Here is a 248,813-nt window from a genome sequence, read left to right as displayed (position 1 = left end):
GACTGGTTTGTTTTATCCAGACATCGAGTCCTTCCCAAGGACCTGGGATGGCTGAATTTTATCATCAATACTGTTGGTTATTATAGATATTGTCGCAAAATATAGGCTGTTCCCAGTAAAGCTGCTTTTTGTAATTGGCTGATGGTGATTTCTGTGGCCCCTATGGTGTTGAGATGCTCTTCAAGGTCTTTTGGAACTGCACCCAGGGCGCCAATTACCACTGGGATTATTTGGGTCTTTTTATGCCACAGCCTTTCAATTTCAATTTGTAGATCTTTGTATTTGGTGATTTTTTCTATTTCTTTTTCTTCGATTCTGCTATCCCCTGGTATTGCTATGTCGATTATTTTGACTTGTTTTTCTTTCTTCTCGACTACAGTGATATCTGGTGTATTGTGTGGCAGATGTTTGTCTGTTTGTTGTATTATTATTATTTATTCACTTTCTATACCGCCCTTCCAAGAATGGAAATAATAAATAAACAAGATTGGATCCCTGTCCCCAAAGGGCTCACAATCTAAAAGAAACACAAGATAGACACCAGCAACAGTCACTGGAGGTACTGTGCTGGGGGTGTATAGGGCCAGTTACTCTCCCCCTGCTAAATAAAGAGAATTACCACGTTAAAAGGTGCCTCTTTGCCACATTAGCAGGGGTCTCTGCTAGTATGAAAAGAAATGCTAGTGCTGATGTTCCATGCATGCAGGTGCTCAGACCAGAGTGACCCCATCCCCTAAGGGAATATCTTACAGTGCTCACATGTAGTCTCCCATTCAAATTCAAACCCAGGTGGGTGGGCGCTCTTAGCAAAGGGGAGAGTTCATGCTTGCTTCCACAAGACTTCTCCCATCTGTCCCATGCCCCACCCAACCCCCGGGGGGGAATTGAAACGTCTACAGCCCCTGGCTCTACTCAGACATGATGTTGTACATGCATTGTAACCATTAACAATAATATTTTTGTTATGAAATAATGTAATGAATAGATATAAATATACATAATATGCTTTTAATATTTATTGTTGCATTTAACGCAATAAGTTAACAATAAATGTCTTCATCTAAATGTGTTAGTTTTAAGATGCTGCAGGAGTCCTCATTCCAGTTATTTCCGTTACAGAGTATGAGAGAGAGAAACTTTCCTTTCTGGCAAAGCGGTGTGGAAATGTCGTAAGGTTTGCGGCAATGCAGACTGCTCTACAGAGAACACTTAAAGACATCATCTATACTGAAGAGAGGAGAGCTGGTCATGTGGTAGCAAGCATGACTTGTCCCCTTAGCTAAGCAGGGTCTGCCCTGGTTGCATATGAATGGGAGACTAGAAGTGTGAGCACTGTAAGATATCCCCTCAGGGGATGGAGCCGCTCTGGGAAGAGCAGAAGGTTTCAAGTTCCCTCCCTAGCTTCTCCAAGATAGGGCTGAGAGAGATTCCTGCCTGCAACCTTGAAGAAGCTGCTGCCAGTCTGTGAAGACAATACTGAGCGAGATAGACCAATTGTCTGACTCGGTATATGGCAGCTTCCTATGTTCCTATGTACTTCGCAATTGTTGGTTAGCCAGTGGAATCCTCTTTGAGAAGGCCCCTGACAAGCTTTGTACTTGTTGTGGACTTAGTATACAGCAGTTACCTATGTTCATTTGTTTTAAGAACTTAAGCACACGGGCTTTGGCTCAAGCCCGCTTGAAGACAAACTGACCCGCTCTAAATCTAGGGTCACCAACTTTTGACCTGGATAAATATGGCGCTCCAACCATTCAACACATGTATGGAACAAAACATACTGGCTGGGGGTGTGTGTGTGTGTGTGCTCAGTATGACCTCGATAATGACATTGCTTTCGTTGTTTTGTGACAAGTGATTTAAACTTTTCTCATTAATAGCAGCTTCAGGAAGTACTGCTGGGTGGGAAGGGGCCATATATCAGAAGAAAACTACATGCTATAGATGTAGAATGACCGAGGGTTGAACCCTCGACACCTTCGCTTTAAGAAGGATCACAGGTACTGGAGCTGGGAAAGGTTTGGTGCTTTTGAGAGCCCCTGACAGAACAGAGAAAAGTGGGCTAGGTAGAGCAGACCAATAGTCTGACTCAAGATAAAGCAGGTTCATATAATATGCCTCCCCCCTAAGTCACTGTGATTTAAATCTATGTATTGGTTCAAGCAAACTTAAGCTCTAAACATTTTGCAAATCTGGGTCTGTGCAATTCTATATGTTGGACTACAGAGACCACAAAGAATTATTTCTTAGTGTCCACAAGGACTCTCTTAGAAGGGGGTGACTAATTGAAAAATCCTGAAGGGGAGATGAAATTAGAGTCAGGGAATGCAAGCCTTCAGGTGCACATCTCAACCCCCGTTTCACCCAGGCATACAGTGGGGATGGGAAGTAAAAAATACCCTCCCTGTGTGTCAAAACTGAGCATAGCACAATTGTGCTTTAGAGGGCGCAGAGCGGGAAAGAGGATTTCAGGAGGGGTGTGGAAGGGCACATTTTTTTCTTTGATAACTCCTGAAACTTCCCCCCTATCCTGACTCAATAGTGCTAAATCACTTTGGCAGAGGGCTGGCATCTGTTCTTGTTCATACATTAACATCTAGCACTCACCACTTAGCACATGTGTGCAGTTGTGTGCAGATTCTATTTGCACAGCACAATACACCTAAACACTACCCATGACCAACACACTACAGGGCGGGAAACTGGCACAAGACAATTTAAAGCAGCAACAATAAGCCAATTCACAAGTTATATTCAGTGCATGAACCATCTGTGTAAAATGAATGGCACATTCAGATCCGTAAGCATGTACAGTTATTCATTTTATATTTAATGCATGTAAAGGAGTACACTTCCTCCCTATATCCTGCATTTCAAGAGGCCTGTACCAAGATTCACTTTTTACATGAATGCACCATTTGCACTAGCACATGTATGTATGGACAAGCATCTAAAAGCATGCACAACATAATGTCTGAAAAGAGTTAGCATGTTCAGGAGTTGTGTGAAGCAACCACAAGATAAACTCCTGTGCCAACATGCACTATCAGCTGGAGGGGGTGGGCTCCGATGTACTAATTCAGCACACAATTTCTCACTTTCTTGCAGTATCTATGCACAGCTGATACAGATCCCTCAGAGTTCCTCAACAGTATAGGAAAACATAAGAAGAGTACAATGCACTGACACTAAGTGCTATGCTATGTACAAGCTAAAATCTACCAAAAACATCTAGCGTGCAAACCACATAGCAAAGGTATCACAGGGACATGCTCAGGAAATGCTCCTAGCACACTATGCTAATTAACACCGCTGTTTGATTGCCATAAGAGCTTGTACATCACCTGCCAAAGTGATTGCCGTAAAAGAGACCATGCCAGGAAAATAAACAGAAACAAAGTGATTAAAACAATTATAATCTTATCTTTGTGCTTTGGAGGGCAGATAAGGAGCTGTTTCCTTAATTTCCTTTTTTCAGACACAGGAAAACAAAAGTATATGTATTCATATCTTAGCTTTTAGAGCTCCCCATAAGAATAATAGGTGGTAAGGTTTTAACTTTTTCAAGAGGACAAATACACAGAATTGCTCATTTCAGGGAAAACTTCTGAAGATAATTGCTTCCCAGTAAAAATCTATCAATCAATTACAAAAAATATCAAATGTGGACAATTGCTTGCATCACATTACTGAATGTGATGTAAGAAATTTATCCGAATGTTTTAAATGCATTACAATCCATTATGGTGCCTCAGTGCCCCATTTCTTTGTAAAATACAGGAAGTAATTTTTTAATAAAAGTTCACAAACATTGGAAAACTAATGTGTAAAATATTATTACAATTGACTTGTTGAACATTATACAGAACAGATTGTTGGGAAAGATTAATCAGCTAATATGCAGAAATATTAAATCAGATTCATTAAGACCTGAAGGGGAACATACTTGCTGAAATATTCTCCACTGAGTGGTAAAACTGCCTTTGATTATATAAAATGTGGAGGTTCGGCTCATTGCTGAGTGGACAAAGTCATTTTGCATAGTTTACATGTATAAGGAAGTTCAATAAATTAAATATAAGTAATAAAATTTTTCATTAACGTATTTGCAAAAGTGAAGTAAAAGAACAGTTTAAAATTGGTAGGATTTAAACCATAAACACTATTCATATAATGGGATAATTACCATATATGGTAAATTTGAATCACGGTACATTTGAATCTGAGAAAGATCTTCTGCTTCTCTTGGGCATGCTATCACTTTTGAATGACTGACCTGATTATTGACTGTTTAAAATCTGCTGAGAACAACAACAATTAAGATCTGCTTATATTCAGAATTTATTCTTAAAAATATACTTAAACCCCACCCCCACCCCCCAGCATATTCTGGCGTAAATAGTAGTGCATTCAGCTACTTTCAGTGGCAGAATTGTGTTTGCAACATTTGGTATCTGTAGGTAATTGGGAAGCATGACTTTATTTCCACAAACTCCCCAAAATATATAATAGATGGAGTTTGTATATTTGCAGTTATTGTTTAAAGAGGGGTTTATAACCAAATATTTTACCAAGATCAGTATCATATACTAGTGTATTTATCATATTTGAATTCTGCCCTCCCTCCAAGGAGCTCAGTGCAGTATGTATGATGGTCTCTCATATTATCCTCATAACCCCGTGAGATAGACTTAAGGCTGACAATAGCTGAGTGGGGATGGGAACTTGGGTTTATCACATCCAAAACCCAACACATAATACCAGCTCTCCAAAAGGTATTACTTCTCCCTCTCAGCATGGTGGGCCAGTATCAGTTCCCTTTCCAAACAAAGGGACATCTTTCTTCACTACTTCAAGCAGGACAAGGAATTTGACAGGCATTCTTTTTATCATATCTACTGTTTGCAACAGTTGTGAACAACTAGAGGTCCATATGAGGTAAACACCATCTGTTGATTCTGGGGATCATTATAAAAGGCAAAGAATACAAGAATGAATGAGCCAACACCTTTATGTGGACTAAATGGTGTGGTAAAATAAGGCTTTTGGGGAGGGCCTTATAGCGAACATGGATTAGCAAACAGGGTCATCAGAGTTTTGCGTGGAGTTTAGCAGGGAAGTGTGTGGGTGAGCTCGAAAAGAGGCTTCTTGATCACAAGGAGCCAAGCGGGAAGAGAAGGTAAGTACTATTCCCCTTTTCATATTCTCAGGAAAGTCTAAACTGTTGAATAGCTTACAATTACATCAAAAGCCTAACTTTCAAATAAACGATCTCCAATACTCTAAACAGCCAACAAAGCCAGTTATAAAGATAGAAAAGAAGCAGGGGAGGGGGCACTTCCTAATGTATTGCAGAGTGTTGTATGTATGACTGTTTGCTCAATGGGCAGAAATCATGGGTGTCTGCTCGGTGCAAGGAGCTCCTGGGTCTCAGGGAACAAGTTCGTTCCCTCAGAACCAAGGTGGCGGATCTGGAGAAGCTCAGAGAGTAAGATAGGTACGTAGACAAGACCTTCAGGGACATGAAAGAAGCATATCTCTCCCAGGCTGATGGCTCCTCTGCTGTCAGGGAGAATGACGGTCTCAGGGAAGGAGGACATCAGTCTGAGGAAGAGGGAAATGCTCCCTTAGAAGGGACCCCCTTCCATGAATGATGAGCCCATGTCCTCTCACACAGGGGATACTCCTCCGGGGGGTGGGGGGCTCATAGTAGTGGGTGATTCAATCATTAGAGGATTAGAGGGGTCTGTGACACACATGTAGCCCACACAGTGACTTGCCAGCCTGGTGAGAAGGTTGCAGATGTCACGTGGTGTCTAGGTAGGCTGTTAGGCAGTACTGGGGAGAAGTCAGCTGTCATGGTACATGTCGGCACTAATGATGTTGGGAAATGTAGTTGGGATGTCCTAGAATCCAAATTTAGGCTGCTAGATAGCATAATGAAGACCAGGATCCCCCCAAGGTAGCATTTTCGGAAATGCTACCTGTTCCAGGTGCAGAGCCAGCGACAGGCACAGCTGAGAGGTCTCAATGCATGGATGAGATGGTGGTGCTGGGAGGAGGGGTTTAGATTTGTTAGGCACTGGGATACATTTTGGGACAAGATTAGCCTGTACAAAGACAGGCTCCACTTGAACCAAGATGGAACCAGACTGCTGCCGCTTAAAATCAAAAAGGTTGCAGAGCAGCTTTCAAAATGATGCCTGGTGGGATAACTGACAGGAACTGGGTGGTATCCAGTTCGGCAAACCTTAAGGTGCAAGGGTGTGAATATGCTTCAGATAAACCAAAAGGGGACAGTAAAGAAAAGCAGACAGAAGGATGCACTAGCTGGTCAAAGAGATCAAATGGCCAAAATACAGTACACACCAGATAAGAGATTCAGCTTATAGGTGCTTATATACCAACACCGGAAGCCTCCGAGCCAAGATGGATGAGATGAAGTGCTTGATTGCTGATGAAAACATAAATATAAAAATAATGGAAACATGGTGGAACAGTGAGACACTATTTCTTGGATGGAAACTCTATAGAAAGGACAGGGAGGGGTGAATAGGAGTTGGCGGAGCACTGTCTTATATTATATAGGGATAGAATTTCACAAGCTAGAAAACCTAAAGTCCTTCACAGAAGCTCTGTGGGTGGCAATACAAGGCCTGAGATGAAATGTGCTACTAGGGACATGCTATCTTCCTCCTCATCAAAATGCTGACAGTGACTGGGAGTTGTAGAAGGAAATCAGGGAGACATCTAAGAAAGACAGAGCTGTAATAATGAGTGACTTCAATTATTCACACATAGACTGGGTAAATTCACAGTCAGGTAATGACAAAGGGGTCACATTTCTAGACATGCTGAGTGATTGTGCCTTAGAACAGTTGGTCATGGAACCAACCAGAAAGAAAGTGACCTTGGACTTAATCCTGAGTAGTGCCCAGGACCTGGTGCAGGATGTCAGTGTCATGAAACCTTTAGGGAGCAGTGACCATAGTGTGATCAAATTCAGCATATATTCGAGGAGAGAATTGCCAAGGAAATCTAACACAGACACTTTGAACTTCAGAAGAAGAAACTTCTCTAAAATGAGGAGTTTGGTGAAAAGAAAACTGAAAGGGAAAATTCAGTTCACTCACTGAAAAAACTCACTTCGCTCCAGAATGCATGGAGTTTATTTAAAACCACAATGATAGGAGCCCAGTTAAAATGTATACAAATAATTAGGAAAAGTACCACCAAGTCTCGGAGAATGCCAGCATGGCCAACAAGTAAAGTTAAAGAAGTTGTAAAGGGCAAGAAGACTGTCTTCAGAAATTGGAAGGCCTACTCAAATGAAGACAACAGAAAAGAACACAAACTGGCAAAATAAATGTCAAAAAGAGAGTTTGGAGAACATTTAGCTAAATGCATCAAGGGGAATAACAAAAATTTCTTTAAATAAATCAGAAGAGAAAACCTGCCAGGGAGACAGTGGGACTGACAGATGATGAGGGAGTGAAAGGGATTATTACAAAGGATATGGAGATTGCAGAGAAGCTAAACAAGTTCTTTGCATCTTTCTACTACTGAAGGACAGGTCCATAGAGAACAGGTCTATCAGTGGCTTCTAGTCTGAAGGCTATAGGCCACCTCCAGCCTCAGACGCAAGATGCTTCTAAATGCCAGTTGCAGGGGAGCAAAAGCAAAAGAGGGCATGACCTCACCTCTTGCCTGTGGGCTTCCCAGAGGCATCTGGTGGACCACAGGATGCTGGACCAGATAGCAGGGTTTTTTCTTATGTTCTTCCAAGGGCAGGAATATGAGTTTATGGTAGCTGAAAGTATATATAATTTGGGGAAACGGGAAGCCAACTTCAATGCCTATATTCCTGGTGTATTGTACTGATCTTTGTAAAACCTTAATATTTTAAATAAGTATTTTTATTTTAAATAATTTTAAATAAGTTATATTGGCAGTCAAATTCTGTTTGAACCACCAGATACACATGTTTACACATGTTTACTTGCTGGATTTCCATTTTAAAATGAGCACTTATCTCCATTTACATTTCCCCCATTATCCTAATCAGAATGTGAGAAAAGAAATATCTCTCTGTGCTCAGGTTTTAAAACATGTTCTGTAGTGTTTTGTTTTTTAAAAAATGCCTATTTGAAAACCACCTTCATTCATAGTACCTTACATTAACATAATGCAACACTGATATGCACAGGGGATTACTGATTTGCTGAAGCACACAGTAGCTAAGAAATTGCCAGTGTCATTTGCAGGGTTGTAAACTCTCACCCCACCCAACCCCCAAGTTGTTTTCCCAGTTAAAGTCTACTCACTGTTATAGAGCAGAAAGAATTTGCAATACTTCCTTCCTTGTCTCTTTGTGATTGATGTTGCAATTATCATCACCCAACTAATAGATACAGGCAATTTTGGTGTTTCCATCTTAAGAGACATTTTATATTGCTGCATTTTCATTTAAGAATTAACAAAATATAAGAGCTCTAAATCAGGGCAACAAACATTTTACTCACAGTTTACACATTATTCTCTGGTGTTGTCTGCCCTGCGATTTAGCAATTTCAGTCTCAACGGCTGTTGTTGGTCCTTATTTCCTCAGTCACGCTAAATGACAGAGCTTGAAATATCTGTATTATAGATGGGGAACTGAGGATGAGAGTGCTGGCTCACACAAGAACCACGAAGTGAGCCAAGGCCCAGGTCAAATTATACACACACAGGTTATTGAAAAGTTTGGAGAAGGTTTTTAGACAGTGTTAAAGCAAATCTCGAGTTCAGATGCTATAAGGTGCCCAGATTCTCTTGCCTGGGAACTTACAATCTTTTTAAGTTGTTCAGTCAAAGTTCTTACGGGATATCTTCCAACTCCCCAGCTGCATCCCGTACACAGCTTTGCATTTGGAAGCAGGCATTATTAGATTAACCGCTCAGGCCCGGCTGCAAATGGTCTTATGTTGGCTTAAACTTACTAGCTGTCCCCAAGGGTTAGGCTCACTAACTTTGGTGGATGATTTCGGTTCCACTTGGAATATACATGACACCCTGGGTAATTGTGGCCTTTCAGAGCAATATATATGACCATTAAATGATGATCAGGCAAAATAATAATAATAATTACACAGAGGGTAAGAGACATAGAAAAGCAGAGTGACCTTAGCCTGATTGCTTCCAGATATAATTATCTCAGCTTTTCACATTATCTGAGGCCAGCTGCATACCTTACACATTTGCCTACACCCAAGCTGAGAAGAGTCTTCTCTCAGGCCTGTTTTAATGTCCTCCCTTCAGTTGTTTTGGAGGGTGGATTTCGAGGGATCCTCTTGGAGGAATGTTTGTGCCCATGTGGAGCTGCTGAGGTGGAAACATTAACACATACTTTGTTTAACTGCCCGTTTTATGATATTGCCCATTCGATTCAGATCACCCCCTATCAAAATAAACATTTTGATTGGTCTGAGGAACATTTTATTGGGGTTTTTTTAGGAGATAAGCATTAAGAAGTTACTCATAGGATTGCTTGTTTTTGTTCGGAGGCATGTAAAATAAGGTGTCTGCAAACTGTTTTTGTTTTTTAAATTTACTTATGTTATTGTATTGTACTGTATTGTTCTTTGCTTTGGTCATTGACCGTAAATAAATGAGTTCAGCTCAGACAGTGTTAAAATACCTAACAGCAAAACTGCCTTTTGGTGGGAAGGAGTAACAGAATCCATTTTCAACTACAGTGATGATGAAGTTTGCTGTGGACGTCCATTTATCTGTTTTAGCTATAATCCAGTGGCTTAAGCCTGATTCAGTCATTATTGTCCGCAGATACAGGGGGCATGGGATCATACCAGGCAGCCAAGCACCCAGGTACCAGCATACTTCATAACCACGCTGCCCCCTATTTTCTCCAATTACAGCATTTGTCTGCAGAGGCAAAGTTTTTCCCAGTGATCTGGAATGCTAGTTGGCTAGCATTCCATATTATGGAAAAAAACTGCCTCAAGTACAGACAAATGCTGTATGCAGGTAGAGCTGGAGGGAGGTGTGACTACAGAGCATGCCCCCATTCCCCTTGCACCTGAGTGACTGAATAGGGCTCTAGACAGAACATATTCTGTTCTTTCTAAGGAACTCACATTTTAACTCAGAGCAAGAGCTAGTGCCAGTGCCAGACTACTTTAACATTGTGCAGCTGTTTTCTGGTTTTTCCTGCTAGGTGGTATGCCTGGAGGGTGGGGGTGATCCAGATTGTGACCCAGCTGCTAACCAGGATGAAAGGTCACATTGGCACCAATAAAGCTTTCCCCCTAGTCAAATAGCTGGGGGGGGGGATTCACCATCACCTTGTATCAAGACCACAGTGGGGCAAAGGGCTAACACTCTCCTCCCTCTGCTGCAGTTCCAATCTGGATCACGCTACCTGTGTGCTATTTAACAATGAAAAACCAAGTATGCAACTATGCAGCACACACTTAACATTTTGTTTTATCCTCATACTATCAGTGTGAGTCAACAGAAAGGAGGGAAATAGCTGCGCTAATGGTAATGTCTAATTTAAATCAGCTTTAGTTTCTTTCATTTACAAAAAAGAAAAAGAAACAAACAGGAAATCTTGACTTTCTCATCAAGTTCTACTCATGGAAGTAATGAAATAAGTTAATTGAAATTTTGTTTACAGCAAAGGCTCTCACTTCAAGCATATTCTTGAGAAAATGAGGCCATCTTACTCTGTAACTGTCTATTCTGGGTTAGCTAAACCAACCTCTTAGTGGTGACCTGAAGACTTTTAAAACTGTTGAAAACTGTACATGTTTTATGTAAAACTAGAGTATACCACCGATACAAAAAGGAAACTAATAACCTTTCCCCTACAACTAACCAAACCAAAGCATTGGGTCTTAACTTGTATTTTAATAGTCTCTGTTATGTCATCTTCTGTCCAGATGTGGTATTCTGTTCAGATGTGGTATTCCACTTTTTCATCACTGAAATGTTGAGCTGAAAGAAGGCTGTCAAGGAAGGAATGCCTGGGTTTGGGAATAAATTTCACAATTTCGGGCCTTCTCAGTGATGCCATTGGATGTTGAAGATGAGGGACTAGCAGAAGAGATCTCACCGACAAGACTAACAAGACAGTGTAGCTCTGGCCTCCCCAGGTAAAGTTTGTATATATAAAGATAGGCATGCATTTTGCAATGAGTGCTTTAACACAGCATATCCCCGAAAGGGCACACTGTCAGAAGCAACTAGTTGTCATGGGTGATGAAAATCCAGGTGCAGAGCTCTAAAAAGAAATCTCCAAACAGGGTAAATGGACACAAAATGACACAAGAGGTTCAACAAAAACAAGCGTGAAATAACTTTTACACAGTGCCAAATTATGTTAGGGTGTTTTATATATACTAGCTGGGCCAGCGCAGAGCATCTGTGCGCTAGTTCTCCCTGCCCCCACCAGCTAATCTGGCCCTATGCCCCACCTTCCCCCAGCCTGCCATCCGGGATGGCAGCGGAGGTTTTGAAAACTTCTTCTGCGGGCCCTCCTGCCACCCAAATGACAGATCAGGACACTGGGCCCATTTCAGGTCTCTCTTCACACACTTTGTGTGTTTGTATGTGTGTTCTCCCTATCAACTTCACCATCCCTGGAGCAATTTGAACTAAATTTGGTACAGTTGTAGAGACACCTCAACGGTGTAGTTTGTGATTATGTCATCCACCCCAATTCAAGATGGCAGATGCAATTCAAGATGGCAGAGCCAGAAGTGGGCTAACTTGTGAAGTTGGTAATTCTCAGTTAAGATTATAGTGAAAGGAAGTAGGATTTGTCATTATCAGAACTTCACTTTGGTTTTCACTGTTGTTCTGTATTTTGCTTGTCATTTTTGTTTCTGTTGTGAGCCACCCTAGGAGCTCTGCTAAATCAAAGACTAGCATTATATTTGCATACAATCTTTATGTTATAAATTATTAGAAAAAAGATTGAAAGTGATACTTCAAGTATAATGTATTCAAGAATCATATAGTGTCATAGAAGTAGGGCTTGGGATGGAATTCCCAGGGAAAACCTTTTAGGATAGGTGGATAGGGTGGCCCTATCCACCCCCTGCATAGTACCTCTAGAGACTGTTGCTGGTGTCTATCTTATGTTTCTTTTTAGATTGTGAGCCCTTTGGGGACAGGGATCCATTTTATTTATTATTTCTCTGTGTAAACCACCCTGAGCCATTTCTAGAAGGGTGGTATATAAATTGAATAAATAAATATTTTGCCATTGGAAAAGTAAAAAAATCTTCCATGTGCAAGCCTACACGTGGTGAGAAAACTGGTAGTTGCACCAGAGCAAAAAACTCTCAGCCTCCACTTTCTGCTGAGTCAAAAAACCCACTCTATGCAATGGGGAGGCTTGTAAAAGAAAAGAACAAAAAGAAAAACAATTGTATTCAAATGCTACAGACTGCTTTCATTTGAGGCTTTCTCAGCTTGTAGTTACAAGTAAAAATACTCAGTAGGTTACAAAATGCTTCAAAAAGCACCCTGAATGATGTGCTTGGGGCAGCATGCTTTAAAAATCGTGGTTACCCAGGTGGAAGGAACAGGTATGTTTTACAACATTTACTTGTACAGGCCTGTACCTGTAAAAGCACCTTTAAAAGCTTAGAGTCTTTTGCAGTGCCCTGGTTGGATGGGCGAAGACTAGTATTTCATAATTTAGTTACATTACAGGTAAACAATCATAGACCAGTTTTAGGGATATACAAAGCACTCAACCCCGCCCCCCAAAGCCTAATGCAAAATCTGACTAAAACTTTCCCTAGACTTAACTTCCCAAAGCTAAAGCCCTGGCTTCCTTTGAACTCACCAAATCCTGGATGAGAATTCAAGTCCCTGCAGTTCTGTCTTCCAAGAACTGCTGTCATCCTCCAGAGGCCACCCTCCCCGGCCATGTGTTTCTCTCTGCACCCCCAGCCCACTTCTTCTAACAAAGAAACTCACCTTCCACCCAACAGCTCTCTAGGTCCCACCCCCCAAGGGTATGCTGATTGGCTGAGCCCTGGAGTTCACCAGCCTGTCAGTCAGGACAGAGTTCACTTCCAGTTAACTCAGCTGATAACTACAGTGGGGTTCCCAACCAGTGGTACTCCAGCTGAACTACAACTCCCATCATCCCCAACTACAATAAATTGTAGCTGGGGTGATGGGAGTTGCAGTCCAACAACATCTGTAATACTACAGGTTAGGAACTCTCTTTCTTTTCTAAGAGAAGGGGTCCACAGGAGCAAGAGACCAAAGATCTGTCCTACAAAGAAAAGTAGAAATGTAGCCCTAGGGTTCTTCTAGCACTCTGGGAGTATAAAGGAAGAACCCTCCTGCCTCAAGCTGCAGTCACGCTATTTGTTCCCCATTTGAGATCACAAGTTTGAAGCCAATGCAGTGCAGCAGAAGGGAAGAGGGTGAAGATCCTCCTCTATTCCTGATTGGCTGACTATGTACTGAAGCTCAGAATGTCCTTCTCTTCAGCCGGGCTTCAGAAAATGAGCCCTGGGTATTCCCACTGAAATTATAAGTTTATTTTTCCTGTTAATTGCACTGGGAGTACTTAGGAATAACTTTGGATGAGTAGCTGGTCTCATAAATGCAACATTCATAATTGTGAACACACACTCAATCCCCATGGAGTACTGGAGCTGAAGGTTTGTGACAGAAGGGGTACACCTGTAAAAAGTTGAGAATCCCTGCCTCAGGACATGATAGATGTTTATAAAATGATCAGTAACACAGATAAATGTTGCACTCTTCCATATAACGTGCACTCGGGACAGGGCCTTCTCTGTTGCTGCTCCCAGACTTTGGAATGCTCTCCCAGTGGCCATTCGCTCCTCGGACTCCATCACAGCTTTTAGAAAGCTTGTTAAAACTTCGCTTTTTACCCAGACTTTTACATCATCGTTTTTACTGCTGCTTCTGTGTGTTTTTATCTGTTGTGTGTATATATATATATATATATATATATATATTTCTTGATGTTTTTTATTTTATGTTTTAACTTTTATAAACCACCTTGGGGTTGTCTTTTAACGAAAGGCGGTATATAAATGCAACAATAAATAAATAAATAAATAAATAAAATAATATTTACTCAATGGCCTAACAGAATTGACCAGCAGTAGATTCAGGACAGGTAAAACAAGGTACTTCTATACACCGCGTGTAACTTACTTACAAATTCACTGCCACAAGGTATGGCAATAGCCACTTGCCCAGATGACTTGATAAAGGCATTAGATCAATACAGAAAGGATAGGTCTGGCAGCAACTTTGTTAGGATAGCTCAACAGAACCTCCATATTCCGTATGTATCTGAATACCAGGTGCTGTAAACAAGGGGGTGGGGAAAGACTGTTGCCTTCATGCCAAGCTTCCTGAAAGCATCTGCTGGCCACTGTTTGCAACAGGATGCTAAGCTAGATGGATTCTTGATCTAACGTAGTCTCTTATGTAGAATTTGAGAACTGTCTGATTTAATGAGATGGTTTCAAGGCTAGAGACACAGATTGGCCAAACTCCTGAATACAGTTCTTTAAAGACCAAGAGTCAGGAATTACTACATTGATTAAACAACACAACCCTGAGCCTGATATAGCCCAGCATGTTATAGCTTTTGTTTTGTTTCCCAAGTGAACATCTCTGCCAAAAACAAGCACGTGCTTCCTGAATGATCCTTTTTGCTCAATTTCAAAAATGTTGATCACCACTTTGTTTTTTATGGCTCCAAATGTTACTGATTATAAACACACTGCCATAAGCAATTCAGAAGTTCAACAGGCATTCTGTCAAAAGGGACCAGAAAAATGTCTGCAGTAAGTGAGGAACTACTCTTCAAGGGTATTTTTAAATCTTGTATATCTGCCTACCCAGTTATCAGGGGCACCCAGGATTCAAAGTAAAGGACTTCATACAAATATACTAATGCATGAATTTAAAGAACTGACATTAACCCTATATCAGTGATTTCTATAAGACCAACAGAAGGGACACACTACATTGTAATAGGCTGTCTGATTAGGGCAGAGAAGTGAGGTCACTGGTGTAAACTTTGAGCTTACTGCTATATACTGGGAAACAAGGAAAGATAATATTATTATCATCATTTATTGAAGACAAAAATGAGGTTCAAAAGTGAGGAGCAGGCTACTCTTTTCAGTAAGTGAGCTGGTGTACAGTCTGAAATTTCCCTACAGATCTTTTCCTTAATGCTTAAGCCGTCAGTTCAAAATTTGCAGTGACTATTTAAGAAGTCCACAGAGAAGCATTAACTACATGAATGGAGCTATCCCTTCAAATCTTGTAGGCTTTGCAATTGAGGCACTGTACTCAAGGGGTGAAAAACTCATAATTTGAATGTCATGATAATTGCATGCCATCAGTGTGGGGATGTATCACAAACCATTATGGTAAGAGTAGGAAAGGAGAGTATTTTCTGAGGCAGTGAGAAAGGCACACTGAAAAAAAGCAGCTTTATGTTTGTATTTATATCCTCAAATTAAGCACAAAGCCATATAGTGGCACTCCATACTGTGTGTGCTACAGAATGATGATGTTTGTTGCCTGTATCATTCAGAGATCAACCACCACAAGTTTGAATAAAAGGTTATCAAGCAAATGGTACTGAGTCTACAGCTGCAATCCTATGCATGCTTAAGTCTCAATGGAGTTAAGTCCCAATGGAAAATACCTGCTTCTGAGAGAAGTAACGTCAGGATTTGGCTACATTATATTAAATATATAGCACATGACATGATCCTGAGTTTTTATTAAGCATTTTACAATCATTTACAACAGCTCTTTACAACAAATTGTTTTTTTTTGTGCACAACCATTAAACATATCAACAAAAATAGTAATTAAAAATAAAATAAAATAAACCAACTCCTGGATTTGTCTATCCACCTTTCCATCAACACTTTCTTAAACATTCCAAGGCCACAATCCTAACCAAGTTTACTTGGAAGCAAGTCCCACTGAAATCAAATGGACTCCATCAAGTAAATTGTGTTTAGAATTCAGCCAGATTTTCAAATAACTATATTGTTTGGGAAATGTGGCATGGTCAAATGAGAACTTTGCTTCATAAGAAAGGAGCCCTAATCCCATGACTCATCAGCTGCGGTTATATTTGATGCTGCAAATCCTCCACTCTGTCGATTCTCTTTGCCTTGGTAAGCCTGCATAAACCAAAATATAGCTTCAGATAGAATATATATACTTCAGTGATCACCACATGATTTACATTCTCAGACATATTAAGCATTTGCCTGATTTGCAGGCCACGCAGAAGTGAGCATTTTACAGCCCTCAAAGCTGAACACCATGTATCTTTAGCTAGCAGGAGCCATAGTTGTCTTCCACATTTATGATGCTCATAATTAAATCTGCCTATAATATACAGTACCATAAACAACATACTACAGTTGTGATAGGTCAAACAAACTAATGCCATTCTATACCAGAACCCAATTAAGACCAAGAACATTTGTCCCTAGTTTGTGCTAGTTGCTTGCCCTCAGCAAGAATACTTACTGTAGTCATTGACTTACCTTCCTAACTCAAGACTGCTGCAAATAGTAGTGATATATAAAGAACTGTATTATGTGGATTACTGCCATTATGCAGAATATCCACCTCACCACCAGTGACGTTCCTGTGGCAGTATGTTCCTCTCTAGATGGCGACTGCTGAGATACAATACTGGCTGCACAGAAGTTGTGGAATGATGAGAAGCAGTTAGACACTGTTATTCCTGGATACAAATGCTACAGAAATGACAGGGAGGGGAGGACTGGAGGTGGAGTAGCACTGTATATTAAAGAAAGGATTGAATCCAACAAGCTAGAAAACCTAGGAGGACTGGAGTCCTTCACAGAAGCATTAGGGGTGACAATATGAGAACTGAAAGGAAATGTGTTACTAGACACATGCTATCACTTTCCAGATCAACACACAGAGTGACCTGGAGTTGAAGAGGCAAATCAGAGAGACATCAAAGAGAGACAGAGCTGTAATCATGGGTGACTTCAATTACCCAAACACAGATGGGGCAAATTCCCATGTGGTTATAGACAGAGAGGCCAATTTCTAGACATGCTAAATGACTGTGCCTTAGAACAGTTGGTAACAGAACCAACTAGAGAGAAGGTGTTCTTGGACTTAATCCTGAGTGGTGCTCAGGACCTGATGTGAGATGTCAGTTGCAGAACCACTGGGGAACAATCACCATAGTGTGATCCAATTCAGTTTATATGTGAGTCCACTGCCAAGGAAGTCTAACAAAGATGCTTCGAACTTCAGAAGAGGAAGCTTCTCAAAAATGAGGGAACTGGTAAAAAGGACGCTGAAGTAATGTCAGGGGGGGTCAAGTCACTTCACAAAGCATGGAACATATTCAAAACCACAATAATAGAAGCTCAGTTGGAATGTATACCAAGAAAGGGGAAAGGTACCACCAAGTTCAGGACAACTTCAGCATGGCTAAAAAGTAGAGTCAGGGAAACCATAGAAGGGAATACTTCCTTCAGGAAATGGAAGTCCTGCCCAAATGAAGAGAACAGAAAGGAACAAACCCTGGCAAAAGAAACGCAACGAGACAATAAGGGATGAAAAAGGTTTGAGGATTATGTAACTAGAAGTGTCAAGGAGAATAAAAACAGGTTGCTTATCTGTAATATATGATCTGGTAGTGAGTCTTTGACATTCATAAATACGGGTTCTGCACCTGCGCAGAACACTTCGCGTAAAATTTGTTAACTCCTTGTGGTGTCGGCAACCACCATTTGCGCATGCTCCGCATCCGTTGGTATTGGCAGTTCAGTGCCCATTTCCCTCTGTTCCTTGATGGCCACCAATGTTAATGACAGCCTGTCTGATAATTTTAAATTTATACGTTAAGTGTGCCTTTCTTTGATAGTTTTATAAGTCACTGTAAAAATTCTGTAAGTGGTCTGTAGTGGGGACAGATGGGTGGGTTTTATGAATGTCCATCCGATCCTTTGTGGAAAGATGATATTGTTGCACATTTAAGGAGACATTTGACAAGCCCTTGGCCTTTAGAGTTGTAAGATAAAGCAGTACCTCCCTAAATGTAGTCTTGTGGACACTGAAATTATGAAATTTCGCATGCTTGTGGAAACCTTTCCATTAGGCGTTGTAATATTTCCTAATGGTGACTTTTTCCTAACCATTTAACCTCCAGGAGATTTCCCCTTAGTGTCCACCAAGTCAACGAGTCCAGAACCAAGCCTGGAGCCCTCAGCAGTAGGTTTTGGCAGTCCACATTGGAGCGGAATGCCAACACGAACCACAAGTGAAGTTTGCGCATTCGTAACTTTGCATACTGTACTGTTGGCGTGCACGAAGCCATAAGGCCCAACAGTATCTGTGTTGTATATGCTGTTTAAAATGGGCATGTTTGTAGTGAACCCACTAGCTTTGTGATTCTCTGGAAATGTTCTTCTGGCAGGAATGCCCTTTGTTGGTCCATGTCCAACACTGCTCCTATGTACTGTAGTCTTTTGACAGGTTCCAAGTGAGATTTATCTCCACTCCCAGCCTTTCTAGCAGAGTGGTTACACACTTTGAGAAAATAACTGATTTTTTTATTTTGCTGTTATCAGCCATTCATCTAAATAAAGAAATATGGTCAACCCTAGGGTATGTAGATATGCAACAATCACTGCCATACATTTTGTAAACACCCTCGGTGCTGTTGACAATCCGAAGGGCAGGACATTGTATTTATATAGTTTGGTACCTATCATAAATCTCAGTCAATATCATACACGAAAATCAGATTTTTGGAAAGTACAGTCATCCGCTTAGCACAAGAAAGTCCATTAAGTTTTCTGAGACAAGTTAATATACATTACGATTTCTGACAGAGCAGTCAGGAACAGTCAAAGTCAAACCAATAAAGTATTTATGATTTTTCGAACAGGTATTATAGATATAACTTTCCGAGGAGCTGAAGCAACCTAAGATGTGAGCCCATTGGTGGTCAGAAAGGAACTGAGGGAAGTGGGTGCTGAACCACCAATACCAACCAACATGGAGCATGCGCAGATTGTTGGTGCCACAAGGAGCTAAGTAATTTTATCTTAAGTGCGCTGCGCAGGCACAGAACCCATATTTATGAGTGTCAACGGATCATGATCCAGATCAAAACATATTTAAATATCTCAGAAGCAGAAAACCTTCTATGGAGGCAGTTGGACCAGATCACGAGGGCAAGAAAGGGATTATTAAAGAGGGTAAGGAGACTGCAAAGAAGGTGAAAGAGTCCTTTGCATCTGTCTTCACAGCAGAGCATATTGACCATATACCCACTCTAGAACGGGGCTTCTCAGATCTGGAGGCTGAAGAACTGGGTCAATTTGAGGTGATGAAAGAGGATGTTCTGAACTGTCTTGAAAAACTAAAAGTTAACAAATTGCCAGGGCCAGATGGCACCCACCCAAGAGTTCGGAAGAAACTCAAGTGTGAAATTGCTGATCTCATAGCAAAAATATGAAACTTGTCCATACAATCAAGCTCTGTACTAGAGAACTGGAAAGTAGCTAATTTAATTCCTATTTTCAAAAAGGGATTTGAGACACTACAGAACAGAAGAAAAGCCCTGCTGGATCAGGCAAAAAGCCTATCAAGTCCAACATACTGTTTCACACAGTGGCCCACCAGACACTTGAGAAGCCCACAGGCAAGAGCTGAGGGCATGCCCTCTCTCCTGCTGTTGCTCCCCTGCAACTGGAATTTAGAGGCATCTTGCCTCAGAGGCTGGAGGTGGCCTATAGCCATCAGACAAGTAGACACTGAAGTTATACTAAAAGGCTCACTAGCTTGACTTCTGTGCCGAGCAAATTAATGGAAAGCATACTTAATAAGGGGACAGGTTCATGTGTGGATTGGTAATTGGTTGAAAAACAGCAAACAGAAGGCAGGATTAAATTGAGTTTTTACAATGGAGGTAAGTAGGGGGGTCCCCCAGGGACCTGTACTGGGGCCAGTACTCTATAAGCTATTCATAAATTATCAAGAGGTTGGGGTAAGCAGTTAAGTGGCCAGATTTGCAGATGACACTAAACTTATTCAGGGTAGTGAAATCCAAAAACGGATTGTGAGGAATTCCAAAATAATTTCTCCAAACTGGGTGAGTGAGTGGCAAAATGGCAAATGTGGTTCAATGTAAGCAAGTGTAAAGTGATGTATAATGCAGCAAACACCCAACCCCACTTCCACACATAACTGATGGGGTCTGAACTGAGCTGAAATGGAGAAAGATTTTAGGGTCGTGGTGGACAGCTCATTGAAAGTGTTGTCTCAATGTGCAGCTGTGAAAAAGGCAAATTCCAAACTAGGGATCATTAGGAAGGGAAGGGAATGTAAAAATTCTAAAATTATCATGCCCTTATACAAATCTATGGTGCGGCCACATATGGAGTACTGCGTACAGTCCTGGTGACCGTATCTTAAGCAGGACATTGTAGAACTGGGAAAGGTGCAGAAGAGGGCAACTAAGATGATCAGGGGCCTGGGGCACCCTCCTTATGAGGCAAGGCTGCAGCATCTGGGGCTTTTTAATTTAGAAAATAGGCAGCTGAGGGGAGACATTATAGAGGTGTGTAAAATTATGCAATGAGTAGCACAAGTGGACAAAGAGTTTTCTCTCCCTCTCAACACTAGAATCAGGGGTCATCCCATGAAACTGAAGGCCAGGAAATTTAGAACCAACAAAAGCAAGTCCCTTTTCACACAGAGGGTAATTACTCTATGGAATGATCTGCCACGGGATGTGATGATGGCCACTAATGTGGATGGCTTCAGGCCACATCCAGCCTGAGGCAAGATGTCTCTAAATACCAGCAGTCGAGGAGCACCAGCATGCCCTCACCTCTTCTGGGCTTCTCAGAGGCATGTGGTGGGCCACTATGTGAAATAGAATACTGTACTAGATATTCCTTGGGCTTGATCCAGCAGGGCTATTCTTATGTTAGGTTGCCACACAGTGACAATAAGCAGGTTGCTTCTTAATGTCAGTTGTCAAGAGTTTAAATTCCTCTTCCATCTCTGGGTAAGAACATACTTTGTTTAAAAACTTTCCCTTGTTGCTCTGGTGCAACCAATGATTTTATTTGGCACGTGCTTGTGGCCAGGGAACATAGACCTTCTTCCCATCTGCCCCTCTGGCAAGTGTGATGAACTTTCACCCTTTTCTGAAGCTTGGGGTAAGGGAGGGCAGTGTAAGCAGATGATTGCTAACTCATGCATGCTGCCAAGTTGCTCCAAGAGCCTCTGACGTACAGTGCAACTGCAGGGATGATACCCTTGTTTGTGTGGCTGGAGCTAGAAGGGACATAGGGACAATCTCTTCATATCACTATTTGCAGCAGCATGTATTAGGAAGGTAGTGTGTATCTGCAGACTATAGCAGAATGATCATTTTAGGACTAACAAATGACAATGTTGAAAAAAGTTCTCTCTCGTGTGGGCCTGATACAACCAACAAAATGAATACTATTATGTTGTACATCTTGAGGGCAGGATCATAGTGACTACAAAGTTTGGCTGTTTACTAAGGCCAGCCCCACAGTGTGCACATCTCTGGTTTGTGGCCATAAACAGTATCTGAGGACAGATAACCTCCCAAGTTCTTGCCAATTCTAAACTTAAGATTCTAATTATCTACTGCTCCCTAGTATAGCCTCAACTGATTTTAACAAATTCAGAACTTTCTCCAAGACCTAAAGACCCTTACAAAATTATTTTCAGCATCCAATCCCAAGATTAAACAATTACCCATCAACAGTTATATTTAAGATTTACCTTTCTAGAATCAACAGATGCAAACATATTTCCCCTTGGACCACTAAAACCAATTCCACCACCACCACAAGCAATTTCTTCTAGCCATGCCGGGACTTCCTGCTGGGCCTTCAAAAGAAAGATACATCCATCACATTATAAAGCATTCATTTTACTTGTCTTAACTTAACAAAAATTCCAAGAACAAGAAGCCAACTTACATCCGCAAGCACTTTGACTAGAGGCTGTGCAATATCACTATTTGAGTGAGGATCAAAGAAAGAAATTGCTTTGCCTGTATTTCCACATCGGCCAGTTCGTCCAATTCTGTGAACATATTCATCAATTGTGGAAGGGAGGTCTACATTTATAACATGTTGAACATCTTCAATATCCAGACCTCTTGCAGCCACTGATGTAGCAACAAGAACAGGGCACTTTCCAGAACGGAAATCATGAAGAGCTTCTTCTCGCTCTCTCTGCTCCCGATCACTATGAACAGAGAAAGAGTTAACACATTTCTGTAAAGAGCAACACTGCTATATAAGAAATCAAGTATCTTTTCAAGCTCAGGATACAAGAGAAATTGTTAAAATTAATGTTCATTAAGTTAACACTGCCACTCAAATGCCACGTCATGATAAATGCCAGGACAGGACTAATCAACACAAACATTTAGGTTATCCAAATTTTGTTGCATCCATTGCATACTGATATACATCTTGTACACTTCTAAAGAGCATCATGGAGTAATTCAGCAGTATTTGTTTAGTAAATTCATACAGCTGCATGCCAGAGACAGAATCTATAGAATGCCTGCCAGCAACTTCCAGAACTGCTCTAAGACACATTCCATGAAAAATCATGAGTAGCATTCACAGTCTCCAAGGACTTTTTGCAGTTCTGATGCTCTGCAAGGCTGGGTTACTGCTAGCAGAAGAGAAACCATGTGAATGCTTATTGCACAAGAGTTCCCGTTTGGCACACATAAAAGGCCTATGCAACAGGTTGCACAAGGCGTTCCACATTTGTCCATATACCAGCTTGTGCAACAGGTTGTGCTAAGGCAGAGATCTTCACTCTCTGTGTTGTGGGGGCCACCAGCGCACACCCCATGCCACAGGGCAGTGTTTGGCCCAGTGCCTCTCCCCCCCACACACAGTGTGAGGTGTGTGTGCACACTGAAGATGCTGTCAGGCACCTTCCTGTCTTTCCCACCACCGCCCCTGCATCAGAAGATGCAGTACAAGGCACAGGGGGAGTCGAAAGGAGAGAGAGAGATGTCAGGGGCCACCAGCGGCGTCCCTATGGGCCACGCAATAAACACTGCGCTAGGTAAAGAACTGGTCGGGAGCAGAGGTGAATTTTTTTCAGGCGACAACCATGTGCCACATCCTTACATTAAAGCAACAGCATTTATGTTCGTGCAAGACTAATCAGAATACTACCCCTACATATTTTTACTTTTAGAACAAAAACCACACACAACACTTTCCAATTTTACAAGGCTGGGAGGCAAGACCGCAAAACTTTAATCACTGGAAGAAATATACAGGCAAGTGCACAAGAAAAATGCCCTCTGCCAACATGAGCTTGCCCACAGACTGAAGTCATCTTCAGAGGCCTTTGTTGGGTGGTCCGTATCATCCAAGGTGGGTAGAGACTGAGCAGAGAGTCCATTTATGGAATGCTCTCCCCAGTGAGGCTTGACTGGTGTCCAGTGTGTCTTTTTCATGCCAAGTGAAGACCTTTTTATTTTCCCCAAGGCTTTTAAATTTTTTACTCAGTTGTTTTAATGCTTATTTTATCTGCTGTCCTTTTGTACATCTTTTTATTATGCTGGCACTCCCTGCAACCCCCACTCCCTGTGTTTTATTGTTTTGACTTTTAATCCACCGGGGATATTTTTATTCAATGGTGGCATATGGAATCTTAAAATAAATACAAGTCTGGCTGCTCTTAGTCATCAGCTTGTATCTCCTCCAAGACAGAGACTTGTTTATGGATGTCACTCTAAGTTTTGAAGGTGCTACAAATGCCTCTGAGACCCAGATGTGATTTTGGAAGCAAGAGCCCACCCTCTTCATTGGCTTCTGGGTATGGGGTGGTGAGGTGGATCCCCATTATGCTCAGCATCAGACTAACCCAACCAGCTACACAGCTCACTGATTTCTCAGTCTATCCAAAGCATACCACCATATCAGAAACAACTCACTTCCTTCTCCAGGCTTGAGAGAATAGAGGGAAGCTCTCACCGGGCATAAAAAATACACTCACCAGTGGTTAGCATGTTTGTGGACCCTTGTGTATGGGTATATATCTAATGATATCTGAAAAGTGCAGTTTTAAGGCATACAACAATGCAATCCAGTATTTTGGTCATCACAAGACAAGTCCAACAGTATGCACACTAGTGCACATATGCAGCCTGTCCCCACTGGGAGGAGGTTTTGCCTCTAATCTACTGAGCTGGAAGCAAGTAGAAGGGCAGTGTGAGAACCATGCAGACCGTTTAAGCCTAAAATCATCCCATACTCAGAGCCAATTGTTTTCTAGCTTCTGATCCAACATGACACAAATTCCTCCTACTAATCTACAGGTGAAACTTGGAAAATTAGAATATCGTGCAAAAGTCCATTAATTTCAGTAATACAAATTAAAAGGTGAAACTGATATATGAGACAGACGCATTACATGCAAAGTGAGATAAGTCAAGCCTTAATTTGTTATCATTGTGATGATCATGGCGTACAGCTCATGAAAACCCCAAATCCACAATCCCAGAAAATCAGAATATTACATGGAACCAAGAAGACAAGGATTGTAGAATAGAACAATATTGGACCTCTGAAAAGTATACAGTGTACTGTGCTTGATTGGCCAGCAAACTCGCCTGACCTGACCCCATAGAGAATCTATGGGGCATTGCCAAGAGAAGGATGAGAGACATGAGACCAAACAATGCAGAAGAGCTGAAAGGCCGCTAATGAAGCATCCTGGTCTTCCATAATACCTCATCAGTGCCACAGGCTGATAGCATCCATGCCATGCCGCATTGAGGCAGTAATTGCTACAAAAGGGTCCCAAACCAAGTACTGAATACATATGCATGCTTATACTTTTCAGAGGTCTGATATTGTTCTATTCTACAATCCTTGTCTTCTTGGTTCCATGTAATATTCTAATTTTCTGGGATTGTGGATTTGGGGTTTTCATGAGCTGTATGCCATGATCATCACAATTATAACAAATTAAGGCTTGACTTATCTCGCTTTGCATGTAATGCGTCTGTCTCATATATCAGTTTCACCTTTTAATTTGCATTACTGAAATTAATGGACTTTTGCACGATATTCTAATTTTCCAAGTTTCACCTGTACTTGTGGCACCTGTGCTCCAAGCTTGACCAGCCACGCCTTACAAGAAATACAGCCATGCATAACTGTTTATCAAGTCCTTTGCTACCAACCTTTATTCATTGAAAGTAGCAAAACATTTGCAATAAAACAGGAATTAAGCTAAGAAAGAAAGAGATACCAACTGAGAATGCAGCCGTTTGATTTGCACATGAACTATATAGTTTGTTAAAAGCTGAAATCTATGATCTAAAAGAAAGGATGAAAGAAACAGGAGAAATAGAAGCAACTAGCTGGGCCGGGCACAGAGCATCTGTGCCTCTAGTTCTCCCCCCACTGCCATTTTCTTCCCCCACAACCCCATTTTCTCCCCCACCCGCCACCATTTTCTTTGCCCGCCCACCTGCAGCTGCCATTTTCTCCCCTGCCATGCGCCACTGCCGTTGTCTCCCCCCTGACCCCAAGCCTGTCTGGCGGCCACCACTTTCCTCTCCCGCTGCCTGCAGCAGCTGCCATGCATGGGATTAGCAATGGGTACACCTTAGAGAAAAATATATATAGATTGCTAGGTATAAGGTAATCTTTGTCTAAGTCACTTGGGTCAACTGCCCTAACCTATACCCTTCTGAAAAGGTTTGCTTAGCTCCTTTTGGTACATAAATGCAATGCCAAGACCTACAGAAGTTTGACCAAATCTGTATTATTGTGCAGTATTACTGTGTGTTATTCAATCAAAATAATTTGAGGCTTTGCTATTTTAATCCAAAAATAACAGAAAAGCTATATATCTTAATATGAGAGAGAGAGAGAGAGAGAGAGAGACAGAGACAGAGAGAGAACGAACGACTGGGATTCCCTCCCCATGATTTTTTGTTTGTTTTGCTTTAGCAGCACACACCCATGACATCCACTAACTGGCGAACAGGAAGAAGTCAGCAGGCCTTTATAGTGTGGGAGGAACACTATTCACTGAATACACACTAGGATCAATACTGCATCATCCTAGTGTAGCAGTGATAGCAGGTCACCCAGTTGACTTCTGAATGATGAAATTGTACACTGGATTCGACTATGATACAATATACCTACCAACTGTACTGCTCAATATCCAGCTATTGGTTTAACACAAAATGAGACAAAACCAAAGCAAGTATGGGATATAAAAGCAGCGAGAATTTCAGGGTACCTTTTATTGACTGGAATGGCACCCTGCAAATATGGGTAAGTTTACAAGCTTACCCAAATGTTGTGCGGCAACAAGCTTTGAAAGCAATAAAGCAAAACCACAATCTTATTGTTTCCAAAGCTCTTTCAGAAAATACAAATGATAGGTTTAATAGAGGATCCCAATATATTGGTACTACAGAGCTTGCTTCCAAAACTTAGATACTTGTAATATAGTTCTTCAACAGCATACTGAAAAGAAGCTTTTTTGATCAAGAATGAAAATAGGTACAAAGAAATGCACCCTAGAGCAAAAACCCCTAGCCTCGTGTATAAACTAATTAGAACTTAACAATTGTGAATATCTTAGCAAGGTTTTGGGGCTGAGGTGGAAAGCTCATGAGGTGGTGGGGGGAGTAAACTCAGTGTGTTAGGGCAAGGGAAAAGGAAGTGTTCAAACAAGGACTAAACAGAAAGTAAATTGCCATTGTAAAGAACTATACAGGTGAAACTCGGAAAATTAGAATATCGTGCAAAAGTCCATTAATTTCAGTAATGCAAATTAAAAGGTGAAACTGATATATGAGACAGATGCATTACATGCAAAGCGAGATAAGTCAAGCCTTAATTTGTTATCATTGTGATGATCATGGTGTACAGCTCATGAAAACCCCAAATCCACAATCTCAGAAAATTAGAATATTACATGGAACCAAGAAGACTAGGATTGAAGAATAGAACAATATCAGACCTCTGAAAAGTATACAGTGTACTGTGCTTGATTGGCCAGCAAACTCGCCTGACCTGACCCCATAGAGAATCTATGGGGCATTGCCAAGAGAAGGATGAGAGACATGAGACCAAACAATGCAGAATTGCTGAAGGCCGCTAATGAAGCATCCTGGTCTTCCATAATACCTCATCAGTGCCACAGGCTGATAGCATCCATGCCACGCCGCATTGAGGCAGTAATTGCTGCAAAAGGGGCCCAAACCAAGTACTGAATACATATGCATGCTTATACTTTTCAGAGGTCCGATACTGTTCTATTCTTCAATCCTTGTCTTCTTGGTTCCATGTAATATTCTAATTTTCTGAGATTGTGGATTTGGGGTTTTCATGAGCTGTACGCCATGATCATCACAATGATAACAAATTAAGGCTTGACTTATCTCGCTTTGCATGTAATGCGTCTGTCTCATATATCAGTTTCACCTTTTAATTTGCATTACTGAAATTAATGGACTTTTGCACGCTATTCTAATTTTCCGAGTTTCACCTGTATAAGGTTACTGAAGAACCATTTGCCTTATGAAAGGAAGGATGACAGTATAGCTACCATTAAACAGTCTCACTGATGTCTTAAATATAAGCTTGCCTGTTCAATTACCCTACTACATAAGTGAAGTGCAGCCTACTGTAAAAAGAATATTTGAACCCCAGCTGCACATAATTTTAAATTACTATATCACTTCTGTCACTTCAGTGGGGAAATGATTCAAATGCATGCAAAAATCTGTAATTACATAAGCCTATGAGGACAAGTTTACCCACTGTCCCTATTACACGGCAAGCATCACCATCATCATCTTTGTTAGCCACCCCATAACAAATTCTTCTCTGGGTGGCTCACAACAGGGGATTAAAACATACAATAAGAACATAACACATTAAATCATAATGATGTGAACTTGGCTCGTCTCTGGATCCGTCTTCTTAGCCAATCAAAACATACTCAGTGGGAATCATTTAGAGGCTTTATTGCTACTGCAGCTAGCAAAGTATTCAACAGGCTAGTTGCTCTCAATTATCTTACAAAAGGACTTGACCTTTGTCAACAGACAAACCAAACCAATCATGTTTCTGATAGCACTAGTTTTACCACACACACCCTGGTATGATATCTGGGTTACAATTGCATGTGCTTATCCCATGGATGTGTCTAGAACATGGAAACATTTGTTTGGTAATACAGGTAAAGACATTATAGATTTAGGTAGCCATTATGTAAGTTTACCTTGTTCAGGGAACAACTTAATTGTTGCCCTACCTGCAGGCCTCTATTGGGTCTGTGGGAACAGAGCCTATCGTGCATTACCCCCAGGATGGACAGGCAGATGTGCCCCAGCCCATTTAGCACCTACCATTTATGTAAAACCTACACTTAATGCCTCACAAGTTCTTAATCAGAACACGAAGACACACCAAAATCCATTATGTCCCAAATCCAATATGTCCCAAATCCTTTAGACACACGAAACACAAAGTTCCACCAATGGGCAAAAACTATATTTCCTAGATTAGGAGCCTATGAATTAGAAAGAGCTATCATTAACATTTCCAGACAAATCAAACTTCCATTTAACCAGACTCTTAGCCTTAACTGATATGGGCACAGAAATTAACTCATTAGGAGAAGTAGTTATGCAAAATCGGAGGGCCTTAGATACACTCACCACCCAAGGAGGAGGAGCTTGCGCAGTCCTAGGTGAAATCTGTTGTTTTTATGTCAGTAAGACTGGATCCATCACTAGTCATGTTCAAAATCTCAAAAATCAACTCCAAATAAGGCATAATATAGGGAAGGAAAACCCTACAGATATATGGGCATGGCTCACTTCTTGGTTACCCAATAGGGGATTGTGGGCACAGAAAATAGTTATAATTACTGTATGTATTTTCCTCTTATTGATAATCACACGTTGCTGCTTACAATGCATTCCAACTTTAATCCAAATGCTTATGAAAACCTTTAAACCCCGCCACAGTATAGGGCCTAAATATACATCTGTACCCTTTACAAGCCTTGATAAAGGCATCCTGAAGATTCAGGATGGTCCAGTTTTTCAGGGGGGAATTGATGTGTTTAGAAAACCCAAGTAACTCCATTTTGCTTAGAAAAACCTCATCTTAACATCAAGTAACCCAAGCTCTGCTCAGGGACATGATTTGCAACACTGTCTTTCACAATTAACCGTCATTACCTCTCTCTAGCTAAAATGTACCAACAAAACTGCTAACACTGAGCTTCCCAGGCGAGGAAAGTCGGGATCTAACCAAATAAGGGGTAATCACCTGATGAACAAAGGAGTCAAGTTTCACTTGCGCATTTGAAAGGGTTAGATCACCAGGTTGTTATGTGTATTGAGCTGGGAGCCTCAGACTCCATTTTGTTGACTGTATAAAAGAGAACCTCATCTGTAACCAATTTGTATTCAACTGAGAACAACTAGCCTGTTGAATACCTTGCTAACTGCAGTAGCAATAAAGCCTCTAAATGATTCCCACGGAGTATGTTTTGATTGGCTAAGAAGGCGGACCCAGAGACAAGCGGAGTTCACATCAATAACAAACAAAAAAGGTAAAAAGAAAATACAGAATGCAATACACAACAGCTTAAGAACTCATTTTTAAACTAAGTTAAAAACCAGAACCTCAAAAAAAGTATAGCTGAAGGAAATAGATGAGGGGAGAAACCAGGTTGCTTACTTGTAACATTGTTCACAAGCAATGGGTACTGTGCCTGTGCAGGGACCTCGCGGATGGTATCACTAACTCGTGGCGCCTGCGCCTCAATCCATGCGCTTGGTGTGACCATTAATATCGGTAAACAACCTGTTTATCTGGATCATGATCCACTGGCATTTATAAGCAATGGGTCATTAGCAAGCTTCTATTAAGGAGATGGGTGAAGTAGCACTGGAAGCAGTTATTGCAACACCCTTTTACTCATCCCAAAGTTTACTTCTGCAGCGGAGTGAAGATCTATTGCATAATGTTTAATGAAATGCCGATGGGAGGACCATGTGGCTGCAGCACAAATGTCCTGAATCTTGATGCCAGATAGATGGGCCGCCGATCATGCATAAGCTCTTGTCTAGTGGACCCATATGGTATGTGGCAGTTGCAAACCTTGCAGTTTGGTTTGCTGAGTTAATCTCCATGACCTACAATGTGTGAGTATCCGATGTGGAATTGTTTGGCCCTACCCTGGAACACCAGGGACACCATGGAGTGATCAGAATGTACCTTGTGTTGCCCTGGATCAGCTTTGCCACTACTCTGTTGAGAAGAGGATGAGGTGGGAACATGTACAGCAGCCCCTTTTGCCAATGGTTCTGAAAGGCACCTCCCATGGAGCCAGGGGCGTAGCTAGAGAAGAGGGGGCCCGTGTTCGCCCCTCTTTCCGGTGGCCCCTCGGAGTGAGGGAGATAATGAAGAAACAGTAGGGAGGGGTGGAGCTGGGGGGCCCTCAGGCGCTCGGGGGGGGGAGTTCTTTGATCCCCTTATATTATAGCTATAAATATAATTGTAATTATATTATAATTCATAGGAAACCTATTGCTAGGTGCCTATGAACCCCTCAATTATAGCTACACCCGAATGTGTGTAAAAGGAGCACATGTTCCTTAGGAAGCCCGCTGTGTTTCATGTAATAAAACCTCAGACTTGAGACATTCTTATCCCTGTTGCAATTGGGAGGGAACTCAGGCCATGACTATGAAGTCTATACCAGCTGACATCCTGATTAAGGAAGCACAGGCGCTTTGGAAAGGTTCGAGGAACTCCGCTTCGCTGCCAGCTCTAGGGTGGGGCCAAATTTCAGCCGCAGCCCCCCTTCCCCAGCAAGCACTCTGTGCCTGCTGCAAATGTGTCCAGGACCAGGAGGGTCTCACAGCGCTTTCTTTGAAGGGGCAGGGAACTGCTATTTACTCGCGGCAGCTGCCCGGATGGAAATGGCAAAGTATTTGGAACCTGTAAAGGGGTTCATAGCAACCTAGGAAGCTGCCTTGATACCGAGCCAGATTATTATTGATCCATCTAGCTCCTCTACACTGACTGGCAGCAGCTCGCCAAGGTTTCAGCAGGAGTCTCTCCCAGCCCTACCTGGAGATGCTGTCAGAGCGTGAACCCAGCCACCACCCCCACAAAGATTATGCCCCCGCCAGTTCCTTGCCTTCTCTCTCAAGTGTTCCTGCTGCAGACTCGCTCCTCTGCTTGCTTGTGCCGGCAGGCTGCTGCTGCTACCGCCGCCTTCATGTGGATTGGAAAGAGAGACTAAGAGAGAAATGCTCCTTTTGGGGGAGGGACTGGAAGGGAAGGTGCCCCTGCAGCCAAATGTTTCTTCCTCCTGCCTGCCTCTCTAGGAAACTAAACTGGATGACTCATTTTAAGGTTTGGTGGAGCAGGCAGTCAAGTTACTGTCTGACCCCCGCAGTTAATCTCGGCCCTGTAGCGGAGGTGGAGAGTGGGGGATGCCCAAGACAAGTACTGCCAGCCTGCCTTTGAAATGTGTGTGTGGGCTGTGGGGGAGGAGGAGGAGAGGCAGCGGCCCGTGTGCTTTGAACACTTTCGCACTATGGTAGCTCCGCCAGTGCATGGAGCTTTTCCCATGACCAGCTTTTGAGCCATGCAAACATGTCTATCTGTGGAGTTCCACACAATCTGAAAACATGTTCAAGATAAAGGTGGTTGGATTCCTACTTGTGGTGGTATAGTTGTAGAACAGATCTACTAAAATAGTCCTGCAAGTATGTTAGCAACCTAGGAAGCTGTGATATACTGAGTCAGACCATTCATCTATCTAGCTCAGTATTGTCTACACAGGCTGGCAGTGGCTTCTCCAAGGTTGCAGCAGGAATCTCTCTCAGCCCTATCTTGGAGATGACAGGGAGGGAAATTGGAACCTAGATGCTCTTCCCAGAGTGGCTCCATCCCTTAAGGGGAATATCTTACAGTGCTCACATATGGTCTCCCATTTAAATGCAACCAGGGCAGACCCTGCTTAGCTAAGGGGACAAGTCATGCTTCCTACCACAAGACCAGCTCTCCTGGTTGTCACTCGCCTTGATGTGTATAGTAATTAGATGTATCTGGTGAACAATGCACCAGTTCCAGATCTGGATGCTCAGTGCACACAGTGAACGGGACAGTCCTCTCCCACCTACCCCTGCCGCCTATTGAGTTAGGCTACAGCAGTGGTGTTGTCAAGCTGCAGGTGGACCACACTGCCCTGCAGCAGGGGTGACTTAGCATAAACATAATTGTAACATATAAGAAATTCCTCATGTAACCGTGAGGTCAAATCTAGACCAATTTCAAACTGGCTTCCAGGCGGGCTATGGGGCAGAGACTGCCTTGGTCGGCCTGATGGATGATCGCCAACTGGGAATGGACAGAGAAAGTGCGACTCTGTTGGTCCTTTTGGACATCTCGGCGGCTTTCGATACCATCAACGATAGTATCCTTCTGGAGTGTCTGAGGGGGTTGGGAGTGAGAGGCACTGCTCTGCAGTGGTTCCGCTCCAACCTCTCAGGCAGGTTCCAGATGGTGTCCCTTGGAGACTGTTCTTCAAAATCTTAACTTTGGTATGGTGTCCCTCAGGGCTCTGCATTGTCTCCGATGTTGTTTAACATCTACGTGAAAACACTGGGAGAGATCATCAGGAGATTTGGTGCAGTGTGTTATCAGTATGCTGATGACACCCAAATCTATTTCTCTATGTCAGCATCATCGGGAAAGGGCATAACCTCCCTAAATGCCTGCCTGGAGATGGTAATGGGCTGGATGAGGGATAACAAACTGAGACTGAATCCAGATAAGACGGAGGTACTCATTGTGCGGGGTCGGAACTTGAGAGACGATTTTGATCTGCCTCTTCTGGATGGGGTCACACTTCCCCAGAAGGAACAGGTATGCAGTCTAGGGGTGCTTCTGGATCCAAGTCTCTCCCTGGTGTCCCAGGTTGAGACGGTGGCCAGAGATGCCTTCTATCAGCTTCGGCTGATACGCCAGCTGTGTCCGTTTCTTGAGATAGTTGACCTCAAAACACTGGTACATCTGCTAGTAACCTCCAGACTGGATTACTGTAATGCGCTCTATGTGGGGCTGCCCTTGTACGTAGTCCAGAAACTACAGTTGGTCCAGAATGCGGCAGCCAGGCTGGTCTCTGGGTCATCTAGGAGAGACCATATTACTCCTGTATTGAAGGAGTTACACTGGCTGCCAATATGTTTCTGGGCAAAATACAAGGTGGTGGTCATAACCTATAGAGCCCTAAACAGCTTGGGCCCTGGGTATTTAAGAGGACGTCTTCTTCATTACAAACCCCACCGCCCATTGAGATCATCAGGATCAGTCCGTCTGCATTTGCCACCGGCTCGTCTGGTGGCCACTCAGGGATGGGCCTTTTCCGTTGCTGCCCCGAGGTTTTGGAATGCGCTCCCTAGTGAAATAAGAGCATCCCCATCTTTGACAATTTTTAAAAAGCTTTAAAGGCACATCTGTTCACCCAGGCTTTTAACTGATACTGTTTTGATTGTTTTTAATGCTGTTTTAGAATATTGTTTTAAATTTTTTAAATTGTTGTGTTTTAAATTGCTCATTTTTGTTTTTAATTAATGTTTTTATCTTGTTGTAAACCACCCAGAGACGCAAGTTTTGGGTGGCATAAAAATATGTAAAATAAATAATAAATAAATCCCGCTGTAAGTTGTCTCACAAGGAATGATTGTAATGTGCCATACAGACGGTGTAATTTGCAATTCATATGGATAGACTCAATGTTGAGTAGACCTTGTGGCCTAGCACATCCATATTTCTGCCTTCTTTATCAGAAGATGTAGTGTCTCTGCATCCAGTTTAAGATAAGGATGCACATTCTATGACAAGTGAATTGTGGACTGGGTGTTTCAAGAGGTAGGCATTATCCTATTCCTGAACCCTGTAGAGGCTTTCTAGGCATTTTGATGTTTATGTCTGCATCACCTCCCAGGCCGACTGCACTGCCTTAACTGTAACAGGAAGCATAGGCAGTGCTACTGGTTGAACCTATTGCACTGTCGACATGAGGTCATAGACAGGGTCCTTCGGGTCCATTGTTGGTTTCTTAATGTCTAACCCTAAGGTCTCTGCCATTTCTGTAGTGTGAATATGGAAGCCTTTTAAATTCTTCCATTGGGAAAGTTGAAGATTGGGGTGGCGCATTGAAGGTGGGTCAAACTGATGTTCTGTGCTCACCAATTCATCCTCCGGGTCCGACGTGGGTCCATAATCATCCTCTTAGAAGGGGCAGCTGGTGTAACCGCACCTTGTGGGTCATTAGACATAGTGACAAGTGTAAGAAGAACTGGATCTGTTGGTGGTGCAGGTTGAATAAGTATAGTTTGTGCTACCTGGAGCACAGCTGTGGGCATACGTGCCATTGAAGCTTGTGTTTGATTTGGCACTACAGCAGGTTGCATTGTGGCAGTGTGGCACTCCTAGCAATGAAAAGGACTGTGTCATTAGAGGCATTTCTGAAGTTCCGTGTTGTAAAGTAGACTGGACTTTCCATGAGAAGCTAAACCTGGAGTAGTAGTAGCCACCACAATTCCAATTACATACAGGTATCTGCCTTGATGTCAGAGCTCTCTCAATGGTAAAGCATTCAGGCCATACTGATGGTTTTTGGGATCGACACTGCAACTTCTTGACATCAGGGTTGATATCGTGTCCCTGGCTCAGGAAACCATGAAAGGTGGAGCCTTATGGTGTAATATCTGTTGAATCTAGAATTGAAACAAGTGTTTTAGCCGCAGCTGTGTCTGGATCCAAGGATGCATAAGCAGCTAAGGTATCATCTTCTGGATTGAACCCAAAGACAGAGGCATCAGGCGATGTTAGTTGCTGATTGAGGAGTGATTGTATTGGAATCTGAGTTGGAGACAATGCTTAAAGCAGATGCGGCATCAATGAAAAAGTGGCTAATTGAAAGTGGAGCGTGTCTGATGTAAAGATGATGTCGATGTGGTGTTGTCTTGGCATCAAGAGCATAGATATCAATGGTGAATGGCATGGAGCCTGTAACCCCGAAGGCAAAGGTGTTCCAGCTGTCAATCTCGCAGGAGATTTCGATAACTTTTGCTTTATACGTTTTTGAAAGCGTAGTGTTCCTCATTCGATGTCCTTCGCTTCTTCTTGTGATCATGCTGGTCTTTTGAATAGAATTCCCTTGGAAGTGCTTTAGGACGCTTGAATGCGGCTTCCAATGTCGAAGCTATAGTGGACAGGGCTGAGGTTTTAGACTGTGTATGCACAGATCCTGACACCGGCTTCAACACAGATCCAGATATTGATGGCAAGTTTGGTCTTGGTGTCAGCAGTTGAAATGCATCTTTGTAAAGCGCTGCACACAAACGAAGGGCATGGTTTTTCAAGGTTTGTTTTGAAAATTAGGCTTGTGCATTTCAATTCAGGTACAAAACGTTTTGTGCCCGAAAATGGCAATTTCGGAGGTTTTGTAACCAAAACAAAATCAAGAATTAAAACACAGATATTTTTGTTTCCAAATCGAAATGACTGTGTTTCGGACAGAATGCTTTGTTCTTCAGAAAAACATTGCAATTGAAATTGACTTCTCTGACTCTCTCCACTCCAGCTGAGGCACTGATTAGCAGAAGAGAAGAGATGCAAAAAGCTGTTGAGCTAGTTAAGTATGTGTTGTATTCAGTATGATTGAAATGCAAACTGACCTTGCAAAGGGATTTGGAAGACAGCATTTTGAGACAGAAATACCTCAATATCTTTGGGAGCTCTTGCTAAAAGCCATGGTATAAATTGTGTGGAGAAGCTTTTCGAGAACCTGCATAGGAAAGTTCTGAAATTACACAGGTGCTTCTTTCCAAAGATTTAGAAAGAATCTGTTGACTTGTTCAGGGGTCTTTTGAAGAGCTATTTTGTTTTTCTTCTGATTTTTATGAGTTATAGTGGTGTCTAAGTTTTGTTGCCCAAATTGAGCAGTCTAATGTAATTTAGGCCACAACGTAATTTGGTGGCACATGATGTCTAAGCCAGTGGTTCACAACTTTTGCCATTGCAGGGACAGGTCATCCACATGGGACTACAGGAGACAAAAGGAGGGGGGTGGGGAATACCCCTGTCAATCTATTGACATCCCCAGGAATCGTAGTTGCTTCTCTCTTTCTTGTAACCATGATCCATGGTTTTGCACTTTCTTAATGCAGTGATGATAAATCTCAACAATTCTGAACAGTAGGCTGATTTGTTTGGGCTACGGCTCACTCCACTTCAGTTAAATGAACATTTGAAGCTGTTCCATAGTACCAAGGCAGTTAATTGGTCTATCTTGCTATCTCAAATGACCTGTGGTCACTGTTCCATGGAGAGGGAGTGTTTTTATTGAAAGATTGCTTGAATCCACAAATGAGTTGTGCTGCTGTGCTAGTGCCACAGGGACAGGCTCACACCCGCTGCAAAATTCTCAAATAACAGTGCCAAAAAATTAAGTGTCGTCGTTCATCATTCTCTTCACTCTTTCAACTTGTTTATGTGAGGCTTCAGGGGCAAAAAAGTGGGTTGGTTGGCAGTGCCCCAAGGGTGGTGCACCCAGTTTCAAAATAGGGCAAAGGGCTGATTTCTTAGGAATTTTTGAGGTTTACGTGTCTTTAAGATTTTCCCCATGGGGAATAATGGAGGTTTCAGCAGCCCCATAACTCCACCTGGGGAGCACTGGGATGGCCTGAAGCGAGTGGTCCTGTAGTGCACAGAGGGTGCCAACCACCCCCCGGGATTGCTAAACCCATTGGGGTACTGGGCTTTGTTGTCTCTGAGGCATTGAGTTTAGATTCTTTGGTAGCAAATGAGATTTTTAATGAAAAACCATGAATCCACTCTCATATGCTACTAGAGAATCTACTCTCAGAACACCTCTAGAACAACAAAACCCTGTACTTCATGGGTTGGCAACCCATATGGGTGGTTGGCACCCTATGTGCACTACACCGCCACTTGCTCTGGGCCACCCCAGTGCCCCTCAAGTGGAGTTATGGGACTGCAGAAACCTCCATTATACCCTACAAGGAAAATCTGAAAGACGGGTAACTTCATTAACTCTTTAAAAATCAGCCCTTTGCCAAATTCCTCTGAAAAAAATTGTGGTAGCTTCCTTGTACCAACTGGGCACTACCACCAACCACACTCTACTCTGGGCCACCCCTCCCCTCCATGTGAAGCTATACTTTTCCTGAAATCTCCAGCATACCCTATGGGGAAAATCTGAAAGACGCGCAAACTTCAAAAATTCACCCAAAATCAGCATTTTGCCCAATTCCTTTGAAATTTTTGTGGTAGCTTCCACTCACTGGGCACTATGACCCCCACCAACTCTTTTGACCATGTGACCTATTTTTAAAATCTGAATTAATTCGGATTAATTTGGATACAAAACAAAACTGGGGTGATTCGGAAGGCTTAATTTTGGACAAAATACAAAATGGGGTTGATTTGGATTTGGTACAAATCGAAACAGAAAAAATACAAAACACGCAACCCTATTGAAAATGAAGTACAAAACTTGCAAACTGCTGGGCTGTGGTGTTCTCGCAAGCGATTGATCATGGCGGTCAGTTGACAAGTCTACTGCCACACTCCATGCACCTCTGGTTTCATTCTCTGGTTTCTCTTCAGATCGTACATAAAAGTTCTATATACTTTCATTTGTGTTAGTAATGACGCTTCCTGCACCTGCGCAGTGAGGCAAAGTTGTGCCTCCAGCTGCCAAAGCATGCACAGCGACCACCAACTTGGACCCCTCCACGTGTCCAGGGCAGGCCAATTGGGAGAGGGGGTGGGGAGGAACTTGCCCGGCATCCACCATCTTACTCAGTCTCTCAGCAGCCGGGCAAGAGGAAGGAGCGCTGGTCAGTTGCTCGGCCATGTTGGCAGGTTAATCATGAGCAGGAGGAACCAGGATCAGCACTCGCAGGCTGAATGCGATTCGGGGGAACTGGGAGCCAGCCTTCTTCGGCACAAGGGCCAGGAAGCCATTTGGCACAGAACTGGGAAGAGCAGTTAGGATTCGAGCAGCCAGGGGCTTTTCTGGGCCCGGGTGATATTTAAGCATGTTATAAGGGCTCCTTTGGGGGGGGGCGGCGCTTAAAGGGCGACCTCCTTAACAACTAGCGGTTGGTAAGGAGGTTCAGCGGTTCAATGGGGAGCATTAATTATTGATTCAGGGGAGAGTATACTGATGCACGGGGGAGCATTTAGAGAGCATCTATTGTTTTCATTGGGGAAGGCCTTTTAAGTCTATTGGAGAGCATTTATTGATTGGAGGCATTTGTTAAGTTCACTGGGGGACATTCATTAAATCCATCGGGGTGCATTTATTCAAGTCATTGTGGGCATTCATTAAATCCATTGTGGACATTCGTTAAATACATAGGAGAGCATTCATTGAATTCATTGGGGGGCATGCATTAAATTCATCTGTGGCATTTAATAAATTCATGGGAAAGCAATAGTTGGGTAGCATTTGGTACCCAACTATTATACCGCAGAGCAGTTTCAACAAGTCTGACATCCCAAACCCTGAGTGGTCATAAGCCATTCTCAAGTCAGCAAACACACAAAAGCCTAAGTCTGCTAACCGAAGAGTAGTCAAATATCAAGTCCAAGTCAGAAGCAAAGAATAACTAACACAAATTACTCTAGCTCACTTGCAGAACCGATCTGAAGCCGAGGAACAGCAGCCAACGAGGTGCTGACATTTTGGTCGTCAGAAAGGAACTGAAAATACGCCCTAAGCGATATCAACGGTCACCCTGAGGCAGAGGCAACATGAAGAACCAGTGAATCCATCCGTGAGGTCCCTGCACAGGCACAGTACCCACTGTTTATGAATGCCAACAGATCAGGATCAGGATCAAGTTGTTTACCTGTAACTATTAATCTTTAAGTGATCCATAGGCATTCATAACCCTGGGTACTGCACTTGCACAGGACCTTGTGGGGTAGAATTTTCAAGCTCCTCATGGCGCTCCAAGCACATTGTGTGGTTAAAGACCAGTGTGTGTGACAACCATTCTACCACACGAGGTCCTACACAGGCGCAGTACCCAGTATTATGCATGTCACAATCTATCCAAGATTAAGTACTGAAGCACCATCCTTATTAAGAATGAACTACTTTTTACTTTGAAAAAGAGTGTAACCCAGAAGTGGCTTATGAATGTATGAATTGTATAGACATTGAACCTTACAAGTTTTATTTCTGAAGTTACACCAATTCAATTAACTTTTAAAGTTGCCTCTAAGTGTTATCATGATTTACTAAAAATTGCAATATCAAAGCTCACCCATGGATACTTGTTGTTGCTATGTGTTCTTGGCAAAGATAGGTTGCAATAAAGTCTGCTTTTTTCTTAGTTTCCACAAATACCATGGTCCGCTTGTCACCTATAAAGAGATTACTTGATAATGGTAGAATGGCAATTTACATTAAATTAAAAACAGTAAATAAGCTTCCCTTTTAATCTTCCTTAAGAATTTATCTTGAACTTGAGGTTGACCCTTCTAAAATGGAATGCTCCATTACCTTTTTTAATTTTTGTAGAGCATAAGTAATTTTAAGCACTAACATTATTCTGCCTTGTAATAGCACCTCACAGTTATTTCCTACCATGTAGCATAAAATATAGAGTAGAATATGACTTTAGATGGACCCTTAGGGACACATGTTCTAAGACACTAAGATTCAGTGAGGTCATATACAGCAATACCGGTTTTAAAGTGGCCTTTCTAGGAAGGTAACCATACTTATGTGCATATAATGCAAACCTTTTCCATTTGCTCCTATAATTTATTCTTGACGATCTTTGATTAATAAGTAGAATCCCGATTCGCCACACTGTCATTTGCAGAGTCTTTACATCTGGGTGCTGCACCCTTCTGCCATCCCGAACCAGAAGGTACTGACAAAGGGGGAACCTGTGGAAACTCCTCCTCAAGAGCTTGAGAAGTGGTGCAAACCAAGGCTGCCATGGTCATCATGGTGTGACCAGAATGCAGGTTGAGTTGTCCCTCATGATCTGTGCTAGCACACGGTTGATTAACAGTTGTGGCAGAAATAGATATAAGAGGCCCTTGTTCCACTGATGTTGAAATGCATCTGCTAGTGATCTCCTGCCAACTCCTGCACATGAGCAGTATCTGACACTTTTTGTTGGCAGCAGTCGCAAACAAGTCCGCAGTTGGATGTTCCCACAAGTCGAAAACCCATTGGGGATAGATGATGTTCCTCTCACATTTGTGGTGTTGGTCAAGCAGTTTCGAGCAACTAAGGTCGTCCACCAATATATTGTCCACGCCTCATGTGTATGGTTAGAGGGAACACTGTGTGGGAGATGCACCATTCCCAAATCTGTATGCTCAGGGCACAGAGCAAACGGGATACTTTCTCCCCTTTAAGGTTCAGATATGTGATAGCCATTGTATTGTCCAGCTGGATTTGCACCACTCTGCTCCTGGGCAACAGTTCAAATGCTTTTAGCACCATATAAACAACCAGCAGTTCCAAGTAGTTTATGTGTCAGTGAGCCTTCTGTATTGTCCATTGCCCTTGCATTAGATGCACGGCACAATGGGGCCCCCCATCAGAACAGGGACGCATTGGTCATTACCCACTGAGTGGGGGTTAATGGCTTGAATGGAACCCCTTCCAACAGATTGGTCCCCACTGTCCATCAGCATAGAAAATGTATTATACATGTATTATGCCGACATCCTTACTAAAATATCTAACTTATCCCTGCAGTCAGGCTCTGTACCGGAGGACTGGAAAGTAGCAAATGTAACACTGATTTTCAAAGAGGGATCCAGGGGCGATCCAGGAAATTACAGGCTGGTTAGATTAACGTCCGTTCCAGGCAAATTGATGGAAAGCATCCTCAAGAACAAAATTGTAAAGCACATAGAATAGGCCCTGCTGGGAGAGAACCAGCATGGCTTCCGCAAAGGTAAATCTTGCCTTACAAACCTTTTGGAGTTCTTTGAGAGTGTCAACAAGTGTGTGGATAGAGGTGAACAAGTTATTTTATTATTAATAATAATAATAATAATAATAATAATAATAATAATAACAACAACAACAACTCGATTTCTATACCGCCCTTCCAAAAATGGCTCAGGGTGGTTTACACAGAGAAATAAATAAGTTGGATCCCTGTCCCCAAAGGGCTCACAATCTAAAAAGAAATATCAGACAGACATCAGCAACTGTCACTGGAGGTACTGTGCTGGGGGTGGATAGGGCCAGTTACTCTCCCCCTGCTAAATAAAGAGAATCACCATGTTAAAAGGTGCCTCTTTGCCAAGTTAGCAGGGGCAGACATAGTTAGCAGTTGACATAGTATACCTGGATTTCCAAAAAGCTTTCGACAAAGCTCCTCATCAAAGACTCCTGAGAAAACCTAGCAGTCATGGGATGAGGGAACGAGTACATGTGTGGATTACTAACTGGTTAAAGGACAGGAAACAGAGGGTAGGTATAAATGGAGTTTTCACAATGGAGGAAAGAAAGAAGTGGGGTCCCCCAGGGATCTGTACTGGGACCAGTACTTTTAAATTTATTCATAAATGATCTAGAAGTAGGGGTAAGCAGCGAGGTGGCCAGATTTGCAGATGATACCAAACGGATTGTGAGGAGCTCCAAAGGGATCTCTCCACATTGGGTGAGTGGGCGACAAAATGGCAAATGCGGTTCAATGTTGGCAAGTGTAAAGTTATGCACACTGGGACGAAAAACCTCAACTTCAAGTATACGCTGATGGGATCTGAGCTGTCGGTGACTGGCAAAGAGAGGGATCTTGGGGTCATGGTGGACAGCTTGTTGAAAGTGTCGACTCCATGTGTGACAGCTGTGAAAAAGGCTAATTCCATGCTAAGGATCATTAGAAAGGGGACTAAAAATAAAACTGCTAATATTTTAATGCCCTTATATAAAACTATGGTGCGGCGACACCTGAAGTATTGCGTACAATTCTGGTCACCACATCTAAAAAAGGACACTGTAGAACTGGAAAAGGTGCAGAAGAAGGCAACCAAGATGATCAATGGCCTATAGCACCTTCCTTATGAGGCAAGGCTACAACACCTGGGCCTATTTAGTTTAGAAAAAAGATGACTGCGGGGAGACATGATAGAGGTCTATAAAATCATGCATGGTGTTTAGGAAGTGGATAAAGAGAAATTCTTCTCCCTCTCACATAACACTAGAATCAGGAGTCATCCCATGAAATTGATTGCTAGGAAATTTAGGACCAGCAAACGGAAGTACTTTTTCACATAACGCATAATCATCTTGTGGAATTCTCTGCCACAAAATGTGATGACAGCCAACAACCTGGATGGCTCTAAGAAGGATTTGGATAACTTCATGGAGAAGAGGTCTATCAATGGCTACTAGTTGGAGGACTATAGGCCACCTCTAGCCTCAAAGGCAGGATGCCTGAGTACCAGTTGCAGCGGAGTAACAGCAGGAGAGAGGGCATGCCCTCAACTCCTGCCTGTAGCCTTCCAGTGGCATCTGGTGGGCCACTGTGTGAAACAGGATGCTGTACTAGACGGGCCTTGGGCCTGATCCAGCAGGGCTGTTCTTATCGACTGTGGGAGTGTCAGCAGCTTCTTCTGGCTGTCGACATTTGGTCCGAAGTTCCTGAGATACCACTTCTGCAATGGCCTCATACGCAGACATGTGTAACACCCATTAATGGCAGGATGCCATTAATCCTAAAAACCAGCGTATGCTTTCCACGGGCTTTACAGGGGTCAGGGTGAAACAGCGAATCAGGTCCCCAATCTGCTGATACCATTCTTTTGGTATGTATGCTCTTTTTGATTGTACATCTAGAATCACTCCAAAATGTAACTTACGCATTTCTGTGGTTCCAAGTTCGACTTCTTCCAATTGACGTTGATTCCAAGATCCCACAACAGCTGTAATACATAGTGGATCTGTGAACGTAACCTTTCTTTGGCATCGCTCATGAGAAGCCAGTCTAAATACAGGAAGACCGCAACCGCTTCCATCCGTAAGTATGCCACTACCACTGCCATGACTTTTGTGAATACATGAGGGGCTGTTGATAATCCAAAGGGAAGGACAGTATATTGGAATACTGCATCTCCCACTGTAAATCTTAGGTACGTGCAGTTGCAGGGGCTTTTTTGAATGCCCACGTGGAAGTACACATCCTTCAAATCTAATGTTGCTGCCCACTCCTTATACAGGCAAGGCAGTATTCCTTGCAACGTTGTCATTCTGAACTTGCATGCCCACATGAAGTAACTGAGACCCTGTAGGTTCATGATCGCCTGTATCCCCCCATCCCTCTTTGGGATCTGAAATTAACATGAGTAAAATCTGGACAGGCTCACTGTCAACCACACAGGGACAACTGCCTGCTTCTCCAGAAGCACCTGCACCTCTTCCAGCAACGTAGGAGTTGCTCCGGTATACTACAGTCCCGAGAAAAGAGACGAAGCTTTGAATTATATTGCATTTTCTTCCTCGTGTCCTATAAGTATCCTAAGGTGCTGGTTATTACCTATAAAGCCCTAAACAGCTTAGGCCCTGGGTATTTAAGACAACAACTTGGTCACCATGAGCCCAACCCCGTTAAGATCATCTGGAGAGGCTTGTCTTCAGTTGCCGCCAACTCGTCTGGTGGCTACTCAGGAACAAGCCTTCTCCGTTGCTGCCCCTGGACTTTGGAATGCACTCCCTGTTGAAATAAGAGCCTCCCCATCTCCAGCAACCTTTTAAAAAGGCACTGAAGACACATTTATTCACCCAGGCTTTTAGTTAGATTTATGGTTTAAATTTTTTTAATACTGGGTTTTAAATGTTTTTTAATCTTTTAAATGATTTTAATTAATTGATTTGGTATATATATATATATATATATATATCCCCCCCCCCCCAGCAAGCAAGCGCTTAGACATTGGGGTTGAGGACTGTAGTACCTCCCAAGCTGTCTGCGCCACCTTAGTGATTACTGGCAGCATAGGAAGGGTGACCGGATGTGAGGTCTTTGCAGTCAACAATATATTGTAAACATAGAGAGCATGCCCTCAACTCCTGCCTGTAGGCTTGCAGCAGCATCTGGAGGACCACTGTGTAAAACGGGATGCTGGGTTAGATGGGCCTTGGGCCTCATCCAGCAGGGCTGTTCTTATTTATGTTCTTAGGATCTTTCAGGTCTGTCTCAGGTAGCTTCAAGTCTATTCCCAAAGCCTCTGCAATTTCTCTTATCAAGGCATGGTAGGCTTTTAAGTCTTCCAATGAGCAAGTAGATGTTTTTGGTGGTACATCCGGGGATGGATCCTATGGATGGCTTGCTCCGTCAGAATCTGTATTTGCAAACTCTGAAGAATATTCATCACCATTCCCTGCCAGGGTCAGAAGTGGTGCCACTGGGGGTACTGTCTTTTTCTTCGGCAGCAGTGGTACTTCCAGTGAATCATTGGCCCCTTGCTGAATTCAGTCAGGGGCAATATTAAGTGGCTGTGTTGGTGGTAGAGGAGAACTTGGTAGAACAGGTTGTGTCTGACAGACAGTTGTGACTGAGTAGGTGGCAAAGCAGGGCCATTGCTTGGTAACCCAGAATCCATGGAGGTGCCTGTAGTTCAAAGGTTCAACTTCTCAGTGACAACCAAGATAGGATGCTGAGTAACACATTGCACCTTCCAGTATTCAGCATAAATCATCTGGCATCTAAGGAGATGAATGGATGTCAACCGATCATATCAGATCATCAGTTACAGGTGAGCAACCTGTTTCTCTGGACTGGGATCCGTGGAACTCCATTAGTAAAGGGTGTTTAGCTAGCTATGTAGGAGGAGGCAGTAGTTATTGCAACACCCTTTTTAGCACCTCTCTCCCAAACTTTGCCTCCACTGCAGATTGCAAGTCTATAGCATAATGTTTTACAAAGGACATTTCCGATGACCAGGTTGCTGCTTTTCAGATATCTTTGAAGGATGTGCCAGATAAATGGGCCATTGAGGTTACATAGGCCCTGATGGAATGCACCCTTATGGATTAGAGGGACTCTATTCTCTGAAGCTTGTAGGTGAGCAGAATGAGCTCGACCAGCCAATGAGACAAACGTAGATAATCAGTGGCCTTTTGTTTTTCCCTTGTAAATAATGAAAAGTCTTTTAGTCTTGCTAATAGACTTTGCTTTAGCCAGATAGAAGAGTAACACCCTTCTGACATCTAGAGAGTGAAATGCTCTCTCTAGAGCGGTGGAAGCATTTCTGAAAAAAGCTGGAAGTACAATGTCCTGATTTATATGGAAATCAGATACTATCTTAGGCAAGAAAGAATGGTCAGTTTGCATTAGGACCTTTTCTGGATTAAACCGTGTATGGTTTGTCCATTCACAGAGCTGTCATTTCACTCACCCTGCAGGTGGTGGTGACTGCTACCAAGAAGGCAGTTTTTAGGTTGACTAGCTTTAGTTCTGCTGTGACCATTGGTTCAAATGGAGACTTGGTCAAAGAGGAGAGAACCAAGGAGATACTTCACTGTTCTATTAGTTGTCCGACAAGAGAATATAGGTTAGTGAGGCCTTTAAGGAAACCTTTGGAGCTATGATTGGAAAATACTACCCTGGATGTTTAGCTAACAGTGCCGCCAAGTGTACTCTGATGGAAACGTTCGACAGGCCTTCGGATTTTAGAGCTGTCAAGTAGAGAAGCACTTATCTGACCGATGCTGTCAATGCATTGAAACCCTTAGAGGCTGTGTAGCAGGTAAACCTCTTCCACTTACCCACATAGTTCTTAGGAGTGGATCGTTTCCACCACCACAAAGACTGGATGACTTGGGGAGAAATGGTTAACTTTAGCAATGGGCTATCCAAGTTTGGGCAAAAGTCAGAGGAACCACAATTTTAGTTTCCTCATTTTTAGTTGCGTATAACTGTTTCGTAGGACGCCATCAGGCCCAGGAGGTGCTGAATCTGTTGTGTACACTGTGTTGGATACGTTTTGAAATCTTGGGTCAGGACCCTGATGATCTGGAAGTATGCCCTTCCTTCTTGAGTATCTAGAATTGCTCCTATATAGGCTATGGACTTCACTGGATGTAGGCAAGACTTCTTCCAATTCACTTCTATGTCCGGTTCTTGGAGACGTCACAACAGATACAATATTTGAGAAAGTAACTCTTCTTGTCCCTGCAAGCCAGTCTTCAAGGTACAGGAAGATAGCCAATCCCCTGGTCCTTAGGTGAGCCACGATCACCTCTATGCACTTTGTAAAGACGTGTGGTGCTGTATTCAGGCCAAAAGGTAGTACCTTGTACTGAAATATGGAGTTGCCTACAGTGAATCTTGGGAATTTCCTGTCTTCCATATTCCAATGTGGAAGTAAGCAACTTTTAAGTCTAGGGTTGCCAGCCACCGTTCTTGATGTAGGAGTGGTAATATGTCCTGCAATGCTGTAATACAATACTTCCGCACACGGATGAACTTGTTCAGATATCTCAAGTCCATTGTTGGACTTAAGAGACCTCCCCATTTGAGGATCTAAAAGTAGCGGAAGTAAAAGCCTTCCCACCTTTGTGCCTACTGCATAGGGACTATGGTCCCTTTTGCTAACAACTCTTTTACCTGTTCCTGCAGATCTGGTGTAGCTTGTGTAAAGAGGAGACCCATGAAGCTTGGTCTCTTCTTGAACTCTAAGGCATAACCTGCAGATATCTGGAGAACCCAAAGATCTGATGTTATGTGTTGCCATGCAGGGGCATGGCTTGCCAGTTTTGATGGACCTGGCGGTAGACGTTCGTGTCACTGATGCCATAGAGATGGTATTAGCAACTATCTGAGGTGTTTTGGAGAAGGTATTGGCTTGGTTGAGGTATGGAATAAATAGCGTGGGTGATGAGCTGGCACAAGCTTCAAAGATGCTGTTTTTGTGACTCTGTTTCGAGTGTTGGCCCTGATTGCCCTTATTCTTGTTTTGATACGGGCGTTTATTGTAGGGTTGATAGGGCTTCGGGTAGTTTCTTCTCTCCTGTTTATAACCTGATTTTGGTCTGGAGTATGACTCATATTTTGATGGCTCTTCCCATCAAAAAGTAGTCCTCCTATTTTGTCCTTTATACCATTCTGCAATGAGGGTGATCTGAGCCAGGCACGGTGCCTTAAGTTAATTGCTGCAGCCATAGCCTGCCTGGACTCAGATTCTGTGAGGTGCTTAGGTGTACTCAGCTGTTGCTGAGTCAGTGCTTATGATTTCACCATGACATGCTTGAAGCGCGCTTTAAGTTCTTCTGGGGACTATGTTCTACTACATCCCCTTCTTCCTGTTCTACTGCATCCCAGACTGAGTGATTGTATTTTGCCATGCAGGCAGAGTAAATGGCAGTTTTAACTGATAAACCAGCCACTGAACAAGTCTTTCTAATTTCCTCCCCTCTCTATCTGCTAAGGTTGTATGACGGCAGCCAGACTTTGAAGTAACTGTGCAGTCAATAACTAAAGCATTAGGCACAGGGTATTTGTGCAGGTATGTATTTTCATTTTCCTGCACTCAATACAGACCCTCCAGTCTCTTAGAAATCGGCATGGAAGTATGGACAACTTCCCAAGCACTTTGTGCTGCCCTTGAGATCACTGGGAGAACTGGAAGGGCCACTAGTTGTGCTGAAAGGGACTTGGCCATAGACTGGATTGATGGTCATAGTCTGAGTTTTTAAATCCAGGCCCAAGGCCTCTGCCATTTCTTTAATCTGGACATAAGGCTTCATTCCCTCCGTTGGGGAGACAGCATTGCCACATCTGGGGAGGGATCTGGTAGGATGTCTAGAGTGTCTGGATAGTATTCGAAGTCCGAGGAGACTTGATGACTGTTGGGCTGTGAGTGCACCAGTGACTGAGGAGCCAGGGAAGCAAGAGGTATCAGATCCTGTGTTAGAGGTAGTGGAGTCTGTATTTCAGTGGACTTTAGTTTTACTTTAAACTGAGTTTGCGTTGTAACTAAATTTTTTTGGTTGCTCTGGAAAAGAGGAACACATTTGAGTGGATGCTGCATAGGTTAAAGACTTTTCCCCTTGTATGGAAACTGTCACATCCCCTGCTGCCAAGGTTCACACTGACATATCCTGGGTAAGGGCAGTAAGTCAAGGAGTTTTGTCTGCAAAACTCTGTAGACTAACACAATCTGTCTGCTTGGTAGTCATAGGCTAGGCCAGATGAATAGAGATCCACAGTCCCCATAGGAGCAGTTTGAGGTGGTGGCCAATTCTGGAAACTGCAGGCATGCCAACTGGTAGTCGTTGCCAAATGGGCTGCCATCAGTGCATAGCAGACTGGTGGTTTTATTTGTGTAGTCAGAGGCATAGTCAGCTCACCCAATGTAGTTGGTAATTGATCCTGATCTTCACGGTCCTTTGTCAGAGATTGGAAACCCCTGAATGTACAGGTGGATGGCATACTGTTGTTGGAATCAAATATTGATAGGTGAGAGTATGAGCTGTTGAGGGATCTAGTCCTGAACCTGTATCCTCCAGCGCCTCCTCTCCATCCTTGTCCTCAATTTCAAAGGAGACAGGAGCTTGACACCTTGGAGTAACAGGCCTTGATTCTGTCAGTATCAGGGTATTGAAAGCAGATTCCGGAGGTTGCTGATGAATTGTCGACAGAGAATCCATGGCCGTCATTGCTCGCAATATCGGTCTGCTTCGGTACCGATGTGAAAGTAGCCTCTGATACTGACAGCATTGGTTTCAGCCTTCTGGTGCATCCTGTTGCTCTGATGTCGAAGTCCGTTGGGCTGTGCTCAATGTTGAGGGCTACTTCAGTATCGACGGAGGCTCCAGTGTCAGACATTCTAATGAAGGAGTTAGGCATCCATGGCCTGGAGCCCTCCATTACCTTCAATGTTGATGGTCTTAAAATCAAAGTAATAACAACATCCTGGAGGCTCGTAGGAGACCGAGTGCTCTCCAAGTCAGGTCTTTTTCTTCTTTTTGGCCAGTTCGGTTTGGTCAGTTCCATGGTCAGCTTTTCCTTTGGCCTTTTAGGAGGCTTTGGTGATTTAAAAGACGAGGCCAAGGATTTAGATTGCATTTGTGCAGTCCTTGAGCCATATGGTTGCTCCGAAGGGCCTTTCTCCTCAGACACTGAAAGAGTGTCATATAGAACGGCCCTTAGTCTGAGCTCCCTGTTGCGTCTCATCTTCTTCGAGAACGACATGCAGACTTTACACGCTGAGGTGCTATGCCCCTCTCCGAGGCATATTAGGCATAGATCATGCCCATCTTGCGATGGAAGCTTAGCTCTAAATCGTTTGAAGGTTTTCTTCATTTTTTATTTTACACTATGGCTATCCATAATCATAGTCAGTTGACGGTCCAAAGTTTGTTAGCCAAGAAATCAATCCTTTTTTCTTATTTTTTAGAACTCGCACACCAAGAAGAACCAAGACAACGAGTTGCAGCAACCAAGTAATCGATCGCTACAGTGGTCAAAAAGGATCTAAAGGAGTGGCGTTCCTCCCGCCTTAAATATCAGCCACGTAGTCAAATGGGGTGGGGCGGAAACGCCTCAAGGAGCTGTGGTACTCCACACCGAGAGTATTCCATGAGGCTGCAGAACCTGTTACTAATGGACCTCAATGGATCCCGATCCATACTTTCCATGCTCACAAGAATTTTTAATGGCTGTCCCTAATTCCAAACTCTTAGTACACAATATATCTGTACAGAGGTTTAGACCAAAACCCAACCGACCTCTTGAACAGAATTACGGGCCTTACTTTTTTTTGCCCAGGATTGTTCCTGGCAAGACACTGGAGTGGGTCTCAGGCTATCATATTCCCTATCACCAATTCTTTAAAAAGGATTCAGTCTCCCATGGCAGATTGGAACATTGGTTCACTTACCGTGATGGCTCCTTCTTGTAGCTGTATTCAAGAACATCTGATCTGAGTGGGTTAGCTTCCATGTGGCTCAAATGCAGGACTTATGTAAATTAGACAGAACCTTTAAGAGCCCGGAGGAAATCAGCCCACCCAGTTCTTGTTAGGCCGAGAATAGTGAAATGGAAAATACTTCAGCAATACTCAACAACAATATAGTCAAGCAAACAGATACATGTGAGGTAACAGGTCTCAGAGTACACAAAAAATCAACCCAAAAGTTGTTTCCCAATATTCTTCCCTTGAGTAGGTGCGAGTACACCACGGGTGGGTCCAGATGTCCTCGAATACAGCCACAAAAAGGAGCCTTCACAGTAAGTGAACCAATGCTCCATTCTCTGGGGCTATATCAGAAGACAACTGAGTGGGAATATACCACAGCACAGCCCTATAACCACTGATTGGGAGGGAACCTTCGCACCTGCTCAGGGGGAAGGACTTGTTGTAGTACCCTTCTGCCAAAAGCAGCCTGAGCTGAGGCACAGGAGTCTATCTTATAATGTTTTGTGAATGTCGATGGTGCCTTCCACATGGCAGCCCGACATATCTCTTGTATGGGTGCATTTGTAGAAAAAGCTGCTGATGTCGCTGCTGCCTTTGTGGAATGTGCCAAAATTCTGATAGGTGCCCTGAGGTTCTGAGTCTCATAGGCCAAAGATATACAAGCCTTGATCCACTGGCCTATGGTTGCAGATGACACCAGTTGACTCATAGAACTTGGATGGAATGGCACAAACAAGATTTCCGTGACCCTAAAAGGCTCAGTACATTGAAGATAAATCTTTAGGAACCTCCGCACATCCAATTTATGCCAGACTTTTTCAGTCAGATAGGATGGTTTTGGACAGAAAGATGGTAAGAGGATGTCCTGCGATGGTGAAAAGCTGAGGATACCTTTGGGCATATGAAGGGATCAGGAATGAGTTGAACCGATTCCTTGGAAAATATGCATAAGTTCTTGTGCGCAGACAGAGCCCTGAGCCTCTTCATGCTGAGGTAATCGCTATCAGAAAAGCTATCTTGAAAGAGAAATATCTCAGTGGGATCATTCTTAGAGGTTCAAAAGGCAATGATTGAAGAGCTTTCAGCACTGTATGAAGGTCCCAGGAAGGGAACCGGTGGACTACCGGGGGAGTCAACAAGGTCGCACCCCTAATAAACTTCCTCAGATGTGGGTGAATTTGTAGAGAACCTTTAGAGGACCTAGAGATCAAGCCTACTAAAGATGCTGCCTGATGTTTCAGGGTATTCACTCTCAAGCCCTTTTCCAGACCCTCCTGTAGAAAATGAAGCAGATGTTTCATTGTGGCTTCACCCCTTGGCACTGAGTTCCTTGCTGACCAGCGCAGGAAGGCCCTCCATGTAAACTGATAAATCCTGTTCGTTGACTCACACCTGGATGCCAAAAGTGTGTTGAGTACAGAGTTAGAATAACCGTTAGTCTTTAGCATGCGCCGCTCAGTCTCCAGGCGGCTTAGCTGTAACCAACCTGGATCCTGATGGTGTATGGGCCCCTGTTGTGATCAATCTTCTGTCATGGGAGGAGGCAGGTGTTCCACTGTGGACAGGTTCTGAAGTTCTGCAAACCACGTCCGTCGCGGCCAAAATGGGGCCACTACTATAACCTCTGCTCTGACAATTCAGATCCTTCAAAGTAGACGGCTAAGAATAGGAGTCGGAGAAAATGCATATAGGAGTAATTTGGCTGCCAACACATCCGCTCCTTCCGCCTGTCTGCAGTAGAACCTTGTGTAAAAGCGGCGCAATTTCACATTGTGTGGTGTTGCGAATAAGTCTATCTGTGGCTGGCCGAAATGGGAAGTGATCAGATGAAAAACTGACTGTTTGAGTTCCCACTCCCCTGGTAGAAGGTCTTTGCAGCTCAACCAATCCGCCATTGAATTCAGGTCGCCCTGAACATGGTGCGCTGTTATGGAGAGGACGTGTTTCTCTGCCCATTGCATCAGAAGGTTTGCTTCCGCATGTAAGGACCTCGAGTGCGTTTCACCTTGCCTGCTGACATGGGCTTTTATGGTAATGTTGTCCATCTTCACAAGTACATGATGATGTAGTACCATGGACTTGAAGGCCCAGAGGGCCAGTCTGACTGCCCGCAACTCCATCCAGTTGATGCTGTGAGCACCTGCAGCTGGCGACCAAATGCCCTGGGCTGAATCCTGGAGACAGTGTGCTCCCAAACCCCAATCGCTAGCATCAGTGGTAACGCATGGAATTTCTTGCCCTTCAAAAGGTTCTCCCGAGACATCCACCAGGTTAGAGATTGTTGCGCAGCCAGAGGAAGCTCTACCAACTTGGACGACTTGGCCGCAATGTCCTTGTGATGGGGTGGGGAGAGAAACCATTGAAGCTGGCATAGTTGAAAATGCACCCAAGGAATTGAGTCTAAGGTTGCCACCTTCAAGCCCAGTAAGTGCGCTAATGATGTCAGCGGTACTGCTCTGTTGGCGATCACTTGAGACACCGCCTGTTGCAAGGTCTGAAGACGTTCTAGTGGTAGAAACAACCTGTCTTCCTGTGTGTCGATCAATACACCCAGGAGCTCAGGTTGATGTGTCGGCTCCAGGTGACTTGTTCCTTGATTTATTAAGAAGCCATGGTCTTCCAGTACACACAGAGTGGTCCTGACGTCTTGATAGGCGGCACGGAGAGACAGAGACCTGATAAGCAAATCATCTAAGTAAACATATGCCCTGACCACTTGGAGGCACAAGTAGGCCATTACTGGCGCCAGTATTTTTGTAAACACACGGGGTGCCAATGACAGCCCAAAGGGCAAAGCTTGGTATTGGTAACGTACTCCCACATACAGGAAGCGCAGCAGGTGGTGGCTGACTGGATGTATTGGGACATGTTGGTAAGCTTCTCTGAGGTCGACTGAGGCCAGAAAATCCAGGTGCTGAAGGGCCTCTGCAATTGACCTCAGACACTCCATCCTGAACCAACGTTTTCTCACCCGACGATTCAGGTATTTCAGGTCCAGGATGGCCTGGAAGCATCCGTCCTTCTTGGGCACTGTAAACAGAACAGAATAGATGCCTTGACCCTGTTGGCCTGGAGGAACCAATTATATGGCACTGATGTCCAGCAGGTGCCTGATAGCTCCCTGTAAGCCCGTGTCTTTGGAAGGTGAACGTGAAGTTGGAGTGGGGAGAAACCTGTTTGTAGGGTTGGCATCCAATTCTATTCTGTATCCAGTGGCCACAGAGTCCAGCACCCAGAGCCGTCTGTTGTAGTAAGTTCCCAGGTATGTAGAAAGGATGAGAAGCAACTGCCCAGGGTCTTGCCTGATGAGTCAAGCCTGCTGTTACACCCCACCACCCGGATTGGGTAGTAGAAGTGGCCCAGGTGCTGTTGAACTGGCAGTTGGGCCTTCATCGATCCCACTGCTGGCGTTGGGATCTAAAATCCCTGTCGCGCCCACGAAAGAACGGCCAGTTCTAGCAAAATGTCTGAAAAATTTGAAAGGGCTTTTTGGGTTGATTATGCTCCTGTTTCCGAAAGGAGCTTGGCATGACTTTTCTTTTGTCCTTTGATTCAATCAAAATGTCAAGTGCTTCTTTCCCCAAAAGCTTACTGCCATCAAAGGGTACAGCTGTGAGGTTAGTCTTGGAGGAAGGGTCTGCATGCCAATATTTTAACCAGTTTCCTGCAACCCACCACTGAGGAAACTGCTGACCGTGAAGCAAAATGTGCAGAGTCTAGCGTAGCATCTGAAATAAAGGCCTGAGCTTTTTGGATCTTGAGCAGCTGTCTATGCAATTTTGCTGAATCAGTTGGGAGATTTTGAATAAGATCATCTAGCCAGATGAGTGAGGCTATTGACAGCAATGATGAAGCTGCCAAAGCCCGTAAAGATAAAGAGGCTGCATCATGTGACTTACGCATGGCTGCCTCTAAGCGTTTATCTGTTGCATCCTTTAATGCTGACTCCCCATCACAGGGCACCAATGCCCCTGACAACAGGCGCACCACTGGCACAGCAGTATGGGGCATCTTAAACATATCAGCAGACTCTTCCTGAAATGAATATTTATTCGTTAAAGCTACTTATCTTCAATTGGAGACTGAGATCTTTCATTCCTCCTTGATGGCCTCCACAAAGTGATTTTGTAAGGGTAGCACCAGGTGATCAGACCGCAGCCTCGGAAACGCTAGCTCACTCCTAGTTACTGGAGTGGCTGTGTCTAAGATGGATGCAGCCTGTAAGCCCAGAGTTGAAATAACCCTGTTCATGAGGGGAGCAAAATGAACCTGCTGGAAAAGTCTGGGAGGAGCATTCAGGTTGTCTAGTTCCTCTGCCCCAGACCACTCACGCTCCTCAAGGTCTAGGCCACCCCGCCCAGCCAGGTGTTTAGGCTTATCTGGTACCATGTCGAGGTCTATGTCATGCGGATTAACTGGCCTTGGATTTTGGGAAGGTCTGACAGGAGTCTCAGGTTTATATGGCCATAGATTGGGAGAACCAAGGTCCGATAACTCAGAAGAATGAATGCTAACTGGACTTGGGTCCTTTTTATTTGACCGCTTAGATTTGTCTTTTCTAACCTTTTCCCTATGCTTTGGTTTCTTTTTGGCCTTCCTTGGGGAAGGGTGGGCTCTGCAGCAGTGCTCCTAGTCCCACAGGTAGGCTCACTCATGAGTAGGCTCCCACTTGTGGTAGGCACTGCACAGGGACATAGCCACCATTGTGCAAATGGGTTCAAAGAACCCGGGTCGCCAATGGTAGGAGCTGCCAAAACGGAAGAGACCCGAATGAACCCCCCACCCACCCCAGCTACCAGGAGCCCTGAGCAAGTGCTTCCGTATCATTTCAGGAAGCACTTGCTGCCTGAAAAGGATAGGCAAGTGCTCACTCGGGGCTCCCGGTAGCCTGGGTGGGGTGGGGGTTTCGTTTGAGGCACACCCCGTGCGTGTGGTGTCACGTGCATGCGAGATCTTCAGAGGGGCCGCCAGGCGGGGCTATACCCAGGCCGCTGCTCGGCTGGCTCCACGCCTAGCACTGCAGGTGGAGCCTCTGAAGCTAGCTTCTCACCGCTGGAGTTGGGGCAAAAGGGCTGCTGCTCTCCCTTGGGGGCTGGGAGTGAAGCCAAAGCTTGGCCCAGCCCACCCGCGCCTTCTCCAAGTGGCGCTCTGCCCCTTTGCAATGCTGTGCTTCAGGTCTCGTGGCTGGCAGGCAGGAGACCCAGTGAGGTGTTTCCCAGCTCCACAGGGCTGGAGCTAGCAGCTCTAAGCTGCTTTGGAAGCCCTTGCTGGTTTTTCCCCTTAGGCATAAGGATCTTCCTCAGTCTCCTGCTGTGCTCCATGACAACAGAGCAAGAACAGAAGAGAACAACAAACAAAGCTGGGGGAAAGAAAGTAAGGCTGCAAGAATGCAAACAAAAAACGGCTGAAAGGAGGTTTGGAAAGCTAAGATGCAATGGAGGAGAGAAAGAGAAACATAATTTTTTTTTTAAAAAAAGTTAAGTAGGAGTAATAGATAGGAATTAGGCAAGATACAAAGAATAAAGAACAAGCGATCTGGAAATAATAGAGAGGAGTTCTGCCATGAGCCAATCGCAGGACTAAAAAGAACTGGGTGGGTTTATCCGCTCTTAAAGGTTCTGTCTAATTTATATAAGTCCTGCCTTTGAGCCACGTGGATGATAACCCACTCAGATGTCCTCTAATACAGCCCCAGAGAACCCACATTTTCATTTCTAGGTCAACTGTTCACTTGCCCCCAAATTGAGGGGAGGACAGCAAGGTGCGAGAGTGCTCAAGGCAAGCACCGGCTCTCTCCCCCAGGGATAATTTGACAAGGGAGCAAGAAGTAAAAATATCCAACTCCCAATGCTTACAGCAGCAGTCTAAATGAAGCAAGTAAACGTGAGGAAAATATTTTAAGTTAAGGTGCTGTGAAACTCCAAACTTAAGATTTCAAAAACGAAAAGGTAAAATATATTTCTTCTGCATTCACAGCATTTCCCACAAAAACCTGGTGCAGAGTTTTGGACTCCGAGTCTGTTTTATAATTTTATGGAGAATGACAAGTTTTGCATACTGTACTCCAAGTAAAAATGTAATGATTCTTCATGGGAGAACCTAGGACAGTTTACAGTTTTAGCCCCAATTTTAATACCAGTCCAAAGACAAACAAAACATCAATCACTGGAGGACCAAGAAAGAGTACTTGTTCTACACAAGTATCTACACCAATTTGTTACATACAGCAATCTTTCTAAGATAGGAAGTTATTCAGTTACAAAGAATTACTTACCAATACCATTGAGAATCTCAACAAGTTTGTCTCTCTTGTCATATTGACTCACTTGAAGTATGGTCTGCTGAACATCACTGCAGGCTCCACCCACTTGTCCAACAACAACAAATAAATACTCATTCTTCAAAAATTCTCCAGCCAATCTTAAACACAAAGGAAAAGTAAGCTACTACTGATTAGCAACTGGGGAGAGGGGAAATCAAGTAAATAGCTTGGAAGCAAAGGCATTACTGTATGCACAAAAGTAACTGTTAGCTGAAGGTAGAAATAGCCTAATGTACACAAACACATAAACTGATATTTTAGTATTATATATTTTATATATGTTACAGCGTCACTTCAAAATGATTTTTTAAAGACTCTTATTGTGAAAAAGAATATTACACAACTCCAAACTATGAGTAAACTGAATACTTAAGTATACATAAGGATTCGCGAATAGTGGCTGACTAATCCGGTGCCAACATGCTGTTGCATTTTTGGGGACCTCTGTCCCTTCCCTCTACAGCTGTGTTCCTGGGCATTGAAGACTTTCAAACACATAGGGTCCTCCAACCCCGAGGGACACAGTTTCGGGAGGCACAGGGAGCCACAGAGGGAAGAAGGGAATGGCTAAAAAATTCATGTTCAAACACCTGCAACAGAAAACTCTGGCACACTGGCACAGGGTTAGTCAGATTTCAACCCGACCAACAAAAATTCTAAACCTCAACTGCCAAACCATATTGACTAGATGTACTGAGCTGTTTTACTTATCCAAATAAGAGCACCAATTCTTCATAAGAACCTACATCCTCTGATAACCTGAAAATATTGACTTTAGAATAGACTTCTCCTAGCATGTTTAGGCAATTTAAAATTCACCACATATGGTTTCAAAACTAGCTAATACATACCTCTGGATTTCTTCAGGGAAAGTGGCACTGAACATTAGTGTTTGGCGTTCATCCTTTGATGGCATGCCTGGAGAGGAAATCAACTGCTTCATAACTGGGCCAAATCCCATATCCAGCATACGGTCAGCTTCATCAAACACCAGATATTTTAGTTTGCTCAACCCAATCTAACAAATGTAAATGTACAACAAATAAATAAGGCCAAAAAGAAAGAGAAAATGTTGTGCGACAGCTTTATACACACTTCAGAAATATTTGTACATGGATGTATATCCTGGATTTCTGACTGAAGGCAACCTACAACTTATATAAAAATATATATTATTTATAAATCCATAAAACAAATGATTTTTTGAAGCATCAGTAGTAAGCATTCATAATTATATCTGCACATTCCAGAATCCTTTACTTTTATAAATTCAGTTCTAATCGGCAGCACAAACTAGAGACAGCTACAGATGGACAAACTGACTTGATTGCCACCTTGCGAAAACTATAAGCTAGAAGATGCTAACTTTTGAGTGTCAACTTAACATCTCTGGGCAAAAACAGAACCAGTTTAACCTTTACTTCAGCAACAATGCTTGCTGCTGCTAGACTAGGGTTTCCCACAATAAAGAATGAAAGCACCGCCCCTGCGAGAGCTGAGTCAGTAAGTACTCCGTCACTCTGAGCTAGCATTATGTCATTTCAGCATAAGTTCTCTGGTAAGCATGCAATACAATCATTAGAAGTCACTCCTAGTCCACTCTCCAGCTAAATCTTCCTTCCTTCAAGAAATCCTGCCTCCTAGTAGATGGAAGGAGAGCACCTCAAGTATAAGGCTGATATGAAGCAAGAGTCCTCGGGGTAGTTTATCCAATGCTTGTTTTATTTAACTGTTCTGATGCTACTCTTCCTTCCCTCACACCTTGTGTCAATAATGTATTTCCCACTGCTCAGTGATAGAGCACATGCTTCCAGGTTCAATCCCCAACATCTTCAGTTAAAGGACCTAAGGCTAAGATGCAACAAGAGCCACTGCTAGTTAGTAGACAATGCTGGGCTACATGCATCAATGGTCTACCTTAGTATAAGGCAGTTTCATATGTTCCAAAGCTAGAGAAATGCAGCAGTAATTGCGGTGGCAAATGTCCCCCTTTTCATTTTTCTGGTCTTAATACTAAAAGGAGCAGTACTGTTTTCTCCTTGGCCAACTACTTTAACAACTGTGCAAGATTATCTTGTTTTGTATAACTGTTCATGATTGATTAACTAATCCTTGTACCCCACTTGTATCCTTGTACCCCACCTTGTATCCTTGTAATCATACCCCACTGATCAGTCACATGACAAGATACCTTGTTCTACACTCTTGGTTTAAGAAACACCCCACAGTGCCCAAAATTTAAGAATGCGATGAGCCTTCAATTAAAACAAAAAGTCTAATCTTACCTTTTCTCTGCCTATAATATCCATAAGCCTTCCTGGGGTAGCACATAGTATATTACAACCTTGCAATATCTGACGAATTGAATGACTCATTTGTGTACCTCCATAAGTCACAACTGATTTGATACAAGTTCTAGTCAACAAGAAAATAAATGCTTCATTTAGTGACACACTGAACTATTTTCGCTTTTATGATCAACACCATTCATATTTTGACCAAGTATGGTCTTAAAACTGTAGGTATATCATCTAAGAACATTTCCAAGACTAACTGCCACAGTATTTGGCTTTTTAAAATTATTATTCTAATGACAGTTAAACTGGTAATGCAGCAAAACAATACTGTCTGCTGATCCAATATAAAATTCAATGAACATGCTCTTCGCATTTTAAAAGATCTCAAGCTCAATGAGTAAACCCCACTGAAATGCCTGGAATCTATGCAGTAATAGTGTTTGACGAATTGCATCCGAAGTAGTGTTGTTGTTGTTGTTGTTATTAATTACATTTATAAACTGCCCCATCTAGAGGCTCTGGGCGGCGCGGTGTACAACAACTTTTTAAGAGACATAAAAACACACAATTCAAAACAGTGCTAAAAGCAATATAAAAACAATTCAAACCATTTAAAACCAATTAAAATACTTTTTAACAACAACAACAATTTACAAGCCTTGGAAAGCCAGGCCAAACAAATAAGTTTTTAGGGCTCTCAAACGTTGACAGTGAGCCTAAACTGCGGATATCTGCCATGAGTGCATTTCATAGACCAGGAGCAGCTACAAAAAAGGCCCAGTTCTGAGTCGCCATCAGACGTACTGGTGGTAACTGGAGACGGACCTCTCTGGATGACCTCAACAAGCAATGGGGATCATACCGAAGAAGGTGCTCTCTAAGGTAGCCCGGACCCAAGCTGTTAAGAGCTTTAAAGGTAATGACCAGCACTTTGTATTTTGCCCGGAAACTTATCAGGAGCCAGTGCAGCTGTTTTAAGACAGTTATAATATGGTCTCTCCAGGTTACCCCAGAGACCAATCTGGCTGCCGTATTTTGAACTAACTGATGTTTCCGAACTACGTCCAAAGGCAGTTCCACTTAGAGCGCATTGCAATAGTCAACCTGGGAGGTTACCAGCTGATGCAAGCACTGTTTTGAGATCGTTCTCTTCAAGGAATGGACGCAGCTGTCAAATCAGCCGAAGCAGACAGAAAGCGCTCCTGGTCATAGCCTCCACCTGAGATACCATAGCTGAGGCCTGGATCCAAGAGCACTCCCAAGCTGCGTACCTGTTCCTTCTGGGGGAGTGTAACCCCATTAAGCGCAGGAAGATCTAACTCATCCCTTAAATTCTGATCTCCTACAATGAGCACCTCCGTCTTGTTTGGATTCAGCTTCAATTTGTTATCCCTCATCCAACCCATTACTGCCTGTAGGCAGGCATTTAGAGAGTGAATGCCATTTCATGATGATGATGATGAGGAATAGATTTGAGTGTCATCAGCATACAGATAACACTCTACACCAAATCTCCTGATGACCTCACCCAGCGGTTTCATGTAAATATTAAAAAGCATTGGTGACAGAATGGAGCCCTGCAGAACTCCATATAATAGCTCCTGTTTTAAAGAGGAACTGTCACCAAGCTCCAGCATCCGGAATCTGCCTGAGAGATAGGAGCGGAACCACTTCAAAGCAGTGCCTCATATCCCCAATTCCCCCAGGTGATCCAGAAGGATATCATGGTTGATGGTATTGAACGCCGCCATGATCCAAAAGAACCAACAGAGTCACACTCCCTCTGCCAATTCTCTGGTAGAGGCCATCCAGCAGGCTGACCAAGGCAGACTCAACCCCGTAGCCCGCTCTAAAGCCAGTTTGAAATGGGTCTAGATAATCTGTTTCCTCCAAAAGTGCCTGGAGCTGGTTAGCCACCACTCAATCACCTTGCCCAACCATGGCAATCACCATTGCTTATCCATCATTGAGGGAACTAGGGAAGGCTTCTTAAGAAGTGGTCTAATGATTGCCTCCTTCAAACAAGGAGGCATCCTAGCCTCTCTCAGCAATGAGTTAATGGCTCATCATTAACTAAGCCATCCCCAACAATCTCCCTGCTAGATAGAAGCAGCCATGTTGGGCAAGGATCCAGAGAACAAGTGGTAGGCCGCACTGCCTCAAGCAGCTTGTCCACGTCATCAGGCATCACAGATGGAAACTGATCCAATCTAATATACTGCAAGAGGGATTGCTGGACACCACCTTAATTGACTCTGCAGAAACAGTGGAGTCCGTCGGCCTGAATACAGGATATTTTGTCCGCAAATAACCCATTAAAAGCACTGCCGCAGAACAAAGTCTCCGGGGATTGGTTTGAATTGGAAGGAGCCTGAATCAAACTCCTCACAACCCGGGACAGCTCTGCCAGACACAAACCAGCAGAAGCAACGCACGCAGACCAGAATTGATTTTTTTGCCGCACACACCGCCTCCACATAAACCTTCAAGTGGGCTCTATGCTGTGTGGATTAGGTTAGATTGTGGTTTTAATTTAAATATAACACTGATAGTCAAAGAGACACTCAATTTTATCCAGTTTAAAAATGTAATCAAAAATGTTTTATTTGAAGGTTAACATACAAAATTTTATTAAGGGTTGTTTATAGTAGGGGAGTACATGTACTATATATGGGGGTGGTGGTGTATGAATGAATGAATGACACCCAGCATTGGTTCCTATTGGTAGTCAGACCCCCAACTCATGTACCATTTCCTAGAAGTATGAATTATACATACATATGCAGTTACCATCTCCTATTTTTATTTTAAGCATTAACATCAAGCAGTTATTATGGTGTTAAGTTATATCATGTTTTGGTCACCTGGATGGCCTAATATGTTAGATGTTCACAGTTTCATTTTCTGTCATTCACTATAAACTGGGGTCTAACCTCCCTATTTTAATGAAATCTTCAAATTAAGAGCCAGAGCCACAAAGTGATGTGTGCTGAACTACCAAACAAAGCAACCCTTTCATTGTAGAACACCGAGTATAAAAGTGGCACACATTAGGAGAAGAGTTTTACATAAAATACCCCTTGGGAGGCTAGTTATGGCTCCCCCAAAAACATTTTACAAGGCTTTAACTGCATTCAAAATTACTAGTCATGTTAGCTCCTCTGTGGAAATAAAGTGGCCTACATCCAGATTAATGTTGCACTAGTGTGATGTTCCTCTAGTGGAAGGCTGTAATTCAATGATGTTGCATAAAGGAGTATCTTTTCCAGATTCTTGCACTAGCAGATGATGCTGTGTTGCACAACCTTTCACGTATCCCAGAAAAAGGTCTTCCATTGATTATGCCACATTACAGACACCAATACAACGTTACACACTCCTGCAAACTTAAGTGTGTGTAATTTCTTGTTGCACTAGCACATTAGTCTGGAGGTCATACTTCTATGAGCAACAAGGCAGAGTAATAGCTCAACTAAGATCTACATAGTTATCAAGTACATTTCATAATTTTGTAGTTGTATCATCTTGTCCCATATGTAATGAAAGCTCTTGCAAAGCATACCTCAATCATGTTTTTGTTCCCCGAGCCTGTTGAATGATGACTGGTTGGAAGCTTTAGTTTTTTGTCTTGCCTCCCATGTGTTAATACATCCCCAGACCTAGCAACTGAATTCCTAGAGTCATCACATTACATCTGTCAAGAACAGGTTTATTCCAATTCCCCCTTTTCTGTATGGGAGAGCAACCATTTTACTTACTCGGGAAGTCACGGTTAAATCTGGCAGCTTGCTTTACCAGCCTGCTCAGCCCTGCGTAATCATACAAATTTGAAACAGCTTCCCAAGTTACAAAAGCATTAGAGCACTCTTATGGTCTAGATTCAGCTACCTATTGAATATGCATAAAACAGCATTTAGAGAGATATAGAATGGATGCTCGTGTCCTAGGACTGCTAATGCTGCTTACTTTAAAAAAAAAAAAAGCTGAACTATAATACACCACTTCTGTGTTTATTTTACTTAAACACTTACCCATATGCAAATTTTCTTGATTCCAGGAAGATCTGATTTATCAGTTCTCTAGTTGGTGCTACAATTATACATTCTGGTTCTTGTTGTGGTTTGAACTGACTGGCAGTAACTCCATCTCTCATCATATGAGCCAAAATTGGAATAAGAAAAGCTGCCTAAATAAACGATTTTACAGCTGAGAAGTTACACATTACCAGAACAGAATACTTCAATTTTACAACGTAGTATGAATACAACGAATATTTATACACCAAAGGAACTTTTTAACCAAAGTTCCCAAAGCGGTTGTGGGTGGGCGCTTCCTGTGCCTAAAGGGCTCACAATCTAAAACAAAATTGATAGACACCAGCTACAGCCACAGGAAGAATTCTGTGCTGGGGATGGAGAGGGCCAGTTACCCTACCCCTGCTAAAAAAAAAGAGAATCACCACTTTTTTAAAAAGTCCTTCTGCTCTGTTAACATGGTATGCATCATGCAATCTCAACTTTTCTTTCCTTAGGTTTATTTGAGAAAGCTAAATGGATATAAAATATTGGGGTTTTTTCCTATTTTACAGCAAGTGTTGAAATCCTTCAATTAAAAAAAATGTAATCACTAGCCGAGATTACAGCCAAAGATAAAAACCAAACAAAAATTAATGAAATTGGCTGTGAACTTAAAAAAGAAAGCAACAAGAGATCTGTATTAAAATGCTCAACATTCACTGAATATATGTCTTGCCAGCCAGCAAATTAAGTCCCTAACCTTCTATATCTTTGCAAACTACTTGTATTATGTTGTGTATAACTATTCTCTTATTTGTAAGAAGTTGGTCTAACACTAAAAATAGATTCGAGTACTTTATAGCTTCCAGTATTTCTAAAAATCCTACTTCTGTTTGTCAGTTACATGATGCATTTTTCATAACAATTTTACATTATTATGCTAAAAAAACAAACACAGATTACTGCAGCCCCTTCCCAAACTTCTCTGTCAAGTAGCAAGTAGGATTTGGCATGTTATACTTACCGTTTTTCCAGATCCTGTTTGGGCACATGCCATTAAATCACGTCCTGCCAGCACAATGGGAATACTATACTTCTGCACTGGAGTAAGTTTAAAATATCCAGCTCTTGCAATGTTCTTTACTAAAGTTTGACAGAGACCAGCTTCTTCAAAGGTCTAAGAAAAGAATAAGTTTCTTACACAAAAATACATATTGATGAAGCTAAGGAGGTAAACTCAAGCACACTTACTAGGATTCAGTTTAAATGCCTAACCAGAATTCAACCTCCTTACTTTTATAGGAATTTCATAAAAACCCAATGGCCAACATAAAAAACAGGTTTCTTACCTGTAACAGGTGATCTGGTCGTGGTGCCTCGACACTCATAAAAACAGGTTCTGTGCCTGCGCAGGACTGCTTCAGATAGTATTCATTAGCTCCTCGTGACACCTTTTAACTGCCCCTGCATGAGCCGTGCAGCAACTTTTGAGGTGGTTAAGCATCTGTTATTCAGTTTCTGTATGGCTGACCGATAAAGGCAATCGTAGTAACTTGTAGGTGTAACCTGTCTGAGACCTCTTGCAAATCAAGCTTGCATTCTGCTGCGGGGCAGAAAGGGTGGGTTTTATGAATGTTGAGGCACCACTACCAGATCACCTGTTACAGGTAAGCCACCTGTTTATCTGGATAGTGAGTGTCTCAACACTCATAAAAATGGGTGAATAACGAGCTTCCCAAATGGAGGCAAGAGTAGCAAGCTACTGAAGCACCCTTTTAAAAACGGCCCTGCCAAACTCTGCCGCCGCTACAGAGCGAAGGTCCAAAGCATAGTGCTTTACAAAGGTTTGAACTGAGGCCCAGGATGCCGCCATGCAGATATCTTTAAATCAGATGCCCAACAGGTGTGCCGCCAATGTACCATGAGCTCTTGTTGAGTGGGCCTGTGTTGTAGAAGGCAGAGTGTCACCCTGTATATCATAAGCCATCTTTATGAGCTCCACCAACCAAAAAGACAATTTCTGTCGGGTAGGCTGCTGCCCTTGTTTTTGACCTTTTGTGGAAACAAAAATGTTTTTAGTCTTTCTTATATCTTTTGTCCTCTTTAGGTAGATGAGGATGGCCCTCCGCACATCTAATGAATGCATTGTTCATTTGAGCGCTGATGTTGAATTTCTAAAGAAGGTTGGTAATACAATGTCAGCATTCAGATGCAAGTCAGAAACGATCTTTGGGTGGAATTCTGGGTCTAAAGTCATTACTACTCTGTCAGGGTAGAAGCTTGTGTAAGGCTCATCTATGAGAAGTGCAAGTAGTTCACTTACACACCTCGCAGACGAAACAGCTACCAGGAACAACACCTTCAATGTGACCAGCTTCAATGCAGTGGTAGCCATTGACTCAAAGGGCTTATCCATCAGAGTTGAGAGTACTAACGAGAGACTCCACTTATCACATGGCCTTGACACTAGGGGGTAAAGATTATTCAGGCCTTTTAGAAAATCCTTGCATCTAGGATGCGTGAATACAGTTTTATCCCAACCACTATGGCAAGCAGAAATTGCTGCCATGTGAACCTTGACTGACACATTGGCAAGGCCGCTTGTCTTTAAGGTTGTCAGATACAACAAAACTTCCTTTACGCTTGCCTTCCTAGGTTCAAAGTACTGTCTTGTAGCATAAGAACAGAACCTTTTCCACTTTGAGAGATAATTTCTCCTGGTTGATAGTTTCCTGCTGTTACACATTATTTTCCTTAATAACTGAACTTCCATGTCGCCAGATTCAGACCCAACAGGCTGGGATGCAATACTCAGCCGCTCTGTGGTGTTATCAGGTCTGATTGTTGAGGCAATCTCCTGTAGTGGTTATCTGACAGCCTTAAGAGCTGGGGGAACCATGGTTGCCTCGGCCACCAAGGGGTCACCACAATCGCTCTGGTCTTGTCCTGTAGGAGTTTTGCAATAACCCTGTGAAATAGGGGGTAAGGAGGATACAAGTAAAACATACTTTGTGTCCAACGTTACTGGAATGCATCTCCCCTGGATAGGTACCCCTCCCGCATCCTGGAGCAGTACTGACTACATTTCTTGTTCTCTGATGTGGTGAACAAGTCTGAGTGCCCCAGGCACTGAATTGTTCCTCTAGTAACTTGGGTTTGAGCTCCCCACTCGTGTTGATGTAGGGCATTTGATCTGCTTAGTGCATCTGTAGGACATTGTCTTGACCCTTTATGTGGATCGGCATCAGGTGTATGCCTCTCACGATGCACCGATTCCAGATCTGAAGGGCCAGATGGCACAAAGGCTTTGACACCGTGCTGCCCTGATTGTTTATATAGGCTATGGCAGTGGTGTTGTCCATCTGTAGTTTTATTACACAGTTGTACATATTTTGCTGAAAGGCCTGCAGCACTCTGAATGCTGCGAGGAGCTCCAGTAAGTTGATATGGTGTCCGGCCTCCCGGGGCGTCCACAAGCCCTGTGCACTCTGGTTCTCTAAATGGGCTCCCCATCCACTCATGGAAGCATCCATGGTTAGCGTCCGAGTGGGTATTGGTATTTAGAATGGGATCCCCGCTTGTAAATTCACATGTCTCGTCCACCACTGTAAGGAGTCTAGGACCCGGTTTGAAATTTCTAGGCATAGATCCTGGGGATCTACATTTGGCTGGAATACATTCGGGTACCACAGCTGTAGTTTTCGGAAGCGGAATATGGCATAACTTACTGTTGATGTGCAAGAGGCCATCAACCCCAAAAGCACTTGTATCGAGCTGGCTCTTTGTTGGGGATTGGCTTGAAAGAGTTCCACGATCTCTCGAATGCGTGTGAACCTGTCGAGCAGGAGGAAAGCTTTTTGGAGTCCCATGTCCAGCACTGCACCTATGTATTTCAGGCGCTTTGAGTGAGTTAGATGAGATTTCTCCCAATTTATCCAGATGCCCAGCTCGCACAGAAGAGTTGTCACCATTTGAATATGGATGCTCAATTGTGCCTCGGTCTTTGCTGTTAAAAGCCAATCATACAAAAATGGGAAAATCTAGATTCCCTGTACACGAAGATAGACTATGGTGACAGTCATGCATGTTGTGAATACCCTTGGTGCTGTCACTAGGCCGAAGGGCAACACATTGTATTGATAGATCTGAGTTCCCAGTGTGAAGCGCAAATATTTCCTGTGTGACTCCTGTATGCCAACGTGGAAGTGAGCATCTTTCAAATCCAACGTTGCAATCCATTCCTCCTGGTGCAGAACGGGTAGGATCGCTTGCAGCGTTATCATTCGAAATTTTCGCACATTGAGGTTTAGCCATCTGAGATCCATTATTGGGCGGATGCCGTAGTCCCATTTCGGTATCTGAAAATACCTTGAGTAGAAAATCCTGACTGTCTGAGAGCCCACTGTACCGGTGAGATGGCTTGTTTTTCCAACAGAACTTTGACTTCCTCCCTCAGCGTCTGCGGTGTATTTTATGCCTGCAAACTACAAGAGAGTTTTGAATTCGATGGCGTAGCCTGTCTTGATTATTCGCAGGACCCACCGGTCTGATGTTATATGGTGCCATGCCAGGGCATGGCTTGCCAGTTTGATGGAATTCCTGGTTTGCAACAAGGTAGTGTTGTACCTTGTGGTCAAGCTTGGTATTAGTTTTTGTATTGGTTGGGGATGGTTCAGTTGCTGTTGGCTTGGTTGCTGTGGGCTCAGGGAATGATCAAAGAGACAAAGACTTTGCGCGATTGGTTCTCTGTGGTTCAGTCCACAGCCTGGTTGGTGAAGGAGTCACCTCTGCAGCTGGAGTCCCCTTAAGTCTTTTGGATGTCGTCGCAGTGACAGGCAAGGCAGTCCTCTTCATAGGGCTGCTGTTCGGCACCGAGGTTCTCTTAAATGGGTTTGGCTTTGCGGACTTAGATGTGAAGCCCAACCCCAAGACCTTAGAGATTGTACATTTGGAGGTCAGAGAAGTCTCCAATGCCGGGAGTTTAGACTGCATTCCTGCAGCTCCCGGCACAGCAGCAGAAGTGGAGGGGCGGAGAGCGTCCTCCATTAAGGCGACCTTAAGACACACCGCTCTTTTCTTAAGCGTCAGCTTTGAGGAACTCTTACAGATAGCACAAGAGGCTGTAGTGTGCTCCTCTCCAAGGCACAAAAGACAAAGCTGATGTCCGTCCATTGAGGGGAGCTTTGCCCTACAGCGGATACACTTCTTAAAGGTGTTTTTTTCTTTAATAGGAGTACTCATGGGCAAAAGTCACTTGAGTTCCTTGTTATTAGAGTTATTATGTTTTACTTTTGTTTTTGCTTTTTGGGATTGCAAAAACCAGTCCTGGGTCAAGCCGAAAGAGAGAATCAGGGACCTATGTGAAATCATTTGAGTTGCTGCTCGTTTGTGCTGTTCCGAGGTCTAGCCACTGTTTAGGTAATGGCCGTTTTTATGATTAAAGTTGAGGGGAAAGCAAAGAATGGTCGTACGTTCAGTTAAAGTCCGCATTCAGCCTAAGTGTTAATAGTAAATCAAATTGTAAGTGTTTCTTCCAAGGAGCTGTGAAGTTCCCGAGGTCCGAACGCATCGGTGGTCAGGAAGAAACTGAACAACAGACACCTAACTGCCTCAATAGTTGCTGCACGGCTCCTGCGGGGGCAGTTAAAAGGCATTGCGAGGAGCGAATGAATACTACCCAATACAGTCCTGCGCAGGTGCAGAACCCATTTTTATAAGTGTCGAGGCACTCACTATCCAGATCATGAAGCACAGAAGCACATCAATATGCTATTGTGTCAAACCTTAATTTTTTTAAAGAATCTGCAAAGAACTATGATTTAAGTCCATATTCTTCTTGTCCCTGGCAACTAAAAACCTGAACATAAACTATACTGAGTTATGTTCCTTCCCACACTGCCGCCTCCTATCACCCAAAGGCTAGTGATCACAGATATTTAAAAAAAATATGTTTAAGGGTTTCCATTACCTCCAAAAGATAGCATAGCTAAAGCTCAAAATCATGCTTTTTCAGGATGAGATGCTATAACCTAAGGACTACCATGAAGTCCCTCATGTTGTTATCTTTTACATTCCAACAGATGGGACCTCCAAAAGATCATAATCATCAGCAGTTCTCAATTCCAGTGGCATAACACAATGGAGATGTTTCTTTAGTCTTTCAAATCTTTGATAAGATATAAAACCATTGTGGGGACCCTGTTCAGTTTCTCTACTGTAAGATCAGATTTCAAATCATGGTTTGTTTTGGAACTCTGGTTAGAATAAGCCAGGATTTTTGAGCTTGAAAAAAATAAGCAATCCTGGCTTGTTCTTAACCAGAATTGGTAGAATTCTTTCAACTCTCATGTACCGGGGTGGGGTGGTGGGGAGGAGACGAGTGCGTGCTCCCAAGACTCAGAAGTATTTTATAAAGCCAGGATAGACAACATTGTATATCTGAACCAAACCAATATTTAGATTTAACTAATTGTTTCCTTCAGCACTTTGAAGTTTTCAAGCAACTATTTATAGGGGTGTGCAAGTTCTGGAGTCCCCCCCAGTCCGGCACGGGGGGACTGTTACTTTAAGCGGGGGGGGGGTGGTACTTACCCCCCCGCCGCTCTTCCCCCTCTGGCGCTGGTCCCCGTCGTTGTTTCTAAAGGGTTAAAGAGACGAGCGCTAACTAACAGTGGCCCACCTCTTTAACCCTTTAGAAACAACGACGGGGCCAGGGGCAGCAGGGAGGAATTCTGCCGCCCCAAGAAGATTTTTCAAAGGAAGGGCGGCGAAGGGGGGGGAAGGGCGGCGGAGGGGGAGTACCACCACCACCCCTGCTTAAAGTAACAGTCCCCCCGCCCTCCCGAACCGCCGGACCTCCGAACCGGTCCGGCGGTCTTTGGAATTATGCCCGGACCGAACCGTGCACACTCCTAACTATTTAAGAGAGAATGCTAACCAATATTGCTGGTGGGGGATCTAGTCCTGAAACTTCCACAAGGATGTTATCATATTTGTCAAAGTTTATCCCTGTCTGGTAATGAGCAAAGATGGCATCTTCGTTATCTGGTGGTGGTGGTGGTACATAAGTCACTTTTGGACCTGCAAATACAAGCATGCAACAGTTAAATTTCAACACTTAAAAGGAAAATATACCAAGTCCCACCATATTCATATACACTGAACACAAAATTTCTATTCATGATGCTTTGAGGAGCAGAATATAATCAACTGTATCTTCATTTTGATAGACCATGACCATTTGTGAGAAACAAGAACACCTCTCATTTTGCTTGCTGAGTTGTCACTCAAGCTTTTTCAATGGTTAATAAAAGCAATGGGTTTTCTTTTTTAAAGGCTCCTGATCTCCTACATCTGAAGTTCTTTCAGGCACCAATACATTTAAGTGATATAAACAAAATACCCCCGTTTTATCAAGACACTTGTTTTCTCAGGCTTTTAATTAAAAGTTTAAACTGTTTGTTTTTATTCTGTGATTTTTTATTATTCTGTGGATTTTTTTAAAAAATTCTATTTGTTGTATTTTGGATTATGTACATCAAGCAGTATATAAATTCAATAAATAAAAGTATATATCTCCATCCATCCAAGGATTCACACTTTTAAATGTTTGCACAAGAACAAGCAAGCTGTTGTCATAGCTTTTAGTATGAAAAGCAGGTCTTGATAGCATAGCTGCTCATGGAACAGAATGGGAATATTAGGCGATTTAAAGTGTGCCCTGATAAGGTATATTCTTCTTGATCTTAAAGTTTTCATGTTTCCCACAGCCTTTACTGGCACTTAGTTCTTGCTCTTTCATACAATATAGACTTTGAACATGATAGTTTAAAAGTGCCAGCTCCCCTAAAGTCCAACACCAGGATTTAACAGTAGCAAATTAATATACTTATTCCAAAAGAGAAATAGAAAAGAATGTTAATGCTTATTATCAAGACTACTTGTTGGTGGAATGGAGGGTATCCAGTGTAGGTTCTCTCTACTCACTCACTCTAGAAACAGGACTTGTGTAAAATGGCATGTTGTCAAGAGCTGGATGGAGAAAATGCCACGCAGTTTCCTAGACAACCTGTGGCAGAGACTACAACTATGAATATTCTTAAAAGAAAAACCCACAATTGCAACAGCAATTAGCCCTCAGGCGAGGACGTTTGTGTCAGAAGTCAGTGAAACCCAAGAAAAAGGACCATTGGTCACTTACCGTGAAGGCTACTTCTTGCTGCTGGAGTTAAGGACATCTCACGTAGGTTATCCTCCCAGGATGCTCCAGAGGGCAGGACAAAACTAATTAAGTGAAGCCTTTAAGAGGCATAAGAGGATAGCCCTCCCAGTTTGGTGAGCCATCTTATCTTATTTATTTCTCTATGTAAACCGCTTTGGAAACTTTTGTTGAAAAGCGGTACGTAAATACTTGTTGTTAGTCAAGCCAAGCTTCAAGAAGGAAGAAAAATAATCAAGAATAGTTTAAAAAAACCAAAAAACAATGGAAATGATATGCAGATCAGTAGCCGTGGGCACTCAGCATGTGTTAAGATGTCCTCAACTCCAGAATCAAGAAGCCACCTTAACAAGTGACCAATGCTCCTTTCTCAGCTGCTGGGCGAGGATATCTCACATTGGACATACCACAGCTGAAGACCTTGAGAGGGGGGCGTCTCCAGGTACTGGGGCAGAAGGACATGTTGCAGCACATGCCTGCCATTGGCAACATGATAAAAATGTACGAGGTGCAACTTGTAGTGCCTTGTGAATGTGGATGACCACATTGCTGCTCTGTACATGTCTTCTAGTAGAGCGTTCATGTAGAATGCTGCTGAAGTAGCAGAACATATGGAGTGTCCAGTAATTTTAAGCAGAGTAGGAACGTGTTGAACCTCATATGCCAGTGAAATGCACGCCTTGATCTACCAGACTAGGACTGATTCAGACATTTGTTGACTCACTGATGCTGGTAGGAAGGATACAAAAAGCGCCCCCGTAGACCGAAAGGAGAATGTCCAGGATAGGTAAATTTTGAGGCAATAACATACATCCAGCTTGTGCATTTCCTTTTCTCTGGGGTGAGAAGGCTTTGGGCAAAATGTAGCTAGAACGTCTTGGGATCTGTGAAAGATGGAGGCCACCTCAGGACGGATGGATGAGTTCAGTATCAAAGTTACTGAATCGGGTGACAAGATGCAAAACCTTGGGTTGGAGACAGGGATATGAGTTCAGAAACTTATCTGGCTGAGGTAATAGCCTCTAGGAAGGCCAGTTTAATAGAAAGGATGCGTAGGGATATTGAACATAATGGCTCAAATGGAGGGGCATGCAGCACTCTGAGGACCTTGTATAGATCCCATGAGGGGAACCTGTGGACCACTGGAGATGAAGACAGTATGGCCACCCTCAAGAACCACTTCAGGTGTGGAAGAAAGCTCAGCCCTCTTCCTTTGAAGGGAGACATCAAGCTGACTAGAGCAGTGGCGTGACACTTGATGGTGTTAGCTTTTAGGCCCTTATCCAAACCATCCTGCAGGTACAGCAGAAATTCCACCACCCCACAGTTTTCCACTGAGAGCTTGTGTCGTCTGCACTACTGGAGAAATATGCGCCATGCAGAGTGGTAAATTCTATTGGTTGATGTTCTTCTGGATGTGAGGATCGTGTCCAGGACTCGCTAATCATAACCATAGCGACTTAGGATGCTGCACTCAGTCGCCAAGCAGCAAACTTGAACAGTGCCAGGATGTGATGAAGTTCCAGGCCTTGCCTGAGAAGATACCTTTTTTTTTTTTTAAAGGAACCACAGACCATCTACCACTAGGAAGGGGATTTCTGTGAACCGCATTTGGTGTGGTCAGTAGGTAGCCACCAGTATGACCGGTGCCCCTAGTCGGCATAGTAGGCTGCTGAGTACTGGAATTGGTGGGAAAGAATTTAGTAGTTCCCTGGGCCACGGGGCTGATAGGGCATCCACTGCTTCTGCATGACGACACGGGAAGTGAGAGAAGTGTGGAAGGTGAGTGTTGAACTGAGATGTAAAGAGGTCTACTGTTGGGTGACCCAGAGCCTGGCTGAGTAGGGAAAAGACTTTTGAGTCAAGTCTCCACTCCATTGGGTGGAGCTCATCGGCTCAGCCAGTCGGCTTGTGTGTTGAAGTGAGGTGCTGACATGGTGAGCCAGGAGAAAGGACAGGTGTGTTTTGGCCCATTCCATCAAGAGTGTTGCCTCCTGGTGAAGGGACTTGGGAGTGGCTGCCGCCCTGGCAACTGATGTGCGCTTTCACTGTTGTGTTCTGTACTAGGAGGTCCTTGTGAAGTATCATCTTCTGGAATGCTATGAGAGCCAGTCGGATGGCTCACAGCAATTTATGTTGTGTTGTGCCTCAAGAGGTGCAGGAGCCCTGGGCCAACTGGGTTTGGCAATGTGCTCCCCATCGGTTGTGACTAATATCCTATGCGGAGGTCTAGGAACGTTCTGCCTTGTGACAGATGCAGAGATTGTAGCCACTAGAACAAGGAAGTTTTGACTGGGCAAGGGAGCTTGACTCTGGCCTGTTGTCTCTGCGCAATCTCTGTCTCATGAGGTAAGAGGAACTATTGCAAGCAACGTAAGTGGAAGTTCACCCAAGGCACCGCCTCCCTGGTAACATGGTAGGAGGAGTTGTGCAAGAGTGAGAATCGGGACCTTCTTGAGGGTCAGGTCATGTTGGGTACCTAAGAACATAAAAACAACCCTGCTGGATAAGGCCCAAGGCCCATCTAGTACAGCATCCCGTTTCGCACAGTGGCCCACCACCAGATGCCCCTGAGAAAACCACAGGCAAGAGTTGAGGGCATGCCCTCTCTCCTACTGTTACTCCCCTGCAACTGGTACTCAGAGGCATCCTGCCTTTGAGGCTGGAGGTGGCCTTTAGCCCACCGACTAGTAGACGTTGATAGACCTCTCCTCCATGAAGTTATCCAAACCCCTCTTAAGCCATCCAGGTTATTGGCTGTCACCACATCTCGTGGCAGAGAATTCCACAAGTGGATTATGCGTTGTGTGAAAAAGTACTTCCGTTTGTTGGTCCTAGACCTCCTGGCAATCAATTTCATGGAGTGACCCCTGGTTTTAGTATTGTGTGAGAGGGAAAAGAATTTCTCTCTCTCCACTTTCTCCACACCATGCATGATTTTATAGACCTCTATCATGTCTCCCCGCACTTGTCTTTTTTCTAAACTAAAAAGCCCCAGGTGTTGTAGCCTAGCCTCATAAAAAAGGTGCTTAGGCCCCTGATCATCTTGGTCGCCCTCTTCTGCACCTTTTCCAGTTCTACAATGTCCTTTTTAAAATCTGGTGACCAGAATTGTACGCAGTACTCCAGGTGTGGCTGCACCATCGTTTTGTATAAGGGCATTATAATATTAGCAGTTTTATTTTCAACCCCCTTCCTAATGATTCCTAGCATAGAAATAGCCTTTTCCACAGCTGCCACAAACTGAGTTGACACTTTCAATAAGCTGTCCACCACAATCCCAAGATCCCAATCCTGGTCAATCACTGACAAGTCAGACCCTATCAGTGTATATGTGAAGTTGGGGTTTTTCTTCCCAATGTGCATCACTTTACACTTGCCAACACTGAACCGCATTTGACATTTTGTCGCCCACTGACCCAGTTTGGAAAGATCCTTTAGGAGCTCCTCACATTCTGTTTTGGAATTCACTAACCGAAAGAGTTTGATATCATCTGCAAGTTTGGCTACCTCACTGGTTACCCCTGCTTCTAAATCGTTTTATGAATAAATTAAAAAGCACTGATCTCAGTACATCCCTGGGGGACCCCACTTCTTACTTCCCTCCATTGTGAAAACTCTCCATTTATACCTACCCTCTGTTTCCTGCCTTTCAACCAGTTAGCAATCCATACATGTACTTGTCCCCTTATCCCATGACTGCTAATTTACTTAGGAGTCTTTGATGAGGAACTTTGTCAAAAGCTTTTTGGAAGTCCAGGTAGACTATGTCAACTGGATCACCTTGATCCACACACTTGATGACACTCTCAAAGAATTCCAAAAGGTTGGTGAGCCAAGATTTACCTTTGCAGAAGCCATGCTGGTTCCCCCCAGCAGGGCCTGTTCTATGTGCTTTACAATTTTATCCTTGAGAATGTTTTCCATCAATTTGCCTGGAATGGACGTTAAGCTAACCGGCCTGTAATTTCCCGGATTGCCCCTGGATCCCTTTTTGAAAACCAGCATTACATTTGCTACTTTCCAATCCTCCGGTACAGAGCCCGATTGCAGGGATAATAAGTTATATATTTTAGCAAGGAGGTCGGCAATTTCACATTTGAGTTCTTTGAGGATTCTTGGATGGATGCCATCTGGCCCCGGCGATTTGCTAGTTTTCAGTTTTTCCAGACAGTTTAGAACATCATCTCTTGTCACTTCTATCTGACTCAGTTCTTTAGCCTCCATTCCCGAAAAGCCTGATTCAGGAACAAGTATACGCTCAGTATCATCTGCCCTGAAGACGGACACAAAGAACTCATTTAGCTTCTCTGCAACCTCCATATCCTCCTTAATATCTCTTTCACTCCCTCATTGTCTAATGGTCCAACTGCCTCCCTGGCAGGTTTCCTGCTTCTGATGTATTTAAAGTAGTTTTTGTTATCCCCCTTGATGCTTTTAGGTAAATGTTCCTCAAACTCTCTTTTTGCCTCCCTTACTGTCACCTTGCATTTCTTTTGCCAGAATTTGTGTTCCTTTCTGTTCTCTTCGTTTGGACAGGCCTTCCAATTTTGGAAGGAAATATTCTTCCCTTTTATGGCTTCCTTGACGGTACCTGTTAGACATGCTGGCATCCTCCTGAACTTAGTGGTACCTTTCCTCCTTTTGGGTATGCAATCTAACTGGGCTTCTAGTATTGTGGTTTTGAGTAAACTCCATGCACTCTGAAGTGAAGTGACTCTCCTGATTTTCCCTTTCAGCTTTCTTTTCACCATACCCCTCATTTTGGAGACGTTTCCTCTTCTGAAATTTAAAGTGTCTGCCTTAGACTTCCTTGGTGATTCTCTCCCCACATTTATGCTGAATTTGATCGCACTGAGGTCGCTGCTCCCTAAAGGGTCAATGACACTGACATCCCGCACCAGGTCTTGGGCGACACTCAGAATTAAGTCCAAGGCCGCCTTCTCTCTTCTTGGTTCCAAGACCAACTGTTCTAGGGCACAAGCATTCAGCGAATCTAGAAATTTGATCTCTCTGTCATAACCTGTCTGAATTTACCCAGTCTATGTGTGGGTAATTGAAGTCACCCATGATTACAGCCCTGCCTCTCCTTGACGCCTCCCTGATTTCCTCCTGCAACTCCCAGTCACTGTCAGCGTTTTGATCCGGAGGACGATAGCACGTCCCCAGTAGCACGTTTCCATTCAGGCCTTGTATTGTCACCCACAGGGTTTCTGTGGAGGACTCCAGTCCACCTAGGTTATCTAGCTTGTTAGATTCTATCCCTTTAACATACAGTGCTACTCCACATCCAAGGTGCTCCTCCCTGTCCTTTCTATAGAGTTTATATCCAGGGATAACAGTGTCCCATTGGTTCTCACTGTTCCACCATGTTTCTTTTATGCCCACTAAATCTATTTCTGTGTTAGCAACCAAGCATGATGGTAATAGCTAGGATCTTATCTGTGCACTCCTCTGGTAGGAAGAGCTGGTCCTTGATTGTGTCTATGAGCACCCCAAGGGGTTGGATCTGTGTGGATGGTGTCAGGTGGCTTTTGACCATGTTGACAAGGAAGCCATGAGAAGAACGAATGTCAAGGATGGTATTTAGGTCGCAGTTTGCTGATTCCCTGAACGGTGATTGGATGAGGAGATAGTCCAGAAAAGCTAATATCCTTATCTTTTGAAGTCTGAGGTGTGCCCCCAGTGGTGCCAAGACCTTGGTAAAGATGATCCTGGGGGCTGAGGATAGGTCGAACAGGAGCGCCATGTATTGATAGTGTTGGCCGTTGAAGGGAAAGCAGAGCAGGTGGTGACAGTCTGGATGTATTGGAATGTGCCAGTACGCCTCTGTGAAGTCGACTGAGGCCAAGTGATCTGTGTCATGTAGTGCCTCTGCTATGGAGCGGAGCGTTTCCATGCGGAACTTCCAGCGCTTTACCCACTTGAGGTCTAAGACTGCTCTGAACGATCCGTCTTTTTTGGATACGGTAAACAAAACAAAGCAGATGTCCTGGCGCTGCTGAGTAGATGGATTGCCTGTTAAAAAGGGCTTTATGTTTTTTGATGGGATTTGGAGCAAGGGGCAGGCATGAACCAGTAACTGGAGCGGGCTGTCAATTCTAACTTGCAATCATGAAGAATTCAGAATCCATTTGTCTGATACTGAGGCATCTCAGGAGTGAAAGTGAAGTGATAGGCGAGCTCCCATTCTGAGCTAGTCAGGAAGTTTGTCATGAAGTGGTTTGGGTTGCTGGACAAACTGTTGTCTCTGAGTTTTTTCCATTGAAGCAGGGTCTATTCTGGGCAGTGTGTTCTTGAGTCTCTGCCTTTGGGATGGAAGCTGGGATGAAAGGACTGAAATGGCTGTTTAAATTTTTGTGTAGAGTGCTTGTCGTCCTTACGTATGGATGATGGAAGCTGCTTCTTCATGTCTGTAGTTTCTACCAGGACCTCCTCCGTCCTGGAGGGCTTTGTTGCCAAATGGCTTGGATGCACTAAAGGTGACTGCAGAGATCGGAGTGTGATGTTATATAAACCTGCCAATGTTTCAGCCACAAGATGCATCTGGCTACCACATTATTGGCTGTGGCAAGTGCCCCGAAAAGTACTGAAAAAGCTTGGGCCCTTTTGAATCTTCAGGAGAATCTCCCTCTGTCTGGTTAGATCTAGCAGTGGACACTGAAGGAGTTCATCTGTCCAAAGAAGATCTGGAGATCATGGATACTGCTGTAGAGGCTCGAATAGAGAGGGAGATTCTCACAAAGTACCAGAGGGTGCTGGAGTGCCCTGTAGGCCCTCTCATTTGTAGGCCTAAAGTATGCAATTAACAAACAAGTTGGATAAGTCATCAGATAAGGAAAGTTTACATGAGTGAGATGAGGGCTCAGCCTGTTGGCCATCTGACCATTCCCCCTCCTCCTTAGAATCAATGTCTGGATCTAAGTAAATTGAGGTGTCCACTGGAGCTACTGAGATATCCTTGGATCCATTGGTTCCCTGAGGGAGCAGAGGGTCTGCAGGTCACCCCGGGTGAAGGTCTGGGGAATGATATAATCTGAAATAGATGAGTGAGTAGAGGCTGGCCTCTTAGTCTTGTGTCTAGATTTCTTAGACATTTTGTTCTTATTTTTATAAGAGTGTTTGTGCTTATGGCTCTTTTTCTCTTTTTACGAGAAGGCTCTTGATGAAGAGGATGAGGAGACTGCTCGTCTTCCTGTGAGGAAGACGAGGACTGCTCGTGAGGTTTGTGCCACTTTTTATTCAGCCAGTTGGGGTTATGCTACTCGAGCATGTAAAAGAACCAGTAGCACCAAGACTTGGGTGCGTCCCATGGGAAGGGTGGTGGAGCCAGGTTGGTAGATTCTAGGGGCAAATTAAGTTAGATAGATTCAATAGGCTCAATAGGACCAGCAGGCCCTGGACTCATCGATCCTGGTGTGGCTGTAATAATCAGTGGTGGTGCCCCATTTGCGCCTCCCTCTCCTAGAACCGACAGCATGTCGGGAGGGGGTGTTCGGGACCCCTGCCACCCTCTAGAGCTATTTTTCTGCATTTTGAGGAGGAGCAGCTCAAGTAGTTCGAAAGGGCCTGTTGAAGTGAGGGGGCATTTCCCCCGCCTCTCTTGATCGGGACCTGTTCCTCCCTCAGTATGTATGCTGGCTGAGTCGCTTCTACAGGCTGGGGCTGCTTGCGGGGAGGCCATGTGTGCACGTCTGGACCTGCTGAGGGGCCTGGAATGTCCTCGATGACCATTTGGGGGCTTTCTGCCCTTCCAAGGGGGGTTGGTCACGCTTAGCACACTGTAAGGCCATCAGTTGGGCTCCATTGCAGTGTTCTGGCCCTTTAGAACCCTTGTACTAACAACAAAGACCCAGTGGTGTCCATCTACAGACAGTGGTGTTGGGGGGCTTACCGGCCTGGAAGAAGGAGGTTGACTTCTTTCCCTTGTGCATGAGTATGTGCAGAATGCCCGACCTCAGAAGCTACATCGTCCGGAGAGGGAGAGAAACAGAGAAAGCAAAAACGGAGGAAGGAAGGAAAGGTTTTTTTCTTTTTGTTTTTAAAGCAAGAAGAGAAGATTTAAAATTAAGAAGGCTGTAAGGAGAAGTCGGGAATAAAGTTTTTAAAAGGAGATAGTGATGTATAGTAAATCAGAAATGCATAGAAGTTCACAGCTTGACATAAGCAACGCCATTATGTTTAACTAAACTCAAGGATCTGCTCTGCTAGAAGGATGCTTACTACTGTGTATTCCCTCTAGTAGTCTTCCATCCCCCACAGGTTAGAGTGACCATGGATTTAGAATGTAGAACAATCCTCTCTAATAAAACACTTGGTGTCCATCCGTGGACGGACACCAAGCGTGGGTTCGTGCCTCCCTGTTCTGGGCATGTGCGAAGCGCATGCCCAGAACAGAGCAGAGAGACACGACCGCCAGCACCCGGCAGCCATCTTGGGCGGCCAGAAGTGGCCGCCCCAAGAAGCCGGGTAAGCGGCAGCGGGGACACTAGCCGAGGCAGCGGCAGAGCCGCCACCTCGCCCAGAGGACGCGGCGCGGCCAAGGCCTGGCCGCGCCGCCAAAGCCGGGCGGGGGAAAGAGGCGGCGGGGGAAGCCGGCCGAGGCCTGGCGCCGCCGTCGGAGCCAGGCGGGAGGGAGGAAAAAATGCTGCCGCAGCCGACGCCACCAACCTACCACCCTCCCTCCCAACTGCCGAGCCCACCTTACCCCGGCCCGTGTCAGTCGGGCGCAGATAGACCTTAAATTCAGAGGCAGAGAGGAGCTCGCAAGCAGAGCTCCTCTCAGTGCAAAGCCTCTTCCCGAAATGGCGTTTTGGGCACAAAGGACGCCTACTGCGTCCTTTACATCCATGCTGCCAGTTCCGGCACAGCCTTTGCACAGAGAGGAGCTCTATTTGCAAGCTCCTCTCTGCCTCTGAAATTAAGGATTATCTTCGCCCGACTGACACGGGCCGGGGTAAGGTGGACTCGGCAGTTGGGAGGGAGGGTGGTAGGTCGGCGGCGTCGGCCGCAGCTGCATTTTTAAAAAAGGATTTCTAGGGCCTCCGCTCCACCCCCAGTCCCGGCCTCAGAAAAGTTTTTTTTTAATTTTAAAAAACCAACCCTAAAAGGCGTGAGAAAGCTAGCGCCCGTTATCATAACGGGCTTAAAAATACTAGTTTTAAGATAAGGCTGTCTGTCTGCCTGCGTGCATGTTTGTGGTTTATTCCCTAATCTTAGCAAGTCATGATGACATATTTGCTATGTGGCTGAACAACATGTTGTTCTGGAGAACAATTTTAAGCGTATAAAATGTATGCTCTCTGCAATAGTCCTTTGTCTTGTTTTGAGCATGAGCCAAACAATACCATTACTACTTGAGAGTAAATAAACCTTTGATCTTGTTATCTCGTCTGGGCTGATGATTATTGGGCTCCATCTGCCCAGGAACGAACCTCCTTATTGGGGACAAGGTTACCCTGATACATCAAGCGGTGCCGTGGCTCGGATATGGGGTGCAATCAGGGACCCCACTAGGCGGTGCGTCCCCTCCGGGGCTCTTGCTGGGTGAAAAAGGCATGCCGGCTGCCGGGAAGTTTCCTGGGTCCTTTTTCACAGGCAGAGCAGCCCCCGAGTGGCCACCACAAATGAAGGAGTCTAGAGAGGCAGATCACTGGTTGAGAAGCGCGCAGGGGTTAGAGTCCCAAGGAACGGGTGAGTGTTGTGCAAGCCTGGACACTATAGTCCAGGTGCACGGGGTGGGTTAATGTCCCACTTGGTTTGAGTCCCACTCACTGGGTTAATCCCACCCGCTGGGTTAATAGTCCCAGGCCCCACATAGTGATGGGGAGAGCTCAGAGCAAATCAGGAGGGGAGTCATGAACCCCGTTAGAGTGTGTTTTATAGACCTGACTGGTTCTTGCAGGTGGTGTCCCGTTAAGGAAAAATGATTGGTCTTTGTCAAAAATTTGGTTTTGTTGTGACTAGGAGTCTTGAATGAAATGGCTATTAGAAGTGATATTGCAGCTTCTATTGTTTTGTACCCGGGTGGGAATTGGTTATCCAATTCTGTCTAATTGGTCGTCCAATTCTGCCTGGGAGGTTAGTTTAACATTATATGTTCTGAGGTTTGTGGACTGGAATCGAAAGAGGCAGGGAAGGCTGTTTTTTTCCCCTGCTGGAATGTTATTTGTGTTCGGTTTCCAGCTGCTGTTTTGGCTGGGAGAAAGGGTGAAGGAGCGCACTTCAGTTTTCTTTGTTTTTGTTATTGAACTGAACCACAGCTCTTCCTCAGTGCTGTGCTTGTCATCAAGCACTATTTAGGAGAGAGAAAAGTTTGTAAGTAAGAAAGGGAATTTGGATGGAATGTATTGCTATGTGGTTTGAAGTTTGAAGGATGGAAACTGAATTATAGGCATGATTGAAAATTATGGACACTGTAGTCTAGAATTTGCTTGTAGGTAAGCATGCTTACACGATTTGACATTTTATTAACATTTTATTTGTTTAAATGCAGTCTATACAAGGTATAGTATACCTATACAAGGTATAGTATTTTTCCTTGGGGGCAAGGACTGTTTCTTTTCTATAGGTTTTTATGAGGATATTGTAACCCTACCAAGCTTGCTAGTAATGAGGCTGAAGATGGAGAGCTTGAACACTATCTGCACGTGGCTTAGATGGGGACAGTGAACATCCCAAGGGCCAGATATCACAGACAAATCGGTCTTTTATGGAGAATGCTGTCAGATACACTGGGTGATACACTGGATGGTCTTGCCCTGACAGAAATCTGTGAGTATGTAGGTAGCCACTTAGGTAAGAGTGCTGGGCTAGGAAGGGGAGACCTGAGTTCGGATCCATTTGACCATGACTCATTTGTCCATGACACTTGCTGGGTGATATTGGACCAGCCTCTTAAACTGCCTGGCCTGCCTTGAAAGATTGTTGTGTACAGACATAGGACTTATGTAGTACACTGCTTTGGACTTTTCAGAAGAACAGCTGGACATAAGAGAGACTCTATGAGGCGATGGGGGAATGGGACTGTCAGTTCCACCCAAAGGGCCTTTGTGACATTTAAGCGCTGGAATTTCTGTTGTAGCCTCTCGAATGATAAGATTATGTTTTCCCACAAGTGGGGGGAGGATGTGGACTTCATTATTGTTTTCCCTTTGGGTTTTTATTGTTTTTGCCTCCTGCTCCGGATTGCTCATTGGGTGAAGCATTTTACCTGTTGTCAACAGCAGTTGTCGCAAGCCCCAATTGAGGACATCCCCTATTTTGGACTTCGGGGAAGGGGAAAAGGGCAAGCAGGAAAGCGAAACATAAGTTGGAAAGAAAATGCCAAAAGATCAAATTGAAAATAGCCTCAGGTTTGTTTATTGTATTGGGCTATACAGGGACTCAGTCTTAGTATGATGTCCCTACCCAAGAAAAAGGGGGGGGGAATTGGAAATTCATGCATCTGTCTTTTATTCCTAAAAATGAGCAGGATTGCCTTGAACTATCTTTCCCGGAATGGGTGTCTATCTGTCAAAGACCAAGGCAATGGTCAGGAGAGAGGAAAGGGAGCCTTTAGAGGACCGGGAGGAGAACCGACAGGCCAGGCTAACCAACAGCGGCTGCCTGGAAGGGAGGTTCCCCATCTATATTTCCAGCCCAGGCCAATGATGACGGAACATCCGTTGGCTGCCCTGTTTTGGGTTCGAGGAAAAGGCCGTGATGCAGGTTTCTTGTTCCTGCTTCTCATACGTCCCGGAGTGCTGTACTTACTGATGCCAAATATCTGATGGAATTATGGTGATGCCAAATATCTGAATTGATGCCAAATATCTGAGGAAGGCCTGTATGCATCCAGAGGACAGCCTTGCATATATCCGTGCCCTGAGAAGCCTATACCCACTATACTTGGTGCCTCTCGTTCCCCGTGAGGGACAGTGACTACCTGTTCGACGACTCCAGCCTTTTGTAGACTCCAAGTTGATCCTTAACACCCGGTTGTGTTCAAAGAAGGGGGGAGGGGATAAGTTGTGGTTGTCGACAGGGGGAACGGGCGTTCACGTCGTGATTTAAAATGTCAAGCAGCCTTGCTGGGTGAGGAATTCCTGGATGGAGAAGTTTTTAAAGATACACTTGACATGTTTGGCTTTGGAGCTTCATTGAAACTGGGTTAGAGCATTGCCATTGGCTCTCTCGTGTACGTCTGACCCTTTTGCCCCTTTTTGGGGTGTTCTATGGGTGGTTCCCATTTCGAATACAACGAATGACATTGACTTGCTTGTGAGGGGGGATGATGAACAGCAGGTGTATGTACAGGAACTGGTGCAGAGACTTGTTACCAGATTTGCCTGCGTCCCCAACCTACTGCTGACCAGCCTCTACGTGTACAGTCTGGGGAGCCTTGATGTCCGTGACTGTGGGATTGGGGATGGCTCTTGCAGCATACTTGTGAATGTATTTTTGTCTATTTCTGTGTGTTTCTGTGGATTTATCTGTTTGGTCACTCAGGTTTGGCTGTGGGTTGCTGTATTCATATTGTTCCCAACCACTTGGGGCCAAGTGAAACCCCACCCCAAGGTACAGGCAGCAGTCCTTAACACCAGGCTTAAGGGAGTGGAGCATTGGTTGCATTATCCTGTTGGCATCCAAAATGATACCACATGGCTACTGTGCCCACACCTGGCTTGTTGGCATTGTGAATGGGGAATTCGTCCCTGCATAGGATGATTATGGGCCCCCTCGGGAGGAGTGTCAGAGTGCACAGCTGAATGTGGGAAAGTGTTTCCCTCTGCATGATGGAGAACATACAGGTCCCTCAGGTACACTGTTCATTTGCATGGACATACTGCGCAAACACTGAGAGAACAGAAATTTCTACTAGACTGAGTCATTGTTGTGCTACCTATATTTCATTTCTTACCCGTTATGAGATTAAAGGGAAGCGGCAAGTAAACTAGACACCATGTGGTTGGGCATGTCAGGAAGGAGACTAGTGCTGCCATAGCCTTGGTGTTTCAGTTTTGTAGCCGAACAGCATATAAAACATGACCCCCTGAGTGGAAGGGCCGTTACGTCCCAACCTATAGGATCCCTTGGGTGGCAGTACCTCCCGAGTATTGAATCTAGCTTTCTGCATTGGCATCGAACGTCAACCGATGGCAGTGTGGAGCACAGGGTTTCACATGGCCTGGAGGGCAATCCTATCCAGTCTGGGGTAATTGGGACTGGAAAGGGCGATAATAATCATCTCCCAGGAGGTTGAGGAGTCGTTTAATGCTGTTTTGTGTGTATTGTTGGACTTGCAAGGAGAGGTCCAGTCTTGATGATGGTCTCTGAAATGTTTCCAATATGCTCATTGTCCAACAAGGGGGGGCATGTGCCCGTTATTATGATGTGGATAGTGACGATCAACAATTGATTGTCAACGATTGATTTGTTCAATCAACAATTGAACCGGAAGGCCCAGGAACTTAGGAATGCCCTGCAGGTGTTTTATAACACAGGGATCCACACAAGCTGGGATTCCTGGGAACAGCTTACTAGCTGGTTGCCTGACCTGAAATGCTGTCCTGTGGCTTTCTCTAGCTAACCACTCGTTTCTATGCCCTATGACTTTGGGAGAGCACATTCCATGCAATTGCAAACACTGTTAATGTCACTTATACTTATTATTTCCCATGTTGGTTGTCAGAAGGAAATTATTTACTGTTTCTCCTGTACAGAACTGCTTCTTATGATAATGTGCACTGATGGTTGTGATGGCTTTGGGCTTGTTTCTGTTTGCTTGTTGTTACTTGTGTTAATTGTGTACCCTGCTACTTATCTACCGTTAGAGGATATGGAACCTATTGAGAGCCATGTATGCACAGAAGTCTTAGATTTGAACTATTCTGCTCACAGTGACTTGAAGGATTTACCCCTTCTTGGAATAAACTATGAATGGAGGCAGCTTTATGCTAATGGGAGGAGAAGGGCAGGCTATGCTATGGTCACCACATCCTCTGTTCTTGAGGTCACCCCACTGCCCCCTGGAACGAGTGCCCAACTGGCAGAACTGGTAACACTTCATAAAGCGTTGGAATTGGCTGCAGGCTATAGGATGGTGCCTTGTAGGCTGGATAGGGATCAGATCAGCCTGTTAAATGCTCAGTTGCTACAGGCAGTTCAGCCCACAGCCATGGCAGTTATGCATTGCAAGGGACATCAGGGTGGGCAGGACCCTATAGCGCAAGGGAATGCCTTTGCTGATTCCATTGCCAGGCTTGCAGCTCGATTGAAGGCGATCCCTGCTTTCCATGTTCCCTTAGTAAACCATCCACATCCTTTGCCTTTGACCCCTGAATATACTAAGGAAGATTTGCAGTCCCTACCCACTTGCCCCATGAGGACTGGACATAGAATAGGAATGAGTGATGTATTGAATTTGAGCTTGTATTGCAATTATGTCAAAAAGCGCAGTCTAACGTATTCTGTTTGTGGGAGGCAGTTATTTCAATTGTCCTATTGGCTTTTGAATTTTCCCTCAGGTTCAACATAGTGGGGCTTATTTGTGAGTAAGCATGCATTTGTTTTGTTTGATTAGTTAGAATGTGAACTTGATGTGTGTAACAGCCCAGTTCTGCTTATTGGAGTTCCAAGTTTATTCCCCAAGTGATTATGCACAGAATTGGCTGCCCTAATATTTGGGTTTTTGATAGAACTTTGTATAATGATGTCTTGTATGGTCTCAGCGTATGATGTATGTGTAGTATTGGTTCACCCTAGAAGAAGAGATAGGTTGCTTTAATGGATCTGAAGGTTCAGATATGATCAACAGAGAGGGGGGAATTGATGTATAGTAAATCAGAAATGCATAGAAGTTCACAGCTTGACATAAGCAACGCCATTATGTTTAACTAAACTCAAGGAACTGCTCTGCTAGAAGGATGCTTACTACTGTGTATTCCCTCTAGTAGTCTTCCATCCCCCACAGGTTAGAGTGACCATGGATTTAGAATGTAGAACAATTTTAAGATAAGGCTGTCTGTCTGCCTGCGTGCATGTTTGTGGTTTATTCCCTAATCTTAGCAAGTCATGATGACATATTTGCTATGTGGCTGAACAACATGTTGTTCTGGAGAACAATTTTAAGCGTATAAAATGTATGCTCTCTGCAATAGTCCTTTGTCTTGTTTTGAGCATGAGCCAAACAATACCATTACTACTTGAGAGTAAATAAACCTTTGATCTTGTTATCTCGTCTGGGCTGATGATTATTGGGCTCCATCTGCCCAGGAACGAACCTCCTTATTGGGGACAAGGTTACCCTGATACATCAATAGTAAGAATCAAAGAGGGAACTAGAAGCTAGGCAACATCAACCACTCAGGAGCTTTTGCAAGACAAACTAGACTGGGAGGAGTTATCTTCCCATTCCTCTTGAAGGCTTTGTTTAATTAGTTTTGTCCTGCTCTCTGGAGTGTCCTGGGAGGATAACCAACATGAGATGTCCTGATCCAGCAGTGAGAAAGTTGTGCAATTCATCCCACCTCAAGAAGAGCAAAGATCCCTGGACTACCAAGTGAAGCTAGATGCCCTCCATTCCAACACAAACAATGGAATACAGTTATGCTCCTCCCAAGGTGGAGCTCTTAAAAGCTTGCTGATTAACATAAGCCCTGCTTCACATAAGCCCTGCTTCTAGAGCAAGTGGCAAAGATCTCTCTCTGGATGCCCTTCTTAAATGTGCTTTTATTTAAAAATAGATCCCATATTTATTTTCAAGAAATTCAGTAGTCTATCAATTACCTTATTCTCTCCATACTACATTTGTTCTAAATAAACATACTTGCGCACTCACCGCCTTCTGCATCACCATCTGATTTCCATGGATCTTGATTGAAATTAATAGCTTGGAAAAATAAGAAGACTGTCAGTAGAGGAAGAAGATATGTAAACATTTTTGAAGCTGCTTGTATTGAAACACACTTACTTCTTCCAGAACCTCCAGTTATTTCTTCATTACAGCCTTTATAACCCCCTGTTAGAAAGTTCAGAGTAAAAGCATTATGGCTAGACAAAAACAATGCAACTGGAATGGATTGTACTCCTACAAGGAAGCTATATGAGAGATTCTTAGATGGATAGTTCAAAGTAAACCTGGATCTGGCTGGAACAACACATTATAAAGAACAGCAAAGTAAATATAAATAATGAGCAAAACTAAACAGACTTGTTTAGAAACAGCAACAAAAAGAGAAAGGTTAGTAGAGGAATGTCATGATTTAAGTAGGTTAGAGAAACAGAGAATTTTCTCCATACCATAAAGATATCTATGTAAATACAAGAATGCAAGCCAACTGTAAGCTTCTTACCTCTACCACCAAAACCTCTTACTCTATTATCAAAACCACCTGAAAAACAAATGCATAATTTGAAGAACTGTAAGAAATGTACTCTTTGTAAAACAAATGCTACCATCTATTTAGCATTAAGTTTCTACACTGTACACATCTATAATCTCACCTTCTGCTAATTGGCAAAGAGGCACTTTTTAAAGTGAGGGCTCTTACGCTTTAGCAAGAGGATAGCAACTGTCTTGGTTAATCCCAACTCAATCTCTCCCAGTGGCTGTTCACTAATGTCTCCCTTGGTCTATTTAAAGATTGTGAGCCCTTCTGGGTAGAAAACTGTTACAAGTGAGAATTCTAAAGCATTGCTCTTAGCACCGCAATAAACCCTTATGCCCACTAGAGGCATAATAAGGTGTTAATAGGTCTGTCTAGGTCAGTTAAGAGTCAGTTAGAATTGTTCAGTTATTATTAAAGGCTAGTGACTGTTTGTGTATGTTGTTCAATGACTCAGTATGTAATGTTTTAGTTTCTTAATAGAGCTTTGCTGTGTGTTTTTTAACTCAACCTAATGTCTCCAGATAATCTCTTGGGCTAAACCTCTTCAGATTTTAACGTAAAACCTCTTAGGATTTCAACATTTTTCCTCACACCCCTCAACAAAAAAACCCCTCCTCATTTATTTTGCTATATAAACTGCTTTGGAAACTGGGTCGAATATAAACATTTTCTGTTTAGGATATCTGGTCTGTCTGCCTTTTTGGTGTACTATCATTTTAACCATATCAAGTGCCAACAATCCCAAACATAGCTTTCAAAGCAACATCACATTAAACTCAGTGATGCTGATTTGCAATAATCAACCAAATATTGTTCAAGTATAACTGAAAATCCAATAAACTGTATTTTACTTCTTACCTGCACTAGCACCAAACCCTCCTCTTTTAGAACCAAAGAAACCAGAATGCTGCCCTCCATCTTGATCATCTGTTGTAAATGTATATTAGAGTTTTAAAGCATACAGAGAAAGATGCAATCGTTTAATATAGCACTTCCCACATGAACAGCCCACAAAACTGTCACACATGAACTATCAGTAATGATTCTTAGAGACATCATTATAGGTGAAACTTCCTGGTTTTGATATTTGTTCAGCCACCTTAAATCCATTAAGGCTGGATTCCTCCATTCCTCTTTGGAAATTTGGAATTTTGGAGTAGAAACCTTCTCTCTGACAAATCCACTGCACAGGGGCAATAGCACCCTTTCCCAACAAAACCTTCACCTCTTCTATCAGAGTAGATGTTGCAGGAGTATATTTTATGCCAGCATAAACAGGCAGAGTTTTGAACTCTATCACATAACCAATATTGACACGCATCTTATGTTTTGCCATGCAGGTGCATAGCTTGCCCGTCTTATAGAGGTGGAAGTCGGAATGGAGTCTGGCGGAGTAATCAAAGGATCAAAGATGTTGTTTAGCAGACACATTTGGTACGGGAGCCTTGCTACTGTTTCCCTTTGGAATTGTAGGCCCCCCCCCCCCCCCGTTGGTATAGACAATGGAACCACTTGTAATCTCTCCTTTCTGGCCGTTTGGAGAACTGACATTGGTTCAATTGTTGTCCATTTGGGCAACCAAGTTCTGAGCTCCCACCCTGTTAGATATCTAAACTTGGTAACTGTACCAAGATACCATAGAGCTTTGACACAAGCACAGTATCATGCCTTGCAAACAGCACTCCTGGAAGGGAAATATCAACAAAAATCCTCTACAAACAACGTATTTGTCTCTGCAACTTGGGAGATACCAAAACGATGGCACATGTACTCCTTTACTGAGCTATACGGCATAAACATATAACTCCTTTTATTAGCTGTCATCTAGGTTGTACAGATTCTTTTTAACTCAATTATCTTTCAAAAGAAAATCTTATAATGTGGCTAAGTTCTGTTTAATAGCCAGTAAAATTCACCAGGAGCTCATTAAGAATCAAATCTAGATGATCGATGTGTTTAAATCTATGTATTTAATCACTGTATCATAATTCTGTTGGTTTACTTTGCTGGGCTTCTGTTTGTAAACTGTACTGGTCTGTGACTGTAATCAAGTATTGAATTGAGATCCGTTAAAAGACTTATTTCTGTATGAAGAATAGGATTGTGTAGCAGATGTAAATGTTTTTTCACTACACTAATTTCTTTAAATTTCTCCATAGAATTGTCAGACTCCTCACTAAACAAGCCCTTCCCATCAAAGGGAAAGTCCTCAATTTTTTCTTTCATGTTTGGCTGTAGGTAGGCAGAACACAGCCATGCATGCCTTCTGAGTGCAACAGATGTCAGCGTACATGATTCTGTTTCCACCAAGTGCTTTGCTGTGCTGCTGGCAGGTAATGTTTCTCGATTTACCCAAAGTGTCTAAACTTCTGACGGAATTCCTCTGGCAGGTTCTTTATGTCCTGCTGCAGAGCATCCCAAAAGGAGTGATGGAATTTGGCCATGCAAGCCAAACATTTTGCAAGTTTATGGATAGGCACGCAGTAGAATACACTCTCCTACCCATATTATCCATCTTGCAGCTCTCCTTGTCCACTGGTGGCAAGTAGTGCCTGCCACATTTGCTTAAAGCCACACAGATTGTGACTAAAGAATTTGGTGTTGGATTTATTTATGTATTTAGTTTATATACTGCCTGATTACAAAAGCTCCAAAAGCTCACAAAACAAAACAGCTATTAAAAGCAGGAATTAAATTTAAAGCATTCAGAGATTACTAAAAGCCTGGCTTTTAAAAAAAGTGCCTTAAGGGCTCTTTTGAAGGCTAGTAAAGATGTTAAACGACAAATGTCTATAGGGAGCACATTCCACAGCCTAGGAGCGACTACAGAGAAGGCCGGCTCCCGAGTCACCGCCAGACAAGCTGGTGGCATACGGAAACATACCTCTCTTGATGATCTTAACGTTTGGTGCGGATCATGCAGAAGGAGGTGCTCTTCCATGTAACACAGTCCTAAGCCGTTTGAGGCTTTAAGGTAATCACCAGCACTTTGTATTTTGCCCATAAACCCATTGGCAGCCAATGCAATTGCTTTAAAACAGGCATAATATGGTCTCTCCAAGACACCCCAGAGATCAATCTAGCCGCTGCATTTTGAACCAATTGAAGTTTCTGAACTACATACAAAGACAGCCCCACATAGAGTACATTGCAGTAGTCAAGCCTAGAGGTTACCAGTGAGTGCACCAGTTCTAAGATTATTATCTTCAAGGAACGGATGCAGCTGACGTATCAACCAAACTTGATAGAAAGCTCTCCTGGCCATAGCCTCAACCTGAGAAACCAGAGTGAGACTTGGGTCCAGAAGCACTCCCAAGCTATATACCTGTTCCTTCAGGGGGGAGGGGGTGCAACCCCATCCAGAACAAGGAGAGCTATCGCGTCCCTTGAAGTATGACCCCTTACCGTGAGTACCTCCATTTTGCTTGGAAGTACTCAATTCAATTGATTGGCTTCCATTTATTATCCCTCATTCAGTCCATTACTGCCTGTAAGCAGGCATTTAGGGGGGCTATGCCATTTCCTGATGATGTCATGGAAAAAGATTTGGGTGTCATCAGCATAGATTTTAATTAGATTTATAATCAGATTTATTGTTTAAGTATTTTTAAGGTTGGGTTTTAAATGATTTTAATTGTAAACCACCCAAAGACACAAGTTTTGGGCGACACAGAAACATTTTAAATAATAAATATTGATAGCACCCTGCTCCAAATCTCCTGATGATCTCACCCAGCGGTTTCATGTAGATGTTAAGACCACCTGGAAATAGGATGGAGCCTTGAGGGACACCATACAATAGCTCTAATTTCAGAGAGCATCTATCTCCGAGCAACACATTCTGGAATCTACCTGAGAGATAGGAAAAGAACCTCTGCAAAGCAGTGTCTACCATTCCCAAATCCCAAGCAATCCAAAAGGATATCATGGTCAATAATATCAAAAGCTGCAGAAAGGTCCAAAAGAACCAACAGAGTCACATTCCTTCTGTCCATTGCTTGGTAGAGATCATCCATCAGGCCAACCAAGGCTGACTCCACCCCATAGCCTGCACTAAAGCCAGTTTGAAATGGATCTAAATAATCAGTATCATCTAGAACTGTATTAACAAAAAGGACCCTTCTTCATCTTGCACCCGGTACAAACCATCATCCAATATTTTAGATGCTGGAGTTGCAGCATTGAGTGCATCCCATGCAGACTGTGCAGCCTTTGCAATAACCAGGAGCATAGGCAAAGCAACAGGTTGTGCAGATTGAGAAGTTGCCATAAAGTCAAAAACAGGGCCCTTAATTTCTGTAGTTTGCTGTTTTAACTATAAACCCCAAACCTGACCCATCACCAACACCTGCACATGATATGCCTTCAACTCCTCAGTAGGGGAGATGGAAGGTCTAGTTGGACCATTCTCATGCAGAGAGACTGGTCCGACAAATATTGTCATTGCAGATTCCATATCAGAATCAGAGGAAGGTGTATCATCTTCCCAAGAGGACACTATTCTCCCCCTGAACTAGCTGAACCAATATTTCTAATTCTATTGTACCCTGATCATGGTTAGTGCCTTCAGGAGCTACTGGCATAGCTTTGACTGGAATAGGTGGTGCCTGAGAAACTGTAGTTGAAGGAGATATACACTATAATGATCTTTCTGAGCATATAAAAGGACTGCTGCCCTGTGGCGGCAGGCCAGCCACCGGCAAGGGCGACACCAAAGAGGGTCACCCCTTTTGGGGAGCCACTTCAGGGGGCAACGAGGGCAAGGGCCTGGTGATATTTTTTGGCTTCTGTTTTCAGATCCTGGGTGTTCCAGATGTGTCGGTTTATCTGGAAATGGGTAGAAAGGGGGTGTGTCCACTGACTGTGGGGTGGCTATTCCAGTGGTGGTGGGCAATAGAGGAAGTAAAGTTGGCAAGTCAGCATGTCATTACAGTTGAAGGGAAGTCAGAAATCTATTAGCCGTTTCCCCTTCCAGCTGCCCTGTCAGATCTTTGTTGTCCTTGGGGAGCAGTCCCAACCTCCCACAGACTCTCACCTTGCTGCTCTGTAATGCCAGTTCTGTCCAGAATAAGTCAGAAAACATCCATGATCTGATTCTGGATGAAGAGGCAGACCTGGTATGTATTACAGAGACTTGGTTGGGGGAGGCTGGTGGCCCAGTCTGGTCCCAGCTTCTCCCTCCAGGATATTCTGTTGAAGAGCGGTGCAGGGACGTGCAGTGTCTGTGATTAACCTCTCCCTGACCAGGATCCCAGTCGAAGTCTGACCATATTGAATGTGTGTACCTAAGTCTGGGGACCAGTGACAGACTGGGACTTCTGCTGGTGTACCGATTGCCCCACGGCCCAAAAGATTCCCTAAATGAACTGACGGACTTGGTCTCAGGTTTGGCATGGGAGTCTCCCAGGCTTGTGGTGCTGGGGGTCTTGAATGTCCACTTTGGGACCAATTTGTCTGGGACAGCTCAGGAGTTAATAGTGTTCCAAGAAGTCTTGGAGGGATTTACTGTTGGCTCTGCCGGTGATCATGTTGATGCCCTGGTGGAGAACTAGTACAGAAAGCTCACTAGGTCAGCAGTCATGACCGCACCTAAGAGTCCTCTCCTACCCGCTTCAAAATTGGCCTCTTGGTATACAGAAGAACTACGGGGGCTGAAGTGGCGAGGTCGACTTGAGCGCAAACTGAGGAAGACCCGAGTCAAATCTGACAGATTACAACATAGAGCACCTTTGAAGATCTATGCTCTGGCAATATGGTTGGCAAAGAAGAGATTCTTTTCGGCCCGTATTGCGCCTACAAGTTCACGTCCGGCGGAGTTGTTCAGGGTTGTGAGAGGGCTAGTGAGTGCCCCTCCTCCCTTGAATCAGAATTTGGAACCATCTATTACCCACTGTGACGTATTTAATAATTTTTGTGTAGATAAATTCTCTCGTATTTCGGCCAACTTGGATTTAGACCCAACAATTATGGCAGAGTCTGAATTGGAGGTGTCCAGTGACTCCTCTTAGGTGATTAGGCTGGATAAGTTTCTGTTTGTGACTCCTGAGGATGTGGACAAGCTGTTTGGAACAATGCGGCCTACCACCTGTTCTCTTGACCCTTGCCCAATGTGGAAGGGAGGTTGTCGTGGAAGGCCTGGTAGAGATCATAAAGGCTTCTCTGAGGAAGGACAGGATACCACCTTGTCTTAAGGAAACAATTATTAGGCCACTTCTGAAGAAGCCTGCACTGGATTCCTCAGAGTTGAGCAACTACAGGCCTGTCTCCAACCTTCCGTGGCTGGGCAAGGTAATTGAGAGGGTGGTGGCCTAGGATGAAACTAATTATCTAGTCCCATTTCAGACCGGCTTTCGGATGGGCTGTGGGGTGAGAATTCCTTGATCAGCCTGAAGAATGATCTTCATTTGGGAGTTGACAGAGGAAGTGTGACTCTGTTGGTCCTTTTGGACCTCTCAGCAGCTTTCGATACTATCGACCATAGTATCCTTCTGGAGCGTCTGAGGGGGTTGGGAGTGAGAGGCACTGCTTTGCGGTGGTTCTGCTCCTACCTCTCGGGCAGGTTCCAGATGGTGTCCCTTGGAGACTGCTGTTCTTCAAAATCTGACATTTTGTATGGTGTCCCTCAGGGCTCCATATTGACTCCGATGTTGTTAAACATCTACATGAAACCACTGGGAGAGATCATCAGGAGATTTGGTGTAGTGTGTTATCAGTATGCTGATGACACCCAAATCTATTTCTCAATGTAAACATCATCAGAAGGCATAACCTCCCTAAATGCCTGCCTGGAGGCAATGATGGGCTGGATGAGGGATAACAAGCTGAGACTGAATCCAGATAAGATGGAGGTACTTATTGCACGGGGTCAGAACTCAGGAAATTATTTTGATCTGCCAGTTCTGGATGGGCTCACACTTCCCCAGAAGGAACAAGTACGCAATCTGGGGTGCTTCTGGATACAAAACTCTCCCTGGTGTCCGAGGTTGAGGCAGTGGCCAGAGGTGCCTTTTATCAGCTTCGACTGATACACCAGCTGTGTCTATTTCTTGAAATAAATGACCTCAGAACAGTAGTACATCTGCTGGTCACCTCCAGACTTGACTGCTGCAATGTGCTCTATGTGGGGCTGCCTTTGTACGTAGTTCGGAAAATGCAGTTAGTCCAGAATGCGGCAGCTAGTTTGGTCTCTGGGTCATCTTGGAGAGACCATTTCACTCCTATCTTAAAAGATCTACACTGGCTGCCAGTAAGTTTCCGGACAAATCTAGAAGGTTTTGGTTATAACCTATAAAGCCCTAAACAGCTTGGGCCCTGGGTATTTAAGAGAACATCTTCTTTGCTATGAACCACACTGCCCATTGAGATCATCTGGAGAGATCCATCTGCAGTTGTCACTGGCTCATCTGGTATCTACTCGAGAACAGGCTTTCTCTATTGCTGCCCCGAGGCTTTGGAATACACTTCCTGCTGAAGTAAGAGCCTCCCCATCTCTTGCAACTTTTAAAAGGGCAGTCAACATGCATTTGTTCACCCAGGCTTTTAATTAGATATTGTTTTAATTGTGTTTTAATAGTTTTAACTTTTTAAATTTTAATTGTTGAAATGTGTCAATCTTTTAATTGGGTTTTTGTTGTTGTTGTTTGTTTGTTTTGTAAACCGCCCAGAGAACGTGCGTTTTGGGTGGTATAAAAATAAGATAGATAGATAAATAAATAAATAAATAAATAAGGACCTGCAACAGCTGTAGGGATTTTAAAGAGTGTCCTCTTTTTGCTCCTGACATACAGATAGAATTCCCTCATGCTGTGACTGATTATTGTTACCTCTCTTATCCCTCAACCTATTCAATGAGGCAGATTTCTGTGACTTCCACAAATGGTAGTCTTCACAGTCATATGGTAGACCTGGAAACATGGTAGAAAGTTATTATTGAATCTCATTGGTCTCCTATGAGAGGAACAATGGCAAGACCTCAGAGAAGCAGGGGAACTACAATAACCAGCACAGCGGTTTAATGACTGAGCAAAAGCCCTATGTGCAGTGTTCCCTGTAATTTTTTTAATCAGTGAGCGGAATCAGTTTTGTTCTCGGTGGTAGTATCAAGGCAGTGTACAGACATATACATTGCAAAGAATGGTTTCTTTTTGGAAAGGGGTTTGATTCCTATTTGGAGCTTCTTCAGTGAAACACATTACAACCCTGTTTTCTTCTAAACGCATCATCTTCCTATTTGGGGTACACCTCTTCCTCCTCCTCAAATGTGGCCATTTAGCTATCCCATTATAAGATGTGGGGAAAGAGGAGTTTTGTAAGCAGATAATGCTAAGAAAGGCATTTTGTTCGTAACAGTTATTCCTTTTTCCCCGCTCTTCAAGGCATTCCAGTGGCTAATCCCATACATGGCAGGCAGATCTTGCAAGAGTTCGCAAGCAGACTCACCATGGTGACTGTGCAGTGGTGATTCCATATACAGATAGAGAAGAGAAGCCTGTGATCATTAAGGTTAGTTGGAATACAACTGTTACTGGTTGGAAGATGTTTTTTATTGTAAAGGAGAGAAATCTTCTTTATATATAAAAGGATAGTGGGCAAGCGTCTGCAAAGAGAGGGGCTGCGAAGGAGGAAAGAGCCCCTTCAGGCGAAGGAGGCTGCCATTGCATGAATTAGATGAGAAGACAAGATGAACAAGATCTGTAAACTCAAGAAGGGAGAAAGGGAGAGAAAGACGGGAGAAAGGGAGAGAAAGAAGGGAAGAGAAGAAAGACAGATGAGAAGAACGAGTAGAAGAGAGCAAGAGTGAAAACTAAGGGAGGGGAAGAGAGAAAGAACGAAGGGGAAGGAACGGGCCCAAGCCTGTCAACAGCCTGAGGGGAACAACTGGTCATGGTGGCACCTATTGGCAGCAAGGAAGGGCACAGTCAACCACGGTGCTGCTATTTGGGGCTACCGAGGCCATTGGTGGAGGCAGGCAGGCAAGGGACAGGCCTGGAACTGTCAGCGGCCTAAGCGGAATGAGCGGCCATGGCGGTGGTGGCAGCGAGAAAGGGCCTGGGTCAGCCACTGCTGCTGCTCCTGCTGGGAGGAGGAGTGGGATTCAGGTGAGGGTGGGAAGGTCTCTGGGGATATGTGGCTGCAGCCTGGCCAACAGGAGCCAGCAACACTGCAGCCACAACCAAGAGGGGTGAGGGGGATGGAAGCAACTGGATGGAGGAGCAGGAGCAGGAATGCAGCTCAGGTGAGAATGGAGAGATCTCTGAGGTGAGGGGGGCTGTGGCCAGGGGTGAGGGGAGCAATCAAGTACTAGCATGCAGATGCTCTGTGCAGGTTAAGCTACTATTATAATATTTTCCACACCAGTTAATATCTCTAGATGCATTACAGGCAGCTTCCTAATCTTTTTGCAAATTTCACTCTAACAGCTCCCTCCCACCCATTAGCACTGCAGGTTTGCAACATGCTAACTTACAAAGAAAATTGATAAAAGCTTGGTTCTTCTCAACTCTACAAAATGCAACCTGAATTTGTTGAAAGGGACAGTTTACCTTTCCCTCCTCAGTCTCCATCCTCAGGGACAGTGATGGGGGAGAATACTATCAAATAACAGACTAGACAAAAGGTTGAGATTGTGGCATGTGAGGAGTCTTCAGGGTCTTAAAGCACAGAAACAGCAGAGATGAGGACAGGCATTGGAAGGAGAATGGGTGAAACGAGGGGGAATGTCAGTGATGCAAAGAGTAACAGTGGAGAGAGAAAGAGCAATGACAATGTTGGGAGGGATAGGGACGTAGATCAAAGAGAAATTTGCAACTAGGAAGGAAAGATGGAATGAGAGAACAGAAGAAGAGCAACAAAGAGGGGAGCCCAAAGAGGAGAGTGCTGTGAATGTCGCAATGGGACGCACAGGACAAGGGCAAGGGGTGGTTAGGGCCCAAAGAGTCAAAACAGCAGCCAAAAATCATGCCCCAAACTCTGACTCCAGAGGAGTCCCAAAAGGGACAAGGGGCAGAGAAAGTCCAAGAAGGGAAAACAGAGCTAACAGTAGCACCAGAAATAATAGTAGCAGCAGCAGCAGCTACCAAAAACAAAACAGAACAAGAACAAACAAAGCCAAGTTAAAAGAGAAACGAGCAGGGATGAGGACTAGGACAAGGAGAAAGAAAGCAAAGGGGAGTACGAGAGAGGTGAAAGTGAGATCGGCTCCTGCCTGCTGGTTGCTGCCTCCAAGCCTGGCTGGATCAGGCTGCAGACGGGCTGGCAGGCAGCAACACAGCCAGCCCTCACTGCCCTGCTGCTGCTTGGGACTCCGTGCTTGCAGGAGAGAGCTGATTTTGCAAAAGCCAACATGGCAAAAAAGGAAAAGACAGAACTGGGAAAGGTGGCAATTAAAGCAGTCATCCCAGCACAGAGGGAGACTGTGTGGTGGCTAGAATCAACTGAGCGGGGAGCTAAACTTCTATGCATGCAGCTTACAGGGAATACAGCTTATGCTAACTTGGCAAAGAGGCACCTTTTAACGTGGTGATTCTCTTTATTTAGCAGGGGGAGAGTAACTGGCACTATCCACGCCCAGCACAGTACCTCCAGTGACTGTTGCTGGTGTCTAGCTTATGTTTCTTTTTAGATTGTGAGCCCTTTGGGGACAGGGATCCATCTTATTTGGATCAACAGCCCTGAGCCATTTTGGAAGAGCGGTATAGAAATCGGAATAAATAAATAAATAAATAAATAAATGTGTATCCAGCCAATGTAGAGGAATGATCCAAGGGTTGAGTACCTCTTAGGGAATATGTTTTCAGTAAAAACATCGAAAGAGTTTTCAGGATAGGATTAACATCTTCCCCAGTATCATCCTAGATACCGAGATCTTGGCTAAGAAAGCCTCTAAATGCTGAAGCAGAGAAAATGCTTTCCAAATAATCCAGTAGCGATAGTAAAGAATGAGTAGCCACTTGAGTAAAGTCTTCCCCTGTAAGGATCCCTACCTCCTCTGCGTAGACATTGTTAAAAGACATTGCAGGGCAAAGTTGGCCCATTGAAAGAACCCTGTGACACCGTCAACATTGATGGATCTAGCAAAGGAGACGGCTGTCTCAGTGCAGTTTCAGCAGACATAGATACCAGGTCTGAAGCTTGCTCCTTCGGTGGTTGAAGGTGGTCATGGTTGACGTTGATGGTCACTATGGGACTGACAGTAAAGGAGACTGTGGCTTGTCAATGTGGTAGATTCCTTCAATAACAAGCTCAATGTCAAGGTGCGCTTTGATACAGTGGAGGTGTCTGCACCACCGGCGCTTCAACCACTAATGGAGACAGCATATGGAGCGAGGTCTTCTATGTTAGAGGCTCCATCGACACGAGGGGTTTACGAACTGCACTGGTGAGTCCGAATTTCAATCTTCATCCGAGGGCCTCTTTTTCTTATGGTGATTCCCAGTGGCAGAGTCTTTCAAAACCTCCGCAGGGCACTTGAATAAATGCTCCTAAGACCTGTCTAGATGTTGTAGCTGACACCAATGTGTCAGTATTGACACAGAGGTCAATATCAACAGTTGTGTATGTAGGGATCGAAGCCTTGGTGTTGGGGGGTGTGTGTGTGTGTGAAGTGCTTGCTCATATAAAGCCGCCATGAGTCGGAGTGCTTGATTCTTTAATGTTTGGCGAGAAAAGGACGTGCAAATCTAGCAGGTCCTTGTGTTATGATCCTCGCCTAAAAAGAGCAAGTAGGAGTCACGCTGATCTGTCAAGGGTAATTTCCCCCCATAATCCTTGCACTTCTTGAAAGCCTAATGTCTATTTAAATATGGGAAACCGAAAATACTAGCTGAGTCAATCTGGAAAAATGTCACATATCTTTCAACACCACCAGTTTGTTTAGGAGAAAAAGAGTGAAACACTAGTCCAAAATCAAAGCAAGTCACAGAAAACACTCTCTCGACATCTATGAGCCAATCTAACAGATGAACCCCTAGCTGATGAGGTGAATTGCTTCGGCAACTGGAACGGAACTGAAGTAGTGGTGTTCCAACCACCAAAATAAACCATTACGCCAAGCATGAGGGGCAGTGCGCAAGTGCCATGAAGAGCTTGGATATTCCACCCACTAGGTCCAGCACAAGCCCAGAACCCAAAATATAGACAAAGTATTTTTTAAAACCAGTGTATTTGTGTACCATGACAAAATATTTCTCAAGCACAACTTTCACTGGAAATACTTTCAGGTTAACCCTGTGATTTAGTCTCAGTTTTGTTCTATTACTAGCTAAAAGCTATTAAAAACACACACACAACTTACCTGTAGATAGCCCAAATCCTCCTTGGCCACCTCTGGCTGATCCTCTACCACCTCTACGTGCATCAGTGATGTTACTCATTCCTTGAAAACCTACAAAGCAAAACATTTAGCTAACAACTTCCAAGACATGTATGGGTAGACGTAGAGTCTCAACTCAGACATTATGATTAAGGAACCTTACAGCTGACCTAACAAACAGCTATTGTTCTATCATTCAGCCTCCAGAGGCTGCTTCATCACAGAGATAAGAACATAAGAACAGCCCTGATGGATCAGGCCCAAGGCCTATCTAGTCCAGCATCCTCTTTCACACAGTGGCCCACCAGATGCCTCTGAGAAGACCAGAGGCAAGTGGCAAGGGCATGCACCCTCTTGCTGTTGCTTCCTTGCAACTGGTATTCATAGGCATCTTGCCTCTGAGGCTGGAGGCAGCCTATAGCCAGACTAGTAGCCATTGATAGACCTGTCCTCCATGAATTTGTCTAAGCGCCTTTTAAAGCCATCCAAGTTAGTGGACATCACCCATATCCTGTGTCAGTTAATTCCATAGATTAATTATGTGTTTTGCGGGAAATGGAGCATTGGTTCACTTACCGTGAAGGCTTCTTCTAGTTGCTGGAGTCAAGGACATCTCCATGGGTTATGCCCCTCACGAGTTCCAAGGCAGGACAGTTTTGATTTGTTAAAGTAAAGAAAAACACACCTACTTGAGCCTGAGGGGGATAATTCCACCACAGTTCTTTCGGACCAAGTTAAGAAAAGGTAATCATAATAGATGAAATGAGATAAGAAAACGGTAACGCAGTAGGAAACCACATGTTGTATAAACTTCTGCACTAGGCATATTAAAACAACTGATACTGAAGAGATGCTCTTTACCAAAAACAGATAAGCGCACCAAGCTGGGTGGGCTGAGATGTCCTTGACTCCAGCAACCAGAAGGAGCCTTCATGGTAGGTGAACCAATGCTCCATTCTCTGTTACTGGTGTCAAGGACATCTCCATGAGACATACCACAGCCTGACTCCCACTAGAGTGGGGGTGAACTTGTCTATTCCTGGGGAAGCACCTGTTGTAAAACTCTCCTGCCAAAGGCCGCCTGGGCCTAAGCATGAGAGTCTGTCTTGTAATGCTTGGTGAATGTAGATGGACTTCTCCATGTTGCTGCCGTGCAGATCTCCTGTATAGGGGCATTCGTGGCAAATGCAGCTGAAGTTGCTGTCACTCTTGTAGAGTGAGCCACAATGTGTGTAGAAGGTCTGAGATGTTGCATCTCATATGCCATGGCTATGCAAGCCCTGACCCATCTTGCAATTGTAGGCAATGAAACGACCATTCCCATGGATCCAGGTAGGAAGGAGACGAATAATGAATCCATTGTTCTGAACACAGCTGAGTGTTCCATATACTTCTTTAGACAATGTCGAACATCTAATCCATGCCACTGTTTTTCCTTCACATGAACTGGATGTGGACAGAAGGAGGATAGAAAAATGTTCTGAGACTGGTGGAAGGCCGATGCTACTTTGGTTCGTACAAGTGGATCCAGCAAAGAGTCCTTTTGGAATATACAGAATGATTTGTGGATCAATAGTGCCTGCAACTCTGATACACGTCTTACAAACGTAATGACAATTAAAAAGAACAGCTTAAAGAACAAAACCCTTATAGGGATGCAAGTCAAGGGCTCAAAGGGAGGAAACTGCAAGGTTTCCTTTAACACAGTGTGTAAATTCCATGTGGGAAATCTATGAACAGTCAAAGGAGACAGCAAGGTCACCCCTCTCAGGAACCTTTTCAGGTGAAGATGTGCATTCCAGGGCTTCCTCGATATGCCAGAAATGAGGCCTACTAATGATGCTGCCTGTTGCTTCGGAGAATTTGGTTTTAAACCTCTTTACAGACCATCCTGCAGGAATTGCAGGAGATATTGTAGAGTTGCACCGCCCCTGGGTATTGACCGGCGTACCATCCACTGCAAAAGCGCTCGCCATGTGTATTGGTATATTCTGTTCGTTGAAGGTCGACATGAAGCCAGCATCGTTTGAAGCACTGTGTTGGAGTAGCCTTGCTGGCCTAAAATGTGCCGCTCAGTTTCCAAGCAGCAAGCCGCAACCAGTCCAGGTTGGGATGTTGCACCAGACCCTATATGAGTAGATCCTGGGACACTGGCAGAAACCATGGTTCTTCGGTTGTTAGATGTAAAAGTCTCCTGGGCCAGAAGGGAGCCACCAGTATGACCCTCGCACCCAACAGGATGATCTTTCTCAACACTCTCGCCAGCAAAGGTGTTGGCGGAAAGGCGTACAATAGGCCATCCGGCCATGGAGTTGATAGTGCATCCACATTCTCTGCTTCCCTGCAGGGGAACCTTGACATGAACCTCACCAACTTTGTGTTTTGTGGTGGCACGAATAAGTTCATGATGGACACCCCCATCTGCTGTGTGATCTGCCAAAAATGTCCTTGTGTTCAAGGACCATTCTCTCATCATTAGATCTTCCTGGCGTAGCCAAGCTGCCAATTGATTTTGGTCCCTCTTGACATGATGAGCTGTAATGGAGCCGAGATGAGCTTCCGCCCAGCTGATCAGTAGGACTGCTTCTTGGTGTAGGGATCTTGACCATGTCCCTCTTTGCAGGTTCACGTGGGCCTTTGCTGTTGTGCTGTCCGCCCTTACTAGGACATGTTGATGCTGTAGCATCCGATGAAAAGCCTCCAGTGCCAGACGAATGGCCTGCAATTCTAGCCAGTTTATACTGTGTTCTCTTTCTAAGGGAGACCACATAGCTTGTGCTAACAAATGCAGGCAGTGTACCCCCCAGCCTCTGTTGCTGGCATCAGTGGTGAGCATTAGCCTCAGAGGGTCCAGGAAGAGTTTTCTCTGTGGGAGGTTTTGAGGAACCAGCCACCAACTGAGTGACTTGCGGACCTTTATTAGGGGATGTAACCAGATACGTTTTTTTCTGAGCAATGGCCAACTGGTACTGTAACAGGTACCACCTTAAGTCTCGTAGATGGAACCTGGCCCAAGGCACAGCTTTCAATGTCGTGACCATCAGGCCCAATATCCTTGGCTAGTATGGAGAGTAATACTGGTCAGTGCTCCAAGTGCTTGCCTTATTTCTGACGTGATGGTCAAATATCAGTCCTGAGGAAGGAACAGGCAATCCCTTTCCGTAACTATTATCACGCCAAGATGTTGAATCCTGTGTGCCGATGTTAAATGACTTTTTTCTTTGTTGATTAGAAAGCCATGCTTCTCCAGCATTGATATGGTTGTTACTAGGTCACGTTGTGCTGAAGGTCTTGAGTGCGACTGAAGAAGGAGATCATCCCGAAATGAAAATATCAGGACTCCCTGTAAATGTAGATGGGCCATAAGTGGTGCCAGCACCTTTGTGAACACATAGTGAGCTGAAGAGAGTCCGAATGGGAGAGCTGCATACTGGTAGTGCTGCCCCACATACTTGAATCTGAGTAGATGCCAGCTGCTCTGATGAATGGGTATATGGAGATAAGCCCTCCTTGAGATCTATTGATGCCAGCCAGTCCTGATGGTGAAGTGCCTCTGCCACCGACCTCAACATCTCCATCCTGAAGCGTTCATATCTGACCCATTTGTTTACATACTTCAGGTCCAGTGCAGCTCTTCTCAACCCATCCTTTTTGGAGATGGTGAAGAAGATAAAACAGACGCCCCTCCCCTCCTGACAGGCAGGAACTGGTTCCACAGCTCTGATTTCTTCCAGATGCCAAATTGCCTTTAGGAGCTCTGAATGTTTGGTAAAAGTGCAAGACCTGGGAGTTGGAAGAAACCGGGGGGGTGTCCAGCTCTATCCTGTACCCCAGTTGGATTACATTCAGGACCCATCTGTCAGTGGTGAAAGACTCCCAAGTGTGAAAAGAGTCAGACAGGCACCCTCCCAGCTTGATTGTCTTTAAGTCATTGCTGAAGTTTGGCCTGCTTCTTCTGTATGAATGGCTGCTTGTAACCTCCGGTGCCTCTGTAGGTGTTACGTGTGCAGTTCCAGGAACCCCGTTGGGTTCTGAAGTCTCTTTCCTGGACCCTGAAGGACTGGAAACATCAAAAAGGCTGAAACTGTTGGAATTGTCTCTTGAAGGCTGGTCTTTCAGGCTTACGTTGCACTGACAGCATGGTCCTTTTCTTATCTCTGGATTTCACCAGTACATCCTTCAAAGCAGCCTCCCCAAACAACTTGGTGCTGTCATAGATCCTTTGGAGTTGAGTAATTATAGGCCTGTTTCCAACCTCCCATGGTTGTACAAGGTAATTGAGAGGGTGGTGGCCTCTCAGCTCCAGGTGGTCTTGGAGGAAACTGATTATCTAGACCCATTTCAAACTGGTTTTCGGGTGGGCTATGGGGTGGAGACTGCCTTGGTCGGCCTGACGGATGATCTCCAATTGGCAATTGACAGAGGAAGCGTGACTGTTGGTCCTTTTGGATCTTTCGGCAGCTTTCGATACTATCGACCATAGTATCCTTCTGGAACGTTTGAGGGTGCTGGGGGTGGGAGGCACTGTTTTACAGTGGCTCCACTCCTACCTCTCAGACAGATTTCAGATGGTGTCAATTGGAGATTGTTGCTCTTCAAAATCTGAGCTTAAGTATGGTGTCCCTCAAGGCTCCGTACTTTCTCCAATGCTTTTTAACATCTACATGAAACTGCTGGGAGAGATAATCAGGCGATTTGGAGCTGGATGTTACCAGTACACTGATGACACCCAGATCTACTTCTCCATGTCAACCTCTTCAGGAGTTGGCATATCCTCCCTAAATGCCTGCCTGGAAGCAGTAATGGGCTGGATGAGAGAGAATAAACTGAAGCTGGATCCAGGTAAGACAGAGGTACTTATTGTGCAGGGTCAGAACTCTAGAGACAATTTTGATCTGCCTGTTCTAGATGGGGCCACTTCCTCAAAAGGAACAGGTTCGCAGTCTGGGAGTACTTCTGGATTCACACCTCTCCCTGGTTTCTCAGGTTGAGGCGGTGGCCAGGGGTGCATACGCCAGCTGCGCCTGTTTCAATGACCTCAAAACAGTGGTACATTTGATGGTAACCTCCAGACTGGACTTTTATAATGCGCTCTACGTGGGGCTGCCTTTGTACGTAGTCCGGAAACTTCAGTTGGTTCAGAATGCGGCAGCCAGGTTGTTCTCTGAGTCATCTAGGAGAGACCACGTTACTCCTCTGTTGATGGAGCTACACTGGCTGCCAATAGGTTTCCGGGCAAAATACAAAGTGCTAGTTATAACTTACAAAGCCCTAAACAGCTTAGGCCCTGGATATTTAAGAGAACATCTTCGCTACATGCCCCACCGCCCATTGAGGTCACTTGAGGAGGTCCGTCTCCAGTTGCCGCCACCGTGTTTGGTGGCTACACAGAGATGGGCCTTCTTAGCTGCTGCCCCAAGATTGTGGAATGCGCTCCCTACTCAGAGACGAGCCTCTCCATCTCTGGCAATTTTTAAGAAACTTTTGAAAACACATCTCTTCAACCAAGCTTTCTCAGCTTTTAAAAACTTGTTCTTAAATTGTTTTGGCTATTCAATTGGTGTTTTATGATGTTTTAATTGTTAATTATTATTTTATGCAGTTTATTTTCTTTGTTTTAATTGTTAATTGATATTAATGGTGTTTTAATGTAAACCGCCCTGAGCCTTTTGGAACAGTGGTATAAAATTTTTAATAAATAATAAATAAATAGGACACTGCTGTCAAGTTGTTTTTTGATGTAGCATCAACTTGTCAACTTTTCAGCCATAAATGTTGTCTTTCAACAACGGATGCTTCTGAAGCCCTTGAGGAAAACCTGATTGAATCCAAGGTTGCATCAGCCACGAAAGCCTGTGCTTTCTCAACTTAGTAAAATTGTTACTAAGTAATTGCTGTCTCATTTTGACAGGATCAGAGGGTAGATTATTAAGTAGGTCATCCACCCATAAGAGTGATCCCCTGGCTGTCTAATTGCTGTCTCATTTTGACAGGATCAGAGGGTAGATTATTAAGTAGGTCATCCACCCATAAGAGTGATCCCCTGGCTACCATGGAAACCATAGCTGCTGCACATGTGACCAAAGAAGCATTTTCGTGCACTCTTAAGTGCAAACTCCACCTTTTTATCCGTGGGGTCCTTTAGAGTGACCTCTCCACCTCTAGGCACCAATGATCCAGAGACCAGTTGGGCTATGGGAGCACCCACATTAGGTGTTCTCAACAAAATAGATGGTTCTTGTTGAAAAGTATAAAAACGGTTTGCCACAGCCATTGGCTTTCTGTTTGTGGCAGGCAGCAACCACTCCTGTTTTACAGCTTCTATAATACCTCAGGCATAGGTAAAAGCATATCTTTAGGTTTCGCCTTGGGAAAACCAGGTCCACTTTTGCAGTTGGTGCTGACCCTGAGTTTTCCTTAGCTGGCAACCCAATGGTAGTAATTACTCTAGTCATAAAGGGGTTAAAATCCTCCGAGACAAACATTGAGAGAGGTTTCCAGACTTAGTATCTTCCCTCCTGACCATTTCCCCTCCTCTTTATCAGGAATGATGTCAGGGTCCTAATTATCCCCATCTAGGCCAGTTATCTCCTCTGGGTCCACCTCAATTTCAATAACTGGGGTAGCCTTTTGCTTGTGCTTTTTGGTCTGCAGGGGCCTAGGGTTAAGTAAATCGGGTTCCCCTGAATCCTGCTCTGATGACTCAGATGAGTACAACCATTAAGATCTGCGCATTGAGTTCTTAGATGCTGCCAGTTGGTCAGATTTATTATCAATATGTTTCTTTTTGCGTCTTCCCTTCCCGGGAGGCGGGCTGGCTGATTCAGAAAAAGAGGATTTATCAGAAAAGAAATACCCTCTCCTACATTTTCTAGACTTCCTATCCCTCTTATGAGGCCTGACCTGGTAAATGGTGTCTATGATGGCATTTTTAAGCCAGGCCTGCCACTCGGGGGGTACAGATTTAGGGAGACATGCAAGCATTTTTTATGAACCAGGCTGGGGATTTGTTTCCTTGGGGAGGCCGCCCCGCTACCCTCAAACTTATATTCCTGTCCCAACTGCCCCGTTACCTCCCTCAGAGGTGCTAGGGATCTCAGCAGGTTCTCTCCCTCCTCCATCGAGCGTTCCAGTTTTCACGCCAAAACAGCGCCATTTCCCACAGCCAACGCCATCTTGTGGGGCATACCTGCTGCCGTTGCGTCTGCAAGTCTTGGCGCTCCAATAGCCCTGATTTCCTCCGCAGTAAGAGGAGGTTTTGGCAGGCTAAGCGCCCGATCCTTGAGGGTGAAGATTGTCCAGTGCTCCGAGCATCCCTCATGCCCCGATGTCAGCTCTGCTTGCAAGGCACACCGGGCCACCATACTGCGAGTCTCGCGGCCGACTGGCAGGAGACTCGCTGTGGTCTCAACAGCAAACAGCCCGGGAGGCTCCAAGGAGGCCAGTGCCGATGCTATTTGCCAATGCCAAATTGTTAGAAGAGCTCCAAATGCTTTGGTCTCGTCAGGAAACCGCCTCTTTCACCCATTCCCTTTTGGTACAAGTATAATCTTGTACCATCCTGCATGCTCCATGCAAGGGAGAAAAAACAACAGCAGGGGAAGGAGAGAGAAAAAATGGGGAAGAGATATGATAGAAGGTGGCTTTTTAATTTTTTTATAATATAGATCAAGAAGGTATGGAAAGCTGAAGATAAACTATTTAGGAGGAAAAGGTACATGGATAAATGTTAAGAATAAAATTTTGATGAGAGATTAAGGCTGCCTGGAGCTACAAGGAAAGAAAAAAGTGGGGTGGAGTTATCCCCCTCAGGCTCAAGTAGGCGTGTTTTTCTCTACTTTAACAAATCAAAACTGTCCTGCCTTGGAGCTCATGAGGGGCGTAAACCATGGAAATGTCCTTGACCCCAGCAAGAGAGAATATACTTCCTTTTGTTGCTACTAAATTTCTTGGCCTTAAGTTTCATGAAATGATCCCTGGTTCTAGTGTCGTACAAGATGGATAAAAACATCTCCGTCCACTCAATACTCCATACGTAATTTTATACACCTCTATCATGTCTCCTCTAGTTGCCTCTTTTCCCAACTAAAAAGCCTCAAATGCTGTAGCTTTGCCTCATAAGGAAGGTGGTCCAGGCCCCTAATAATCTTGGTTGTCCTCTTCTGTACCTTTTCCAGTTCTACAATGTCCTTTCAACACTTTCAATGGGCTGTCCACCACAACTCCAAGATCTGGCCAGTCACCGGCAACTCAGATCCTATTAGCATATATGTGAAATTGGGGGGTTTGCCCCAATATGCATCACTTTACACTTGCTTACATTGAAACCGCCCAGAGACATGAGTTTTGGGTGGTATAGAAATATGTTAATCAGTTAATTAATTTAATTAATTAAAAACTGCATTTGCCATTTTGTTGCCCACTCCCTGGTTTGGAGAAATCCTCACGATCTGTTGTGGATTTCACTATCCTAAATAGTTAAGTATCATCTGCAAATTTGGCCACTTCGCCGTTTATCCCAACTTCTAGATCATTTATGAACAAGTTAAAGAGCACTGGTCCCAGTACAGATCCCTGGGGAAATCCCACTTCCTACCTACCTCCATTGTGAAAATGTCCATTTATTCCTACCCTCTGTTTCCTACTTCAACCAGTTACCAATCCACACATGAACTGTCCCCTTATCCCTTGACTGCTAAGAAAATCTTTTTGAAAGTCCAAGTATATTATGTCAACTGGATCACTTTTATCCACATGCCTGTTGACACTAGAGATGTGCACGAAGCTGTTTGGCATTCTATTCTTACAACACCGAGCAGGTTCAGAACTCCGCATTCAAACCAGTTCAAATGTGGGGGTAGCTTTAAGGACAGGGGAGGGGGCACTTACCCCTCCCCCCACTGCCACGCTCTCCCCTCCAGCGCTCTGCAGATCAATAGTCCTGGGGGCAGCAGCATACCTCCTTGCTGCCCTGTTGCTTCCGTGACCATGTCTTGTGCATGCACGTCACACGCACAACTGTAGTGGGCGCAAGGCACTTTCGGTCACGGAAGCAACGGGGTGGCAGGGAGATAGGCTGCCGCCCCACAGCACTATTTATCTACAGAACGATGGAAGAAGAAGCGTGGCGGGGGAGTGCACCCTCTTGTCATTAAAGCTACCCCACCACTGGCTCAAATGGAGCAGTTTCCATGCACATCTCTAGCTGACACTCTCAAAGAACTCCAAAAGGCTAGTGAGGCAAGCCCTTACAGAAGCCATGCTAGTTCTTTCAGCAAGGCCTGTTGTTCTATGTGTTTAACAATTTTGTCCTTAAGTATGCTTTCAAACAATTTTCCTGGCACAGAAGTTAAGCTAACCGGCCTGTCGTTTCTCAGATCCCCCCGGATCCCTTTCTGAAAATCAGAGTTACGTTAGCTACTTTCCAGTCCTCAGGTACAGAGCCCAATTGTAGGGACAGGTAACATATTTCTACTAGGAGATCAGCAATTCCACATGTTGTATATTGGGAAAATCAAACCATGCTTTAAGTATTCTTAATTGAGCTACAGTGGAAAAGTACTAGGCTAGGACTCAAGAAACCGAGGTTCATGTACCACTATGCTATGATACTCACTGGGTCACCTTGGCAAAGCCACTGGCTCTTCACCCTGTCTATTTCGCTAAACTGTTGCAAAGACAAAACATTACTCCAAGCAGGGGGGAAAGGTTGAGGTACAAATGCAGTAGAATGCTATAGTAATACAAAGCCTTGTGTTACTTTTGGGGTTTTTTGAAACTGTAATTCCAGTTTACAAACTGCCAAACCCAGATGTAGCAGGTTTTAAAGGGAGCTGTTCTAAACAGCCAGAATAACTTGACAAAATCTGGAAAATAACTGAAAAATTACAAAGCCAGCAAAAGAAAAACAGCAAACATGGGAATTTTACTCTCCATTTGTTACATCTTTGTGACTTTACCTCCTCTCCTTGAAAACCCTCTGTTTGACGGGCTGTCTTCATCATCAATAACATCTCCTATGACAAAGCCATTAAAATTAAAACACAATTAACCTTTCATTATCTATTCTGTATATACTTTTATTTTCAAGGACATTAAATCTCAATTTGCAAAGCTTATACTGTTTCAATACACTGTTAATGAAAACAGATTTTAACTGTACTGAAGTAAAGAAAGGACAACCTCTTCATTCACGGGGGTTCCATTCCGTGGGCTGTGTTTGTGTGTATAGCAAATCCGTGGATAACGGAGCATTAGAGCTAAGGGAATCAGGAGGATAGGTTCCTGGACTGGCCGAAATCACCCCTCAAATCAGTAAATGGGCCCAATAAAGTATACGACTGTACTCCAGAGTCACCCATGAGTGAAAACAGTGCCAAAAATCAGGCCCCCCCCCTTAAGTACATAAGCCATAAAATAGCTCCAAAACACAAAATGATGACTGGAAATGACCTCTGAGGTCATTTCTGGTCACCCCCGACCCATGGGTTTTAGCCTTCCACCCCTCCCCCCATGTATGCTGAGGTCAGGTATCCATTAACCAACTGTGGATACGCAAAACTGCAGGTGCTGGACTCATGACTAACAAGGTTCTCCTGTATGCTATTTCCAGCTTTGCGAAGAAGAATCAGAGTTATCAAGTTACTTGTTCACAAATCAGTATAATAATGCTTAATATCCAAGCTTACCAAGTACGCTAGAATTAGGGTTGCCAATATAGTCTTGACTGAAATTGGGATGGGGTGGAGCCACCTAGGGGCGGGGCTTGTCAGTGTCACCATCAGGAAGGGGGAACCGGCAGGTGGCAGCAGCAGCACTGCTCAAGGAAAGTGAAACTGCTCCTTACCAGTGGGGGCTGCTCTCCGAGGGACTGCACAGGGATAGGAATCAGGATTGCTGGAGCCTGAGTGAGAGCAGAGCATTGGTTCACTTGCTGTGAAGGCTTCTTCTGGTTGCTGGAGTCAAGGACATCTCAATGGGTTATCCCCCTCACGTGCTCCAAGGCAGGACTATGTTAATTAGCTGAAAATATAAGCCTTTAGAGCCTGAGGGGGATGACCCCGCCCAGTTCTTACAGGCCAAGTTAGCAAATAAAAACTGGCCTATGTTCCAAACAATTAGAACAAGCAACATAGAATATATGTGAATAAGATGAGAATAAAAACATAAGTTGCGTAAGCAACTAATACTGAACATCTCCTGCAAGTTGAGGTATGATCTAGTTCCTGTACTCACTAGTCAAAGTAAACGAAGGGAATGATCTCCCAGGAGTAAGCCAAGAAGCACCAAGCCGGGTGGGCCAAGATGTCCTTGACTCCAACAACCAGAAGAAGCCTTCACGGTAAGTGAACCAGTGCTCTGTTCTCAGTTGCTGTAGTCAAGGCCATCTCGATGTAACATACCAAAGCCTGTACGTAACAAGGGAGAAATGCGCTCTTGATTACTCCTGGAGAAGCACCCCCTGCAGCACCCATCTACCAAAAAATGCCTGAGCAGAGACATAAATATCCATCTTACAATGCCGTGTGAAAATGGACAGATTCTTTCAGGTTGCAGCCTTGCAGATTTCCTGGACTGGTGCACTGGTTGAAAATGTGGCTGATATTGCCACCGCCCTTGTAGAAGGAGCCGTTATGTTTAAGGGAGACCAAATATTTTGTTTCATATGCCAGAGCAATGTATGCCCTGATTCATCTGGCAATCACTGGAGAAATTACTGCCTCGCCCATATATCCTGGTAGAAAAGACACAGAGAGTCTATTTTACGGAATGACGCTGATCTGTTGATATACGTTTTAAGGCACCTAACATCTAATCTGTGCCACAACTTCTCTTGAGGATGTTTCGGATGTGGATAGAAAGATGGAAGGAGAACATCTTGTGACTGACGGAACTGTAATATCACCTTAGTACAAAGGGGTCCAGTATCAGACAAACTTGAGTCCATTGTAAATATGCAGTAGGCCTTGTATATGGACAAGGCTCTCCGTTCCGACACACATCTAGCTGAGGTAATAGCCGTTAGGAATGCCAGTTTGCGACACAATAATCTTAATGGAATTGATTTTATAGCAATAGCAATAGCACTTACATTTATATACCGCTCTATAGCCGAAGCTCTCTAAGCGGTTTACAATGATTTAGCATATTGCCCCCAACATTCTGGGTACTCATTTTACCGACCTCGGAAGGATGGAAGGCTGAGTCAACCTTGAGCCCCTGGTCAGGATTGAACTTGTAACCTTCTGGTTACAGGGCGGCAGTTTTACCACTGCGCCACCAGGGGCTCCTCTATGGGCTTGAATGGTGGGCTTGAACCTTTATGGGCTTGAATGGTGTATACTGAAGTGCCGTCAAAACGGTATTCATGCTCCAGGACGGAAAACTGTGTGACGTAGGTGGAGATAACAATGTCACTCCTCTCAGGAAATGCTTAAGGAGAGGATGTGAAATATTAGACCTTGTAGATATGCCGGAAATAAGGCCCGCCAGTGACACTGCCTGCCTTTTCAACGTGTTAGGTTTCAAACCCTTGTCCAGGCTCTCTTGCATTAATTCCAAAAGGTGGTGAAAGGTAGCCTACCCTCTGGGGATGTTGTGACGTGCTGACCATCGTAAAAACACCCTCCAGGAACATTGGTACACTCTGTTCGTGGAGGCTCTAATTGTGTTGGCGACATCAGAGACACCTTGACTCCTTAAGATCCACCGCTCAGTCTCCATGTGGCTAGCTGTAACCAGCCCGGGTTGGAATGTCTCACTGGTCCCTGCATCAGTAGGTCCAGAATAAGTGGAAGGAACCACAGCTCTGACATACTGAGATGGAGTAGTTCCACGAACCAAGGTCACCTTGGCCAGATGGGAGCCACTAGTATGACCTCTGCCTGTAGGATTCTGATGCACCTCATCACACATATTAGTATCAGGGTTGGAGGAAACGCATATGGCACCCCTGTTGGGCAGAAGGTCGACAGTAGTTTTGTGTTCTGTGGTGTCGTAAACAGGTCGATTACTGGCATTTCCCACCTGCGAGATAACTGGTTGAAGACATCTGTGTTTAGAGACCATTCTCCTGTCAATAGGTCCTCTCTGCTGAGCCAATCAGCCAGATATATCAGATCTCCCTTCACGTGATGTGCCGAGAGAACGGTTATGTGTAGTTCGACCCATGTCATCAGAAGGGCTGCCTCGTGTAATTATCTTGATCTCGTTCCCCTGTCTGTTTACATGGGCTTTTGCTGTTGTATTGTCGGTCTTGATCAGAACCTCTTGTCCTTGTAATATCTGTTGGAATTCACAAAGCACAAGGCAAACGGCCCTCAGCTCCAGCCCATTGGAGTGTTTCTTTTCCATCATTGACTCCTTTCCTTGCGCTGAATATTGCTGGCAATGTGCCCCCCAGCCTCTGTTGCTGGCATCAGTTGTCACAATAATTTTTGGAGGATCCAGGAACCTCCCAGCAGGTTCTGTGGTGAAAGCCACCAGAGAAGCGAGTGGCATACTTGAGCCGGTAGGGTGAGGAGCAGATGTTTACTGGCAGCAATGACTGACTGATATGGAAGGAGGAATGACAGGTTGCTTACCTGTAACTTATGATCTGGAGGTGATCCGTTGTCAGTAATGAGAAATGGGTTACTACGCCTGCACAGGGACCTCTCAGATGGGTTAGCTAGCTTATCTTTGGCGCCCCTTCCTGCCGTGCACGTGCTCCGTGCCTTCCTTTTCTCGGCAGTTGGGTGCCATTTTGTCTCAGTTTCTTGAAGATCTGTCTGATGATAGACAAGCCACACATCATGGGATTCATTTACCAAATAGGTGAGTCAGTCTTGTTCTTAAGATGCAGCAGCGGGGAGGTACAGGTGGGTCTCATGACTGACAACGGATCACCTCCAGATCTTAAGTTACAGGTAAGCAACCTGTCTATCTGGAAGTAATCCGTTGTCAACATGAGAAATGGGTGACTAGCCAGCTTTATCTCCATGGCGGAGAGTGCAGCCATTTCACCCACTATTGGAAATTCCTCTTGAGTACCTCTCTGCCAAAGTTGGCCTCTGCTTCCATATGTAAGTCTACGGCACAGTGCTTAATGAAAGTTAAGTTTGTATACCAAGTGGCAGCAGCACATATGTTTTTAAAGTGGAGACCAGATAAATGTGCAGCAGAAACAGCATACACTCTCATGGAGTGTGCCTTTATCAGCTTTGGAGATTGTTGATTCTGTAACTTATACGTTAAGAAAATGAGTTCCACTAACCAGTGTGAGGGTCTCTGCCTCGACACAGACAGGCCCTTATTCTTGCCTTTCAATAAGACGAAGAGCATTTTGGTTTGTCTAATACATTCTGTCCCCTTTAAATAATACAGAAGGCATCCCCTCACATCTAGAGTGTACAGCGCTTTCTCCAATTATGATTCGGGGGGGGGGGACATATAAAGAAGGCTCTTCCCCCAGTGGTGCTGAAAGGCATCCCCCAGGGATCCGTGTCCAACGCCTGCTCTGAAACAATATCACAGAAATTTCTTGTTTGAGAAGGAAGCAAACATGTCCACCTGAGGAACTCCCCATCTTTTTATCAGGACGTCTAGGCAGGACTGTTTCAGCTCCCACTCGTGATGTTGTTGGTTTACGAAAGTCCTGCTGAGGTCATCCGCCAGGACGTTTTTCCAGACCCTTGATGTGGAGAGCAACTAGAAAGACATTTTTGGATATGCACCAAGTCCACATGTGGGTGCTTAGAGCACACAGGGAGTGCGACACTGTGCAACCCTGTCAGTTTACATAGGCGATCACTGTACTATTGTTCATTAATAACTGCTCAATCGTGTCTTGAATCAAGGGAGCAAAAGACTTGAGTGCCAGGTAAGCTGTCATCGATTCCAAGAAACTGATGTGTATATGTCGTTGTTGTACTGTTCACAGACCTTGTACTTGATGGGCCGCAATGGCTCCCCAACCCAAGAGGGAGGCATCTATCATAACACACAGCGTCTGAGTAGGGGAATCAAAGGCAACCCCACTCAGAACGTTCTCTCTTTTCCCACCACATCAGAGATCTTCGAACTCACGGAGGAATGTCCAACAGCACCCCTTGGCTGTTGATGTTTGGGCCGAATGATTGCAGGTACCATAGCTGAAGAGGGCGCATTCGCAATCGTGTGTCAATAACCATGGATTTGTGTGAGGCCATTAAACCCAGCAGCCGCTGGATTTGATCGGCTCATTTCTGGGGGTGATCTTCGAAGAGGCATACAAGGACGCAGATTTGATGGTACCTGTCAAGAGGAAAATAGGCCCGTTTGTATCCAACATAGCCCCTATAAAGTCTATTTATCTGGAAGGTTGAGGTTTGGACTTAGCCCAATTGACCTGAACTCCCAAGTCTTTCAGAAGCTGTACAGTGAATTGGACCTGGGATTCTAATTTCAATCTGTCACGGTGTACCAAGAGCCAATCATCTAGGTATGGAAAAACTTTGATCTCCCGCATTTGTAAATAATAGGTGATGATCACTGACATACACTTGGTGAAGACTCTTGGCGCTGTTGATAAGCCGAAGGGCAGAACTCTGTATTGGAACGCTAAGTTTCCTATTGCAAATCTCAAGAACTTGCAATGGTTGTCGATATGAAATTTCGATATGAAAATGCGCGTCCTTGGGATCTAACGTGGCAAGCCACTCCTCCTTGGATAGGAGCGAAAGAATTCCCTGCAACGTTGTCATACAGAACTTTCGTGTATCCACATATTGATTCAGGTTGCTGAGATCCATAATAGCTCTGAGTCCTCCATCCTTCTTGGGGATGAGGAAATAGCGTAAATAAAAACCTTTCAGTCAGTCTGTCCACCGCACAGGTATTACAGCAACTTTTTCCAACAGGGCATGCACTTCTTGCCACAGGGACGGGGCCGGAGGAGTAGTCTTGATGCCTTCGAAACCTGGCAAAGTTATGAAATCAGTGGCGTAGCCAGTGTTGTAAATTCTTAAGACCCACTGGTCGGATGTTATCTGGTGCCATGCCAAGGCATGACTGGCCAGTCTGAAGATGTTGGGTGGAAAACAAGTTGGTATTGAATGCATGCCATAGATCGTCAGTGCATTGGTGTTGGAGGCGTTGGCTGGCAATGATGGTGGAAGCAGTGAACAGTCTCCGAGATCAAAGAAACTGTTTGGTAGTGTCCTTGCCAGTACGAGGGCCTTGGTTTTTATTTTGTTGGGCATAGCCCTTTTTATGGTAAGGTTTAAAAGGCTTCTTGTAATCTTTCCGATCTTGGTATCTGAAACCAGAACGTTGACGGTTGTAGGACCGATAACAAGAGGAGCCTTTGGACAAAGCGGCTGCAGTAGAAAAGCTCTCAGCTGTAAATTTCGATTTCTTAAACGTTTCCATCGTCGAATCAGTGGATTCGCTAAAAAGACCTTTTCCATCAAATGGTAAATGTTCTATTCGATATTTCATATCAGAATTTAATGTTGTTGATCACAGCCAAGCATGGTGTCTGAGAGAGACCGCAGTAGTCACTGTTATAGACTCAGTCTCCGCCAAGTGTTTGAAGGTGCTTAATCGTTGTCTGGTGAAGTCAACCGATTTATTAAGAATCTCATCAAATCTTTTAACAAGGTCCTCTGCTTTCAATGTGGTAAGGTCCTTGCGGACCGAGTCCCAAAGACAATAATTATAGCAGGCAATGCAGGCCGCATAATTCACTATGCGAATAGAAAAGCTGGCCGTGGCGTAGACACGGCGTCCAAGGACATCAAGTTTCCTAACCTCTTTGTCAGAAGGGGTAGTATGACGTTGGCTGGATTTAGAAGATACACAGTCTATCACGAAGGAATTCGGGAGAGGATGTTTCAATAAATAACAATTATCCTCGTCTTGTATGCGATAGAGGGTTTCTAAACATTTTGAAGTAGGAGTGGATGTTTGCAACACATCTTCGTGCTGCAGAGCAATTGGTTGTGTAGATTGCACAGCTGCCATCATTTTATAAACAGGGTCTTCGCAGTCAGTAGTAGGGCATTTAATCTCTAGGCCCAACATTTCCGCCATTTGTTGAATCATTTTTGTGTACCATTTCAGTTCTTCAGAGAAGTGAAGGGCTTTGGTGGAACATCCAAAGGGAGATCAGAAGGATTTTGTGGGGTGTCACCACCGCAATCCATGCCAATTTCAGAGGACTCAGAGGAATCATGTGACATACCCACTTGTTGAGGTACTTTAAGTCCAATACTGCTCTTTTCGAGCCATCCTTTTTGGGGATGGTGAACAGAATAGAATAAATGCCCCTCCCCTCCTGGCCGTGACGCACGCGTTCCACTGCTCCCATGTCCAAGAGGTGTTGGATTGCCTTTTTTTTTTTTTTTAACTCCAAGTGCTTGAAAATGGAGCTGGAGCATGGGGTTGGAAGGAATCTGTCAGGGGGGAGTACCATTCAATTCTATTCTGTATCCTTCTTGTATTAGATTTAGGACCTACCTGTCCATTGAGGACTGCTCCCAGGTGTGGAAGTAGCCTGACAGGCAGCACCCCAGGTCTGACAGTTCTAAGTCATGGCTGTTTTTAATGCTTTGCCTGATTAAAGGCCTGTCTGTTTTTTCCCATATTCCTTGTTGGGAACCGCTGTAGCCTAAAGTCCCTGTCTCAGCCCCTGAAAGGGGGCCGAAACATACAAAAGGGCTAGAAAGGCCTTTTATAGTTTGGCTTATTCGGTTTGTGGGAAACTGAGGGCATAGTTCTCCTCTTGTCCCTAGATTTCACAAGTATCTCTTTAAGCGCTGTCTCACCGAAGAACTTTGTGCTATCATATGGGACCGCCATTAAATTGGTCTTAGAGGTAGAGTCTACTTGCCAGCTTTTCAGCCGTGGCAGCTGAAGCCCTGGAGGAGCCCTGGAGGAGTCCAATGTGGCATATGCCACAAAGGCCTGGGCCTTCTGAAGCTTTAAGAGTTGTTGCCGCAGTCACACTGGAACACTGGAGATATCATTAAGTAAGTCATCAACCCACAGTAAACTAACTCTGGCCACCATAGAAGCAGCTGCTAAAGACTGAGTTGCTAATGATGAATTGTCATGGACTCTCCTTAGGGCCATTTCTGCCTTCTTGTCTGAAGGATCTTTCAGAGATGCCTCTCCATCCCTGGGGAGCAAAGAGTCCGACACCAACTGGACCACTGGCGTGTCGGTATTTGGGGTCTTTAGCAGGTCAGAAGACTCCTGCTAGAAAGAATAGGAACAGGATGCTACTGCCATAGGCTTCCTATTAATGGCAGGCAGCGACCATTCCTGTTTGATGGTTTCTGTAAAACAGTCTGGCATTGGTAGTAATATGTCTCTAGGTTTGGCCCTGGGGAACACCAAATCCCCTTTAGTTGTTTGGGTCGACTCAGGCATTATCTTCAACTGCAACCCTATAGTATCACCTTGGTCATTAATGGGTTAAAGTCCTCAGAGACTTTACAGAAACAAACGCTGTGATGTGTTACTGGGTTCAGGTTCCTCTCCCCTAGACCACTCCCCCTCCTCCTTGTCTTGAAGGGCATCAGGATATTGGAAACCCTCGCCCGAGCCCACTTGGTCCCCCTTTATGTCACATTCAAGTTCAGAAATAGGGGCTTTTTGCTTTTCATGATCAGTGTGTCTCACATTCAAAGGAGTGGGGTCGCCAGAATCAGAAAAACAGGTTGCTTACCTGTAACAGATGATCTGGTAGTGGTCCTGGACAGTCATAATAGTGGGTTCTGCGCCTGCGCAGACCAGCTTCGGCAAGAATTCTATAGCTCCTCGAGACGCCCGCAACTGCCTACTGCACGTGACCAGCACCATCTAGCGGCGGTTGGGCGTCCTCATATTCAGTTTCTTGATGGCTGACAACTCATTGGATCCTTAAGCCTGTTTACTTTTTTTTTTAATGTGTTGCAGCAGGGACGGGCGGGCGGGTCTTATGACTGTCCAGGACCACTACCAGATCATCTGTTACAGGTAAGCAACCTGTTTATCTGGATAGTGGTCCTGGACATTCATAATAGTGGGTGAATTACAAGCAACCTTGCTGGAGGCGGGCACAACAAGCTATTGCAGCACCCTTTTTAGGACCGCCCATCCAAAGTCTGCCTGTGCTGCATTACGGAAGTCCACAGCATGGCTCACAAAGGTCTGGTGAGATGCCCAGGTAGCTGCATTGCAGATGTCGCTGAGACTTATGCCCACCAGATGCACAGCATAAGCTCTGGTCGAATGAGCATGGATGGCGGGGTCACCCCTTGCAGGTCGTATGCCAGCTTAATCATTTCCACTATCCAGAAAGAGAGTTTTTGTCTGCTAGGAGATAAGCCTCTTTGTTTACCCTTTTCGCAAACAGACTGGTTGTTCGCCTGATCAGTCTTGTAGCCCGTAGGTAGTATAGTAGGGCCCTTCGCACATCCAGAGAATGCATGGACTGCTCCAGTGGTGTCGATGGATTCCTGAAGAAGGTCGGTAGTACAGTGTTAGTGTTTAGGTGAAAGCTTGAGACAACCTTTGTCCTGAACTCCAGATCCAGGTGCATCACAACCCGATCCGGATACAATATAGTGTAGGGCTCATCAATACGTAGGGCCCGGAGTTCACTGACCCGTTTTGCAGTGGTGACAGCTCTCAGAAAGAGGGTCTTCAACATTGTCAGTTTCAGAGAGGACATTGCTAATGGTTCAAAGGGAGCCTGGACTTCTTCCACTGCTCCATAGTCTCATCTGTCTTGTCAGAAAATAGGCCTTTCCCATCAAATGGAAGGGTCTCAATACGGTCCTTCATGTCCTGTTGAAGGCCTGTCGCCCTCAGCCAAGCATGTCTCTGCAAAACAATAGAAGATGTCAAAGCGCGCAATTCTGACTCGGCAAGATGCTTTGCGTTGTCAGCTGTTGTCTGGTAGTAGATGTTGTTTTGGCAAAGGTGGCTTCAAACAATTTAAGGAACTCTGTAGGATCCAGAGTGTTGTGCTGATCAAACAATGTCTCCCACAACGAATGGGTATATTTGGCCTGGCAGGCAATATAGTTAGCAATCTTGATGGAAAGACAGGTGGTGGAATAGGTGCAGCGACCTAACCCATCAAGTTTCCTTCCTTCCTTGTCAGCAGGAGTAGTATCCCTTCTACCCCCTTTTGAGGTGGTTGCACAGTCCACCACCAGTGAGTCTGGCGTCGGGTGGCTAACAAGGTATTCATTACTTTCCTCCTGGACCCGATAAAGAGCTTCCAGACGTTTAGAGGTTGGAGCAGAGGGCTGTAGGACCTCCCACTCTGACTTAGCTGCCCGTGAAATGTGTGGCAGCATTGGGATGAAGACTGTATGTAAACCCGTCGCGGCTTTCTTCATATTATAGACCAGATCGTCTAACTCCAGTGTGTTCTGCTTCAAATCGAGGCCCAAGACCTTAGCCATTTCTGCCACCTGCTGGTGGTAGCCCTTCATCTCTTCATTGGGTGAAGCAGAGGGGACGATAGCCACATTCAGTCCTGGATCTGGCAGTTCCGGTTCCTCTGGATCCCCAGGGTCCGGTTCTGTGGTGTCAGAAACATAAGAGTCAGTCCCGTTGTCACCGTCATCATCCGAGACGGGAATGGGTGAATGTCGCCTGGGTGAGTGTTGTGCAGGTGTGTATCGCGCCAGTACTGTGGGCACCAGCGGTCTTGGCTGCAGCTGCCGAGCTAGTGGTGCCGCAAAAGTCTGAGTGGCCACTGGACGAACTGGTGGTGGAGGACGCAACGGCGCCCTTGGGAAGTCTGCTTGGAGCGACACCAATCAGTGTTCCGGATAGCACGAAGAGGTTTATATCGCAGAGTCAGTCCGGTGCAGGTTTCACTCCAGTCCGTATGAGTCATTACAGGCGTGGCAGCAGCAGAGATAGAAGGGGTCTTGGGGACAGGACCCTCAAAAACATTAAAGCCAGTAAAAGTTCCTGTCGAACGCGTGCGTTCCTCTGATTCCAGCAAGCGGGTCAATCTGCGGGCTGAAGCCCCACATTGAAGAGGTGGTGTCTCCTGATCTATAGGCACAATCCCCTCCACAGGCTCCGCATTGGCAACCTCTGCATCGAGCACGGTGTCCAAGATGACTGATACCAGTGCTGGGTCTTCTATAAGGCCGCCGCTGTCGACGTTGACAGTCTAGTTTGTGTCGAGACCGCCTCGGCTCTCGATGTCGACTGGCCGCTAGCCCTCGATGCTGAGAAGCTTTCGCTAACCTTCTCAGGCGCAGTGTGCCTTAAGGACAACGGTGTTGAAGGCGATTGTCGTGGAGTCGACGCTGGGGACAAAGAGAGCGCTCGATGCCGCGGAGTTGGAACCGTCTGCAACCCCGACGGCGTGCGGGTCGAGCCATGACTCTGCTCCTTGTGTCGCTCCTTGCGCTTCTTTTTCTTTGGGCTGCTCCCCGATGTTGGGGCAGCGCCTTTTAGAGGCAGCGGATGGATCTGCAGGCTTCTTAAAACCAGGAACCAGTTTTGCCGATGTCGACACCGTGGCGCCCGGCGTCGATGCCCTCGATGTCGAGGGATGTTTGGCTGTGGCTGTTTTCGGTTTTGCCAGGATTCTTGACTGCGACTGAGCAGCAGAACCCGATTTCAATGGCAAGTCTTTCCAGGCCATCAGTGCCTCCTCCATAAAGAACACCTTTAATCGTGCCTCACGATTTTTAAGCGTTTGCTTATTAAACGTTAGACAAACAGGGCACTTCGAAGCATCATGAGCCTCGCCCAGGCAGAAGTCATGGCCGTCCGTAAACGGAAGTTTTCCCTGGCAGTCAGAACATCGCTTAAAAGTTGTTTTCTCCTTACCCTACGGGGCACTCATTGCGAAGGTGTCCGTGGGATTTGGCAAAGAATAGTCAGTCGTTCCAGAGTCAAAGTGGAGGTTTGCCGAGATCGCTAACACGCCGTGAGGGAAAACGAAAGTAGAGTGGTCAAAACAGTCCACGTCTTTTGGGGTTTTTTTCTTTTTTCTTTTAATGTCACGGTTTATTCAAGTTTAACACAATATCCAGCAGAGTAGTCAGTTCAGTCCTTAGTCGTAGCCGAAAATATTTGTAGATCTTAGAAAATTTTAATAACTGAGGAGCAGACATTTCCGAAGCCTGATCCTAACGGCGGTCAGAAAGAAACTGAATATGAGGACGCCCAACCGCCGCTAGATGGTGCTGGTCACGTGCAGTAGGTGGTTGCGGGCGTCTCGAGGAGCTATAGAATTCTTGCCGAAGCTGGTCTGCGCAGCCGCAGAACCCACTATTATGAATGTCCAGGACCACTATCCAGATCCTGACTGTTCTGAGGAGTGATCCTCTTTATCATAATATTTTAAGTCCCTTGCCCTTTTAGTAAGAGACTTTTGGGTATGCTTCTTTCTTTTTGTCTTTTTGGGAGGGGGGGGATCAGTAGAAGATTGCTCTGAGGAGGAGGATGCTTGTTTGCGTTTTTTGGATTTTTTTATTTTTCTTAAGGGGTTTGAGCTGGAGTATTGTCTCCATTGCGTTCTTGAACCAGGCTTGCCATTCCAGGGGTACTGATTAAGGCATGTTGGTAGGCTGATTGGAGGGGCCCACACTTGAGCTACCCTCCCCATGGAATAAGCTCACCATTTCCCCTTGCCTGGCTCCCTCAGGGCACCATTTGAGCTGCTCCTCCGCAGTGCTGGCTGTTTCCATGCTCTTTTCATTGCGGGTGCCATTTTCTCTCACGCAGGCTGTCGACGAATTTCTTGCCGTCTCCATTGCACCCCCTTCACCCAGGGCTCTGATCTCTGCCTGAGTTGGAGGTGGATTAGCAAGAGGGATTGCTGCCACTTCTCTAATGCGGCTCACCAGCAGGGAGAAAGACTCTAGAGCCCCTGCCTGCTTGTTCTCCGCCTTTTGCCACTTTGCTATGAGTCTCGTGGCCTGAGGACAGGAGACTCGCTGCAGCTGTACCTTGTGTCCTGCCAGACGGCTCTGCAACAGCCAGCAATGACGCATCTGGCAATGGAGATCCAGGCGCTCTAGTGCCCTTAGGGAATCCACTCCCCATTTTCCTAGAAGGAACGCAGATGTTTCTTGGAGTCCCTGCGTGCTCCATATAGTCGAAAAAGGCAGGAGAGATCGGGAGGGTGGGGGGTGGATAGATCGGAGAATTATTAGTATTATTATTATTATAGGAAGTAGAATGGAGTAAAGAAAGGATTAAGGATTAAAAGAATTCTATTTTTTGAAATCAGGAGTAACAAAAGAAGATCTGAGAGAAGAGAAAAGTCTGCCTGGATCAACACAGGACTGTAAGAACTGGGCAGGGTCATCCCCTCAAGTTCTAAAGACTTCTATTTTCAGCTAATTAACATAGTCCTGCCTTGGAGCATGTGTGGGGGATAACCCATCGAGATGGCCTTGACTACAGCAACTGAGAATGGGGGGGGGGGGTTCACACGCTCACAGAGGGTGATGCCTCCTTAGAAATCTCTGCACCTTCCTGGATAGAAGAGCTGCCACCTCTATTGCCAGGAATGGTTTATCAAAGCTGCCAACTCATGACTTTCCAGCAGAAAGTTAAGGAACCCAGAATGTTTCTAGCCCACTCTGCTCCTTGCCTATGTACCCAGTATCCAGGGGCTGTCTATGCTCTTTTATTCCTCCTTTTCTGCAGTGCAGCTGCCTTCATTTTCCTATAACACACCCCCTTCACTCTGCAGGGTGCTGTGATCGGTCCCTTCTGCAGCCACCCATGAAAGGGGTCATGGAGAGTGACTAACTTGTTACCCTCCTTTTCCCCCACATCCTTTGTCAAACTGCTGAGACCTCACCCTTTTTCCTAACCTGTGGGACCTCTCTGATGTTCAAGATTGCAGGAAAGGAAGACCTTGGGCAGGAGTGAGCAAAATCCACCCTCCACCATTGCATATACACAGCGCACCACACCTGAGGGAAGGAAGAAGCTGGCAGTTCTGAGTAAACATGCAGAGATCTTTTCTTAGATTAGGCTGATTACTCAAGCGCCACCTGATAAATACAAGATACTGCTGACTTATTTAAGTAGCCTTTCAAGTTATTATTTTATCAAGTTGTTTTATGCAGCCTTCAAGTTTGCTTTATATGTAGTTTTTCTGAAGCGGGTGGATGTTCATTTTATGTCACCCCTGCTAACTGGCATTTAGCAGGGGTTAACAGCATCTTCATTCATCAGTATAGAAAAGTTAGCACAGTGTATCCTCCAGTAACTGGGCTCACCATTTTCTAGTTTCTTTGCTATGTAAGCCACAACTGTTTGTTGGAAAATGGTATGTAAGTGTTCCTAACGTCACAACCACAAGCTCTCCAGCTATGTACAACACTCAAATAAACTATGTCTCGATTCCCCATATCAGATGTGTGCAAAGCTGGATGGTTAATGTTCCTTAACACTAACCTTACCTTTTTCAAAGCCAGAAGACTTTCTTTCTTCAAACCCATTTCCTGATGCTGTTATAGAATAAAGAATATCAAGATACATGATCTACAATTCTCTTCATTCAGAGCTTCTCATCTCCACCCATCCCATCCATCCAAGTCTGCCCTACAAATTTGATAACCTGTTATATCTGTATTCAACACAAAAAACAATAGCTTATGCGCAAGTGCTTCAGAATAATGTTTCCTTTTGTGTAATGAAATAGCCCAGACACAGAGTAGTTGCGATATAAAGTTCTTCTGTGAACCAGATTATAAGACTAGTACACAGTGAGTAGATATGGCATCCAAAACACTAGTATACAGTGAGTAGATATGGCATCCAAAACTCAGAAGGTATGAGCTACCATAGTTCACCTCTGGGCAGATACAAAATTGAGTGGATGTGCAGAGCAAATGGGCCACCAGGTCAAGCCAGATGGTTCAATGAGCTCACCCACCACTTGCCTCTACAGCACGCCCACCGGCCACACACACACACCATCAATAGCTCGCCTTCCTTTGCCCACCATGACGCAGTCCACTGTCACTGCCCTAGGACCTGTGCTCACTGGGATGGGCTCACATTGGGGTGGCCATGTCATTAGGCCATGTTGCCAGCAGCAACAGGGAGTGAGTTTTCGAGTAAGAGCTGTGGAGGTAAGTGAGTGAGCAAAAATGTCTAACCACAGGTCACCGCCAATATTGCTATGGCACTGGTTCAAGCAACCTATGGCCTCTATTAGGCTACCAAATATCATTGACATGGCCAGCCAATGACAAAATCATAATGAAGTTCTGGTAAGAACTGATCTGCTTACTTTCCTTTCACTATCCCTACAACTGGACTAAGTCTGGTCTAAATTGTTAGGCAGTTCACAAGTTAGCCCACTTAAATGTTCATGAGTCGACCATCTTGAACTGGGGTGAATGACATCACAAACTACACCATTGAGGTGTCCCTATGTGTCCCTCCAACTATACCCAGTTTGGTTCATATTGGTCCAGGCATTGTCAAGTTGATGGGGCGGGGGTGCACACACATGGACTCACACAGTATGCCAGGTGATCTCATAAGCTTACTTTCCTTCAGGAAAGGTGGCTAAAATAACTTCCATGCTGGCAGGAAGCCAGAGGCATTCAAAACATATGCTACATTATACCATAGAAGAAGAAACACAAGCTTTCTGCCCCTACTTTTTTAGATGCACCGTCTCCTAGATAGGAAGCGCACACACAATTTTATTACAGCCTTAAGCCAACCAGAAAAGAAAAAAGAAAGAACATACAGAAGTGCAATAAATATCATAAAGAGCATCGAAAATGTACAAAACAGGATTGCTAATAAAACTAAGAATACATTATAAAAAACCATGGCAGGATGTCTGTCTCATAGCCCCATAAATGAATTTAGCTACAACTTTAGTGACTTCATCATTGGTGTCAGCCAGGCAATAGTTAAGATAGAAGGAGTCAGGCCTACCAGGGAACTGCTCAAAAATTGGAGACAATAATTCTCTCCTCGAATCACGGTATAGGGGACAATATAGCAAAATATGCATGACAGTTTCAAGGCTACCCTCTCCACATGGAAACAGCCCCAAAGCAGAAGGATCTTTAGAAAACCTGCTAAAGAGTATAGCAGAAGGTAATACGTTCAACCTGGCCCTAGCAAAGGCCGACCTGAATTTAACAAAATGAAGTGAAGATAGATATCTGGCAGACTAGTTTCCAACTGGGAGCGAGATGCCAAGATGCAAGGGGGAACAGCGTCTATTCCCAAGAGTAACCAGACATTGAAGCTCAATATCCTTTAGGCGCTGAATGACAGTAGCCTTTGCATAGCCCAAGGAGAGAATGTGAGAAGGACAGAGCCCCATACCCAACATTTTGGTGGTAACGACAGACAGCCATGGGTTAGGAAAAGAATCCCTCCACATATGTTGAATATAAAGAGATTCCTAGGGCTTCAAACAGAGTTTGAGCCAACGTGTGAGTGAAGCCACCCAAGCTAGACAGGAGATCGAACAAGAACCAGTCTCGAGGCAAAGAGTAGCATAAGATACGCATTTAGGGACTCAGAAAATAGCTCTAAGGAATCTGGACTGGATCAATTCGATATCTGAACAGACCCCGAGTCCATATAGAGACACCAAAGAGCAACTGAGCCGCAATTTTAGCGCGGAAACTCGCAAGGCCTTAGGTATAAATTGGGCGCCTTTTCTAAAGAAGAAACGCAAGAAGACAAATAATGTATTGCGTGCCAGAGAAATAGCATAAAGGCGCTGAAATTTCCAATTTAGATTGGCTTGAAAGTAAATCCCAAGATATTTAAGCTTGGTAACCTGTTCTATACAGATCTGATTAATCCTCCAATTATAGAGCTTCCTAGAGTTCGAGAAAACCAAAAACTTTGATTTATCGAAATTAATGGAGAGTTTATTTGAGTTACAATAATGGGCAAACGCTTTAAGAAGTCTCGTTAGACCAAGCAGAGACTGAGATAAGAGCACCGTGTCATCAGCATATAATAGTGCAGGAACACGTACGTCTGCCAATTTAGGGGAATGGGCATCCACCTTTCCCAAAACTTGGGCCAGGTCATTTACAAATAGGTTAAAGAATGCAGGGGCCAGCAAGCAACCTTGCCTGACTCCGCGAGTGGTAGGAATATGACCAGTTAGGGCCCCTGAGGGATATCTTACTCTAATGGAGGAGTTAGCATAGAGACATCGGATTAGAAATAAAAGCCTTTTATCAATAGATGTTTCGCTAAGTTTGGCCCATAGCAACTCTCTTGGTATAGTATCAAAGGCAGCTCACAAGTCCATAAATGCGACATATAGTTTACCTTTAGAGGCAACTGTGTATTTGCATGCCAGATGGTATAATACCATGCAATGATCCAGCGTCGAGTGACCGGCCCTAAATCCTGCCTGCTCAGGGCCCAGAATATGGTGCTCCAACATCCAACCCTCCAGCTTATGCCAAAGGTAACGAGCATAAAGTTTGCCTTAGATAGGAAGCATAAGGTATATCTTTTCACATAAGGTTTTATTTTTTCCATCTTTTCACCCAAGCTTTCTCAGCTTCCTAATATTTTTGGGTTTTAATTTCTGCTTATTTTTAAATTGTTAATTTATTTTTAAGTTTTTGTATATGTTTTTCCAATTTTCTATAGAAATCTGCTTTTGCCTCATTGGGGGCATATATGCCCACTACTATATATTTTAAGTCGCCAACCTTTATTTCTACCATCAGTACTCTTCCATAATCATCTTTGTTTATCCGTTTTGGCTCTAAAAAATATTTTATATAAAGAACTACGCCCCTTTTTTTCTTAGTATCTAACATTTCAAATTGCTGGCCCAGTGCTTTGTTTTGTAAATATTTTCTATCACTCCTTATATGCACTTCCTGTAAGCAAATCAAGTCTAATTTTCTTTTTCTTAAATCATGGAATATTTTTTGGCATTTTGTTTTTATATTTAAGCCATTTACATTCAAGGAAAAGAATTTTATTTCCATACTGACTATTTATTTATTTTGCTAATCCCTCCCTTATTTATTGCCTTGTGTCTTTTGGAAATCCCCTGGAACCTGAAGATCGTTCCTGTATCTGCGAAGAAATTGTTTTATTTTTTATTCTTCAGTTGATCTGTATTTCTTGTTTTTATAGGTAAAGACAACCCCTTGAGGGAACTCCCATCTAAAATGGATTTTATTTTGTTTTAAAGTATCAGTCAGATCCCTATAATCTTTTCGTTTCCTAAGGAATCTCCTTGGGATTTCTTTCATCACCATAATTGTTTGTCCGCTAATTTCCCATTTATCTTGAAAGTGGGCTTGTATAATACAATCTTGGGTAGACTTGGAATTGAGTTGAACTATACAATCTCTAGGCACTTTGTGGGTGACTGCAAAGGTGGCATTTGCTCTGTAGGCATCTTCAATCAGTTCTTCCATATTAAGTAAATCTACCTGCAAAAGTTTAGTTAGTTTATTTGTCAGCACATCTGTTAGATTTTGAGTTATGCTTTCTGGGATTCCCCTTATTCTAAGCATTTTCCCCCTCTGTACCAATTGCAACATTGCAAGTTGATCAGCTAACTCTTCATTTTCCTTTTTCGATTCCATTCTCTCCTGGTCTGCAACGTCTACTTTTTTGGAAATTTGCTATCTGTTGTATGTCCTCTTTAAGAGTTTGCATATCATGGACCACAGATTGTACTACTTCATTATTTGTGTCTAATTTGCTATTAATAGTTTGAGGTAACTCCCAAATTTCACCGGTGGACCTATCCATTTGAGGAATCGTTCCCACTGATAGTTTTCCAGCCGTGCGGGTTTGTGGTCCAGTTGAGGTGTTCTTAGTCTTAGACATTCTAATATACTAGCCATAACCTACAACATAATGGATGTTTACAACAAGGTTAACTCTTTAACCAATATACACCTCCAGTAACTGCAAACAGAAAAGTGTGATTTCCACTTTGATTCCACTTCACCCTTACTCTTCTTCGCTCAAGGCGCCTCCATTAGTTCATTCTATAATATAGTCACAGGTCCCCTTCCATGCTCATATTTGTAGACTCACACAGAAAGTCAACTATACCCCCAAAAGAAAGGTAGGAAATATACTTCACACTCTTCAGGACACTTCAAGACGTCCCGAGTTCGCCATATTCACCTCCGTAATCCCCAGCATCAAGTCTTTGCACTTAGGGCATATTGCAAGCCAACAAAATAGTAACCTGGACTACTTCCAAGTAACTTAAGCAAAATTTGAACCGCTTTAAATCACTTCAGCAGATTCAATAGCCATTCGAAAGCACAAAAGCAGGAATAGGCATTAATCACCCCTCTCTTCGAGATTACTGCAAAGTTATAGCTCCTCTTCTCTGCAGATGTTCTTGTAAGGTTTTAGTCTCTCTCCATATGGAGCTGTGATATTTCAACCATACCTTAACATCCAAAGGCATCCAGAAGGCGTTGTTTAGGTAAGGTTCTATCTCACAGGTTATTTTCCTTGTTCCTTTAGATGAGATTCTTAATAGCTTACTTTGTTAACTCACTGGCGTTTAATAGAGATTGCAACACTTCCGAGCTTGATATCAGGACAACCTGAACTCGACACTGCAGAACTCTCCTTCAGTCTAGCCCTATCGCTCGACTGGCACGAAGAGACCTTGCCTCCCCGCGCCCCTTCGCAGCATAGGAACATAGGAAACTGCCATATACGGAGTCAGACCATTGGTCTATCTAGCTCAGTATTGTCTTCACAGACTAGCAGTGGCATCTCCAAGGTTGCCGGCAGGAATCTCTCTCAGCCCTCTCTTGGAGAAGCCAGGGAAGGAACTTGGAGCCTAGATGCTCTTCCCAGAGCGGCTCCATCACGTGAGGGGAATATCTTACAGTGCTCACACATCAAGTCTCCCATTCATATGCAACCAGGGCAGACCCTGCTTAGCTATGGGAACAAGTCATGCTTGCTACTACAAGACCAGCTCTCCTCTCAAAAGGAGCTGACTTCGCCTGGCTGGTTGAGTCTTCTTCACCTCCCACTTTAATCCGGTGGGGCAGGGGGTGGTTATTGGGTCTCCCCAGTTGCTTTCTGCAGGTCTTCTCTCAGAGACTCCAAGCGAAGCGTCTTGCTCAGTCAGCGTCGGAACCGGAAGTGGTTTTTTGTATATGTTTTTAACTGGTTTTATGTTATTGTAAACCAGAGACGAAAGTTTGGGGCAGTATACAAATTTGATAGATAGCTAGAAGGTACAAAGCTAAAATGTCGACCCATTTCCAATGCAAAGGAACTGCATTACATGCACCTGAAGCCAGACAATTACTATGTAGCATGGAGAAAGTCACTTTAAGCATCCAAACTGGAGTTAGGTATTGAGTAATTTGATGACATTACAAGATACACTAAGTTAAACAGCTCTGAGAAACATGAACATTTGTTTCTTGCATTTCTGCGCCTCAATTGTGGCTTAGTGTTCTTGCATCCCTGACTCTACGGATAATCTAGCATTAAGTCTATTAATATGCAAGAGAAAGAGTCTAATGTTAAGTAATATATCTATTGTCAGTAGATAGTAGGAGAGCTGGCCTTGTGGTAGAAAGCATGACTTATCCCCTTAGTTAAGCAGGGCCTGCCCTGATTGCATATGAATGCGAGACGTGATGTGTGAGCACTGTAAGATATTCCCCTTAAGGGATGGAACTGCTTTGGGAAGAGCAGAAGTTTTTAAGTTCCCTCCTTAGCACCTCCAAGATAGGGCTGAGAGGGATTCTTGTCTGCAACCTTGGAGAAGCCGCTGCCTGAGCTAGATGGACCTATAGTCTGATGCAGTATATGGCAGTGTCCTATGTTCCCAATTCAGAAAGTGCATCTGACTTAGCTACAGTTTTGCTTCCACATCACACATTTAGTTTATTTTTCAGCAACCGCCACCCCGAATCTAAAACAAAAAATAGATATATAATTACATGGGGTTTAGACTTTATATGTTCTTGCATTCTGTATCCAGTATTTCAATTCCAATCGTAATTTACACTTAAAAAGGAGAGCACCTTTTTGGTATTCATCAGCACACTAGTATTACAGGCTAATTTTGCCGAGTCCAATTAATTTCTAAATCTTGATTAACACACATCAGTTCTTTTACAAACTAACTTAATTTCTACTAAATATATCTTTCACCAGCCTAATTTTTTTTTAAAAAAATTCTAAAACAGTTTTAACTATTTGGCTATTTATTGTTTAAATGGATGTTACTAGTCTTGCCCACGCTGATGAGCATAAAGGGAGGATAAAAGTCTCTTAATTAAAAAGCTGGTTCTATGCTGGGTGACTCTGGGCCGGTCACTTCTCTCTCAGCTTAACCTACTTCACAGGGTTGTTGTGAGGAGTAACTTAAGAATGCAGTACACCGCTCTGGGCTCCTTGGAGGAAGAGCGGGATATAAAATGTAAATATAAATAAATATTATAAAGCTGGTATATACATCAAGACCTCACATTACAGAAGCTATGAATGATCAAATGGCTAACTTTATTTTCACCTTAATGCAAATAAGCACTTACCAAGAAGCCTACCTCTGCTTCCAAAAGTCCTTCCACTTCCAAATCCACCAGTTCTTTTGTCTTCTCCATTTGGTTTTCCACTTACACCTGACAAATTTTAAGAGATCTCTTTACTGGCCAAAGCTAACTCAGATTGTAATTTATTTCACAAGCTGTAGCAAGCCTCTGGATTGCATTTCTCTTCCCCTGCTGTGAAGGTATGAGACTGAAAGTTCTTGCTTTGGCTAAAGCACAGTTGTCCTTTGTGTTAAAACTATGATTTATTTTAACTATGGTTAAAAACAAGCCAGGATCTAACTGCAAAAGGAGGAGAAATGAGATTAGGAAGCTGCAAATCCAAGGCTTGTCTTAGCTTACTCATGATAACCTAAGCCATGGGTTGGTCTATGAATCAAATATCAAATACCAAAAATGATCAGGGTTAAGTATGATGTCAGAACTGGCAAATGTAAACCGCCCTGAGCCTTTTGGAAGGGCAGTATAAAAGTTTTAATAATAAATAAATAAATAATATTACGAGATGGCTTGCAAACTGGTTTGTCAATTCAAACATCACTCTACCTCCCAAAGCTGATTCATCATGGAGATGAGAGAAGTTTATGAAGCCAGGTGTGGAGAGAACAGAAAATGAAAGCAGCTCCAAACCAGTTTGGCACCATGCTTGAACTGAGCCCACAAAAAGAATGTTCAGTTCTTCAGTTTTTACTAAAGTACCTTCAGGGCATATGCAATGGTCTGGCAGTAGTGTTTTTAACCTTAGGCGAAACCTGTAGAATTAGAATCTGCCTACTGTGCATATCTAATGACGCTGTACCCTATCCATCTATCACATCAGATAATAATCCAATTTCTCCCTCTCTCTGATTTCTAATCCACAGCCACTACAGAGTGAAAACACATAGTGCCTTTAAGTTCCATCACCCTATGTGAATAGCACTTTGCTGTTCACAAAGTGAAACACTTTGCAAAAATAGGTCAGTGAATGCATACACCATGTGTTTTGAAAATGTAGTAAGTCTTTTTTTTTTAAAGTAAGAAACAGGTGCAAATATACATCAGTACATATATACCTCTATGTCTATCACCCCAGGAAGCTCGGTTTCCAGATGAAAAACTCCCTAAAAGAGTTGATTTAGTTAGCATCATGTTTAGAAAAGCAGTAACAAAACAAATTGGGACTTAACACTTCCAGAGTTTAATACAGACCATAACTTTCATGTCTGGATTAAAGTGAGCATGGACCCATCTAACTCTAATTAACTACTGATGAAGTACAGGTGGCCTTCATTATTTGTGAAAGTTCTGTTCTGGCCTACAACCGCCGATAACGAAACTGTGGATAAATGAAAATAATGGAAATTGGGGGAGTGGGGTTAGGTTCCTGAGCCCAGGAAAATGACTGAAAAAAATCACCAAAAAAGACAGCATAAAAGCAGAAATAAGGATGGAGCACAGCACTCTACCTTGGCCACCTCAGCTCTCCCACTCTCCAGCAATGCCCCCCAGCTTCTCCAGTAAAGTGTAATCATGACATCTGAAGTTCAGCACTTAGCAGCAAAAGCCCCTTGGCCTGACTGGTTGGCAAGTTGGCCAAAGAGGCAGCACAAAATTAAATCCAATTCAAGTAAAAAGACATAGAGGAGTGAGAGAATCAAGGAGTGAGACGAGAATCAATTTTCAACTGATAATTAAAATCAATTTAATTTTTAATTTTAATTTTAATTGCCATTTATAGTGTAATTATCAGAATCGGGAAAATTAAAATAAAATGTCATCAAAACTAAAGTTTATAAAAGTGATAATCTGCATCTTACAAGGGCAGTATAATGTTTCAAAAGACTCCAGAAAATGGCTCCAAGAAGCTCCACAGGAATGGCTCAAAAAAAGGCTCCCAAAGGCTCCACAAAAATGGCTCCATAAAGCCTCCAAAAGCTCCTGAACAATGGCTGCTGGAGGCTTTCAGTGGCTCCCTAAGGATACCAAATGCTACCCAAAATGGCTTTTAGAAACACAACACACTCTAAACATTCAGATCAAAGCACTCCACTGTCCGAACCCATGAGCATGTGCAGCAAGGGCACGGCCACATAAGGGCAGAACTGCACTGCCAAAATTGTGGTCATGCAAAACCATATACCGTGGATAACGAGGTCAGGTATATATTGCTCAACCACAGATAGCTAAACTGCAAGTGCAAAACTGCAGATAACAAGGGCCATTTGTATGCTTAAGGAAGCTTTAATAATAGCTTCCTATCCAGTCTACTTCAAGAGAATACAAGTTAATATCAACCTATTATACATCACAAGATTACCTTGGCTGCCAGGACGCCATCCAGAACCTTGAGTAAGCTGGTGTGCTTTGCTAGGTTCATCATCAATATCTACAAGCGGAAACCCAAATAAGCCAATTGAGACTACATTCCTGGTAATTATGACTATGTCCCTCCTCCCCACAGGGTCATCTAACACCAACTGCTCTGTAAGAACATGGGGGGGGGGGGTAGCACAGTAGGAGGTTGGCACTCTTGGCAAAGACATTAGAACCTGTTCCTGCTTCAACTAGGCTGTTTTTGCTTCAAGTATCTATCCACCCTCCCAGCATCTAAGCAGCCTCCAGTTTCAATGAAAAGTCTTTCTCTCTTACCCCAGCTGTTGAAATGCCAGGTACTGCATGGAGCTGGCCTCCATTACATCAAGATCCCCCCACCCACCCCACACACACACCAAAGCGCCTATAAAAATTTTTAGCACATACCTATGGGCTTTACATTCTGAATGAGGTTGCATGAAGTTTCATTTGCTTTTGCAGAGAAGCTGCCCTATAAGAGTGAACAAGACATTAGGCACATTGGAACAGCCATACCAGCCAACAAGTTTTATAGCCAGTTAAACTATATTATACTACATTCACAAAACCACATACATCAGTGCCCATATTTCACAGAATTGTTCAAACAACTAGTGTAATGTTAGAGTAACTAAGGCTACAATCTTATGGAGACTTACATGGGAGTAAACCCCACTGAACAGAGATTTGTTTCTGAGTAAACATGCACAGAATTTTGCTGCAACTCATGCCCTTTCTCCTCCATTAACATTCATGCTATGATTGATAGAGAAGATGGACCAAAAAAGTACAAGCACCGGATAATACAAAGGATTAGGAGCAGATCCAGAAGACAACAGCCCAGTTCTAAACAGGGTTGCATGTTAATCCCACCAAGTTCAATGAAGATTGCTCCCAAGTCGAGTATAGGCTTACCCAGGTAGCAAATAGCCACAGTACTTATAGCAAGAATTGGAGAAAGCACTTCTAGGAAGTTCCTCCAATTAGTGCAGAGTTTTAGCACTGAGGTTGCCAGTTTGGCTTGTGCCACCCATACCAATGCCAATACCCAGTCTGGCTTATTAGCACAATAACTATCTCAAGGCCCAGCAAGTGCTTTGTTATAGCACATCAAGCACTCCAACTCAGCTCTTACCAAAATACAAGGAGGGACCATTTACAAAAGCCTTATGCACTAGAGCTAGCATTCTGCTTCTTGTTTCAGGAAACAGAAAGTACAGTTTCCCCCACACGCAGCTTCCTAAAAACTGTTGGAAGTAAACAAAACCCATAACTCTCCACCTCCTGATTTGTTTTCCTCCCCTCACACCACCCCAAGAAGCATTTTCTGAAATTCAACATGCTCCTAGAACAGGGATGCACAATTTCAGCCCTCCATCTGGTTTTCCAACTACAATTCCCAGTCCATAGTAGCCAGTAGTCTGGTGATTATTCAACATCAACACGAAGGCCAGAATTGTGCAGCCCTGTCCTAGCAACCAAATTCCAGTAGTACATCAAAATTATTATTTATTAAGATGAGAAAAACCCTCCTTCATGCCATTCAGTGGCGGGGGAGGAGAGCTGGTCTTGTAACAAGCATGACTTTCCCCTTAGCTAAGCAGGTTCTGCCTTGGTTGCATATGAAAGGGAAACTAGAAGTGTGAGCACTGTCAGATATTCCCCTCAGGGGATGGAGCACTCTAGGAAGAGCATCTAGGTTCTAAGTTCCCTCCCTGGCTTCTCCAAGATAGGGCTGAGAGAGATTCCTCCCTGCAACCTTGAAGAAGCCACTGCCAGTCTGTGTAGACAATACTAAGCTAGACAGGTCTGACTCAGTATATGGCAGCTTCCTATGTTCCCCAGAAAAACGTTTGAGAAAAGCACAAATGGAGCAAACTACATTTATGGGTGGGCAATCCATATCCCACAAATTTGATCTCTGCAAGAGAAATGGGGGTCCGGTGGGGCATTAGCCCCCACCCCACTTTCACCACCACGCACCAGCTTCTGGAAATTAGGCTGAAAGGAGGGCAGGGCTCCGCCTCCACCTCTGCTGGAGCTATTGTCCGTGATCTCCGTGTCCCAGTCGTCGTCATCCATGGCACCGCCCCGGTCTGGGCAGAATCACGCAATCCAACCGGCTCTGTGAGAGAGGAAAAAAGGCCAAGATCCGTTACCTCGACGGGAAGGGAAGAGCAGGAGAGCGACACCCCGCCCCCCGCCGCCCCAACCAACGCTCGCTCCCCTCAACGGCCCCTTCTCTTTCGAGGCCTCCTCGCGACCCCTTCCCGCCCAACGGCCCCTTCGACTCGGCTTCCCCTCACAGGCTGGCAAGGAGCGAAAGCGAAGCAAGAGGAGTCGACGGGAGGCCGGCTCCCCGCCCAAACCTGGCCCGAGAAACCAACACCTCGGACGACGAACGGCTCCCAACGACGAGGCGCACGCACCCAGCGGTTCCTCCTCACCACCCGCTCCACGGCACGTGCTGCTACTAGCCCCGCCTCCGCTTGCCCCACCCCCTTCGCGTCTCCAACCTCCTAACCCACCGGGCCCCGGTCACGTGCCGCGGGGCAGCCCCGCCAATCGAGGGCCGCTGACGCTCAGGGAGAGAAGAGAACCCGACAGACAGAGAGGGGGGCAGTTACGGCAACAGAGTAGGGAAGTCCGTTAACCGCCTGCGCTGATAGCGTTGCGTCGCCCGCTCGCCGGGGCCGCAAATAGGCTTGCTCGCTCCCCTGCTCGCTGCGTTTTCTCCGCGGGCGCCCAAGAACTTTGCCCTGTGGGCGGTCCGTTTCGCGGCGACTGGAGCAAAAGTTGTGGGGAGTTTTCTTTCTCTGGTGCTAGGGGCTGCCACGCCTCGGCATGCAATGCAATCGGTTTTTCAGGCCGAGCCTATGAGTGCTTAGGCGGAAGTTATGCCCCCCCCCCATTGGCGTCGAGGAGCAGTGAGCACAATAAACGAAGTAGCCCTGTGTTGCTGGTCCAATAAAACTCCGAGAGTCAATGTTAGGTGCTGCTTTTATTAGGACCAGCTATAGGATCATAGAGTGAGCAAGCTTTTAATTTCTCCAGCTGAACTCCATCTTGCATGGAAGAACAGCCCAAACCCCAAAGCCTATCTAGTCCGGCATCCTGTTTCACACAGTGGCCCACCACACCAGATGCCTCTGGGAAAGCCGACAGGCAAGAACTGAGGGCATGCCCTATCTCCTGCTGTTACTCCCCTGCAACTGGTATTCAGAGGCATCCTGCCTCTGAGGCTGGAGGTGGCCTATAGCCACCAAGCGAGTAGCCATTGGTAGACCATGAATTTATCTAAACCCCTCTTAAAGCCATCCAGGCTGGTGGCTGTCACCACATCCTGTGGCAAATAATTCCATAGGTTAATTACGTGTTGTGTGTAAAAGTACTTCCTTTTATTGGTCCTAAATTTCTCAGCAATCAGTTCCATGGGATGACCCCTGGTTCTAATGTTATGAGAGAGGAAGAAAAATGTCTATCAACTTTCTCCACACCATGCATGATTTTATAGACCTCTGTCAAGCTTGCATCAAGCCTCCTGTTTTCAGTCTCAAGACTGTTACAAACCGCAGATTCTGGAGTTTTTCCATATACAAAGCTTTTCCTCTCACCCTACCCCACTCTTTACTTAACATCTAGTCTGAAAAAGATTTCTAGATAATTCAAAAGCTTGCTGATTACTTTGTGATATTTTAATTTATTCCTGATAAAGATATTACCTCCCACTTTAGCTTTTGGATTCAGTTGGACTGAATCCTAGTAAATGCAGAAGTGCATAATATTGCAGCCCTTGTGTTTCATTTCTGATTTCCCTTTCTTTTAAAAGTTCTGATTCACTGCAGATTTAGGATTTTTCTTCCTTCATATGCACTCTCCCCTCCACTTTGCTTCACATCCAGCCTGAAGAAGACTTCTTGAGAACGCCAAAGTCTGTTGAAAAGTTATTTCTCTTTTTATTAATTTACCTGTAATCTGGTCTTAAAGTTTGCAAGCATTCCTTCTGTACCACAAAATGACCATGCACTCTCCCTTCTCTTGTTACTAGTTGATGTCCAGAAGAATTTGTGTGTTTAGAGCAATGTATTTATAGCTGCAGCACTTAAGGGTTTTTTGTTGGGTTTTTTTGCTTTTAAATTTCTTACTTTCATGCTTTTCCAATGGGAGAGTTTTCCCACATTTTCTGGCAGATCAATTTTTATGGCAGTCTAGATGAGGTCTGGAACCTACCTGTGAAAACAGCATGTTTTTATCTTTCATGGTTTGGTCTGGGAGTTTCATGTCAGTGAGCGAGTGAGGCTCAAGCTGTTATATAGAGAGATCTATTATGCAAGGGTTCTATTGAAAGGAGCATTATGAGAATTTGAATGAATGTTTGGTGTATATCTGTGCACATGTGGTTGGAAATAATGTGCCCCACTGGGTTTAGTGGGGCTTCTTTCCAGGAAGGAAAGGCACATATGCATAGTTCTGGTTGCAAGTGCCTAGATACAAGGCAGATCTAGTTGAATCAAGGTATGATCTGTGGTCTGATGGTGCTTCAGAAGGAACTCAATAATAATCTCTGTAGATCTTATTTCTTTCTACTTTTTTCAGGGCTGCAGAAGTCACAGGGTAGCCCCACTGACTTATCTTTTGGAATTCAGAAATAGCTGTTTAGTGCAAAATGCGTGGTCAGATGTACACTGTAAATTAATCTCCTAGATCAGGGTTTCTTAACCTTGGGCCCCCAGATGTTGTTGGACTACAACTCCCAGAATCCCCGGACAGGGCCTTTGTGGCTGGGGATTCTGGGAGTTGTAGTCCAACAACATCTGGGGACCCAAGGTTAAAAAACCCTGCCCTAGACACAGTTTTTAAGTGGGGTTGGGGCCGGAGCTCAGTGGTAGAGTGTGCTTTGCATGCAGAAGGTTCCAGATTCACTAACTGGTGTCTCCAGACAGGGCTGGAAGAAACACCTGCCTGAAACCTTGAGAGCTGATGCCCATCAGTATAGAGACAATACTGAGCTAGATGGACCAATAGTCTATCTCAGAATTAGGGATGTGCATGAACCGGTTTGACAGCAGGGGGGGGTTACCTTTAAGGAGCAGGGAGGGTGCCCTTACACCCTCCGTCGCATTTCCCTCGCTGGCGCGGGGTGGCAGTATACCTCCTTGCTGCCCTGGTCAGCATCGTACCAGAAGTGGCCAGTGCACCTACGTGCACTGGCCACTTCTGGTACAATGTTGACCGGGATGGCAAGGAGGCCACTCTGTGCCAGCGATTTTGGCACCAGCAGGGGAAATGCTGCAGCCGGCGGGGGGGCGGGTAAGGGCACCCTCCCTGCTCCTTGAGGTAACCCCCCCGGTGCCACTAAACTGGCACAAATACCGTGCACATCCCTACTCGGAATAAGGCAACTTCCGATGTTCCTAACTGCAAATGTAGACTTAATCAAAGGCGATCAGTGCTTGGACAAGTAGATGATGTAGATGCTTGGAAAATGCATGATGATGATTTCTACTTGTCCAAGACCTTTTAGACTCTCTACCTTCAGGGAACTCTTTATACATGGACTTCTATGCACGTCATCATGGAACCCAGGCACATTGCAGAAAATTCTGGAGTATATTTTGAAACTCCCATGGAGTATTGGCCAGAGTTGTTGGGCCCTGAAGGGTAAATTGAGACCATCATGTAGAACATACCCAGTACTGTTCTGTGTGACAGTGCATTTTAAGGGAAGATAGGTAATATGTTTTTAATAATAATATTTTTAGAGAGGCATTTTAGTTTTTATTCTTTGCTCCAGTGAGTTTTTAATCTGTAAATCAGATCTTAACTGCGTCTAGTTTAACATAATTTTATTAATTTTGTTTTGTTTTGTTTATTTATTCAATTATTTAATTTTGATTTATTGATTGATTGTCTTTGTGAGCCACCCTGAGCAGTCCCATATAGGAGGGGCAGGAGACAAATATTTCAAATAAAATAAATAAGCAAATATAGTGGTGGCTGTCTTTTTTTTTTTTTTAAGAAAACTCCTCTTCATTGTGAATCTTTTTATTGAAGAATACCTGGGTTTATTATAGCATAGTCAGAAAACTGCTGACACAGAAAAAATGTGTACATGAAGTATTTATAGTTAGGATTGCTACTTTCTTTTGTTAAAACTATAGTCCTGAACCCTTGACAGATAGATTTGTATGGAGATTGCCATTTCCGTCCTCCAGAAAGCTTCACCTATTACATCGGGGGTTCTCAAACCTGAGCTCCCTGATGCTTTGGACTGCAATGCCCATCAGCCCCAGCTAGCCAAAGGAGTTGTAGTCCAACTATAACTAGGGACCCAACCTCCAGGGCCCCTGCTGTGTTACCTGTTTTCCTCTTTTAAGCAGCTGTTTAAAAGCATAGGAGCCACCCACGCCAGAAAAAAAATGCTGTCCCTGGCCCAACAATCTTATTTGTCATGTTAGATACCTGCTTTTGTGGCAGATTTGTCTGTCTTTACCAACTGCTTGGTAGACCGAAATTCAACTAGTGAAGCATTTTCCATCATTTTCGCTCTTCACCTGGAAAAGGTCCATCAATTTCTATCTATGACAGGAACCCTGCAAAGAACAATACTACCAAACCAACATTGGAGTAAAGCAGGTGACCCATTTCATGTTAAAAACTCACTACACGGCCATCACAAATACATCTCAGCATTATGCTGCTTTGAACTTTTGCCTAGTACATGAGAGAGTCCATATGCTGAATAAGGATGTGTGTCATCATAATGAATGTCACCAGACAGGCATTGCAATGGAAAACCATGCTGCATCTTTCATTGAAGAAATGGCATGGCAGCTTTAAAAACGGCTGACATCTAAGTTCCTCCAGTTGACAGAAATAATTTGTTCAGAACCATAGTAAATGAAATTCTAGTAGCGCAGGCCCCGGAAATGAGAGAAACTAAAGTCATACAGTCTGAGCCTGTGTTTACTCAAAAGCAAATCCTAATGCATTAAATGCAAGTTACTCTTACTAGATAAGTAAGCATAGCATGGTAAGCGCAGCATGGACTGACCTTAGGTGAAAATTAGAGTCAACACTATTTTTTTCTGACTGAGCACATGCACCTTTGACAGCTGTATAGCAGGGAATTGTCAACATAAATCTGCTGTTGAATGTCTACCACTGTACAGCTATGAAAGATACAGGAGCCCAGTCCATTTTTTCTAAAGATGGCAAACAATTTTATTACTCTTCATAAGAGTATATACCTAATTTTCAAGTGTGTTTTTACCTTCTACTATATTTTTCATCCTCAGCAACCTTGTAAGGAGATACTGAGAAACCTGTTTTTCTAAGGACACCTAGTAGCACAATCCAACACATAGTTAGGTGTTCTTAAGTCCATTAATTTCTGTGGGCATCACCTCATCTTTTTCCCTCTCTGTGCTGGATTCTGACCAATATGTCCATGGTACAGACTGGGCATACCCCGATTGCCCAATCAAAATGCCCAAATTGGCACTCATTGTTATCTGTTGTTCTTCTACAGCATTTGTAAATGATCATACTCTTTTTACCACTGCTGAATTAGATGCAAACCCTGTGTTTAAAGGGTAAAGTAAACACATTTACATTAAATAAGAGTATCAATACATGTATCTCTGGGCTTTGTGAATACAGCGTTCCACACAGTCCCTGGAAGTGTGTGAATAAGAGTTTTGCTTACCTAAAACCCTACTAGATTGTTTCCCCCCCATTAGAGTCACACATTCCCATTACTGTAATAATAATGTAATTCCCATTACACACATTCCCATCAGAGTGAAACAACACAGGAACATAAAAGCTGCCTTATACTGAGTCAGACCACTGGTCCATTTTAGGCATGTGCACAAACCGGCAGATGGCCAGTTCGGCATTTGGAGAGGGGGTTACCTTTAAGGAGCAGAAGAGTGCTGCTCTTCCCCACCACTACCACGTTTCTCCTGCCGGCGCTGTGCCCAAAATTGCTGGTGCAGGGCAGCTGCGTACCCACTTGCCGCCCGGTCAGTGTCAGACCAGAAGTGGCCAGTGAGCATGTGCATGTGCCCAAATTTTTTTGAGTGTGTGTGTGCCCAAAATCCAGCAATTTGGGGCACAGCACCAGCGGGGGAGGGTATGAGCACCCTCCCTCCCTGCTCCTTAGAGGTAACCCACCACCACCACCAGACCGCCAAACTTGTTCAGCAGTCCAGAAAAGGTCCACCGAACCAGTTCATGCGCATCCCTAGTCCATTTAGCTCAGTATTGTCTACACAGACTGGCAGTGGCTTCTCCAAAGTTGCAGGCAGGAGTCTCAGCCCTGTCTTAAACATGCCAGGGAGTAAACTTGGAATCTTCTGCATGTAAGCATGCAGATGCTCATCCCAGAGTGGCCTCATATTCCAAGGGAAATATCTTGCAGTGCCCATACTTGTAGTCTCCCATTCAAATGCAGATCAGGCAAGGTTTGTAAAGGGGGTAATTCATGCTTGCTACTGCAAGACCAGCTCTCCTAGTTATTCTACATAACTGTACAAATTCATTCCACAGGCACAATCTTCAGCTAGGCCTTTTGTCTTCAGCTGATAGATCAAGATTCAGAACTGGGTTATACCTTGACCTAAAGTCGGTTGCACCAGAGGCACTCCCACTTTTTCTTTTTGGAGTGGTAAAAGGGTAAGAAGAAAGCAAGGGAATAGGAAAAGAGAGAACAGGAGAAAGGCAAAGAATAAAGGGGTAGGAAAATGCACTAATTATAACAAAGAACATTAAAGTAGGTCTCATGATCCAGATTTGAGCGAACGGTTTGGTTCGTTCTGACTGAGCCAGAAAAGGTTGATCAGTGATTACTTCTGGTTTATGTCACTTCCCATGCCTTACCACAAGAGCATCCACATATCCTCAGTCTCCATAAAGATTAGTCCCCATTATTCCAATTACACGGTGACTCAAGTAGACAGAAGATATAAAGCAGTGCAGATAGCTCAAATCTAAGTCGAGGCCTGCTTTCTTTAATGGCTTAATAAATTACCCAAGCCTAAATATTCCTGGTCAAATTCCAATATTGAGCACATCTACTCTAAAGCACAATGCAAATATTAACATTGTTATCATCAACCCGCTTGCAGATTTGGCAGGATTGTCTGTGTATCTGCAATATAGCTCTCAAAAAGTGAGCTGAGCAATCTCCTCTACAGCATTCGCATCAGCTGACCACTCTAATCTCTGCTTACCTTTGTTTCTGGCCAGCTCTTTTTGCCTTTAACAGTTACATGGCAGGAAGCAGTTCAGCCAGTACTGTGTCTGCAATGGGAAACGTTGCACAGTTGAATTTCTGCTAATTATACAAGAGTTAAAGGCATAGATGCTAGTTGTACAGGGGAAGGTAAGTATACTTGTATGTGTAGCTCAACAAAAACTGATTATAGTTTTGAGATGCTTCTTACACACAGTCAGAAATATGCATTACACACACCTCATGTACAAACAATGAGATTTCATTGTTTGCACATGAAATGTGCAGGTGTATGTACAACACACACACCCCTCCTTCAGTTGAAATCTCATTTTTTGTACATGAGATTCACCACAACAATGCTCCACAAGAAGCAACAGTATTTGGTTATGTATAATGTTTGAATGTGCTAGTTTACTTTTCAGCTCTTAAATCTGAAGTATATACTTGGATGTCTTTTCTAGAGCAGTCAAGCATCTGCAGTGCTCAGCTAAACAGCTGTTGTTAGCCATACTGCTATAAGCTTATATAGGCTGCTGTACCTCTGAAAATTGTACATAAACTTGACTCTTGTAAACAAATTTTAATACAAGTATCTTCAACATGGTCTGATAGCACTTATAAAGGTCATGTTACAGAGAATGGCACTTGAAGATTTAATTATGTGGTTTTAAAGACTAAACTGAGTCTTACGCATGTTTACTCACCAAATTCCACAGTGTTCCTTAGGACAAGGGTTCCTCACCTGAGAGATAGTAGCCCCAGATATTGTTCGATTCTACTACAACTCCCATTATCTCCAGCCACAATGTCTCAGTAAGTCCCATTTGTGTTCCTTAGGGCAAGGATTCCCAAGCTTGGGTCCTCAGATATTATTGAACTACAACTCCCATCATCCACAGCCACAGTAGCTTTCAGGGAGTCAACATCTGGGGACCCAAAGATGGGAAACCTTGCCTGCTAACGAAACCCTGTTAACTGGCCAAGGAGGCACCTTTTAAAAGTGGTGATTCTCCTTATTTAGTAGGGGGAGAGCAACTGGCTCTAACCATCCCCAGCACAGCATTCCTCCACTTGATGTTGCTGGTGTCTATCTTACTTCTTTAATTTTAGATTATGAGACCTTTGGGGATATGGATCCATCTTATTTATTTATTATTTCTCTATGTAAACCGCTTTGGAAACTTCTGTTGAAAACCAGTATATAAATATTTGTTGTAATAATTAGGGTAGGGGTAGGTAACCTTGGCTCTCCAGCAGTTGCTGTACTAGAACTCCCATCATCCACAGCTGCAATAAATAGTGGCTGGGTATGATGGGAGTTGTAGTTCAGCAGCAGCTTGAAAGCCAGGGTTGCCTACCCCTGCTTTAGGGCTTAGGCTAAGGTCAGTGTGTTTCATATCCTCCTCAGCTGAATAACATGAACAGCCTACAGATTATCCAAGAGTCCTGTTTGAATGTCTAAATTCGATTTTCACTTAATTCATTTGGGAAAATGGAATACAATGTTATTTTAGAAAACAGGATAGTTCCTGGCATTAAATCCTGTAGGGAAGCAGTTGGAGATTTGCTGTTTACATTTACAGTACTTTCCCCCAATAATCTGGAGGATTCCCTGAGACTCTTAAGAATTACCTTTTGAGATCAGCAGCACCAAGATTTAACTAGTCCAGCAATCTACCTACAACAGAAGCTATTCAGATGCCCATAATGAGACTAAGGCTTCTTGACTTATTATGACTGTCTTATACAGTTTTGTGTAGTGCACTATTAACATCCTATATTGCAGGTGGAGGCAAGGACTGAGAGTGAGAGACAGTAGCTTGCAAGAACCCTGTAAAATAGTCCACTGTCAATATTCTTCAGGGCCAGCTCCAAGTCTGAGGGAGCCCTTGCCAAGGGGACCTGTGGTAGAAACCCTCTCCTTACTGGGTGGATGCTTAATTGCTAGCGGGCCAGCAGCAGCAGCATTCTAGCTGGCGGAAGCCAGCCACCTGCTATATTTTTTATCCGCACAATGCCCCAAGGTGTGCCATCATGATGCTAAAAGGGGCACTATGAGGGGAAAGAACATTGCAGGCACCAGTTGCTAGCAAGAATGAAATTCTTGCTGCAGCTGGCCCACCAAGAAGGGAGGGAGAGGGAAGCCCATCCACCTCGCAGCTAGTGGTTGCTGACTACACCCAATCCTTCCCAGGGGGCTAGGGAAGACATGAGTCCTAGACCCTACTGGCACTAGACCCTTGGTTGCTGCCCAGCGTGCTTTGCGATGACACTGGCTTTGCCCATATTGAAGTCTGTGGCAGGTTTATGGCTTTGCTCATACTGAAGCCTGTATTATGTGAGGACAGAAGCAGCCGGTGGCTTACAACAACTCCTCTCTTGCAAAGATATTAGGAATTGTCAACTACCCAATATTTATGGTTGAAAAATGCCACAGATGAAGGTATCTATATATTTAATTCTCCTGGGTGCACCTTGAATGTGCGTCCTGGCGCCTGATTGGCTGAGGCGCACCCAGGAGGATTGGTCGCTGCGGCGGCAGCAGGCCCAGCCGCAGAGGCGGTGGCATGCCAGGCCCAGGAGGGGGGAAAGAAAGTATGGGGGCAGAATTGACAGTCGGGACTAGAGGCAGATGGGCCCGGCACGGGTCGGCCGTGGTCAGGAAGCGGAGACTGGGGCAGAAGGTGGGGGGGGAGAGATAACCGCCAGCCCCAAAGTGCACACAGATGCTCTGTGCGGGGTTGGCTAGTCTAATGTAATACTCCAAGTACATGCATGTTATCAATCTGCAATTATGGAGGATATACAGCTTTCAGTGTGTAGCCATGTTGCAGCATATACAATAAAGAATCTTGCAGCATAGAGACTGATTTATTGTGGCATACATTTCTGTTGGCTAGAACATAATTAACCAAATACAATATACAGAGATTTCCTTACGTCCAAACCACCTGAAATCATCATCACACAAGTCACATTAACAACTGATAGGGCAGCAAAAGATCCTCACTACATAAAACAGGTACTCAGGTTGCAGCAAAAGGTTTATCAACATTTTTGTTCTATCTTTCCCTCATATTTGCCACCAGCTCGCCCTTGCTGCCCTGAGGTTTTGGAATGCGCTCTCTAGTTAAATAAGAGCCACCCCATCTCTGACAGCTTTTAAAAAGTCTTTAAAGATGCATCTGTTCACCCAGGCTTTTAACTGATACTGTTTTGATTGTTTTTAATGTTGTTTTATAGCATTGTTTAAAAAAATAAATTGTAGTGTTTTAAATTTCTTGTTTTGTTTTAACTAATGTTATAATGTTGTTTTTATCTGCTGTAAACCACCCAGAGACACAAGTTTTGGGCGGAATAAAAATAAATAAATAAATAAATAAATAAATAAATAAATAATTTAGAAAAATCATTATTTCGCTCAGCTAGTAGGGTTGTCATATGCTGGCTCTCCAAATCTGGGTGCCTAATTTGCATATTATGTAAAATGGCTTGAAAATAATTTCTGAGCAGAAGGGTATCTGCATGTTTTGCTCCATAACTCCGCTTCTACAAGGGCTTGAGCTTAGCTTAAAAATGAAATGAAAAGAAAAGAAAGCTGAAATCCGGGTGGGCTAAGCAATCTGGGTGAGATGCTTAAAATCCAGGTGAAACCTGGAATTTCGGGAGGCATGGCAACTCTATCAGCCAGCTTTCCATCCCAAGGCAACGCTGAACTAATGCTGGCACCTTTTGCCTCTCCATTCGCGTTTCTACGGAAGCACTATGCTTTTACCTCCCTATTAGTCTGCGGTTACCCAAATTGAGCCCAAAATCAAACCGGCGGCTGGTATGTATGACTCTAGAATTTTTATCTCTATAGCTCGATGATTGCTCAAGAGGCGTCGCTTTCTCTATGATGAAACCTATGCTTTGTATTGGAAGAGTAGAAAGGGCGGAAGTACGGATAAGGGTTGAAATGGCGTTTGATGATCTAAAGTGCGGCATATCTACAGATTTTTCTGCTTGTGGGTTCGGATTGGAGCAAACCCAAGGGTAGTGTATACCGCTAATATTTGTAGACTAGGACGAGGCGGAAGAAATTCCAGGTAGGGAATTTGTACTGGTTTTCTTTTGATTGATTTAAAAATGTTGGATATCACCCAGTGATCTGTACTGTAGGCAGCAATCCTGTTTAGATTTACTAGGAGTCAACCCTACTGAGCTTAGTTGGACTTACTTTAGAGTAAATGTGCATAGGATCAGGTTGTTAACGTGATTACCGGGGAGTGTCTGTGATAAAAAGAGCTTATGAAATAGCTCATTTCGTAAACTGCATTAACCGGGGCAAAATGGTAATTGTTTGGGGGTTTTTTTGTATGTTTTTTAAAGGCTCTCTTTTTACTTCCTCCATCCCAGTTAAATTGTATTTGCATGTTTCGGGTGTAGGAACGATGGCATCGCTAATGTAGTTAGATTGCTGAAGAAAAACAACTAATCTAAATTACAAGTGAATAGAATCTGTTTGTTTTGTCATAATCTATATATTGATAGTACCGATCTGTTCATGTTGAGACACTTGCAACTTTAAGCATTCGGTACGTACCCCACAGAAAACTGAAAACGGTGGATGTGATATAGGCAAAAGTTGAGTACTTCCATGCCCCATAGATTCCAACGGGAGAAAAAGAAACATACTCTACCATTGAAATAAAGGGAATGTAATGTGCTTAATTGTTGTTGGGTTTAGCTGAGGACTCTGTATCCTGATTGAGAGCTCTGTTTCCAGAAGTGAACTTGATGTCACAGTACTACCAATCTACTTATTTGGGGGTGCAAACCCTCAGGCTCCTTATTTCTGGACAAGGAAGGCATATGATTGGTTTTGCCTTGTGCAAAAATGAAGCTTTGGGAAAGAGCCAGTACTAGGGCATCTCATAGGGAATAGTCTCCCAATTAGGGATGTGTATGGAACCAGTTTAGAGGCCCTTTGTGGGCCCCCGAACGGGTTCAAAGAACTGGTAGTTCTGCCGTTTCGAAGACAGCGGTTCAGCTTTAAGAGTGGGGGAGGGTGCACTTACCCCTTCTGCCGCTTTCCCCCCACCCGCGTCCTTTGATAAGAAAGCTGATCTGGGTGGCAGTGTACCTCCTTGCCGCCCCGTTGGCCAGATATGGCCGGAAGTCCCTGACGTGCTTGTGTGTGCTGGCACATGCAGGCGCGTCGCAGACTTCCAGCCAATGGGGCAGCAGGGAGGTACGCTGCCACCCTGATCAGCTTCCTTAACAAAGGACACCAGTGGTGGTGGGGGGAGTGGGGGAGGGGTAAGTTCACCCTGTCCTCCTCTTAAAGCGGCACCCCCACCACTGCCCCGCCGCAGTTCCATGCACATCCCTACTCCCAATGGCAGTCATATATGACAGGACTGGCCCAAAGCTCGATTTGGGTGAAAGCAAAGCCTCTATTTCATTATTCTTGGAAGACTGGAAAAGAACAAATATAATTAAATAAAATTGTGCAGGCGGGAACGAGACATTGTGCTGCATACAAAAACAAAGTTTTGTACCAGACATGATGGTAGTTTCCTAATGGCATGGTTGCATGGTCTGGGTAACTGGAGGCTTATTCTTGGGTGTAAAACCTCAATTCCCATTCTGTTGGCTTGAGGACATCATGCGTGAAAGTGCTGTGCAGCTTTTGGCTTTAAACTGATCTAGGGCATGTCAAAAGTGCAGCCTCCCAGTAGCACGAGCATATGATATGGGGTGATCAAAAGCTTATTTTGGAGAGCAAAGGTATGCACTGCTTATGTATCCCAGTCTTGAGTCAAAAAGCATCTTCAGCTTCATTTGAAATGTCTGAATTCTAGTTTCTTCAGACTGAAATGTTGTCTCTTCCCCCATCCCATGGAGCAACGGGCATTTGGTGGGTTAATCTCCCCCCACCCCATGAAGCAGTCTGGTTCCTGGATTTTGGGGCTGGCTTCTGGAGCCAAATAGAACTTGTCAAGGCCTGCAATAAACCCAAGATCATATTGCTTCCCTTAGTTCTGTATTCTCTGTCCCTTTAGTGGGTTAAATGTAAGTGCAAGGGACTTAGGTTGGAAAATGGTGCTTCGGTTATTTTACAGCACTCATTTCCGCTGTGAATGAAAAGATCAGCAACAATAATTGCACAGTGCTAACCTCCTGTGACTTAGTTTTCCTGTAAACTGATGAGCTCATTTCAGTGCTGAAACCATCCTAGGAAATGGGGCTGTGGCTCAGTGGAAGATCACATACTTTGCCTACTGAAGATTCCAGGTTCAATCCCTGGCATTTTCAGGCAGGGCTGAGGAATACCTGTCTGAGCTGGAGAGATGCTGCCAGTCTGTTTTTTTAGACCATACTGGATTACTGGACCGGTGATCTGACTTGATATATAACAACTTCCTGTGCTTTTACATTTTTCTTAGTAAAAATATGCTGTGCCTTTTCCTTCTCTGTAACATGGGCATCTATTTTTAACCTCCCATTCTCTTTTAAAATAGGCATTTAAACTAATTTCTCTGGATACTGATGAACAAAACTGAGTTTAAGCTGTTTTTCCGGCCATGACTGTAGCTCATTGGTTCCATTTGAATATTTTAATATTAAAGCTCTGCCTTGAAAGAAACTAAAGCTTTAAAAAAAAGAGTTCAGGTGCTTCATATATTATCTCAGTTTTACCATACACTAGGTGACCTCTAGGAAAATGTCATGCTGGAAGCAGCTATTACAAAACTCTTAAGCAGTGGTGTGGATTTTCTAGAAATTTTGGAATTGGAAACCTGTTTGCGGGGGTGGGGGGGTGGGGAGAACTCCCATTAAATTTTCTGAGAAGGTTTTCTCAGGAAATTCCCAACATCCTAAATAGATTGTGATCTGATCTGACATGTTGTTTGCTATGATGGGAGGTGGAAAAATCGCCCCACATTGCTAACAATAGATTTAATTGTTACAAATTCTTTATGGTATGATATACTTGTACCATCCTGGTCTCCGTCCCACCCACCTGCCACCCAAACATGTTTCCAATTCAATTTTTTCTAGAAAACCAGCATCGCTGGCTGAGAATGTTCTAAGGGCTGCTTTCAGTGTGACTTTCCTAGAGATCATCAAGAGTATGGGGAAATTTAGATAATAGGCTGTAGCTGGTGTTTATCCATGTTGACCCATAAAATGCAAATTAAAAGATAACCAAGTGGCATCCAGACTTTCATGTGCCAAGTGTAAATGTGTGGACTTATTTGGGTGATTCCTCTTCCAGTAGTGGTAAAAGAACTTTGTGGAGCATCTCAACCGCAAAACGTCCTTCCACAACTGCCACTGCGAATGCTACCCACAGCCTTTGCCGTGGTAATTGTCATCTACTTTTCCTGACAGATGGTGTCAAGAAATTTCTGCTTATTTCTGAGGCAGAAATTTCTGAGGCAGAAATTCAATAAGCATAGCTTTTCCTGACATGGAAAATCGGTGAAAGGAAAAATTATGAATACAGTATTTAGATTTTACCTCTTGGTGTGCAGTTGTGAAAGGTACAGAGTCTTTTCCAAGCAATGTAAACACTTCTAGTCAGGCAATCCAGCATGCATAGTACTTGAACACAAGAGTATTGTAATAGTCATATTATGTGGGAGAAAGAGCAGATCGACAGATGAGGGGCCATTGCCTACACAGGAAAGAGAGTTCCTTTTTTCTCTCAATCTTAGACCCATTTCAGGGTGGCTCTCTCAGTGGGCCTTCCTTCTGATTAGGTATTCTGTTTGTATAGAAGTGGGTCTTAATGGTGATGTATAGGAGGAGAACTCTGGAAGAGCCTCTGTTGTTAGTTACAATGGAGGGATGGGAAGGTGCACCTGTGTTTTGACTTGGGTGGCTGTGAGTCAGAGGGAGGAACTAGTGACCCTCCAGTTTATGCGGAAGCTACAATGCCATTGCTGTGTTCTTGTTTTGTTTAAGTTCCTGACCATATCATCTTTGGCCAGGGGTTCCCAACCATGGATCCCCAGGTGTTGCTGGACTGCAGCTCCTATCATCCTCAGCCACAATGGCCAAAGCCCATTTGAGAACCTCAGGCAGATCCTCCAAACTGGGATTTGACCTATTCAGACATTATATTCAGCATTTGTTCAATGAGCATACAGGGTACACAGGGTACAATTACCTGCATGTTCCATGCATGCACGCAGATAGGAAAGTAGTACCCTTCCTATCTGCTCCATGCATTTGAGGGGCCTGTGCATTTGAGGGGCCTTCACTTTTAAAATTAACGCAGGTACGGCCATTAGCACAAACACATGTACGTGTGCACAGTACACTCCTACAACCTAATGTCTGAATAGGTCTCTTGTATCTGTATTTTTTTTTAATTAATCAAAAACAGTTCAGCTATTTAATAGCATAAAATCAGGAAAGTAACATTATTGTGCCCATAACCTCCTGTAATGAATGTGTGTGTGTGAGGGGAAATTTCCTGTTTTGGTACCATCATAAAGATTTGGTTTTATGAGCAAATGCAATGATGGCTGCTCACATTAATTTATGTATTTCTCTTGTTTAAGGTTAAAAGGTTACACAATAGGTAGAAAAACATTATTCAGATATGGAGGAAGATGCCAAACCTCTCCTGATCCCTGTTGGAGGTGATAAAGACAGCATTGGAGTCCTCAACATTCAGTTTAACCCAGAAGACTTTAAGGCCAAAAGGTGAGGTGGAAAACTTAACTATATGCTTTGATAAAAACATGGATATTTTTCCCCACTCTTAGCTTTCTGTAGCATTGCTAGTCTGGTTTCATAACAAATAGTATCTGCATTTTGATGCTCTTTATTTCATTTAATCCTCCCGGTTCACAAGATCTCTCAACTGAAGTAGCAGAGGTGTTTCTACCGTATGCAATATTTGCTGAATCCACATAAAATATAAAATGATTCAAGCTGTGAAGATATCTTGTCACGGTTCTTCATAATCCCAATGGGTTGCCTTATAAGAGGCAGAAGTAGCATTGATTAGTACGGGTCTTGGCCAAGAGGCATTATTTTCCACTCCAGACCGAATCTGCAGATAGTGCAACTTCTACTACTAGTCTAGCAAGCAGTATCATTCCACAGAAGGGCAGGGTAATTATTGTCTCCCGGCCATAAGGTCATGATGTTGTAACAAAGGATTTGAGGAAGTTCCACTACTGAACTTCACCTTCCTTCTCTTTTTCCCATCTCACATTCAGATATTTAGGTTGTTACTAGTTTCAGCCATTAGTCTGTTGTCTATAATCGAGGCCAAGGGGGGGATCCCTGTTGAACTACAACATCCATCATCCCTAGCTACAATGGACAAAGAGAGTTGTAGTACAGCAACATCTGGGGACTCAAAGTTGGGAACCCCTGATATAGACCGCATCATCTGTCCCCTCTTTCCTGTGGCTAGGAAGGTAATGGAAACATTATGAAGATGCAGATTGACAGAGCCAGCTCAGATGATGCTTTCCCAGCCCACATGCTTAAAAGGGGAATGTGTGTGAGCACGCCCATCCTGATGTCTTTTGCAGATGTCCTTTTCTTCTCCCAGCATGTACCTTTATCATTTTGGGTGAGGGGACCAGTTGGCCCAAACTGCTGCTTTGCATGTGACCCAAATACTAATATTTGGGTCACATGTAGGGCAGCAATTCACATTTTTTCACATGACAACCCCCCCCCCCCATGATAAAAGAATGCTCTGGGAGGATGTCAGGATGTTCACAAAATACATCAGGACAGGCAAACTCAAGGCATGTGCTGCATCATCTGAGCTGTTCAAAAGTATTGTGTAGTCCAGAGATGGGCAGAAGGATCTAACGACAGATCTCTGGTGATTTCCCATAGATTGCCAAGGGTTTCTGTCTGCCAGTTGTTTAGCAGCAGCAACATGACATTTCTTATTTAGGCTTCTGAAATGAAGAAAGCCTGGGCGAAAATGAGGAGAAGATTTTTGTGGGAAAGGACTGTGAGCTCATTTCTGTCTTGAAAACTGTAGCGTTTAGATTACAGCCTTTGTCTCTGAGCAAGCTCAGGTGAGGGCAAGAAATGCTGGATCATCCCTCCTTGAGCTGCCTAGCTAGGCTTCTCCTAAAACTGTTCTATATTCATGGTAGGTTTAAAATGCTGCTGCCGCCACCCTTCTTATCGACAGAGTTTGAACCTCCCTGGGTTTGGGGTGGAATCCCAGGGAAAACTCTCTTTATTTTACTCTTGGGCAAGTACAAAAATCTTCCACTTGCAAGCCTGCACATGATGAGAAAACTGATAGCTTCTGACCATTTGAGGACATGATTGCACCAGATGAATCCCCCTCCCCCCCACCCTTTTCCTGAGTTAAAACCCAACTCGGAGAGGCTTGTAAAAAGAAAACTAAAAAAACAAACTGCTTCTATCTGAGGCTTTCTCAGCTTTTAAATCCAATTAAAAATAGGATGGGCATAGGCTTGTGTTTCTTGTTTTAATTTCATTATAGGTAAACAATAATAGACCAATATCAGGAATATGCAAAACCACACACCAAAGAAATAGAAATTCTAACACAAACTCTTAATAAACCACTTTCTCCTGCCCTATGCTTCCAAAGCCACTATCCTTGGCTTCCTTTTTCCTTGAACTCACCAAACTCCTGTTGAGAATTCAAGCTTCCTGCCCTCCTGTCTCTCAAGGATCTGCAGAGTTATTCCATGAGAGAAACCTCCATGCTGGCTTTGACCATGAGGGAGCAAAACTCCATTGCCCCACATTAAGCCTTTCTGCACCCGCTTCTCTCCAACAAAGAGCACCCTTCTTGTTCCCAGAATTCCCAGCAATCGCTCTCCAGGTTCCATCCACCTGGTGTAATGATTAGCTGCCCTGGAGTTCACCAGTGTGTCAGTCAAGACAGGCGCTCACTCCCTGTTAAATCTTTAGGGGGAGGGGAGTCTGATCACTACAAAAACAAATTCCTGCACTGAGCATGTCCACAGATGCACTTTGCCTTCATTTTAAGGGTGGGTTTAGATGACACAGCAGCAAGTCTGGTGTCTCCAACTGCTGGTTCCTAGCAAGCATGCACTTCTGGTGTGAGCTGCTAGTTCACCTAATGTCTTATCCAAACCCTGAAATTTTGGGTATCCATGACCCAACTTCACATTTTGGTTAGAGATGTACAGTGGCAGAGGGAAGTGCTGCTTGGCAACCCATTTCTGAGTTCGGATGACGTAGAAGGAAGGGAACTAGTGGCTCATGCCTGGAGTGCTTGCTTGCCAGGAACCAGCATTTGGTGGCACTGGACTCACTGCCATGTTGTCTGGACATGCCCTAAGTGTGTGTCCATTCCACCGAGTCACTATTTTTCACTTGGTGTTGGTTGGTGGATCTCTGGGATCTAGTAAAAGACAAAGTAGATCCTGCACTCCCTAACTTGTGTGTGCTCATGTCTTTCTGAAGGACCATCTACTACCACATGAGCCTTTCCAACTACTTCAATCATCATCAGAGGCCATACTTAAAGTCCTCCCCCTATCTGAGATTTGGAGGGTAGTGGCAGTTGATTGCAGTGGTTGTTGCTCCCTCCCCACTGTGGAATAATCCCCCCCACACACCCTGAAGTCTTGCATGGCACTGGTTGTGGTGTTCTTTGTTGCCAAATGAAGCCATTTTTATTTGCCTGGGTATTTGGACGAAAACTAGTTTTCTCTTAACTGACCCTGATGTCTTTCTGTGGCAGTGCTGTTCTGTTTTGTTGCATTTTTAAATTTTTTATACCACCCTGAGGAAATTTTGGTTGGCACTCAGGCTGGTGCTACAGGAAAGGGGCAATGTTCACTGATGCTCCCTTCCCACTGAAGGCTTGATAAAATAAGAGTCATAGTGGGCTTCAGAGGGAAGAGGAGAGGGGTGAAAATTTCCCTCTCTTATAGTGCCAGTGCTGTGTGTGTTAGTCTGGATGTCAGATGCCTATAAATAAATAAAATGTTTTCAGTGATTGCTACATGACCTGATAACTTTTGCACGTGTGAGCCATCACAGGTCAAGCACCACAGAGAGTACTTCAACATTCTAAACAGTGATTACTTAAAGCACACATATGTGAAAGTGCTCTAAAAGCAGCTTGAATGGAGGGTGGGGTGGAATGGAATGGAAGTACCCATTCTTAGAGGGGTGTGGCTTTGAAAATTTCTGAGGAACCTTGGGGCACAGATAGGGTTGCCACATGCCCACGATTGGCCTGGACAGTCCAGGAATTGAATGTTCTGTCCAGGATGTAGGAAAAGTATTAACCTGGAAATGAAATGTCCAGGAATTTGAGCAGGATGATTGATTTCGTGAACTGTAATCATTTTTCTGGTGCTTCTTTCCAGGCATTGTAGCTTCATGGTATTAATGTTTTAAAAGTCTCATATTCTTACCATATTTCTGGATCATCTATGGAGTTAGAGGGTTTATTAAGGTTAAATACTCCTGGCTTGCTCCTGTGCAAAGAGCACCAAGGAAAAGCAAGCCAAACAGTTGTCAAGTGTCACTGTTGATCACTCTTTCCAATCTCGATCAGACAAGTAGGGTTTTTAAATCCCCCTCACTTTTGACCAGGAATTCTCTCCTCTGAATATGGCAACGCTAGGCCTATATGAGGTCATAAAAAGCTGCCTTATACCGAGTCAGACCATTGGTCCATCTAGCTCGATATTATCTGCTCTGACTGGCAGTGGCTCTCCAAGGTTTCTGGCAGGAGTCTTTTTCCACTACCCAGAGATGCCAGGAAGTGAACCTGAGGCCTTCTGTGTGCAAGCAGATGCTCCATCCCTGAGTTATGGCCCCATCCCCTAAAGGGAATATCTTACAGCAGACACCACTTGCATGTAGTCACCCTTCCAAATACAAACTTGGGTGGACCCTGCTTAGCAAAGGGGACAATTCATATTCACTACCACAAAACTAGTTCTTCTCCCCTAGACGAGCTCTTCCCAAATGTCATTTGAGAATGACTGCTTTTGTAGCTTTAGAGTTATGCATACCTGAGGGAGAATTTGCTACTTGTTAAATAATATGGGGCCTAGGGAGAGTGGTGCAAAGCTTTAGGGGACGTTGATAGTGACATCTTGTTTCAGAAGGCCTTCAGGGTTGTACTTGTGGAATGAGACTGTGCTATTCAGATGTCCGTGCCAATTTCTTAACTTGCTAGTTGCCTTAAACACAGGCTGCTTGAGTCTATAATTAGTGGTTGTTGTGGGGGCAGTGTTGTTCGTAAATGGTTAGCCAAAGAGATACTCAAGTATGTGTGCTGTGGCCAGTATATCATATAGATCACAGTTTGAATAACGACACTAGTTCCACACAATGGGTAACAGAGCATGTGAATGCTATGCCTCTTTAATTAGACCAGCTAATCCATAAAGATGTGGGAAGCCAGCTCTTCTTTCTCTCTCTCTCTCTCTCTCTCACATGCACACACTCCCCAAAGTCAAATCACATAGACATTATATATCATTACAACAAGCTATTTAGCACATTTCAGCAAGAAAGTATTTGTCTACATCAGTGGCCGTGTTCTGAAATCAGTGACATGTTCTCCAAAATACAATTTTAAAAACCATAACTTCCTCTGAAAAGTTTTCTGTTTGAATTATCTATTTCTCTTCTCTACTTACAGTCAGGTTTACAAAACAAAAACAAAAAAAACCCACAGGTCTTAACATCCGCTATTCTTGGATGTTTGCACACTCAAGCAATATCTAGTCTTGCAATATGAAGGGAATTTTTGTGTGTGGAGGAAAATTCAGTTAACGCAAACCCCTACCTGCAGTCTGAAGCCCAGACAGAGTTCTTATTTCAAGGCATGTTTGCAGGTCAGAAAGAATATGTCAAAGCAGGCTTGACATAGTTCTGTCCTTTTAGTAATGCCGCTGATTTGCATGCAGAACGTCCCTGGTTCAGTCCTTGACATCTCCATGTAGACCTGGGAAAGACCTCTGTCTGAAACCCTTAAGAGCCACTTTAGACAATTCTAACCTAAGCAGTTCTGATACTGTGTGAGGAAGCTACATATGTTCACTTGAAAAGTAAACATTTTATTTATCCATTTATTGTATTTATTTATTTTTTTACATTTTATATCCCGCTCTTCCTCCAAGGAGCCCAGAGCATTGTACTACATACAGGTTGAGTATCCCTAATCTGGACATCCAAAATCTGGAATGCTCCAAAATATGGAAACCTTATTGCATTGAAAATTTTCTTGCAATGAGTTTTCATGACATTTACAGCTATCTGTAGTTATTGTAAATTCAATGCTTATTTGTTTTTATACTTTAAATAAAGCCTAAAAAATTAAAATACAGTGTACCGTAACCTTTTATGTACAGACTTGGCTCCCATGTTCAAGCTATCTCATTACAATATGCAAATATTCCAAAATCTAGAAAAGTCCAAAATCCGGAACACTTCTGGTCTCAAGCAGTTTGGATAAGAGATACTCAACCTGTACTTAAGTTTCTTGTCACAACAACCCTGTGAATTAGGTTAGGCTGAGAGAGAAGTGACTGGCTTAAAGTCTACTTCCAGCGCCCCACCTTCCAGACCTTGCTTCCTGTTTCCTGCCCCGCCCAACCTAGCTGTCTCCCTGGAGCTGTTGCCTGCAGCGCTCCCTGCCTTGCCCTCTCAACCCCACAGGGACCTAACCAGCCTGGACCCTTCTTATCCCTGCCGCCCCCTGAAGGGAATGAAAGCCCCACAGGAGGGATGCCACACCCTTCTCCAGACTCCACAGGGCCACCCAAGCAACCAGTTAACATGGAATCCCGACAATAGGCTTGAAGTTAGAAATTCTGCTCATCTCCTGACTGTGTTATGAAATTTTCATCTGCTGTGTTTTTTATCTTGCATGTTGTATTTTGATGATGATGTTTTTTTGAAGTCATCTTGGGTGCATTCTTTGATGGGATATAAAAGTGGGGTTAAAGAACTTAACCAATCTTAAGTGTTGTAGTGGTTAGAGTGCTGGACTAGGACCGGGGAGACCCGAATTCAAATCCCCATTCAGCCATGATACTTGCTGGGTGACTCTGGGCCAGTCACTTCTCTCTCAGACTAACCTACTTCATAGGGTTGTTGTGAGGAGGAATTTAAGTATGTAGTACACCGCTCTGGGCTCCTTGGAGGAAGAGCGGGATATAAAATGTAAAATTTAATTAATTAATTAATTAATGTTTATTGTATATTTGTGTATTGAATCATTAAAACTATTGCTTGTTTTCTGTTAATTCTGGCTTAAGAGCTATTGAATTTTTGTTTCTCTTTTAGGCCATTCCATGTAGAACCTACAAATATTGTTACTGATACGGATGTGATGCAGAGAGTTACGGACGAAGCTTCAGCAATGAATAAGCGGATTCATTACTACAGTAGACTCGCTTCACCTTCAAATAGGGCATTGGTAAGGGGAAAGATGGGCTTTTCTAGAACTTCAGATATGAAGGTTGATGCCCTTGTTGGCCACCCTTGGATCACTTGGTGCTTTGTCAGATCAGCTTTTGAGTAAGGTAATGAGGGCTGCCTACCACTTCAGTTAATCTCTGAGAACTGAGCAATGAGGCACCCTTTAAAGTGGCGGTCCTCTTATATTTCGCAAGGAGGAAGCAACTGTCCCTGTCCAACCCTAGCCCAGTGTGTCTCCAGTGACTGTTGTTGTGTCTGTCTTGTTAGCTTTTTTTTTTTTATCGTGAGCCCTGTTTGGACAGGGAACTTAACTTATTTATTTATTTTTCTAAGTAAACCACTTTGAGAACTTGGTTGAAAAGCGGCGTATACATATCCATAATAGTAGCTACGTCATTCTGTAAGCAAGGGAAACTAGAAATAAAGAAAATGAGTGTTAAAGTATATGGAGACCTTGCACACGATCGGGATGAGTCAGGGGAGAGAATCTTCATGTTTGCATGCTGTTGTTGCTAATCAGCGATGACAGTTCTAGATGGACCATTTGTTTGTGTATGTAGAGCACCTTCTTTTTTTTCTTTTTTTAAATCTAGGGCACATCCCATACCTTGTCAGCTTTCATCCTCCCTTTGTCAGGGCTTCTCATTTTCTTTCATAGAAGGAGAAAAGCAAACCCTTCTTTGCCAGTCTGTGAACTCCTGTATCTGATTTGGAGACCAGCAATGATTCAGGCTTGTAGAGAAGTTGTTCAGAAGTTTAGCTTGCTTAAATAGGCAATGTTCACTGTTGCAATCTCACTTTTCAAAGTGTTCTGATAAAATGAATTCAGATTTTGTTGAGATTAGGTCTGTATCTTTGTCTTCTAAAAAAAAAAATCCCAGTAATTTAGCCTCCAAGTGTGTTGTAAAGTATTAGAGGTGCTCTTTAAAATGAATTCACATATAACGCTTGAGGTGTGATTTTCAGATTGTCACATCAGTACAAACACGTTCTAAGTGTACATGGCTTCTGCTAGCCTATCAGTTCTAGCATCAAATATCAGAGTAAAGTTCAATCTGAGCCAAGGCTGAGTAGCACTGAGACCTGTTTTCAACACCTGGCATCCTTTTGGAACATAGGAAATTGTGCTGGAGGTGTGGATGCCTCTGAACATATGTAGAGTCCCTTTCCCTCCCTACTGAACTTCTCCATATGTAGGAGAAGGGTTGGTTCCCAACTTTGGGTCCACAGTTGTGGTTCAAAAAGACTTGCGGAGCCAAGGTTGGGAATCCCTGATCTATGATTATGAGGAAGGGCTTCCAGTCCAGATGTAAGAAAATAAGCATTATGCTGGAGCATCAAACACTTATTACCATAGCTAATGCTTTTTGTTCTCTCCTTATTTTGTTAGGTGGCTCCTGACCATGTACTGCCTGCTCCAGAAGGAATCTATGTATATAGTCCATTAGGAACTGCTTTTAAAATAGATGACTGTGCTGATGGTCAGGGCAAAAACTCAAGCATAGTAACAATGTACGTGAAATGGCAAATTCTTTTGAGATTTGTGGGTTTTATGTTCACAATACTAAACATAAAAAGAAAAAACAAGCCTCAGTTAACACTTTTTCTTAATTATCTTTCTGTATTTTTAAACCAGATTCATGATCTGGAATACTATGATGGGAACATCTATATTAAGTATTCCCTGGGGAATAAAACAGGTAAGGTAACTTTTTACTTTGGGGAAAATACTCAAACAATCAATCTTGCATAATAGTGGGGTCAGGTATAGTCCTATTAGCATATAAAACATTTTTCCCTAATGTATTCAGTCTTTTTTAAAAATCTGATTTATTTTTTTTAACAGGCAGGATTTACTGCTGGGATCAGCATTATTTTGCTAATGGGCCTATTGACACTTTACTGCTGTGTTAGAGTTGTTAAATCACGGACAATGATATGTAAGTATTGAATTTAGTAAGTTTTGTAAGCCGCCTTACAGTGGCAAGACTCTTGGGGTGAAGTGTAGTTTAAAACAGATGCATTATAAAACACATTGGCTGACATTTCACAAAATTCATGCATTGAAAAACATTTCAGACCTGCAACAGAGGAGGGGTGTTATTCACTGACGCCCCCTTTACTCTGCAGTCCCCTGTGGTTCTTGTAACAAAATATGTGTTCAGAACTGTGTCCTCCTGCAGCCATTTCCACTTGGGTTCTGCAGAGGCAAGACACAAAGGCCTCCTCCATTGGCCTAGCAGTTACCATATGATGACTGCAACTAAGCTGGAATATGTGTATATCAAATGAATGCATATTCTTTCTCTGTTTTACACTTACCTTCACATTACTTCAGTTCTCTCCTGCTTCCTTTTGTTTTATCTTGACCTTGTTAGATCTGGGCTGCATGATTCACGCCCCCCCAGCTGTTGTTGGACTACAACTCCCATCATCCCCAGCCACAGTAGTCAGGGATGATTGGAGGAGGGGTGTGAATGGACTGTGGATCGAGGATCAAGGTCTGTTTTGATTTCGGACTGTGTTGCGGTGCAGCGGTTCAAGATGGGTGGTGGTGGTGGTGGCAACTTTTAAAACTAAAGATGCAGGTCCTTACCAATGTCACTGCTGCTCTAGGCAGCTTCCTGATTCAATGGCATTCCCCCCCAGCAGCCCGCCCATGGTGCATGTGTGAAGGCCAAATGAGTGAGAGAGCTGTGACGGAGCTGCACCAAGACAGTATGTGGGCTGGTGGGAGCACCACTGCAGCAGGAAGTTGCCTGGAGCAGCTGTCACACTGGTAAGGACCTGCGTATTTATCTTTAAAAGTGCTGCTCCCCCCCTCCTCCCGCTGCCCCGGCACCGCCTTGAACTGCCGGACCAGTTCGTCATTCGACCAGTTCACCAGATGCGAGTTCAAACCGGACCTCAAACCGTGGTCCGTGCACACTCCTAGATGGGAGTTTTTGTCCAACAGTGGCTTGGTGGTGGCGGACGGGGGGGCACGAAGAAGAAGTAGTACAGCTCTGCTTTAAACTGTGATCCTCTTTGGGTCAGGTAACAATCTTGTCATTCTGTGTGAAGCACACAGATTTCGCTGTGTAAACAGCAAATAATAATGTGCTTTGAAAATCTATGGTATGATCAGAAGATCAGTCGGTTCAGGACTGGCACACTGGTCATAGAACTATTGGGCTTTGTTATGACTTCCTCTAGATAGTCAAGTTTGACTGTCTTCTCAGCGTTCTGCCAGGGCCCCTAGAACTATTTGTACTTCATTGTTGCCCTGCATGAATGGAGACTACACCACAGGACAATAGGACACACTCAGTGCTCCCTTGTGACTGAACAATGCAGGGAAGGTTTATCAGCAATGGGCAAGTTGTCTTTCTGAAAACTCCTATATTGCATGTAGCATTTGCATGTAGCAAATGCATGTAGCATTTGGTTTGAGCGACTCCTTTTTCTAGAAATAAACGGTTAAGATTTTGCTATAAATGCCAGTGTGTAGGGGCGAACTTGCAAGACCAAATTGATCTGGAAGGGAACAGTATGTGTGTTAAAAGATATATGCACAGCTATGTTTTACTGCAGCACTGTTCAATTTCCTTATCAGAGTGCTGCAGTGATAGGAGGATCACCACGGCTAATGTGACTGTGAGGACTTGAGCTGGCCCTTGGTCTAACCATCCAATATAACACTTTTAGCTAGTGTGACTGATTCCACTCCCAGTCACTGAACCCTCTGTCTTTCAAAAACCATTTTAAAACTCAGTAGTGTAGTAAATAAAATTGGCAGGTAGGTGTGAGGTGGGACTAAAATAACAGACAGAGACATGAGTAAAATAGTATTAGGTTTACTAGAATAAATGGCTTCAAAAGTTCAAAAAACAGTACAGGAACAAATAATGAAAAGTTCAGTTGGCGAGAGTACAAAATATAAAACAGCTTGCTAGCCTTCTCTTTCAAGGCCTAGCAGGTTCTACTAGGATCAGCTCCCTCATTGCTAGCTTCCCTAGCGGTTTCAGCCCGCTCTGACCCTGCTAGTTTTCCAGCCTTCCGGCTCACACAACACTCAGCAGCATTCTCTCACAGAATTCTTCTCCCTTTGACAGCTCTCTACTCCTTGGCTCCAAGATGAGACCCCTTTTATCCAAGTCCAAAGGGGTACATTAACCAATCGGAGAGTTTCTTCTCTCAGGCCACCAGAACCTTCTGTCTCTGCCTGGAGACAACCCATCAGAACACTTTGTAATTTTCCCTCCAGAACTCTGCAGCAGACAACATTTACCTCAGACTTGACTTACTCACTGGGTGACTTTGGGCCAGTCATGTATCTCTCAACCTAACCTACCTCACAGGGTTGTTGTGAGGATAAACATAACCATGTACACTGCTCTGAGCTCCTCAGAAGAAAAAGCGGGATATAAATTTAAAAAATAAATAAATAAAAGGTTGCTAGCTTTTAACCCCTGCAGAGCCTGGAGAGGGACACAGAACAACTTAAAGAAACCCAAACCACAAAATATAATGGGAAGGAGTCATTCTTTCACAGTGACCAACCAGGAATCATAACTTATATGATAGTACATGTTTAATGGCTGACTTATCTCCAGGGTCATGGAGACCAGTCAATAGGCTTTTCTGAGACCTTGCTTTGAACAGGCAACATATCTCTGTGGGCTCCATGCACAGGCACAGATTTTGTGGCTTGATATCGGACCTTGTTCAAACTGCAACTAGTTAACAAACCACACTTGTACATGATGGGGAGCTGTGGTTTGTTCTTAAAGTGAATGCAAAAGTTTTCACTCTCCTTGTGGGACATGTGGAATCATGCAAGTCTGCTGCACTCTTATGTGAATGAGCCTGGTTTCTGAATTTGGTGTTTGTACTTAATGTTTAGGGCGTTCAGGTATCTTTTTAGAAGACATGTTGCCCTATGCAACCACCACAGAATTGGATAGGTTAGTTTTCTGCTAGATGAATTCTCTTCATTTTCATTTATTTTTTGTTCTTTCAGCTTTAGCAGATACCTCAACTTGGGAATTCCCAGATGTTTGCAAGTATTATTTTGGACCCTTTGGCCAATGGTCTAGTCTCTTATTTTCAATGGTGTCTCTTATTGGAGCCATGGTGGTTTACTGGGTGCTTATGTCCAATTTCCTCTTCAACACAGGGAAGTTTATTTATAGTAAGTGTACATTTTCTTTTATTTTCATGAATCTTAGTCTTCATTTACCTCCCTGACAAATTGGTATGAAAGTTTATAGCAATAACGATATATTTCTAAAGCTCCCAAAACTTGCATCTTCTGGACAATTAAAATAATTTTAAACCCAATATTAAAACTATAAATTTAATTAAAAGCCTGGGTGAATAAATGTTTCTTCAGTGCCTTTTAAAAAGTTGCCAGAGATGGGGAGGCTCTTATTTAATTAGGGAGTGCTTTCGAAAGTCCAGGGGCAGCAACGGAGAAGGCCTTTTCCTGCATGGCCGCCAGACAGGTTGGCGGCAACCACAGAAGAACCTCTCCCAGATGATCTTAACAGGGGGTGGGGCTCATGGTGACGAAGACATTCTCTTAAATACCCAAGGCCTAAGCTGTTTAGGCCTGGAGAGAATCTATCTATGTGGTCACTAAGAGCTGACACCTACTTGACGGCACTTAATCAATCAAAAAGCTGTTTAGGGCCTTATAGGACATACAGACTAATGTTGCATGGGTACTGCAGGGGAGTACCAATATTTATTTATTTATTTATTTATTTATTTATTTATAAATAAATAAATAAATAAATAAATAAATAAATAAATAAATAATATTTTTACACCGCCCCAAACTTACGTCTCTGGGCGGTTTACAACAAGATTAAAAGCAAAACATTAATTAAAAGAATTTTTTTTTAATTTTTTTTAAATTTAAAATTTTAAAACAATATTCTAAAAAAATTAAAACAATCAAAACAATATCAGTTAAAAGTCTGGGTGAAGAAATGCATCTTTAGAGACTCTTTAAAAGATGTCAGAGATGGGGAGGCTTTTATTTCAATAGGGAGTGCATTCCAAAGCCTTGGGGCAGCAACAGAGAAGGCCCGTCCCTGAGCAGCCACCAGACAAGCTGGTGGCAAATGCAGACGGACCTCTCCTTATGATCTCAATGGGCGGTGGGGTTCATAAGAAAAGTTTTGGATTTTTGCCACTCTGAAATCCCTCTGAAGTCCACTGTGTCTCCTGAAAATATGTCCTTAAGGGTCAGACAGAACAAGGAAGCAAGCAAGTCAGCGGCTTGTTCCCACTACTGAACTTTTAGAGACTAATAATAACCAAGTGAGAAAAGACTTGCACGTAGAACAGTTCACAAATTAAAATGCTGGGAGAAGAACATAAGATCACCGTACATGTATAGTATGTAAAGAAATCAAGTGTCCAGTGCTCCAAAAATATATCCAAATTGAGAGATTATATTCTTAAGTAGAAAATTCTTCAATATAATGGCCTTCCAGTGTCCTTGGAAGCAAGCACACTTTTTTGGAAAAGAGAACACTGACCCCACCTCATGGCAAAGTAATCAAATGCTGCACCTTGTTTATCCATATATTAGGGTAATGTGAGTTATTCATACATTAGGCCCAGAGACAAGGTGCTTTGTTATCTTGCATCACTTGATAACTTTCTCTCTTGGGCACCACACGTTATTTTAAGCTCTTTCTCTGAATGGAATGTAACAAAATTTATCTTGACATCAAAGTTGTCTGTTAAGACAGGCAGGAGCTCACATTAAAGGCCAAATGATCTTTTAAAGCTTTTATTTGGGTATAAAACCTGAGCACATTTCATCAGGCAGCACAATCCTCTGATTTCCTGGTGTACAAGTGCACCATTTTTGGAAGCAGATTAAATTATACCAAAGTCTGCATTCCACCTAATAACAGTGTCGTCTTAAAGCATATTAGATCAGCATTGCACGTAGCTTCCACAATTTAATTGCAGCAGTGTATGTTATATGTTTTAATGTTACATGTATAGAGTAACAAAAGAGATTGTGAGTGGGCTGTAAGATCATATGCTCCGCTACCATCTCCAGAGTAAATCGTAACTGCCCACCACAACCTTAGTTAAGTGTTGCTTTGGCAACAGCATTAAATGTAGTTAGGCTATCTCCTTAAAACAGGATTTGAAAGCCACCACAGACTCTGGTTTCAGTTCCTGATTAAGAGGAAAATCCTGCTTAGTGTTTCTATAACAATTGTTTAATAACAGGAACGACCTGATCTTGAATTAAACAAATTGCTAAAATTTGAAAGTGCCCCAAACTACTACTTAACTATGGTAGTCGAAAATATAGTGGGGAGGTAAACCTTGAGCCATAATTAGGCAACTTGTCACTGAAAGGATCTGCATCATGAAACCACACTTAACTCTTACTAGTCTGTCAACTGAATAAATGGATTAACCATATTTTAAAAATTGTTAATGTGTATTAAAAAACAGATTGTAAGGAAACATATTAACAGCACACATGGTGCTGGAAATAATTAAAATGTTGTAAACATATGCAGGTCCTTCTGTTTATGACTCTACTTGAGGTGTGAGCATCTTTTGAGAGAAGACATTTGATCATAGTTTGTATAGGTATCTTATTTATGTTTGCATCATATCACAGACACTTTATAACAGCATTTTTAAAGCTACTTAAGGCAGGTTAATTGGCATGGTTTTAGAATGGTTTATGCTATAATCCTACACACTTTTACTTGGAAGTAAGTCTCAGTTGGTTTTACTTAGAAGTAAGTCTCAGTATTTCCAAACAGGCATCATTAGGCTCTTTGCTTTAAATATCTTTTAAGTAGATTGCACTATTTCTTTACTGTGATTATGAGAGAGATTTATTTTGTTTAAGCTGTCTGTCCAGCAGATGGCAATACAATTCACTATAGGAAGAGAAATGTAGACAGGTCACTTGCCTTGCATAATCTTTATTTCACTTGAGTGGGGAAAAGATGCTGTTCAAACCCACAAATGTTTTGAGAGGCCCATTGATCCACATAGACGCAATACGGTGTACTTTCTTTGCTGTTTTCCTGTAACTTGTGAGACAGGTGAAGATCAGTAAATTCAGGCTGATGGAAAGAATGCAAGTCTCATACTCTTTAAGAGGCCCACTTCCTGGATGCCACTCTAATTTGAAAACATCTAACCCAGGACTGCACAACCGGCCCTCCTGCAAATAGTGGACTACAAATCCCATCATTCTTAGTGGCCACTGTGGCTGAGGATGATGGGAATTGTAGTCCAGCAATAGCTGGAGGGCCGAAGCTGAGCAGCCCTGGTCCAACTGGATCCAAATGCTTGCATTTTGAAGTGTTTCTAAGCATCAGTCTTCTAGCTGTGTGCTTCTAGTGTGTCCTTTTTCTTAGGTTTTTTCCCCCCTTAAAAGAAAAAAGAAAAAGAATCAGAACATTATCGAGTTTGGAGAGCAATGGAATTCTTTCTGGATGCCTGTTGAAATCTTTATTCCAAACAGGAGATCATTCAGCTTTCCCAAACAGTCTTTCCCTCTTGCTACACTGCTCTTTTACTTAGGAAATTGTCCTACCAATTGTATGAAATATATCTTCGGTTAATGAGACTGTGCTGGGGTGTTGACAAAGCACCCCAGACTAACTTTTGGGCTTGTGTGAGGACTCAGCGAATCTAAAGTGAGCAGTTCATTACAGAATAAATTTGTGCAAAGCTTTGGTCTTGGAAATGAATGACAGAGAATGGAAGTCAAATCATACTCAGATTTATTGAAGGGTAATAAGGGGTACAGAAAGGAAATATTGATAAGCAACACAATATTAACTAATAAGTCTAATAATACCAATAATACTAAATTGAAGCTCACAAAGAGGTGTTCCAGCTTGATATCCAAATTAAAATAAACTCAAGCCTGGCTAGAGAAACGGGTCTTTAGAAAACAGCTTTGGACTCTTAAGGAGAGAGGGGAACAAAAAGAGTTTGAAATTGAGGTTGGTTAGTATACCTATATCCTACTGGTGGTGTGTCAGACACTTGTTGCTCAGCGGGTGCTGAAAGACCTCTCTCTAGGGACAAGCAGGATGCAAGAGTGGAGCGAGTCAGGAATCCAGTAAGAGTATAAAGGTGGCCTGATCCCAGGAGACCAGTTCTCTGGTGCAGCCAAGTGTTCTGCGCAGATTGGGCCTGGAAGCAGGGTCAACCTGGAAGTTGAAAATGGGACAGACACGAGGGCCAAGGCACCGCCAGATAGAATAGCTGGTGCCCAGATGCATATACATGCAGCGTGTGAATCTGGAGAAAGAAGCACACTGGCTGATGGGGCTTGTGGTACAAATAGGCAGAAGTCTTCCTTGGGGCCAAATGCTGACCACACCTCTTTGCTGAGAAGGGTGGCATCGGTGGTGGACAAAAGAATACATTTTGTCCAATCCTAGGTAGGTGTGCTAAAGCACAATGAAGTGAAAAGGTTTAGACAACCTGTATGTAAAATCATTGAATAGGTGGACTTGGAGCTTATCTCATGTGAGGAAGCCCTTCTGGGTAGAAGATAAATTATTTATTTAACATAGCTTATCCCGTGCTTCATGCCAACTATGAACTGCAATCTTCTCTTTCTGTGACTGTGATTAGCTTAGAAGGCTAATCCTTTGTGCCAACATTGAGAAGAGTTTCGGCTACTCATTTCAGAGAAATACCTTCTTCTTAACTCGGGTCTACTCAGCAACCTCTTCTGTGCATGAACAGAGAGGGATCACAGAGAGTAGTTCAGGTCGCGTGTTAGGCTTGACCTGGAGATTTTCCTCTGCTACCTGCCAAGCGGCTTATTCTTGGGATTCAGCCCATGTAGGCAAGTGGTGAGCCCATGGTCCTGTGAGTCAAAATGCTAATTAAGAGCCTATAGTTCCAAATCACATGTAGGGGTGCTACTGGGAGCCCCCAAACAAGCTGCTCCCTTAAGACTTGCCATTGTTTACATTGAGCCCTGTGTGCTCAGTCTGTTTTCCCGATGAAGATCTTACTGCTGCTGAATAGAACAGAATCACAACACATTCCAAGTTTTGAAAAGCTTACTTCTGCTAATAGTACCTTAAGGGCATTTGCTTTTTATGGCATAACTACTGAGGGAGTGGCCTCCTTGCTGCATTCCGCCATCCTGTTTGTTCCAAAATGTTCATTTTAAGAAGAGAACTGCAGGGATGGAACATTCCTAAGATGTGTTTTGTTCCACCCCAATACATTTCCTAAGATGTTTTGTTTTATTTTACAGATTATGTTCATAACGTTAATGTAACAGATATTGTTCCTGGAACAAATGGGAGCTATAGAGGTAAGGAACACACACAAACTGTATCTTAACCCCCAGATTTTTTAGATATAGTACAGAAATCTGCTATGAGGTAGAGTTTGACCCATTTTTTAAATGTATTTACAACTTGTAAATACATTACAAATGTATTTTACAAATATCTTTCCCAGTTTCCCTGCCCACCGAGCCCGACCTTCCCTCCCCAAGTCAGGTTTGCATGCTGCACTGGTTGTGGGGAGGTGAGAAGAGAAGGAATACACACCTTCACAACAATAGATGTAGGTGAATAAAAAGGATTGTTGTTCTAAGAATAATTCAAGAAAGTTAAACCAAATAAATGGTCAGAAGTCTGGGACATTTACTTGTGTACTTACATTTCTGCTGCCACAAATTATATGATGAAGCTTCTGTAACTCTGTTGGTTTATTTACTCTGATAAAATGGCTTTGCAGATCTGTGGAGGGTTTCTTACAGATATCTCTGAGTCAGATGTACAGTACTTTAAAACAAAACAAGAAGAATATTTTTTAAAAGATGTTATCTGAGGTTTATTTGTTCCACTACTGATTAGCGAGGCTGAAATCTTGCTTGGTTACAAAGTTGATGATTTGAACTTTTCACAGCATTTAGTTACTTTACACACAATATATAAGGCTTTTCACCTTTTGAACCCTGTTCCTTCCCAGAACTGTACTTCACAACCCAATCTTTATTACAGAGCAGTCCTTTATTTTTTTAGACTCTTATCCTTTGAATCTCAGAACAACTACCCAGACCCAAATCCCCACTCTAACTGAACTTCACTTCCAACTTCTGTCACTCTCTATCTGCCTTTTATGATTGACAGCTCAAAAGAGTTCTAAGCCAGTTTGCATAAACGTAGTCCTGCACCATTTCATCACAGTGACCCAAAGGCTAATGCATAGTAAAGTACTGCCCTGATTGATTAACTCTTATGTAAGCACTAAGGCTCTGATGCTTACATGGTGATCTACACAAGCAGTGACTGCCCTGTACTCTTTCAGTGTTAGGGAATGCATATGTCCACAAAGCTCAAAACCTGACATTGGGCTTGAATACCTCTTGACTAATACACACTGGAATGTATGTAAGAAAAACTCGGCTGAGTGATAACAATAAGACTGTTATTACATATAACACCATCTCAATGTACTTGGCATTTCAAAGAGTAAAATAAAATATGTCAGAGCCTTGGGGTAGGGTGCTGTCAGGTTTATCTCGAGTAATTCACAAGCTTTTTCATATACATGTTTTCCAATTACATATTTTGCTCCATGTCTTATATCAATTACTCATAGAGACATACCTGAATAAGTTGCCTTCTCAAAGGGAACATGGTGGTCCACATCCTAAGAAAGTGCTGGTGGTCCATGAGATCCTCTGATGCTGTGGACACAGTAAACTAAAGTAGCACTGGCACTCGTGCAGGGAATGAACTTTGACAACCTTCCCTTCTCCCCAAATCTTCTCAAAATATATCCCTGAGGGCTGTGCAACCCTCAAGGACATATTTTTGGGTGACATAGAGGACTTGTAGGGGATTGGGAGGTCAACTGAGAGAGTACCTTTCTCTACAAGATCCCCAGTGCTCATTAAGATAATCAGGAGGGGTCCATCTTTGGGTGTCACCAGTTCATGTAAAATATATATATTTGGTCCCAACTTGGGATCAGGCCTTCTCACTTGTTGCTCCTAGGTTGTGGAACATGCTTCCTGTGAATATTGGAGGATTATCTTCCTTGCGGGGCTTCAGGAGAGCCTTAAAGACCCATCTTTTTAGTCTGACTTTCAATGATATCTAGTTTTTAATTTTCAGTGAGTTTTAATCTGGCCTAAATGTTCTTACTTGGTTTTATAATGTGTGCTTTATTTTAATGTAAACTGCCCTGAGCCACTTTAGGAAGGACGGTATGTAAACAGAATTAATAACAACATTCTCCCCTTCCCCCATGAATACCATTATTTACTATCAAGTAAATAATCAGAAACTCATCTGCAGCACCAGCACATCTTGTGGAGCACCAGTGTTTCATTTGTATGTTGGCCTGCGTATTTATGTTTAGATAAGGAGTTCCCTAGTTTTATGTTTAAAGCTTTGGTGTTTAAAGCTTTGGTTCTGATTCTTGCTGGATCAGTGCTACATGAGGGGAAATGAGAGAGAATATAATCTTGGCTAACATTTTCACAAGCAATGATGGCTTTCTAGAGCAGGGGTAAGCAGTAAAAGATCTACAGGCCACATCCAGACTGCCACATTTTTTTTCTTTATTTTCCTGACATGATTGTAATCTTCTGACATGGGCCATTTGTGACACAGCAACAAGAGATGACTCTCGGGGCTGAGGGGGGAAACATGGTGGGTAGCATACTACCTGTGGCCCTTATAGTGCCCAATCTTGTTTTGGAGGTTTTCCAAAGTGAGACACCTGATAAGAGGGACTCTGGTTAGACACTGAAGAAATTTCCCAAGGGAAATACCATCTCTGAGGTGGTTCTTTTTAATTATTATTTTTTAATCAAAATTTATTTATTTTTACTTATATAACATATTTTTATACTGCCCAAAACTTGTATCTCTGGGTAGTTTACAATTAAAACCAAATTTTAAATTTAAAAAATCTGATGTAAGTAAATCATTTTTTAAATCATTGATTTTTATTAACCCTGTTCCACAAATAAGATACCCATGTGAATTACAAAAGCATTGTCAACTTTCTCTCAAACATGACTATTATACAAACAATGAGGAACAGACTGGCAAGAATAATGCTGAGGACTCAGTCACATCCACTGATTGGCCTTTCTAAAACATGACCAAATGCTGCCTGAAGCTTTGTGATTAAGGGCATTGTGACTGGGCAGGCACACTGCCAGTATGGGATGAAAGATTCTGCATTGGGCAGATTCCATTGAATACATAGTTAGACCATGATCTCAAATAAACCATGCCTGTTTACTGCAGACAGCTGCTTGTTCCAGACCTAAACAAAAATGGTAACCTCGTACCACAGAGGGCAGTGATTAAAGCTTGAACTTCATATGATGGAGGCAAATCCATTACCACTACCACCCCCCTGACGACTCTGACAGTAAAGGAACTTTTATAAAACATTGGTGGGAGCAGCAAATTTGGGTAATGACTATCACATTTATTTTTCAGTATCTGATGTGCTCAAGTAAAGCCCTATTCACATTTTATGCTCAACACTTCTTCAACAAGTGTACATTACTCACAGATACAGATCTGTATACAGGCACAGTTATTCCCATATTATGTAGAACACAGGTTCAGCAGTACACTTCCTGTCTGTGCCATGCATTTGAGGGGCCTGTACCCTCTTTCATTTGTAAAATGAATGCAGCTACAGTCATTCGCACAAAGACATGTACAAGTGTACAGACATCTGAACGCAAGTTCAACATAATGTCCAAATAGGGCTTAGGTGGGCCTTTTATTGGCAGAGTTCCAAAGGGCAGCAGTATGAAGCTAGGGCCCACTTAATAGTTATCTCTCAGCTACACCATTGTTTCAACACACTAGAGGTGTTGTTCATCTGTATGTCTGGGCTCTAATTTTATTTATTCTTAGGCTTTCTTGGAACTAAATCCGGGTCTCTTTCTCTCCATATTTTTTTTGTTTCTGTTTTACAGTAATTTGTCCAAGTGATGCCAGTCAGGAAGTACCAGGAAACGAAACGCTGATATTCTTTTCTACCAGCGATGGAGGCTTTGAGGTGTTTGAAAGATGGTGGAGCAAATCAAATACTGTTCCATTTTACTTGATTGCGATTCTTTTGCCCCTATTGAGTTTTAAGTCTCCATCTTTCTTTGCCAAATTCAATATGTTAGGTAGGCAATAATATTCTTGGTGAATACATTTGTTGTTTGAAAAAGTGCATGTCTGTTGCCACAAGACCTGAACAGTTCCTCCCCCCGCCCCGCCCCTCTGATTAGCCAGTGTTTTGATTTAATCATCTTCTCCAATGTGATTGTCATCTTCAGTGTTATACTATAGTTTAGCTTTTGGTTAAACTTGGGACCTAATATGTTAGAAGATAACCCGATGTCCTTTTCTCAAAAGCAGCTGCAGGGAGGAGTATTTGTGGAGTTGGCTTGAGACAGTGGCACTGGAAGAACCCTCCCTCCCTTTTCCTGATGGAAATTGCCACCCTCTCCTCCCTGCCCTCCCACACAGATAGCTTCACTGATTTTTAAAAAGACAGGTACTGTGCTTCTGTTGTGCCTGTTTTTCTCGGCTCCAAAGAAGCTATTGGAACCTTCAAGGGGGAGGGAGCTATTTCTGTGGGGAAAATAGTGGAGAGGGAAAGAGTTAAATATCCTCTTCCCCCTTGAGCCAATTTGTGAGCCCACAAATGGTTTTAAACATTGTAAAAGACTACCCATGTTTTCCATGAACAAGCAACCTGTCATTAAAAAAAAATAGTATACCAGATTTAAGAGAATTTAGTTGCTAGAATGTGACAGTTTTAACTTTTGTTCTCTTTAGAATTTCTATTCCTTTTCTTCCACACACCCCATACAAATTTTCCAAAGATTACCATCTTGGGCACAACCGCAAAAGTCAAGTAAGATGGCATTGACATAATCTATCCTCTCATGCTCCCTCTTCTTGTCCATTCTTGGTTAGATATTATCTTTGAAGTAACTTCCTCTTGGTAGCATGCAGTTATTCCCAAAGTTGGTTTACAAGTGAAAAACAAAGTGAAGGGAATAACAGAGGAGTAGGGAGAAGGGGGCTGTATTATGGTGTCCTGTGGTAAGTAGCCTGTTTGCTTTTTGTCTGGTACCAGCCAACAGCTGTATCTCATGAACATTACAGAATAATGTTTCTGCCTCTGTTTAGTCTAAATGTATCTGGATGTCTCAGTTTCCCCCCCTCTTCCTTCCCCCATTGCAGGTACTGTTTCCATTGTCTATCTTGTTATCCTTGTTGCCGTGAAAACTGCACATTTGGGATTTAATTTAGAATTCCACTGGTTTGAAAAGGACACATATTTTGTGCCAGGTAAACTTGATTATTTTTTTTAAAAGGAAGAAATTCAGCATTAAATTCTTGAAAGCTCTATTTTAATTGTGTAACAGCAACTTACTTAATGGCTTCAAAAGTATCCCTCTGTATATTTTCTGTTCCCAGAAACTCATTTTGCTAATTTAAGGATCTTATTTTCTATTTTAAAGAGGATGTAGGGCACCACTAGTTAGCTATTATCTTGCTATGTGTATAAAGTACAAGAAAGTAGATTTAGACCGAACACTGGGTAATTGTTCTTTAAACACTGTAACATGAGCAATGTACTTGTAAAAGTAATCAAACATTGAAAAAGATGCTTCAGAAGTTTATGCAATTGCCTTAAGTGTTTTTAAAGGGAAGGTAACACATACAGATATAAAGGATATTCTTATCTATATATTTATTTCTCCTAGGTGTACCCGTCACTAATCCCATGCGTGGCACCTCTTGTGAGAGCAGCTGCCAGGGGGATGGGGGTGGGGACAAGGAGACAATGGCGGTGGTGGGCCAGGTTGGCCGGCCAGCTGCTGGGAACAAGAGGCTGCAGCAGGCCAGGAGCAGGAGGCAGTAGCAGGCTGGCCTGGCCTGGCCTGGCTTCCGAGAGCAGGAGGTGCCGGCCACTGAGAGCAGGCAGCAGTGCGCTGGGCCGGCTGCCGGGAAGTGGTGGGTGGGAGGAGGTCAGAAAGCCAGCTCCCACCAGCCAGCCAGCAGGCAGCAGCAGCTGGCAGCAGCCTGGCCTGACCACTGGGAATTGGATGGGTGGGAGGAGGTGACGGGCCGGCTGGCCAGAAAGCGCCAGGCATGGTAGGGGGAGAAGTGGGCTGGCGGAGCGGCAGATGCTCTGCGCCCAGCCCAGCCAGCACTGTTATATTCTGCTTTGCATAGGGTTTTGAATCAGATTATCCATAGAAAACCCCCAACTTCTGATTGACTGAGACTGAAGAGAGATAGTGGCTGGCTATGAGAAAGAGCTTCTGTAGGCGTGAGAGGAATCTGTTGGCTGAGATCCTCGTAGCACTCTAATGTTACATAATCCATATATTTGATTGAATCATCATGGAGTGTCTTCATTCCAGACTGACTAGGATTTGATAGAGTAATTTAACAATAATGCTTTGGAAAAGCTTTGCATAAATGCTAAGTATTGAAAGTGCTTTGCATACATTGTCTCAGTAATTGTTTACAGCAGGCACCCCCAAACTGCGGAAGCTTACATTGGCAGTACATGAATGCTTTTGAGGTGATTTGCCTCACTATCTTTCATCTTCCAAAAGGCTTGTCACGAGGCATCGGGGATGGCTCCTTCCACCTTTCTAGGAGTATCATGACATTGCCAAAAAAGCTGTTTTCCTTACCTGCTATCTGATTCTCTCATCTGTCTCTAATTTATAATTATGTGTTGCCTTTAATAAGAAACTTAGAGAATTACTGCTTGGTGCATATCCCCCCTGGTGAATTTCACAATTCCTTTCTGGTAGTACATGCTTTATAAACCAAAGCAAACTTGTAGTTCTTCAAGTCATGATATACTGGCAGCCATAAATCCAAAGGGTACCACTAGTGATGAGTTCCAACATAATTATTTCCTGCCCAGAAGAATGCATGTAGAAAATATTTTGTAATGAGAAGTCCATGCTGATGTTCTGTTCTTGTCTGTCTTCCACGTGTAGGCTTTGACACCAGTTCAAGTTCTTCTAAAGAGCTATGTTGGATCAAGTTAAAGAAAATAGTTTTAAAAGAACTCTCTCAGGAAACCTCAAATTAGTCCCTGTTGGCCAGGGCTACAGAGCTTTGGCCCCCCTGCAGCTGTTGGACTAGAACTCTCATTATCCCTGAATATTGGCCAGTGTAGCTGGGAATGATGAGAGTTGTAGTCCAATAATAGCTAAAGTTGTGCAGCCCTGCTGTAAGCCATAAAGAGGTAGTCTTGTGGGGCTGGCCATGGGCAGTGAGACTCTGTCAGCCTATTCAGGGCGAACACAATGCATAACCACATGGAATCTGATTTCAGGATAGCTGATAGATTGCTACAGTTGGAAAGGGTTCTCCCAGCTTCTGCCTCCTTTCATCTCCTCCCAGTCCTCACTATGGACAAGAAAGTAAGAGTTTACCCCACTGCAGCCGTATCCTGGTTGGCAGAAGAAGGGTGACAGCAGAGCCCTCCTTCCATCGGCTTCTACACTGAGTTGAGGCTGCAGCCCTATTCGCACATTATAGGGATACAGGAACATAGGAAGCTCTTTTATACTGCATGAGACCATTGGTCCATCTAGCTTTGTATTAGCTACACTGGTTGGCAATGGCTCTCCAAGGTTTCAGATAGGAGTCTTTCCCAGACATACCTGGAAATGCCAGGGGTTGAACCTGGAATCTTCGGCATGCAAGCAGATGCCCTGCCCCTGAGCTACAGCCCCATACCCAATATCTTACAGCAGACAACTCACATGTAGCCCCCCCATCCAAATTCAAACCAAGGCAAAGTCTCCTTAGGAAAAGGGACTTCCTTGCTACCGCAAGACTAGCTCTCCAGCTCATATAATTTGTATTATTAACAACAGTATATGCACATACTGTTGTTGACACATGCTTAACGCACATAAGACACACTTGTATGTTATGTTCAGCACTTATGCAACAAGTGTACAGTGTATATAGGTACAGTCATTCACATGTTATGCTGCTCACAGACACAGAAGTACACTTCTTATCCGTACTATGCATTTGAAGGGCCTGTATCCAGGTTCACTTTTAAAATGAACACAGGTACAGTCATTCACACAAACACATGTATGAGTGTACAGAGATCTGTAAACTCTCATAGCATAATGTCTGAATCAGGCTATAGAGTGTTCTATCTGTAGCCTGCATTTGAAGAGACCTGCACCTTGTTTCACTTTTAAGATGAATGCATGTACAGTCATTTTTTTCCTTATTCAGATATTATGTTATATGCGCGTGCAGGTGTATCTGTTGTGTGTATGACTGTGCCTTCATTTTTAAGAGTGACCCCGAGTATAGACCTCTCGAATGCTGGGTACAGATAGAAAGTATGCTACTGTATATGCGACAAACATAATGTCCAAATAATTGTGTGTGTATACAGACCTGTAGATATGTACACTGTATACAGATTGTACTGCCTTGAACATGTGTGAATAGGGCTATAAAAACATGTTTGTGCGTACAATGTCCTGTATGAATAGAGCTTCCAAGAGCATGGAAAGGAATTCTTTACTTGCATGTAGGCCCTGGTCTTTCTATCTTGCTCCAGTGCTCTGGCTGAATTCAGAAGCTGAAGGGAAAGAAAAGCAGTGTACTTGTGTCCCACAACTTTTATTCTGGAGCACATCTACTCTCCATTTGTTTAGAGAGTTAGCCAAGACAGAAGCAGTCTGGCCAGTTCCCTGGATGAACTGAGGGCAGCAGAGGTGGCCGCAGCTGTTGAGGGAAAGAGTCAGAACTCCACTTCTCCTTTTTAGATCATATTTTGGCAGATTCATTCTTTAGGAAACTTAGTTCAGTTTTCTTATTTCCTCCCACTGCTCCCCAATATAGGACAACATGTTAGCAAAGGCCCAGTTTGTGTATGCAAGCTGTGCTGTTGTAAGCCTGTTGGTGCAGCCATATGCATGCAGCAAGCTATTTGTGTAATGTGGCACTCCCGTTGGATCTGGACAGTTGTTGCACGAATGCAGCTTCTCTTCCTTCTTGCGGTTGTGATATGGGGACAGTGCTGAAATGCAAATGTGTCAGCTTAAGAAGTTGTGGACCACAGTTAAAAAAAAAGTAGTAGTAGTAGTAGTAGTAGTTGTGGGCCACAGTCATCGTTTATTAGGCAGTGTACTTGGAAGAGCTGGTTTGCATCATGGCAAAGTTAGTATAGTGAGTAAGTGTGCAGACTAAGGGGACGCCTATTTGAAATCGTTGGTTAGCTATGAAGTTTCCTTACCCATCAAAATGGAAGATGAAGCTTTTCAGTTTGTGTATACACATTGACTCACATCCAGAGCAGCCTACTGGTAGCACTCCTAGCCTGTATGACATAGAGCTTCCACACCACTGTTGTGGCTGCACAGCCTCAGGCATGCAGCAAGGAGGAGCAAATTTTAACTATCTGCTCTGCTCCAGCAGTGCCCTATGTCGCCTGAAAATGTGTCCAGTGAGACAAGGCACTTCTAGAGCCAGAGCAAATACAGATCAAGTATCCCTTATCCAGACATCCAAAATCTGGAATGTTCCAAAATCTGGATACCACGCTGTAAAAACAACCAAAAAACAAAAACGCCTCAGCTCACTTTAAAAATGCAGTCAAACCGCCTTCCTCAGGGCCAGGGCCGTCCCACCACCGCCTCCCTCAGGGCCAGGCCAGGCCATCCCACCAGCGCCTCCCGCCTCCTCCACTCACCTCTTCAGCCAGCCACCTCCTCACCACTGCCATTATTTCTCGCCGCTGGAACTCTCGCGCACTTTTGCGAGAGTTCCACCTCGCATTCCAGACCCCCGTCTACTAGAATTATATTCCTGTATATAGAAGATTCCAAAATCCAGAAAAGTCCAAAATCCGGAACACTGCTGGTCCCAAGCAGTTCGGATAAGGGATACTTGACCTGTAGTCGAACTTCGCTGCCCTCTGCTGGGCATGCAGCTTCAAAACTGCTAGGACAGTGCTCTGTCACTTGGGCATTTAAAAAGCCTATTAAAAATAAGCATTTGTTACCCCATCCTTTGACTTGAAGCCCTCAAGGCAGCTTACAAAAACAAAATTACTTAAAACTCCTTCAGCCAAAGTATGCTTTTGAGCCTTGTGCTTTTTCTTGAGAAACTGAGAGATTGACTTGTGCATCTTTCCATGCAATGACAGATAAAATAATGAAGAGAAAGAGAACAATACTAAAGTAGGCTTATATTTGTTGCCTTTTATGTTACGTAAGTATGTGCTAGAGCCATAATTTACCTCTGTATAGACAGCAGGTTCTACTATAGTTCAGTATTATTCTTTGCTGCTTCTTTTTTAGCTTGATAAAATTCAAAATTATGGTCAGTTTGACGAAAAGGAAAAGAGTTGCTGTTTGCAATAATGAAAAGCACATGAAGTCGGAGGAATATGTTAGGAGTCGATACCAAGAACAGGATTTGTGGTTTGGAAAATGTTTCTCTTGCATTTCCTAACCATTGTAATAGTGTAAATAGCTGTGCTAAAGAGGTTTTACTAGTTGATTGCTGATTTTGTGGTCAGCATCATTTCCCATCCAAATGATGAAACAGAAAGCGATTTGAACCTTGGCTTGATGGAATGAGTAGGAAAAACCATTTGTATGACCCTGTAGGTGCAAGGGGCTTGAATGATACATAGTCCCTGTTGGTGAAGATCCGAGTAGGAAGGATGTCTTTGGGCCAAAACTGATGTGATCGCAGTTGAGGGCAAAGTTCTCCCTTGTGTTGTGTAAGCCCAGGCCACTGATTGCTGGTGTATTAACTGCATGCACATGGGCAAACACTGTCACAGTGTTCTTCATTGTAAGGCTCACAGGCCAGTGACTGCCCCCATCAACCCTATGTGCAGCTTCCTCACTAATTGTGTATTGGGCCTGTTTGAAGCTGTGGCCAAAGCTGAATACTCTGAACTACCATTCTCACCATACAGTGCTGCACTTTGCCCAGCACCAAGGGTTGTTTTTTTAAAGGGAAATTTAGCCGGCTTGAGCCCCTGCACCATCTTAGAAAGTGTGCATAGAGTGCTGACAAATGTAGCCCTTTCCAGCATTTTCCCCATAGAGCTCTTAAGGGAAGTCTCTGTCTCTCTTAAAGAGCCCTCCCAGCACTGTGAGAAAGGGGCAGTACCGTGTGGAGGTCAGCGCAATGGGAAATGGCTCTCACATTGAAGATAGTTTGCCAAAGTAGCCCCTCCTTTAAAATAGTGATGATCACTGGATTAGCATGATAAGCATATTTGTATGTGAGTGGGTCCATGCAGAATGTTTTTATGGGCAAATACCTTACCCGTGGCTGCCATAATATCTGTTTTGCTTCTCCCTGAGCTGCTCTAGCATGCAGCACAGAGCTGTTCCATGAAAGACCTCCAGATGGCTGTCGTCAGAAAACACTGCTCAGATTTTACTGTTCGTTGGCGCACTTAATCTGTGAATGTTTATAGTCTGCATAGTTAGCTAAACTGAGCAAAAAAGGGTGGGGGTGGGGATTATTCCACTTTGATGAATTGTTTGTGAATGTGAACAGATGTCAGGCCAGCAACTGCATCTTGGTGAATCCAGATTTGACTTTAATCAGACCAGTACCACAAACACTGGAAGGTCATCCCTGGCATTCTATTAGATCGTGGGTGGGCAACTGCCTCCTTGTTCGAGAGCCATTGTTGAACGAAGCAGGCAGTCACTGTGTTTTTTACCTGCCTTTGTCAAACAAAAGCAACAAAATCTGTAGGATCATTGTGGAGAGCAGAAACAATGTAGTGGGTGTGTTTCGTGTTTTCCTTTATGTTTCCCTGGCCTTTTCAGATAACAGATATTAGAACTTTTCCTGCTGTAGCACTGTACGTATACTCATAGGAAGGTGCCCTATACCAACTCAGACTCTTGGTCCATCTAGTTCAGTATAGTCTATACTGACTGGCAGTGGTTTTCTAAGATTTCAGGCATGAATCTTTCCCATCCCTACTTGGAGATGCTAGGGAGTGAACCTTCTCTATGCAAGCTGATTCTCTACCACTGAGCTACGGCCTCATCCCCAAGTGGATATCTTACAACAGACAGTGCTCATGTGCAGTCATCTATCCAAATGCAAACCAGGGCAGATCCTGCTTAGCAAAGGGGGACAATTCATGCTTGTTTACTGCAAGACCAGCTCTTCTCTGCACTACATGTCCCAGTCTGGCACCATATTCTGTTCCTGCACAGTGGATGAAAGAGTTAGTTAGTTGAACTGGTAGGGCAGGGGTGCACAACTGAAACATCCTGGTGGGCTGGAACCAACCTTGACTTGGTGTGCAGGGGCTGAGGTCAATTTTCAGCACATTGATTATTTGAAAGTCTAGAAAATGGCAGAGACACTAATCTGGGAGGGGGTGTTCACCGTGACTTCACCAAACGAGCTAGTGAAGCACTCCTATGCTCAACTGGTGGCAGCAGGGATGTGCTCAGCCTCAACGTTGAATTTTTATTATGAAAAAGTGAAAAATAACCTTTTAAAAGTACATAAAATGGCCTGTTATTAGGTGGGCAGGGAAGGGAGAATGAGTTAGGTTGGGTTGGTTGCCAAGTTAGGAATGAAAGGCTGCACCTACTCTGAAGCACAAAAGAGAGGAGGAACTAGTATGATCCATGGCTGCAAGACAGAACAGATTTACTGAACTTAAATTCTTAAGCATCTGACTTACATAGATTGGATATTGAAAGTTTCATCTGCAGATTTCAAATAATTTTTAAGATTGCATCCGTGGATCAGTTTCATCCCTCCCCATTTTTTTCTGTTGGTTGGCATCATGCAGACACTAACTCAGCATGATCCTTGACATTCATGCAGCTACATTCCACATTCCACTTTCACAACAGAATGCTTCCTGGGGATGAAAGAGCGGGGGAGGGAGTTGAATTTCCCCCAAATTTTAAACTACTCTGGTTTGCTAGGAAAATGCTATCTCTAAGGAACAATGCAACAATAGCAGCATCATTATTTTGTCCTGCCCACCCTCATACAAGACCCTTACACCCTCAGCCTAAGCACATGTTACTTGGAAGAAAGTTCTGTTCAAGTCATGGAGATTTACTCCTGACTAAATTCATTCAGGACTGGTGACAGTCCTTTCAGTTTCTGAACTTGAAAAGTTTCTAGACTTGGTGACATTTTGCAGAAAATTGTGTAACATATACTGTAATGGGTGGTTGTGAATCCGCTTGGATAATTCATAGCTGGGGCAGCGTAGTAAAATCAAAATGTGCTTAATGAGGTCTTTCCCCCCCCCATGCATCAGTTTGTTGGTAATCAAAAAAAGACACTCCAAAGGTAATTATGAATACAGTGCCATGGAGTCAAACGTGTGTTGTATTGTCTAGGACTAGCCTTCTCTTTGCAATACATGCCAACTCAGTGCGGTGTCACACTTATCAAGCACGGAGAAACAGCAGCAGTTCTAGCTTTATGACCTTCTATAAATGATATCCAAAGTAGCAGAGCTTTTCCTGTTCCAGGCATAACACCTATTGATGGGCATTCATTTGGCTTTTTCCCCAGTTGCCAGAATGGCTCATACCCCATCCTTGCCTCATTTGTTCCACCATGAAGATCAAATAGAGATCTTGGAATGAGGCCTCAAGGGGAAATAGAACAGAAATTGTACGGGATGGGGTTGGTCATGTTCCAGAGTGCTTATGAGGACAGAAAATTTTGTTGGTATCATTTTGCAAACAATAATGCAAGACTGTAATGGGTAGTTGTAACTCTACCGGGATAAGTAACCACTTATTTAACCACAATTATGCTTCTATGTAAACTGCTTTGAATTTTTTTTTTGTTGAGAAGTGATCTATAAATAGTAATTGTTAACTGTTTTGGCCCTTTATATTGGCAGAGAAATGTGGGTTAAAAAACCTATAAACAAAGAAAAATGTTAAATTGCATTTAAAAAACAAAACTAGGGCATTATCTCACTTTATAATACTTAAGATCCTATTAAAAATGATATTGTTCCAAATTAACCCATAGTTTTCCTACCCCGTATTCTGAATTGTGAAACTGCTTCTTTGGTATATTTTCTGTCTGTAGCCGCCTTGCCTCCTCTTTCCACCTCCATTTTTGTTCAGTCAGACAGGAAATTGCGTTTCCCCAGTTTGAATTTGGAACAGCTAAAACTATAAAGATGACCACAGATCCAAGCATAGCAGTTGTTCACCAATCTATGGGTGTCAAACTCATCTGTTCTAGAATGCCAGGTCACCTCCCTTCAGCCAGCCAGCCATAGAGCTGGTATTTAATGTGGAGATGATGGCAGTCATTTTGATCATCCTAATCTTTATTTTTCTTTCTCCAGAGTTCAGGAACCTGTTTCCTCAACTTACAGGGGTGCTGACTCTGGCCTTCTTTATTCATAATTGTGTCATTACAATGCTTAAGAATAACAAGAACCAGGAAAACAACGTAAGTAACTGCATGAAAAAATTTTATCTGCAGATGGTAAACCATTCTTTGGCTGAGCTGCTTTTTGAATCTAGCTGTGACATATGCAGATCTAAAAAAGGCTCATGTTCTTGTCTCTTTCCTCATGACACTGCCATTCTCCACTCCCCTGCTCGCTTGTGCTCTGCCATAACCATGCAACTGCATACTGATTGTGTAGTATCCTAGAATGATTGACTGTGTGGCTCAGTAGTGAGTTACCAGCAGAGCCCTGCACATGTTTCAGATGTGTGCTGTGGGGATCACATGCATTGAAATATGGCATCTGATTCCCCCAAGTAAATAACAATGAGGACATGCCCTGAGAAATGTGTGGGAGTCTTCAATATTTATTGTTTTAGCTTTTTGAATGCCATAATAATGGAAATCAAACATAACCACTAAGAGAGGACTCTTCCCACCCACCCCATTTCAAATTAACAAAACTGCAGTCCCGTCCCCCCCGCCAACAAAAGAGATGGAACATACATAATGAACTAAAATTATCTCAGAACATCAACTTGCAGGAAACCATTTATACTGTAGTAGGGATGGCCAACTTGTTTTGCTCTGATAAATATTCTAGAAATTGATCTAGAGTGCTGCTGTTTATTCATTTGCATACAGTTAAACTAGTTTGCATATCATTTGTTGAGCATGCCAGGTAAACTAATCCTCAGTTTGGGAGCATGTTATACTACATGCTCACTTCATATTCTGAAACAGCTAATCTCAAACCTCTTCTAGAGAAAGCACTATAATATGGGGAAACCAAAAAGATGAAACAAACATAAGGACATTTGGCTTAATTGTGCTTGCCTCGTCCAGATCTCTAGAATGTTTGCCATTACATCTCCCAACTTCCCCCTACAAGCATGATGTCCAGAAGCTTAGTTGCAAAAGAAAAATGAAGCAATAATCTTTAATATACTTAAACGGATCTTGGAGACCCATGTTGCTCACATTAGTGGGTCTGATTTCTGTTGTGAGGCAAGAGCATGGACTTTGAGTTAGAAGTCTTTGGTTCAGATGTCAGTTCAGCCATGCCCTTGCCATGTGATCTGCATGCCATCCACCAACATACTGGCTGATATCCAGACTAGTGTAGCACTAGTACAATGAGATAAGTTGTGCACACTTATGAAGTTTTCAGAAGTGTGCAGTGTTGCAATGTTCCATGATGTCGTGCAACCACTAGAGGAATACTTTCTCCGAGACACGTACAGATTTTGCAACCTGTTGTGCATTGTGTCAGCCTCTTCCACTGGTGCAAGAAATAGTAAAATGGGAAGCAGCATTAGACCATTGGTCCATCTAGCTCAGTATTGCCTACACTCACTGGCAGTGGCTCTCCAAAATTTCAAGCAGGAGTCTCTCCCAGCCCTAAATGGAGATGCCAGGGAATTAACCTGGGACCGTCTGCATGCAAAGCAGATGCTATACCCCTCAACTGTAGTCCCATCCCCTAAGGCCGGGGTAAGCAACTTTGGTGCCCCAGCTGTTGTTGAACTACAACTTCCATCATCCCCAACCAAAGTAGACTGTGATTAGAGTTGATGGGAGTTTTAGGCAACACCTGAAGAGCCATAGGTTTTCTATTCCTGCTCTAAGCAGAATATCTTACAGCAGGCAGTGCTCACATGTCACACATCCACATGTAAAGCATTGCAGACCCTGCTTGGCAGAGGGGACAATTCATGCTCACTATGGCAATACCAGCTCTCTGGAATGGGTGTTCCTTTCTTTGAACAGCATATTTGCCCTACATCCTTAAGCTAGCACAACAGCATTACGTTAGCACAATACTAGTCTGGATGTAATCCACTATTTCTAAACTGTCTTTCTCCCATCACATCCATGCCTACAAATATAATATGGAGATAATAATACTGACCTAGGGTAACTATGAGTATTGAGATTATTGTTATTGTTAAGCAAGGATTAGTCTAGATTCCTCTTTCCCATTGTTTGAGTACATTAGATCATTTAGGTGCTGCATCTATTATTGTAATGCCGACATCACTGTGATTTTTGCTCCACTTGCTTTGATGGTGCCGTATCCCAATATTTAATTACAAAGAAACTATGTGCTAGTCCTAGTTCTTGCAAACAGCAAATGAGGGGGTAAACCTTGTCTGGATTGCCCCACTTCAAACTGCTGATGGAGTCTCACACGATAAAGTGCTCCCCCACAAAAACATCTCTGCATATCAGCTTTCCTACTTGGTTATGCTCTGTTTTTGAGATGTAGTGTTTCCCTAACCATAAATTTCCACTATATCATTCATTGAAGCCAGAGGTCCATTTGAAGGGCTGACTATGGTAACTGAGATACAAAATTGCATTTCGTCTTCACTCTTCAGCTTGTGAATTATGTGCCAAAAAAGACACAGCGGTGCATGTGACAACTGAAAGAACACCCCATTTTAATGTGCTTCCGATTTAATAGATTGTATCATGATTGTCATGCTTTGTACTGTAAGTTGCATTCTTGCAAAAAATGCATACATATGGATTCTATAGCAAATAATGACTTTGTTGTGCACTAATTTCTATGATATCATAATGCCCCTTGAGAACTGGAACTGGAAAAAGGATTGAACAGAGCAACAGAAGTCATCAGGAGTATGGAATGCCTTCCTTACATGGACAAGCTAAAAAGCACTGGAGCTCATGAGCTTACAAAATAAATGCTAGAAAAGGATAAAATACATACACGTACAATTATGAATTAGTAGATGGGGAATACATGTGTACTGTTTCACTTCATACTAGAATTGAAGGGCATCTAATGAGATTAATGCGCAGTAGACTTAAAACTCTAAATAAGTAGCCTATGAAACTTGCCCCCACAGGATATGAATATGGCCAGTAGTGGAATTGTTTATTTCAATGCAATAATTCAGATAACTGACTATTACCTTGGACAGAATATTGGATTGTTCAAACAACATGTCTTTATGCTAAGGGTTTTATGCATATGCAGCTGTTGTATATTCTTCCTGCTTTTCCTCCCACCAACTCTTTGAGGTACAGCTGCTATTTTAATTTTACAAATTAGGGGGCTGAAGCTGAGAGAGAGAGAGACCTGGTCCAAGTTGCCTAGTAAGACTCTGGTTGGTATGTGAACCCCCCGTGCATAGTCCTATCCACTGACTGGCCTACATAGACTAGCTCTCTTAATGTTCAGAAACTAGTACCAACATTCAACCAAAATCATTCTTAGTTGGAGAGCCAGTGTGGTGTAGTGGATCAGGAGATAACCAGATTCAAATCCGTAGTCTAGATTATTTGGACCAATCACTATCTACCTCAGAGCCTTGTGAAAATAAAATTGGGGAGAAAGGGAGCCCTGTAGGTCACCTTGAGCTCTTTGAGGAAAGGGTGCAATTAAAACAACATAACAAATAATAATTTGTGATACAACTAGAACTAGGAAAACACAGGAGAAGTAATTCTTATCACACTCCCTGTAGTAGTTGCACCAAATTCTGGAAGAGTTGCTGACCCTGTTCAGGTGCTGTTATACCTATAGTCACTGTACCTGAGTACTGCCTCCATGAGAGTGCCCCTGTTCATCCCACCCTGACATGCTCTTTAACCCTACCCCCTTGCTTATCACAAGGACAGCATTTGTCTGAATAGAGAATGAAAAAGAGACAGAAGCCATATATCTATCAATTTTATTACAGATTTTGACCAGCATAAGGCAAGAAAACATAACAGTGGCAGCTGTTGAAAACTATTAAAGTCGAGGGAGTATAAACAGCAAGAAAGCTATAAAATTGCTAGATGGTTAGAACCATTTATGTAGAACTATACAGTTTATATAAGGTCTGTATTACAATTTTTGGCCATCATAAGGCAACCAGAGCACAGAAACTGTAAGCACCATGAATTAGCAGTTATAGTATAACACTATAGGAGCCTAAAAGTTTTTACAAATTAAAAGAGGTTAGAACTGTATGGGTTTAAACTCTTAAAATTGTGGGATAGCTAAACTCTGTAAGTAAAGGCTATAGGGCTAAAGTTACTGTAGAATTAACACTGAAAACTATAAAATGTAATGGTCCATAAATTATAGATTGGGTTCTGTACTGCATCTAGTTAGCATTTACTGGTGGTCAGAGTCTGGCAAATTGTGCATGCAGCTATGCAGAACTTAGCAATGTTGTGTATTATAGAGGGCTTGCAGTCAGAGAGTAACAAGGAGGTATAGAATTGATCAGAGCAGCTGGGTAACTTAGTCAGTTGTGGGAGAATGGGGGTATTGACGGCGTCTCTGTAGAATGGGCAGTGAAGAAGAACATGCTCTGTGGTTTCGACTTGCCTGGTGTCACATAGACACAGGTGTTCCAAGTAAAGGATCTTCCTGTATCTTCCATCTAGTACAGCCAAGGGGAGAGCACCAAAGTGCTTCACCAATAGGGGTGTGCACGGAACCGCCAACTGCAGTCCAGCACTGGGGTGGGGGGGTACCTTTAAGAGTGGCGGGAGGGTTTACTTACCCCTTTGCCGCTTTCCCGCTTGGCGCCGTAATGTTTAGAGCAATTGGGGCGGCAGGACACCTCCCTGCCGCCCCTTCCCCGATGTTGCTTGAAAAAATGCCCAGGAGTCCTTTGTGCGTGCTATAGGTCCGGACCGGTCCGGAGGCTTTTTGAATGGCCCCCGGACCGGTCCAGGCCCATCCCTATTCACCAAAGGTGAAGGTCCTTCTATGATTGTGGACTTCAAGCTGCATATGATAAACAGCAGGTGTTGCTATAACAGCAGGTGGTGTTATACTTTCTGAGATAAGCGTTTGGGACCCTGCCTAGTTCAGCTTGGTGCTCTATGTCCTTTATGCACTGTTTGAGGAGTGTTCTGGTCTACTCATGGCCCATGGGGAGGAAGTGGGTAGGGGATAGCCAAAGTGATGCTATTTTTGCTACCAGAGTTCATTTCCAGGTGGATTGGTAATTGTCCTGTAGCATTGGGGTGGGTGGGGGCTAGGCCTATTGGGAGGAAGGATAGTCTTAGCCAATAATTGAGTATAGACAGCCATACTCAGGTCTCCACTTTCACCAGGCCTGTCTCCAGTCATAGACCGGCATTAGAAACATAACGGGTTGCTTGAAATGTTGCTCTTAGGAACCTGGCCTGGACAAATTCCAGAGGGACAAAGTTGGAGAAGGGTCCCAGCTGTGATCTTTAGAGGAGTTGGGCCAGCGACTTGGGTTCAAAGAATTTAAGGACTGCTGGTATGTATTGTCCTCCTCCTGTGTGGAAGAATCTTAGTATGGTGGCAGCACTCCTCTAGGCATTTAATGCGGCATGGTTGCCATGGGTCTTCCTGGTGCCAGAGGTGTGGAGGACCTCCCCCAAGTATTTGAAGTATTTTACTTGCTTGATTGTATGCCCATTTATGTTCCATACGTTTGTCTTTGGACTCTTGGTGAAGACCATGATTTTGGTTTTGTGGTAGTTTATTTCTATTTGATTCTCCTTAGAGTATTGAGTGAGGGCTCTCAGGGCTCTTCTGAGACATATATGGGTCCTAGAGAGGATTGCAGTGTTCTCCGCATAGAGCAGGGTGGAGATGTTTTTGTCCACGAGCTTGGGGTGTGTGTGTGAAAGTCTGAGTTGTTTTGATGACCCACCATGGTGTTTATGTAAAAGTTAAACAGGAGTGGAGCCGGTATGCAGGCCTGCTTAACGCCCTTACAGGTTGAGAAAACACTTTAAAGGTGACGCTGGGGGTTGCATCCAGTGTTCCCTCCAGGAGGTATCCCCAGATGTTGTTGACTACAACTCCCAGAATCCCTAGCTGCAGTGGCTTTTGCTTGGGGACTATGGGAGTTGTAATCAACAACATCTGGGAATCCCTCTTAGAGGGGACACTGGTTGCATCTCACTTTGAGGGATGTATCATTGTGGAGGGTGTGAATAAGGAGTAGCAAGCACCATTGTTACTCCTTATCAAGGCTGTTTCTAGTTTTCTGCACAGTTTGGCTGAAGATATAGAGAGGAATGCAGAGCTTCTCCACTAGGAGGCTTTCAGCCAGTCCCTTAGTTTCCAGTATAGATGTCTTACTGACTGTGCTGAGCAGGCTGATAGTTCTGTTGTTTGCTGTGTCATCCCTTCTATCTTTTTTGAAGATAGGAACAATAACTGCTAGCCCCCAGTCCAGGGATATGCCCGTGCCTGTCAATATATGTGAGCTGCAAGGCCAGAATGGGGGCCCACCATGCTGAGTTGTTTTTAATTAGCTCTGAGGGAATGGGGTCAACAGGAGCCTTCCTGGTTTCAATTGGGAGATAAAGTCCATGATCTCTTTTGTCATCACAGATGGCCATGCGGGCAGGTTCTTCCACATCATGTTCAGGGCCTCCTCTATATCATGTTGAGGGTCTCCTCCTCCTTCTTCTCTATACAGTTCGCCTAAGTGCTGTTCCCAAACCTCAGGTGGAATGAAGCTGTCCAGGTGCATCAGGCCATTGCTGGGGTGGTTCGTGGTGATGCACCAGAAAAGAACTGAGTCTTTATTTCTGACTGCTTGAATGAGGTGGAATGAAGCACAGCTGGAATGTATACCAAGAAGGAGGAAAGGTACCACCAAGTTCAGGCAGATGTGAGCATGGCTAACAAGTAGAATCAGGGAAGCTATACAAGGGAAGAAGACTTCCTTCAGAAAATGGAAGTCCTGCCCAAATGAAGTGAGCAGGAAGGAACATAAACTCTGGCAAAAGCAATGCAAGGAAACAATAAGGGATGCAAAAGGAGGAGCATATAGCTAGCAGGGAGGCGATTGGTTCTTTAGATGATGAGGGTGTGAAAGGGATTATTAAGGAGTACAAGGAGATTGCAGGGAAGCTGAATGAGTTCTTTGCATCTGTCTTCACAGAGGAGGATACTGACCATATGTCCTCTCCAGAAGTGAGGTTTTCAGATTTAGCAGCTGAAGAACTGGACCAATTTGAGGTGACAAGGGAGGATGTTCTGAACTGTCTTGAAAAACTAAAAATTAACAAATCTCTGGGGCCAGATGGCTTCCACCCAAGAGTTCTGAAGGAACTCAAATGTGAAAATGCTGATCTCCTGGCAAAAATATGTAAATTGTCCCTACAATCAGGTTCTGTACCAGAGGACTGGAAAGTAGCCAATGTTGTTCCAATTTTCAAAAAGGGATCCAGGGGGTATCTGGGAAATTACAGGCTGGTCAGCTTAACTTTGGTGCCAGATAAATTGATGGAGAGCATACTTAAGAAAAAAATTCTTAAACATATAGAAGAAAAGGCCTTGCTGAAGGAAAACCAGTGTGGCTTCTGCAAGGGCAAGTCTTGCCTCACTAACCTTTTGGAGTTTTTTGAGAGTGTCAACAGGCATGTGGATAAAGAGGTGACCCAGTTGACATAGTATACTTGGACTTCAAAAAGCTTTCTACAGCGTTCCCCACCAAAGGCTCTTGAGTCAACTTAGCAGTCATAGAATAAGGGGACAAAATAATGTGTGGATTGGTAACTGGTTGAAGGACAGGAAACAGGGTAGGAATAAATGGACAGTTTTCACAATGGAGGTAGGGAGGAAGTGGTGTCCCCCAGGGATCGGTACTGGAGCCAGTGCTCTTTAACTTGTTCATAAATGATCTAGAAGTTGGGGTGACCAGTGAAGTGACCAAATTTGTAGATTACACTATTTAGGGTAGTTAAATACACAACAGATTGTGAGGAGCTCCAAAAAGATCTCTCCAAACTGGGGATTCAGTGTAAGCAAGTGGAAAGTGATGCACATTGGGGCAAAAAAACCCAACTTCACATATACACTGATGGGATCTGAGCTGTTGGTGATTCACCAGGAGAGAGATCTTGGGGTCGTAGTGGACAGCTCATTGAAAGTGTCAACTCAGTGTGTGGCAGCTGTGAAAAAGGCTAATTCCATGCTAGCAATCCTTAGGGAGGGAATTGAAAAGAAAAATGCATCTCTGAGGGAAGGTAGGATGATGCCTCCTAGTCTTAATGAGGCAATTATTAGACTGCTTCTAAAGAAGCCTACCTTGGATCCCTCAGAGCTGAGTAACTACAGGCCTATCTCCAACCTTCTGTGGCTGGGCAAGGTAATTGAGAGGGTGGTGGCTTCCCAGCTCCAGATAGTCTTGGAGGAAATGGATTATCTAGACCCATTTCAAACTGGCTTCCGGGCTGGCTATGGGGTGGAGACTGCCTTGATCGGCCTGATGGGTGATCTGCAACTGGGAACGGACAGAAGAGGTGTTACTCTGTTGGTCCTTTTGGACCTCTCAGCAGCTTTCGATACTATCGACCATAGTATCCTTCTGGAGCGTCTGAGGAGGTTGGGGGTGGGAGGCACTGCTTTGCAGTGGTTCCGCTCCTACCTCTCAAGCAGGTTCCAGATGGTGTCCCTTGGAGACTGTTGTTCTTCAAAATCTGAACTTTTGTATGGTGTCCCTCAGGGCTCTGTATTGTCTCCGATGTTGTCTAACATCTACATGAAACCACTGGGAGAGTTCATCAGGAGATTTGGTGCAGGGTGTTATCAGTATGCTGATGACACCCAAATCTATTTCTCAATGTAAACATCATCAGAAGGCATAACCTCCCTAAATGCCTGCCTGGAGGCAATGATGGGCTGGATGAGGGATAACAAACTGAGACTGAATCCAGATAAGACGGAGGTACTCATTGTGTGGGGTCGGAACTCAAGAGACAATTTTGACCTGCCTGTTCTGGATTGGGTCACACTTCCCCAGAAGGAAGAGTCTAGGGGTGCTTCTGGATCCAAGTCTCTCCATGGTGTCCCAGGTTGCGGCAGTGGCCAGAAGTGCCTTCTATCAGCTTCGGCTGATACGCCAGCTGTGTCCGTTTCTCAACAAGACCTCAAAACAGTGGTGCATCTGCTGGTAACCTCCAGACTGGATTATTGCAATGCGCGCTATGTGGGGCTGCCCTTGTACGTAGTCTGGAAACTACAGTTGGTCCAGAATGCGGCAGCCAGGCTGGTCTCTGGGTCATCTAGGAGAGACCATATTACTCCCGTATTAAAGGAGTTACACTGGCTGCCGATATGTTTCCAGGCAAAATACAACGTTTTGGTCATAACCTATAAAGCCCTAAACAGCTTGGGCCCTGGGTATTTAAGAGAAGGTCTTCTTCGTTATGAACCCCACCACCCATTGAGATCATCAGGAGAGGTTCGTCTGCATTTGCCACCGGCTCGTCTGGTGGCTGCTCAGGGATGGGTCTTCTCTGTTGCTGCCCCAAGGCTTTGGAATGCGCTCCCTAGTGAAATAAGAGCCCCCCATCTCTGACAACTTTTAAAAAGTCTTTAAAGACACATCTGTTCACCCAGGCTTTTAACTGATATTGTTTTGATTGTTTTAATGTTGTTTTTAGAATATTGTTTTGAAATTTTAAATTGTTTTAAATTTCTTGATTTTAAATTTTTTTGTTTGTTTTTAATTAATGTTTTACTTTTTAATCTTTGTAAACCACCCAGAGACATAAGTTTTGGGAGGTATAAAATATGTCAAACAAACAAATAAAGCTAATATTAGAATGCCCTTATACAAATCTATGGTGCGGCCACATCTGGAGTATTGCGTACAGCTTTGGCCACCATATCTTAGGAAGGATATTTTAGAACTGGAAAAGGTGTAGAAGAGGGCAACTAAGATGATCAGGGGCCTGGCACACCTTCCTTATGAGGCTAGGCTACAGCATCTGGGGCTCTTTACCTTGGAAAAGAAGCAACTAAGGGAAGACATAATCGAGGTGTATAAAATTATGCATGGAGTGGAGAGAGTGTACAGAAAGAAATTTTTCTCCCTCTCTCACAACACTAGAACCAGGGGTCACTCCATGAAACTGACGGTTGGGGGATTTAGGACCAAAAAGAGGAAGTACTTTTTCACACAGCGCATAATTAATCTATGGAATTCCTTGCCATGGGATGTGGTGATGGCTACCAGCTTGGGTGGCTTTAAAAGGGGCTTAGACAAATTCATGGTGGACAGGTCTATCAATGACTACTAGTCTGGTGGCTGTGGGCCATCTCTAGCCTCAGAGGCACGATGCCTCTCAGTGCCAGTTGCAGGGGAGCAGCAGCAGGAGAAAGGGCATGCACATATCTCTTGCCTGTGGGCTCCCGGGAGGCATCTGGTGGGCCATTGTGTGAAACAGGATGCTGGACTAGATGGGCCTTGTGCCTGATCCAGCAGGGCTGCTCTTATGTTATGTTCTTATGTATATGTTACATTAGGTTTGACCAGTTGGCTTTCATAGAGTCTCTTATGTTTAAGAAGTTTATATTGCCTCTTCTGTTTGATGAGAGCCTGTGTGGTCCCTGGGCTAATGCTGGCTTTATAGTTGGCAATGAGTGTTGTTTTGGCCTGAATGCATTCCGAGTTGAACCATGGTTTGGATCAGTGCAGGTGTTTGTGGGTGGGTAGTTGTTATGGAATAAGTAATTCTGTAATTCCCTCACTAGGTTGGTGTAACTCTCTAAGGTTGGGTTATTTGATTCTGTTGAGAGTAGGGAGAGGCGACTGTGCAGGATGGAGTCAATTGTGCTCCCTTTGTTCTCTGAGTCCAAGTAATAGTTAGAGTCGGAGTGGAAGTCAGAGGAGTGAGCTGAAAGTTTTCTCTTTAGACTGGGGATGGCTGCAGCCTTAGGGCTTGAGTTGGTGGGGACCCCAATGGTGGTACTGTTGGGTCTTTCAGGAGTAGCATGGCAGGGCCGGGGCTGTATATTTAAGTCGCTCTTTGTGAGTTCGGAGTCTTAGCATGAGAGGAGAGTTGTCAATGGCCGTGCATGAGCTTGAACAGCTGGAAATTGTTCTTTGAGTCCAGCAAGGCCACACCCTTGTATATAAATATTGGTGGTAGTAGTAGCCAAAATACTGTCCTCATCGTGAGCAGGGGATGGGGCTTACAAGTGCACTTGTTTGGATGCTGTACTTTGGTGCAGCACATACAAACAGAATAACACCTGAACAAAGCTTATGCCTGGTCTGAAGCTAAGCTGGTGAAATATTTTCAGCCACTAAAAGTAAGAATCTCCTGACAGTTCAATCCCTGGCATCTCCAGGTAGGGCTGGGGGAGACTCCAGCCTGAAACCCTGGAGAAGCTGCTGCCAGTCAATGTAGACCAGCAGTTCCCAACCTTTTCCTTTATGCGGACCACTACATCATCATCAAAAGCTTTTGCAGACCATCATGTAAACAAATTGTTCTAAAAGTTGTTAACATAGCCTATGTCTGATAGGAGTCAAAGATATATCAAGGCGTCAACATATATCCAGGGGCATTAAAAATGCAGCTATTTCTAATAACTTATTATCCTCACTCACAAACACATTGCGCTTGTCACAGTATGTGATAATGCCCAATGAGAAGGCTGATGTTGATTTTTATTACATATGCATTATCTCTTTCCCCACCCCACTCCCCACATACCATCTGCTGTACCCTTTTGGGTCACAGGTTGGGAACCACTGATCTAGGCAATACTGAGTTAGGTGGAACAATAGTCTGACTCTGTATTGGGCAGCTTTCTATTTTCCTTTGACTGTCTCCACGTCTGAGTTAAACCTATAGCTCATCCCATTTTTCTCAATTATAATACTTGTCATGAGGGATTACAAGGAGTGATTCCCAGTCCTTCAAAAGCTATTTGTCTTACCTTCCCTTGAGCACTCGTCCTATGCCACTTCTCTCATCAGGACAATCTTTTTTCACTCTCAAGCAGACCTGCAGGTGGGAAAGATATTAAGACAGGTTATTGCATAGTCACTGCAGGGATTATGCAGGGATCCTGAGTTGAAGGGTGTCTGTCTATTTTTCCATTTCTGTTCTCTTCCCCCACCACCCCTCTTCTGACAGTCTGCCTTTTTAAATTCCTTCTCCCAAGTAATGCTTACACAATGTCTTGGACCAGAGCCACAGTTTTTATGATGTGTTTGTACAGTTCTTTACATGGTGGGCTGCTGATCTGTGTCTGGCGTTCTAGACAATGACACAATACATTTTAATAACTACAGTGAAGGTCTGGTCAGTTAGCAAGTTGACTCCTGTTGCCTGCAACTTGTTTTTCTTCAACTGTCTCATTTCACATGGTTGCCTGTGGTGAATAGCAAAGGTGACCAGGAAAGGCATTTGCTTTCCCTATATTGTCCTTATCTCCTCCCCACCCCACACCCACCTTTGCTTTCCTTGTTCCCTTCGCTGCTATAGCACAGCACTCTGGGTTTTTCCCTTCAACTGGAGACATAATGTCAGAAGGGAAACAAGCAGCATGTTGTAAGAGAGAGATGAGGATTGGGGCACGTATAAAAAGTGGTAGGTGGTCAGCCCTCTGCAACTATATTTGAAAGCATGGTGTGCTTCCTTGCTCGGCAGCTAGTGTAGCAGAATTGCCATGGCACTGGCAAATGCCAGTGTCAATTGTCATGGCACTGGCAAATGCTTTAGAAGTGGCCCTGACTAAAATGGGAGGGGCCGTAGCTTGGCAGTAGAGCACATGCTATGCAAGTACAGGGCCCGAGGTTTGAACTCTGCTATTTCCAGCTAAAGCAACTCAAGTAACAGGGCTGGGAAAGACCCAAGACTGAAAAGCCACTGCCAGACAAGAGTAGACAATATTGGGGTAGCTGGACCAATGATCTGATGGTAGTTGGTAGAAGACAGCTTCTTATGTTCATAACTTCCAAAGGGTTGGCCATGTTAGCCGGTTGCATTGAATCCTTCTCGTATCTATAGATAGGAACCAAGTCAGACCATTGGTCCATCTAGTATTGTCTACACTGATGGTCAACGACTCTCCAAAGTTTCAGGCAGGAATCTCTCCCAGCCCTACCTGGAGATGCCAAGTATCAAACTCGGGACCTTTTCCATGCAGATTAGATGTTCTGTCCAGCAGACAGTGCTTGCACATAATCACCCATCCAAAATACAAACAAGGCAAACCCTGCTTAGCAAAGGGAGGAATTAATCCTCATTCCCACAAGACTGGCTGTCCACCCAAATACTGTGGATATAGGCAGATAAGAACAATACCTCTCCAGACTGTTTTTCATTGCATAAATTAAAACATAGAAAGAGGGGGAAAGGTCTGGAGAGAAGTATTGTAGCAGATCCATCATGCATATTGTGTCGCTATTATATCAACTAAGATTTTTTAAAAGGACATAAGGACAGCCCTGCTGAATCAGGCCCAAGGCCTATCTAGTTCAGCATCCTGTTATACACAGTGGCCCACCAGATGCCTGTGTATTGCCACATATTGTCACCAGATGCCTGTAAATTGCCACATACAAACAAGGCAAACCCTACTTAGCAAAGGGGGAAATTAATTCTTACTACTGCAAGACTAGTTGTCCACCCCAAATACTGTGGATATAGACAGATAAAAACAAAAGAATACATGGGCTGCCCTGCTGGATCAGGCCCAAGGCCTATCTAGTCCAGCATCCTGTTTCACACAGTGGCCCACCAGATACCTGTGTGAAACAGAATGTTGACTAGATATAGACAGATGGCGGCAGGTGATATGAATGGTGGAGCCAAAGGGTATGAAATGCAATTTGTGACCATTCTTATGTTAAACCAAAATGTATGAAGTAAAGTACAATGGCAATTTTTGTTGTAGAAGGAGCCTTCTATTAAGACTTCCTTTTGGACCAAGAATCTGATCCCAAACCCCAGGCCTGATGTCAGCATGTGGCATTCTTGGGCAAATGTCAAGGGTTCACCGCAATGGAAAGGCTCCTCATCAGGCTGGCACCCCCCTCCCCTTCCTGGTACCCTTTAATTTTTCCTTGGAACTGAAGAGCTTCCTGCCTCTCTTCAGCACTAAGGGAAAATGTAAAAGGGGCAGAGATAGAAAGAGGAGATAGGCTAGGCTTTCGGCACCTTTCCCCACTCCTGGTCTACCTCCTCTTGCTCTGATGAGAAGAGAAGGCATTCTTGCTTTCGCTACCTCTTCTTCCTCCTCCTCTTGCTGTGGTGAAATTACTGGGCTCCCCCCCCCCGCCCTCTACTTTTTATCTCTCTCTGTGGTAAGAGAAAGAAGAGGTGCGGGGAAACACTGTGCAGCTGGGGCACGTGGTGCACCCACTATTCTATCCTCCTACTTGCTGTTACAGTAGGTAGCAGAAATGGGAGGAGAAGTGGCAGAGGCAAAAGTACTGTGTTGGCAGGGAGCATGTTTGTCAGTCCCCAAATGCTTTCACCTCTTCCCTTCTTCTCTTGCTGCCCACTTTGATGGCAGGAGGAGATGGACAGAACAATGAGAGCTCTGCTTTAGCATCTTGTCTTTTGCCGCTGCCACTGTTGTCCCCTGCCCCACCCATTGGGCAGGGGGCAACCAACAGGAGAGGGCCCACTCAAGAGCCCAGGGCCCCTTAAAAACCTGGAGCTGATCCCACAAAGCCCATTAATCTTTTGCATAATTTGACGATATAATTTAGCTTTATTCTGGTCCAAATTAAAGTAGTGTTTTCCCTTAACGCCTTATTGTTGAGATGCATTAAATTTGCTTTTTTTTTTTTTTTGTGGAGTTGAATTTAATACTGCATGTATTTTATAAAACATTGGGTGACGTGATGAGGAAAACTACTCAAAGTTAAGCATTGTCTAACTTGGCCTTTTAATTTCAGTGGATCTACTTTGAGTAATTTTCTCATCATGTCAATGATTTCTCTAAAAGTCGTCGTCATACTGTATCCACTCACCATTATCATCCAGCCACATTCCACATTTAGTGTGGAGACCTTCGGAACATTCAGTTCCATCTTCATGGGTGACAGTAAATTCAAACAAGGAGCATCACGTAAGTCAAGGTTCAGATGAACTGTGATACAATGATATCTCATAATTGATTTTGTTGTTTGTTTAACTGCAGGTGAGAGATCTTTCCATTGCCTTTTTTCTAGTGTGTTTAACGTATCTCTACGTCGGAGTGTTAATTTTTGCTGCTTTTCCATCTCCACCATTAAGCAAAGAGTGCATAGAACAGGTAGGGGAGAACTTTATGGCACACTGAGCATCCTTTAATGTGCTTGGAAATGATATTACTTTGTTCCTTATTCTCGTTTTTTCCATCTACCTTTCCATTGCTCCTTAGTATAGGCTACGCTTGATATGTATCTTGGCACTAAGCCAGAATTGTAGACAGTATCGCATATAAATGACACTGGATTTGTCTAGCCGAGGCTCTGTTGGCAGAATTAGGTATTAACTGCAAATTGGCACCAGTCTAAAATACTCATCTAATACTTGTAACATCTGCAGTGATTTGATGGGGAAAGATATTGGTGTAGAGCAATGTTCCCTCTAAGGCATGGACGTGTGTGTGTGTGTGTGTGTGTGTGTGTGTGTGTGTGTGTGTGTGTACAAGTTTTTTTAATGTCTGCGCAGTTAATTTTAGATCCCGTTCAGGTTAAATCAGGAACGTCCCACTCTGAATGCATGTGCACGTACGCTGCCTTGATACTGCCGCCCAGAACAAAACTCATTCTGCAAACAGGTGAAAAAAATTAGAGGGAACACTGTTATAGAGGCAACACTAGCTTAGTTCCCCCAAAGCAGTATCAAATTCCCCACATGTAAAGCAGAGAAAATTTTCCCAGGTGTAGCTTGGAATTTTTATTTATTTATTTGAAATATTTATATCCCACGCTCCAGCACACTGCTGCTTGGGGCAGCTTACAAGAAAAACAGTTTTTTTAAAAATTTAACATATTTCTATACCACCCAAAACTTGTGTCTCTGGGTGGTTTACAACAAAGATATTTACAATAAGGTTATAAAACTCATTCAAAACACAATACAACTTTTAAACAGAACAAGACTCACTAAAAAATAGCAAGATAAAATAGCTAACAGATAAAATAAGATAAAACAGCTCACTCCCGATTTGTGCACAAATCTAAAACAATATTGTACATAAAAAATAAATTCTGGTAAGAACTAATCTGCCTACTTTCCTTTCACTATAATTTTAATTGATAATTACCATCCTCACAAATTAGCCCACTTAATAATAATAATAATAATAATAATAATAATAATAATAATAATAATTCGATTTCTATACCACCCTTCCAAAAATGGCTCAGGATGGTTTACACAGAGAAATAATAAATAAATAAGATGGCTCCCTGTCTCCCAAAGGGCTCACATTCTAAAAAACACAAGATAGACACCAGAAACAGTCACTGGAAGTACTGTGCTGGGGGTGGATAGGGCCAGTTACTCTCCCCCTGCTAAATAAAGAGCATCACCACAGTAAAAGGTGCCTCTTTGCTCAGTTAGCAGGGGATAATTACATTGTTGAGATATCCCAGTGTGTCCATAGCTGTAGCAAACTTGGTTCAAATCGGTTCACAAGTTAACCCACTTGTGCTTCAAATGTTTTATGCATCCACCATCCTGAATTGGGGTGGATGACATCACAAACTACTAGGGATGTTCATGGAACTGGCTAGCCTGGTTCAGCTCAAATCCAGACCGGATTTAAGCCGCCCCTAGGCAGCTCGACTCAAAGGGTCCTGAACCGGTCAACTTGAGGGCCCTACTTGAAAAGAGCTGTGGTTGTGGGGGCAGGGGTCCCAACCCAGACCGTAAGATCTTCAGAGGCCCTCTTCCGAGGGCCCCTGCCAAGCGAGGTGAGGTGGGTGGCTACCCAGGTTTTTTTGATGGTTGCACCCCTTTATGGAATAGCCTCCCCAGTGAGATTTTCCTGGTTTCATAACTTTGTTCCTTTACATACCAGGTAAAGACCTTTTTGTTCACTCAGGCCTTTTATATTTTGGTTTTTAAATTTGATTTTTAACTGATTTTAAGAGTTTTTAAACTGCCTAGTATTGTATTTTGTATTTTCTCTTCCCCCCCCCACTTTTTGGTCTGTTATGATTTAATCTGTTATGTGTTTTTATTTCATGTTTAATGCTGTTGTGAGCCGCCCAGAGAACAATTTGTTATGGGACGGCTAAGAAATACAGTTTATTATTATTAAGTAGAAAATACTAGTGAGCGTATCAAAATAAAGGTCATATCAATAGAGGGCTATTTCAGGCCATGTCATGACCCCCATCCTGAACAGAGGATTGACTGAGTCTGGCCCTGAGAAAACAGAACCAACCCTAGACCCAGTGAGGTCCTGACACAGGACCAGACCCCAGAACTGGAGCCTGCCAAATGGTAGTCTCATATCCCAAGCCCTCTGAAAAGCCAATCCCTCTCACACCATTACATTCCCTGATACTTCTATGCACAATGCCAGCAACAGGATAGCCAGGTTACACAAGGGAGGAGGAGGAGGAGGAGTGCCAGTCTCAAGACTAGCAAGCTGCCCCTTTAAGACTTTCACTCCCTGGAAAGGGAGGAGGAGCCTTCTCAGAAGTATTAAAGAGCTCAATCTGCCTTTGATTGCTTTTGGAGCAACATATCCCATGGAACTGTCTGTGGTGCTGCAAGCTACCTTGCCTTGTCACTTTCCAAATTGTTTGGGCTCTTGTCTGCAGAGCAAAACAGGCTATTGTATGATAATTTATAACAACCAATGTCCCACCAAGCTGAAGCATCACCTCCCAGTAATTCAGGAATAAAACCCAAGTCTGCACCAGAAAAGCATCAAAATTGCTTTGTTAACTTGTATGGAGTTAATAAAATCTAGCCTGATCTTGATACAGATTTAGACAAATAGGTGAGATGGCGAAGACTGGTTGTTTTGCTTTGACATGGTAATTGGGAATGAGATCATAGCTCACAGGCTCCTGGCTCATAACTCATTTAAAAGGAATTTCAGAGAAGGCCAACAAACCAGGATCTTACCTCTTGCCTGTGATAAATCAGATCATTTGCAACAATGGTTACCATGTCTAATAAATGGCCTTATAATGGTCTTCACAGCCTCAGCTGTTCATTTGAATCCTTTCATAAAGATCAAGAGCAAGTTTCACCTTGTGAATAAAAACCATGAAGATGGTGTAAAATAACTTAAGAATGGCCATACCAGTATATGTGGTGTTTTGCACTGAGTTCTAAACATCTGGATAGATCCCTAAATATGTGCTGGTGTGCCCATATTTGTTACCATAAGTCTTCTTGGATACTAATATGAACCTCCATATTTTATTTTATTTTTTTAAAAAACATTCCCTAAGAATCTGCTCTGTCATCAAAAAATGAAGATTTGTTTTTATTTTTCAAGGACTTGTTTTTAATTCGAGGACCTAAACAAGGATAATTGGGGTGTTTGTCCAACCAACTGTTTGAAAAAATAGACTCTTAGCTATGTGTAACTTCATATAGAACTGTCTACAGTACTGAAAATAGAATATCATGTGTATCAGGCAATTGTCGGCTTTTCTAAAGCTTAGCCTATGTTTCTGCGAGCACAGTGATTATTATATATTTAGAAATCCTCCTTGAGCATTTTAATAGCATAGTTATGAAAGTGGAAGAAAATACCCAGTACTACAGATCTGTCATTCTCTTACTCCTTTCTCCTCTGTTAGAATTTTCTAGACAATTTCCCCAGCAATGACATCCTGGCGTTCCTTGCAAGGATATTCCTGCTGTTCCAGATGGTTACTGTGTACCCACTCCTTTGCTATTTGGCACGAGTTCAGCTTTTAGGACATCTTTTTGGAGATATTTATCCAAGGTAAAGGTAATATCTGCGTAACCTATCACCCAACCTTTTCTCACTCACTCCTTACAACAAATTACTTACAGCTCACTCCCCTCTGCATTAGTAGCAGATAATGATGCCTTCTCCCCCTGAAATCCTTTTGAAGCCCAAGAGTTATGCAAAGTATTTGGAAATCTCAAGGAAATAATCCAACATCAGCCTGACCTTAAAAGCAGCTGCTTCAAAGCCTTCCTTGCTGGTTTTTGAAGGTTGTCAAGTGATTAGGAAACTAAGTGGGCCAAAGCTGTCCTAAAGGTAAATAACAACTCTGTAGACCCCCTTTGCCCTGAGGCACCCGCCTAGTCCTAAAGCAAGAAAGTAATAGAAAAAGCCCTTCTATTTGATGGTAACTTTAGGAAGAGGGGTTATCTGACCACAGTCCCATATGGAATGACTCTTTACACTTCTATTGGTCAGGAAGTTCAAATATTATTGTAGCAATGGTGTAGCTGGAAAAAATATGACTATTTTGTGTTTAATTATTACATTTATATAGACCACCTTTTTCATGATTGAACTCAAGATAGTTTACATTAGGTTCTCAGGAGGTCTCCAGTCCAGGCACTGACCAGGATGAGATTTGCTTAACAAGATGAGATATTGCTGGGTCATGAACTTTCAGACTATGCTCTGGGTAAAGTTATTTGTGGCTAAAAGAATCAACTCTTGTAGAGCTAGTCACAATTCTTCATTCACTGCAGGCTGGTGGCTATTTGTAATCCAATATATTTTGGCATTTCTACAAAGAGCAACTCTGGTCTGGAATGTAGGAATATAGGAAGCTCCCTTATCCCGAGTGTGATCATTGGTCCATCTAGCTCAATATTGTCTACACTGACTGGCAGTTCCTCCAAGGTCTCAGGAATCTTTCCCAGCCCTACCTGGAGGTGCCAGGAATTGAACCTAGGGCCTTCTGCATGCAAAGCACATGATCTGGATAGTGATCCCACAAGAGTAATAAACATTGGGTTCTGAGCCTGTGCAGATCACTTCGGGTAAAATTCATTAGCTCCTCGTTTATATTGGCGGTTGAGTGTCCTTGTTTCAGTTTCTTTCTGACAGCCAAAACAATCACTTCTTCAGATTACTTGAGCTCCTTAGAAAAGAAAAGAAAAAACTATTGTAAATCTATCGGATTGAACGGCAAGACTCGGAACAGCTTGACTAACCCTACGGGGAAATGATAAGTATAATATGTTTACGGCATAGATTATGGACGGATAGCAACAATTCTTACGTGCAACAATTTAATATTGATCTTCAGTGGAATTTATTGGCTAGACACAGAATGGGAGACTTCTCTATTTCTAAAGTCCCCAAGGAGCTTCACATGAGTGCAAAAACTCCAAGAGAAAAAACCACCTTTAAAAGGCGTGTTCATTGCAAGGGCAAATTCCCCTCGACTGACGGCCATGAGCTCTGTTTGTTGTGTCTGGGAGAGGGACATCATACGCTAGCCTGCTCAGTCTGCTTTTCATTCTGTAAGCAGACTCTGAAAAACCGAGTGGCATGCCTGAAAGTAGCACTACTAGAAAGTGCTCTTAGCCCCAAAAATGCTATGCCCCAAACACCCTCATTCTGTGTACCCACTACTTTCCTTGCCAGTGTGACCTGTGTGGTGACCTGCAGCACCTGTGCAGCTGCTCTTTGAGTTTGCCACTGCTTAAATTGTGAGTATTCTTCTGGGGACAATGTTATAGTATTGTCCCCTCACCCAGCAGCAAACTACTACTACAATCCGGGATGCGGCAATACAAATGAATTTCATGCCACCTCCAGTAATACTGGCACCTCACTTCCAGGTGACAGCATCTATTCAAACACAGGCACAGATACAAATGGAGTGTTCCACGGCCCGCACCATAGCAACACAAACAGTGACAATACCTCAAAGTATGGCAACACAGATGATGCTGTAAAGAGATTTGGGCATGTCTAGAGGGGACAGGAGAAAGTTCTCATCAGAAAGAGAATCAAGATGGGTTTCACCTGGTCACACCAGTTGCACAGCAGGAAGGATGCAGAAAAGAACAAGCAAAGACATGTTACCACGGCACATACTTCTGCAATCACCCGTGCAGTAGTCTGTGAGGACTCCTCAGAAGAAGAGGATGATTATGCTACTGATTCTACTGGATAAGAATATAGTGAATCTGTTTGGCCCAGTGCCAAGCCAAAATGTAGCAGCGATGCCATCTATATCACCAGTGGAAGAGATGAAATCCTATCACCAACAAATAGCAGAAATGGCTGAGGTGCTGGGTTGAGATCTAAAATGGAAAACTACAGACCTAGATGACTCAGTATACAATTCCACGAAGAAAGCTGCAGGTTTGCAACTGGTATACTTACCAATGCTACCTGTAATTACTAAAGTGGCAAAATCAGCTTGGGAAGTTATCCAAACTTTTACGCCAATGTCAAAAAAACCCCTGGAAACTCTTTATAGAATACAAGAAGAAGAAAATGAATATCTTATGAAGCATCCAGTGCCAAACTCATTAGTAATAGACTGTGCATCTACCTCCAAAGGTACCAAATGCCATACAACTCCCGCAGATAAAGAGGGACGAAAACTAGATGTTTTCGGCCAAAGAACCTATGCGACAGCATGCCTAACTATTAAAATTGCCAACTACATGGCATGTTTATCGAAATATACTTATTCCTTATGGGAATCTTTGTATGAGGAAAGCACCAATTTATCACTGAGGAATTTTCTAAAAATGTTTGAAAATACTTTCACAAAGACTATTACTGCTACACATCAGCAGTTAAGTAATGCTAAGCATCTCGTGGAATCAGATTCACGAACACTAACATCAGCAATAAAGATCTGAAGGCATGCTTGACTACGTGTGACAAACTTACAGTATGACATGCGGGACCGCATAGAAGCTCTGCCATTTGATGTAAAAGGACTATTTAGCGAGGAGACAGATTCCTCAATGGAGAAATGGAAACAGAACACAGGGCCTTTGGACAACACAGGAAAGGTGACTGCATATAAACTTCTTTGGGCTCCTTGCAGCATACAGGGCACTGAGTTCGTTCCAGAAATCCATTGCAAACCAAGTCGTCTAGATACAATGGACATTACCACTGCAAATGTGTGTATATAAACAATCAAGGCAGGACTGTGTCACAGACGCTGTGTCAACTCAGTCTGCAGATGTGGAATTGGTGCATTGTGCGGAAGATCCACATGATAGCCAGAGGGCAACATATTGGCCGATGCTTTAAGCAGGGCTCGAGTCTTACAGCAGCATGAGTGGGAGATGAACTCGAGTATCCTACGATACTCGAGGAGAGGAGAGCTGGTCTTGTGGTAGCAAGCATGACTTGTCCCCTTAGCTAAACAGGGTCCATCCTGGTTGCATATGAATGGGAGACTTGATGTGTGTCAAGTCAGATATTCTGTCAGATATTCCCCTTAAGGAATGGAGCCACTCTGGGAAAAGCAGAAGATTCCAAGTTCCCTCCCTGGCATCTCCAAGATAGGGCTGAGAGAGATTCCTGCCTGCAACCTTGGAGAAGCCGCTGCCAGTCTGTGAAGACAATACTGAGCTAGATGGATCTATGGTCTGACTCAGTATATGGCAGCTTCCTATGTATGACACTTGTTTGCACATTGGGGAACTCCAACGGTGGATCGCTTTGCCACCCAAGAAAACAAAAAATGCAGACAATATTGCTCGAGAATGGGCCTGGGAAGCCACTCAAAGGGCGATGCCTTCCAGTACCAATGGACTCAAAGTATGTTCTACTTGTGCCCACCTTATCCACTGCTGAACAGAGTGGTTGCCAAGATGCTGCAGGACGGAACCACCGGCATTCTAATAACACCTTGGTGGTAAAAGCAGCTATGGTTTCTGCAGCTACTCAAACTGTCTGGCCGGAGCTACAGACGCTTGCCTAAACCAATCAATCAAATAAGCCAAGGAAAGGGTCTACTAGTGCACCGGAATCTACAAACACTGAATCTCACAGTGTGGAAAATAGGCTTCTGAAAAAGATCTTACTTAACAACAGAAAGCCATCCACCAGAAAAAATTACGGAGCCAAATGGAGAAGATTCTGCAAATATGCAGAAAAGGAGCACTTTCATCCCAAGGAAGCAACAACACAGGAAGTTTTGCTATACTGCACCACATTGAAAAACAAAGTCTAGCTAACGTATCAATCAAGGTACATCTGGCAGCAACATCCACTCACCATAAGGGGTGGGATGGAAGAACAGTGTTCTCTCACCCAAGGTGCAAAAGATTTATGAAGGGTATAAACAATATGTATCCTCCTGTGCGTCAACTCATGGACAGGTGGAGTCTATCTTTGGTACTCTCAACTTTGACTGAGAAGCCATTTGAGCCAATAGCTACCAATACGCTAAGGTTAGCAACGTTGAAAACTATATTCTTAGTGGCAATAACTAGTGCAAAGCACATCAGTGAAATCTTAGCTTTGTGCATAGATGAACCTTACACAAAATTCTTTGATAATAAGGTAATCATGCGATTAGATCCAGAGTTTAGACCAAAGGTAGTCATGGATTTCCATTTGAATCAAGATGTGGTCCTACCTACCTTCTTCAGGAACTCATCTATGGCATTGGAATACTCTATGCATTCACTGGATGTCCGCAGGGCACTGCTGTTCTGTTTGAAGAGAACAAGGGAAATCAGGCAAACTCAGCAGTTATCAGTTTGCTTTAAAGGGCAGTGTAAAGGTCACTCACCATCCCGCCAGCAAATATCTCATTGGTTGGTGGAGACAATTTTGATGACTTACAATCAACAAGGGGTGCCTCCTCCAAAGTCGGTGAAGGCCCACTCAAATTAGGCGTATGTAACATCGGCAGCACATTTGTCAGGAATAAGATATAGGGACATTTGTATGGCTGCATCCTGGTCTTCAGACCAAAACTTCATAAAACATTACGCCTTGGGCCTTCGCTCTGCAGCTGCAGCTGATTTTGGAAGGGCAGTACTAGAAAGGGTGTTACCATAGCTTGCGGCTCCCACCTCCTCCTGGGAAGCTCGTAATTCACCCAATATTTATGACTGCTGTGAGATCACTATCCAGATAAACAGGTTGCTTACCTGTAACAGATGATATGGTCGTGATCCCACTACATTCTTAAAACCTGCCTAGCCATCCCCCCTGCAGAGTGCAAGCACACACACCCCACCAAAGGGAGAAAAGTCAGCCAGCAAGATATTGAAACAAGGACACCCAACTGCTAATATAAACGGATGCTGACCACACGCAACAGGCAGTAGGGAGCGTCTTGAGGAGCTAATGAATTTTTCTTGAAGTGACCTGCACAGGCACAGAACCCAATGTTTATGAATGTCGTGGGATCACTACCAGATCATCTGTTACAGGTAAGCAACCTGTTTTTCATCAAAGTTACAGCCCTATCCTGCTAAAGTGTGTAACTCTCATGTACCTTGTTAGGACTGGGTGACTACCCACTGATGCTGGGGAAATGAGGAATTGTAGAACCACATGGCTAGAAACGGACTTTGAAAGGGAGAGATTCAGTCTTTGACTTGAGGAATATTTTTGTCCCTCTGTTTGTTTATCCTTATCCAGTTGTCTTTAAAACTATGTGGGAAAGGCAGTCCATGAACATTTGAAAGCCATCATGCACTTCTTATACTTTTTATCGTTCACTGAACTCAGTAAATTTTCCACCTTCATCTTTAAACGCCAGCTTACAGGACACTCTGCCCTGAATCTCTTGGTCTCTGAAATTCAAAGTCAATGGTTTTTTTAAAAGATGAAAACCATAGCAGATGTGGAAACTACTATTTTATAGCTGCTGGCAACAGAATTCAAGAAAAGATTTATTAAAACCAGATAGTTTCAATGCCAGAATACAAACACAACCTAATTCCAACTATTTGGCAAAAGGTTCACTTACCCATCTCAGTTACATTTAAGGAAGAATTAAGGATTTTATCTGCTGCTTAGTAATGCTTCCCTGACAACTTATTTTGTTTAGAAACTCATTGTTCCTGGACTATTTTCCTAAGCGCTCTGTAAGCTCTCCAGAAGTTTCGGCTACACTGGATGCCAAATTTAAGACTTTATTTCCTAGTGGAGGAGGTAGGACAATGGGAGCATGTTATACCCGTGCTTTGGCATTTCTAGTGGCTTTGTATGATCTTTCGATCTAGTTTTGAGTGATGGGTATATAGGCCTTAATGGCTTAGGTCCCAGATCCCCTCCTCTGTGTCTTAGCATGCTTTTGCACAAACCCCGCTGCTTGTTTGGGGAGATCTGCCTGCAGTTGCTGGTGATTTGACATCAGGCCTGCTCTGTAGCTGCCACAAGCTTTGGAAAATACCCGCTTCGGAAGTAAGAAGTAAGAAGCTTAACATCTCTGGTGGCCTTCAGGAAAACACGCATGTTTATCCAGGCTGTTGGTTGATGTTTGATAGGGATGTGCACGGACCGGTTTGGCAGTCCTTTTCTGGACCACCAAACTGGTTCGGAGGTTCGGCAGCAGCGGGGTTACCTTTTTAATGTGCAGGGGGAGTGTTCTTATCCCACCCACCCCCGCCGCATTCCCCCCCACCAGTGCTGTGCCCCAAATAATAACTGGCTCAGGGCAGCAGCGTACCTTCTTGCCTCCCCCCCCCCACCAGTCAGTGGTCAGTGCACATGCCGATAAGAGTATCTGCATGCTTGCATGCAGAAGGTTCCAAGTTCCCTCCAAGATAGGGCTGAGAGACTCTCCTGCCTGCAATCTTGGAGAAGCTGCTACCAGTCTGTGTAGACAATACTGAGCTAGATGGACTTGGTATTTCTGTATTTATTTATTTTTATTTGTACTGTCACCCACTCTTCAGAACAGGTCACGCTATGGATGTAAGGGCCGGGGGAAACAGTTAAGCGTTGGGAGATGAGGAACAATCTGCCTAGCATTGTTATAGACAATAACAACTCTATTCAGTTTGATGGAGATTGTACAGAAGCTCCTTGTGAGCCACCTGGGGACACACAGTGGGACCTGGTTGCTCACAGAAGAAATGGTTTTTTGTTTGGTTTTGTATGAACTGAATAGAAAGATCAGACAGCTGCTTACAACCTAATCTAATCCAGGAGTTCCCAACCCTGGTCCCCAGATGATGTTAGACTACAATTCCCATCAACCCCATCCACAATGCCCTTCAAGACCTGATGATGGGAGTTGTAGTCCAACAACAGAGGACCCAAGATTGGGTCTGATCCAGTCTGTGGTGCACCATGGCCTGGATGCTGCTGCACAACTTAATCTGCTTCCTTCACGGGTCCTGTTGAAATAAGGGTGTGTATGGATGAAATATAGAAAGAAAGTCCAAAGCACTTGCACAGTTTTTTAAAAAATAGTAAGTGTGGCTCTAGCCACCTAATGGTGCAGCAGGGAAGTAACCTGCCTAGGGAGCAAGAGGTTGCTGGTTCGAATCCCCTCTGGTATATTTCCCAGACTATGGGAATCACCTATATCGGGCAGCAGCGGTATAGGAAGATGCTGAAAGGCATCATCTCATACTGCTCGGGAGGAAAGCAATGGTAAATCCCTCCTGTATTCTACCAAAGAAAACCACATCACTCTGTGGTTACCAGGATTCAACACTGACTCGACAGCACAACTTCTACCTTTACCTTACGTGTGGCTCTAGCATACCAGGGAATCAGCCACTGGTGTAACCTCTTCTCCACTGGCTTATCGCCCAGTTGCCACTGCTGCCTCCTGTTAGAGAATGGACTGCCCCACAGCTGCTTGCCTGAGACTGGAGGAGAATGTGACGCTTATTTCTCAGGCATTCGGCTGTGGGGCGCTTTCTCAGCAGCAAGAGGAAGTGGCAGCATTAGAAATGAGGGTCAGGTGAGCAAATGGGGAAAGAAGGTGCTTGAGATGGAAATGATGCAACCTCCTCTTGCTTTAGGTAACCAGTTATGGTATGGTTCATTCCTCAACAGAGGAGGAAAGAGGGAGGATAATGTAGCAGTAATGAGGTGACATCCGGTGGGAAACAGCACATAGCAGAAATAATTCTCTGATACATTAGAGCCACAAATATAAAAAGAAATCCTCAGAACATGTTACATTCTTTTTCCGTTTTTGTTTGTACGTTTCCTAAGAATGAGTTGCACAGTAACATTGCTTGGTATAACAACAACCTTTCCCTGTTGTTGACTTTCATTTTTCCACAGAAGCCTTCTGGCTTCTCTGGAATCAGCTGTCCTTTTTAATAACTCCCTTATTCTTCCAAATGGGATTATTAATTTTCTTTGTTTAAAGACAACTGCCTTGCATATGGAAAATTAGACAGCTTTCTAAATGACCATATTCACCCTTCAGCTTTAAAAAAAATCCTTATTTGTTGAGAAACTTCTGTGGAATCTTTACTGAAGTGAATGTAAAGATTTCTCTGGCTCCTCTGGTATGTCTTGAGAGGCCGCGTTACCTGGTTGCCTGCATGGCCCTATGGAGTCTGTGGCGCACATGAGGTGTGTGGCATCCCTCCTTTAGGGCTTCTTTCTCTCCTCAATGGGAACAGGGGTGAGATAGTCCCAGGGCTGTCGGGTCCCAGTGAGGCTGAGCGGGCGAGGCAGAGAGAGCTGCAAGGAAGAGGAGAGATGGTCTTGTGGTAGCAAGCAAGACTTGCCCCCTTAGCTAAGCAGGGTGCGCCCTGGTTGTATATGAACGAGAGACTGTAAGATATTCCCGTCAGGGGATGGAGACTCTTGGGAAGAGCAGAATGTTCCAAGTTCCCTCCCTGGCATCTCCAAGATAGGGCTGAGAGAGACCTTTGCCTACAATCTTGGAGAAACTACTACCAGTCTGTGAAGACAATACTGAGCTAGATAGACCAATGGTCTGACTCAGTATATGGCAGCTTCCTATGTTCCTATGAACAGCTCCAGTGAGGCCCCCATGTTGGGAGAAGTAGGGAGTGAGATCAGGGAGGGGGCGGGGCTTGGAGCAGGCTTGGAGCCCTGTCAGCTCTGTACTAGGGCATTTAAAGCCAAAGCAGCCAATGATGAGGACTGCTCTTGGGCATGAGAGCTGGAGTTCTCCTGCAGAGGGACCCAACTAGATGTAGTGAGCCAGGAGGAAGATTGAGGTGATTAAGCAACCTCCTCCCATGGCTTACTCTGAGACTGATTTTGGCTGTTCTTACCCTGGATTTTGGAGTTTTAAAGGACAGGAACACACCTCCTCCCCCTTAGTGTGACATGTCTCTTGAGCATCTATGCAGTTGTCTTTGGAAGATTGTGCATAAAAAGTCTTGTAGCAATCAATTTAAGTACTCTGTGGTATGCTATACATTTCTGGCCCTTAAGTGAGGGGGTGAGTAACCTCAGGTCTGTGAGCCCAATTGCCTCCCTGCAACCTCTTTCACGGCCTTTTGCTGACTGAAGCAGTGACAGTACAAAGTACATTTTTAAAAGATGGCTGCCAAGAAGCAGTATGTGGAACGGAAATTGATGTCAGAAGTCTGTTGGCATCAAAATCCCAATTTGTTTTGCTCATCCAAACATCCAGTGTTCATCCAGATCATAATAGCATTTTAGAGCTCTTTCAATCTGCTGAGTGCTTTATAATCCTTCTCTTGTTCTTAAAAACCTTTACCTGAGATGCATAACTATTAACTCCAAGGTTGAAAGGCATCAATGTACTCAGAGCCACCCAGTAACTCCTGCTCTGGAAATGGAGCCAGGTTTCCCAGGTCCTTTTTGTTCTTACCCTGGATCTGTCTGAAACCATTTTTACACAATCATTTTTATTTTGCACAGTCACTAACCTGTTCATCCAAATGCTTTCACTTAAGGAATCACTTCTGTGTCAAGGACATTATATTTTCCCCAGCACTCAAACTAGAATAGAAGAGCTGGTCTTGTAGCAGCAAGCATGAATTATCCTCGTTGCTAAGCAGGTTTGCATTTGAATGGGAGACTACTGTGAGCACTGCAAATTTTTATTTATCTATCTTATCTATCTATTTATTTATTATAACATTTTATATCCCGCTTTTCCTCCACGGAGCCCAGGTACTACATACTTAGGTTTCTCCTCACAACAACCCTGTGAAGTAGGTTACGCTGAGAGAGAAGTGACTGGCCCAGAGTCACCCAGCTAGCTTCATGGCTGAATGGGGATTTGAACTCGGGTCTCCCCAGTCCTAGTCCAGCACGCTAACCACTACACCACGCTGGCATGAGAATGAGCTCTAGCTGGATAGTATGATGTCATTAAGGACAAGCAACACAACTCCTTCCTACCCATGTCCTGCCCCACAGTCAGGAACCCACAAGGCAGTTGGAGTTGCAGAACCCTGGATAGCTCCAAATAAGCACCTTGCTCTGAAAAGTGTCAGAGGCTGAATGAATCTTAAATACTTCCAGACTCCACCTCCTTGGTTGAAGAGAAGAGAGATTTAAAGAGGCAGTCTTCTTTCTTGGACTCATAAGACTCCTCCTCTACTCCATCAAGTCCAGCTGATGTGCAGGCCTGGGGAGCACAAGTTACTTAGTGTGGAAGAGGCTGTTTTATTGGGGAACCTGGGCTCAGTGAGTGCCAGTTCTGGGATTTCTGACTCTGGGGTCTCCCAATTGGCAAGGTCAGGCTACAGTCTAGTGCCAGGCTTTGGGGCTGGAATTGGATCTGAAGAGGGTTCTTCCAGCCCATCTGCTGCCTCTGCATTCTAGCAGTAGCCATGCTTCCACAGCAGTAAATCTAGCCTGAGCGTAATCAACCTGCCTTAAAACAAACAAAAAACCCAGCAGTGCTGCATGCCGCAATATCCTGGACTCAGTTTATGGCTTTGCAGTGTTGTCTTTCTGCCTATATCTGAAATTACAGTGGCTGTTGGCTAAGGCTATTTTAATTCATTCTGCTTCATAGCGGGAGGAGGCCTGATTAGTTTCTGTAGCCCTATGGAGTGATGCAAAGGTGACTTTAATTTAAAAGAAATGACAGGGCCCAGGAGCCAATAGTGCCATTATCCATGTAATTGTGGGGGGCACTCTTGCTAACCTTATTGAAAAATGCGTGGAGGCTTGCATGTGTCAGTGGCAGGTCTGGTGCCAAAGCCTGTGTCTCATCAGGAGACTCGTTGCAGATGCCTATCACCCCCAGGTTCTGCTGCTGCTGCTGCTCCTTGCTGTTTCTCTTGTTTACCTGCCCCCTCTGAGTGAGCGAGTAACATGGGAACAAGTAGAAGGAGCAGCAGCCTCCCCTCAACTCTTCCTCTGGGTGACCTTGCAGATTGAATCCAGAAAGGAAGGGCAAGTGGATAGGCAGCGAGGGCAGGAGCGAAGAGGAAGCAGGGAGAGGGACACTGAGGATATCTTGCTGAAGGGCCCTCCAAAAACCTGCACTGATTGGTGGTCACATCTTTAGACCTACTCTAATCCTTCTCGTTTTGATCAATCTAATTCTTCTTGTTTCTGTGGGGCAGGACATGGGTAGGAAGGAGTTGTGGTGTTTGTCCTTAATGACATCATACTATCCAGCTTATTCTCTGTTTTTGACCACTTTCTCACTTGGACTATGCAAAGACTAGCCACTACAACTGACTATTACATTAGATAGACATTTTTCTTATCCGTAATTGCTGTTTCCCTGCTCCCACTACCGCCCCGTCTCAGCAAACTGACAACTTCAGTATCTGATAAACTCTCTTTTTTTGTGGCATAATAATACCTTGTTACATTGTTCATATATTCATGGTCCTTGAGATTGTTTTAGCACAGTTCCTACTAGTTCTTTATCGTTTGTCATTTTAATGGCATGGAGCTATTCACTTTTACTATGCATTAGTGGATTCCTTTATTTCACTAATTTCCTTAATTCCATTCCAGACAGTTGTGTCTCATTTCCTAGGTTGTAAATAAAGAGGAAGCTAAACATAGGCCTCAAAGCAGCATGGTTTGGGTTTTTTTAGCCATTAAGTGGTGCATTTCTGCTAGTGAGAGACAGTAACCGAACTGGAGACTAGACTTGTATTCTAAGAAGAGGGGGGAGAAACAGATACTCTTAATGGGTTTTAATATATTGTCATCCGGAAAGAAAATTGAAATGAGCACCATGGGAGAAAATATTTTAAGAGTACACACTTTCTTATTCTGAATTGCTGATCTTTCCTAAGCAAACTCGTTATGCATTCCAAGACTTTCTCTGTACAGTTTCTTCTTTCCATTTAAATATAAACATCTGCCATTTCTAAGCAGCTGCCCTTCTTGGTGTGTCACACCAGAAATTTTTGTCCAGCCCTTGAATCAGTGTTTAAACAAAATGAATGCTTTGTTTGCATTAAGAGATGGAACTTGTTCAAAATGTGAAAATTCTCCAAAGTTTATTTTCCTAGTTAAAAAATTCAGAGGAGTACCATAAACTTTCTGTTTTTACCTCCAATGATCTAGTTTAATGAAAATGGTTCTGAGGTGTGAGTCCTGCAAACCTAAATATTTGTTTAATCTATCAAAATGCTTAAGATTTGCTTGTGGATGTATGTATTTAGTGTAATGCTTTCCACTCTTGTGAAGATCCTTCTTCTGGTATTCATTAGTCTGCTTGTGCAGCTCAGATCATTTCCTGGATCCAAAACGCTGCTTTTCATGTGGGAATTAAGTTCTAGAGTGTGTAGCTCTTCGGTTTAGGGCTGCAGGTTTTTTGTTTTTAATTATTTCTGCATTCCAAAATTAAAATCTGGAGAACTGGAGTGCAGTGGACTCTACTAGCTATGTTGTTTTCAGAAGAATTGCCAGCTCATACATACTCCATTTTGAGAATTAGCTGAGAGTCCAAACATTCAAGAAGCTTTTAGGATCTGGCACTTGGATGTTTCAGTAGATGTCAGACTTGTTGCCAAATTAATTACCTTTTTAGAGGATGAGTCATAGAAATAGAAACATTTTCATTAGCTTGTTGAAACTAGTAAAGAGAGTTCTTGCAGCATTGCACAATTGTAAGTGACTTTAAATTCTCTTCATTTTACAGTTTGTTCCATGTGTTGGTTTTGAACCTGGCAGTTGTAGGAATTGGCGTTGTAATGGCCAGATTCTATCCGAACATAGGAGGAATAATAAGGTACTATTGCATTTATTAAAGTTCTTCCACTATTGGAATGTCTTACTTGAGGTGGAGGCAGTCTGTCCTGTATAATGCTTATTTTTTTAACACCGTAATACCTGCAGTCAGGGCCAGTATTCCCTGTAACAGGGATTTCCAGATGTTGACTACAATTCCCATAATTCACAGGCAAAGGCTACTGCAGCATGGGATTATGGGAGCTATAGTCAACAAAATCTGGGAATCCCTGTTACAGTGGACACTGGTCAGGGCTGGTATTTTTGCTAAAGCAGCCTAAGGAAATGAATTATTATTAATGCTGGTCTACACATGCGTCAGAATGAAGTTAAGAACATAGGAAGTTGCCATATACTGAGTCAGACTATTGGTCTATCTAGCTCAGTATTGTCTTCACAGACTGGCAGCAGCTTCTCCAAGGTTGCAGCAGAACGAGGTTGCAGCAGAACCTATCTTGGAGTTGCCAGGGAGGGAACATGAAACCTTCTGTTCTTCCCATAGTGGCTCCATTCCCTGAGGAGAATATCTTATAGTGCTCACACTTCTAGTCTCCCATACATATGCAACCAGGGTGGACCCTGCTTAGCTAAGGGGACAAGCCATGCTTGCTACCACAAAACCAGCTCTCCTCTCCCTAGTTGTAGGGGAAGACTGTAGCACTTCAGGTTGCTAGTGGGGGATGCCATTTTTAAATGCTCCCCATATAAAATTACTAGCACATCAGAATGAATGGTTTTTGTTTTCCCAGTCTGCTCCCTGTTGTGCTAGTTTTCTATTTGCAGGGAGCTTATCACATACGTGTGTGTGTGTGAGAAGTGTAATTTCTCCCACTTGCAATCCAAATGGTACAGTCCATCCTACCACCTCAAAACATCACCACCTCGTTCTGCTGCACATCTAAACCAAGTATCACATTATGGCTGCCACATGGAAAAGGTTTATAGTGAACTCCTTTTCATGATGGGCAGGGGGTGAGCTCTCTCACGCCAGTGCAGTTTGGTTGTCTGTGACGTCCTGTCAGGAGGATTTTTCCACATACTGGGGGCAGTTGTGCGTTTTAAAAATATATGGCAAAATGGACATCTGAATCTATCCAGTATAGCCAGAGGTGTGTCAGAAGACAAGCAATGACCATAGAGAGAGTCTCTCCAAAATCAGCATTCATTTATCCTGCATAACATCATTACAGGAGACACTCATTTTTGGTGGATTCTCCATTTGCGGTTCAGCTATATATACCCAGTTTCCATTAGCACGGGGGCGTGAATTGCAAAACAGTGGTAATTGAAACCTTGTGCCTATGAAAATGATGGGTTTAGGTTCCTCAATACTCAATATGTCCTCAAGGTTTCAATTATCAAAGTTTTTGGCACTCATGGTGATAGCTGAGAACAAAACTCCCACGATAACTGAGGGCCTTCTGTACTAGACATTTCTGGATCTTGGGCAGACATAAGAGCCAGTATGATGTAGTTATTAGAGTATTGGACTAGGACCAGGGAGACCTGAGTTCAAATTCCCATTCAGCCATGAAATTCACTGGGTGACTCTGGGGCCAGTCATGTAACTCTCAGCCTAACCTACCACACAGGGTTCTTGTGAGGATAAACATAACAATGTACACTGCTCTGGGCTCCTTGGAGGAAGAGTGGGACATACATGTAAAAAAATAAAAATAAATAAGACTGGTTCAGACATTACCTGGAACCACAGTCACTTGATCTGTGCAGCATCCCCGAGGCTCAGGAGCATGTGCTCCTTTTGTCACTTGCCGGTGTGGGTGTCTGCTTTTGATTTGGGTTGCAATAAACTAAGATGTGTTGTAAAGTCCAGACTGAATGATCTCTGTTCACTCTTCTAACCTGCTTACTTGAAATAAACTGCCTTGTGTGCCCAAAGTTCGAAGAGAGGTTTGTGATGTAGATCACAGTTTATGCCAAGTTAGTAGTTTATAATAAACTGAGATCAGTCGATTCAGACTTCACAACCACTCTTGCTTTATTGTAACTTAAATTAGAAGACGACATTTATGTGGGCATGAGAGGGGGGGAGCGCATGCTCCTGAGCATATAGGGGTGTCACGTGGAACCAGGCTTAAGCGTGGTTCCACATTACATCTGAACCAACCCTGTCCTCTGCTTGCCCTTCAATTTTTGAACATAAACCATTAGAATTTTACAACTGCATTTTAATTCTGTTCCACATGTAAACCTTTTAGTTTATATATATATGTCTTGTCTTATAAGAGTGCCTTATTCCACTGAATTCCCCAACTTTATCTTCCCTTAAACCATTGCAATTTCAGCATTTTGTAAAAGTTAGTCCAGATCAGACACTGGATCCCATTGTTGATGCGGCTTTTATCGTCACACGGACATTCTCACCCACTTCTGCCTCCAAATATACAGTAACAAGAAGAACAAGTGAACTCTGACAGAAGGCAGGAGAGCTTAGCCCAGGCAATAACAGGGCATGGCCACTTCCTCTTTTAGTTGGTCAGAAGCTGAATGGCTTTTCTTCCTCTAACTCCCGCTGCACCTTTTGAGTCTGTCCCCAAGTTCAAGCCCTGCACCAGAAAAAGTGTATTGTGCTCTTGACTGTTACTTCTTCCCATTCATAACCACTGTGAGGGACAGGACCACTGGTCAGAGTGGATGGGAGAAGGCTCCTTCAGGATTTGATTTAGAAGCCAGACACTACCATGAAGTGGGACATGAACCAGACTGTTCTGTTCACTTTTGGAATGGTGTAGCAAGGGCTGACTAGAAGGAAGGAAGCGTCTTCAGAATTTTGAAGGCTTCACGCACAAAACAAATTCTGGCTTTAAAAAAAATGCTTGGGAGTTAATGAGGGCAATGGATATGGATTTGGGTTGTCCCTTCATTCGCCTCGGTTGCTACAACAGCCTTGGCTCTGGCATTCTTGACCAGTTGCCCACCTTCTCTAAGTAAGTGCTAGACTTAGGTTGCCACATGTGCATGGAACATGATAAACAACCCTGCTTGGCTAACTCAAGTGGGCGTTAGTCACACTTTATATGCTAGCAGTTACCGAGAAATGATTTTGACTAAGGAGAACATTATTAACTGACAAAAATAACAATTTCTTGACAGTGTTGTTCATTCATGGTTGTTTGAAGCTTCTTGGCAGTGAGAGAACAGTGGAGGGGGGGAGATCCTACAGTCACATACATGGTAGTTAAAACAGAGCAGTAACCAAAGACAGACTTCCAAGCCTGGCCTCTCTTTGACACATGGATTTCTGTGAGAGCAAAATGCATCCTTCTTGGTTCAGTGAAACGAAATCAAAGGTTGTAAATCTGTCTATGGAAGCACCTGAAGATGCAGCTGGAAGAATTCAGGCAGGATGATTGGATTGTTCTGGAAACAGATTTCCAGCCTAACCTGCAAAAATAAAATAAAATAAAATAAAGCCTAAAGACACGCATACATAATTGGAATTCTGATCTCGCCCCCGGCCCCCTTTTAAGCAGCTGGAGTGACAATCCTTTCAGTACTTCAGTCTTTTCTCAGTAGGATTGTTAACTATAGAAACCACACAGTGTATATGTATAATATTTATCCAGCTCTTTCTGAAAGTGGGGATAGAGGATAGAAAAGCTGCTATTGGAGAAGAGAAAAACACCTCATTTAAAATCATTCATTTCCCCAAGAGACAAGAACTGGTATAATGCAGTGGCTAAGGGTCAAACCAGATTTCATGGGAAGGCATGCTTAAGAAACATGATTGCAGCTAGAGGCACCTCTTTTTCTTCAAAAAATTCCAGTTGGAATCACAAGGAGAGGGAAGTTTACTCTCGTATTTATTAAATTCATATCTCACTTTTCCTCTAAGGAGCCCAGAGTGGTATATGGTTATGTTTATCCTCACAATGACCCAGAGTCATCCAATGGCTCTGACTTCATGGCTGAGTGGTCATCTGAACTCTGGTCTCTCTGATCCTAATCAGGAGCGGAGCTACCATTGGGCGGTTCAAAGAACCCGGGCCGTGCCCAATCAGGGGCCACAAGCTTGGTCCCAGAGACGCCACCCTGCATCTGATGCCAGACGCCGGGGGGGAGTTATTTCGGGCCCCGTTTGGAGCTGAAATTGGCCCGTGCTGTGTTGGCAGCGCGGCTTATCGATCTCCTTTCCAAACGGGGCTGTATGGCCCCGTTTAGGAGAGAGGTCAGCCTGCGCTGTATTGGCAACATGGCTGGAATGGCTCTCCCTGCCTTCAAGGCAGGGAGAGTTGTTCTGGCCCTCACTACTCAAAGCAGCATGGGCCGATCTCATTTCCAAACAAGACCGTGCAGCCCTGTTTGGAAGGGAGACTATGCCCCCACATCTGACGTCAGACGCGGGGGCATGGCTAGCCGGGCATGTCTGACGCCAGATGTGGGGGGCGGGGCCAGGGGGCCACAGCAGCCACACACAGGCCACTGCCAGCCTGGCTCCGCTCCTGATCCTAATAAAACACTCTAAACACTGAATCACACTGGCTCTCTTCTTGTTGAAAATTGTCCTCCCAGTAGCAGTTTGCCCCGAAGCAGCAGTTTTCTTCTCCAACAGCTTTGGGGACAATTCCCGGCTGAGGGGTAGGACTGATTTTTTTTCCGGAAGACAGTAGAAAGGAAAAGCAGTTTGTCTCCTTGTGCACTGGAGTCCTGACTGGCATCTTTTCTTCTGCCAATGTTTTTAAAGAAAAATAGCTGTTGGAAGCACACCTCTTCAGGCACACAGTCCTACACATGTTTGGTTTAACCCCAGGACTGTTCTGCCATGAACACATGAAGTGGCTTTAGGCAAGCCACGGTCTCTCAGCTTCTCCGTCTGTAATATGGGAATACTGACCTACCTTACAGTAATTGTAAAAATAAAAAAAAAATTCTTAAGATTAACAAATTTTAATAGTCCCAATTAATCTTAATAGTAGTCCCATTGAAATTAAAAGGGCATTAGGCAATGCTTAACTTGTCCTTTTTAAATTCAGTGTGACTACTTTGGGGAACTGAAGACTACCGTTTTGATCCAAGCTTTTGATTAGGGATGTGCACGAACCGGTTCGCAGGCCATGTTAGAGGTCCGGCAGTCTGATGGACCATCGCCGATGGGGTGTGTGTGTTGCTTTAAGGGCGGGGGGGCTGTACTTACCCCTCCCGCTTCTTTTCCTCCTCCGGCGCTCCGTTTTCAAGTAAAATCTTCAGGGTAGCAGCGGTCCTCCTTGCTTCCCCTGCCCCCTTGTTGTCTGCAAAATGTGGAAGTAACTTCCGTGCATGTGCCCGCCACCATGCACATGATGCACATCACTGTGATGTGCACGGTGTGCACATGGCAGCGGCGCACATGTGCAGGAGTTACTTCCACATTTTGCAGACAACAAGGGGCAAGGGTGGCAGGGAGGACTGTTGCCGCCCCGAAGATTTTATTTGAAAATGGAGTGCCAGAGGGGGAAAAGCAGCGGGAGGGTTAAGTACAACCCCCCCCTTAAAGCACCACCCCCCTGGCATCGGACCGCACCTCCGCGGTCCGTGCACATCCCTATTTTTGATCAATGAGTAGCACCTGACTTTCCTTTTTAGTGGTCATAGCTGTGTGTGTTGTTTTGAAGAGGTTTTTATTGAAATTAATTTTTAACTTGTTCCTCACCTCCCTGGAGTCTTAGGACAAGGGGCAGTATAGAAATGTATTTCTATACTATAAATTTATTTATAGCAAACTTATATTTATACTATCTAGTATGGTATTTCTATACTATAAATTTCCTCGGCATGTCAACCAATGTATGCAAAGTACACTTAACACTGTAAAGTACTATAAATGCTATTTATTACTCTTTTTAAAAATTGAAATGCAATGCATTGCTACACTGAAGAGGAGTATTGAAATTAGGGGTGGAGCACATAAGCATTCATGTCTTCCTAAAATAAAGAGTTTCAAAGACAGGATGATTTCCCCAAAATCTAATTGGGTGGGATCCAAAGAGCTGTTTTAGGCATACCTAAGAGCTTAAGTACGCCCTGTAGTGTTTTTTTACTTTGATCATCAGATTCCTCCCTATGGGAACATAAGGAGCTGCCTTATACCAAGTCAGACAATTATTATTTATTATTTTTTACATTTTATATCCCGCTCTTCCTCCAAGGAGCCCAGAGCGCTGTACTACATACTTAGGTTTCTACTCACAACAACACTGTGAAGGAGGTTAGGCTGAGAGAGAAGTGACTGGCCCAGAGTCACCCAGCAAGTATCATGACTGAATGGGGATTTGAATTCGGGTCTCCCTGGTCCTAGTCCAGCACTCTAACCATGCTGGTTCTCATTGGTACATCTAGCTCAGTATTGTCTACACTGGCTGGCTTCTCCAAGGTTTCAGGCAGGAGTCTTTCCCAGCCCTACCTGGAGATACCAGGAAGTGAGTCCAGGACCTTCTGCATACAAGTAGATGCTCTACCACTGAGCTACAGCTCCATCTCCAAGGGTGATATGCAAGGGTGGTATGTTTTAATTGTGTCTTTAATAGTTTTAACATTTTAAATTTTAATTATTGTGAGGTTTTAATCTTTTTATCTGTTTTTGCTGTTTTGTTGTGAACCGCCCGGAGACTTGTGTTTTGGGCAGTATATAAAAGTGTTGGGGGGGGATCTTCAATTCAGGCTCTGACCACACCAAGGCCTGCTTAGCTTCAGCAAGGTGACTGTATCGTGTGCCCTTAGACCATTGCTGCTCAACTTAGGCCCTCCTGCAGACGTTGGTCACAATTCCCATAATCCCTGGCTATTGGTCACTGTGCCTGAGGATTATGGGAGCTATAGTCCAAAAACAGCCTGGGGGACCTAAGTTGAGCAGACCTGCCTTAGACCATGATCTTGGGACCGTTGGAACACTGCACAGTTTCCCTGGAGGTTTGCTATGTGGCATGGGGAGCTGCCCTTCAAGAAACATAAGTCCACAGAGCAGAGCTAACTGCACAATGCTTTGTCCTAATTCTGATCTTGATCATAGTCTACAAAAGCTTGCAGAGCTTTTCTGAACTGAGTGGACCTTGCATGGGTGGAGCAGCAGTTGAAAGAGGCAGCCCTTGTGAAATATCCCAACGCTAGACAGGAAGCAGTTGATAAAGGGAATGGAAAGGAAAGGTTTAGTGTTCTGGCCATAACAGCAAGTCAATGTTTAGTCAGGCTGCTGAGAGCTGCTGTTCCTTTTGTTGTGAGTTGGTGGTTTGTTTTTTCCTTTGTTTTTCCTGGAATAATATTTCTGAAAAAGATTACAATAAAGCTTTCCGGTTTTTTTCCTCCCCCAACCCCCTTTTCAGATATTCTGGAGCAACTTGTGGACTGGCCTTTGTATTTGTGTATCCATCCCTCATTTATATGATCGCTTCGCATCGGGAAGGACGACTGACATGGTGGGCACGGGTGGTTCACGTTTTGATAATCCTCCTAGGTGTGGCTAATCTGATTGCACAGTTCCTAATGTGAATCAAAATCCTCCTTTTGAGAGAAACTGAGAGGTTCAATAAGTTAACTTTAAGCAGCAGTTCTGTAAAAACTGTAGACTGCCCATCCATGGGTGTGTGCCTTTTCCAAAGAAATAACTGCCCTTGAAAAAGAGAATCTCATCAAGGAATGGGTGATGCATCTTGGATCATGCTACACTGTGGCAGGCTTGCACCATTCTACATCATGAACAGGCCATGTACACTTCTGATGCAGTAATTACGACTTCAAGCAGAAGTGCATTCAGAAGCAATGAAGCTTACATTCCTGCTTGGGCAGACATATATTTTCACATGGAAGAAGGTGTACCTTCTAAGAATTTGTGTACCTTTTTATATAGAAGACCAGTTCTGGATTGCACGACTTCCTTGGAGCATAAGGGACTTCCTTGATCTTAAAATTCTGCACCATCTTTTACACAGTGGTGAGAAATATTATATGTTGAAACAGCTATACAAGTTGTCACAGCCCAGTCTTACAAGCTGTCACAGCCCGGCCATCAGGTTAGTTGTGTTTTGGTTTTTTGGTGTTTTTTTTTAACTGCTCTGGCTGGATCTACCAGCCAGCCTTTTACACCTCCAAACTTACAAAAAGTAGAAGTAAGGCAGTTAGGCGTGTGTGGGAAGTACAGATGGAGACAAGAGTAGAATCAAAGCCCTGGAAAGTTTACTTAAATCCAAAATAGTCTAATTTAAAGCAGTAAGCAGATATCAAGAGCTTAGATATCAAATGAGCAAATGGGAACAAATAAAAGTAGGAAGAAACAAATCCTTCTAGCCTAGCATTAAACTTAGGCCTTAACAAAAACCTCACCAGAACACTTGCTTGCAATCAGGTCTCTCAGTCAGCAGTTCAGCAAGCCTTGCTCTTTCTGTTCTGCAAGAGGCCTTGTTCTCTCTCTCCCATTACTACCTGTTCTCCTGCTTCTGAGAGTGTTCCAGCTCTATAGAGTTCTCAGCTCAACTCTCTTAGTGATTCCTCAACTCTCTCCTCAGCAGCTCTCTTAACAACACTTCTTAACCCAGCTCCTCATTCTCAGCTGCTCTATTTATACTTGTAACTCCACTCACTTCTTTTGACTTTACCAAATCAGAACTAACAAAAACTAGACAATTTTATTCCAACTGCTAGACAGAACAGTTTAACAACAGAAACTTTGAACTTTTGACCTTAGAACTCTAATATACAGAGGTAACTATTAATATACAGAGGCAGTCATTTTATAACATAACATCAGTTTAGACAAAATGGAGGATTAGGCTCATCCTTCACATAAGTAATTTGGAACCTCACAGGTGAAAAGTAGTGTGGCTCATATTACTAAATTTTTTTTAAAGCTGTATCTTTGCTGTGATACTTTTTAGAAAACGTAGCACATAACACAACTTTGTACTGAAAAACAGACTGCTGTGTGCACAATACTTGGGTTACTTTAGTAGGGGCAAGTGATTACAGTATGCCCCAAATGATGTATTTCCTATTAAAATGAGTACCCTAGATCCTCCTATATGCAGTCCAAACAAAAAAATTTTTAGGAGTGTGCTGGCAAAAGGTGTGTGAGAATTTCAATGAACTTTGCATCAGTATAGTGCTTTGAGTATCAGCATACCTGTTTCTAGATTGAAAGTATTTTCATAAGACTCTGACTTCGAAAGGTGTGCATATGTCAGATGCTTGTTGCAACACGATAGCATTCCTACACATCCAGTGCCTGTTCCTGTGGGATTTCTCAACCTGGAAATCCCCCAAAGTTGGGAAACTGTTCTTGTTGCTGCCCTATCATCTATGCACTCTGTTTAAATATAGTTAGAAATCAAGCATAGATGGACTGATCCCAGTGACAGAAACGGCAAACATTTTGGATGGCCAGCCTTAATCCGCTGTCGCTACTGCTGGACATATAGCAGAGGTGATGCATTGCGTGTAATCCCTCTGTTCAAATATCACCTTCCTGCTGACATAATCAGATGGGCTGTATTTGGGAGGTAGTTACTGCAATCTGGGACTTTACCAAGTGGCTTGCTGCTCCTTTGGTCTCCAGGGAGCCCTTAAATTGGTGCTAGAGCTTTTAAGTGCTGAGAGCAAATTGGTGAGTTTGAATGCGCAACCTTGTGTAATCCCTTCCACTAATCCAGGATTGTCATGCAGTGCCAGCAAATGGAGACAAGCTGTCTAGTGCCATTGGCATTTGGCTCCTTGGGTTGGCTTTGGCCGATCTTTATAAATGTAGCATAACATGAAACAAAAATGTGGGAAACTGTAAAGGAGATGGAAGGTGCTATTTTAATGTTTTAAAATGTACTTTTATTTTGTGTGCAAAGATACAAAACACAGCTTAAATTTTTCCATGTAAAATAAAAGAAGCCTAAGTGGTAACATTTCCCTATGTGCATGTATAAGGAAAGGATACTTGACTGGGTCAGTTGTACTTTGCAATTATTGGAACCCATTTTAGGAACATAGGGAGCTGCCATTTGCTGAGTCAGATCATTGGTCCATCTAGCTTTATACTCACTACTCTGACTGGCAGTGGCTCTCCAGGGTTTTGGAGTATTTCCCAGCCTTACCCGTAGATGCCAAAGATTGAACCTGGGACTTTCTGCATGCGAAGCAGCTACTGTACCACTGAACTGCAGCCCCATTTTACGTATGTGCATTTTGAGAAGCTTGATTTCCCAAGCTACAAGAAGTAATAATGAGGCCCTGTCTGTGAGGCCTGCATTGAAGTCTCAACAGTTGGAACAAACCATGATTAAATGCGATAAACTTCTACACAATCCAAGAATGCTCTTGCCACTTCAGTTATTGGCTGCTCTGGGTGACTAGAGAGAGAGAAAACAATGTTGACCTTGAACCTTGCTTGTCTACTTATTGTGATTGTGAAGGAATGCCTGAACCTCCCCTTTTTGTGTTACAGATTTGTGTATTGAATATGTATCTGCTTACTCCCTATGTTCTGTGTTAATTTGTGCAGGGGTCAAAAGTTCACAGCTTCTGTTCTACAGTTTGGTTTGGGAGGGAGAAGAGTTGTACTGGTTAAATTCTGGAGGGAAGAGAGGTTTGGTTTGATATGTTTTAAAATAACAGAGGGAACTTATTTTGTTCTGATTGGCTGGTTTAGAGAAATTTGATGGGAGGAGAAAAGATAAAAGGAGGCTTGCCTACAGCAGAGAGTAAATTGAAAAGTGGGAGAGCTGAAGAGTTGAAGTTAGTTCAAGTGGAGTGCAAGTTCCAGTTGGAGTGGAAGCTTGGAGAGCCAGGAGAGAAGTGCTGAGAAGAGCTGCTGAAATTAGAGCTGAGGAATCACTACAGAAACTGAGTTGAAACTCCCTAGAGCACTGAATCATTCTCAAACCAATTGAAGAATCAATCTGGAATTGAACCACCAGAAATTGATAGCACAAGAACTAAGGCTGAGAAAGCCAGACTTGCTGCAGAAGCCGACTAAAGGTGATTATAGAAAGACTCCTGGTAAGGACTCCGAGAAAGGGCACAGTATTAGGTGCAGGTTAGTTTGGATGCCTTTTCCTCATATTTTATTTGTTCCTTATGCTCATTTGGCTGCTGTTCCTATGTACTAAAATTTCCCAAAGAACTACTGTTTAGAATTGAACTATTTTAAAGTAAAATTTCTCTTTTTGAATTTAACGAACTGTAACCTCTGTCTGTTTTCCCTACTTTGTGCTTAGAAGCCTTTCTGCTCTCCTTAGCTTTGAAGGAAACAGAGGTTTGGAAGGCTGTTTTAGTAGACACAACCAGAAAAAATACAAAAAAGTCTACTTGCAACAGTGGTGAAGCTTAGGTTTACTGGGCTGGGTGAGACTGGGCCATGACAGTGGTGGAACACAGTGGTATTACACGTAACTGGTGTAACAGATGAGGAATTTATTGGATACCTGTGGGATGGAGCAGCAACCCCTACTAGATGCAACTGAACTGACAGTTCTGTATAGAAGAAACAGGAAGAGAGTTGATCACTAGGTTTAGAGAAAATGCAGCAGATGTGAAATACACTTAGAGAGTCTGTGGGAAGTATGCATATGTTAAAACAACACGATGGTCTCTCTAATTTTTTTCATCTGTGTGCAGTATGAATTTTGTTCTGTATCAAGGAAGAGTGTGCACACATGTATTCAGAATGGGGCCTTCCTGATTCAAGCTGAACAGGATCTAAAATTAACTGAGCGGACATTTTAAAAAAAAGTGTGAGCATGCACACACACACACACACACACCTACCTACCTACCTACCTTATAGGGAACACTGCCACACATCTTAACAACCAACTTCACTGTCTCTATCTCTCCATTTCGTTTGTTTTTACAACAGATTATTTGTCTTTTTTTACACAATAAACAAAGGTCCTGAAGGAGATATACAACATTAACTAGTATTTATTGTGCTGTGTGTGGGTCAAATTCCCCTTAATTCCATTGCACTGGTGTTTCATTAAGATGTTGGCTGTTTATGCTGAATGCAGAGTAGTAAGAAAAACTAGCTACCATAATTATAACCCTAGAGCTAGTAGGTCTATGGGCAGGATTGGCTCTTCTGGTACTTTTTTGAGGGAGCATACAGGATTGACTGAAGAAACGGCTATTGGAAGAAAACTGAATGGGAAGTCTATAGGTTCAAATGCAGTTTAGCAACAAACAAGTGTGCCCACTTAAGCACCAGTACATACATACATACATACTCTGTATTTAGCCTGGCTGGAATATTATTTTCCTAGTCCTCCACATAACTCTTTACATAACTGATAAACCTGAAGTAGGGTTGCCATATTCTGGTTTTCCAAATCTAGGTGCCTAATATGCATATTATGCAAATTGGCTTGGAAATAATTTTTGAGCAGAAGAGTGTCTACATGTTTTGCTCCATAACTCCACTTCTACAAGGGCTAGAGCTTATTTTTTATTTATTTTCAAAATGAGAGCTGAAATCCAGGCAAATCTGGGTGGGCTAAGCAATCTGGGTGAGATGCTTAAAATTGGGGTGAAACCCAGAATTTCAGGGAGCATAGCAACTCTAACTTCGAGAGGGAAGGAGAATCCAGAAGAAATGTACAGCACTCCATGTCTGTAGTTCCCTGCTTCTGGAGCTCTCTCCTGTGATGTGTCCTGGAAGGTAGTAGGCAGGAAGAAATGTTATTTTCAAAAGAGAGAGGGAGTAGGATTTTGAGCTAAGCGGAGTGATTTAATAAACCAGGAGTTCTCAAACGTGGCTTGAGGCGTTCTCAAACTTGTTGGACTACAACTCCCAGCAACGCTAGCTGCAATGACCTTGGGGGATGATGGGACTGGAATCCCAACAACATCTGGGGACTTAAGCTTGAGAACTCCTGCAATAAACCATGGAGCATGCTGCTTGTGTCCCTTTGCATTCAAGTTTAACTCCATATTCGTCCTTCCTGCTGCTCTCTTAGCATTCAGCCCACTGTTCCCATGGATTTCCTAAGGGTTGTGGATGTGAACAAACAACACTCTTTAGCAGCTAGACAAGTAGGTCTAGCCCCCTTGTTTGGGGATGGCACTGCATGTCCCTCACCCAGAGACTCATGAAAACCTGGAGCTGGCCCGACTGTGTAACTTTAAAAAGGGGTAGGGGGTTCATCTTTGATTTGCTGTGTGTTAATTCACAGCAACATATGCTGCCATCAACATTCTCTCTCCACTGCATCCAAGCAAATACATTCCACTACCTTCCATGCAATTTCTTGGAATAATTGTTTCTGCTCCAAAGTACTAGGTTGCACCCAGTATTTCCAAATGACAATACCTAAATCTGACCTTTTATACTTTTTGTGACATTCATTCTGACAGTCTTATGTGTTTCTACATGATCCATTTCACAATGCATCAATTTCTTAATTGATTCTTGCCATTTCTTAACACCTTTTTGTTGTTCCTGCTTTCCCAGCTCAAGTGCTCTGTTTCCCCATAGCTGAAAACACCTCTCACATTAGCCAATAGGGATGTGGATGGAACCAGTTTGGAGGCCCTTTATGGGCCTCCAAACCACTTCAGAAGGCGGCTGGTTCGATAGCAGGGCGGTGCTGTTTTAAGAGCGGGGGAGGGTGCACTTACCCCTCCTTTCACTCTTCCCCCGCTGGCTCTCCTTTTTTCTAAAGTTCATCGGGGTGGCAGCATACCTCCCTGTTGCCCCGTTGCCTCCGTTTACCGGATACAACCAGAAATATCCGCGCCTATATGTACCAGGCACAGGAGCACACATGTTGCACCGTACGTGCACCCGTGCCTGGCGCATGCAGGCCCATCTGACCCTCCCCTGCTCTTAAAGCAGCACACGCACCCCGCCACTGAACCACCCCTGCCTTGTTCCGTGCACATCCCTATCTGCTAACCATTGGGACTACATGGCCTAAATCAGGGGACTACATGGCCTTCACCACAGAACACAGCAGCAGACATCCTGACTGCCATTGCACTAGCATAAGACTGCTACACTCGCTAGTTTTGGTAGGTCTGGAGCATGTGTTCTAGTGTTGCACAACAGGAACACAACTTGTAGCACATCTCATTTTAAAGGGAACTTTTGCTCAATAGTGCATTTTCAAAAATCCTCATGTCTTCATAGAACTATGGAATTTTCTTGCAATAACACAACTTTGTTGAATAAGCATAGTATTAGTCCGGCTCTTGGTCACTAGATATATAGCAAGCTCCTCCTTCCTTTTTATAATGTCTAGTAAACCTTTCCCATAGCCCGACATCATCCTGGGGTTATGTAGTCATTCAAATCTAATTTAAAGTAGACAACCAACATTAGTGTAATCGTGATAGGCACAATTAGTATGTGCGTGAAACTGGTGAGCAGGGATAATTTTAAGGACTGGGGAAGATGCTCCCCGCCCCCGGCGTTTACCCTGCTGGTGCTGTTTTCAAAAACAGTCCTGCTGGGGCAGCAGTGTACCTCCTTGCTGCCCCGGTATGTCATGGACCAGAAGTGGTTGCTGTGCGCGAGTAAGTGCAATGTGCACATGCGCAGCAGCAACATGTGTTTCTGAGAACAGCACCAGTGCGGAAAACATGGGGGGAGCACCCTCCCCAGTCCTTAATGTTATCCCCTCCTCCACCTTCAAACCGGCCAAACCACCAGTCTTACGAACCGGTTGGGAGGCCCATGAAGGGTACATCACAATCTGTGGCAGGAATCTGATTCACTTCAGGACACAAACCAGCACTGGTTAACTTAGTGTGGGTTCACACAATCAAGCTGATGTTGGTTACTAACCTTAAACCTATTCTTTGAACGATTGTGTGAACCAGGCCATCAGAATATGGATAGGTTCTATTGGATGTAATATACACACGGACAAATTTGGTGGCACCCTTACAGCTCATTGAAAAAGTGTTTTATTTCTCATGAAAAGCAATTGTCCCATGTATAAAGCAAAGCAAGTGTGAAAAGAGATATTGCTTTTTCTACAAAGATATTCTAAAGTGGCCTGGACACATTTGTTGGTACCCCTAGAAATATCATAAATAATTGGATTAGAGTGATTTTTCAAATTAGTTGTTTTCTTTAATTAGTATCACACATGTCTCCAATTGCGCAATCAGTGATTCAGCCTATTTAAATGGAGAAAAGTAGTCACTCTGCTGTTTGGTATCATCATGTGTCCCACAATGAACATGGACCAGAGAAAGCAAAGGAGAGAGTTGTCTGAGGAGATCGAAAGAAAATTATACACAAGCATGTTAAAGGCAAAGGCTATAAGACCATTTCCAAGCAGTGTGATATTCCTGTGACAACAGTTGCAAATATTATTAAGAAGTTCAAGGTCCATGGAACTGTAGCCAGCCTCCCCGTACGCGGCCTCAAGAGGAAAATCCACCCCACAAGGGGCAGAAGGATAGTGAGAATGGTAGACAAAAATCCAAGAACAACTTCCAGAGAGATACAAGCTGAAGTCCAAGTCCAAGGTCCATCAGTGTCTGATCGCACCATCCATTGCTTTTTGAGTGACAGTGGGCTCAATGGAAGAAGACCCAGGAGAATTCCACTATTGAAAGAAAAACATCAAAAAGCCAGACTGGAATTTGTTAAAATGCATATTGACAAGCCACAATGCTTCTGGGAGAATGTCCTTTGGACAGATGAGACAAAACTGGAGCTTTTTGGCAAGTTACATCGGCTCTATGTCCACAGATGATAAAATGAAGCGTTCAAAGAAAAGAACACCATACCTACTGTGAAACATGGAGGAGGCTCGGTTATGTTTTGTGGCTGCTTTGCTGCATCTGGCACGGGGTGCCTTGAGTCTGTGCAGGGAACAATGAAATCTCAAGATTATCAAGACATTCTGGAGTGAAACGTACTGCCCAGTGTCAGAAAGCTCTGTCTTAGTCGCAGGTCATGGATCCTCCAACAGGATAATGACCCAAAACAAATAGTTAAAAGCACCCAAGAATGGCTAAGAACAAAACAATGGACTATTCTGAAGTGGCTTTCTATGAGCCCTGATTTGAATCCTATCAAACATCGATGGAAAGACCTGAAACATGCAGTCTGGAGAAGGCACCCTTCAAACCTGACACAGCTGGAGCAGTTTGCTCAGGAAGAGTGGGCCAAACTACCTGTTGACAGATGCAGAAGTCTCATTGAGAGCTATGGGAATTGCTTGTTTGCAGTAATTGCCTCTAAAAGTTGTGCAACAAAATATTAGGTTAAGGATCCCATCATTTTTGTCCATGCCATTTTCATTTGTGTTATTATTTGAATTATTCTGTTGCATCAAAATTCTAAAGCAAAGACTGATTTTTGTTAAATGTGGAATAAACATTGATGGGTGCCAATTACTTTTGTCAGTTTCAAATTATTTCAGAGACTATTGTGGGTTCTTCTTTTTTCGTGGACGAGTACCAACACATTTGTCCACTTGTGTATGGTGTGGGAGGCAGAAGTAACATGCAAGGAGTTTTTTAATAGCAACTTCATGATTAAGGTGATGTTCAGTTTGGCCTGAAGTTTCTACCTTTTAAAATTCTGGGTTCTCATAGAAATAACCACAGCTGTCTCTTGTTTCTACTCAGATTCCAAGAACCAAATGTTCAGCTAGGAGCCAAGGATGGTGCTGGGAGCTATAAGATTTACTAAATCACACAGTTCTTCACATGGTGGCATATTTTATAGTCCGTGCAGGTGATATACAAATTGTTAGTATGCCCATTCTAAGCACACTTGCTTGGAAGAATGTCCTGTTAATTTAAGTGGATCTTTCTTCCAAGTTGGTGTGCTTTGCGATTGCAGCCTTTGGCATCAGGCAAAGTAATAGGATGTTTGTGTGAATTTTGTTAAGTTCTTTTAAAATCAGATGAATTTAAGAAAATTATTTATTTATTATTATTATTATTATTATTATTATTATTTACTCAATTTCTATACTGCCCTTCCAAAAATGGCTCAGGGCGGTTTACACAGAGAAATAATAAATAAATAAGATGGCTCCCTAACCCCAGAGGGCTAACAGTCTGAAATGGAGAAATAAGGAATATATTCAGCATTTAAAATAAAAATTGCATTTAGATGTTAAAGCAATCAGAGAGAGGATATGAATTAGAAGATGGTCTACTCTGAATTCAATCTATCAAAGTAGTTTAAATTGCTTGTAGTATGGGGGGGAAGCAGGGCCTTTTCTGTTGTAGCCTCTCATACTGTAGAATGAGCTTCCCAAGGAGGTATTTGAATGCATATCACATTTAATTTTGGAGGGAAAGTACAAAGCACATCTTTCTAGACTGTTTTTTAAGCGATTGGGCTGTTTTGGGTTTTATATGTGTATGTTGTTTTCATGTTTATTATATTACATCTATCTATCTATAATTACACATACATATTCTGGATTTACAAGCTATATAAAGTATGGAGAAAAAGGAATTGAGGTATAGATGGGGCTGGGGGGAGTTTCTCTTTTAATAACAGAGAAAGGCTGCACCAAAGAATATTGATAATTTTTTTCACCAAGAAAACAGGTCTGGTTACACACTAAAAATAAAAAAATGCAAATTCTTCTATGTACAAATCTGCATATTTTGCATACATGCTCTTGAACTGCATGCTTCATTTCGAATCCACTATTTGATTTTTTTGTATAATATTGTCATTTTGATTCCCCCCCAAAGAGAAATGTGGTAGAGGGGGGGCCTGTTAAAGACTGCAAATATGAGGGATATTTGGTTGCAGTACTATTCTGGATTCATTACCCAACCTATATGTATATACATACCACTTGCACAGAAATCTGGGGAGGTGGGAGCATAGAAAACTTTTGCTCATCCCTTCGAAGCTGCGGATACCTTGGCTTACCCAATGGCCACAATCATATTTTGATTGTAAACCACCTAGGGACCTAAGTTTTGGGTGGTATATACATATTTTAAATAAATAAATAAATAAAATATGATGATATGTTACCTTTTAGTAAATGTTCATTTGTATTTGTTGATGGCTTGTATTCATATAGTGATTTTTGTGAGAGCAATTCTAACAGAAAGGCAAAACAAGTTCTGCTGAGTGTGCACTGTGCACACATACAGAGGTCTGGATCAGGGTGTTATAGCAGACGTTCTAGATTTCAGGGAATCATTTAAGTGTACTTAAGGTGAACAGATGGTGGGAAGTGCTCCTCACCCTTGCCTAGTCCTGGAACATAAGCACATCTCTGATACTACTTGAACTTCCAAGCTCTCTGGACTCCAGCATCTTAGCAACCCTGTAGAAGGAAGCAGGAAAGGCAGCTGACAAGATGACTAATGGTTCCTGATCAGAGTTTCTTGGCTGTGTTTCATCTTGATGGTTCATCATTCCAGACAGCACATTTGCTTTCGTTCCTGAAACTTGACTGGACTGTCCCTAGTTTTCCAGAACTTTTTCTTGATTCAGCTATGCCAGCCATGTTCCAGGTTGCTCTTTAACATTTATTTCCTAAAGTTTTTAAACCAACACACACACACACACGTATAAAAAAGCAGAATTCATACATGGAAAAAGAGAGTGACTATACATGGTGTTGCTGAATATTCCATCATACACAAATGCTTGTTAACTAAGACAGGTTACTTAGCCTTTATAAAAACAAACAGAACAAGAATTGACCTGGACAAGATGTGATATTTTAACTTTAAGTCATTGTTTTGCGTAATTAAGAAAATTATGGTGATTGGCTGCTTGGCAAGCTGATGTCCGGCTTCTTGCCTTGTCAGAAATATTTAAGTGCTGGTAATTCAACCGAAAATGTCACAGTGAAGCATTTATTTATATCTCTATGTTTTTTCATGTTCTCTGGCTGTGCAAAGAAAAAAGAGAACACAATGGCCTAATGCAGTAAAATAAGAATTTGGAACAGTTTGCACAGTTCATTCAAGAAAAGTCTTGAGTTGTCTTGCTGTAACAGAGGTTTAGGTAACCCTTGCTGATTTGATTTTATTAATGCTTCAGGCCCTGAATGGATATGCAAAACGTATCCCCATTATTTTTGTGGAGTTTCCTCCTTTGCTTTCCCACACTCTGATAGTCACAGAAAATCCATGCATCTGGTGTTTTCCCTCAGCAACATGCTGCACAGAATACCATGTAACTTGGGGCTTTTTGAGCAGGTGGGAGCACATGATTGGCTCTTTAAAATCACATGATCCCCACAAACTGGAGGCTATCCAGTGATCCAGTTATAGGGGAGGCAGAGTGGGCCTGGACTCCTTACCTTTTGTGATAGTCTCCTTCGTTTTATAATGTTACACAGGGAGGGCATAATTTGTCAAGAACTGGGGGTGGGGTTTGTAGATCTTTCTCACCCCCCCTTCTTCATATAACCCCAACACTGAAGCTGCCCAGCAGTTTTGATGGGTAAATGGAATTTTAATGAGAACCAACATCTTACAGTACATTGCTTTACAATAAGGAAACTTACAGAGGAAAAATACATAGTATATTCAGCCATATCAAACAGCATAGTATATGGATAAAGAATTAAAGTTACATCCAATTCACTGGAACATCCAGTCATGGCGCACGTACACACACACACACACACACACACACACACACACTTGACACAGAAACATAATGGACCTTACTTTCTAATAACATATACACAATAAACAATATAACAAATTATTATTCATATAGTACACCATAACTGTCCACCTTAAGTGGCGCAACGGGAAAATGCTTGACTAGCAAGCAGAAGGTTGCCGGTTCAAATCCCCACTGGTACTATATTGGGCAGCAGTGATATAGGAAGATGCTGAAAGGCATCATCTCATACTGCACAGGAGGAGGCAATGGTAAATTTCTCCTGTATTGTACCAAATAAAACCACAAGCCTCTGTGGATGCCAGAAGTCGAAATCGACTTGATGGCACACTTTACCTTACACCATGATTAACAGTCATATACCTATGTCTAGATTCATAGATCTACATTTAATATGTTTGGGGGGGAAGGAAAGGAAATTTTGCCTAAAAGAAACACGTGAAGTGAAAGCTAGCAAGGAGCTCAAAAAGTTTCAAGTTCTGATGGGGAAGGGAATAAATGCTTGATCCACACATAACTTTATCACCTGGAAGCCTCCCTGGAATGGGGCAACCAGCTTAGTTAACTTCAGTTCATGCAGATGAGAGGGGCTTTAGCACGTGATAGTGAAGTGAGTAAAGAAATTGATAGGGCTAGGCTACAAGACCATTTGTGCTAAGCTGAGTAAGCTAAGTAGCTGAGTAGGTCAGAATATATAAGACAAATTCTCTTTTATGCCATGTGAATACAGTTAAGCTTTCTCCACAGACGCCCAATACAATTAATCCACATATTGCTAATGTTTTCCATTTACAATAACCTTAAAATGGGGTTAATCAGCTTTGGTTTCAAAATAGTACCCTTTAAAAATTCTAGACCAGGCAAGCACACAGTGAAACATTTTCGTGAGCTTTTGATGGCAGCCAGTTTTGTGTCATTAGAAGATGAATACATTGCAAAGTCAATTTACAATAATTAAATATCTTTGTTGCTACCAGGAGTCATACAAACAAAAGGCATCCGTACATAGAAACGTTGGTGCCCAGCTGTCCAGGAAGTTATTTGAAGAAGAAAAAATTATTCCATTAATTTACGGCTTGAAAATATATTCATGTGAGTAAGATAATTGGCTTCAGGCTCCTTCTCCAGACAGACTGCTCATCTAAATGCATTTACATGTATTTTGTAGAGAGAAGGTGTAGTGGTTAGAGCAGGGGTTCTCAAACTTGCACCTCCAGATGTTGTTGGATTCCAACCCCCCATTGCATCCCCAGCTACAATGGCCAAGGCCATTGTGGATGGGGTTACAGTTGTAGCCAGACAAAATTTGAGGACCAAAATTTGAAAACTCCTGGGTTATAGTATTGGACTAGGTTGAGAGCCAAATCCCTTTTCAGCCATGAATCTTACTAAATGGCTGTGATGAAATGGTGGGGGGTTACTCTATGCTTTCCTGGGATCTACCCTCAGTAGAGAGATTGCTCTGATCCCAATCTAGGAGCAAGCTGCTCCTTCAAGATAGGCTACCACCAGCTGAAGACTGATCTAAAGCCACTGACCAGATTTGGACATGACTTCAACAACCTAGAACTGTCTGTCTATCTTATGATGTTGCAGGTGCTGCAGCATCCATCACCTGGGAGTCCCTGCTCCTGCTGGCAGCAATAGGCCTGGTGTGTCCTTGACGAGTGGCAAGACACCTGCTCCCAAGCAGAGGAAGTTGCCTGCACAGTGGGTGCAGTTGTTGGCCAAGCGGTCTGGTCACCCAGAACCTCCTCTCATCACCCAGGGCCATTGGGGAGATGATGGCTTTTGACAACCAGCCATTCCAGGTGGTGGAGAACACCAGCTGCTCCATTTGCTTGCCCCTGACTACAACATCCCCTCATGCACCACCTTAGGTAGTGCCCTCCCTGTACCAGGTGTGCAGGGAGATCATGTCAGGGCTGCTGCGCACAGCAGCACCTGACACCAGTGTGCACCATTGCGGATCTGTGGAGCAGTCCCAGTGGGAGGTGGGGGCAGAAGAACAAAGGGACATATGCTGCTGGTGATGTGGCTAGCTCCTCTCATGCAGCAAAGCATGAGTAGGCTGTGCTGCATGTGGAGGTGTTGGACGCTGACTATACGACAGATGTTGTCAGCTGCCGTGGATCATCAGGTGTGGGGTGGGATGTCTGTCTGGGCAGCCAAATCTTTGCCCAGGGTTCATGGTTACTGACAGTGCTGCCAACATAAGACAGCCGAGCAGGGTCAGTTTGTGTCAAACCATTGTGTGGCATACATTCTGAACCTGGTCATGTTGGAGATGCTTGGCCATTCTAGGGCTGCAGCCAGGTGAGACATCCTACTGTAGGTGCTGGGCACCATCCTGCTGCTGCCACAGCTGCTTTTGTGGAGAGCTGTCACAATATAGCAGTTTTCTTCCACCAGAGCGAAAAGGGTAGGCGGATGCTCAAAGACAGGCAGCTTGAGCTCCACCGACCTAAACACCTGATCCACCCAATGGAACTCCACCTTTCTATTGCTCCAGCACCTGCAGGAGCAAGAGTGGCCCATCCATGCCCTGACAAGGAGGTGTGGCTTGTAAGTATACATCCTATCCAGCCAGTACTGGGTGCTCCTTTCCAAGTTTTATCTTGGTACTCAAGCCATTCTTTGTTGCCACAAACAGCTTGTGTGCTGATACAGCAACACTGAGCCAGGTTTTGCCTGCTGCTCTTCTCCTCGAGAAGACAGTGGGTGAGCTCCAGGCCATGCTGACCACTGGCAAAGTAATTGTTTTGTCAGGTCGACTGAGGTCTAGAGTGGTGGATTGGCTCAGCACACTCTTGGGTGCATCGGCAGCACGTATCTTGTCCTGCCTATGTGATGTAAGGACAAAAGGCCACCCCCCTGACCAGCTGCTCAGGTGGAGAAATTCCTGGTTGCAGAGGATAGGAAGCTGGGACACAACCCTGCTAACTTGGCAAAGAGGCACCTTTTAATGTGGTGATTCTCTTTATTTAGCAGGGGGAGAGTAATTGGCCCTATCCACCCCAGCACAGTACCTCCAGTGACTGTTGCTGGTGTCTGTCTTATGTTTCTTTTTAGATTGTGAGCCCTTTGGGGAAGGGATCCATCTTATTTATATATTATTTCTCTGTGTACACCACCCTGAGCCATTTTTGGAAGGGCGGTGTAGAAATTGAATTAATAACAACCAGGAGGAGGGTTCTGGATCACCTGTGCTAGTGCGCAGTCCACCCCTACCAGCAGCATCACCACCACTTCCCGGTCCAGTAGCGTGGTGTCCCTGGCAGGGCCAAGTGAGCCAGTGGTTCCACCTTGGCATTCCACCTAGTGGTTCATGGAGGGATGTCTTGGCAACTTGCCACGTGTATGGGAGGTGCCCACCAAGCCCTGCAGCAGTGTTGAGCAGTGTGTGCTGCAGTAGCTCAGCTCTATGTGTACTTGTGTAATATTTCTTGATTATTGCTGTGGTGAGCTCCATGTCTGGCCTTGAGACTAACTTGTGTTTCACTCGCTGCCCTGGTCTGCTCTACAGTACGCATTGCAAGATTTATTCAGTTAAAACGTGATGAAGAAAGTTTTTCTAGTTAAGCTTATGGCTATGCTTGCTGGCTGCTGTGGCAACTGTGGCAGTGCTGGATTAAGGAGTCATAATTGTGTGAGAGAGAGCATGCCAGTGATGATGTTGCAGCACAGGCACTGTGACTGCCCGTGGATTCGGGGTCAGTGATTCTTTTCGGGCCATTTTCGGGAATAGATCTGCTCTCCTCCATGTTAAAGGGGCTATGGAAGCCCTCAGTTTTAAAGGGATTGTGCCATGATTCGGAAGCCAAATCATGTTTCAGTACATTCCCACTTGCTGCCCTCATGGCACCCCAGTCAACTGCTGCCTGGGGCAACCACCTCACTTTACCTCATGAAAGGGCTGCCCCTTCTCCCAATTCCTTCCCTTCCCCTTTCTCTTTCTTTCTGTTAACATTGCACCCTTCCTTCCTTCCTTCCTTCCTTCCTTCCTTCCTTCCTCATAGAAAAGGAAAGAAGGGGATCAGGAGAAGTGGTGTGCTGCTATATGCCCACCTGCCTCTGCAGGCTGTCCATGAGGAGGATGCTGGAATGGCTGCTGTGTTGCCCTGAGAACTGGCCCGTCATCTGATGCCTGGATTGGCCCGCATCACCCTGCTTCATAGTGGGGCCGGCCCTGAATCCATCTGATCCCTGCAGAGAAAAAAGTCTTATGCAAAAGATTCCCTCGCTTGCCAACTGGCAAATTTTCAAGAAGCCTCCTTTTCATTTGGGATTTAATGGTAGTTGTTTTGCCACAAACTGATTTTTGTTTGTTTGCTTGTTTGTTTACAATAAGCTTCAATACTAGACAATTTAAAGCTTGTGGAAATGTAAATAAATTAGCAAAAGCAAATGAATGGCAGCTGCTTTAAAATGGGGAAAGTGACAAGTCAATCACTGATTCTAGAAGCTGGCCTGATTACAAACAGGATCTTGTTTTCCTTTTCCTTTTCTTCTTTCTCTCTTTCATCTCTTTTTCTCAGCAGCATCAGTATTAATAGACCATTATGTCAGAGAATGTTGCCAGTTTCTCTTCTATGAGTTGTAGGCATACAAAAAGGACAGAGAGAGAGAGAGAGAATGGTTTGATTGCAATCTACTAGATGTGTTTTGTTTAACTGAAGAGACATCATTTCTGAAGTCAGAACAAACTACTGCAAGCTTTGGAAACAATATTAGGAGGCCAAGGACCATGTGGACGTTGGACTGTTTCTGACTCCAAGACTCCCAGATGTGGAGCCTGTGAGGTAGATGAATGGGGATGTGTTGCTGAACATTTATCTCCTCACACAAAGGTCCCAAGGCAACAAAAGCACTTGGGAGCATTATGAGGATTTGGAAAGATTGCTGGAATACTTGGACTGTATTGGGGTGAGGAGGGAATAGTTTGACAGTGACATACACAGTCCGGCACCAGTTTCAGGAAACATTTTTGGCTTCACAGGGTGTCAACCCCACTGAGCCAAGATCCCTCCTGCATCCATGACTGCTGCTGCTGTAGCCAGACAGTATAGAAACGTGTCAGCATTCAAATGGCTCAGCTACAGTCTTTGTTGTTTCTACTGTTGCAAAGCTAAGCATACTCACTAGGAAGTAAAAGCTGCACAATATACCACTGTGAAGATGCTACAGAAAACAGCATCGCCATAAGAAGAGCTGAGCCCTGCTAGATCAGGCCCAAGGCTCACCTAGTCCAGCATCCTGTTTCACACACTGGCCCACCAGATGCCTCTGAGAAGCCCACAGGCAAGAGGGGAGGGCATGCCCTCTCTACTGCTCAGGGGCACACCAAGGTAATTTGGGTACCTGGATCGCCCAGCCGTGAGGGCCCCCACCCATGTGAGCCCCCCCAATATCCTTTGGGGGCCCACCCTGCCAAAGCTCCACTTTTAAAAATAGACTTAGCATGGCCAAGGGGTGGCTGCGGGGGGGGCAGCACTTTCCCCTTCTCCCCCCCTCCCCCAGCGGCAGTGGGGTGGAAGCAGGAGAGATGCTGGCCCCATCTGTTTGGGCCAGCGTCTTTAAGCAACTGCAAGGTGTGCCTGTGCAGTTTAGAGATCGTCGCAAGCCTGTAACATCACGAGTTAGCGAAGATCACAACTGCGTAGCGGCGCCTTGTAGTTGCTTAAAGACGCTGGTCCAAACGGATGGGGTCAGCGTCTCTCCTGCTCACACCCCACTGCCACCAGGGGGGGGGAGAAGGACTGCTCTGCTCCCCGCCTCCCCCAGCCACCCCTCAGCACTGGCAAACAGAAGCAGCTGGGGGAGAGTGCCGCCAGTGCATACTGATAGCTGGGGGAGGGGGCAGTGAGTATGACAATAGCAGCAAACGGAGGAGGAGTAGGAATAGAATTTTTTTTTTTTTTTGAAGCAGAGCTTTGGTGGGGTCAGTGCAGGGTGGCTCAGCTGCCAGAGGCTCCTGGCCCCAGCCATTTGTAGGCTCCCCTGGACCTTGGAGGACTGGACAGGGTTCCCAAGGTCCAGGGGTTAGTGCACCTCTGCTTCTGCTCTTGCTCCCATGTAACAAAAGCCCCAGCTGTTGTAGTCTTGCCTCATAAGGAAGGTGCTCAAGGCCCCTGATCATCTTGGTTGCCCTTTTCTGCACCTTTTCCAGTTCATTTTGAGATACAGTGACCAGAACTGTACCTAGTACTGCAAAAATGTGACCACACCATAGATCTGTATAAAGATACAGTAGTAGCAGTTTTGTTCTCAATTGCCTTCCTAATGATCCCTAGCATGGAATTTTCCTTTTTCACAGCTGCCACACACTGAGTCAACACTTGAAGTGAGCTGTGAACCACAGTCCCAAGATCTCTCTCCTGGTCAATCACTGACAGCTTAGAATCCATCAGTGTATATGTGAAATTTGAGAAGTTTTGCTCTAAGGTGCATCATTTTGCACTTACTTACCTTGAATCACATTTACTATTTTGCTGCTGACTCACCCAGTTTGGAAAGATCGTTTTGGCGCTCCTCACAATCTGTTTTGGATTTCACTACCCTACCCCCTGCATCTGACATCAGACGCAAGGGGTGTGGTTTTGCTCGCAAATGAGGCCATACCCTCTGTTTGTGAGCAAAATCTGGCCAGTGCTGTGTTTGCAGCATAGCCAGAAGCGGCTCTCCCTGCCTTTAAAGACAGGGAGAGCCGTTCCCAGCCACAAATGTTGCACTGGCTGAATTTCACTCACAAACGGGCATGTGGCCCCATTTGCAAGCAAAACCACACCCCCTGCATCTGATGTCAGATGCTGAAATCTGACATCAGATGCAGGGGTGTGGCTAGGGGGCTGGCAGGATGAACTGGGGCCGCTGCTGGCCTCCCTATGCATAGTATTAGGTGCAAGTTAGTCTGGATGTGTTTTTCTCATATTTTATTTGTTCCTGGTGCTCATATGGTTGGTGTTTTGTACTAAATTTTCCAAAAGAGAAACAGTTTTACATTGAACTATTTTAAAGAAAATTGTCTATTTTTTTTAGTTTAACAAACTTTAGCCTCTGTCTGTTTCCCCCATCCTATGGTTAGAAGCCTTTCCACTCTACCTAACTTGAATGAAACAGAGGCTTCAGTAGACTCAGACAGATAAAATATTAAAGTCTTCTTGGTGGCAGTGGTAAAGCTTAAAACCACCTCAGTGTTTTGATCAGGAGGACGATAGCTAGCAAGTCCCTACTAATACATTTCCCTACAGGCCTTGTATTGTTGCCCACAATGTTTCTGTGGAAGATTCTGGTCTTCCTAAGTTTTCTGTTTTGTTAGATTCTATCCTTTCTTTAACATACAGCCCTCAACATCTTGGGTCCTGAGATTTAAGAGAGCACCTTCTCTGTCATTTCATTTATCATATTTTTATACCACCTGATATGTAAATCTCTAGGGGCACCTTCTCTGTCACAAACCCTGTCACCTATTAAGATCATCTGCAGAGGTCTGGTTATGGTTGCCACTGGCTTGTGTGGTGGCGACTCGGGACCAGGCCTTCTCTGTGGGTGCCCCAGGGCTTTGGAATATGCTCCCTGTCAAAATCCAAGCATCTCCTTCTCTGTTTGCTTTTAGGAAGACCCTCAAGACACACCTATTTTCTCAGGTTTTTAACTAAAATTAATTTTAAACTGTTTGTTTTTATCTTATGAGATTGTTTTAACTTCTTATACCACAAAAATGTGTTTACTCTGTTTTATATTTGTTGTTTTAAATTGTGTGCACCATCTAGAGATGCACACACATCAGGTGGTATATATATATATATGATAGATTAGATAGATACAGTGCTACTCCACCGCCAATCCATCTATCCCTGTTCTTTTTATAGAGTTTATAATGAGGAATAACAGTGTCCCCCTGTTTCTCACCATTCCATCACGTTTCCATTGTGCCCATTATATCTATGTTTTCATTAGCAACCAAGCACCCCAGCTCACCCATCTTAGCTCAGAGGCTTTTGGCACTGGCGTATATCTGGCGTATACTGACTGCTATCCTCCCTGGATCCGGTCGGCCCTCCAAACTGGATGGAAGAGCAAGGAGGAAACTGGTAAGAGAGGTTACCAAGAGGCCAATGGCCACTCTGAAGGAGTTAAAGGACTTCATCGCAAAGAGTGGTTGTTCTGTGCATGTGACAACAATTTCACGAGCGCTCCACAGATGTGGCTTGTTCGGGAGGGTCGCAAGGAGAAAGCCACTTCTCAAGAAAGGCCACATTAAAGCTCATTTGAGCTTTGCCAGAAGGCACCTTGAAGATTCTGATGCCAAATGGAAAAAGGTCTTATGGTCAGATGAGACCAAGATTGAACTATTTGGCCTCAACACCAAACAGTACACCTGGCGTAAATCCAACGCAGCTCACCATCCACAACACACCATACCTACAGTGAAGCATGGAGGTGGCAGCATCCTGTTGTGGGGGTGTTTCTCTGCCTCAGGGACTGGGGCTCTCGTTAGGGTAGAAGGAAAAATGGATGGGGCAAAATACCGTCAGATTCTGGAAGAAAACCTGCTACCTTCTGCCAGACAGTTGAGGAAGGGCAGAAGATTCACCTTTCAACATGACAACGATCCGAAGCACACAGCAAAATTGACCACACAGTGGCTGAAGGATAAAAAAGTGAACGTCCTCATGTGGCCCAGTCAGAGCCCAGACCTAAATCCCATAGAAAATCTGTGGGGAGATTTGAAGATAGCAGTCCACCAACACCTACCATCCAATGTGACCAAACTTGAACAGTTCTGTATGGAGGAGTGGGCAAATATTGCTCCGTCTAGATGTGCAAGGTTGATAGAGAAGTATCCCAACAGACTCAAGGCTGTTATTAAAGCAAAAGGTGGTTCAACAAAATATTGACATTGGGGGGGTGATCCTTTTTCAATCTCAGTAATTCTTGTTTTTTATTTCTGACACTTTTTCTGGACTGTAATTGTGATGTTTTTCAGTTGGATGTTATAGGTTGCATTGGATAAGTACAGCTGGTGAAGGGAATTTTCTTTGTGTTTTCATTTCAGGATGTAAGGGAACCAGAATTTAAGGTCTATCAAAGGGGGTGATTCTTTTCAATACCCACTGTACATGCCTACATGCTGAGCCCCTTATCCAGTGTTGGTGTGTCCTGTCTCCCTTATTGCCACTTGACCTCTTTAACCAGCAATCATATCCTTCTATCTGCTCTTTTCCTGGCTCTACTCTGACCCTTTCTGCATTATCTGAAATCTGAGAGCCAGTGTGGTGTATTGGTTAGAGTGCTGGACTAGGACCGGGGAAACCCAAGTTCAAATCCCCATTCAGCCATGAGACTTGCTGGGTGACTCGGCCAGTCACTTCTCTCTCAGCCTAACCTACTTCACAGGGTTGTTGTGAGGAGAAACTCAAGTATGTAGTACACTGCTCTGGGCTCCTTGGAAGAAGAGTGGGATATAAAATGTAAAAAAAACACCCTCAAACCATTTACACCATTGCACCTTAATGGATTATGTTTGCTGAAATGGGTACTGCCCAGCTCCTGTCAGCTATCCTCCAGGTGTCATTTTTAAAACTGCTCTGCAACCTTTTTGATTTTAAAATGGTCATTCAATCAATCAATCCATCAGTCAATCACTCTCTCACACACACGTGTCACACCCATCTCTCTCTCTCTCTCTCTCTCTCACACACACACACACACACCCCACATCCTCACCAGCAGTTGCTAAAATATAAAATATGGCATGGTGGCATGGAGAAGGATTATAGCTCAATGGCAGAGCATGTACCTTGCATACAAAGGTCAAAGGTTCAATTAGAGGTGCCGCTAGGTAATTTTGGAACCAGGACCTAATGAGCTTATGGGGTCTCCCTGCATACTAAGCATTTTCTCAATTTCACCACAAACCCACATGTCTGGGCCAGGGTGCACTTGGCGGGGGGGGGGGGGGAAGCCTACACAATCCCGAAGGATCCATACTTCTTGATCACTCGCCACAAACCCACAGATCTGGGTCAGAGTCTATTTGTGCTATTATGCAAGCTCCGATGTGGGGCTGACAGAGGTGGGCAGTGTCAGGCAGCTGCTAAGGCCCCAACTCCTTAGAAGGTCCTATTGGCACTAACCTCTGAGCAGCAGCTGCTGCTGCAGTTGCCAGAGTTGAAGACTGGAGCTCCTGGGTGTTTGGGCCCCTCTCCTTTATGCCAGATCACTACAGCACCCCGGGGGAGACGGCAGGAAAGCAAGCAAGCGAGTGGAGGTAAGGCTGTTCTTTGCCAGGGTCACTAGCCTGCCTCCTTGCTCAGAGGCATGTGAGGGGCAGACCTCCCCCTGAAAACCTGGAACTGGCCCTGAAAATATAAGCGAGGATAATTTCCGGATTAATATCATGTGTAGAAAGCTCTTGGTAGCAGCTTTGATTGACTGATTGATTAAGTGCCGTCAAGTCGGTGTCAACTCTTAGCAACCACATAAATTCTCTCCAGGATGATCTGTCTTCAACTTGGCTTTTTAGGTCACTCAGTGGTGCATTCATTGCTGTTGTAATCAAGCCCATCCACCTTGCTTCTGGTTGTCCTCTTCTTCTCTTTCCTTCAACTTTTCCCAGCATTATGGACTTCTCAAGGGAGTTGGGTCTTTGTGTAATGTGTCCGAAGTATGATAGTTTGAGGAGGAGCTTTTGCTCCATGTGAACTGGACAGAACTTGACAGTTATCTTTCCTGGGGCCCAATTTTTCCCCCCACAAAACCTCCTGGCTGCTTGCATATTTTCAAATTGCTGCTCTTTGCATCCTAGAGAAATCTGTTCTTTTCATAATGAAAACTGTGATGCTCAGGCAGTCGCCTTCTTAGCAGACACACAGAATACGAATACGACAAATATTTATATACTGCTTTTCAACAAAAGTTCCCAAAGTGGTTTACATCAATATAAATGAATGAATAAATAAAATGGCCAAGATCCATGAAGTACACAGTACATTCCTCTCTCTTGCTACTTCTCCCTTTCCTGTGTGCACTTCAGATCTCCTCTTTCCCGCTTCCAGACACAAACATCATCAAATAAAATTGCAGAAGATGCGTCGTCCGGAGTCTAATGACCAGTACATCCAGGTGAAACTGAAGCTCTGGCCCAGGGATATTAGCCAGGCAATCGTTGAAGGCAGTAGAAGACTCTTGCCGTCTGGCAAAGAGAGCATGGAAAGGCAAGGACTTGGCTGCTGAAAGGTGACATGTAATCTATGGGAGCAACTCCAGCAATGACTGTTTCATGGTGAATTTGAATTAGTTGAGTGAAGGTGTTAAGAACGTGGGGCTAAGGCAAATAATTCAATGAGCTAGTGTTAGGGTTGCCACCTTTCTCCTTTTCTGGCAGGGTTCCTGTGCTATATGATAGGCAGGAATTCAACAAATATAGTTTCCCCCCAGCATGGAGAAGCAGTAATGGGGAAAGCGTCAATTGTTAAACATCCTAACGGCATGCTGATATTCACGGCACAGGAACTCTGCCAGTCAAAGACGGCAGCCCTAGGTGTTATTCATTTCCCAAACTAGTTTCTCACAAAGATGAATGAATACTAAATGGGTTTTTCCCCATTTGCTATGCCAGTGGTAGATCTTATTCCTCCAGAAAATGCAACTGATTAGGCAAGAATTTCCAACACAAGCAGTTTGTTGAAGAATATTCTGCTATGTTGCCTTATGCTACAGAGACAGGATATTCTAAAACAAACAATATGAGTTGTCATGTTCTGGGGGGGAAACTATTTAAAGGATTGGCTCATGAATGCAAGGAATACCTAGGGAAACTTATAGTAATCTTCTATCATTATGACTCATATATCTGTTAACAAGTCTACCCATCTGCCTCTTCATTCATTCATTCATTCATTCAGCTAGCATGCTTTGTGTGGATGGTGCTCTACACAGATTCCTGTCCATGGAGTTTACAGTCTGAAAATAGGCACAGTGGAGAGAACAGAGGAGAAGGAGGGAAGTGGAAGCAGTCATACGTTGGGGAGGAAGAATATGCAATTATTTAATGTACACATGCTTTGGCTTAGTTAAAATATAGATAGGCTGCCTCAGCAACCTTTCTTCTGAAATCCCTCAACATATGCCTTGGGATGGATTGTCATGACCACAGCTGGTGATTAAGCAACACTGGAACTTCAGACAGGCCAGCCAGATTTTCAGATATGAATGTGAAATATTTCTTTCCTTTCCTGTCACTCTGGCTTGATTCTTAGCTGAGGCTAACTGTATCCCTGAACTTGGTTATCCCCACCTCAGGTGAGCAAAGGCGCCTCTGTCATGTGACAAACTGAGGCAATATAACCTCAGGTGGCGAGTGCAGGCATCCTGCCTCATACAGGTGTCTCCCCACCTGCCTGCTGCTGGTCTACTGCTTCCCCTCTTCCTCGCTCTGTCTCTCCCATCTTTGGCCATGTGGCAGGCGATGATGGGAATTGTAGTCCAATCACATCTGGGGACCCAAGCTTGAGAACCCCTGAAAACCTCTATCACACTGAGGATGTGCCAAGACAATAAAATAAAATCCATGAAGTAATTCCAAGGAAAATGTAACTGGGTGAATGTTTATGTCATTCAGCATCCAGCACTGATTGTGGAAGATCCTGATGCCCCAGAGGCAGTGAGATTGTGGGATTCACAAGCTCAGTGTGTGATTATGCAAGCCAGTTCCCACAGTAACTACATTTGACAGAGAATGAATTTGCCCTTTTATTATTTAAATGTGTCAGGATGTGATCTTTAGAGTACAGCTCAGAAACCACAATGGTTACAGCGGAGGAGTGTGAGAATAATATTATGACGTCTGTTTTTAACTGTTGTGGCTTTCCTATTTCCCCCCACTCTGTGACTGTCAATTATTATCTTGATACTGTAACCAAATTCAGTGAGTCCTGGGAGTTATGTCTATATATGAGGAGTTTGAGTTTGGTCCAATGGGTTTTTATTAGTGCTTTAAAAAAATATTGTGGACTAATGAGTTCCCTTGGTACAACTGGGAATGGAAAAACTGCTTGTACATTTATGGCACATACAAAACATTGCTGACCTTTGTGAGCACAGAGGAATGGTGTTGTTATGAATTTTGCTTAACTTGCCCAGCAGAGGTGATTCCCATAATCTGCCAGGCTATATTTATAGAACTAGATGGTATGTTTTTGTCAGTATCCCTTGCTGCTTTTTTCTAGGACCTTACAGCTGCTTTGATTTTTGTGCACATCTGTATGCTAATTAATTGTGCAGAATCCAGATGGCATTCTCTTGGCAAGCACTTCTTCCATTGCAAGGGAATTGCAGTTTCCCAGCACTCCAGCCACTAAAGGAGTTTCTGGAAACACTGAGTCTTCAACAGCACACGTATTGTGTGTGCTAATGCTGTGGGAACAGGAGTTGTGCTAGTGTTATAGCTACCTATTGGCCAGTGCCTGTGACATCTCTTCCAGGATAATTACAAGCCTCATCCCCTCTTCCTAGAGAAATTTAAATATATATTTCTTGAAATGATTATGCAAAATACACTTTTAGATGGATGTTTGCGCCCAAGAGAGCAGGCAGTCATTCATCAGGACAGGATTTCCTAAATCTGCTTCCCAGCACATCTTCAGGCCATCTAGTGAGCTGCACTACTCTGCCCAATTAGCGCATACACGCACATACACACACAAACACATTTACTCTTTCAGATTCACAAATTGAGTTTGCATCACTTGGTGCTCCATTAAATAACCATATTTCTAATTGGTGGCCTTTTTGTCTTTTGCAACATTCCAGACTGCTCCATAAGAACAGATGCTAGGCTCCCATTATGAACTTAAATGGATATCTTGTTTCCAGGGGCGACCCTTTCATGAAGCAAGGTGAGGCAGTCACCTCAGGCAGCAGATCATTGGGGTGCCAGCAGGGCAGCAAGATGCCTACCCGCCATCATCACCATCAAAGTAGCTCTATGGGACCAATCTAACCCTGGCAAATTTTGCAAGGAGGATCTCTCTTCACATTCCTTGCAAAGCTTGCAAGAAGCACAAGGATAGGTGAAAGAGCTGCTGGCAAACTTCCCTATTCCCAGAGTTACTTTTGAAAGGGGTCTGGCCTCCACAAGGGAGCAGCATTTGGTGCCTCACCTCAGGCGCTGCAAAATCTACCTGGCAGGGTTGTTGTGAGGATAAACATAATATTTATTTATTTATTTATTTACATTTCTAGCTCACCCTATACCCAAAGGTCTCAGAGTGGGTTACAATAAAACCGATATAAAACATAATTAAAATTCAACATCATACGATCAAAAATACAGTTAAAAAAGAAATACAGTGCCTGAGGGGAAGAACCACTACATCTCTAGTCAAAGGCCAGGGTAAAGAGGTGCGTCTTCATCATTCTCCTGAATGTGCACAATGTCGGAGCTTGGTGCACTTCAGAGGGGAGGGCATTCCACAACCTAGGGGCCACCACAGAGAAAGCCCTCTCACGTGCCCCCTACCCCTTTAACTGCTGACAATGGTGGCACTACCAAGAGGGCCTCTCCTACAGATCTTAACTGACGGCCAGGTCTATATGGGAGAAGGCGTTCCTTCAGGTATTTGGCAACCAGATTGTTCAGGGCTTTATAAGTCAATGTTAAAACCTTGAATTGGGCTTGGTGGCAAATTGGCAACCAGTGCAATTCCTTTAAGTGTGATGTGCATCCAGCCAGAAGTACCCATCAGCAG

General features: G+C 43.7%; 2 protein-coding genes across 18 annotated transcripts; one reads left to right on the top strand and one right to left on the bottom strand.

The window, feature by feature from the left end:
* Positions 1-15,791: 15,791 nt before the first annotated feature.
* Positions 15,792-136,054, bottom strand: DDX4 (DEAD-box helicase 4). Of its 9 annotated transcripts, none has more exons than XM_053298256.1 (23): positions 135,915-136,054; positions 135,509-135,650; positions 133,934-133,997; positions 133,491-133,559; positions 132,247-132,294; positions 131,177-131,263; positions 124,076-124,123; positions 109,628-109,684; positions 99,651-99,740; positions 88,217-88,285; positions 87,323-87,361; positions 86,941-86,988; positions 86,809-86,859; positions 69,708-69,850; positions 63,795-63,947; positions 62,786-62,940; positions 58,743-58,872; positions 57,309-57,475; positions 56,410-56,555; positions 39,503-39,602; positions 22,068-22,338; positions 21,868-21,975; positions 15,792-16,220 (listed from the first exon to the last, which is right to left on the bottom strand). In XM_053298256.1, the coding sequence occupies exons 2-23, from the start codon at positions 135,605-135,607 to the stop codon at positions 16,140-16,142; spliced, it is 2,223 nt and encodes a 740-aa protein (XP_053154231.1). In that variant the 5' UTR covers positions 135,608-135,650; positions 135,915-136,054; the 3' UTR covers positions 15,792-16,139. The 9 variants fall into 9 exon arrangements, with proteins under 9 accessions (XP_053154231.1, XP_053154233.1, XP_053154232.1 ...); XM_053298258.1 differs by having other exon boundaries at positions 135,955-136,040; XM_053298257.1 differs by having other exon boundaries at positions 135,895-136,030.
* Positions 136,055-136,084: 30 nt separating this feature from the next.
* On the top strand, positions 136,085-246,662 carry SLC38A9 (solute carrier family 38 member 9). 9 transcript variants are annotated; one of them, XM_053298272.1, is made up of 18 exons: positions 142,867-142,913; positions 146,629-146,854; positions 151,325-151,469; positions 158,064-158,196; positions 159,589-159,710; positions 159,835-159,898; positions 160,045-160,138; positions 163,201-163,371; positions 168,469-168,528; positions 172,180-172,377; positions 173,447-173,554; positions 182,604-182,710; positions 197,625-197,738; positions 201,244-201,392; positions 214,417-214,506; positions 221,822-221,914; positions 222,346-222,508; positions 225,127-226,380. In XM_053298272.1, coding segments are annotated over exons 3-17 (1,608 nt in total). In that variant the 5' UTR covers positions 142,867-142,913; positions 146,629-146,854; positions 151,325-151,365; the 3' UTR covers positions 222,347-222,508; positions 225,127-226,380. The 9 variants fall into 9 exon arrangements, with proteins under 9 accessions (XP_053154246.1, XP_053154245.1, XP_053154247.1 ...); XM_053298268.1 differs by lacking the exon at positions 225,127-226,380 and adding exons at positions 235,038-235,152; positions 242,020-243,095 and having other exon boundaries at positions 142,871-142,913; positions 221,822-222,508; XM_053298273.1 differs by lacking the exon at positions 222,346-222,508.
* Positions 246,663-248,813: the final 2,151 nt, after the last annotated feature.

This window comes from Hemicordylus capensis, chromosome 2, assembly GCF_027244095.1.
Source record: "Hemicordylus capensis ecotype Gifberg chromosome 2, rHemCap1.1.pri, whole genome shotgun sequence".
In the NCBI taxonomy this organism is placed as follows: Eukaryota; Metazoa; Chordata; class Lepidosauria; order Squamata; family Cordylidae; genus Hemicordylus; species Hemicordylus capensis.
The sequence above is the reverse complement of the archived record's forward strand: the minus strand, read 5'-3'. Positions and strand labels throughout refer to the sequence as shown.

What these genes read in the sequence shown, in the direction of transcription:
- DDX4 (XM_053298256.1), bottom strand. Translation starts at nt 135,607, where the DNA reads ATGGATGACGACGACTGGGACACGGAGATCACGGACAATAGCTCCAGC. An exon ending in AGCCTAATTTCCAGAAGCTG is followed by an intron (nt 133,998 to 135,508) that starts GTGCGTGGTGGT and finishes TCACTCTTATAG; the next exon opens with GGCAGCTTCTCTGCAAAAGC. An exon ending in TAGTCAAAGTGCTTGCGGAT is followed by an intron (nt 21,976 to 22,067) that starts GTAAGTTGGCTT and finishes TTTCTTTTGAAG; the next exon opens with GCCCAGCAGGAAGTCCCGGC.
- SLC38A9 (XM_053298267.1), top strand. Translation starts at nt 151,366, where the DNA reads ATGGAGGAAGATGCCAAACCTCTCCTGATCCCTGTTGGAGGTGATAAA. An exon ending in TTCCCTGGGGAATAAAACAG is followed by an intron (nt 159,899 to 160,044) that starts GTAAGGTAACTT and finishes TTTTTTTAACAG; the next exon opens with GCAGGATTTACTGCTGGGAT. An exon ending in TAAATCACGGACAATGATAT is followed by an intron (nt 160,139 to 163,200) that starts GTAAGTATTGAA and finishes TTGTTCTTTCAG; the next exon opens with CTTTAGCAGATACCTCAACT.